Raw genomic sequence first — 288,358 nt, 5'->3', positions numbered from 1 at the left:
TTCAGACCAAAGGCATGGAGAACTTATTTAACAAAATAATCAAAGAAAACTTTCCCAGTCTCTCAAAAGAAAGGCCCAATAAGATACAAGAAGCTAACAGAACTCCAAACAGGTTGGAGCAAAGGAGAAACTCTTCAAGACATATTGTCATTAAGACTCTAAACATTGACACCAAAGAGAAAATCCTAAGAGCAGCTAGGGAAAATTAGCACATCACTTTTAAATGTAACCCCATCAGAATTACTTCAGACTTCTCAATGGCAACACTGAAAGCCAGAAGGGCCTGGAATGGAACACTGCAAACTCTAAGAAACTATGGCTTCCAACCCAAACTACTTTACCCAGGAAAAGTTTCCCACATAATGGATGGTGAAAGAAAACTTTGCCATCATAAAATCTCAGCTTTACAATTATATGAACACACAACCAAAACTACAGAGAGTATTTCAGGAAATATTTCAGCAAATTCTCCACACAGAAGAAACAAATAATCAACCTCAAATGCATACAAGAAGATATCACAATAACCAAACTTATAGAAGGCACAAAAAACTTCAAAGCTCATGAAAACGCCAAACCACAAATACCAACACAATAACACAATATGGCAGGAATCAAATCAAACCTCAACGTCATTACCCTAAATATTAACATGGTATATCAGAAAATTAAACCCCTCAATCTGTTGTCTTCAAGATACCCACCTCACCACTAAAGACAGACACCTCCTCAGGGTGAAAGGGTGGAAAATGATATTCCAAGCAAATAGGAATAAGAAACAAGCAAGTGCAGCTATGCTAATATTGGATAAAATAAACTTCTAACCAGAAATAATCAAAACAGTCAAAGAAGGCCACTTCCTACTTATCAAAGGAACAATCCACCAAGAAAATATCAAAATCATAAATCTTTATGCACCAAACACAGGGGCACCACAGTTCATTAAACAAAACCTACTTGACAATAAAACAGAAATAACCACCAACGCCATTATAGTTGGGGACTTATGCACCATTATCAGTAATAGACAGATCATCCAAACAGAAACTCAACAGGGAAGTAAGGGAGCTCAACAATACCATAGATCACTTAGACCTAACAGACATCTATAAAACAATCCATCCCAAAATCACAGACTACACATTCTTCTCAGCAGCCCATGGAACATTCTTTAAAATAGAGTATATACTGGGTCTCAATAGCCTGCCTCCATATATTTAGGAAGATTGACACATAATTCCCTGTATGATATCAGATCACAGTGCTATATTACTAGAAATTAACAACAACAACAACAACAACAACAAAAAACAATCCTACCAAGAATCCCATCAGCTCCAGGAAATTGCACAGCACACTTTTAAACAATAGATGAGTAGTGGATGAAATTAAAAAAAAAAAAAAAAGGAAATGGTGGAATTTCTAGAAATTAATGATGATGAGAACATCTCATACCAAAACTTATGGGACACAATGAAGGTGGTCCTCAGGGGAAACTTTATAGCACTAAATGCCTTCATAACAAAGAGAGATCCCAAATCAATAACCTAACCAACCACCTAACGGCACTGGAAAAGCAAGAAGAATCCAACCCAAAAACCTACAGATGGAAAGAAATAATTAAGATCAGAGCAGAAATTAATGAATTGGAAACTAAGAAAACAATTAAGAAAATCAATGAAACAAAGAGCTTTTACTTTACAAACAAAACAAACAAACAACAAAAAATAACCAAGATTGACAAACCCCTGGCCAACTTTATCAAGCAAAAAATTAAAAAAAGAAAGAAAGGAGAGACACTTCAAATTAACAAAATTAGAAATGAAAAAGGAGAGATCACAACAGACATTAGTGAAATTGGGAGAATCATCAGGACTTATTTCAAAAACCTCTACTCCACAAAACTGTGTAATATGGTAGAACTGGATAAATTCATAGATACATACCATCTACCAAAGCTAAACTCAGAGCAGATTAATCTCCTAAATGAACCTATCACATTCAATGAGATTGAAAAGTTAATACAATACCTCCCCCAAAAGAAGAGTTCAGGACCAGATGGCTTTTCAGCTGAATTCTACCAAACTTTAATGGAAGAACTCAAGCCAATCTTTCTCAAACTGTGCCACACAATTGGAGAACAGGAAAAGCTCCCGAACTCCTTCTGTGAAGCTAGTATCACCCTAATTCCAAAACTAGGCAGAGATGCAACAAGAAAAGAAAACTACCAGCCTATTTCCCTGATGAACTTAGACGCAAAGATCCTGAACAAAATCCTTGCAACCGAATCCAACAACACATCAAAAGCATTATCCACCTTGATCAAGTGGGATTCATCCCAGAAAAGCAGTGGTGGCTCATCATACAGAAATCTCTCAATGTAATACACCATGTAAACAAGGTTAAACACAAAACCCACATGATCATTTCGATAGATGCAGAAAAGGCCTTTGACAAAATACAGCATCACTTAGTGATCAAAACATTGGAGAGTATAGGGATGGATATACCTCAACATAATAAAGGCTATATATAAAGCTCCTAAAGCCCAAATAATAGTGAATGGAGAGAGAATGGAGGAATTCCCATTGAGATCAGGAACAAGAGAGGGGTTTCCACTCTCACCTCTGTTCTTCAATATAGTACTGGAAGTCCTAGCTCGAGCAATAAGACAGGAGAAAAATAAAATGGATACAATTTGGAAAGGAAGAAGTTAAATTAGCTGTATTCACAGATGACATGATTCTATATATAAGAGACCCGAGAAATTCTATCCCAAAATTCTTTAAGGTGATTAACCACTTTAGCAAAGTAGCAGGATACAAAATCAGTGCACAAAAATCAGTAGCCTTTCTGTATGCATATGACAAAGATACAGAGAAAGAAATAAGGGACATTGTCCCATTCTCAATAGCACCAAAAAATTAAATAAAATACCTTGGAATAAAGTTAACCAAGGAGGTGAAAGATCTATACAATAAAAACTCTGAATAAAGGAATTGAGGAGTACTTGAGAAAATGGGAAGACCTCCCATGCTCTTGGATAAGCACTATTAACATTGTGACAATAGCAATCCTACCAAAGGCAATATAAAAATTTAATGGAATTCCAATTAAAACTCCAACATTGTTCTTCACAGAGATAGAAAAAAAATAAAAGATCTCAAAATTCATATGGGAAGGCAGAAATCCTCGGATATCCAAGCATATACTCAGCCACAGAAATACCTCTGGGCGCATCACCATACCTGGTCTAAAGCTATACTACAAAGCCATAGTAATAAAAATAGCAATAATGGTTATTCCATTTGTCTGGTGCTAACTTTAATCTCCATTAGAGAATCTGCTTTTTTCAGATAGAGGCAGATCCTAAGGAGTGAACCACCCCATTATACCTCAAAAGGGCCTCAACTGAAATTAAGAATAATTGGCAAAACAAGAAAGTGTGCTGCTTTCTTGGTAAACCTGGCACCAAAACAAGGGTGAAAGAGGTCGACACAGAGGACAATCAACTCCTACCAAAGCAGGTATCCAGAGACACAAAGGTTCCCAAGATCTCATCATTGAAGCAGATCTAAAATGAACCCAACATGGCTCAGGGAAATTTGTGGAAGAGGGGGCAGAAAGAATGTCAGAACTACACGTTGGATCATGATACACAGAAACATTTCCTCCTACCCATAACTGATGGCTAACCCCACAATGCATGACCCATATACACCAACAAGATCAGGCTAGGTGGAAGGATGAGGACAGGGAGGATGCTAACAATGGTATCAACTTCACTATATTCACTGAGTATGAATCTAGTTTTTAAAAACCTGGAAAAATTTTTAAAAATAAAATGCAAGGGCTGCAGAAATTGCTTAGTTATTAAGGCACTTGTCTTCAAAGCCAAAGGACCCAGGTTCAATTCCACAGGACCTACAAAAGCCAGGTGGTGCATGGATCTGGAGTTGGTTTGCAGCAGCTGAATGCCCTGGCACACACATGTTCTCTCTCTTTCTCAAATAAATGAATAAAAGATAATAAAATATGGCATGGTAATATGATATAATTCAAAAGGATTTTCTCACAGGGAAAAGACTATTATAGTAGGAACAACATTATAACCATAAGATCTGTAGACCATCTTAAGAATCAGGTAAAGAAGCTCTCTTTCCTACAGATGTAGAAGTTGAATATTCTAATAAAAGAATTCTTTTCATACCCATCTAAAGAAGAGCTTGGAGAGTAAATACTTGGATTACAAATGATTGATTGAGGAATTGCTCCACTAGACCAATCTAGTGAAACAGCCTACTTCATCTTTAAGGCTATATATACGTACCTTTCCTCTTCACAGCTCTCAATGGAACTGACAGCTATGACCTTAAGACGTGCTTTACAGGTAACTGCTGTAGCTTGCCAATTAGAGCTTGGCAGCCCTCTCAAGCAAGGAAAGTGCCAATGACTTTTTTTTTTTTTCATAATGATTTGCATAGGTTTCTCTGTCCTAATAAAATTCCCCAACTTTCTTTTGTTCTCTGTATATACCAGAGGGCATCCTGGCCTGTGCATGTGTTCTGGATAGCAATCCTGTTCTTTATTCCACAATAAAAAATGCTTTATTGGAGATGCTTCTCTATGCTTTGTTTAACTTTGACAGAGTGAAATGTATAGTGCTATAAAGAACCAGGTGTATTGAAGTGAGTTAAAAGGGTGGATTAATCAAATAGTAGATTAGAGAATGTTTTGCCCCGAGGACAGTCTATTTTCCAGAAGGGGCCCATAAGAAGGGCTTCTTAGCTGGCTCAAGTTGAGGTTTCAGCCAAAGTTCTGGGGCCTATGAAAAAGAGAATACTCTTACACAAAATTTGGTTAATAAGCATTTTCTTTGAAATTTTCAGTGGGGATAAATAGCTCAGCTAATCATTTATGAGGCAAAAAATGGGAATTTGGAGATCTCTGTCTGGCTTTCTTATAGGTAAAGAAGGCAAAGGTATGTAAGACTCTTTCATAAACCATATGGATAAGATACTTTTAAAGTAAAATAGCTTCATTTAACTTTAAAATTCAAAGTTGTCTATAATGTGCTTCATTAAAAGCCAAGAAATTACACTATAAAGTGTAGGATAGTTACTTCTTGGATTAATCGCACACTCATATGAAAAACAAAGGCCGAGGAATTTTGTTGATAAACACCATCACTCTGATTATCTATGCTAATAGAATTCTGTGAATTACTAGGTTGTTTCATAAACTACTGGATGCTGTGATGGTCAGGATATATCTGATGTAATGTGTTCAACTATGCATATATAAGTTGAGGCAATAAAATCTTAATTTTCACATTATCTTTTATAGTCAGGTTTGCATTGTTGGTAGAAATCACCCAACCAAGAGCAGCTTGTGGGCAAAAAAATACGTTTATTTTGGTTTGCAGGCTTGAGGGGAAGCTCCACGATGGCAGAGGAAAACCATGGCATGAGCAGAGGGCAGGCATCACACCCTGGCTAACATGAGGTAGACAATAGCAACAAGAGAGTCTGCCAAACACTGGCAAGGGGGAGCTGGCTTTAATATCCATAAGCCTGCCCCCAGTAATACACTGCCTCTAGGAGGCATTAATTCCAAAATCTCCATCAGCTGGGAACCTAGCATTTAGAACACCTAAGCTTATGGGGGACACCTAAATCAAACCACCATCTTCTACCCCTGTGCCCCATAAACTCATAACCATATGTGATATAAAATGCAATGCATTCAGTCCAACTTTAGAAGTCCCCATATTTTTTTATTAAGTTCAATAATGTTCATACATTCCCATAGTCCAAGGTCTTTTAACTGAACTATAAAACCAAAATCCTCCCCACCCAAAAAAACCTCATAATAGCACAGAATAAGCATTCATACTACAAAAGATGGCATGGACATAGTAAAGAAATATTCAACCAATACAAGGTTTAAACAACCAGGGCAAACATTAAATTCTGTAGTTTCAAGTCCAACAATGCTAGCCAGTGACAAATCTCCAAGTCTGATAATTCTAACCAGAAACAAGTCTCTGGAATTCCAATTCTTCCCCATCCAGCTAAGCAAATCACAGTCCTGTAAAACTTCATTGGGGCTGGTAGCTCTCCTTGACAGCATATCCACTGGGTCTCCACCGCAACCCATGGTTCATTCTAATGGTTCCATGGGTCTCCATGCAAGCATCCAGCAATCCTGCTTCACACTGCCTATGGCCACATCCAAAATACAAGGCTGTGTTGCAAACTCAATGACCCTTTCTTTCCTGCATTTCTTATACTCCACAATACCAGGAAGGGTGCCACTTAGTTAATCCGGGGGTGGGGGGAATAAAGCAGCCTTTGAAGAACAGGACACTTCTTGAGCACTCAGTTCAAAACAGTCTACATTCTTCCTGTTGTACCAGTGCAGGTCAGCTGGCCCAATATCAAAGGCCAATCTCTCAATTGCAGCTGAACAGGCAGCAGTTCACCCAAAGATTTTTTTTTTTTTTTCTGTGTCATAACCCTGTGCTCATACCAGTTCCTTTCTACACAAAGCAACCAAGTACAACTACTCAGGACATGGGCATAACAGCAAACCTCACACAAACTGCTAGCCCAGTCCAAGCAAAGCCTTTTGTCACCCTCATAAGCCAAACCTCACAGTCCATAGTTCTTACTGCATTTGGGCCTATCAACTCTGACCAGAATAGTCCATCAAGTTGTAGTTACACCACTGCAAGGCCTCTCTTAGGCCACAGTTTCAAATCCTTCCACATTCCACTTGAAAATCAGCTCCAAAGGCCAAAGCCACACATTCAGGTGTCTAGCAGCAACCCCACTCCTCGGTTACACCTTACTGTTGCAGTCAGATTCACATTGCTGGTAGAAATCACCCAACCAAGAGCATCTTGTAGGAACAAAATAGGTTTATTTTGGCCTACAGGCTTGTGGGGAAGCTCCATGATGGTAGGGGAAAATGATGGCATGAGCAGAGGGTGGATATCATCCCCTGGCCAACATAAGGTGGACAATATCAACAGGAGAGTGTGCCAAACCCTGGCATGGGAGAGAAGATAGCTTTAACACCAATAAGCCCACCTCCAACAATACACTGCCTCCAGGAGGTGTTAATTCCCAAATCTCCATCAGCTGGAAACCTAGTATTCAAAACACCTACATTTGTGGGGAGGGGGGCACCTGAATCAAACCACCATATCTTTCTATGAGATAAATAGGCCATCTTTAAATATTTGAAGAACCATCAAATGAAAGTAGCATTAATTTCTATCTTTTGTAGATTATTTGAATATATGTCAGTGAATGGAATCTAGAAAAACTAATTCCTGCTCAATCCAATGAATAATATTTTCACAATCTTATCCAAAAGAGTTCTCAACACTGGAAGTATTCAGACAGAAACTGAATGCATGCCATTTCAGGTATTGTAGAAGTGTTATTGAAGGTGTTATTTCTATATTAGCAGGAAGGTATAATCTAATTTTTCTGATGTCTTTATGCCTCTACTATTCAGGGATTCTTCCAGTTGATCATTTCATTCTGTGTTCATCTTTTTTTTTCCTTATAAAGATATGTCTTTAATTTTGCAGAGGATGCAATGTCATCCTCATCAGACATAAGTGCTTCTGACAGGAAAATGCCAGCATTGAGAAAATGTATTTCACTCTAGCTGATAAATGATTACATGCCAGGGATGTTGCCCAGCTGTCAGTCCCTGTAGTTCTACATTTTAGATTCTCTGGTACTCTATGACTTGTAAAAACTGGGCTGTTCCTTTCTGTTTTATGACTTCTTTCTTCCAAGGCTAGGTAAAATACCTGTTTCTTTTCATGGTGAGTGACTCTGCTGTCAGTCTTGAAGAGTAGCAGAATATATTACCACAATGCTGGCATCAGGATTATTTAGGGATGAAGACAATTGATATAAAATATATACATATATATGTACACACACACACACACACACACACACACACACACACACACACACACACACATATATATATATATATATATATATATATATATATATATATATATATATGCTTTACATATAGGCCAAAACTTTGATCTAAGCCAATGGAAGGGTTTTTTTTTACCTGAGTTCACAACCAAATACAACAAATGTTGTAAGGGGCATATTTTCTCTTGGGAGTCTTGAATAGCATAGAAACAATTAATCGCCAATAACACTTCTCTGCATATAAATACTTAAAATCATCCTTAAGTGATTTTATACACATGAGAAAATTAGACTCAGTGATAATTTAAAGAGTTGCAAAAGAGATACTTAGGAAAGTGGTGGAATCTCCTTCATTGCTAGATTTAATCACTGGGAGACATTCCAAAAACTAATCTCTGCTACTTAGAATTCTGGGTTCAGGTTAATTGACCCCCAAGGCTGTTCCAGTGATAATTCTCTGTTATTACATTGCATATACCAAGGGAATAAATCATTTTGTATGGATGCGGATGGATCATAAAGTAATAAAAATGCTAATGCTCTGGAGACAAATGCAGAGCTTTGTAGTGGTCAGGCTGCTTTTGAACCTCAGTGGGAGCTGCTCACCCATGGAGCATGAATCAAACATTCCCAACTTCTATGTTCCTGTTCAACAGTAAAGCTAGTTTCTGGAGAATATTTAATTTATTTTTAATGGAATCAGTTATATGCTTGGTCAGGAAGGATGACCAAATGAGATTTGTTCTTATACCTTTTATCCACAAACTGTTCCATATGTGTGGGGTTTTCCTTTTAAAGAATATTCATGGAAAATTTCCAATGCCTCTTCTAATAGAGATTAAATACTTTGAGCCACAAATCCTTATGCTTTCAGTATAAACCATTTTCATCTTGGTCTTTTGTTGGTAACAGTTGGAGAGTAAATCATGAACGCTAACCCTCTTGTTGTATAAGTAAGAAATCTGGGGCTCAAAGGGGTTAACTTCAGACATTAACCTAGGCTTTCAAGAAATAATGGTATTGAAGAGACATTTTAAGCTATGTGCCCTCTTAACTTCAAGATGGTACTGCCTGTTTGGCTTTCTGGCTTTACCCTTGGATTCATAATATATGCACCAGCATATGATTCTATATAAATGTAGCCTTTTCATCTAAAATTTTACCTTTCACATCTTCAACCAGTTGGCATAAGTAGAAAAAAATAGAAAATTTCTTAGAGTAATTGCTTTTTGTGAGAGTCTTTTATATTCTAGGTTGGCCTTATATTCCTGCCTCTACTTCCCAAGTTCAGGATTACAGGTGTCCACTTCCACACCCTGTGATGTGTGGTCCTGGGAATTGATCTCAGGGCCTCATTCATACTAGGCAAGCCCTTTACCAACTGACTTCCCTGAACAATTAACAGAATGATTTAAGTGACCTTGAATATGCAGTTTCTCTAAATTTTATGAAATATGAATAGTATCAGTCCCTGGGGATTTTGTAAATGGAGAAACACTGAAGATTCCAGAAGTAACTTCTTGTACTCCATTAGAACATATTTCTGTATATTCCTTTCCTCACTTCAGAGAAAGAAGTTTTCTTTCTCCTGACCCAAATTAATCATTTCATTTAGATTTCTGATTCTTATGGGACTCAGAAACCAATACTCCAAACTATGGTGCTTTGGTGTGGCTATTATATTAAATGATTGCACTTGAGGATTTGAACATGGATACAGTCACTATGCCATTATTTTACTTGAAACTACTTCCTTCAGAAAGGATTCAGTTGTATTGCACATGATCCCCAGTATCTCTTCCACTGGGAGACTTTGACTCGTTTTCAAGTGAAGGAAACCAAGAAGGGTCAGCTCATGCCCAAACTTTTGCTGAATGCATCACCAATTCTTAAACTAGGCGCCTAAATAAAAGTATTCATGAGCATATAAACACAGCATTGATTTACCATACGTATCATATAATCCCCCTTCTATAACTGGTTACTATCTCCACACAGAATCCTGAAGCCCACTTTTCTTTCTGTAGCTAGGTTTACTGTGTTTAGAAACATTGTGAGTTCAGTTCCAGACCACTGAAATAAAGCAAACATCTCAGTAAAGCAATTTATATGAATTGTTTCCCCAGTGATTATGAAAGTAATGTTGACATTATTCTATAGCCTATTAACTGTTAGAGAATAGCATTTTGTCTAGAAAAAAATGTAGATGCCTTAATAAAAAATGCTTTTTTGGTAATAATGCTAATGAAGATTTGAGCCTTTAGGGAGTCTTTCTACTGGTGGAGAACCTTACATAAGTGTTGATAGCTACTGAAGAATCTAAAGGTAAGGGAGCCTATGTCAATTGCCTTTTTCCATCCTACCAGTACTGGGGATTGAATTCTGTACCTCATACATGCTAGGCAAGGACCTTGCCACTGATCGACATCCCCAGCCTTGGCTTACTTAATTTTTTTTTTTTCACTTAGGGTCTCACTATGTAGCCAAAGAAGACCTTGAACTTGAGATCCTCCTGCCTCAGCATCCAGAGTGGTGGCGTCATAGATATGCCTCACCATGCCTGGTGGTGAGTTCTTTAGATAAAACAATAATGCATTTTGCTGCATTGAGTCCTCCTTTCACAGAAAATTTCTCTATAGTACATGACACTGTTTGTAACTTGCCCACAGAACATTCAAAAGTGTAGTCAATCTTTCCAAATCTTGTTGTTGTTTTATTAATTAATAGTCTAGGAGTAGGGGAGGTGGCTCAGCCATTAAAGATACATGGTTAAAAGCCTGGCAGCCTGAATTTGTGATTTCCTAGTACCCACATAATGCCAGATACACATTGTGGTGCATGCATCTGGAATTCAATTGCGGGAAAAGAAGCCCTGGTGTAACCATTCTCTCTCTCTCTCTGAAAAAAAATTAAATATTTAAAATAATATATTAATTCATTAAAATAACTGTTTATTTTTATTTATGCATATATGTGTATGATGGAGTTTCTTGCTGTTGCAAATGAATACTCATCTGCCTTTGCATGGGTGGCTAAGGAATCAAACCCAAGCAAGAAGGCTTTACAAGGAAGTGCCTTTTATTACTGAGTCATGTCCCCAGCCTTCAATATTGTAGATCTTTTATTGTCATTTAAATAATGTTTCCAGCCTCTCTAACATGGACTGCACTTCAAAAAACCACTGTCTTTGCCCATCCTTAAGAAGCAGTTCTTCATACATGTTTGTTTTATCATGAAATTATGATCTACTCACAACTTTACCCTCCACTTCTAAGTCTAGTTCTCCTGCTAGTCCATCCCATTTGCCATGACTAATCCATTGAAGTCTTCAATCCCTTTAAAAGGATTCATGAGAATTGGAATAAACTTCTTTCAAATTTTTGTTAATGTTCTTATTTTGACCTCCATAAATGTTCTTAATGCCATATGGAAAGGTAAATCATTTCTAGTAGCTTTTCAGTTTGCATTGTCTAGATCCATCAGTGAAATCACCATCTGTGGCATCTATAGCTTTATGGAAAATATTTCTTAAATATTGTGACTTGAAAGATGAAATTACAGCTTACTCCATGGTCTGTGAAAATTTGTTGTTGTTAAGAATCATGAGATCAAAATTGATTTCAATTACATATTTGGAAGATTGCATGGGTATAGTGTCAATAGCAGTTAACATTTTCAAAAGAATCTTTTATTTTTCTTGAGTAGTAGGTTTACAACAGTGGTCCTAAAATACTCAGTAAGCCATGGTGTTAATAGATGTATTGCCATAAGGGTTTATTGTTCTACTTATACAGCACAGGAAGAGTAGATTTAGTCAAATTCTTAAAGGTACTAGGATTTTCAGAATGGTGAATGCACATGGACTTCATCCTGAACTTACCATCTATACTAAATGATGACACATGAGTCAGGCTATCCTTGGAAGTTTGGAATCAAGGCATTGCCTTTTCTCTAGGTTTAAAGGCCTTGGAGGGCATATTATCCCAATAGAAAAGTTGGCCCATCTACACTGAAAATCTGCTGTTCAGTGTCACCACCTTCATTGTATCCACCTAGATCTGTGGGATATATAGTTGCAGCGCTGTCATCAGAATTTGTTTCTTGATTGCATTTTAAGTTCTACAGATGGCTTTTTTCTTTCACTCTCACAAACCAATCTCCCCTAACTTCAAGTTTGCCCTCTGCAGATTCTTCACCCTCATAGAAATGACGAGAGTTGGAGCTTTGCTCTGGACTAATCTTTGGCTTAATAGACAGTTGTGGCACATTTGATTTTCTGTATAGACCACTAAGCCTTTCTTCACATCATCAATATATTGCTTGCATTCTAATCATTTCTTCAAGTGAGTGACACACTTAATTGTTTTGAATACTTTCAATTCTCAGTTTGGTTACTTGGTGCAAGAAAGCTTTCACCTTCATAGATGTATTCTATGTCTTCATCAATAAGCTTTGCCATTTCTACCTTTTGGTTCAAAGTAAGGGATGTATAACTTCCTTTTGTTCGACTACTTGTAGGTTGACAGGCGGATCTAATTTGAACACCCTTGTGTCAGAAGGAATAGGGAGGTCATAGGTCAAGGGGAGAAATAGAATGACTGGTCAGAGGAGTGGTCATAACTTTAACACTTATAAACTCTTTTTTATCTTACATAGGCACAGTTTGTGGTATCCCAAAATGGTTGTAATAGTGACATCAAAGGTTACTGATCACAAAACACTATAATAAATATAAAAAAATTATGTGGTTTGAAATGTTGAGAGACTTAACAAAATATGGCTTAGACACAAAGTAAAAGCATATGTTCTTTGGAAAATGATGCAACTAGATCTTCTTGATGTACGGTTCACACTAACTTTTTAATTGTTAAAAAAAAATCAAAAAACTGGGGCTGGAGAAATGGATTAGTGGTTAAGCGCTTGCCTGGGAAGCCTAAGGACCCCGGTTCGAGGCTCGGTGCCCCAGGTCCCATGTTAGCCAGATGCACAAGGGTGCGCACGTGTCTGGAGTTCGTTTGCAGCGGCTGGAAGCCCTGGCGCACCCATTCTCTCTCTCCCCCTCTATCTGTCTTTCTCTCTGTGTCTGTTGCTCTCAAATAAATAAATAAAAAATTTAAAAAATAAAAAAAATCTAAAAACAAAAACACTATCTGTCAAATGTGATGAAAGGGAGTGGAATAGAACCAAGTATGTCTGATATAAAATTCAATCATTTATCTTCTTAAATGTTTAAGTCTCTCTTATATCTTCATGTTACGAATCTGTATTCCCTTTCTCCCAATTTTATATATACAGCTTATTGCTGGATATAGTGGTGCATACCTTTCATCCCAGCACATGGGAGGCAGAGGTAGGAGAATTGTCATGAGTTCAAAGCCACCCTGAGACTACACAGTGAATTTCAGGTCACCCAAGGCTAGAGTGAAACCCTACCTCAAAAAGCAAAAGCAAAAACAACAAAAGAGTTTATTCAAGAGACTCTTTAGAGGGAAGAATTAAAAGATTAATATGCATATGAAATGTCTTCTTTATGTTTTTTTATCCTCAGGTGGCAAATCTTTTCATATTTCTCTAGGCAAAAATTAGAAAAAATTGCCATTTTAATCATGATATCTTATAAGGGCAGATATAAATTCAGAATAAGGAACTTCACTTTACTTATTGAAAATAAGAAAATAGACATTTCCTCCCCCTTTTCCTTTTTGCTTCAGAGTTTCTTTTCCTGTCCTTTTGAAATGTATGTAAAGGATGAACATATTCATGACTAAATAAAATTTTCACTAGTCTCAACCCAGGAATATTTACTCATGACCTGGAAACCATCTTTCAGTAAGATAATATTTCCAACTTGCAAGAACACCTCCTGTCATTAATGTATGTCAAATTTTCTTTTCTTTTCTTAGCCAATAGCTGTTTTTTAAATAATTAATTAATTAATTAATGAGACTGGGGGGGGCAGATGAGAGAGAAAGAGAATGGACATGCCAGGTCTTCTAGCCATTGCAAACAAACTCCAGATGCATGTGCCACCTTGTGCAACAGGCTTACATGGGTACTGAGAAATCGAGCCTGGGTCCTTAGGCTTTGCAGGCAAGCACCTTAACCACTTAACCATCTACAAGCCCACAAATTTTCTTAATTTAATAAACAACAAATGCTGGTAAAGATGAAAGGAAAACAATTTTTATTCACTGTTAATGGGTGTATAAACTGGTGTAGCCACTGTGGAAATCAGTATGGAGGCATCTCAAAAAGCTAAAATTAGAAATGCCATGTGACCTAGCTATATAACTTCTGGGCATATACCTAAAGGTTTCTAAACCCTAACACAAAAATACTTTCACATTTGTGTTTATTACTGTACTATTCACAATATCTAGGAAATGAAATGAGTGTAGCTGTCCATCAACAAATGAATGGATAAAGAAACCATGGCACATATACACAACAAAATATCATGCTGCCATGAAGAAAAATGAAATCAGGACATCTGCAGGAAAATGTAACTGTAAATCATTATGTCAAGACAGACTGAGGAACAAATACAACAGATTCTCTCATATGCAGATCCTAGACTTTAATTTTTATTATAAAATAGAAACTTTGTGTGGATGCATCATATGTTGGTATCGTCATTGCCTTCCTCCATGCCCCCATTCCACTAATGTTCCTCCTCAATGGGAACACTGCTATTCACCATGGGGTTGTGGATTATGAGTTGTGAGAGCAGCAGTCAATGTGAGAGGAGGCTCTGGATATTTCCTCCCACCCATGGCTTTTACACCCCCTCTTTCACAAAATTCTCTGAGCTGTGGTGGGTGTTTGTTTCTTTCTTTGTGGTTGTTGTTCACACTTATTTTTTTATTGACAACTCCCATAATTATAGACAATAAACCATGATAATTTCCTCTCACCTCACTTTCCCCTTCACAACTCCACTTTACATCATATCCCCTCCCCCTCTTAATTTTATTTTGATGTCATAATAGATGGATCTACTTCAGTGTTGTGTTCTCAGAAGCTTCTGGATTTCTGTTTTGGTGCATTCTGAATATCCTCAGTGTCTGTCTCCATCATTCTGGCACTGGTTGATAGGCTCACCATGGAAGCAGCCGTCGTGCTCATCAATTCCTCTGTGGTTTCACCTGGGCCAGAGCTGATGTGCTTGGGGTTGTTCATCTGCTGATGGGGAGTCAGCTCTTTTTTCTTGTCTTGCTGATAGATTTTTGTTGTAGGTTTTAATTTTTTATTTATGAAAGTGAGGTCTAAATCATGAATCTAGAAAAGGGACCATGGGAAGTGACAAATAGAGCTCCTAAGGAAGGAGAAGTAAGAAAATACTAGCAGGCAATAAAATACATGTGACATGAAAGCAGAAGGGGAATATTGGGGAGGAGAGGAGCATACCAGTGGAAGGAGGACATGGGATCAGAGAAGGAGAGTAGAGAAAGGATCAATAAGAGAAAAATATGTATGAAAATTATATGATGAAACACACTACTTTGTATGATGATTTAAAAGTCTAATAATGATGTGGGAAGTTTGATTTCTACCTACCCCTATTCAAACAATATGGGTGCTCACATTCTCCATGATGAAGTTATGAGGTATTATGTTTGGTAAATGATTATATCAGTTTTTTTTTCTTTTTTACTTTAGGACTAATTACTGTCTATCTCAAAATCTTATATATAATGGGTCATACCTTCTCAAGTGTACAAAATGTAAAATTTTCATTTTGTCTGCAATCTCTTAAATATTTCCTCACATTAGGTTTATTTATTTGCTTGTGATGTGTGTGTGTGTGTGTAGTGTAGTGTAGTGTAGTGTAGTGTAGTGTAGTGTAGTGTAGTGTAGTTTTGTAGTGTAGTATTTGTGATGTATGCACATGTATGGGCCCTGGAAATGCTTTCCTGTGTCTGGGGCATTCACCTGCAGTGGTCAGAGGAGAATGTCGAGTGTCCTGTTCCATCACTCTTCCACCTGTTCTTATTTTGAGCCACAGTCTCTTACATATAGCTGAGCTTGCTGTTGTTCTAAGCCCAGTGCTTCCTTGTCTCTGCTCACCTTTGTGGGACTGGTGTTACAAGAGTACGTTGCCACACCCTGCTATTTATGAGGACAGTGGAGATTTGAATTTGGATAATTTCAGGCCCATTCATACCCTCATGATGGCACAGGAAACACTCTTAGCCACTGAGACAGCTCTCCAGTCCCACACTAGGTTTAATGCTTATTCAATAATGAAACATTTCCATTTTTATAACATATATGGAAAAGTTTTCTGGATTAGGAGATTTTGCTATTTTAACTTTTGTTTCCCCAACATTCATAACTTGCCTAGTTTAATTCCTTTGATTTTAGCAGGAAATTTCTTCTAGGCATAATTTATACTGATTTCTGTCTCCTCTTGTCTTGCTTTCCCATTAGCTCAGTGGTTCCCAAAATTTGCTTACATTTCAATAACCTTTGAGCGCTACAGGTCCTGGATAGCCTGATTTAATTGGCATGGATATTGTGACATGGAATGGAAGGGTTTTAAAATACTGTCAGACCTGGTGTTCTTTCTAGGGTACAGCAAAGTTTGGGAACCACTGCACTAATAAGCCCTTTCTGCTATGCCTTCAGCTCATACTAACAAACTTCTTGTTCTGAGGATAAGAAGAGAATGAATCTAGAAATAGATGTAGCCGAGATTTACTTCTTGCTCTGTTTCCTCAACACATATAACCATTGAGTCTGACAAATACTGTCTTGTTTATTAGCCTTTAGAAAGCATGCTTTGGGGAATATTTTCTAGTAGTTGTCATCCTTCGGTCTTGTGTTCTGCTTGCCTAGTCCAATTATAGCAAGAATCCTGTGATATTCTTGGAAGGGAGGAAAGTAATTTTCTAAGTCTTTCTTAGTTGGTACAGACAGCTGTGACAAAAGACAGATTAATAATATAAAAACAGGCAGTAGAATTTGTGTTTATCATACATATATATGTCTATAGGATATATCCAAGGAAATTAGTGAACCTCAAAGAAATGGCTTTGAATTCAAGCTGAAATACCATCTTCAACTGAAGTAAGAAAATAAAGTGTTGGGGAGGCCAGTGATGGAGAGATGACCAGGAGAACCCTGCTAGACAAATGTAATGGATATCATGTAGGTTAGGTTGGCACCTTCTCCATGATTGAGTCTATCCTGATTTGGACTCAGTTTCCTTATCCTGAGACAGAAAGGGAGACACTTTTTTAAATTTTTGTTTATTTTTATTTATTTCAGAGCGACAGAGAAAGAGGGAGAGAGAGAATGGGTGCACCAGGGCCTCCAGACACTGCAAATGAACTCCAGACCTGTATGGCCCCTTGTGCATCTGGCTAACATGGGTCCTGGCAAATTGAGCCTCAAACTGGAATCCTTAGGCTTCACAGGCAAGCACTTAACCACTAAGCCATCTCTCCAGCCTGGGAGACACTATTTTTTAATCTAGGGATTTTTTATACATTGTAATTTCCCTTTCATTTACTTTTATTTATTAGTTATGTACACAGTGTCTACAGTCATGTTGGTACCATTGTTAGCACCTTGATGCCCTCTACACTTCACAGGGACCCTCTGCTTTGGGGAAGATGGGTTGTACATTGTGGGCTTAGCTATCAGATATGGGTAAGAGGCAATGCCTCTGTGCATAATGACCCAACAAGTGGCTCTCACATTCTTTCCGCCTCCTCTTCCACAAGTTTCCCTGAGCCATGTTGGGTTCATTTAAGGTCTGCTTCAGTGATGAGGTCTTAGGAGCCTCTGTGTCTCTGGATATCTGGTTTGGTAGGAGTTGAGTGTTCTCTGTGTCTATCTTCTTCACCCTTGTGCTGGTACCAGGTTCACCAAAAAAGAAGCACTCTTTCTTTTTTCCCCATTTACTCTTAGTTTCAGCTGAGGCTCTTTTGAGGTGTGAAAGGCTGGTTCTCTCCTTAGGATCTGCATCCATCTGAAAAAGAGAAGCAAATTCTCCAATGGAGACTAAAGTTAGTGCCAGATAAATGGGATAACCATTGTTGTTTTGGAGATTATTTAATAGGTGTAGGCCCTCTTATAGCCCATGATTGGTGGGAGCTTGGTAATGGAGAGTGAGCTCATTTTTGGACATGATTCTGACTCATTTCCCAGATCTAGCTATGGGATCTGTTCCATTGAGAAGATTAGTTAGCCAAATCAAGAGCAATTGGTTTCTCTCCATGGTTGTGTGCCACTATTGCACTTGTGTGTGCATCCCATCAGGTTGTTTGGTGCTGAGAGGCTAAGAGTTGTTTGGACAGATGTTGTTCATTTTCCCTCAGTCACTCATGTAGCACCATTGAACTTTAGAAGGGCTGTCTGGGGACTGACTCTCTTCCAGGTTCTATCCAGGTCACTCCATGTTCCCTACCATCAGCATATGGTGTCTTCAGCAGTAGGGTCTTACCACTAACCTTTGTGGGCCATCAAGTACTCTGACAGAAATCTGTCTTCTTTTGGGAAATCTTGTAGGTCTCTCTGGTCCTTAATAATTTATCTTTTTCCTTATAATTTCCTACTTTGTAAACAGCACAAATGCCTGTCAGTTACACAAACTTAAAGACTTAGAAATATTTTTGGCTTTTCCTAGGTAGTCAATCACACACCACACATTGTCATTGTAACCACATAATTTGTAGGAAATGACCTATTAGTCTTGCAGCTTTTAGTTGCTTGGAAGGTAACTATTAAAACAATTATTCCTTCTACCCTTTCTTTTATACCAATACTTATATGGGACTTTAAAAACAGCAACATGTTTTTAAATTGGCCACAGTAGTCAATTTGCCTGCTAGTAACAGATGCAGGCAAAAGGAAGGTTTATGGAGCTTAATTTTGATAAGCAAATAGCATACTATATTATAAAACTAAGTTTCATAAAATCTACTCAAGAAATGTTGGAGAGCAAAATATAGACTGTCCATCAATTGTGAAAAGATGTGAATGGTAAATACCACAGAATCACCCAAGAAGGAAGAGGTAGACTGTTTTTCACTAAAACATTTTTAGAGGTACCTTGGTAACTTCTGAATAGTTTTGTTCATTTTCAGAACAAAAACACTAAAAAAAAAAACATTATTAGTCAACGAATTAGATTAATAGTATATAGTTTTGATGTTGAACAGATTGGCTGGTACAATATTTTCCTGTACTGTATAGCCATCATATAGTATGGATCTAGTGGACCCTTTTCTCCTTAAACATGTTCGTGCTCAATAGCCTAACTCCTTCTCTCAAGAATCTAGAAAGAGAAAAGTAAAATTGAAAGTAAATTCAAACACAACAAGCATGTGAGTATATATTAATCAGATTGGAAAGGAAAAAGCTTGGAAAAAAAAACCCTTTGATTTAAAACATAAATGAAATTAAGTGCCTAGCAATACTTATTTGAAAAAAATTATAAAAATAACCAATATTGAAAATAAAGTATTTAATAATATATTAGAAATGGTAATAACTAAATGTTACAAAATACATTTATATAAGAGGTGGAGAAATGTGTCAGTTATTGTAAAAAATGAGTAATAACTACTGCCCAACTGATTATATTAGGCAAGTATTATAATGATGCCAAGTTAGATAGTGAAAACATGTACTCTATAAGGTAAAACAATGTATCCTAAAGTATGATAGAATTCAGCACTGTATAACATAATATATAACATGTATTATTAAAGGTTGAAAGACTATTTTGTTATTAAATTTTTTCATTGTAAATTATGTTAATAAGCTAAGGAAAATAATAATATCAATTAACAAAGAGAATGAATTGAAAAAAAATTCAGCAACTTTTCATGATAAGAAACAAATAGGATTAAAAGGAACACAGGGGAATTTCCTCAAATTGATAATAGATGCCTGAGTCTGTGGTGAATGGGCAGTAGATACTGATGAAAATAAAACAATAGGAAAAATAGCATTGTGAATCATAAGGCCTATTCAAAATCAGCCTGGGCTAGAGCAAGACTCTACCTGAAAATAAAAACAACAACAAAAATGTAGAAACAAAACAAGACCTATCAAGATTCTTTCTAAACACCTATCATAGTATATAGTTATCAACAACCATATCCAGATGTGGAACCTATGAGCTATACAACTGATCATCCATGGCAGATGGTATATATCTCAACTTAATATCCTATATCCCTCTCTTAAGTATCTAGAAATAGAATAGTAAAACTCAAAGTAAACTTAAACACAGAAGGAAGGAAATAATAAACACATGAGTATAAATTAGTGTGATTGAAACTACTAGAAATTTAACTTAAATATCGATGCAATAGTGTCATGATTATTATGGGGGTAACTAACTGCTCTCTGATTGGGCTTGAGTTCTGTTCCATGGGAAGGAATGCATGCTTTAAACTGACAACTTAGACAACAGCCCATGGCTGGGGAGATCACAGGCCTAGGCAGGAAGCTACTACACTTTGGCTAGATTGATATGTGATGCTTATCAATTTCACCTCTTGGCATGGAATAATTGCTACATGGTTAAGGTTTTTGCCTGAAGAGCCTAATGGGCTGGGTTCAATTCTCCAGTACCCATGTAAAGCCAGAAGCACATGCATCTGGAGTTCATTTGCAGTGCCTGGAGGTCATGATATGCCCATTGTGCCTATTCTCTCTCTACCTCCTTCCTCCCCCCCCTCTCCCTCTCTCCCCAAAAATAAATAAATAAAATTGCTTTCTAAATATTTTGAATATGCTCATATATTAGTGTTGTTCTTACCTTTGGTTAGAGAAGATTTTTTTTTTTTTGCAGTTGGTGTTGACTACTGGGGGGAAACTCAAAACTCAAGAATGTTCTGAGAATAAATGACTATGCATTAGATAGTATTTAATGAGACATTTCTATCATGCCCCCCCAACATTCAAAGAACACTGAGGGATCAAAAAGAATGTAAGGGCCAAATAGTAGACAGTAGTGTCTGGAATGTTGTGTTCTGGATATGATATGGCATTGTATTCTTCCATTCTCTTTCTCACATCAACTGTCATTTCCTCCACAAGACCTGCACAATATTGAGCCCATCAACATTTTCATTATGGATGATGGCGGAGGTCATGAGGAGCTATTGTCAGTTAATGGTTGTAGGGGGGGAGTAGTACACATTTTCTTCTACTACTTTCAACTACTAAGTTGCACAGGCTCTGGTAAGTAACCCCCTACCCATTTTCATATAGGCAACCCTAATTAAATTCAGTGTTTCTCTCTTTTCTCTCTCTTTCTCTCTCTCTCTCTCTCTCACACACACACACACACACATGCATGCACACACACACAAAACAATAAAGACAACTAGATAGAAGAGGGACTAATTGGAAGAAAGGGGGCTCAGTGAAAGACGATTAGAAAGGAGTGACCAGAAGGTAATGGGATGGGAGGACAAAAGGTAAACAAACAAAAAAAAATTTAAAAGGTTCTTTCTAAAGTCACTACAGAATGACAATTATTTTGATAACCTGCTTGCATAGTGTACAACTCGCTGGTCCTTTATTGCAGTCTGTCCAGGGTGACCTCTTACATGGAGGGAAGTGCAAAGATCTACCTTAGAATTAAGAAATCTGAGTAATGTTACCCCAATAAAGCTGATTATGGAGGTAGTAACAATAATTATAGTATGGGCTCTTGATGTGAGGAAAATGATGTTTTGCCTTGTGATGTTCTCCAAATCTATGCCCTTGGGACAATCAGGAGAAAAACAAATCAGAGCTAAGGACTATTACTAAAATACTTAATTACTAATTCTCTAAAATGCGAAGGTGCATAGACAAGAAAAAATTGAGAATGTATTAAAGCTCAGAAATGACAACAGCGTAATATGCTATCCTGGATTTGGAATAGAAAAAGAATAGAGATGAAAACAAAAGAATTCTGAATCATGGACTTTAGATGATAATTGTGTATCTGTAATAGTTTATTAATTGTAGCAAGTAAATCAAACAGATGAAAGAAAATCACAGTCTAAACTATGTGTGAAGTATATGAACTCTCTATAGTATTGTTTCTGTAAGTCTCAAGCTTTTCTAAAATTAACAGTTCATTTGATAATGTTAAATAAGTTTAGAATTAATTGTAGGTTTTCTCACTATTTTTAGAGCCTAATTGTGCGGTTTGTGGAGAATGAACAATTTCTAAGCATGGGCTTTTTGTTTAGGAATTTTCTCAATAATGTTTCAATTAAAGACCAGCAATTCTTTCCAAAGCCTGTTCAGAATGACAGAGACTAAAATAGACAAGGGGCTTTGTGCACGTTATCATATCAGGAAAGCCTAAAAACAGCTTAGAAATTTGGAATGCCTAAGAATCAATACAGAATGTGCCTTTCTCTGTTTCATTTAGAAATGGTAGAAACATGATTGCTGAGGGTACTTATAAAAATCATTTGAGTATTGTTTCAGTGCATGTATTCAGTGGTTCTTAGAGTTCTAATGGTAAGATAGGAGACAGACATCTACTGCAGATAGGAGTATGTTCTGCGGACCTTGGGACTCAAGAAGTAGCAGTAATGAAATTCATTTTGGCTTCCCAAGATGTATGGCAACCAGATGATAAGTACAAATTCAATTTGTAAAGTTAGCTCTCTCAGGTTTCAGGGGTGGACATTTGAGATATTGTCTACTGCTTTTTTGGCAAATGACATGAATTCTTAAGGGAGGTGATACAAGAACTCAGTCATTTGATCAGAAGACTCATTCAATTTAGATTGTTTAGGTAGCCTTACTCAGAGTGATTACAGAACCAAAGCAAAAGAATTGACTGCTAAAGATATTTAATGAGATCTTTGAGAAAGACTTCCTTTAAGCTTATAGTAACAATGCTTTGCAGCAATTTAGCAGCTAAAAGAGAGATGGTAAGGAGATTGGAAAGAAAGGAAAATGCATAGAGATCTCTTGGAGCTTTTTGGTGTTCAATAAGCTGAGAAAAAATAGAAATTAGCATAAATCTCTAAGCTTTTTATTTAGACCTGATTTTCTGTAATCGTGCTTGAATTATGGCTACTTACTTAACATTCAGCAGCCAAGTTGGGATCCACTGGACATTTTCTTCCCATAGTGCTGATGATGGGAGTCTGTTGGGAAGGGAAAAGGAGGAGAGAACTGCAAAGCAAAATTGTTCTGGAAAGTTCATCTCAAGACTTTCATGTCCTAAATTAGGTTAGCTACTAGCAGAGTAAAGTTCTTATCAAAGAGTTTTCTGATAAAGATTAGCATATTAGGGACTGTAAATGTGACCTATTTGTTAAGATGCTTGCTCCACATGGACAAGCCCTAGGTTTGATCTCCAATGCTGCAGAAACCAGGCCTGGTGGCAAATGCCTATTATCCCAGCACTCATGAGTTAGAGGCAGGAAGATGAGAAGTTTGAATGATCCTCAGCTACATAGAAAGTTTGAGGAGAGCCTGAAATACAGGAGACCATGTCAAAAATAAGTAACAAAATAAAGATTAGTAAAATAGGAGTGAGGCTGGAGAGATGACTGAGTGGTTAATGCTCTTGCATGAAAGCTAAGGACCTGGGTTCAAATCCCCACTACCCATGTAAAATCAGAAGCACAAGGTGGTACATGATCTGAACCTTGTTTACAGTGGCTAGGGGCTCTAATGTGCCCATTGTCTCTCTCTCTCTCCCTCTCTCCCTCTTTCTCTTTGTCATAAGAAATAAATAAATAAACATTTACAAATAGGAGTGGATTATGTGGCAATTCAAAGCTTCTGTTGAATTTTGCTTACTTGTAGAATGTAAGTTCAGATTGTTTGGTTCTAAATTTTATATTTTAGATGTGTTTGCAATTTTTTTTTAATTTTTTATTTTTTATTAGCATTTTCCATGATTATAAAAAAAATCCCATGTTAGTTCCCTCCCTTCCCCCCACTTTCCCCTTTGAAATTCCATTCTCTATCATATTACCTCTCCATCACAGTCATTGTACTTACATATATACAATATCAACCTATTAAGTACCCTCCTCCCTTCCTTTCTCTTCCCTTTATGTCTCCTTTTTAACTTACTGGCCTCTGCTACTAAGTATTTTCATTCTCATGCAGAAGCCCAGTCATCTGTAGCTAGTATCCACATATGAGAGAGAACATGTGCCACTTGGCTTTCTGGGCCTGGGTTACCTCACTTAGTATAATCCTTTTAGGTCCATCAATTTTTCTGAAAATTTCATAACTTCATTTTTCTTTACCGCTGAGTAGAATTCCATTGTATAAATGTGCCACATCTTCATTATCCACTCATCTGTTGAGGGACATCTAGGCTGGTTCCATTTCCCAGCTATTATAAATTGAGCAGCAATAAACATGGTTGAGCATGTACTTCTAAGGAAATGAGATGATTCCTTTAGATATATGCCTAGGAGTGCTATAGCTGGGTCATATGGTAGATCAAGTTTTAGCTGTTTTAGGAACCTCCACACTGATTTCCACAATGGTTGGACCATATTGCATTCCCACCAACAGTGTAGAAGGGTTCCTGTTTTTCCACATCCCCACCAACATTTATGATCATTTGTTTTCATGATGGTGGCCAATCTGACAGGAGTGAGATGGAATCTCAATGTAGTTTTAATCTGCATTTCCCTGATGACTAGTGATGTAGAACATGATTTTAGATGCTTATATGCCATTCATATTTCTTCCTTTGAGAATGCCCTATTTAGCTCCATAGCCCATTTTTTGATTGGCTTGTTTGATTCCTTATTATTTAACTTTTTGAGTTCTTTGTATATCCTGGATATTAATCCTCTATCAGATATATAGCTGGTGAAGATTTTTTTCCCATTCTGTAGGTTGCCTCTTTGCTTTTGTCACTGTGTCCTTTGCAGAGCAAAATCTTTGTAATTTCATGGTTTTATTGCCTGAGCAATTGGGGTTGTATTCAGAAAGTCTTTGCCAAGACCAATATGTTGAAGGGTTTCCCCTACTTTTTCCTCTAGCAGTTTCAGAGTTCCCAGTCTGATGTTAAGGTCTTTAATCCATTTGGACTTAATTCTTGTGCATGGAGAGAGAGAAGAATCTATTTTCATCCTTCTGCAGATATATATCCAGTTTTCAAAACACCATTTGCTGAAGAGGCTGTCTTTTCTCCAATGAGTATTTTTGGCATTTTTATCGAATATCAGGAGGCTATAGCTACCTGGACTTACATCTGGGTCCTCTATTCTGTTCCACTGATCTACATGTCTGTGTTTGTGCCAGTATCACGCTGTTTTTGTTACTATGGCTCTGTAGTATAGGTTAAAATCAGGTATGGTGATACCACCAGCCTTATTTTTGTTGCTCAGTATCATTTTAGATATTCGAGGTTTTTTGTGATTCCAAATGAATTTTTTGATATTTTTTTCTATTTCCATGAAAAATGCTTTTGGAATTTTGATAGGGATTGCTTTAAAGGTGTAGATTGCTTTTGGTAAGATTGCCATTTTCACAATATTGATTATTCCAATCCAGGAACAGGGGACGTTGCTCCACTTTATAGCGTCTCCTGCAATTTCTCACTTGAATGTTTTGAAGTTCTCATTGTAGAGATACTTTACTTCCTTGGTTAGGTTTATTCCAAGGTACTTTATTTATTTATTTTTTTTTTGATGCAATTGTGAATGGGAGTGATTCTCTGATTTCATCTTCTGTGTGTTTGTTGTTAGCATATATGAAGGCTACTGATTTCTGTGTATTTATTTTGCATCCTGCTACATAGCTGTAGGTTTTTATCAGCTCTAAGAGTTTGCTAGTAGAGTTTTTAGGGTCCTTTATGTATAGAATCATGTCATCTGCAAATAAGGATAACTTGATCTCTTCCTTTTGAATTTGTATCCGTTTTATGTGTGTCTCTTGCCTTATTGCTATGGCTAAGACTTCCAAAACTATATTAAATAAAAGTGGGGACAGTGGACACCCTTGTCTTGTTCCTGATTTTAGTGGAAAAGCTTCCAGTTTTTCCCCATTTATTAATATGTTGGCTGTAGGCTTGTCATAAATAGCCTTTATTATATTGAGATATGTTCCTTCTATTCCCAGTCTCTGTAGGACTTTTATCATGAAAGGATGTTGGATTTTGTCAAATGCTTTCTCTGCGTCCAATGAGATGATCATGTGATTTTTGTTCTTCAACCCGTTTATATAATGTATTACATTTATAGATTTGCGTATATTGAACCATCCCTGCATCTCTGGGATAAAGCCTACTTGGTCAGGGTGAATGATCTTTTTGATATACTCTTTTATTCTGTTTGCCAATATTTTGTTGAGAATTTTTGCATCTATGTTCATGAGGGAGATTGGTCTGTAATTTTCTTTTTTTTTATATATTTTTGTTTGGTTATTTGAGAGCGACAGAGAGAGCGAGGCAGATAGAAATAGAGAGAATGAATGGGCACGCCAGGGCTTCCAGCCACTGCAAACGAACTCCAGATGCATGCGCCCCCTTGTGCATCTGGCTAACGTGGGTCCTGGGGAATCAAGCCTCGAACTGGGATCCTTAGGCTTCACAGGCAAGCGCTTAACCACTAAGCCATCTCTCCAGCCCAAGTAATTTTCTTTTTTTTGCAATTTATTTTATTTCTAGAAGGTGTAGATGGGAGTTGGGAAACAGGAAGATCCTTATCTCTGTTCTCATTAAGTAATTATGAGAAAAACTAAAGGATTGTACTATTCTTAATTATGAAATGTTACTCCTTACTCTAAAAGTTTCATGCCTCCAAATTGGATGGTTACTTCAGATCATATTTATGTACTTATATGATTTTAAAGTATTTAAATATTTTTTAAATGCAATACCATTTGAGATACATTGAAGGAAACTAATATCACCATAGCCTTACTTTTTACTTCTAAAACAGTTGACAACTCTTCATTGTAGAGCCAAGTGCACTAATTATTAATATTAAGAATACTCATGCCAGGTGTGGTGGCACATGCCTTTAATTCCAGCACTTGGGAGTCAGAGGTAAGAGGGTTGCCATGAGTTCAAGGCCACTCTGAGACTACAAAGTGAATTCCAGGTCAGCCTGGGCTAGAGCAAGAACTTACCTGGAAAAAAACAACAACAACAAAAAAGAAAGAACACTTATAATATTTTTTTTAATATTTTTTTGTTCATTTTTAATTTATTTATCTAAGAGTGACAGACACAGAGAGAAAGACAGGTAGAGGGAGAGAGAGAGAATGGGCGTGCCAGGGCTTCCAGCCTCTGCAAACGAACTCCAGACGTGTGCGCCCCCTTGTGCATCTGGCTAACGTGGGACCTGGGGAACCGAGCCTCGAACCGGGGTCCTTAGGCTTCACAGGCAAGCGCTTAACCGCTAAGCCATCTCTCCAGCCCCACTTATAATATTTTTAACCCAACACACTTCAAAGTGTTACATTAAAAGTCATTATATTGAGTTTCTTAACTTCAAATTTAGGATATTATAATGTATGTGTATGGTGTTTGCACATAGATATATACATATACAGTTTATATATAATAAAATAATCATAAGAATGTGGTTCATTGGGTGTTATAAAACATGCTCATATTGTTCATTCCCATTCCATCCCTGAGCTGACTGAACAATTTCTGCAAGTTCTAAAATCTCATCCCAGTAGAATCATATACTATAAACTCTTCAATGCCATTCCATTTTTGTTAAGCCAAAGATTTTTGTGTTTTGTCCAGCATCTTCCATGTATCAGTAATTGGTTTCTTTTTGTTACTTAATGGCAGTGCGCTGGATAAATATACTAGAGGTGGCCTGTTCTATTGGTGGGTATTAGAGTTGATTTTGTTTTCTAAGAAAGAATAGAAGAACTAATGAAAAAATTTCTGTATACTTGAAAGAAAGCATTCATCTCCACTCTTTGCATTCAAATGTTTTCTTTTAAAATTCTCTTGACATACCTAGATAAGGAACTGCTATTTTCTATCATAATTGTACAACAAATTATCAGAAATGACAAATGTTTCCATAGTAATTTGTGCCAGCAATTCATGTGATTTATATTTGCAGTATATCCTTGCTAACACTTGATACTATGATTTTCATTTTAGACATTTTATTGAATATAAAGTGGTATCTCATTGATTTTAATTTATATTCTCCAATTGAAGATTTTATTCTCACTACATAAAAGGCTTCCAAAATAGCTTTTAAGAAATCTCGCAAATTTTGATTTGTATATCTGATATCAGAAGCCTATTTTTATTATTTTAAATTAATACTTGCTGTGGTAATATTTTTTGTAATTGATTATATTTTAAATGTTCACAGAATTGTCTATTCAACAGCTCTTATGGGAAATCCTAGACAGGCCAATGATTTAAATTTGTTCTCAGACCTAACATAAAATTTGAATTGGTAAATATTTGCTGGAATTTTGAAAGCCTTACTTTTCTGTTCCAGATGAAGCTATAGGCCAGATCAATTTATATGTTTATAAGAATTACTTTAGTTTAATAATGTAGAAGGTTTTACAATTGTTTTGTTTATGCTGCTTTGCTAACTCAAAGGGAAATCACATGGTGTGATTAATTTATCATTAAGATGAGGTTTTAATACAATACCAGAATTCAAATCTTTCTACTTAGTAAACACTGTTTTTTTATTTTGTTATTTCTTAGTTTTATTTTTTCTAGACATGATATCATTTGGTTATTATATCTTCTCAATTAATTCCATATTTGCAGATAAATTTCACATTTTTGTCAAGCTTCATAATGAAGCCCTTTATTTTTTGCTAATAAAAATTACTTTAAACTTTTCTTGTAGCTATTTTAGCTATACGTTATTGTCAACTGTAGTCATTAAACTTTAAAATAGAATAACAAAATTTATTTCCCCTGTATATTACACTGTAAGCAACCATGTGCACATTTTTATTTCTGTTTTTGAATATTCCTTCCTTCTATTCTCTATAGTGATTTAAGCTTAACAATCATATTTTTGGTTTTAAGCTCTTTATGTTAAAATTATTTCTGTGAATAATACTACATTTCTATTTGTCATATGATCAATTTTAAGCTTGCAATATAGATCGTTTGAAATTAATTCACAGGTAGTGCATCTCTAATCAGAAAATACATCAGAGATGCTTCAAATTTGAAATTTTTTGAATATTAACATGATCCAACAACCTAACCTAACCTAACCTCAATCACACTAACCTCACATGAAATTTCATGATAAGGCCTGAGTGGCCATTTCAAAGATATCTCATTATCATATGCAAATATTTAAAATTGTAAAGTATCTGAAATCTGAAACAGTCTACCACATTTATTTCTGATAAGAGATACTCAACCTATAAAATCAGAGAGAATAATTGATTTACTGTGTTAATACTACCATGAAAATATTTTAGAATGACTAAAACTTGGTTTCTCATAGTCCTAGAGGCAAAGAAGTCAATGACCAACGCACTAGGAAATTCATTGTCTAGTGAGGCTTTCTATTTACTTCTTACAGGGAAAAGGTGACTAGTTTTATATATGACAGAAAAAAAGTAAAAAAAGAGACAGGTGTTTTTCTTTATAAGATATTCCAGGCCAGGAGTGGTGGCACACACCTTTAATCCCAGCACTTGGGAGGCAGAGGTAGGAGGATCACTGTGAGTTAGAAGCCTCCCTGAAACTACATAGTGAGTTCCAGGTCAGCCTGGGTTAGAGTGAGACTCTACTTAAAAAAAAAAAAAAAAAAAACAGAAAAAAAGATATTCTAGATATTCCTGTATGTTTCTTTATTTTTTTAATTTTGAATAAAACATTAGTCTGGTTATATTAACTGGGAAATTGGATTTAGGGATGATAATATAGACATAAAGGCAGGAATTTTCTATTATAATCATGTCAGTGGAAGAATTAAAAGTAAGAAAACATGATGCATTCATATTGATACTCTTCTTGTTTCTAATGTTTTATTTATTTATTTGAAAGGAGAAAGGAGACAGAGAAAGAGAGAATGGGTGTGCTTTTAGCCACTGCAAATGAACTCCAGATGCATACACCACTTGTTGCATCTGGCTTTAAGTGGGCACTGGGAATCAAACCTGGATCATTAGGTTTTGCAGGCAAGTGCCTTAACGGCTAAGACATCTCTCTAGCTGAACACTTCCTTTTGAAATTTAGGATTATGTGTTTTTATTTTATTTCATTGAGTTTTTGATTATATTCTCTTGTACTGATAATATAAAGTGATAATCATATTATTAATCCAACTACTTTTATTCTTTTTTGGATACATCTATATTAACTTCAGAATGAAAATATCAATATTGTTAATAATAAGAATACTGAAAAGGTTTAAATATAATAATATCATTACTATAATAGTAAAACAACTAAATGGAACGTTAGATATTAATAATTTCTTTTTCCATAATTTTATTACATTGAGCTAAATGAGAACTTTCATTTGACTATATTAATGCACACTGAGTATAACCCTCCCTCCTTGCCTCACTACCTTCACTTCCTTCTCATATCTCATTAGTCTATTTTCTTCATATAAATAATTTTCTTTCTAATTTTGTGTCATCTGAACATATATGATTTTATATGTCTAAATAAATCTAGGACCCACAAAGAGAACAAATATGATGCCAAAGTATCAGAGTCTGGTTTAATTAAAGTAAAATTATCTCTAAATGTATCTATTTTCTGGCAGTTGACATAGCTTAAATTTTATTTATGACTAAAAATCCCATTATAAATATATATCACATTTCTTTATATATATTTTTCTGTTGTTGGACACCTAGATGAGTTCTACAATTTTCTTCTGTGAAAAATGTGAATAAGCACTAGTGTACCTATTTGTCTCTGATATGTTAACTAGGACTCTCTCAGGTAAATACTCAAGAGTTGTATAGTGGGGTCACATGGTAGTTATATTTTTAGCTTTTTGAACAATCTCCCCATCAATCTCCATAGTGGCTTCATCAGCAACAGTGACCATCTCCTTTACTCACATCCTGGCCTGTGTTTTTTGTTACTTATTTTATTAATAACTATCATCCTAACTGTGGTGAGATGGAATCTCAGTGTATTTTTAATATTAATTTCTCTGATGACTAATCAGGTTGAATATGTTTACATTTATTTTCCATTTACATATCACCTTCTGAGAACTGCATGCTCATTTAATTACTTCACTTATTGATTGAATTATTTGATCCCTTGTTGTTTATTTTAATTATATATTCTAGACATTAATCATTTGTCAAATGTATTTCTAGCAAATATCACATTCTATAGGCTCTCTTAATACTCCAATTGTTTCCTTTTCTGTGCAGAAACTATTTTTCCCTTTAATTAAGTCTCATTTGTTAGTAGTTGATATTATTTATTGAGAGTTTGGAGTACTATTTTAAAAAAATTCTTTCCTATGCCGATATCTTGAAGAACAATGCCTCCCCCAATTAATACTGCCATAATAACAGATCTCAGTAAGAATTAATTAGACAAAATACCAATTTCAAGCAATTAGTATAAAATTATTTAATTAAATCAAACAGGATAGAAATAAACTGCTAAATGGATTAAAAGAATGCAAATAAAACACCAAATAAAGGAAGTAAATGTAAAAATGATACAAGAATTCTATGAAGAGATACTGGGAAATCTTGAAATATTAGCAAAGAATAGCTCATTAAGAAAAATAAAAACTAGAAAACAAACAAACCAACTCAGTAGACACCCTTGATAATAAAACTGATCAAAACTACGTTGAAGACAGAATACCCAGAATTAAACATGGGATGGATGAATAAGAGCAGTTGGACATGAACAGAGATAAAATAATGAATAATAACACAACATGTTTTGTCTTTGAGACACCATTAGAAGGCAAAATTTACAAATCATGAAGCTAGTAGGAAAAGTTCACACTAATAGCATAAATAATACACTCAAAAATCATCATAGAAAACTTCCCAAATCTAGAGAAAAAGATGACTATTCAGATTCAAAAATCATAAAGAACACCAAAAAGACAAGGGGAAAAATTATCTACTCACATCAGGTTAGGACTAATGGAGAGAGGGAGGGGGTATATGGAATGTGGATTTGTGGAGGGCAAAGTGAAAGTGGGGAGGGAATTATCATGGTTTATGGTCTGTAAGTATGGAAACTCAAAAAAATTAAAAATAACACTAAACACAGATAATAGAAAAATATTGAAAGGCTCCTCCCAACTCCTGGGTCTGGGTTCTCTGTGTGGACAGTGTGTGGGTGGGCATGTGGGTGTGGAGTGAGTAGGCAAACCCCCTGTCTTCTGGATACTCCTAGCTCCTGGGACTGGGTTCCCAGGGCAGACAGTGTGTGGGTAGGTGCAGCAGTGTGGAGTGAGTATGCCAGACACCTGTCTCAAGGCTCCACCCCGATCCCTGATCTGGGTTCCCTGGGATAGTGCAGAGTGGTTAGGCCAGACCCTTGTCTCCTGGCTCCTCTCAGTTCTTCCTAGAACCCAGGTCCTGGTAGGTCCCATTGTGCCTTGCCTCGGGAGGCCTGCTCTCTGAATGAGCTGTGGAATCAGGAATTTTGCTCTGGTATCCTGACTGGCCACTGGGTACCAACATTCCTGTTCACCTGAGTGAGAGGGTGCATGGGCCAAAGGACAAAAACTTGCTTCCTCCACAATAAAATAGACTCTCCCTAAAATGGGTACACAACAATACAAAAAAATGAACAAAAGTCAGAAAACTGAGGGATCTCCACCAAGGATTCCGAGTCCAACAATGGAATCCACCAATAAAATGATAGAGAAATCAACAGAAATTCAGTCCCCAAACGTAATCACAACCACCACCAAACCATCAAAGAACCAACAATCATATCAATGAAATTGAACAGAATCTCTCCAAGAGACATCATAGTTAAAACTCAACAATGAAAACAAGCAGAGAATGTTAAAAGCATCAAGACAGCCGGGCATGGTGGCACACACCTTTAATCCCAGTACTCAGGAGGCAGAAGTAGGAGGATTGCCATGAGTTTGAGGCCACCTGAGACTCCATAGTGAATTCCAAGTCAGCCTGGGAAAGAGTGAAACCCTACCTTGAAAAAAAAAAGAAAGAAAGGGAAAAAAAAGGAGCAAGAGAGAAACAACTCACAGCATACAAAGGCAATACCATCAGAATTACACCAGAATTTTTTCAATGGAAACTCTGAAAGTCAGAAGGGTTGGGAATGAAACACTCCAAAGTCTAAAAAAAACTAGGGCTTCCGACTCAAGCTACACTGGCCAGCAAAATTATCCCAATAATAGATGGTGAAAGAAAAACTTTCCACAAAAAAGTGAACTCTATGATTATATGAACACAAGGCCAAACCTACAGAGAATAATTGAGGGAATACTCTACACAGAAGAGTCAAACAACCAATCTCAAGAGCCAACAGGATCACAATAACCAAATTAGACAAGATTCAAAATAGTATGAAATACAAGAAAGTGCCAAACCTCATAAATCACCTCATCATGGCAGGGATTAATTCAAACCTCACAGTAATAACCTTAAATATTAGTTGTCTTAACTCCACCATTAAAAGACACAGGTTATGGGCTGGAGAGATGGCTTAGCGGTTAAGCGCTTGCCTGTGAAGCCTAAGGACCCCGGTTCGAGGCTCGGTTCCCCAGGTCCCACGTTAGCCAGATGCACAAGGGGGCGCACGCATCTGGAGTTCATTTGCAGAGGCTGGAAGCCCTGGCGCGCCCATTCTCTCTCTCTCCCTCTATCTGTCTTTCTCTCTGTGTCTGTCGCTCTCTAATAAATAAATAAAAATTAAAAAAAAAAGACACAGGTTATAAGGGTGGATCAAAAACTGGACCCTTCTATCTGATGTTTTTTTAAAAAAAAATTTTATTTATTTATTTGAAAGTGACAGAGAGAAAGAGGCAGAGAGAGACAGAAAGGATGGGCATGCCAGGACCTCCAGCCACTGAAAATGAACTCCAGATGCCTGTGCCCCCTTGTGCATCTGGATAACATGGGTCCTGGGGAATTGAGTCTTGAACTGAGGTCCTTAGGCTTCACAGGCAAGCACTTAACCACTAAGCCATCTCTCCAGCCCCTATCTACTGTCTTAAAGAAACCCACCTAATCACTAAAGATAGACACCGCCTCAGGATGAAAGGTTGGAAAATGATATTCTAAGCAAATGGAAATTACAAAAAACAAGAGGGTGTTACTGTATTAATATCTCATAAAATAGACTTCAAACTAAAAGTATTCAAAAACAACAAAGAAGGCCACTTCTTATTTATCAACATGAGCACATCACAATCATAAATGTATATATTCCAAACACAGGTGCACAACAGTTTATAAAACAAAATCTACTTTTCTATAAAAGAGAAATAAACACCAACATCATCATAGTTTGAGACTTCAATACTCCACTATTTTAAAAAATCAATGCAATGAAGAGCTGGTTTGTTGAAAAAATAAACATGATTGAAAAACCCCAGGCCAATCTGATCAAGCAAAGAAAGAGAGGTTTCTAATCAACAAGATCAGAAATGAAAAAGGAAAGATCACAACAGACATCAATGAAAATGGAAGAATCATCAGGGCATACTTCCAAAACCTCTACTCCACAAAACAGAAAAACCTGGAAGAAATAGATATATTCCTAGACACATACCACCTACCAAAACTAAACTCAGAACAGATTAATCTCCTAAACAAACCTATCACAACCATGGAGATTGCAAAGTTAATAAAAACCTAGCTACAAATGTAGACACTTGTGTATGAACTGGAACCAAAAATCAGTAGCAGAGGCCCATAAACTAGAAAAAGGAATAAGGGAAGGAGGACAGGAAAGATTTTAGGGGATGATATTGTATATATGTAAGTAAAAGAACAGATTACAGGTAGGGGAAAGGCCTAAGCTAGGTCAGGGGAAGAAATTGTATAAAAGCAGGGTGGAGAGAGGGTCAATCAAAGTTCAAGATATTCTGAATAAGACATATCTTCTTTCTTTAATAATGGCACATCCAGAAGCCATAGATTGTTACTAGAAAATTTTCAGTACCAGGTATGGGATACCTTCCAGTGAGTTGCTGGCTAGGGAGGTCCCTGTTGTCTTCAAAACATTATAGGCTATTGCCATGGCCTTTGGTTTCCCATTAGGAAGATATGGTAAGACCTTTTTGCTGATGACTTCACATGCCTGAGCGGCAGTCACTGAGAAATCAAGTTGGTGCTGAGCAGAAAACCTTTTCCCTGTAGCCCAACCAACTGAAAGCTGGAAAAAGCTGTACTGTATGCAGCCTTATGGAGAAAGAAATCATCAGTGGTGACAACAGTGGACACTGGAAGCCTCAAATTTGGCCAGACAGGCCAAATGACAGAATGAGAGAATGAGTGGCATGTGTGCACTGAGGGAAACCAACTGCTCTAAAATTGGACTGAAGGCCCACTCTGTGGGTGGGAATATGTGTCTGGTACTGAAAACCTAATCAAAAGCCTATGGCAGGAGAGGCCATGAGCCTTAGGGGTATAAAGCCTGCTCTTGTCTGGATAAATGCATATATTACTCTCACCAAATTGCCAGGAAAGCACTACACATTAATGCTCATATTCATATATATATGCTACTCGCACTCCTACTTAGAGAAGCTTCTCTTTTCAGATGGTGATGACCACTGGGATTGCCCAAAAGGCTACAAATTGCCGGGAAGATGGGGCGGAGGAGGATCCAGCACTGAAACATCCTACACCCTCCAAGGCTCAGTGTCCATTGTGGGAGAGGTGGTGGAAAGAATGTAAGAGACAAAGGAAGGGTACAACTCCTTACATACGACTTTCCAGACAGAAACTGGCCTCGATATCTAATACCTTGTAGTGCCTAGCAATACCTATACAAGACCATCATAATAGGAGAAAAAGATGATGACATCAAATTCAAAGTGTGACTAATGGAAAGACAGAGGGGAATTGATGGAGAGCAGAGTTATGAATGGGAAAGTGGGGGAGGGGAGGGAAATACTATGGTTTGTTGTCTGTAAATATAGAAGATGTCCATATATATATATATATATATGAAAGCAATTTTTAAAAATCAAGTTATTACTATGCCCCCTCCAAAATAAAACTTGAGAAAAAGAAAGTTCAGGACCAGATGGTTTCTCAGCCAAATTCTATCACACCCTCATTGAAGAATTGAAACCAATTTTTCTCAAAATCTTTTGTATAATTGGAGACTATTGAATCCTTACTGATTCCTTTTATGAAGTGAGCATTATCCTAGTACCAAAACCAGACAGATTCAAATAAGAAAGAAAACCATCATCCTATATTCCTGATGAATTTAGATGCAAAGAACCTGAACAAAATCCTTGCAAATGAAATCCAACGACACATCAAGGCTGTATTCCAGGAATACAGAGATGGTTTAACATATGGGAATCAGACAATGTAATATACCACATAAAATCTTAACCATAAGAATCCTATGATCATCTCAATTTATGCAGAGGAGGTCTTTGGCAAAAGTCAACAGCACTTCATGATCAAAACACTGGAAATAAAATTGGCATGGAGGGTGGATGTCTGAACACAATGAAGGCTATATATAAAGCTCCTAAAGCCAAAATAATACTTAATTGGGGATAAATTAAAGAGTTCCCACTGAGATGAGAAACAAGGCAGGGCTTTCCACTCTTACCACTGCTCTTCAACATAGTACTAGAAGTATTATCCCAAGCAATAAGACAGGAGAAAGAAATAAGAGGAATTCAAATTGGAAAGGAAGAAGTCAAATCAGCCCTATTTGCAGATGACATGAACCTATATATAAGTGACCTGCAAGTCTCCATATCAAAACTTCTAAAGGTGATAAATTCTGTCAGCAAAGTGGTAGGATAAAAAATTAATGCACAAAATCAATAGCTCTTCTATTCACAAAGGACAAATATACAGAGAAAGAAATCAGCAAGTCTGTCCCATTTTCAATAGCAACAGAAATTTAAGTAACTTGGAATAACACCAACCAAAGATGTGAAAGACCTATATGATGAAATCAAGGAGGATTTAAGAAGATGGAAATACCTCCCATGTTCCAGGATAGGTAGAATTAATATTGTGAAAATGGAAATTCTACCAGAAGCAATATAAAGATTTAAGGCAACATCAATAAAAATACCAGCATTATTCTTCACAGGTATTCACAAAATGATCTCAAAATTCATATGGAATGGTAGAAAGCTTCAGATATACAAACATATACTCAGCAAAATAATCACTTCTGGCAGTATCAACATACCCATTCTAAATCTATATTATAAAGCCATGGTAAAAAAGTAAAAACAGTTTGGTACTGGAACAAAAACAGAAACATAGACCAGTGGAATAGAACTGAAGACCCAGATCTTAGGTCAAGTAACTAGAGCTGCTTGATCTTTGACAAAGGTGCCAATAATGTGGACTTGAGAATAGACAGCAGCTTCGAAATACGGTGGTGGACAAATTGGATGACCATATGTAGAAAAAATAAATTAAATTAGACCCACTTGTTTCTTCATACATAAAAATCAAGTCCAAATGGATTAAAATAAAAGACCTTAAATTCTTCAACTACTGGAATAAAAAATAGGAGGCACTCTCCATGTTATAGGACTGAGAAAAGACTTCCTGAATAAAACTCCAGCATCCCAGAAAATTAAACAAGCACTCAGCCAATGGGATCTCATGAAGCTAAAAAGCTTTTGCACAGACAAACATACCATAAGCAGAGCCAATATATTACCCACTAAATGGGAGAAAATCTTTGCCAACTATACCACTGACAGAGGCCTAATATCTCTATTCAACAAAGAACTCAAAAAACTAAACAATAAAAAATCAAACAACCCACTCCAAACATGGGGCAGAGAACTAAATAGGGAGTTCTCAGTGGAAGAATTAGAAATGGCTAACACATACTTAAAAAAATGTTCAACTTCCCCAACCATTAGAGAAATGCAAATTAAATCAACTATGAGATTACACCTTACCCCAGTAAGGAGAACAAACATTAAAAAAATAAAATGAAAACAAATGTTTATAAGACTGTGAAGAAATAGGGACACTTACTCACTATTGGTGGGAATATAAGCTGGTACAACCAGTATGAAAATCAATACAGAGACTCCTTTAAAGGATTAGTATAGAGTTACCAACTGACATTGTTATTCCCTTACTAGGCATTTACCCTAAAAGCTTCACATCTCAGTTCAGAGATATTTTCTCAACCAGGTTCATAGCTGCTCAATCCATGTAGCTAATAACTAGAATCAACACAGGTGCCCATCATTGGATGAATGGATAACCAAGATGAGGTATATCTACACAATGGAATTTTACTCAGCAGTAAGAGAAAGTGGCACAATGAAAGTTTTAGAGAAATGGTCAAACTTGGAATTGATCATGCTAAGTGAACTCACACAATCACAGAAAGACAATTGTGACATGGTCTCACTCACTTGCAGTTCCTAACCCAAACAAGCCCAAGTTTCTGACATAGCTGGATGGAATCTCAAGGTTTGGACAATAGGGAGGGTAGGGCTTGGGGGAAGGGTAAGGGCTGGGAGGGGACACAAAACTGAACCCAAATTGAAGGGGTACCATAGAATCCTATATCCTGGAAGTTAGACTAAAAGGTAGAACCCTCAATAGGACCTTAGGGGGTGCACCTGAATTGGAGTGCCCTGAAGAGAGTGATATGTAGCCTAACTTTAACTTTGTCCTGTTTATCTTTCTTTGTTTTCTTTTTTCTTTTCCCTTGGCACTGGCCTGTAACTCCTGGTAGTTCTAATTTTATTTTATAAAGCTTCATATAAGACTCATACCAGTTTACATCTCTAATAACAATGAGTAGGCTTCCTTTCCCTACTGACACTTATTTTCTTCTTTTTAAATTTGTAAGTGTAACATGAATGATGTGATGGCTCAGTGAGTTGTTTGGTTCTATTTAACTGATGGTTAGTGACACTTAGTACCTTCTCATTTACATGGCGGCTGGCCAAATGTATATCATCTTTAGAGAAATGTCTATTATCTCATTATTTGAAAAATGTTAATTGTGTAAATTTTTATTTGCTATTATGTTATGTCTGTTCCTGATACTGGAAAGATTAACCCTTTATCAGAAAGTGATTTGAACATATTTTCTCCTATTCTATAGATTTTAGTTTCTTTTTTGTCTACTATCTTCCTTGCTATGCAGATATTATTTATGTTTAATATAATTAAAATTATTTATTTTGTTCCCTTTACAGTCTTATGTTTAAGTCTTCAATCAATTTGTAGTTACTTGTCTATATAAAGTAATAGAACAGCTAAATTTCATTCTTTTCAATGTGGATATTAAATTTTCTTAATAACAATTACCTACTATTTCCCTATTGTGTATTCTTGGTGCCCTTAAGCAAAATCACTGGACTGCTACTATCATTTTAATGTCTACATTCTAATCAAATTTCATGTTGAACTTAATTACCAGTGCAGAAGCATTAAGAGAAGTTTAATTTCAGCAAACATTAAACCATTATGATTATATTCTTAATATTAGGCTTAGATACCATGTGAGGTCTTATCAGTTACCTTCTAATTGATGGGATTAATACCCAGCCAACAGCATCTTATGGAAGGAAAAGTTTTAGTTTGGATTACAGTTTTCAGGGGAAGTTCCATTATGGCCAGAAAACAAGGAAGGAGCAGAAAGCTGGCATCACACTGCTATGTCATCAGGGAGGAAATAAAGCTATCAAGTAAACAGAGCATGGTTATAACACCTCAAGTCCCACCCCCAATAGCATACTTTTTCTAGCAAGGCTCCATCTTATGATGGTTCCACAATCTCCTTGAAAAATACCATCAGATGGGGATTCAGTATTCAAATACATGAGTCTTGGGAGGACATTTTACATTCAAATAATCACAAAAGGTATATGGGAATAAGCTAGCTCTTTAAATAACCATTTAACTCTGGAACTACAAGGAAACAAATTTCTGTGATTTATTGATTAAGAAGTTCAGATACTTTGTTATAACAACATGAACTTAATGTTGATTAATTGTGGTGAAGGTCCAAAAGTACAGTGATAGAGTTTCAAACTTACTAAAGAGTTAATGATTGTTATTGAAATATCTACAAATTATTCTCATGTTTATATGGAAATGAATATGCTACTGAAAATTGGTGTGATATCATTCTTAATACAACATGGGTGAATGACCTTATGACTTGATAATTTCCAAAATGTCATGTCATTACCAAAATAATGGGTCTAAGATGATAGCCTGTGAATTTGGATTATATACTTAGTCCACTACAGTTGATTAAACCTTCTACTCAGTATAAAAACATGAGATGTTTCTTATATCTATGCATTATCCCTGTCATGGGATCATGATCATTTTTAGTACATTTTTCTTATACTAGCATTTCATTTGCACTGGCACTGCAATATCCAGTTGAACTCTGTAATGATGAAAATAGCACTCTATAAAATGGTGGCCACTGTGGCAAATACAACTGAGATGATCAGTCTGTTTTATTTTGTATCAGTTTAAACTACAATTCAAATAATGAATTTTAATAGCTACTATACTAGTCATCATTGTTCTGTCATGTCTCCAATAGTACAAGGGTCATTTCTTGGTGTTCCTAATTATATTCTGTCTCCTAGAATATTCAAGGCCATCTGTGTCATCTTTTAAATTTTTTTCTTATTCACATATTCTTCTTACACTTCCTATGTGCTTGGTTATCTTTCTTGATCCCACTGAAAACAGAAGAACAATATGAGTAGTGAGGGTTACTGTGGTTACTGTGAAGTAGGCTTACCTTTCTTATTTGGTTTTCTCCTCAGTGTGGAATCTTACGGGAGCAACTGTGTGCAGTGGAGCATGACAAATTAAATGTCAAGCTTCTTTTTGGAAGAACATGCAGGCACTAGCTTTACACATGTAGCAAATAAAGGAAAATTCAAGAACATTTGGTCACAATCAAAAGTCTGTGTACTAAGAACATTAAGGTTGCCTTGTCCCAACCCCTATGATCTTATTTCAATGCTTAATAGGATTAAAAATTTTCAATGTGTGATGGTGTATACCTATTATCACAGTATTCAGAAGACTGAGACCAGAAGATTGTCATCAATTCTTCATAAGTCTAGGTTACATAGCAAGTTCTAGGTCAGCCTTGGCTAAACAGCAAAATCCCAACTCATTAAAAAATGCATTTCTCAGAATTTCACAAGTAAGGTCCAGTAATATATGTTTTTTAAAAACCCTCTAGGAAGAGTTTGATGTATACACAAGTTTTAGGATCCCACTAGAACTGTGTCATTATTCATGTTACAAGTTAGGCTTTCCCTAAACATTTATTTCTGTTGTTACTTAAGAACAAATGCTAATGGTATATCGCCTGCACAGAGTTTTTTGCTCTCCAAACATCTTACTGATTAGTTTGTTTCCATCATCTCGGAAGCCCACTTGTAAATGTATTCTAGCTTGGAGACTTTTTTCATTCTTCCTGTGTTATGAGAACTTGTGCAAGTTTGTGATGCACAGAAATGTACTGGTGTGAGCTTAAAGATATGGCACAGAAAGAAATGAAAGGTTCAGACTGTTAACAGTGCTCATTAAACTGCAATTATTTGGGAGATTACCATCATTGAGATTGAGCGAGCTCTTCTTCATTGGAACCATAGAAAGAATGTTGATTCTTCTGAAAGTAAGGATCTGAATGTTGAACGTGTGTCCAACTCTTCAGAGTTGGCTTTTTCTCCCCTGGGTTAACAAATTGGGTAGCCTACCTGTTACATAACAAAAGTAGGTCACTGTATTTGCAACACAGTTTGTTTTTTGGAAATGGACATTAAGAAATGTGAGGCAGGCTTATTGGAATCTCTGCTTGGATGCCAATGGAGCCATGAGGGTGAACCACATGTTGCAGTGGATACCCCATCCAGTCTATGGAATGGCTCTCAAGGAGAGCTGCTGCCATGGAATGGATTATTCTCTGGGTTGTAAGGAACACAGCTGGAGGGACAGAATGGGAAACCCAGAGATTTTGTTATTATTTTCAGATGTTAGATGTAGAGCTACAGATTTTGATATTTGTTCTATCTGTTTTATATTTTGCACTGGTTCAATCTTTTCTTTTTTTTTAAATTTTATTTATTTATTTGAGAGCGACAGACACAGAGAGAAAGACAGATAGAGTGAGAGAGAGAGAATGGGCGTGCCAGGGCCTCCACCCTCTGCAAACGAACTCCAGATGCGTGCACCCCCTTGTGCATCTGGCTAACGTGGGACCTGGGGAACCGAACCTTGAACCGGGGTCCTTAGGCTTCACAGGCAAGCGCTTAACCGCTAAGCCATCTCTCCAGCCCTCAATCTTTTCTTACAATGAGATGTCTCACAGTGTGAATGTTTGCTTACTCTGCACCATTATGTGTTCTGGTATGACAGTTCACAGTTCAGATACTTTGGACTATGAGGGTGTTTGAAAAGTATTGGAAATGAAAAAAAAAAAACAAAACTATGGAGACTTAAAGTTGAACTCAATGGATTGCATTTTACATTGTGAATGGTCATCAGTTTATGGGGCCAGAAGCAGAATGTAGTAGTTTGAGCCAGGTGTCCCACATAAACTATGTGTTCTAAATACTTTATTCCTAGCTGGTGGAAATGTAGGGTACAGAACCTTGTTGGAAGAGATATGTTACTAGGGGTGGAACTTGAGATTTATTAGCCCATCACTTACCAGTGTTAGGTCATTTTCCCACAGCTCTAGTCATACTGATGTTGGCCAGTTGTTAATGCCCATCCTCTGCTCTAACATCTTTTCCCTGCCATCATGAAGCTTACCCTTGAGAATGTAAGCCAAAATAATAATACAAAAAAATCTTTCCTCTTCTCAACTGCTTTTGGCTGAGTGCTTTGTCTCAGCAATGAGAAGGTTGCTTCAATAATGATCTTCTTAGGGCTGGAGGGATGGCTTAGTGGTTAAGCACTTGCCTGTGAAGTCTAAGGACCCCAGTTCAAGGCTTGATTCTCCAGGACCCATGTTAGCCAGATGCACAAGGGGGCGCACACATCTGGAGTTCGTTTGCAGTGGCTGGAAGCCCTGGTGTGCCCATTCTCTCTCTCTCTCTCTCTCTCTGCCTCTTTCTCTCTTTGTCACTCTCAAGTAAATAAATAAAAATGAACAAAAAAATTTTAAAAAAATAATGATCTTCTTAATGTGTTCTTAAGTTATCTTTTCAAGGTCTGAGAATTTTTTTTTAAATCTATGCTATTTGTGTATGTGTGTGTGCGTGTGTATCATTAACGGTAGTCATCCTGTTATAAAATGAATCTCCTTGACTTGTTTTTCCTACTGAACTGACACCAATGCTTAAATATGATGAAATAACACAACTAATAAAAAAAAACAACAAATAAGTGGGATTTACCTAAAACAGAAAAGCTTCTACACAGAAAAGCAATGAATCAGTAGTGAGGCTGTGCAACCTACTGAATGGGAGAAAGTATTTGAAAATCTTACATTTTATAAGGCATTATTATCCAAAATATATAAAAGACTTGACAGGGCTGGAGAGATGAATTGGCAGTTTAGTCACTTGCCTATGAAGCCTAAGGTCCTAAGTTTGATTCTCTAGGTCCCATATTAGCCAGATGCACATCGTGGCACATGTGTCTGGAGTTTGTTTGCAGTGGCTAGAGGCCTTGGCGCACCCATTTCTCTCGCTTTCTCTCTTGATCTCTCTCTCTCTCTCTCTCTCCTTTCTCTGTCAAATAAGTAAATAAAAATAAAAAAAAGTTTTTAAAAAACGAGTAAATTAGAGGCAAGAAAACTAGTATTTCAATTGAAAATGGTTAATATCCTTAGATAGATTCACATAACCTCTTCCAGAAAAAAGGTATGTATACAAAGGCACAATAAGTAAATGACAAAAAGCTCATCAGAGAAGTTCATAGTGTTAACACAGCGAGATAGCATATCATACTTGTTAGAATGTCTGTTGTGAAAAAAATTAAAAAAAAAACACCCTGGGAACCATTATTTGCAGGAATGATGGGCAAAGGGAACCTTTGTATGTTATTAGTGGAAATGTAAAATTAGCTAAGTGATTAAAAATACATAGCATTTCCTTTTAAACTTAAAATATAGGATGATAGTATGACTCAACGTGGTCACTGCTGTGTATATATCTACCTGAAAAATATATATATATCACGATTTGGAAGAGTTATCTGCAATCCCATGTAGATTACAGCCTTTCTTATAACAGCCAAGACATAAAATCAACCTATAAGTCATTCATGAATGCATTGGTGGATACAAGGATTAAATTAATATGCAATATATGTATGTAAATATACACACATATATAGCACCTTCTATAGAAAATAATATTATCAAGTTTGTTTAAACAAGTAAACTTTTGTCATTTGAGATAACAGGGATGGACCCTGTGGTTATTATCAATGTGAATGTAATGCATACACAGAATCCAGGTATACTATGGTATCATATGTGGAATATTAAATGTATAACTCTTAGAAATAGGAAGTAGAATAATGGTTGCGAGTGGGAGAATGGGGAGATGTTTTTTAAAGGACACAAAACTTCAGTTATGTCGGATAGGTAAGTTCTGGAGATCTAATGTACATGCTGACTATAGTTACTACTATTATAAATTTGAAATTTACTAAGGGAATAGGTAATAAAAATCACAACAGAAAAAGAAGTATGATTATATTGATAAGCTTAATGTGGAAAACAGTTCACAATATCTACGTATTTCAATATAAGTTGTATATTTCCCTATAAATATATGCATTTTTAACTTTTGTTGACAACCTCCATACATATACACAATGTACTCTGATTGTAATCCATCCCACTACACTTCTATTCCTCCACTCCCTTCCACTGAACTCCTGCTTCTTTACAACTTGTCCCTGTTCTATTTTGATGTCATCATATCTTTGCTCTCCTATTACATGGGTCTTGTTCAGGTATCAACAGGCATTGTGAGGTCATAAATACAATTACCAATGTTTGGAAGACAGTATTCCAAAGCACTCCTCCCCAGCCTTTGGATCTTATATTCTTTCTGATAGCTTATCTGCATTATTATGAAAGAGATGACTCCGTTAGTCCTAAATGCTCATCGTTCACTTCTCAGCACTTTGATAAGTTTTGAGTCTCCCCTGTTGTCACTGACATCTGAAAATAAAAACTTTTGTTAGAGCAGCATTAATATGTTGGCATAAACATATTTAGAGGGTATTTGGTGGACATCAATTTATATTCAATTCTTCTTGTCAATTATGCCTTAATAAAGTGAAATGTGATGTTGCATCTGAAGGCACATGCTGGGGAAAGATATATTTTTTAATAATATTGTGGAAGTATATGACTTAAGTAATACATATGTACACAAATACTTTATTTGTACACATATATACATGCATGCACACATTACAAAGTGAAATATACATATATTCATTAGTATCAAAAATATATAAAGCATAATGAAAAAGTAAAATATTTTGGTTTATTTGCAATAGAAGGAATATTTTAATTTCAAGATGGAATATTTATTTATAAGACATCTCTCATCTGAATTCTATCCACACAAATTATGCTGTAGTCTCTCTCTTATTGATGGTCGTAATATCAGTGCCCTTAATTGTCAACAATTTCTTCTTTCTAAGACACCTGTGCTTTGATTTTTATTAGAAAAACAGAAATTGAAGGCATGTTCCCCAAATCTACCATCTAAGATCTTAAAAATTGAGTCTTTTAAAAATCAGATAAGAAGAAATTTCATCCAGTGTCATCTTTAAATGAACTGCATATTATATTATATTTGGTATACTGCATTTGAAAATATAGAAATTGCCTATTCATCTTAATGAATGGGGGCACGCGTAATGTTACTTGCTTTTCACTGAGAAAAAATAGGATGATAAATGTGAAATTCTCTGGGATACTTAGGCATGTAAACATGAGAGCAGCAACAGAAAGTGGAATTGTCCAATGATGCACATGACTTCTTGTCAGAAAGAGGCTTTATTGTTTCATTTTTCTATAACTGACTCTGCTTACCACCTGCCAGTTTATGTCAAAGCAAGAAATAATGAACAAGGAAACTGTGAGTTTTTACTATTCTTCCATTTACACCATGTCAGAACAGTACGACATCTCAAACGGCATAAAAGTACCAGCCAGTACTTTGGGTTCAGAGTTAAATCATCTGATGTCACAGGTTCTCTGAAAATAATGAATTCTTGACTCTATGGTGTGAGGATGTCTTGCATCTAACTCTACCAGGCAGTGTTTCTCTTTATGTCCAACCTGCAAGCTGATAATCCTAATAGCAAGCTTTGATTTAATATTTCAATAGTAATTAAATTTATATTTCTCTTTTATTAGCTTTGAGGATAACAACTGTGCTGGATGTCAAAATTTATCAAATCAAGGAGAAGTGTGCATTATAAAAGGATATTTTTTGAACCATGATCTGTTCATACCACTAACTCTCTGAAGATAGTCCAAGAGAAAATCTGATTTTTGAATAATTTTTTTAATTCGAAGATTAAAATAATAGAACACAACTATGAAATTTTCCATTGCATGGAAGCAATTGATAACTGTACCTAAATTCAAATACATTAATCAGTTACTCAAGTCTTTAAATGACAGTTTAGGAAAAAGATGCAGAAAGCACCTTCACTGGCGGTAGATTTTCAAGGTAAAATGTAAGATGCCCATTCCCATTTGGACCTCACCTAAGTAAGGGATAATTTACATATTAATGAACAGTATCCTTATACTAAAAAAGGACTCATAGATTATTTGAAATTCAATTTGAACTGGGCCATTTCTGTTTTTATATGTTAAATAGGACCTACCATTACCTATTCCTTCCTTGGCTTTTCATTCATCTGTCACAGGAACAAATGCTTATGCAGCATTGCTTCTGTCAGCCTCAGAGTTTGAAGTCAACACACTGCAGATTAAGGTGACATGTTATTCTTTGAGGATACATATGGACAACACTAGTACTTGATAGTAGCATAATATCTATCTGGGTTACTTATAGCCATTAGACCTTCAACTCGATCTGTTAGTTTAACATCAGGCTCTATTGTCAAACCGCCAAGCTACTTGGTGAAATCAGAATAGGAAGGGTCATGAAGAAATGTGAATATGATAGAAATATTTAACTTTGAGAAAAGATATTCCCAAAAGGTGTTGACCAGCTCTATCCAATAGAAATGTTTTCTAAAAGCTACATTGTGAAAGTGAAGTGAGTGTAATTTTAATATTCTTTTAACCTACTATATCAAAATATTATAAGTATTATCAAGCATTATGATAATATGTATTATAATATCCTATTTATAATATTATTGAAACAAACAGGCAAACATTAACATTTGAAATATTTTACATTTTTTCATAATCTAGGGTTCTACACTTAGAAATTATCAACTAGCTTCAGCCACATGCTCGGTAGCTACACATGGCTAGTAGCTACCATACTGGTCATTATAGATCAAGGTTCTTGGGACTTGGGATCAGCAGCAGTGTCCTTACCTGGAAATACATTTGTTATAGAGAAAGTCAAGCCCCACACTGAACCTACTAACGCAGAATCATTTTAATAGAGCCTCAAGGAAAGTCCTATGCACAGTAAACATTTAGAAGTAAGCACTGCTTTGGAAAGCACTATGCCTTCCTAGGACCATAACAGTGGCTCATGTATTTTTGCTTGGATAGTGAGGAGTCTCCCGATGTGACCAGCAAGAGGAATTCAAATGGAGAGAGAAAATCTGCATGCCCAGTAAATATCACCTATCTTAAGTTACAAGTTTGTTTTAGCTTGAAATATTCATATGAGAATAACTTTATCTCTATCCATGAGAAGATAATCAGCCTTTATTCATGAAACTTTTACAAAACATTGATTGGATAACTCCATATCAAACTCATTCAGTGTAACACTTCCAAATAAGTTAACTTTCATACAATAATCACTTTTTTCTTAGTGGACATCTCTATCACACAGTTTCTTCTTTCACATTCACTTGTTTAGCTCATTTTCCCTTCTCTGGAACTTCCTGACCCAATGCACTGATGCTTACTTTACTATATCTTTGAAATATATATTTTTTTTTATAAATAAACATTGTATATCTTTATAGTTTCCCCTGTTCATAGTACTCTTTCATCATCTGTTAGTCTTAAATGAAGTGAACCCAGATATCCATTTATACTACCTTTTCGGTCCATTTAAACCTGCCATATCATTGTCTTTTGCTCTCTTTCAAATAACTAGGGCAGAAGTAGGAACTCTAATGGTGAACAAAACAGATTCAATGGCTGTCTTAATGACATAAAGCCTTGTGAGGTAGTGATGGTGAAATGTTCACGAAGTACTCTAACAGATGAATAGAGGTGCAATATAAAATGTGGTGGCTTGAATAAGGCTCCGCTCTGACATATAGTTAAAAGTTGAACCCAAAAGCAACACTGTTGAGAGATGTTGGGATCTTTTTAAAGGTCATTAACAGGAGGTAAATGTAGCTTTCCCATGAGCTGAGTTCATTATGGCAAGTGTTAGGTTGTTATAGAGTAAGCCCACCTCTCATGTCTTGTCTCTTTCCTATCTACCTACTGGCCCTTTGACTTTCTATCATGAGTTGAAGAAGCATGAGGCCCTTGCCAAAAGCTGAGAATATTCCTGTGGCATAAAATTATAATTTTCTATAAATTATTCAGTCTCAGGTATTCTGTTATAGCAACAGAATATGGACAAATGCAGGTGAAAGTTACATGAAGCTATCACTGAGTCTGGGAAATGAGAGAAAGGCTTTCTCAAAGTGATATTTATGTTGGGAATCAAAAATGAATTTGTATTTTACTAAAGTAGTAAGGGAGAAAGGATGAGAGCAAGAGAAACTATTCTAGTTTTTCATTGTGTGCCATACTTTCATAGAATTTATAAATGATAACTTTATGACCTACTCGTCAATATTATTTATCCTGGTGCAGTCAGCTCCAAGTTCATTCTTTTTTATATAATTATTATTTATTTATTTGAAAGAAAAGAGGGAGAGAGAAAGCCCATGACAGGGCATCTTGCCACTGAAAACGAACTTCAGATGCATGTGCTACCTTGTTCATCTGGCTAATGTGGGTCCTGGGGAATCAAACTGAGGTCCTTTAGCTTTTCAGGCAAGCACCTTAACTGCTAAGCCATCTCTCCAGCCTATCCAAGTTCATTCTAATGTCTCTGGTGCTTCCAATAATGTCTATCCAAGAAAAGGCTCAAATTTTAACAGACTGATATGTTTTAGCCCTACAGAGGAGATAGAAATATTTAGATCTTTTCTTTCTGGGATCATTCCATTTTTCTCTTTTCTTTTGAAATTGACAATTTAACACATGAACATACTGCAATTTCATCTTAACCCTCTCCTATTTCTTTCTTAATTCATGATGTTCACTGCAAAGTCACCTGAACTGCTCTTAAAAACCATCATTATATTTAAAAATCCTTCCATTCTTATGAACTATGACAATACACATTGGGTATTTGGGGTGTGTCTATTACTTTATATGCTTGCTCTATATACTTCCTATTTATCTCCTCCTCCTCCTCCTCTTCTTCTTCTTCTTTCTTTTTTCTTTCTTTCTTCCTTCCTCCCTCCCTCTCCCTCACTCTCTCTCTCTGTCTGTCTCTCTCTCCTATATCCTTATTCTAGATCTTTAGTTTCATTTAGAAATCAATCGATACTTTCATCACTAAGTCTCTTATTTTCCTTATTCCCTGAGTGGTACTACTGTTTCTTTAAGAGGATGCTCTATTAATTTGACTTTATCCAACCATATTTTGGTTCTTTCTCTCTTGATTTCTTTCCTTCTGCATATACATGAAGTCCTGTAAGGCATAACAGGCACACAGTCTCCAGAGTCAAAATACCTGTATTTTTGACTTCCGGTCAAGATGGTGGACTCATTAGCATGCTAGAGCACCCGTAGGTGAAATCAGGCAAGAATTGAGAGTGAGGGGAGAGTTTCAGTACCAGTAGGTCTTAGAGGACTTGGTGGCCACAGGGTGCACATTTATGAATCTGCCAATTTTCCTAGGCTCTCCAGCATAGCCTAACCACATAACCACAAGCTAGGGTGGGCTGGTGCCTAATGCAGCTGGCTGAGTTCAGGTGTGTAAGGCAGTGTAGCTATTGGTCTTCTTCCACACCCCAAGCACCAAAAGGGAACCAACCCACTGAGCATGTACACACAGTGCAGTTGGCATGGCCTATGCTTCCATGCCAGCCTGAGCACCAGCAGATCTCCATGCCACTGACCAGGAAGATCCCTTCATCTCATTGCTTCCAACCGCAGGCTTCCATCTTCCACACACCTCTGCATGCCTGGATCCCCATGATCCTCTCACCCACTGCTGCCCCCAGTTGCCACACACAAGATCCCCATGCCCTGGGTCCTCATAGTGCCAGAGCAAGGGCCCATACTTTGGCTATTCCCTGCACTGCATGACCCTGTGCCTCTAGCCCCATGGGTCTTCAGTGGCTAAAGCTAGGACCTACTCTTCTGCCTCACTCTGCATTGCCATTCCCTGAACCACAAGCCCAGGAGGCACCAGAGCTAGGGGCCATGCTTCTGCTCCACTAGTACCTCTTATGCCCTACCCCAGGCCACTGATCCCTGGGGTCCCCACAGTGCCTCTGCCTCCACTCCACCCCACACTGCTTATGTCACTAGTCCCTGCATGCATCTTCCATGCCACTTCTGCTCCACTCCAACAGGGTGGGGAAAGTCTTCCTGAACAATATTCCAGTAACCCAGAAAATTAAACAATCATTCAACCAGTGGGATCTCATTAAGGTAAATAGTTTTTCTATAGACAAACATGCCATAAGCAGAGCCAAAAGACTACTCACAGAATGGGAGAAAATCTTTGCCAGCTATACCACTGACAGAGGCTTAATATCTAGAATCTACAAAGAACTCAAAAAAACTAAGCAATTAAAAAAATAAGACAATCCACTCAAAAAATAAAGCAGAGAACTGAATAGGGACTGCTCAACGGTGGGCTAACTCCACAATGCACAACCCATATACATCAACAAGGAGGGGCCATTAGGGAGGGGGTAGATCACGGATGAGCCTAATAATGGTACCAAACTGCCTGTATTTGCTGAATAGAAAACTAATATAAATAAATAAATAAGTAAATAAATAAATAAATGGAATATAAATGGCTAATACTCACCTATGAAAATGTTCAACATGCTTAACCACCAGGGAAATAAACATTAAAACAACTGTGAGGTTCTACCTTACCCCAGAAAGGATGCCAATCATTAAAAAAAAAAAAAAAACAACCAATAAATTTTGGTGAGGATGCAGGGAAACAGGAATCCTCATTCTCTGCTGATGGGAGTGCAAACTTGAACAACCATTCTGGAAATCAATATGGAGACCCCTGAGAAAAATGAAAATTGAGCTACCAAATGACCCAGCCATTCCTCTCCTAGACATCTACCCTAAAGGTTCCACTCCTCACTGCAGAGCTATTTGCTCAACCATATTTATAGCTGCTCAATGCAAAATAGCTAAGAATTGAAATAAACCCAGATGCCCATTGTTTGAAGAATGTATAATGAAGATGTGCTACATATGCACAATGGAATTCTACTTAGAAGTAAGTAATCATGATATAATGAGATTTGTAGAAAAATGGACAGACTTTGAACAAATGATGCTAAATGAACTCAACACAGCAATGGGTAGAGAAACACCACATGTTCTCCCTCATCTTTAGTTTCCAAATTGGAAAAGCTTGAGTTGCAGGCAACCCTGGAAGAAAAATCAAAGGACAGATAAGAAGGATGAAAGTGCTTGGTGGGTAGGGAATGGGGGAGGAGAGATATATACACAAAACCAATCCAAAATTGATTGGTACCATAAAAACCTTCCTCCTGGGTAGCAGAATAAAAGATATAACCATCAATAGAAGCATTGAGAGATTCTCTGTTAATAAGGGCCCTGGAGAGGGTGGGATGAAGCCTAACCCTAAACCATTTGTCTCTGGTTTGTACCTCCCAGTACCAGTGTTGGTCAGAGAGACCTATGAGGTCCCCCAAAACACAACAGACTTCTATCAAAGCACTTAATTATACATATGAGGTAAAATATAGGACCCTATTGCTGAATACACCACATACTGCTGACAAAGAACATCAAGACATCTGGCTGTATCTGGAAGGAAGCTAGTTCACAGGTGGTTAGCTCACATTGTGCTGAAAGCACTACATTAGCTGCTGGAGAATGATGACCAACAACATTGTGAGCAAGTAGGGGGCACTGCTATATAAAAACAACCAGCCTGACAAGATGTCTGTGCAATAGTGGCACACAGCCTAGGTGTGTAACCAATAGATTTCTGATTGGCTATTATTCCACTCAGTGGAAAGTAAACCACAACTGGAACTGGTTACGAAGTCAGAATCCTATGGAGACCAAGAGTATGGACCCCAATGAGAAACTCCCATTAGTCTTTCTCCAAAAGTGAGGCTGTCCCCACAAAAATTTTATCTGCTTTAGCCTATCCTGATCTCACTTTCCATTGGAAATTTTTTTCTTTTTCAAAAAACAACTATAACTGAGGACAACCAAAATTTATCAACAAGTCAGGAAAAGATAGATGACTCCCTAGCAGGAGATGAACCACCCCTTGCACAGCAGCTAGGGCCCAGGTGATACCACAAAGGAGCTAATGAGATGAGCAAGAACACTGCCTCCATAATGAGCCTGACAGTCTGGGCCAGGGTGACAGAGACAGCCACTGAGGATACTCAAAACATACCAAAGCAAAAATCCAGAAATTTCTGAGAGTTCAACACTCAAGTACACTTAAAATACATCCATCAAGGCTCGGGGACTTTTGTGGAAGAAGGGGCAGAAAGAATGCAAGAGCCACAGGGTGGGAGGGAATATCCAGAGGCACCCCCCCCACAAAAAAAATAAGTGACTGGTTGCTGCTCTCACAACTCATAATCCACAACTCTTTGGTGAATACCAGTAATCCCAGTAAGGAGGGCCCTCAGTGGAGTAGGACGGGGGGATCGCAATACCAATATATGATGTGCCCATACAAAGTTTCTCCTTAATAGTAAATAAATAAAATAACATAAAACCAAAAATATTATACCTATGTTTTAATCCAATTATATCACTCAAGCTTTATATGGCTATAAATAAGTTATTTAGAATTTACTAGCTTGTCTTCCTACCTGTAAACAAGTATGATACTTTCAAGGTTTAAGTGGGGTACTGAATATGAAGCGTCAAACACAGTTCTTGGCATATAATAAGAACTAAATTGTTGACTATTATGCTAAAAATGATAATGTAGACCAAAATCATTAATCTCAGTTTTCTTTTGTCTGAGAAAAACTCTCTCTCACTTCTACTAACTCCCCAAGTTACCTTTAACCACAACACTTATTGACAAAAGGCTGTGTATTCTTTCCACATTGCCTTCTCTTGAACCACAGCCTTCTCTTCCCACAGCTAACAAAAATTGCTTTCTTGAAGAGACCCAAATCTTCACTTCTAATCCAGTACTCAATCACAAGTACCATCAGGCTTCTTGTCAAATATTTTGGCTGATTCCACTGTCATGGTTTATCAATAACACATGATCTACTTTGAATGTAAGAGATGGATCTTACAGTTGTCATTATGTAGGATGTCAGAGAAGACAAGAGATGGCTACAACAGAAAAGTGACACATAATTTATCAACTGTCATCCTTGAAGTACTATATCCCAATGCTCTGATTTGATTTTAAATCATTTTCATTTATCCTTTCCTTTTATCAATCTTATCACTCTTCATTATAGTTTCCCAAGAAAAGTAATTTTAGAACAAAATATTTCATAATACTCCTATCTATGTCCAGGATTCTTGAAGTAATAATCATTGTACTAGGACATCTTATGGAATATTTGAAACCACTGATCTGTATCATGCTAGGTATATATGAGACTTCACTTGAAAACTGACCTGTAGCTCCAGATACAGCATCCTTGGAAAAGTGCTGACATTATCCCACCATTCCAGAAATGTAGAAGGTCCTGATCCTGACAGGAAGAAAATGTAATTTTAAAGTCTAATAAGGAAATCTGGGCATGGATAAGGTGATGTTGATCTAGCTGAGTGCACTCCAGAATTAAAACTTGATGGGAAATCATTGTGCTTCAGGGAATAGGACCAGCAAAGATGTAGAACAATATGGGAGGATCAATATTGGATTTATAAAATAATTGAATTAGCAAATCCTCAGAACAAATATATGGAAAGGAATAAGGAGCATCAAAGCTCTGGCTAATTTATGAAAGGTAATAGGAAGGTAAATGGGCCTACGCCCTTTTGGAGTCAGGTCTGGTAGCATCATATGCAACACAGACAGCACCTTTCTAGACAGTGTAAGGGTCACTGCTATTGCTGTAGCAATATGAGGCCAGTTATCTCACAACTAGGAGTGCCTAGCAACCCCAATTCTGACCCTTGTATTGAAAAGAACAAAGTATTTGTTTCAATTTCTGTGTTAGCCAGCATTTAATTTTTCTGTGATATACCCTAGGTATTTAGGTTCCATTCCTCACTCATAAAATGAGGGCAATAAGTTCATCAGCCTTAGGAATAATACACTATAAAAATTATATGATACATGTAAGTCACCTCATACAGTGTCTGCCACATAGTGAGACCAGAGTAAATTTGAATTTTCCATATTTTATTTCCTCCACCCTGGTGATTTTTTTTTAACTGTAACAGAATATCTAAAACTGATTATTATCATTATTATTATTATTTTTTTTGGTTTTTCAAGGTAGGGTCTCACTCTGGCTCAGGCTGACCTGGAATTCACTATGTAGTATCAGGATGGCCTTGAACTCACGGAGATCCTCCTACCTCTGCTTCTGAGTGCTGGGATTAAAGGCGTGCACCACCATGCCTGGCTACCTTTTTCTTTTCTTTATCTTAGTTGATAATTTTCAAACTTGAACATGATATAATTTGATCTACTCCCAATCAGTTCTTTTGTACCTCTTTACCTCTTCCAATTCTTAACCTTCCAGAAAACTCCTTGTTCTTTTCAAGTAGTCCCTTTTCTATTTTGATGGCTTTTGTTTTGTCTGCTTTCATTATCAATGCCCACCTTTTTCAAGAAAGGGTCTCTAAATATGATGGAGAATAGAATTTCAAAGGAGAAAATGGGGAGGGGAGGGAATTAACATGGGATATTTTTTTATAGTCATGGAAAATGCTAATAAAAATTAAAAAAAAGAAAGGGTCTCTAATAGATCTGGAGATCTAATAGATTACAGAGTGTCCAGCTAGCCCCAGGGATGTCCCTGTCCCTACTTCCCTAGAACTTGGTTTACAAGCATCTACACTTTGTTTTTTGTTTGTTTGTTTGTTTGTTTATAAAGAAGCAGATGGACAGAGAGTGAGCATGGGGGGTGCACTAGAGTCTCCTTCCACTACAAATAAATTCCAGACTCACATGGCACTTTGTGCATCTGGCTTTATGTAGGTACTGGGGACTTTAGCCCTGCCCATTGGGCGCTAGAAGCAAGTGCCTTTAACTGCTGAGCCATCAGTCCAGACTCTCACACTTTTTTTTTTTTTAATTATATGGGTTCTAGGACTCAAACTCAGTTCTCATGCCTGCAAATCAAGCACATTGCTCTCTGAAATATCTCCCATGTCCCTGAACTTACTTTTTTTAAGAGCCCTTTCTCATCAGAGTGCCCATTTTCTGCAAAAAGAGTTAGTTCTATGAGAATTGCAATAATATTCTGTTGAAGGTAGATTGCTCATGGTCCAAATACTTCTTAAGTTGCCCCACCACCTTTTAAGCCTGTTACACTGGAAGTCAAATCACATCCAAACCATTTAAGGTTTCTGATAGTCCCATTTAGTATAACAAACCTCAGAAAAGAGTATAAGCCAAAATAAACAACTTTTCTCTGATCAGCAACTTTTGGTCAGGTGCTCTTTCCTTTGTAATGGAAAGATAACTGTAACAGAAAATTTCTGGAGAGATGGCTCAGTGCTTAAAGGTGTTTGCTTATAAAGCCTAATGTCCCAAGTTTAATTCTTCTATACCCATTTAAAGTCAGATGCATAATATGACACGTGCAACTGGAGATGGTTTGCATTTGCAGGATGCTCTGGTATGCTAATATGCACTATCTCTTTCTCTCTCTAGAAAATAAAAATATCTAAAATAAAACTTAATTATCAAGGATGTCATTATGCATACTTAAAGAATTTTAAGAAAAAAATAGGTAAACCCACAGCTTAATACTTTAAGATGGTTGCATGGCTTTGGCTAGCCTCAGTTTAGAGGAAGAGTTCTTTATGACAGTCCCACCAAAGAGTGTTGTTAAAAATAATGGAATCAGGGCTGGACAGATTGCTTAGTGGTTAATGTGCTTGCCTGCAAAGCCTAAGGACCCAGGTTTGATTTTCCAGAACCCACATAAGCCAGATGCACAAGGTGGTGCATGTATCTGGAGGTCGTTTGCAGTGGTTGCAAGGCCTGGCATACCTGTATTCTCTCTTTCTTTCTCTTTTAATCTGCCTCTCTCTGTTTCTCACCAATAAATAAATAATTTAATAATAATAATAATAATAATAATAATAATAATAATGACATACTCTTTAAACTTGGACATCAAAGGATTTATGATATGATCAAAGGAAAGTATGCATGTATGAAAATATCACTGCCATTTCTATTTCTTTACAATAATAGAAGCAAGTAGAAAAACAGGAAGCGGGCTGGAGAGATGGCTTAGCGGTTAAGCACTCGCCTATGGACCCCGGTTTGAGGCTCGGTTCCCCAGGTCCCACGTTAGCCAGATGCACAAGGGGGCGCATGCGTCTGGAGTTCGTTTGCAGAGGCTGGAAGCCCTGGCGCGCCCATTCTCTCTCTCTCCCTCTATCTGTCTTTCTCTCTGTGTCTGTCGCTCTCAAATAAATAAATAAAAATTTAAAAAAAAAAAGAAAGAAAAACAGGAAGCATTTATTTACCATCAAAGTATATACACTTTGTAATAATAAAGACTTTTATATGAACCATCAACTACTAGATTCAGTAAATGCTTTAAGTGTTTTTTTTTTTTTTTTCTTTCTTTCTTTCTTTTTTTTTTTTGGTTTTTTGAGGCAGGGTCTCATTCTGGCTCAGGCTGACCTGGAATTCACTATGTAGTCTCAGGGTGGCCTTGAACTCACGGCAATCCTCCTACCTCTGCCTCCCGAGTGCTGGGATTAAAGGCGTGCGCCACCACGCCCGGCTCAATTTATTTTGTTTTTTTTTTTAATTGTTTGTAATCTTTACCACAGTCTCTAAATAATAGGTATTATCCATAGTTTACAGTGGAAAATCTAAAATTTAGTTGTATAATTCAAGCTAATAGCTAAGATTCTAACCCAGGTCATTGTGGTAACATCTCATCTGCCTTTTTCACTATAATAGCAATAGGTCGATTATTAGCTTGTATATAGTCAATTCATACTATTTTTTATTTTTTATTATTTTATGGGAGAGAAAGGGAGAGAATTGGTGTGCCAGGGCTTCCAACCACAACAATTGAACTCCAGACACATGTGCAACCTTGTGCGCTTGCCTCACCTTTGTGCATCTGGCTTATGTGAGATCTGCAGAGTCGAGCATGGGTCCTTAGGCTTTGTAGACAAGCACCTTAACCACTAAGCCATTTCTCCAGCCACTTATATTATATTTTTGCTTGTTTTTATTCTAGAATTTTGAAAGAGAAAGAATACATTATGTGTGCTTACATCCTCTCCTGTTTATGAAATTAACTTTTACCAGTTCAGCTGTACTGAATGCTTCAAACCTTCCTGATAATATCCTTGACTAAACACACCCTTCTGATCACTACTGGGAATTATTTTCTCTCCCAAGATTATGCACTGGGAGACTTTGATTACTCACAAGCCTTGGCAATTGCATACAATTTTGAATGCTTTGATAAATTGAACTTTCAAATTAACAAGAAAAGATCATTTAAGGATTTTAAATACCTTGGTATCTGAGCTTGTATTTTCATTTTAGTAACAATAATATGTATAAAATTATTATTACTTCCGAGAGTTATTTACTGACATATATTCATACATACTTATATTTCATATATATATATTAGATAGATAGATAAATTGATTGATTGATTTAATATCACCAGAACTACAGTTTTCTTTATGGAAGTATATGAGTCATCAAAATGTCTATTTCACTGGTTTATATAAAGGTTGAAATGAGATAATACAGGAGCAGTATGAATGTATATATGCTATGTTGACTCAATAATCCTTGTGCAGGGGTGTTAACTAAATGAGACAAGTGAGTTCCATTTGACTCTGACACACCTAACAGGATTTTTAAGTAATGATTATTTTTTATTATTATTATTATTATTATTATTATTATTATTATTATTTTAACATATCCTGCATGAGTTTTTGATTCTTCTTTTCTCTTAAATCTAGAGCATGAGGAAAACCTAGGTACTTACTGAGTGATTTGATTAGTCAATTGAGCCTTTTTATTCCATGTGGTTTTGTCCAGCTGCTGCTGATTACAAATGCATTCATTAATGCTTTGTTGATTGTAGTTTTCTAGTTTTTCTAAGTCCTTGTACTGATTTTGAATCTCTTGTGTGTGCGTGACAACTTTGAGGAGAAGGGCACTGTCATTGATTTCCTAGTATCTTTCATTCTGTTTTATTCAGGCTATTCAGAGAGCTAACCATTACACACATGTTCATAGCTAACTGAAGCAAAGATAGTCTTTATACAGTGAAACTGATCTCCACAGTCCAATTAGAAGCAACTTCATGCCATTAAGTTTTCATTTATTTTTCTACAGCTGGACTTCAAATTAACTGTGACCAAGAATATTGTGTGAGCTTCCTAATGAAATACATTCAAATATTAAATTAGCTGTTTTGTTGTGGTATGATGATAGGGGTTCCTTTCATTGAAACTTCATTTTACCACTTTCTTGTTTAAAATATGAGAGAGAGGGAGAGAGAGAGAGAGAGAGAGGGAGATTAAAACTGGTGTTTTCTTTTAAATATAGGAAAACAACTTTATACTTCAAGAAAAACAATCAGAAATTACCTCCCACCATCACATCTGATTGCCAAAGGTATGCAAGTCATTCTTGAAAGATACAGTTTCCTCTTGCCCTGCAATCTAAATTTTTTGTCTATATTAATGATTTATTCATTTTTAGTATTCTGTAGTAATCCATTTGCAACACATCTGAGCTTTTCCCCCCCTACTTATGGTAATTTCAAACAAAGGTTACATGAATCTTTTGCATACATTGTTTTTTAATTATTTTTTTTTATTAATTAGTTTGGTATTCAGCAAATACAGTCAGTTTGGTACCATTATTAGGCTCATCCGTGACCTACCCCCTCCGTGCATTGTGGAGTCACATAAGCCATCTGGAAGGGATGGTTAGCTTTCAAGTGAGGAAGGGCAGAATGGGGCAAGAGGAGAGGATTAAGGATGGATTGTTTTTAGCCATATTCTTGAAGCTAATGCTATGTTCATGCAATGAAGCATGTGTGGACACACAAAAGGATCTACTTGGTTTCTTAGTCTCACTTTTAGTACTGGCTAGGAGCTCCAGCTGAGGTCAAATATGTGTCCATGCCTGAAGCTAACACTTAAGATGCCTTGATGGTTTGGTAGTCTATAGTCTTAAGAGTGGTCAGAGACCCAAAGAGAGAGCAGACCTAGAGTCCAAGATGCTCTCTTCCACTTCATGCCACAGGTCAGGAAGGCTGTTAGACTCCCTGAGACAGAACTTTCATTACTTCTTGCCTTCAGAAAACTCTAACCCAGAATTTTCTCCTGTGTCAGGTATCACAATTATCTGGGCAACAGATGGATAGTTGAGTTTGGGGCTTGCTTCAAATTCCTCAGCCCTATACCAGGCATAGTGACTGAAAATCATTGCAGTAATGACCAGGAATCTGATTTTCAAATGATAAAACACAGGTTTAACAACCACTGTTAGCTATTTAGAACACAGTCCCATCTCTGAATTCATTATTATTTTCTTTACTTTTATGTATTTGGGCATTGTAGCTGACAGCTTCAGGTTGCTGAGATGAACTTCCAGACTATGCACAGTTATGGAGGAAGGGATATTTATTGAAACTTATAGATTCAGGGGAAGTTCCATAATGGCAGAAGAAGCTGGCCTGCCTTCACAGGTCCAAGCAGCAAGAGGGAAGCACACGCCAAAAACCAAAAGTCACACAGCACAGCACACTTCAGGAACTCCAGCTAGAAACACTTTGTATATCTTTACACTGGAATCTTAAATCTACCACCACACCCTAAGCTCTACCCAGTGACACCACCTCCAGCCAGGTGGCTGCAGAGAAAACTACAGACTAATAAAACAGTGAATATATTGGGGGCCATCTATTCAAACTACCACAGGCCTCCTCTTGGGTATGTTAAAATCTCTTCCCACTTTCCCATCATGCTTTAAAGGACAATGGAAATGTCACTCAGCTTTAAGGAGGAAGCCTATTTTTTGACACTATGAATAAAAGTGAAATGAAAAGTAGTTTCTGAAATTTGATTGTGACTGTGTAATAATAATTAATTCCCATTCACCAACTAAGAAAACTAGGGCCACTTTGTTGGGCTGAAGATAAATTTTTCGCCCTCACTGTAACAGGAGTGCCTACAGGACAACCCCAGTGCAGCACTAGGTCTACTAAATGCTCAACATGGTCATTAAATAAGAAATTGACAAAAGAATTTGAAATGAAAGTGCAGAATCCCAAACACAGTAGGGTGAGTGAACCTGGCTGAGGAAGATAGCAAGTAGAATGGGTAAGCCTTCGAGGCTTTAGACTCACAGAGACCTAGAAATCCATCCAAACCCTGCTGTTTATGATCCCTATAGAATATAGTGATTGCTTAATCTTCCTGTTTCTTCATATATAATATTAGGGCAGTAATAGTATTAGTTTAGTAAGATTGGTGGGAAGGAGAAATGAAATGATGAGCAGAAAGCCCTTATCATTCTACCTGTGTACATAATATATGTTCAATCAATAGTAGCAGCAGTTATTCTGCCTGTAATTGCTGAGCCAACATGGACTGCGGGAACATCCCCAGGGGCCATTAAGCTCATAAGGCTGTTTGTCCCTACAATAACTGCTCTAGGCTGTGTTGAGATTATTTTTTAACAGCTATTTCTTTTATTACAGACTGTCACTATGACAGCTTCTTCAATCTGTTCCCTCTATTAATTTGCTGTTTATAATCTGTTGTGAAACACACTATCAGTTATCTAAGCTTTGATTTCCTAAGTCTATTCATTCAGGAAAGATTTTTTTAAAAAATTCTGTGTAACCCAGATCTGAATTCTAGATAAGTGAATTTTTTATGTCCCATTAAAAAAATTGACTTAAAAATGTGCAGCAAAGTCTAGCAAAATGCTTATAATTTGTGATATTTCCTCTGTATATATTTTGAAATATTTCTTTTAAATCACTATTACCTCAGATTTTCAAACTTCATGTGTGGATTTGTTTTTCTCTTATGAAAGTAATTCTTTCTATCAAAATGATTATTTTTATTTATTAAAGACAAGGAGGGTCAATAGAAGTTTCAACCTTTTACAAAAGAAAAGAGTAGTCAAATTGTGTCTTATGTAATTGTAAGTCACAAACACATCCAGAAGATTTCTTTCTCAACAGCAACATAGAAATATGTTTACTCAATACACTTGACTAAAATTTCCCATATAAAGCAAGTAGAAAAACGATTTTCATAAAATACTAGTGACTGAACTGTCCTTTAGCTGTACTGGAAGGGCATTAAGACCCAGTTTTACTACTAGTAAATATAGTTAGGAATCAACTGGGTCCTACCTTCTAATAACAAGTTATATAAAAGTTATGATTAATAAGGAGGAAATTTCTTCAAGATGTTATCTCATTATTACCACAGTGGTTATTTTGTGACTAGTTGTCCATATACATTCATGGACCATAAAGAGAAACCATTTTCTTTCTTATTTTATTCATGCATTTGAGACCTAAGGAGGTTAAGTATGATCTTGTCTAAGATCAAATAATTATATAAGTTGAATTTTTAGTAGAGATTATATGTGTATGTAGTTAATTGTTTATATAGATATTTGGATTATTGTGTTACAATGTATACATACATTGCCAAGTGATCAAATTAGAGTAGTTAATATTTCTATCTCTTTAAATATTTTTTGAGTTTTCATCAGCATATAGTTGCAAATATTTCTGGGTTATTGTATGAAATTGAAATACATGAATACAAGATGTACTGATCAAATCAGGACAATTAATGTCTCTCTTCTAAACATTACTTTCTTTTCAGATCATTCAATGTTCTCCACTCTGTTTATTCATAAAATATAAAATAGAGTATTGTGAACTATAAACACTGTACTGTTCTATAGAACATGGGAGCTTATTATTTCTGACAGTGTTTGTGTACCTGATTACTACCCTCCCCCACTCTCGCATATCTGCCTACCCTTCCTCACCTCTGAAAATCAATTTAATGTTTATTTTTCATTTATATTTACCTATTAGTGTCTTCTTAATTTATCTTGCTCACTCTGTTTCCTTTGCAGTACCTATGTTTATAGGTTTTAAGGATCATGTTTATAATCACTTACATAGCAGTTGAATTATACATTTGTTGCTTTATGTTTTGAGATGGTGCATCTGTTCAGTCAGTAGTTGGGTTCTAACATATTGTTGTTAATATTATAAAATTAAATTGTGTTCAATCATATTATTTTCTTACCTATCAGTTTTAATAGACAAAATTATGTAATAAATCATCATTATACTCTTCTTTGAAATACTAATTTGCCATATTGAACATTTTTTTAGGTTCCTTATATAGCATTTATTTAGATTTATCACATAAACAGTGATTTTTTCCAATTAAAAAATATCTGAATTCCTTAATGAGTGTTACTTAGAAACTTACTAATAATGTAAAAAGCAAACTAGGTTTTAAAGGATCTCATATTCTTGAAACCTGCAATCAGATTAATTTCCTATTTATACCCAGTGTATTGTCTGAAGGAAAATGTGTAACTTTATTTCCTTTGCAGCCATAAAACTAAGTTACCTTCAAAAGTTAACTTGAATTTGTATCTTCTAGAACAATCAGTTGGACATCTAGTTGTATTACAGAAAGGCAGTACAGACCACACCCTTGTTTACAAAGAGGCAGCACAATATAGACAGATTAAAAGGAACTTCTGATAAAATGTTGCTTTCATTTTATCAACTATAAAAATGCCCAACTTGTACAAAAACCCACCAACAGTGAAAAGACAGTCTGGAAAATCCAACGTTTGTAAAAACTATGCACAAAACCCACAGTATTTGGGAAAAGAGTAAAGATTTATACAAGTAGCAGTTTTTGTAACATTATTCTACCAACAATTACACAATAACATATACACACCAGAAATATGCTACAACCAATGTCTGAAAAGCAGTTTAACATAAGTGGTTTTCCCCCCACATTTTCTATATAATGTAGCTGGTTCATACTGCACAAATATGATTAGCAATGTTTAATTACTTTTCAACAAGATAAAGGGATTTTTGCCTCCCCAAATAAATCTTAAACATCAAAACCTATGCTTATAAAAATTTAAAACTTTCCACAGTCTATTCAAAACCATTAAAAACATCATAAATGGTTCTTTTTATACTGGATCTGTCAACCTAGTTATCCAGGGTAGAATCCTTCAAAGATAGTTCAGTGTCTCTCTCTTCTCCAGATGGCTTCTTCTTGCTGCTGGCCTCATGACTGTCTTTGCTCTCTTCGTTGCTGTCACCATTGTGTTGTGGGTGATTAGTATCTTGTGCATCAGATCCTCCATTCACAGACTTTGAACCTGTTTGTTCCTTCTCTAGCTTTTTTGGTTGGCCCTTTCTTCCCTTGATCTTTGGTTTTATTTGCTTCCTCATGCTGTCTTTGTTCAGCAGGAGACTTATTTAGCACTTGTGTGATGACAGAATCTCCTTCACCAACCAAAAACATGTTCTTAAACTTGTTATACAACATTGTAGACTTTTCCATAATAACTTGACTGACCTTGAATCGCCGTATCTTTTTCAGGGTTGTAATCATCTCTGTGTGCTTCTGAGCTTGTTGCATTGTTACCTGAAGTGAAGCAAGCTCGTCCAAGGCTTCAATGCACCTGTTCACATCGAGATTATCAATTTTGAGTGAATTTTTAATTTCTGCGTGTATCCTTTGAAGTCGAGAATCCATTGATGTTTCTTGCTTCTTCTCCACCTTCTTAACTTCTGGCTTCTTTCCTTCATCTTTATTCTGCTGTTCGGTCTCCATTTGTTCCTCCTGCTTGCGTTTTCGATCTGCTGCTTCTTTCTCATGCTGCCCTTTCAGCATATTCCTCCTGTGAGCAGTCTGAAAGTTTCTTCCACCCTTCCTCTTTTCACCTTCTTGATCATCTCCTTCCTCTTCAGAATCAGAAGTTGATGCAACCCCAGTTTTAGGTAAGTTTTACCTTTTTGATTCAACTTCTTTCTTCTCCTCATTTTTATCTGGTTCTTTTCTTGGCTTACCTCTTCCTTTTGCCCTTCCTCTTCCTTTTTAGGTTGCTTTATCGGGTGTTTTTCCTCTTGCCCCCTTTTCTTACTTTTATCTTCATCAGCAACCATGTCACTCTCTGAAGGACAGGGCTGTTTTACTATTTTAGGTCTGCCTCTTGGTTTTGGAATCTTGACCTCCGTAGCTGCAGGTCGTCCTCTTTTAGGACTCACTTTCAGATTAACAGATGCTGTTGCTGCTGTTACCACTCCTGCCTCCTCAGTTTCTACTTGTTTTTCTGCCTTTCTCTCTCTTCCTCGTTGGGCAGCTTTTGGAGTGGTTATGTCAATAGCTTTTGTCATATCTTCATTGCTGGTTTTTTCTTCATGATCAGTATCTTCCTTTGAAACATTAGTTTCTTTTTCTTTCACTTCAACATCAGATTATGTATTTGATTGTTTAGTTGATGTCTGCTGACTTGAAAATTTCACTTTTGGATTGTTATCTATCTCCCATAAACCTTCATTAAATCCTTTTTGTTTATTTGGTTTGCCATACTTCTCCTTATTTTCTGAGTATGGAAATATATCCTTTGGTCCTAAAATAGCAGTCTCATGAGTTCCGAAAAGAATATGGGTAATTTGTTTGTAGGTGGCTTTACAGCTCCATCGGGAACTTCATCTACCCAAGCCGGCCAATGAGGGTAATCTTTCATCTTGGCAAAGATGAGGTCTCCAGGTTTGAAAGCGCGAGTCATCTTTCCAGGGGCGAAGCATGGGGTCCTGATGCCAGAAGGTGGTGAGCTCGGGTGGGGACCTAGAGGTGCGAGGGCAGATGGAAGCCTAGGATCAGTGAACATTGTTTTTTTATTAACATCTTTAACAAGTATTTATACTCTGTTCTTATATTCAATAATTTTTCTAACTATAATAATTCCAAGTATTCATACCATTTTCATTAATGAAATGCATTGTACATTGCTGTGAATGTTGGCATCAACTTGTCAAATCAAAATAATTGAATTTAGTATTTAGTGGTAATTACATTATATATATGATTTAGCTTGAGAATGGACAAGTTCACAATATTGAGTGGGATCATCCATAAACTATATGTCAGCATATTTCTATGCTGTTATTATCTGATATACAATTATAGTATTTTTAAAATGCATCTAGCCAAATATCTGAACTCTCTATTTCACTGAAAATAAATTATATTGGATTTTTATGCATATGCGTTACCATTATGAAATAATGAGAATTTTGTGTTCTTGCTGTATATAATTTCTATTTCTGATTTCAATTTCTTCATCTGTATATGCAGATATAAATACTACTTAGGCTGAGGATTGTGAAAATTAAAGAAACTAAAACAAATATGACAAAATCACAATTATTTCACTATGTAAATCCTCTGTAAATGTTGCTATTACTGTTGATGTTAATATTTATATTGTTACACTTGGGGTGTGGAATTTACAGAAAAATACTGCAAATGAACATAAATCATGTTTTAGAAATGTTTAGAGTAGGGGTTGGGGATTTAGCTCAGCCTAGTAAGCACAAAGTCCTGTGTTCAGTCTTTAGCACTTGGGGGAAAAACGAAGTGTCTAGAGTAGATGTGCTTTGTTACCTTAAGAAAAGATGATGGCTGCAGAGATTGCTTAGTGGTTAAGGACCTTGCCTGCAAAGCCTAAGAACCGAGGTTTGACTCCCCAGAACCCATATAAACCAGACGCAAAGGTGACACATCTACACTGGGTCTCGCATGTGCACAAGATGTCACACACATCTGGAGTTCGATTGCAGTGGCTATAGGCCCTGGCATGCCAATTCTCTCTCTCTCTTGCTTATTTCCTCTGTCTCATATAAATAAAAAGTCAAAATAAATAAAAAAGAGAATACGACTTTATTCCTAATTCATTTGGAGGTTAAAAGGAGTAATACACTTAATTTTATTAATTACTTAGTTTTTTAATTGTTGGAGATATTTACCTGTTTTCTTCATTTACCTTTTTAATTTTATGATTTCTTTATTCACTCATACATATGAATATACATCTATATAACCACTACGTATGTATGTATGTGTATGTGTATGTGTATATATATATATATATATATATATATATATATATATATATGGAGAGAGAGAGAGAGAGAATTTTGATCACATAAAACCCATTATCCTCTTTTATCTACTTCCCACCTCTGCATAACTCCATCTTATACCACTATATTTTCTCTTCAGTTCTATTAATCACAGAAGAGAATTACTCCCCTTTTCTCAGCAACCATTAGCTACAGATTTCTTAATGTTGAAACAGTCTTGCTAACTGTGCATTCCTGGAATTATAATGATGTGGTCTGTGTTAACACATCAACACATTTTTTCTTGCAATTTCAATTAATATTCATATGTAAAATTTTAATTTAATTTATTTTTATTTTTATTTTCTGAGCCATTTTTTGTTAGATGTTTATATGGGGAATGTGTTGCTTTCAGCGAATAATATTAGAAGTTTCTCGTATTTTTCTGTGCACAGGAATAATTTATGTAAAATCTAAAATATTGGTCTTTAATTCATAAAATACACCTTTAATGTCTGTCCATAAAAGAAATTTACTATCATTTGAAAAGTAAATTGGATCATATAACTCTTTGTAAAATGTGTTATTTGTCTTGGAATAAACCAACAAACTCATGCTGTGACTGTCCAAGCCTATGGGATGTGGCTCAAAGTGATGTCATTTGCCTTAGCATCATGTATCTCCATACTTTTCCTGGCTCAGTGTGAAAGAAGCCAAACCATTGCCCACCACAGGACACCTATCTGTTCCTGTTCTGCTCTTCTTTCCCAGTACATTATGTGTTTCACCTAATACTTCACATTCTTCATTTGTCAGTTTGAAGTATCCAAGGAAAGTTATTCCCAGAATATTCTATTTAAATTAAATCACCACAAGATTCTTTTTGTATCATCCCATTTTTCCTTTTATAACATTAATGACATTTGCAATAGTTTATTTACTGAAATATTAAATTATCTCAATTTTTCTTCTTCCCCTCTACTATATTTTAAGGTCTAAAATTTTGGTATGCAATCATGTTGTTTTCACCAGTGATCTCTTAAAACTTTTTCTATTTTCCTTTAAACTTATATTCATGTTATCATATTTTGGCAGGATCCCGTGTTTCATTGAATTCCATGAACAATGGTAGTCTTCACAGTGTAGGAATAGTCACTGTCTTAGCTGTCAGCTCCATTTATAGATGATGAATTTGAATTCAGATAGTTTTTTTTTTTTTTTTTTTTTTGGTTTTTCGAGGTAGGGTCTCACTCTAGCCCAGGCTGACCTGGAATTCACTATGGAGTCTCAGGATGGCCTTGAACTCATGGCAATCCTCCTACCTCTGCCTCCCGAAGTGCTGGGATTAAAAGGCATGTGCCACCTCGCCCAGCTTACCAGTATTTTGTTTTACATTAAGGTAATCTTTAAAAATAAAAATAAAAAATTTTTTGGGTGCTGGGCAGATGGCTCATTGGATAAATACTTGCAATGCAAGCAAGAGGACCTGAGTTTGAATCTCAAGCACAGACTTAGAAATGCCAGGCATGGCAGCACTTGCTTGAAATCCCAGCACTTGAGAAGCAGAGGCAGAAGGTCCCCAAGGCTTGTAGGCTAGCTTTCTAGTCTAGTCAGTGAACTCTTGGTTCAGTGAGAGACCCTGTCTCCAAAAGTAAGATGGAAAGCAACCAAGAAAGACACCAAGCTATGGCCTCTGGCTTACACACACACACACACACACACACACACACACACACACACACACACGCATGTGTGTTTGCAAAAGAAAAGATATTGCTTGAGCATTTCTCCATTCCTATATCATCTATCTATCTATCATCTATCCATCTATCTATCTATCTATCTATCTATCTATCTATCTATCTATCTATCTGATAGGAATAAAAGACGATTTGTTTATGTATATAGATCTTGAGGTAAAATTTTCTTTAGACCTCTGTATATGTTTCTTAATTATTATTTTCATTGGACTGCCTAAGTTACTTAGGACATAAACTAAATATTCTCACTTTAGTTAGGTCTGATTTAGTTTTCTATCTACAAATCAGAGAGTATTTACAAAGGAGTTGACATTTAACTGGATTTATAAAAGATGGCTTGTGGCACCTCAAGAGGAAACTATAGGCAGTAAGTAAAGTGTGTCAAACCAAGCCTCTTCTTCCATCCCTGCTTGGCTTTAGACTATAAATGCCTTTATCCTGCAAGTATGGGCTGCATGATATTTTTATTGACAACTTCCATAATTGTAAATAATATCCCATGGAAATTCCCTCCCTACCCCCACCTTCCCCTTTGAAACTCCACTCTCCATCATATCCCTCCTCCTCTCAATCAGTCTCTTTTATTTTGATGTCATCGTCTTTTCCTCCTATTATGATGGTCTTGTGTAGGTATTGTCTGGCACTGTGAGGTCATGGATATCCAGGCCATTTTATGTCTGGAGGAGCATGTTGTAAGGAGTCCTACCCTTCCTTTGGCTCTTACATTCTTTCCACCAGCTCTTCAGCAGTGGCGCCTGAGTTATGGAAGGTGTGATTGAGGTATTGCAGTGCTGAGCATTCCTCTGTCATTTCTTCTCAGCACCATGGTGCCTTGTGAGTCATCCCAAGGTCACTGCCATCTGAAAAGAGAAGGTTCTTTAACCAAAAGTGAGAGTAGCATTAATATATTGGTATGAACATTAAGAGAAGTGCTTACTGGGAAATTTGGTGAACATAGTACATACATTTAGTCAGACACCAGCAGACATTACACCCCTAGGGCTCATGACTTCTTCTGTTGTAGGTTTTCAGTATAAGGGATGTATTCCCTCCCATGGAGCAGGCCACCAGTCCAATTAGAGGGCAGTTGGTTTCTCCCATAACAGACATGCCACTATTGCACCCATTGGCTCACTTGGCCTGGCTGGACAAATATAAGGCTTGCAGTGTCCACTGTTGGATATCTTCACTGGTGACTTCTCTCTCTCCTGTTCAATTGTATGCAGTGTGGGTTTTTACAGCTTTCTCACAGCTGGTCTACATGGAGGAGATTTTCAGCTCAGCTCCAGCAGTGTTCCTCAATGACCTTGAGGCCTAAGTATGTGATGGATGATATTTTTTACTTTATGTGCGCTGCATGATTTTTGTTAAAAAAAAATGACAAGTCATCCAGGTGCTTGTGATTATATTAATTATCCAATTGAGTTTTCCCATAAGCCACTTGTATATTAATGGCCATGACAATGACACTACAGTGTGCCTAATCTGAAGTTTACCTGTAAATACTAATAGATTTTTTCAAATCATATCACATTACTTTTGTCTTCCTTAAGTTTTACATGAAATGCTTTCTGAAATTTACACATCAATTGAGATATTACTTGATTGTGTAACCCTTGATAGTTCTACTTTGTTTGAATCTGGATTCTGATGTACTTCTCTCCTTATAGAATTATCCTTCTTATATTAGATAACATTGAACAAAGATGCTGCTCATTTGATTCTAATCTCCATGACAACTTATGAATGACTGCTGCTATGAGAAACCCAAATATGTGCCTCATTGGCCACTTACATAAGCTTATATGAAGTCCAGTTTTGTTATATCTATTTCATACTATTTTTATATAGTAGACCACTTTATTTGGTTCTGATTTTCCTTGGAATTTATTTACAAATTGGAGTAATCATCTTGACTTTATCAGCAGTTGTCTGGATAGAAGATAGGAAGACAAATAATATGAAGGATTTTTTAAAACATTACTTAAGTGTGGCTTGAGGAAGAAAACTAAATTATTAGCTCTTGAAGAATTTGTTATATGTAAAATATATTCATTTGTTATTCTCTCTACTCAAGTTTAAATAAGGTTATACAAAGTGGTCAGAATGGAATAATAAATCAAACTTTATTTTTTATTTATGAACTTTGGACCAAAGTTTCATGGATATTTTATTGTTGGAATAGTAAAAGTAGAGGGAGTAGAATAATAAACCTGCATGTACCTATCACCTCCTTTAAACAATGGTCAATTCATGACCAATCATTTTCATCTATACCCCAGTCAGAAAATCAGGATTATTTAAAGAAAAAATTAAAAAATTATATAAGCCTAACTCTAACTATAATCCTGAGCCTAGACCTAATGCTAAGCCTATCCCTAACCATAGGAAAAAAAAAAAACCTGAAACTTCACTTGAGAGGCAGAGGTAGGAGGATTGCCATGAGTCCAAGGGCATCCTGAGACTCCATAGTGAATTCCAGGTCAGTCTGAGCTAGAGTGAGACCCTACCTCGAAAAAAAAATAAATAAGTAAAACTTATCCTAGCCCTAGCCTTAAGCATAAACCTAACGTCAACTCAAACCATAGCCCTAGTACAAAACTTTCCCTATCCCTTGCACTAAGCTTAACCCTAGCACCAGTCCTAGCCCTAATCTAGCCACATACCTAGGACTAATTCCAATCTTAAAACTAATGCTATTCCTAAATGTAACCCTAAAATTAGCTCTAGCCTTAACAGTAGCATTTATCCTAGCACTAACCCTGCAATATCCTAAACCCTAGACTAGGCACTAAACTGAACACTGAAACTAATCCTAGTTTCTAGGACTAACCCTTATCACTAACCTTCATCCTCATCCTAAACTAGGCCAAGGAACTATCCCTAGTTCTAACCCTCACCCAAGTCCCAAGCTGACCCTGAGCCTTAGCCCTAATCCTGGCCATGGTCCAAAGATTAACCCTATCCTAAACCTAGTCCTAGCCCTAAAACTATTCCTAAAAATAATACTATTACTAACCCTAAACCAAGCACTGGGCATAATCCTACTCCTAGCCCCAAACATAGCCATATCCCTAACCCTAATGTGAACCTGATTAGGCCCTAACCCCCTGCCATAGCCTGGATCATAACCCTAACCCTAAGCCTAGCCCTAAAACAAACCCAAGACCAAGCCATAACCCTAACCTTAACCCTAACACTAACACAAAACTAGGCCCTATTTTTAACCCTAGCCTTAACCCTAAACCTAACATAAACCCTGGGTCTAACTCTGATGTTAAACCTAGCCCTAAACCTAAACCTAACAGGAGCCCAAGCTGTAACCCTAACATATGCCCTAAATCTAGGGCTATCCCTAACCCTAAATATTATGCTGTGCCTAACACTAGGCTTAATCTTAACACTGACCATAACCCTAGCTCCAGCAATAATCCTGACTATAACACTTACTCTAACACTAACACGAACAGTAGCCCAAGCCCTAGCCATAACCGTAAAACCTAACCTTAAGCCTAATTCTAGTCCTCACTCTAACCTTAGCCATAGCACTAATTATAAACTAAAACCTAAACCTCATTAACCCTAACCCTAGCTAAAGTTCTAATACTAACCATAGCCCTAAACATAACATGAAACCTAGGCTAGCCCTAGCCTGAGCTCTAACCATAACACCAACCCTAAATCTCGCACTAACCAAAGCCTTATGTGCAACTACAACTATAAACATAACCCAATCCTTAGCCCTAACCCTAACTGTAACCCTGAACTAGGCCACAGCCATAAGGTTAACACTAACATTGTCTCTCTCTCTCTCAAAAGATCCATAATCTAGTGGGAAATACACAATAAAATCAACTGTATTGCTATAGCATGAAGAGTACTGTGATGTAAATAAGCACAGAGTAATAGTGGAAATGAAAGAAGCAAAACACTAAGTCAGTGAATGATGAGAATTGTTTAGGAAATTGTAAGGTGGAGGAGGGTCTAAACTTACATAAATCTATGAAGCAGGTAAAATGTGGACATGGAAAATGGGAGTACAGTAAGGAATCTGAGTTTTCAGGCTTAGAATTCTCAAAAGCAATGTGTTTACTTTTAACTTTCACTAACTTTCACTAATTTTCATTACTATATATGTAAAATTAGGGCATAAGCATAATGATTTGTCCATCCTTTCTGTTTCATGTATATTTTTGTTTCCTCTGTGTGTTGGTTTTATTCTCCTCACTTACAAAATTTGGGGGCCACATTAAAGTACATATTTAATGTGTTATAAACTATATTTGGAGTTTCAGAAAGGATGATGGAATTAAAACCTAGGTCAGGTGAGTAAATACTAGAAAGGAGTAAGAAAGGTAACTATTTAAAAAAATTGATCAATGGAAGGGTTCCACTCCTTACAATGCAATTGCCCAGACATAAATTGGCTTTGATATCCATGACCTCACAGTGCCTAGCAATACCTACAAAAGACCCTCATAGTATGAGAAAAAGATGATGACATCAAAGTAAAAGAGAGAGTAATGGAAAGAGGGAGGGGATATGATAGAGAGCAGAGTTATTAAGGGGAAAGTGGGGGAGAGGAGGGAAATATATTGGTTTATTGCCTGTCAATTATATATATATATATATAATAAAAAAATAAATCAATACCACACCAAAAATTGATATATTATGCTCACTAAACTTCCCAGTAAGCACTTCTCTTAATGTTCATATCCGTATGTTAATGCTACTCTCACTTTTGGTTAGAGAAACTTCTCTTCTCAGATTGCAGTGACCTTGGGATGACTCAGAAGGCACCATGGTGCTGAGAAGAAGTGACAGGAGTGCTCAGTACTGCAATATGTCTATCACACCTTTCAAGGCTCAGGGTCCATTGAGGAAGAGGTGGCAGAAAGAATGTAAGAGCCAAAGGAAGGGTAGGACTCCTTACAACATGCTCCTCCAGACATAAAATGGCCTGGATCTCCATGACCTCATAGTGCCTGACACTACCTACACAAGACCATCATAATAAGAGGAAAAGATGATGACATCAAAAAATAAAAGAGAGACTGATTGAGAGGGAGAGGGGATATAATGGAAAGTGGAGCTTCATAGGGAAAAGTGTGGGGGTAAAGGAGGGAATTACCATGGGATATTGTTTACAATCATGGAAGTTGTCAATAAAAATAAATTTATTAGGGCTGGAGAGATGGCTTAGTGGTTAAGCGCTTGTCTGTGAAGCCTAAGGACCCCGGTTCGAGGCTCGGTTCCCCAGGTCCCACTTTAGCCAGATGCACAAGGGGGCGCACGTGTCTGGAGTTCGTTTGCAGAGGCTGGAAGCCCTGGCGCGCCCATTCTCTCTCTCTCCCTCTATCTGTCTTTCTCTCTGTGTCTGTCGCTCTCAAATAAATAAATAAATAAATTTAAAATAAATAAATAAATAAATAAATAAATTTATTAAAAAAACTGATCAAAATGTTTGGGGTTTGGAAAGTGGTCCTGTAGGTGTGATTGGATATAAAGTCAGTCAACATTTGAGTAAAACTGAAAAAAATTGACTTTGTAAATCTGAAGAGTTAATATGTATTCTTATGCATAAATAACCTGACTTGTGAAATATAAGATTGTGACAGACAAAACAGATGCCATAAAAGTTTAGGTAATGACAACATTCTGAAACAAAGATGACACTTGCAAATGGTTGCCTATAATAAGTAGGTCATTGCGCCTTTTTGAGGGAGTGACATAACTCGAAGTACAATGGAATGTACTAAATGCCCTTCATCTTGTGAGAAAGACATTTGAACTTTTCTTTTACTGAAACAGCCCTGGTACATCAAACAGAACTTTATCCCAATAATGAAAGGATGTAATTAGTGAGCTGGTACGTTCATTTTACAGCTGGGATAGCTTTCTATAGCTGGGTGAATGTAAAGTTTCTTTGAAATATGCTCTTTGAGAATAAAATCCCCCAAAAGCCTTTTACAGACCCTCATTTATACAGATACTAAATAATCCCTTTAAAAGAGATGACCCATTTTTTTCTAGGCAATGTTCATAAGCAAATACATAACACTTGACTAAGGTTGAGTGGGGAAAGTTTTATTTCATTCGGCACAGGAGACCAGAGCAGACATTAGCTTAAATATTCACAAAGAAATGTCAGCTAGTGGATCAGGTGCACACCAGGAATGATGTGAAAGTAAAATCTACATACAGCATTTATGGGGATGAGGGGAAATTGACAATTACACCTAGATTTTTCAACAATATTTGTTTCATAATAAACCCATATTCTTTTCCTAATGGAAGACCATGGAGAACAATAGTTATATGTTGTTCTAGGTCTCAGTAATTTGAAGCTTTGGAGAAGGCTGCTGCTTTTGTTCTGTACAGTCCTAGAAAATATTATATAGAATAGTTAGTAGATAAAACTTTGTGTTGCCTAAGTATGCAGTATTTCTAAGAAAGTGAACAAGATTTATGTATACAACTTTACTGGCAGACATTATATTTGGAACAGAAGCAAGGTCATGGAGCACAGCCCATTGGGAAAGCACACTGGAGATGCTGTGTCACTGCCCAATGCCACTTCTTTTATTGACAACCTCATCTCTATGCTCAGGAGCAACAAAGTACCTGAGGAGTTAGCATGATGGAATTTGAAAGCTTTTTGTGGTCTGGTATTCGTTAGTTTTAATATGTCATTGATTTGCTTCTGTATGTTTCTTTTACCATTCTAGGGATGAAATCCAGGGCCTTGAACATGCAAGGCAAATATTCTACCACTGAGCTGTGTCATCAGCACCCATTTCCATATTTTCTCACTTATTTGCTCTCCATAATTGCTAGCAAGGTCCTGCTCTTAAAGTACTTGAGATCTTCAGCAATTGTATGAATTACAATTCATGTGCCATACAATTCACTCACATAAATTGTATAATTCATTGTATTAGTATAATACAATTCCAGTTATGTAATTTTGAACTCAATGTTCTACTCTGTACATTGGGTTAATATAAGCTGCCTCTGCAATGTAAATGTTTCTTGGGAGGAAAGTATAAGATGCTATATGTAAGGAAACATGATGAACTTAACATAGTTCTGCAAGTGGGAGTTGGTATAGTTATCTTTAATGAGGGAGCTAAATTTAACTAAAGTCTTGATAAGGAAAATGGATAGATTGACAGAAATTGGTAGTAAAAGTAATTGTCTACATCTGTGTACTAATTTAAACTTTCAAAGTTCCTTCATATTAGACCTCTCATTTGGGGCATTATTGGCAATTGCCTTAATCTGATTTATGTAGCTATATTAGAAAACCAGAATGAGGATAATTTATAATAAAAATATGCCTCGTACTTTTGGAGGGTGGAAGTCCAAGATCACATATAGTGGTAATAGATGACGAGAGCCTGATTATAGCATTATGAAACATTGAAAGGAAAGTGGGTGCATGCGAAAGACAAAGGCAAAACAATCCTCACACTTGACAGCATGCACCTACTGTCACAAGAAAGACATTAATACCCTTACTAACCCAGTCACTTCTTGAAAGTCTCAGCTTCAACACTTTCACAGTAGTGATGAAATTTCAACCTGTAATTTGCAGAGAACAAATTGTTACTGATTTTGAGTATCAAAGCTGTTGTCCCTGGATTTCAAAGAATGACTAGCAAGGATAGTTGAAATGCAAGCAAGCAATGTGATGAAGGGTCCCAGAAAAGTAGAAGGTCACATGGTGACTTGGACTGTTGTTTCTCATGCCCTTGGGCATGTAAATTAGGCATCAAATTGAGGTGCATTGGGTTGGTTGGTTATTTTGAATGGATGTGAGAGAGTCCTGACAGCCTGATAAGTTACAAATGGAAAGATGGATTCCCTCCATAGGGAATATAACCTACAAATGAATTCCAAGAAGGAGGAAAAATCAGGAATTAAAACAGAGGCCTGTCCCTGATTGACATCTTGATGAGTCAGGTTTAGGTCAACTAGAATTGCCTTCAGTCTCACCAGGGCAAGGTGATGTCTCTGTTCTTCTGGACCTGTGTTTCTAGTGAACTACCTTCAAAAGAATGCCACCTTGCTCCTAATCTCTAAAACACATTTAAACCATAATCTCAAAGGAACATATAGCCAACCCAATTCCATTATGGCAAGAGTGGAGGGTCCACTTACTTTACAGCTTAGAGAGATTTTTCTGCAAGTAAGGAAAAATTTTAAGATACTGTGACTTTTTCCATTACCCCAAATATCTAACATAAAATACTTTTTTAAAAATCAACTCATCTTCTAGTAATTCTCATTCTGTCATTTATTCCAGGAAGTCTTGCAATGGAGTTTCTAAATATCAGTGTTAAGTGGTTTGTACTGCCAGTAAGCTGTGTAATGTGTGGAGCAGTCACATTTTTGTCATATTAATCGCCATAGTCTATGAATGGATATCTTTAAAGACAAACAGGACTGTGCATAACATATTTTATTGAATACTGCCATCATTAAGGAATATTGAAGCTTGACTTACGAAGGTTTGATAATCATTTTTGTCTTATAATTAGCAAATGTTCAGCAAAGGAACATTAAATGTAAATGTAGGCATGAAAAGAAAATTCTGTCTCTGTTTTTTTTTGTTGTTTGTTTGTTTGTTTTCTTTTTAGAGGTAGGGTCTCACTCTAGCCCAGGCTAACCTGGAATTCACTATGTAGTCTCAGAGTACCCTCAAACTCTCTGTGATCCTCCTACCTCTGCTTCCCAAGTGCTGGGATTAAAGGCGTGCACCACCACGCCCGAGTAAGAAAATTTTTTATAGGACAACTGTTTCTGCTCTGTTATTGGTTTACTATTGATGCTAGAAAAATTATCACAAACTTAATGGTTTAAAACATCTATAGTCATATGTTTCCCTAAGATAAAATTCCAACATTGATCTCACGAGGTTACACTTAAGGCAGTCCTTAATTGTAGTAGTCCTTTCAAAGGCTTCAGAAGGTTTCTACAGGCTCTCCATGTTCCTGGGTCTGTGACCCCTCCCCTTTCTTCATTTTCCCAGATATCAATGCTCTCTGCTTCTATTTCTGTCATCATGTCTTTATGTGAACACAACTGGGAAAATGGGCTCTGCTTTTAAAGACTAGTGTGAGTAAGTTTGTCTCACTTAAATAAATAATCCAGGATATTCTTGCCATCTGAAGGTCTATAGCCTTAGTCATGCCTGCAAATTCTCTTTTGCCAGGCATGGGAACAATTTATAATTATTGTTTTTAAGGGTTGGGTTGTGTTCATCTTTGGGAGCTGTTATTTGGTCTGCCAGAGCACTTCAGAATAGGTTCTAATACATAATATGTGCTTTACACGGCCATTCTCTTTTCTGGTAAAGCGTCTGCAACATATTTTGATTGATCATCTATTGGTCACCTAGACGGATCCTGCCAGCCATATTTTCACACTTCATTATCATTAATACAAGATATTTTGTTTTACTCTCTGATGGAAGGGGTGGGAAACAGCTATGCACAATGGGTGCATCTATTTGTTCCTTCATGTAGCAAATATTTATGGAACATCTGGTATGTTCCAGGTACTGTCCTTGGCATTAGGCATGCTAAAATAAATAAGACATAGTCCTTGTGTCAGTACTAATATTCCAGTGAAGAATATAGACAGTAAGAACTCTGGTGGAATGACACACTAGTGCAATTACACATACAAATATGGTTGTCAGCTGGAGAGATAGATCAGCATTTAAGGTAGTTGCTTATGAAGCTAAAGGACCCAGGTTCTATTCCACAGTATTCACATAAAGCAAGATGCACAAGGTGGCACACACATCTAGAGATTGTTTGCCATGGCTATAGGTCCTGGCACACCAGTTCTCATTTTCTCTACCTGCATCTTCCTCAAATAAATTAATTAATAAAAATATTTTAAAAATAAAACAAAACACAGTTGTATAATCCCTTATGATTCCAATATTTGTAATGTTTAACAGGGCATAACAAGAGCAGAAGGGATTATGGGAACACAGTTTTCTAAATATTGTATTCCTTTCCAAAACTAATATCAGAAATGTTATAAACAAAATAGTTTATCTTAATGCATCTGCAGAAGCCATTTTACAGAAGCCATTAGTAGGGACTACTGTTCTAAGTTCATGATATTTCTAGCATTTCAGTGCTGACCACATTTAACAGTAGAAAATGGGAAGAAAAACATCAGAGTAATACATACAGATGAATGTGTTTATAATAGAAGGCAAGGTTTCAAATTTTTCAAGGCTGAACGTTCATCAAGAACACATTAAAAGATTAATATTAGCGAGTCTCCACTTCTAGCCAAGATGGTGATCATGCTGATCCCTGAGAAAGAAAGGCAAGAAATTAAGGGTTCACTGGGTCTTTTAGTGGAGAGCAATTCCCAATAGATTGCCAGTGGGAGGGCACAGAGAGGGAAAAACAGGGAATTACTGATTCCCTCAAGGGTGGGTAGTACTCCCGTCCCCACAAGCAGCCAAGTTCCCATTCCCAGCTTCAGGAAACTCCCGCACTTACTGTAGGAAAAGGGTCCCAGGCCAACATAGTTCTATCTGCCTCAGTGCACAGGGGTGACTGCCCTGCTACCCCTGCCCACAAGTGACCTTGGCCAGGCTGTGCCTGCTGACCCATTGGAACTCAGGCTCCTTTGATCAATTTGAGCGCCAAATGGCCGCAGCGCTGATCCTCCCTGTGCGTGGAAGCTTAGACTGCTCCACCCATTCGCTCGCTTACTGCTCCAGCCACTGAACTTTCACCTGAGCCCAGGCCCAGAGCAACTGTCATATGAGTCCAGACTGTGTCTGTTGCTTGTGCCAGCTCAGGTGCCATCCCCTCCCTGTCTGCTGCACCAGCTGTCCGCAATTGTCCTGCTGCACAGGAGTGCAGACTGCTTCCGGGTCCCAGTGTTCCCCCCCGCCAGAGTTCAGGCTGCTTCAGTGCTTGGTGCCTCAGTGCCCCACCTAGCGAGAGCATAGGCAGCATTGGCACATTACTGTGTGAGAGCTCATGTTCTGTTCACAGGAACTTTTGAACTTACTGAAATTTTAGAACTCTCAAACTGTTTCTTCCATCTTGTCGTCCAGATCAGAGTTTCTGTCCTCCACTTCGCTGACTGTTTCTTGAAAGCCTCTAGAGAGTTCTGGACTTGTTCAATTAAGCTTGCATTTTCTACTACTTTTCTATGTATCATTTCCATCACTCTGTCAAGCTCCCTTTTCACATCATTTTCTGATTTTCTTGATGATTCTTGGAAATCATCCTTGCATTTCTTTATGTCTTCATTTAGTGTGGCCAGATGATTTATAAGGTCCTCTTTTTTTTTCACTCCCCCTCAAATCTCTTAATTCTCTTTGAACTTTTTCCAATCTATTATCAATTTTTTTCTAGCTTAGTGATGGTAGGATCCACACGATTATCAGTCTTTTGTTGCTTTCCTACAAGTTCTAGCAGTAGGTTGGTCAGGGTTGCATTGCTCATAGCTTCCATTTGATGTTCTGATCCTAATGAGTCTTCTATGTTTTGGTTAGATGTATTCCTTGTAGGACTGGGTGATCTACCTGGATTTTCTTGCATTTGATTTTTCATGGAATTTCTTTTGTGCTATGGTCTACCCATGACAGTGTATGGGCAGGTAGGTGGGTGGATCAGCCTAGGCTCTAGCGCAATGGGAATCTGAGGCAGCCTGGGGCAGGTGCCAAGAAGACTGGGCTTTGGCTCTCACTTGCCAAAGCCGCCTATCTACTGCCTTACAGGGGCACCAACATTGCCTGAATTCTCAAGTGGTAATGCTGCCAAAGCTGCCTGCCTTAGAGCTTGGAGGGGGACTGAGATACCAAGCCCTGAAGCTGTCCAAACTGGCTGGGAACATTGGGACCCAGAAACAGTCTGTGTTCCCCTGCCACAGAGGAGTGGAGGATGGCTGGGTCAGACAGGTAGGGGATGGCACCTGAACTCCCACTAGTGAGAGACTCAGTCTTGGCTTATGTGGCCCTTGCTGTGGGACTGGGCCCGATGAATGTGCAATCGGAGCGCAGAGGCACCTGCAGTGGTGGGCGTGCAATCGGAGCACAGCGGCAGCAGGCCCAGGAGGCACACGATCAGAGCATGGCACAGCGACCTGGTGGGTGCACAATTGGAGAACAGCAGCAGCCGGCCCACCAAGCACAAGATCAGAGCACAGCGCAGTGACCGGCAGGCGCGAGATCAGAGCATAGCGGGGGGGTGTACCCGCTCAAGAGGGTATCCGGGATTCCCTGTTTTCCCCCCCTCTGTGCCCTCCCACTGACAAGAAGACCCAGAAAACCCTTAATGTCTTGCCTTTCTTTCCCAGGTATTTTGCAGGGCAGCTAGGCAGTGGCCATCTTGGCTGGAAGTCAGTCCCATGTTCAATAGCAACAACAACAACAAAATACCTTGGAATAACATTAACCAAGGAAGTGAAAGATCTATACAATGAAAACATAAGAATACTCAAAAAAGAAATTGAGGAGGACTTGAGTAAATGGAAGATATCCCATGCTCCTCGATAGGCAGAATTAACATTGTGAAGATGTCAGTCCTACCAATGACAATACACAGATTCAATGCAATTCCAATTAAAATCCCTACAGTGTACTTCATAGATAGAAAAAGTGATCTCAAATTTCATATGGAAAGGCAGAAGGCCTCGCATATCCAAACATATCCTCAGCAAAAGAAACACCTCTGGTGGCATCACCATACCTGATCTAAAGCTATACTATAAAGCTATAGTAATAAAAACAGCATGGTACTGGCATAAAAACAGGAGTATAGACCAATGGAATAGACTTGAGGACCCGGACTTTGGGTCAAGCAATTATAGCTACGTGATATTTGACAAAGGCCCTAGCAATTTAGGCTGGTAAAAACACAGCATCTTCAACAAATGGTGCTAGACAAACTGAATAACCACATGCAGAAAACTGAAACTTGATCCACATATCTCATCATGCACAACACTCAAATCCAAATGGATCAAAGACCTAAATGTAAGACGAGAAACTTGACTACTACTGGAAGAAAAGATAGGAAGTACTTTCCATGATATAGGAATGGAAAAAGACTTCCTGAACAGTAGCTCACAGTAGCTCACAATCTTAAACAGTTACTCAACCAATGGGATCACATGAAGCTGAAGGGTTTCTTTACAGACAAGCATAAAATAAGCAAAGCCAACAGATTACCCACAGAATGGGAGCAAATATTTGCTTGTTATCCAACTGACAGAGGCCTAATCTCTAGAATCTACAAAGAACACAAAAATCTAAACAGTACAAAGTCAAACACCCCACTCACAAAATGGGGCAAGGAGCTGAACAAGCAGTTCCCAGAGGAAGAAACACAAATGGCAAACACACACTTAAGAAAATGTTCATCATCCTTAATCATCAGAGAAATGCAAATTAAAACAACTATGAGATTCCACCTTACCCCAATAAGGATAGCAAACATCAAAAAAAATCAAAAGAAAATGAATGCTGGTAAGGATGTGGAGAAGTAGGAACACTTATCCACTGCTGGTGGGAATGTAATATGGTACAACCACTTTGGAAAGCAATATGGAGACTCCTGCAAAAGCTGACTATAGAGATACCAACAGACCCAGTTATACCATTACTGGGCATCTACCCTAAAACCTTCAAACCATAGGGCAGAGAGGTTTGCTCAACCATGTTTGTAGTGGCTTAATTCATAATAACTAAGAGCTGGAACCATCCCAGATGTCCATCACTAGAAGAATGGATAACTAAGATGTGGTATATCTACACAATGGAATTCTGTACAGCAGTAAGAAAAAAAAGACACAATGAAGTTTGAGGAGATATGGTTGAACCTGGAATAGATCATTCTCAGTGAACTTACCCAATCACAGAAAAAAAAAAAAAAATCGCCACATAGTCTCACTCATCTACAGCACCTAACCTGAATCTACCCAAGATGCCTTACATACCCAGCAAGCATCTTGTGGACTAGTCAATAGGAGGGATGGGGAGGGAGGGGAGGGAAATGGGAGAATGGGAAACACAAATCTAGACCCTTTAAAAGGCAATTGTACCATAAAATTCTACATACTAAAAGACAGACCAAATGGATGAACCTTCACCAGGCCCTTGCAGGGAACACCTGAGCCACAAGACACTGAAGAGGGTATGATGAAGACTGACTTTAATCTTCTACAGCTTCTCTCCCTCCCTCCATCTCTCTCTCTCTCACTCTCTCTCTTCTCTCTAACTCATTTATATTTCTGACCTTTTTCTTCCTTTTCTTAGTGGGCACTGACCTGTAACTCCCAGTACCAGCATATGACTATCATCCACAATGAGCTTTTGATCAGAGAGACCTACAAGGTTTCCGAAAAGAAAAACAGATTTCTGTCAGAGTACTTGATAACCCACCAAAGGCTAGTGATAAGACCCTACTGCTGAAGACACCTTTTGTGGTTGACAGTTAAAATGGAATGGCATGGCTGGAAGCTGGAAGAGAGTCCGTCCCCAGACATTCATTGCATCTAATGCCTAAAGGTGCTACATGAGTGACTCTGGGAAAACGACCAATATCTGTCCAAGCAACTCATGGTCTAACGTACTTAGCAGCAAATAACATGTCATGCTAACTTACTCTACGTTGGAGAATCTGCTTCTCTTTTTCAGATAGATGCAGATCCTAAGGAGAGAGCCACCCCATCATACCTCAAAAGGGCCCCGGATGAAACTAAGAAAAATTGGCAAAACAAGCATCGGTGCTGTTTTTGTGGTGAACCGGGTACCAGGACAAGGAGGAAGGAGATCAACATAGAGAAAAATCAACTCCTACCAAATCAAAGATCCAGAGACCCAGAGGCCCCCAACACCCCATCACTGAAGCAGACCAAAAATGATCCCAACATGGCTCAGGGAAATTTTGCAGAAAAGGGGTTGGAAAGAATGTCAGAGCCACATGTTGGGTCATAATACACAGAGACATTTATCCTACCCATAACTGTGGTATAACTCCAGAATGCATGACCCATATCCTCAACAAGGAGGGGTCAAGGGGAAGGGATAGGTCATGGATGAGCCTAATAATGGTACCAAACTGCCTGTGTTCGCTGAGTACAAAACTACTTATTTAAAAAAGATTGACATTGGCTAATAATATCAGGCTACATAGATTGACTGAGAGGGGAATTACCATGGATGATATGAATGAAGCAATACCCAACAACATTGATGAAAGAAGACAATCCAGGAAAGACATTTTTCTAGCCACCTTATACTCAGACTAAATAGTTATATTAATTTCCCTTGGAAGGAAAGTTGGTAGCTTTGAAGTTGCAAAGAGGCCAGTAATGGGCTACAATTGACTTTTAGATGTCCAGTAATACAGAACTCAGAAAGTTTAATCCAAAATTTGAAATCTCAGAGAAGAATTTGTCATATCATTGTTTTAATTTCCACACACAAATACTCTCTATTTGATGACTAGCAGTTATCCTCTTTAGGGTGTGCCCCAGCTAACTAGGTTCTACTACTGCCTGCTGACTTTGAGCTTTTTCACTTACTAGTGATAACGCTCCAGACTAAGAAGGCCACCTGTATTTCATTAGGTTGTACCAATATACTTTTTTAAAATAATTTACTGTGCATGTTTAGGAAGCATGCATGCTCATAACAGTGATTTAGACTTGTAGTGTTTATTCCATAATGTAGGCTCAATTATAGCTTTGTAATACCTCAAGTTTAGGACCTATGAAAATATTGTTAAATAGATATCCCTGCACTTAGTATACCTAGCTCAAATTGGTAGGTGTTCTTCTGTAGCCAAGGTAGGGCATATCTGGGAATAAATGATGCTTCTTAGAGAGAAGGGTGAATAGGGCTGGAAATATAGCTTAGTAGTTAAGGTGCTTGGCCACAAAGCCAAAGGACCCAGGTTCAATCACCCAGGACCCACATAAGCCAGATGCACAAGGTGCACATGAGTATGATGATTGTTTATAGTGGTTGAAAGCCCTGGGGTGCCCATTCTCTCTCTCTCTCTCTCTTTCTTCCTTTCTCTCTCAGAAGAATAAAAATAAATATAAGAAAAATTTCAAAAGAAAAAGAGTGAACAAAACTGATTCTTACCTTTGTAGTCATCCTTAACAAAAAATACTTAATATGTGTAAGCCCATTATTATATATCCCTTGCCAGAAATGAAAAAAATAATGACAGGTAATGGAAAGTCAGGTGTTTACTCAATTAGGACTTCATTTTATCTTTAAAAGATTATCACTATGGGGGCTAACTGAGTTGATGAAGTGCTTGGCTAGAGTGCAAGAAGCCCTGGGTTTGATCAGCAGCATCTGTTTCAAGCAAGTGTGACAGCACATGTCTGTGATCTTAGCATTCAGGAGATAGAGGCATGAAAATCAGAAGCTCAACATCATTCTCAAGTATATAGCAAGTTTGAGGCCAGCATAGGCTCCGTGATGCCCTTAATACAAAACAATAACAACGACGATAACAACAACAAGAGTGGTTCTCATTTTGAACCATTTGTATCGTTGGCTATATTCAAGCAGAATAGCAGCTGCTTGCCTAGTAGAATTAATGAAACACTAGAAAGGAAAATTTCATCGTTGTAATATGCTTCCCCAAACTCAGAGTCCTGAATTTCACAGACTGTGTCTGTAACTGAACTTTCTTTAAAAAATTAAATGAAGACTACATTATTTATTCATTTGCTAGGAGAGAGAGAGAGAGAGAGAGAGAGAGAGAGAGAGAGAGAGAGAGAGAACACGGAGACAGAGAATTGGTGTACCAGGGCCTCCAGCCATTGCAAGCAAACTCCAGATGCACGTAACCCCTGTGCATCTAGCTTATGTGGGTACAGGGTAATTGAACCTGGGTCCTTTGGCTTCCCAGGCAAGTGCCTTAACCGCTAAGCCATCTCTCTAGCTCTGTAACTGAACTTTTAACTATAAAAATCATCCACAACAAGTGTGTAAGCATTTGAAAGCATTTCTAAGAAGGAGTATGAAAGCATTTCTGATAAAGGAAACAACTTAAATTCATTGGCATCAATAATGAGTAGACATAGGTGTGGTAACTACTGTTTTAAACAAGGAAGCAGAACAGCAGCTGTTGTGTTGTTTGTGCAGGTGAAATGTTGGCACATATGTAAGGACTTCTTTTTGTTTTTATTTTGATAAAGGATAATTTCTTACATTTTATTCTATTTTATTAAGAAATTAGAAAAGATAAAGTTTATTACAGTCTGAAGATACCAAAACAGAATAACCAATGGCACATGTGGAATACTCCATTTTTGAATGTTTAATGTTTTTGTTAATTTAGTTGGAGAGAGAGAGAGAGGACACATGCATGCAGGGGCCTCTAGCCACTGCAAGCAAACTCTAGATGCATGTGCCACATTGTGCATCCAGCTATTATATGGGTACTAGGGAATTGAACATGAGTTGTTGCAGGCAAGCACCTTAACTGCTGAGCCATCAATCCAACCCTGGAATATTCTTCAAACACCCAACAGCATAATATTCATTGGGTCTACAGTAAAATTTAGTTTGGTGGCACTTGCAGTCAGCTTCATGTTGCTGGGATGAACCTCCAAACCAGACATAGTTTATAGGAGAAATGGAAATTATTTGAAATTTACAGATCCAGGGGGAAGTTCCAAAATGGCAGAAGAAGCTGGCCCCCTTTCACAGGTCCATGCAGAGAGAAATACTACCAGAAGCACCAGAAGCAAGCACTTCTAAGAATGTAAGGACCCCAAGCAAGAAGAGCTCAAGAAGTCTGCATACATTTGGCTGAAATTCAAATCTTCCCTCAAACACACCTTAGGGCTGGACTCTAGGATCTGCCCACAGCGACACCTCCTCTAGCCAGGCAGCTGGAAATCTAATAAGTTAGTCTCTTTAATGAACTCCTGAATCTAGTGGGGGGCATCAATTCAAACTACCACAGTGACAAAGCACAGGACCAGCGAAATCAGAAATTATAAGAACAATTCTACAGCAGTGACAGATTAATGAATAAGGAAAATGTGGTATCCACACAGTGGAATTCTACTCATCAGTATAGAGAAATTAAATTATAAAATTTATAGGAAAATGGATGGACCTGGAAAGAATCATATTTAGTAAACTGTCTAGAACTCAGAAAGACAAAAATTACATGTTCTCTCTGATATGTGTAACTAGCACATATATATATATATATATATATATATATATATATATATATATATATATATATATATAAGAGGAATATGGGTAAAAACTATAAAAACAGAATGGTAAGCAAGAGTAAGTAGAAGAATGAGGTGGGAAATTCAAAAGGACATGTGTCATATGTAAACGGAAGGAGAAGGATATAAGGGGGAAGACATTCTGGGGGGTAGAAAAGTGTTGAGGAAAGGAGAGGGTATGAGAATCAACAAAACCAAATTGTATTTCTTTTTATTAAGTAGGATCTTTGTATGGACACATCATGTGTTGGTACCATCATTTTCCTCCTCCTTCCCCCCTTCCACTGATGACCCTCCTCAGTGGGATTACTGGTATTCACCGTGGGCCTGTGTGTTACATGTTGTGAAGACAGAAGTCAGTAGAAATTATCTGAAAAATGAAAGAATGAATTATACTTAACAGATGTCAAATAAAAAAAAATAAATGAAAAGTTAATATTGTACAGCAGTTTTCTGAAGTTTAGGCCATTCATTATTTTGTCTATCAGAATAAAGATTGATTGACGCTTTTCCCACTAACTGTTGTTGACTGTCTGTTCTCACAAATTCAGTTCAAAGTGGTTATTTGCTTTGCAAGCCAAGCTGTCACCCATTAGCCTTATGTAACTTTCCCCCCTGGTACAGCGTTTGAAATCGCTGGCTACTGTAACTTTTCTTCCTGCAGGCTGGTGGAAGTAGGAGAGGGAAATAAATACACATCATATCTGCAAGTCACTATTTCTTTCAGTGTTTCCAAATATTTCTCATTCTGGATGAGTCTCTTTACATAGTCACAGATATTATATTTTGCAGGTATTATTCCTGGACTGAAAAAAATGAATGTTTTCAATTCAGCCATATTATGCCCAGCGTTTCGGAACAAAACATTTGTTTTCTATTGGAATATACTTAGTAGATGAGGTCTTGAATAAAAAGCCCAAAGCCTCCTTGGCCGTAAGCTAAGATGAGCTTTCTACTTCATAGTTTCACACTTTCAGATGCAAGAATCCTATCAAGTTTATTCACATTTTTGTAGCAAATTATGTCAATGGTCATGTCTACGAATTATCAAGTAATTGGGGTATTATCAAAGAATAGTTTTATTTTTCAAATGTGTCAATTACTCTACCGATGTGTGCTAAAATTTATTCTGTGCTAATGAAGCACTGGAGGCTGTTTAAAAGTCTAGATTTAAATTTGTTTCTGTTTTAATTGTGTTTATAATTTGTTACTTGCTACCTCTATTAATTGGTGTTTCTAGGATTCTATTACATCACAATATTCAATTAAGAGAATTTGCCATTTTAGTAGAAATAAAAATTTTCATAGGGATTAAAATAAAAGGACAAATGTTATTTTTAAGGAAGGCAGGCATGATTCAAACTGTAATATTAGGGTAGGTAGGAAAACAATTGTGGTTAATTCCTAAAATGTTTGTTGTCTCTATTTCTAGGCATACATTGCTATGGTTTAGGGATAAAAGCCATGGAAAGCTTTAACAGTTTTGTTTTCAATTACTGACACAACATGTAATATTGTGTTTTATAACCCACTTATTTTTGAAATATAAGAGGACTTTATTTTTTTAATTTTTTTTGTTCATTTTTTATTTATTTATTTGAGAGCGACAGACATAGAGAGAAAGACAGATAGAGGGAGAGAGAGAGAATGGGTGCGCCAGGGCCTCCAGCCACTGCAAACGAACTCCAGATGCATGCGCCCCCTTGTGCATCTGGCTAACGTGGGACCTGGGGAATCGAGCCTCGAACAGGGGTCCTTAGGCTTCACAGGCAAGCGCTTAACCGCTAAGCCATCTCTCCAGCCCATAAGAGGACTTTATATGCTACATATCATACCCTTTTAAACTATTTAACTATATATTTCAGCATGTGCAGTTATATATCTATCAACACTAATCTAAGTACATTTGCTCATCACAACAATAAAGCATGTACTAATCACTCATTTTATTTTTGTCTTTATACCTCATCCTCAATCTCCCTCAATCAACTGATCTTTTATTATCTATGGGTTCATCTATCTTGGACATTTCATATCAGAAGAATCATAAAATATGTGTTCTTATATTTTGGTATTCTTTCACTTAGTAGAGTGCTTTCAAAATTTATCAATCTTATCTGGTAGACCAGGAGTTCATTCTTTTTATGATAGAATAACAGTGTGTTTTCTAAATATATCGTGTTTTATCTAGTTATCAAGTGAAGTATATTTGGATTGATCCCATTTGGGGGCTATAACTAATAATCTTGCTATAAATACCCATCTTAAGTTTGTGTGCAGGTATTTATTTCTGTCTTGGTGGAATTCCATTTCTTTGTAAGTGGGATATTGGGTTATAGGGTAAATATTTAACAATGCCAAGAGCTGCCAAATATGTTTCCAAAGGAGTTATACTCATTTTCATCCCCATCAACAATGTAAGAGCGTTTTAATTTCTTAATATATTCTCTCAAATAATTTATCTTTTAATTTACAGCCATCCTAGTGGATATGAGATAATACCACTTCCCTAATGACTAACAGCACTGAGCATCTTGTGCCTATATAAATTTGATGACATTTAACTTTAGTTAAGAACTTGCTATGTGGCAAATGTAATGGTACTGTGGAGAATGTACAGAGAAAAGATTCATAAATAGGCCACATGAAAGTTAACATCTAGAGATAGTTTTAAGATAGGCCTAATTTTAGTTATTTGTCCTAGTAAAAAAAAGTGTAATTATGGATGGATTAATCACTCTGAACCTCATATTCATCTATTGAAATGAATTTATTAATATATATCCCAACTTCTCAATTTCTGTGTATGTAGATGCATGCCTAAACAATGTGTATGAATGCATTCCAAAAGCTTGGAACTTTCATTCAGACTAGCAACGCTGGTAATGTTGATGGCAATGATGAAAAGGGCAGCAGTATAATCAATTAAGGTGAGTTATATTATCCTATGGTACTGTTATGAAACATTACTTTAGAAAAAATATTTTAGTTAGATGACAAGCTGATTTTGAATAGAAAATCTGTTTCAATTCCATATTTCTCAGCTGTATCCTTAAAACAAATTATTTTGTTCCCTGTTCTTCACAGTGTGTCCTGATAGATTCACCGATAGCCATGTTGGCACTAATTGTCATGCTGGGTTGTACTTTCAGCTGGGAGATCAAGGGGTGATAGAGTGCTGTGCTTTAGGGGCCAAAGGCCTGTTGAAAGGGAGCAGAAGTGCGAGCTCACCTGATCCTGTTCAATTTGCTGTTTGAAGAAACAAAATGGCTATTGTAGACATCAGATTGAAAGTCTAAGATGATGACTGTTGCTATAGAAAAGGAATATGATGGGGGCATTAAACATTTCTGCGTAGCATAGCTAGGATTTTCATTTATATAATTGGGAAAGAAAAGGAAAACTTCCTTTATAAACTTTTTGACCTGATGAAATAGTCCAGTATATTTGAGGACTAAAATGAAGGAGATGACAGAGATAATCAGGAATTATATAATTATGTAATAAGAGATTCTTGGTATAACATTTTACAAATATTTCCATTGACAATAAAAACTTTTTTTCAGGGCATATGGATGGATGAATTTTAAAATCAACACGTTGAAATGTTTATTTGTATTTTAGTCTTCAGACAGACACCTGTAATAGCAAATGGAAACTAACTCAAACACAGATGTGCTTTACTTCTGGAAAAGTACATATGTGACAATACCATCATAGGGTTGGAGAGATGGTTTAACAGTTAAAGTCACTTGTTTCCAAAGCCTACAGACCTGGCTTTGTTTGTTAATTACCCACATAAAGCCAGATGCACAAAATGGCACACATGTCTGGAGTTCATTTGTAACAGCAAGGGGCCCTGATGGGCACAGTTTCTATCTCTCTCTCTCTCTCAAATTAATACAATTAAATAAAGTCACATAAAATATACCTGCTACTAAGAATGAACATAAATATTTTATAACACTTACAATAAATATATGGAATGATAAGAATTATATATCCTTTATGTAAGTATATGTAGTTTTTTTGTAGATTTTTCTCACAATTCCTTCTAGGGTGCTTCTAAGTTTAATTTTGTTAATGCTGACTTTGCCAAAATAACCCCTTATGTACAATTATCAGTATTCTTCACATAAAATGTATATAACAATGTTATACTCACATTTAGTATATATGAATAACTATTATAATCAATTTGTATGTTGGCACATTTTTAGGGAAATTTACATTTTTATTGAAAATGAGGTTTTGAAATTTGCTGTAAAATGACTGGAATTGAAAACACACAGTGTAGTAACTTATTTTCAGAAAGAAAAATTTCATGCTTCCATTCTTATGAAAATTTAAAAAAAATATTTTTGGTATTTATTTGCAAGGGGAGAGAGAGAAAGAGAGAGAGAGAGAGAGAGAGAATGGATGGGCAAGCCAGGCCCTCCCACCATTGCAAACAAACTCCATATGTGTGTGTCACTCTGTGCACCCGGGTTTTCATGGGTACTAGGGAATCAAGCCTAGGTCATTAGAGCTTGCAAGCAAGTGCCCTTAACCACTGATCAATCTTTCTAGCCCTCCTATTTAAATTTTACTTTTAATATTTATATGTTTTAATAAGGGGTATGAGAGAGGATATAAGCTATGATTCAAGATATATAGTAAGAGGGGAAGAATAGGTAATGAAAAAGGGAAAGGAATAAAAGACAACATGTAGTGTGAAGTGGAAAAAAAAGGTTAAGTTAGGGGAAGGGCTTAGGGAGGAGGGGAGACAGGAAATTTGGATTGGGAGAAGGAAACAAAAATATATTTGAAATGAAACCTAATTATTTGTATGCTAATCAAAGTAAATTTTACCATAGTTACGAATAATCTTTGTGTATATCCTGAGAACTATAAGGAAATTACAGTGATTTATAATACTGATTTTATGAAATACTTAATTATCTATATTATTTAAGACATAAACAATATAGAAAATATTTATTAGGATTAATAATTATTTTGAAATAATTTTATAATTGTCACTTGTATGTGTATTCTTTTTTTTTTCTGTTTTCTTTTTTCTTTTTTTTTTTTTTTTAGGTAGGGTCTTGCTAGCCTAGGCTGACCTGCTTGTGTGTTTATTGTAGTCAGGTTCGTACTGCTGGCAGAAATCACCCAACCAAGAGCAGCTTTGGAAAAAATAGGTTTATTTTGGCTTACAGGCTCGAGGGGAAGCTCCATGATGGCAGGGAAAACGATGGCATGAGTAGAGGGTGGACATCAGCCCCTGGCCAACATCAGGTGGACAATAGCAACAGGAGAGTGTACCAAACACTGGCATGGGGAAACTGGCTATAACACCTATAAGCCCACCCCAACAATACACTGCTTCCTGGAAGTGTTAATTTCCAAAAACCCCAATCAGCTGGGGACCTAGCATTCAGAACACCTGTTTATGGGGGACACCTGAATCAAACCACCACAGTATTCTTATATATATTGTTTATACAAAACTTCTTATTTCTCTGCAGAGTATTTAAATTTGTTTATTTAAAACCATTGTATATTAAAGATGGAATATTATTAATTAATTTTAAATCTTTTTATTCTAATGATTTTAACACATTTTCTATGTCATTTGTTGCAAATACTTTGATCCTGAGTTTCTGGTTTTGTATAATACATAAAAGGTCTTTCAAACCTGGAGATTAGATAAAAAAATCTCTCATTCTATCTTTACTGTCTATTTTTATTCATTTTTCCTTATCTAATGATTCTGGAGCAATACCGATAACATCGATATGAGATAGGTTTTCATAAGCATTTCATGCTATTGTCTAAATAAATTGTCTCAAAAATTCTTCCAAAAAGCAGTTCTTTGTTTGTAAAAAAAAAAAAACACATTTGACATAGAAATAGTGATTGTTTGAAAGTGTCTCCTGGTAATATCACCACTCAAAGACATAAACACTGAAACCATTTTGTATATAGTCATCATCTATATTTGTATCTATGTTTATATCTTTATATATCTATTGGATCGTATCACATGTAAAGCATTATGTCTTGTTTTTATCCACTTAATGTTATGGAACTTACTCTATATAGTCTTAATATAACCAATATTGTATTATTGAGCATTTAAGCTTTCCTATATTTCAATCACTACAAACAGGATGAATATTATTACCATCTTATTTTTATTTATTATTTAAATATTTTTAATATTTTGTTTATTGAATACACTTCCAAGGAAAATCCTCAGGGCTTCCAAGGCAAGCCAAATGTTTAACAAGACATTGACCCATGGCACATCTAGTCAGCGGAAACTAAAGATGTCAGGGAGCTCTTTCCAGGTCCCTAAAAGTAGCTTCAATGGAGCTTTAACTGATTTTGATAGTAAAACAAAAGTTGGTTAATTTTTGGCCAGTTATATACACTCAACTATGCAGCAAGAAAGCACAATCAAAGAATCATTGCTAATAATGCAGAACAGAAAAAAACAAAAAAACAAAAAAAAACCCTAGACTTTAAGAGGAAACAACAATGATTGAGGCCTTACAGCTCTTCCTAACAAGTTCTGACCATGGACTACTGCCTTTACATGGGTGTTGGGGAACTGAACTTGGGCCTTCAGGCTTTACAAACAAGTGCCTTTCACTACTGAGCCATCTCCCCAGCCTGACAAGCTCTATTTATAAACCCAGCAGTGGTTTTAACCTTACTTTAGGTTTTAGTTTTCTCTATTGGTAATCACTGACTACAACCTCATACTAGTTCCCTTATAACTTACTCTATCTTTGGATTTCTTGTAAAACATGTTCTTTTTAAATGTTGCCACATTCTAAATACATAACCATCATTATTTTTTAAAATTTTATTTATCCATTTAGAGAGAGAGGGAGGACAGACTGGACATGCCAGAGCATCCAGCTACTGCAACTAACTCCAGATGCATGCACCCCCCTGTGCATCTGGCTTATATGGATACTTCGGAAATGAATCTGGGTCCTTAGGCCTTGGAGGCAAATGCCTTAACTGCTAACCTATCACTCCAGGCCAGTATTCATGCTCTATCAAGCAAGCTGTCAAGGATGGCTCTCCTGGGACTAACATGGCCATGTATATACTTGCTTCTACATGTTTTGGGATCATTAGCACAATCATGTTACTCTCAGACTCTGTTTTAAAAACTGGTTACTTTTTAATATTAAAATTGTTTTATTTGTTATGAACCCTCCTACCACCTCCTTTACTCCTTCACCCTTGTTTCTTTTAGAATCATCCTCCCAATGACTTAGTGAAAACTGTGCAGCTCGAGGTTCTGGTGTTATTGAGATACTCCTCTGGCCTCCACCCATCCCCAAGACAAGCTGAGTGCCAGGTGCTAGTCCCAGGAGGAGATCGTGAGCAACACTGACCAGTTAAGAAGGCAAACTCTGCCCAGGTTCAATTCCCAAGTACCCACATGAAGCCAAATGTACAAAGTGTCACATGCATCTGGAGTTTGTAGGTGCAAGAGGCCCTGGCATGCCCATTCTCTCTCTCTCTCTCTCGATGCTTCTCTCTTCTTGTAAATAAATAAAATATTTTTAAAATATTTAGTGAATCAGGGAGTGAGTGTGTTTGCTCCCCATCACTGAACAGGTTGTTATTAAGGTCAATGTCATTCAGTTACATTTGCAGATGGCTTGTATTGTAAGGAAACCCCAGAAGTCTTCCTATTCAAGGAACACAGATCACTGTATGGCTTTCTTATTGTTTTGTAGGCAAAATGAGTGCTTCATTGAAAGTCTTTTTCCCATGAGCTCATATTTATATCATTTGGGATACAGAAAGTCTTTAGGACACATTGAGGAAAGCAGAGCACCAGCTGGAATTCACTGTAGGCCAAGCAGAGTCCAAATCTGGCTTTCATGGAAACAAGAGAGACCTGAGAATCAGATGTGAAGACTGTGATCACCACAAGTATTCCCATATGACTGGGCCTAAAAGGAGGAAGGAAACAGCTCACAAGACTCAGAGTCTCCATCTGTACAAGGGCCCATCACTATTCCCCACCTAACAGGGTGATTATAAGACATCTCTAAGTGCACTGGAGTTGGTGACTAGTACAGGATATGAAGACTGTTTGGTATGATTCTTGTCTGTTGTCTGTCTTTTCACTCTTTCCTTTACCTCTAAGGATCTTCCACTGTACTTGGGTACAAAAATGAGGAGCATATGTAAACTTCTCTGTTGTCAGGCATCCTGTTGTCATGGTGAGAGGAGAACCAAGGATGTCATAGTGGGATGTTCTCACTCTCAGCATAGAATCTCTTCAACTCTGGGGCTTCAACCACACTGGTGGGAGATGACAGCTGATGAAGGGAGGATTCCAGACTCCACAAGGAGATAATGAAGGAAGGAAGGGTCCCAGATTCCACCAGGATATGACAGTTGAAGAAGAGAGGGTTCCAGACTCCACCAGAAACTCAGGAGGAGCGGACAAAACTGGGCAAACATCCATGACAGTTCTGCCAGGGACCCTTCACACAGGGTGACTTCAGTTGGATGCTCCAGGAACTCCATTACTGGCTTTAAACTTACTGGCATCTTATAGTCAATACCTTAGCCTGTAATTTTTCATTTTATTTTACTATTTGAATTATTTCATCAGTTTACATATAAACTATTGCATCTTTAAATTTTTCATTGTTTATGTATGTAGTGTGTATACAGCCATGATGGTACCATCGTTAGCCTTCTCCCTGTCTTCACCACCCCCCATGGATTGTGGTGTTGCATTGTGGGGGTGATGTTAAGTTGTGGGAGAGAGGAAATGTCTGTGTGCATAATAATCCAACTTATGGCTTTCACAATCTCTCTGCCCCCTCTACCACAAGTTTCCCTGAACCATGTTGGGTTCATTTTAGGTTTATTTCAGTGATGGGAAGACTTGGGAGTTTCTGTGTCTCAGAATATCTGATTTGGTAGGAGCTGAGTGTTGTCTATGTCTGTCTACTTCACCATTGTGCTGAACCAGGTTCACTGAGAAAGCATCTCTTGCTCATTACCCCACTAACTATGGTTACAGCTGGTGGGGTGCGATGGGCTGATTATCTCTTCAGGTTCTGCATCCATCTGAAAAACATAAGCAAATTCTCCAATGGAGAGTGAGGTCAGTGCAAGATACATGGATAACCATTGTTATTTTAGAGATAATTTAATAGATGTAGGCCCTCTTGTAGCCCACTATTGGTGGGAGCTTGATATTGGAGAGCAAGCTTGTTTTTGGATATGGTTCTGACTTGTTTCCCCAGTCCAGGCATGGGTTCCATTCCACTGAGCAGATCTGTTAGCCAAATAAAGAGCAATTGGTAACCTACCATGGCTGTGTGCTACCATTGTACTTGGGTGAGCATCATGTCAGGTTGATTGCTGTTGAGTAACTTAGAACACAGCTGCTTACACAGACATTGGTCATTTTCCTCCAGTCATTCATATAACACCTTCTGGCACTAAACAAGCTAATTGTCTGGGGATTGACTCTCTTCCAGTTTCCAGCCAGTTGCTCCATGTTCTGTCCCAACAGCATATGGTGTCTTCGGCAGTAGGGTCTTTCCTTTGGTGGGTTATCAAATACTTTGACAGATTCTGTCTTCTTTTGGGAAACCTCATAAGTCTCTCTGATCAACAGCTCATTGTGGATATTACCCACATGCTGGTACTGGGGGTTACAGGTCAGAGCCAAGGGAGAAGGAAAAAAATACAGGTAATATAATAAATAAAGAGATAAAAATAAACAAAAAAAATTAAAAGTGCTGGACAGATTGCATAGTGGTTAAGCATTTGACTGTGAAGCCTAAAGACTCTGGTTCGAGGCTCAATTCCCCAGGACCCACATTAGCCAGATGCCCAAGGTGGCACATGCCTCTGGAGATCGTTTGCAGTGGCTGGAGGCCCTGGTGCACCCATTCTCTCCCTCTCTCTCTCTCTCCCTCTTTCTCTCTCTGTCTGTCACTTTCAAATAAATAAATAAAAATAAAAAAAAATTAAAAAAAAAACTATCCTCAATCTTCTGTTTCTTTCTCTTTAAGAGAAAGGGAAGAGAGAGAGAGAGAAAATGGGCACACCAGGGCTTCCAGCTACTACAAATGAACTCCAGATGCATGCACCCCCTTCTGCATCTGGCTAATGTGGGTCCTGGGGTATTGAGCCTTGAACTGGTGACCTTATGCTTCACAGGCAAGTGCTTAACCACTTAGCCATCTCTCCAGCCCAAGGATAGTTTTTTATCATACCCTATCCAGGCCCCTGTGAATCAGGAATTCTCTCTAAACACCTGATGAAGGTTAGTATGTCTTTCACGATGTAGGATTTTATGGTGCCATTTCCATTTGGGTCCAGTATTTTGCTCCCCCCTCCTTACCCTCCCCTTTCACCCTACCATCCCTATTGTCCAGTCCTCAAGATGTGTATTAGGTATGTGAATATCATGGGCAGATTCAGGTTAGGAGCCTCAGATGAGTGAGATTATGTGATGATTACCTTTCTGTGATTGGGTGAGTTTGCTGAGAATGATCTATTCCAAGTTTGACAATTTTTCTTCAAATTTCATTGTGTCATTTTTCATTACTGCTTTGTAGAATTCCATCTTGTAGATATACCACATTTTAGTTATACATTCATCTAATGAAGAACATCTGGGTTGATTACAGCTATTATGAATTGAGCTGCTATAAACATAGTTGAGCAATATCTCTGAGCTGAGGTTTGGAGCTTTTAGGATAAATGCCTAGTAAGGGAATAACTGGGTCTGTTGGTACCACTATAGTCATCCTGTTTAGGAGTCTCCACATTTCTTTCCATAGTGGCTGTACCAGCTTGCATTCCCAACAGTGAATTAGGGTCCCTATTTCTCCAAATCTTGCTAGCATTTGTTGTCATTAGATTTTTTAATGTTTGCTATCCTCACTGGAGTAAGGTGCAATCTCATAGTTGTGTTAATTTGCATTTCCCTGATGATTAGGGATGTTGAACTTTTCTTAAGTGTGTGTATTCGATTTGTGTTTCTTCCTCTGAGAACTCCCTGGGCAGTTCTCTGCCCCATTTTGTGAGTGGTTTGTTTGACTTTTATTTTTTAGGTTTTTGAGTCCTCTGTAGGTTCTAGAAATTAGGCCTCTGTCCTATGTGTATACAGCAAAGATTTTCTCCCATTCTGTGGGAAGTCTATTGACTCTGCTTATTGTTTGTCTGTGAACAAACTTTTAAGCTTCATGAGATCCTAATAGTTGAGTGATTGTTTAATTTCCTGGGCTACTGGGCTTTTGTTCGGGAAGTCTTTCCCACTCCTATATCATGGAAAGTTCTTCCTATTTTTTCTTCCACTAGTAGCAGAATTTCTAGTCTTATACTGAAGTCTTTGATCCATTTAGACTTGACTTTTGTGCATGGTGAAATGTGTGGATCGAGTTTAATTTTCCTGCATATGGTTATTTGGTTTTTCCAGCACCATTTCTTGAAGCTGCTGTCTTTTTTCCAGTGTACATTGTTAGCTTTGTCAAATATCAAGTAGCTGTAGTTACTTGACCCCAAGACTGGGTTCTTGATTCTGTTCCATTGGTCTATGTTCCTGTTTTTATGCCAATACCATGTTGTTTTGGTTGCTATAGCTTTGCAGTATAGCTTTTGATCAGGTACTGTTATGCCTCCAGAGGTGTTTATTTTGCTGAGGATATGCCTGGATATCTGAGGCCTTCTGCCATTCCATATGAATTATGAGATATATTTTTTTTTTATCTCGGTGAAGAAACATGTTGGGCTCTTTATTGGAATTTCATTAAATCTATAAATTGCTTTTGGTAAGACTGACATTTTCACAATGTTAATTCTGCCTATCCAGGAGAATGGGAGGTCTTTCCATTTTCTCAAGTCCTCCTCAATTTCTCTCTTGAGGGTTTTTATGTTTTCATTGTAATGGTCTTTCACCTCCTTAGTTAATGTTATTCCAAGGTATCTTGTTTTATTTTTTGATGCTATTTAAAAGTGGGACAATATCACTAATTTCTTTCTCTGAATTTTTGTCTTTTGCATACAGAAAGGCTACTGATTTTTGTGCATTGATTTTTTTATCTTGCTAATTTACTTAAGGAGTTAATCATTTTTAAGAGTTTTGAGATGGAGGTTCTCAGGTCACTTATGTATAGAATCATGTCATATGGAAAAAGGGCTAGCTTAACTTCTTCCTTTCCAATTTGTATCCATTTTATTTATTTCTCCTGTCTTATTGCTTAAGCTAGTACTTCCAATACTATGTTGAAGAGCAGAGGTGAGAGTGGACACCCCTGTCTTGTTCCTGATCTCAATGGGAGTTCCTTCAGTCTCTCCCCATTAAGTATTATTTTGACTTTAGCATCTTTATATATAGCCTTTATTATGTTGAGGTATACCCATGTCTGTTTTCTCCAATGTTTTGATCACTAAATGACGCTGTATTTTGTCATAGGCCTTTTCTGCATTTATTGAGATGATCATGTGTTTTTTGTTTTTGAGCTTGTTTATGTGGTGTATTACATTGACAGGTTTCCATATGTTGAACCATCCCTGTGTTCCTGGGATGAAGCCTACTTGATCCAGGTGGATAATGCTTTTTATGTACTGTTGAATTTGGTTTGTGAGGACTTTGTTCAGTATCTTTGCATCTAAGTTCATCAGGGAAATAGGCCTGGAATTTTCTTTTCTTTTGGCATCTCAGCTTGGTTTTGGCATTAGGGTGATACTAGCTTCAGGATCTTTGCATCTAAGTTCATCAGGGGAATAAGCTTGTAATTTTCTTTTTTTGTGGCCTCTCTGCTTGGTTTTGGTATTAGGGTGATACTAGCTTTATAAAAGGAGTTGGGGAGCTTTCCCTGTTCCCCAATGTATGGCACAATTTGAGAAAAATTATTTTCAGTTCTTCCATGAAGGTTTTATATAATTCAGCTAAAAAAACCATCCGGTCCTGGACTCTTCTTCCTAGGGAGGTTTTTGATTACCCTTTCAAATTTGGTGTTTGTGATAGGTTGGTTTGGGACATTAAACTGCTCTGAGTTTATCTTTGGTATTTGGAATGTGTCCAGGAATTCATCCATTTCATCCATATTATCCAGTTTTGTGGAGTAGAGGTTTTTGAAGTAAGTCATGATGATTCTCCAAATTTCAACTATGTCTGTTATAATCTCTCCTTTTTCATTTGTAATTTTGTTAATTTGAAGGGGTTTTTTGTTTGTTTTTTGCTTTATCACATTGACCAGGGGTTTAACAATCTTATTTATTTTTTCAAAGAACCAGCTCTTTGTCTCATCAATTTTCTTAATTGTTTTCTTAGTTTCCAATTCATTAATTTCTGCTCTGATCTTAATTATTTCTTTCCACCTGGAGATTTTTGAGATACTTCTTGTATCCAATGCCTTTAGGTGAATGGTTAGGTTATTGATTTGAAATCTCTCTGTCTTTGTTATGAAGGCATCTAGCACAATGAATTTTCCCCTCAGGACAGCCTTCATTGTGCCTCATAAGATTTCGTATGTTGTGTTCTCATTGTCATTCAGTTCTAGCAATTTTACAATTTCATTTTTTATTTCGTCCACCCCCCCACTTATTCAGAGTGTGTTGTTCAGTGTCCAGGAGTTGTTGAGTTGTTGAGTTTCTTGTGCATTATTTGTTGTTGATTTTTAACAATATGGCATTGTGATTTGATATCAAGCAGGAAATTATGTCAATCCTCCTAAATATATGGAGGCAGGCTTTATGACACAGAAAATGATCTATTTTAGAGAAGGTTCCATGGGCTGCTGAGAAAAATTTATAACCTGTGGATTTTGGGTAGAATTTTCTGTAGATATCCATCATATCTAGATGATCTAAGGTGGTGTTGAGCTCTCTTAGTTCCCTGTTAATTTTCTGTTTAGATGATCTATCTATTGCTTATAGAATAGTATTGAAGCCCCCAACTATGATGGTGTTGGTAGTTACTTCTGTTTTATTGTTAAGTAAGTTTTGTTTTATGAATTGTTGTGTACCTGTATTTGTCACATAACGATTAATCAAACTAAAAGAGAGACTGATTGAGAGGAGGAGGGGATATGGTGGAGAATGGAATTTCAAAGGGGAAAGTTGTGGGAGGGAGGGCATTAACATGGGATATTGTTTACAACATGGAAGTTGTTAATAAAAATAATAATAATAATTTCAAAAAGATGAATGATTGTGAAATCCTCTTGTTAGATCATTTCCTTAATAAGTAAGATGTGGTCTTCTTTGTCTTTTTTGATTACTTATTTCCATTTGCTTGGCATATCATTTTCTACCCTTTCACCCAGAGGAGGTATCTATCTTTAGTGATGAGGTGGGTTTCCTGAAGACAGCAGGTTGAGGGGTCTAATATTCTGATCCCCTCTGTTAGTTTATGTCTCTTGATGGGTCAATTAAAGCCATTAATATTTAGGGTAATAACTGTGAGTTTTGATTTAGTACCTGCCATATTGTGGTGGTTTATGTGGTTTGATATTTTCTTGTACTTTGTAGTTTTTGTTACCTCTTGAAGTTTGGTTATTGTGATCTGCTTTTTGTAAGCACTTGAGGTTGGTTATTTAAATCTTCAGTGTGGAGCATTTCCTGAAGTACTCTCAGTAAGTTTGACTTTGTATTTATACAGTTGTAAGGCTGAGTTTTATTGTGGAATGTTTTTCTTTCACCATCTATTATAAGGGATACTTTTGCTGGGTAGAGTAGTTTAGATTAGAAGCTATAACTTCATAGAGTTTGCAGTGTGTTCCATTCCAGGACCTCTGGCTTTTAGGGTTTCCATTGAGAAGTCTGAAGTAATTCTGATGGAATTTCCTTTATATGTAATGTGTTGTTTTTCCCTGGCTGCTTTTAGGACTTTCTCTTTGTGATCTATGTTTAGCATCTTAATGATAATGTGTCTTGGAGAATTTCTGCTTTGGTCCAGTCTGTTTGGAATTCTGCTAGCTTCTTGTAACTTGATGGCACTTTCTTTTGAGCAAGTGTAAAAGTTTCCTTGGATAATTTTGTTGAATAAATTTTCCATGCCTTGGGTCTGTTTTTCTTCCCCTTCTGGCATTCCCATGATCTGAATGTTGGGATGCTTAAGGGTATCCCCCAGTTCCCTCATGTTCTGTTCACAGAAATTTTTTAAAGATTTTTTTGTTCATTTTTATTTATTTATCTGAGAGTGACAGACAGAGAGAGAAAGAGGCAGAAAGAGAGAAAGAGAGAGAGAGAGAGAGAGAGAGAAACATACACACACAAAGAGAGAGAGAGAGAGAGAGAGAGGATGGGCATGCCAGGGCTTCTAGCCACTGCAAATGAACTCCAGACATGTGCGCCACCTTGTGCATTTGGCTACCGTGGGCCTGGGGAACCAAGCCTTGAACCGGGGTCCTTAGGCTTCACAGGCAAGTGTTTAACCACTAAGCCATCTCTCCAGCCCTCACAGAAATTTTTGAACTAGTTGAAACTTTTGGACACATGAACTGTTTCTTCTGTTTTGTCTTCCAGTTCTGAGTTTCTATCCTCCACATGGCTGACTCTGTTCTTAAGAGCATCTATAGGGTTTGGGGCTTGTTCAATTTGTTTCCTATTTTGTACTGCTTTTTATGTATAGTTTCCAACTCTCTGTCAAGTTCCCTTTCCGTGTCATTTTCTGATTATCTTAATTCTTCTTGTAGTTTATCCTTGTATATTTTTATATCTTCATTGAGCTTAGACAGTTGGTTCTTGAGTTCCTACTTTCTTTTTGCTCTCCTTCAGATCATTTAACTGTCTTAGGAACCTTTCCTGGTTCTTTTGTAGTAGATCTAATCTAGTGAGCATACCATTCATACAATTATTGGTCCTTTGTTGAGTTTCTACAAGTCCTGCTATTTGCTTGGCCAGGTTTACATAGTTTGTTTCTTCATTTTGGGGTTCTGGTCTTATTGTCTCTTCTATGTTTTGATTAGAGACACCCATTGTGGGACTGGGCAATCTAGCTGGATTTACTTGCATCTGATATTTGTGCTATTCCTTTTTCACTGTGGTCTGCCCATCACAATGTTTCAAAAAGCCTAGGATTTGGGACACTAGCCTTCTGACTGAGATGGGGGCCAGTAGTGAGTGGGATAGCATTCACCCACAGAGTTCAGAAAGGCTAGGGCACAGACACTAGCCTGAGTCCCTTTTCAGTGGTGGGATGGGAGGGTGGTGAGTGGGTTGGAGATTGTGCACTGGGCTCAGATGGGCTGGGTGGGAATGGCAACTGGACCAGCAGTCACATGCAGGGGTCAGCAAGGCTGGAGGGGAATGGCAATTAGTGGGAGTCAGCAGGGCTGGGTGGGAATGGCAATCACACTCAGGGGTCAACAAGGCTGAGCAGGACTGTGGATCGCAGGTGCAGGGGTCAGCAAGGCTGGGTGAGAACAGCAACTGGGATGCCTATTGCACCTGTGGAGCTCTGCCTGGTGGCAGGAATGCTTAGGGTGTAAGATATGGCATGCTAGCTTTGGTCCACTTGGCCTGCAGGTAGTGCAGGAGGGTCCTCCTAGTGGGCCTGTGGCTCAGATGGCTGCTTGAGGGGATTGGGAGCATGGTGGACTACCTGAGAGTGTGGGAATCAGCAGATTCCCTATTTTGCTCCTCCACACCCTCCCACTGGAAGCCTACTAGAATCAGCAAACCCCTAAACAAAAAGTACCACCCCCAAACCTTAAGGGTCTTGCCTTTTCTTCCTTGTGAGGTGAGGTTAGGTTAGGCAGATGCCATCTTGACCCGAAGCCCCTATTTAAATATTGTATTTATTTATTTGAGAGACAATGACAGGCCAATAGAGAAAGGGAGAATGGTCATTCTTGGGCCCCCTGCCACTGCAAACAAACTCCAGACACTGTGCCACCTTGTGCATCTGGCTATGTGTGTACTAGGGAATGAAACTTGTGCCATCAAGTTATGCAATCAAGCTCCTTTAACTGCTGAGAGATCTCTGCAGCCCATCTTATTATTCATTAAGTCTGTTTTATTTTCTTTTTAAAAAATATATTTTATATATTTATTTGAGAGAGAGAAAGGAGAAAGAGAGAGAGAGATAATGGGCATGCCATGGCCTCCAGCCACTGTAAACAAATGTCAGATGCATGTGTCCCCTTGTGCAGCTGGCTTCTATGAGTCCTGGGGAATCAAACTGGGATCCTTTGGCTTTATAGGCAAACACCTTAAACACTAAATCATCTCTCCAGTCTGTCTGTTTTCTGAGTCAAAATATAATCTCCTTTAAGTATTTGTGAGGAAATTTTCCCAAATTTCTTTCAGAAAATATGTTTACTTCATTAAGACCTCTATTAGACTTTGAACTTCAAATAGGCAAACTTTTAGATAGCCTAGTACCTGTCATTCCTATCTGTCTGTTTGAGGTAGTGGAGGTGAAATCTGGGACCTTGCAGATGATATACATGAGATGAAACACTGTGTTAAGCTTGTAGCCCACAATAGGTGCTTAATACATGATTTATTTCTTTGTCAGTGTTCTACTCTGTAGATCAGGCTGGCTTTTAATACCTAGGTACTCCTTTGTTGCCTCAAACTTCTGTGCACTCATTTAAATCAGATTAGATCTCACAACTGTCTTTAAACATTGGACAAATGAATTATCTCCATGTATTTTTCCCATATTAATACCTGAGCAAATAGGAATGTTCATTGACTAAAACACCCTGGAGAAGGAAATAGAAATTAACAGCAATAACAGCAAAATATTCTTCCTCTGGACCTAATTTCCTCCTGTCCTTTCTTTACTCTTCTTCCTATATGCCACCTCAGTCCTCCAAATACCCCTTTCATTCATATGTTCAATTATTTGTACTCTTAAACTTTCCTCTAAAGTAGACCTAATTTTGCATACATAAAAGCATTCAATAATTAATATTTCCAAACATAAGCCAGGCCTATATTAGCACCTCAAAAAACAAATAGAAGATTAAAATAATGAAATCTTTAACTAAATTAGCTTCAGACATGACTCTGTACCTCGAAACCAGAGAAAACCTTGGAGATATTTTATTTTCCTTCAACTTATAACACATGCAACACTCAAAGTCACCCAAAACAGAGTAATACATCTTGACAGTAAGCCATCGAGAATTTCTCTGTAATTTCTATTTGGCCCAGGAGAGGCAAATAGGGATAAAGTCTTTACCATCTGATGCCTCTTGTGTTTGCTTTATTTATTTTTCTTTCCAATGTCTTTTTACTCTTTTTTTAAAATTTTTTATTTATTTATTTGAGAGCGACAGACACAGAGAGAAAGACAGATAGAGGGAGAGAGAGAGAATGGGCGCGCCAGGGCTTCCAGCCTCTGCAAACGAACTCCAGACGCGTGTGCCCCCTTGTGCATCTGGCTAACGTGGGACCTGGGGAACCGAGCCTCGAACTGGGGTCCTTAGGCTTCACAGGCAAGCGCTTAACTGCTAAGCCATCTCTCCAGCGCTCTTTTTACTCTTTTCTCCAATCTTACTTATTAGACCAAGTAAGGTTTCAGTGATAAACTTTGATGTTAGAGGCAGACAAAACATTTTAGCTTGTTTTGCTGCTCCTCTCAGGCATTCAGACTAGAAACCATCTAGCTCCATTTGTAGCATACAAGAGGTTTCCATGTTAAAAGAATATCAGGCCTCAGCAAACAGGTGAAAGAGATGATCAAAGCCTCTGCGGTCTCCTGACTCCTTGTCTTGTATGCTGCCCATCTAATTCTGTTGTAGGTACCTATGGGAGGAGCATGCACACAGTTGATAACAACAACCAGTTTCTAATGTACTGCTACTAAGAGGGAATGAGCCCCTTTCCTCATAGTAAATGGCACCAGACATACTTGCAACCTTGGGTCTTTGGTTTTTAAAATTTCTATTTTATTTAAACATGTTTAGCATCTTGGCATAGTTCAGTATAACTGTCTAAATATAAAACAAACATTCCTCATTCCTCTATTTTCTCTTGCTTCAAGGTGTGTTTTGTTCTTTTAAATATGGAATTAGTATATAAAGCTCTAATGGTTTACTAGAGGCAAATGAGCATTGATAAGTATAAGGAAGAGATCAGGCCAAGGTGGAAGAGAGCTCCTTTACTCTATAAATTGTGGATTAAACTGCTGCTTTCTGTTTGGCAAAGGCATTGTATGTGCCATATGAGATTGACTTTTACTGCCAGCTTACTGCCATGGTATTGGAGGGAGCCAGAGAAATTAGTGACCACTGGGATATTTCCTAAAACATAAAAAAAAAATTCTTGACAGTTTCCAGTGTTACTTTATATTTTCTTCACATTAGATGTCATAAAGGATATATGAAAATATAGTATGATATTGCTACTATATGAGTGTTCTCTTTTTTAAAAGGTGATATATTTTGATTTATAGATATATTTTTATACATTAGTTAGCCTAACAGAATTTTAGATATGACTATGAAATTTTCAAGCACAACTTGTTTCTGGTTGATTCTCCTCATTCACCTCTCTAATCATCCCCCATCCTAACTTGTACCTACCCTCATATTTAAAAAAAAAGTTATTTATTTGCAAAGAGAGGTAGAGAGTATGCGGGTGTGCTAGGGCCTTTAGCTGATGCAAACGTACTCCAGATGTGCCACTTTGTTCATCTGGCTTTATGCGGTTACTCGGGAATCAAACCTGGGTTCTCAGGCTTTGCAGGCAAGTGCCTTAACTGCTGAGCAATCTCTCCAGTCCTCCCCTTCCTTTTTGTTTATATGCTAAGGGTCCTTTCACCATTCTCACGCCTTATTCCTTGTCATATCTTTATCTCTGTTTAATCACCATTTTAGCATTTTATTTTTATGATGGGAATAAAAGTATGATCCAAAAAGTTTGGTTATCTTATATATTTATGGTTTAAGTAGTAGGACTGGGGTGTGAAGTAGCAACAAAATGCTTTGACAATATCTTATTTTCAGGCTTTTCTGAAATTTGTATTCAATGATCACTGATCTAATGACAAGTTTAGTATGCATAGCATTATGCTACTCACTATAATAGTGTTACCATTCACACTATTACCCAATGCCTCAATGGAATCCACCACTAATATAACAATTACTTCCTTGGTTTATTCATTTAGGAAATGAATTGACTAATAGCCATATGTCAGTGACAATACTTGGAAAATAGAAAATGAGAGTAAATAGATGTCTGTATTCATTTTCTATTATTGGCATAAAATTATTATAGAATTAATGATTTGAAACTATATTCATTTATTATTTTACAGTTCTAGAAACTAGTGGTTCTGAAAATGAAGATATCTGAAGGAGCGCCTTCATTCTGGAAGCTGTAAAGGAGAAATTGTTTTATTTTGTTTTCTTTCTTCCTTGTGTGGTACCTTCCTCCAACACAAAAGGCAAACAAAATAGCATTACTTTGTGCCTGACTTCTGCTGCTGTTTTTATTTTTCTCCTCTTTTGGTGTATCTGACCCTCCTGTCTACCTCTTATAAGTATACTGGTAGTTAGATTGACCCCCACAGGAGAAAATCACCATCTTAAGGTACATAACTATTACCACCTGTATAAAGTCTCTTTTGATATAAAAGGTAACATATTTAAAGTCTCTGTGGATTAGAACATGGGTATCTTTGGAACGCCTTCATTCGGATGCCACAAGTCTGCTGTTGAGAAGATGCTCATATACAAGTGTCAGATAGTGGACACAGACAAATTTATAATTAAATATGATAAGTTATGACATGAATTCTTCACAAACATAGAACTTGGAAAGGACACCAAATCTATTCAGAGAAAGTGCTTTACACTCGAGGTGATGCTTGTATTGTGTATTAAAAGTAGAAGTGAGTAAGTGAAAGGAAAGTACACACAAGGCAAAGACAACAGATGGTAAAGAGAAGGACTTTCTCAGGCATCCAAGACCTGTTAATGTGCCTGAGGTATAGGAACAAAGTGCTGTACTGACAGAGGCCATAAAGGAAAACAGAGCTTAGTAAAGAAGATGTTTATAAACATAAGCTGAAATAACAAGTATGTATATTGTATTCCACCAGAAGGCATAGGCCAATGGGGTTACAGACATGCATGGCCATGCCCAGATTTTATGTTGGATTTGAAGAGTCAAATTTGGTGGTATCTGGCCCCAGAGACCCTCATAATTAAGCAGCAAGTACTATGAATAGCTGAGCCATCTCCCCAGACTCCCTGACAAATACTCTTACATTACTCAATTTTAGCCCAATTTTGTTTAATACAATACATCTTTTCCAAATGCTTCCTTCTTATGCTTCAGAACTAAGATATGGGTGCCATATGATTTTATTTTACAGATATGAATTCTTTGTGTATTTCTCAGTACAGATTTTGGTATGCTTTGTTTAACAGTGTTTTAGCATTTTATTTTAAGAAGTTGAGATGATGTGTACAATAAAAAAGAGCAGTAGTAGCTAGGGTGTTAGGTCAGCAATACTAGCTAGAATGATATGTCAGCAAGCTTTCCCTGAAGGGTAGCACAGTTCTAGAGTGACCCTTTATTAGAATATTTACTAAAAACTCCTTTTTCTCTCAAAAAGCTTTGAAAAGATTAACGTACCCACAGGGGCAGCTATAGTGCCCATTCCAAATTGAATCTTCCAAATGTGTGTAAAGTTTTCAAGTATGCAAATCAGATTTATGTCCTATTTCATTTAATGTGTTACAAAATTATACACATATTACAGAAGTACTGAATCAAGTTAACCTGCTAACGAGAGGTACTGATATGCAAAGTGGATTGTCAAGTCAAACAGAAGCGTTTCCAAATTAAAACTATTTCCAAGCTGAGCACTCAATTTCCTCATCTAAAAAATAGGATTAATAACATTAATTAACAGTAATTGTTAAAGTAATTAAGGGGAACAAAACTTATAAACAACTTAGCACATATTTTTGAATAAAAACATGTAATAAATATTTGAGGCCATTTCAGAAAAATAAGACCTATAATGAGGATATTATATTTGTTGACTGGTACTGCTACATAGTGACATGCCCAATAACCAGAATTCTGTAGAAAATTCTGGGAAAGGACAGTGATTATATTGGTAAGGTACTTTGAAAACAAGGTTTTTAAAAAATTTTAATACAATTTTATTCTTTTTTAAAATTCCAACTTTTAAATAAAATAATCCAGAGTCATAAAGACAGCACCTGTTTTTCCTGTCACCTGCAGAATCTAGATTCTAAAAGGCAAAAATGACATGAGAGTAAAGGGGAAACTATTTGGGAAGAGGAAAGTAACAAGAAAGAAGTGGGAATGGAGCTTAGGCAGTAATGGGAAGAGCATAAATATGATCAAAGTGTAGCATATGCATGTATGAAAATTTTATAATGAACTCATTATTTTGTATAACTTGAATATGCTAATAAAAAGTGTCATGATGCTCTCTACACAAACTGACAGGTGCATTCATGACCCTACAGTGATTACAAATGCTCTCACTAAGGAGGACCCTCAGTGTTACTCAGGCTGGTAGAGGGGACAAAAGAATAACCTGATGGGAATAGTCCACAGTGATCTGGGATGTGATGAAAGCTGACTAGAAAGGACTTGGTATGTTCATGCCAATGTAGCAGGTGTGACTATGAACAAGACTGTGGCTCACTGGGTGCTTAATTATATAGCACATGTTAAGTGCTATGATTGATCAGGGAAAGGCTTCAGTAGTAAAAGGAAGCTTGAGGACAAAAAAAAGAAAAAAATAATAAGCTAGTTCTTGAAGGAAGGGAAAGGGGTGATTGAGAGAGGAGTCTACAAGGGAGGGGTGTTATGCACAGAACACGGATTCTCAAAGACCACCAAGAGAGTTGAACACGTATGCAAGAGAAAAGAGCTTTATTTTGGGTTTAATATCAGGCTTCAGGCTTTACCAAAGCAGTGGGTCTGTCCAAGAGCCCAGAATGGCATCTCAGAGGAGCTTTTATTAGGTTCTAACAAAGAAAAGGGGAATTTCTAATGTAGCAGTTACATGATTGGTTGACGTTTAGCAAGAGCATATGTGTTGCAAGCTGATTGGTTACATAGTAGCTGAGGACCCTTAAGCAAACTCATCTATAGTCACAAGAGCCACAGGAATGTATAATATCTACTTGGTCCTTTTTGATTGGCTCATTACAGGGATTTTTTGGGGTACTGAGTAGTTTGTGGTAGTTTTTCCCAGTAACTGCAAAGTGCTGTGCCAATAGTTTGTGCCCTGCAGGGAAACAGAAACTTAGACCTATTAATATCTTTAAAGTCTGTCATGGCATTACTTTGGTTTGGGCTCTTACAGGGGAACATTTCTTCAAGGGACCACATTATAATCCAATGTGAAACATTAAAAAAACATTTTTTCTTATTGTTCCAATTTGTCCTGATCCTCTTGAAGTCCTTCCATCATTGCTCCCTTTTAGCCAAAACAAATTAAGGGGTTTCCCTGAACTCACCTTGTGCTATTTTGCTTCCATATCTTTACCACTCTGTTCTGAAATCTTCTTTCCTTCTCAAAGAAAGTGCTCAGTATTACTTCTTTGGAGTTCCTCTTCACAACACAGTACAGTCTTTCCATCTTTATGTCTATATTCCCATAATACCATGGGGAGTCCTCTTAGTACTACTAATGTCACGTTAGAGTTCTTTTTGTAATTGTAACTTCCTGGAGGCAGTGACCAGGACTTTTTGTCTTCATATGCCCTGCTATAATTTTCAATGTGGTTGGGCACAGTAAATGTTTAGTAAACCATTTTTAAAATTTTATTATGTATTTATTTAGTAGAAACTTTGTGTGGACACATATGTTGGTATCATCATTTCCCTTCTCCTTGACCCCACACCACTGAGGGACCTTCTTAGTGAGATTGCTGGTATTCACCATGGAGTTGTGGGTTCTGAGTTGTGACAGCAGCAGTCAGTCATTGTGGAAGGAGGGTAATGCCTCTGAATATTTCCTCCCAACCTGTCTCTTACAATTGTTCTGCCCCTTCTTCCACAAAATTCCTTAAGCCTTTTTAGATGTGTTTTAAGTCCACTTTTGTGTTGAGCTCTCAACAGCTTCTGGATTTCTGCAATAGTATGTTTTGAGTATTCTCAGTGTCTGTCTGCATCACCCTGGCCTAGGTTATCAGTCTTGCCTTGGAAGCAACACTCACTCATCTTGCCAGTACTTCTGGTGTTTCACCTGGGCCCTGGCTACTGTGTGAGGGTTGTTCATCACCTGTCAGGGAATCGACTATCTATTCTTTTCTTGTTTGTATGTTATGGTTGTTCTCAGTCCTTACTGTTTCCTGAAAAGAAAAACAGATTCTCAAATGGAGAGTGAGGTTATCATAGGTTAAAGGGGATAAGTATTGTTCATTTAGAGAGATTTTGATGGTTGTAGCTTCACTTTTGGAGGAAGGCTAGTGGGAGCTTCTCACTGAAGTCCATTATTTTGGTTTCTATAGGATTTTGACTTGGTTCTTAGCTCGTGTTATGGGTTCCTTTCCACTGAGTGGTGATCATAGCCAATCAAAGGGCCATTGCATACCTACCTAGGAGTTTCATATACCTGGGTTCAAGTCTTTATTGGCTGGCTATGTGACTTCACATCTTTAAGTGTATTCAACCCTGTAACAGAGCATAGAGGCCCTAACTCACCCTCTGTTTTCTGACTGCCACTATTGCACAGGTGTGTACATTATGTCAGGCTGGTTACTTTTATATAACAGTGTCCACTGCTCGTTCACAATGTTATTGGCCACTTTCCCCTGGAAGCTTATGCAGTACTTTTCAGCACTATATAGGATAACCACCTAGGAACTGGTTTCCTTCCAGATTCAGCCAAATCTCTGTGTTCTGCATTGGCAGGAAGTGGCACCTTCAGGAGTCAAGTCTTACCTTTTACCTCAGTTGGGTAATCAAGTGCTTTGACAGAAGCCTGTCTTTTTGGGGGGCTCTCCTAAGTCTCTCCAATCAACAGCTCCACATGGACTTGACATTCTTGATGGGGGTTTACTGCCTTGGTTCCGTTTTTGTTGTGTTACTTATTTTGCTGGGATTTTCCTGTGTAGAGATATTCCATTTGTCAAGAATTCTGGGGCTTGTTCAAGGCAGCAGTATAGTTGGAGGAGGGATATGTGGAGCTGAGGTGCATGGGTTCATATGCAGAATGTAAAAGTAGGTGGTATGGGAGAAACTTGTGTGAGGGGTATGGGTTCACATGACACTCACAAGATGGGTGTGAGAAAAGTATACAGAGTGGGGTGACATGGATACTCTTATGGCAAGCTTGGGAATGGTGTATAGACCAGGAGGATGTCTGTAGAGTATCAGTGGGGAGGAGTACCTACACTAGTGGCTGGAGAAAAGGAAGTGAAAGACACTAGTAACTGGGGAACTTACCTCCAGTATTGTGACATAGCTAGGTATGCAGAAAGGTTTCAATAGTCCTGTCTCAGGCAAAGGATGGTGCTAGGGAACTGGACACTTGCCTGTGATGGTGTGGAATGACTAAGTGTGTGGGAAGGATATATGGGCATGCATGCAAATGAAGAAGGTTTCTATGGAGCAGGGACACAACTGAAGCAGTGTGACAAGTTGTGCAGGAAGTATTCTCAGGCACAGGTTGGGAAGGGCAGCTTGGAGTGGGCAATCACTTGCAGCAGAGTGGCACTGCTAATGGGTGGGTGGATGTGGGCACAGGTGATGTACTGTACTCAGGATAAGGAGCTCATCTGCAGCAGCATGGGATGGCTAGGTGAAGACAGGGGGAATAATTCACAGGGATGGATGCAGGTAGAGTTAAACCAATTTTTAAAACTTGTATTGACACTTTCTCTACATGTAAACATTATATCATGATCATAATCCCATCCTACCATTCTCTGGTATTTCCCCTCCTCCATTCCCCTCCACTAAACCTCTTATTCTTCCATCCAGTCCCTCTTCTATTTTTATGTCATCATTTTTTAATTAGATATGCACATATTTAGTATGTAAGCAACACATATTGGTACCATAATTTCCCTCTTCCCTGGCCCTTTTCTGAAGAGGCCTTTTTCATTGGGGATGCAGGTCAACCCCATGGGGATTGTGGGTCATGCATTATGGGGAGGAGAAGCAATGTCTCTGTGCAAAATGTCCCAACTTGTGGCTCTAATGATCTTTCTTACCCTGTCCCACAAAATTCCCTGAGCCATGCTGGAAACATTTTAAGTCTACTTCAGTGATGGGCACTTAGGAGCCTCTGGATCTCTGGTTTGGTAGGTGTTGAGTGTCCTCAGTGTCTATCTCCACCACCCTTGTGATGATATTAGGCTCAGTAAGAAATCAGCATTCTTGCTCAATTCCCCAATTCCTCTGTAGATTCAACTGGAGCCAGGGTGGAGCGCACTTGGCCATATATCTCCTCAGGTCCAGCTCCCATCTGAAAAAGAGAAGCAGATTCTCCAATGTAGAATGAAGTCAACACCAATTAAATGAGATAGCCATTATTAATTTAGAGAGAATTTAAAGGGTGTAGACTCTCTTATAACCCAGGGCTAGTGGGAGCTTGAAAATGGAAAGTAGAGTCATTATCTAGATATGGTTCTGACTTGCTTTCTAGTTCCAGATATGGTTTCTTTTCTACTAAGTGGATCTGTTAACCAATCAAAGAGCAGTTTGTTACCGACCATGGCTGTGTGCCACTATTACACTTGTTTGAACATCACATCAGGTTGTTTGCTTCTGAGTCACTTGGACTTTGAATAGCTTGGATAGATGTTGGCCACTTTCCCCCAGTAGCTAATGTAGTGCCTTCCAGCACTAGATGGGCTAATTGTCTGGGCACTAGCTCTCCTTGGGATTCCAGCCAGGTCTCTCCCTGGTCCATGCTGACAGCATATGGTGTTTTAGCAGAAGGGTCTTACCATTAAACTCTTGTAGTTAATCAAGTTCTCTGACAAAAAACTGTCTAGTTTGTTTTTGGAGATCTAGTAAGCCTCTCTGATCAACAGCTCATTGTGGATGTAAACCACATCTTGGTACAGGGAATTATAGGCCATTGCCAAGGAGAAAGAAAAAGAAAATGAAAAAGAAGAAAGAGAAACAGGAGAAATTTATGGTTAGGTATCATCTCATCCTCTCTCAGGACTTTCAATTCAGGTGCTCCCCTTAAGGCCCACTTGAGGGTTCTACCTTTTAGTCTGACTCATGGATATGGTATTCTATAGTACAAATTCAATTCGGGTTCTGTTTTGTGTCCCCCCGCCCCCACACACCCTACTCCTTCCCCAAGTCCTACCCTCCTATTGTCCAAGCCTCAAGATGCTATTCAGGTATGTCAGAAACTCAGGCTGATCCAGTTTAGGAACTGCAGATTAGTGAGACCATGCAAAGGCTGTCTTTGTGTGATTATGTGAATCCACTTAGAATGATCTGTTTCAAGTTTGACCATTTTACTGCACATTTCGTTGTGCCATTTTTTTTTCTTAATGCTGAGTAGAATTCTATCATGTAGATATAACACATCTTTGTTATCCTTAAATCCAGTGATGGGCACCTGGATTGATTCTAGTTTTTGGCTATTATGCACTGAGAATCTATAAACATGGTTGAGCTTTTAAGGTAAATGCAGAGAAAGGGAATGACAGGGTCTGTTGGTAACACTATACTCACCCTTTTCAGGAGTCTCCATATTGATTTACATAGTGGTTGTACCAGATTATATCCCCCAAAACAGTGAATGAATATTGCTCTTTCTCCACATCCTTGCCAACATTTGTTTTCATGTTTTAATGTTTGCTGTCATTACTGGGGAAAGGTGGAATCTCATAGTTGTTTTTTTTTATTTTAATTTTATTTTTGTATTTTTTTAATTAGTTTTCTATTCTGCAAGTATAGGCAGTTTGGTACCATTATTAGGCTCATCCGTGACCTACCCCCTCCTCATTGGCTCCTCCTTGTTGAAGTATATGGGTTGTGCATTGTGGAGTTAGCACACAGTTATTGGTACGATAAATGTTTCTGCATATCATGACCCAACATGAGGCTCTGACATTCTTTCCACCCCCTCTTCTGCAAAATTTCCCTGAGCCATGTTGGGTTCATTTTTGGTCTGCTTCAGTGCTGAGGTGTTGAGGGCCTCTGAGGCTCTGGCTCTCTGATTTTGTAGGAATTGATTTTTCTCTGTGTTGGTCTCCTTCTCCCTTGTGCTGGTATCTAGTTCATCAGGAAAACAGCACCCTTGCTTGTTTTGCCAATTTTCCTTAGTTTCAGCTGGGGCCCTTTTGAGGTATGATGGGGTGGCTCTCTCCTTAGGATCTGCATCTATCTGAAAAATAGAAGCAGATTCTCCAACAGAGAGTAAGTTAGCACCAGGACAAATGAGATAGCCCTTATTTTTTTTATAGAGAGTTTAATAGGTGTAGGCCCTCTTGTACCCCATGATTGATGGTGGCTCGATATTGGAGAGTGGGCTTATGTTTGGATATGGTTCTGAATTGTTTCCCAGCTCCAGGTATGGGTTCCATACCACTGAGGGGATCAGTTAGCCAAATCAAAAGCAGTTGGTTCCCCATCATGGCTGTGTTCCACTATTGCACTTGTGTGGGAATCACACCAGGTTATTTGCTGATAAGTAGATTGGACCATGAGTTGCTTGGACAAATATTGGTCATTTTCCCCAGTCGCCCATGTAGCACCTTCTGGCACTAGGTGCACTGACTGTCTGTGGACTGACTCTCTCCTGGCTTCGAGCCATGCTGTTCCATTTTACGTGTCAGCTGCATATGGTGTCCTCAGCAATAGGGTCTTACCACTGACCTTTGGTGGGTCATCAAGTACTCTGACAGAAATCTGTCATTCTTTTAGAAAACCTTTGAATTTCCCTCATAGGGGTGTTGAATGTTTTCTTAAGTGTGTGTTAGACATTTGTGATTCATCCTCTGTGAACTCCCTATATAATTCTCTGCCCCACTTCTGGAGTGGAGTTTTTATTTTTTTATTGTTTTGTTTTTTGAGTTCATTGTAGATTCTAGATATTAGGCTTCTGTCAGTGGTATAGCTGGTGAATCGTTTCTCTCATGCAGTGGGTAATTTATTGGCTATACATATGGTATGTTTGTTTATGCAAAGGCTTTTTAGCTTTATGACATCACATTGGTTGAGTGCTTTTTTAATATATTGGGATACTGCAGTTTTGTTAAGAAGACTTTTCCCAGTCCTATATACAGTGGAGAGTGCATCCTATTTTTTTCTTCCAGTAGTTGAAGAGTTTCAAGTCTTATATTAAGGTTGTTAATCCATTTATATCTTATTTTCATATATGGAGAAATGAGTGGGTCTAATTTCATTTTTTTACATATGGTCATCCAATTTGTCTTTTGTCCAGTCTACATTATCGGCACCTTTGTTAAAGATAAAGCAGCTGTAGTTACTTGACCTAAAATCTCGGTCTTCAATTCTGTTCCATTGGTTGATGTTTCTGTTTTATTCTGGCACCATGCTGTTTTTTTTTTTTTTGTCATTATGGCTTTGTAATATAGCTTAAGATGAGGCAGGGTGACACTGCCAGAGGTGTTTATTATTTTCTTTTTTGATGAGAATATGTTTGGACATCTGAGGCCTTCTGCCATTCAATAAGAATTTTGAGATCATGTTTCTAATCTTTTTGAAGAATGATGCTGGGGTTTTTATTGGTATTGCATTAAATCTGTACATTGCTATTGGTAGAGTTGGCATTTTCACAATATCAATTCTACCTATCCAGGAGCTTTTCCATAGGCAAAGGACAAATATTCAGAAAAGAAATCAGTGAGGCTGTCCCATTTTTAATAGCCACAAAAAATTAAATATCTTGGAATAACACTTACCAAGGATGTGAAAGACCTATACAATGAAAACATAAAAACACTCAGGAATGAAATAGAGGAAGACTTGAGAAGATGGAAAGTTTTCCCATGCTCCTGATTTTTTGCATTGATTTTGTATCCTGCCAACTTTGCTGAAGGAATTTATCACCTTCAGAAGTTTTGAGATGTAGATTTCAGGTCAGTTATATATAGGATCATGTCATCTGCAAATAGGGCTAACTTGATTTCTTTCTTTCCAACTTGGATCCCTTTTATTTCATTCCCCTGTCTTGTTACTTGGGCTAGTAATTCTAGTAGTATGTTGAAGAGCAGTGGTGAGAGTAAGTACCCCTATCTTATTTTTGATCTCAATGGGAACTCCTTGAGTTTTCCCCCATAAAGTATTACTTGGGGAATAGCAGTTTTATATATACCCTTTATTGTATTGAGGTATAAACCCTCCATGCCTATTCTTACCAGTGTTTTTATCATGAAGTAGTATTGTATTTTGTCAAAGGCCTTCTGTGCATCAATTGAGATGATCATATATATCTTATGGTTCAGTTTATGTGGTATATTGCTTTGACTGGTTTCTGCATGTTAAAACATTCCTACACCCCTGGGGATGAAGCCTACCTAATAAAGGTGGATAATACTTTTGATGTGTTGTTGAATTAGTTTGCAAAAATTTTGTTCAGGATGTTTGTATCTAAGTTCACTAGGGATATAGGCCTATAGTTTTTTTTTTTTCCCCTTTGTTGCATCTTTCTTTGGTTTTGGTATTGGGGTTATGATAGCTTCATAATAGGACTCAGGGAGGATTCCCTGGTCTCCAGTTATGTGGAACAGTTTGAGATAAATTGGTTTCAGATCTTCAATGAAGGATTGATAGAATTCAGTTGAGAAGCCATTGGTCCTGAGCTTTTCTTTTTGGGGAGGTTTTGATTACCTTTTCAATTTCCAGGGATGTGATAGGTTTGTTTAGGAGATTAATCTGCTCTCAGTTTAGTTTTGATAGGTGGTATGTATCTAGGAATGCATCCATTTCTTCCAGATTACTTCTTTTGTGGAGTAGAGGTTTTGGAAGTATGTCCTGATGATTCCTCCAATTTCATTGATCTCTGTTATGATTTCTCCTTTTGCATTTCTGGTTTTGTTAATTTGAGACTTCTTTTTTGCCTGATTAATTTGTCCAGGGGTTTGTCACTCTTTTTTATTTATTCAAAGAACCAGCTATCAATTTCATCATTTTTAAATGGTTTCTTAGTTTCCAGTTCATTAATTTCTGCCCTAATCTTGATTATTGTTTTTTTTTTTTCCCATCTAGAGCTCTTTGGGATAGATTTTTCTTGTTTTTCCAGTACCAGTAGGTAAACAATCAGATTATTAATTTGGGATCTTTCTGTATTTGTAATTAAGACATTAAGGGCTATGAATTTTCCCCTTATGATTGCCTTCGTTGTGTCCCATCAGTTTTTGTAGGTTATGTTTTCATTGTTATTCAATTCTAGGAATTTTACAATTTCTTCCATGACACATTCATTGTTTAAAAGTGTGTTGTTTAGTCTGCAGGAAATGGGGGAGTTCTTAGTTTGTCTCTTGTTATTTATTTCCATCTTTAAAACATTGTTATCTGACATGATGCAGGAAGTTACTTCAATTTTCCTGACTATGAAGGCACACTTTATGGCCTAATATGTGGTCAGTTTTGGGGAAGGTCCCATGGCCTGCTGAGAAGAATATGTATTCTGTAGAATTAGGGTGGAAAGTTTTGTAGATATCCATTAGGTCTAGTTGATATATGATGTTGTTGAGCTCTAATGTTTCCCTGTTTATTTTCTGCTTAGATTATTTGTCTATTGATGATAATGGAGTATTGAGGTCTCTGATTTTGATGGTGTTGGTGTTTATTTCTGTTTTATTGTTGAGTAGATTTTCTTTTATAAGCTGTGGTGCATCTGCATTTGCACATATAAATTTATGATTGTAATGTGCTCATGTTGGATCATTATCTTGATGAGTAAGAAGGAGCCTTCTTTGTCCTTTTTGATTAATTTTGTTTGAGGTCTATTTTTATCAGGTATTAATATAGCAACACCAATTTTTTCCCACTTGCTTGGAATATCATTTTCCAACATCCCACCCTGTCTATCTTTAGTGGTGAGATGGGTTTCTTGAAAACAGCAGACAGAAGGGTACATTTTGTTTTCCCAAGGTAAAGTCCCACTCTAGCTCAGGCTGACCTGGAATTCACTATGTAGTCTCAGCATGGTCTTGAACTCATAGCGATCCTCCTACCTCTGCTTCCCAAGTGCTGTTATTAAAGGTGTGTACCACCATGCCCATTTAGAATGGTCCATTTTTTAACCTGTGTCTTTTGATGGATGAGTTAAGATCATTAATATTTAAGGTTATCACTGTGAGGTTTGAATTAACCCCTGCCATGATGAGGTGTTTTATGGGGTTTGGTGCTTTCTTGTGTTTGCACTATTTTGAGTCTGGTCTAATTTGGTTATTGTGATTTTCTTCTTGTTGGTTCTTGAGGTTCGTTATTTGACTGTTCTGTGTGGGGTATTCCCTCAAGTAGTCTCTGTAGGTTTGGCTTTGTGTTCATATAATCATAGAGTTTACTTTTGTCATGGAAAGCTTTTCTGTCACTAGCTGTTATGAGGGATACTTTTGCTGTGTAGAGTAGCTTAGAATGGAAGCCATAGTTTTTGAGACTTTGAACTGTTCCATGCCAGGCCCTTCTGTCTTTCAGAGTTTCCATTGAAAAATCATGTTATTCTGATGGGATTGCCTTTTTTTATTTTGTGAATCGTCTTGCTCTTGCTGCTTTTAACACTCTCTCTTAGTTTTTGTTGTTAAGAGTTTTAACTATGATGTATCTTGTAGAGTTTCTTCTTTGGCTCTGTTTGGTGCTCTGTGAGCTTCTTGTATCTGTATGGGCCTCTCTTTTGATTGATTTAGAAAATTTTCTTCAATAATTTTGTTGAATATAGACTCTATGCTTTTGGCTTGGATTTCCTTCCTTCTGTTATACCAATGATCCACATATTTGGTCATTTTAGGGTATCCCATAGTTCCCTCATATATTTTTCACTTGATATTTTGAACTTGACAAAGTTTTTGGCCTCCTGATCGATTTCATCTTTCTTGTTTACCAGGTCAGACATTCTGTTTTCCATATGAGTAACTCTGTTGGTAAGGGTTTCTGCAGAGGTTTTTTTCTAATATCTATTTGATTTTTGTTTTCTGTTTTGTCATTTTGTATTGAATCCATTTCTTTTTTGAGTTTTTATTTCAACTTGAGTTCTGATTTTTTGGTGTTTCTTGGAGTTTATTGTTGCATTTGATTAAGCTCTATCAACTAGTTTTTGAGATTTTGCATTTCTTGACTTACCTTCAATTTACCCATATCTTTGAGAAGGGTTCTAACATTTTCTTCAATCAAGTTAAGCCTACTGTCAAAAGGTCAATGCTCTAGGAGACGATTCTGGTCAATTTCATTGATAGTATTGTTGGTTCTTTGATGGTTTGCTTCCAGTTCAGCAATTTGTTTTGATTAGAGTTTCACTGGTTGTTGTGTTTTAATTTGGGGAATGAATTTCTGTTGAATTCTCTATAATTTCATTGGAGGCTTCCACTGTAGGACTAGGCATCCTTGATGGAGATCTCTCAGTTTTCTGACTTTTATTTATTTGCATTGTTGGGTACCAATTTTAGGAAGACTCTTGATTTAATTGAGGAAGAAGCAAGTTTTTGTCCTTTGGCCCATGCAACCTCTGATTCAGGTGAACAGGGATGTTGGTACCCAGTGACTAGTCAGGATACCAGAGCAAAACCACTGATTCCACAGCTCACACAGGGACCAGGCCTCCCCAAGCAAGGCACAATGGGACATACAAGGACCCAGGAACTGACAGGAGCAAAGTAACAGGGATATGGCCTATTTTCTCCATGCTGTGCCCTCCAGCACATAGACTGACTCGGGGAACTTAGACCAGGGAGTTGGGGGAGCCCAGAAATGGGGATCTGGCCTACTTACCCCAGACTGCTGGGCCTGTCAGCCCACACACTGTCCTGCAGGCAACCCATACTTGGGAGGTAAGAGGAGCCAGGAAACAGGGGTCTGGCCTACTCACTCCAGACTGCTGCACCCACCCATGTAGGCAACCCAGACCAGGGATCCCATTTTTTAATATTCAACTGATGGAGATGGATGCCAATATTCCATGAGAACTTCCCAAACTAGAGCAAAGTCACATTTATAGTTAGCAATAGAGTGTTTGAAATGAAAGGTCCTGTTATTTACCTAAATAGTTTATTTCTTCCATCATTTTATATTTGTATATAGTTGTGCTAAATGAGTTTGAGAGTCAATAATCATGCATGATCTAGTTAGAAATAACTGACCAAATATGATTAGTAAGGATACAGATAGAAATCCTATATTCACTGATATAAAAGATGATGCGAGTTAAAATATGGCTGTTATGGATACAGATAAAAATCCTATATTCACAGATTTAAAAGATGATGTGAATTAAAACATTGCATTTAAAAATCAATTTCACACTGTTAAATTTTAAATCAACTTTTTATCTGAAGTTAAACAGGTATTGATTATCATGTTGTACCTCATAAATAAGTACATTTGTTATGTGTCCAATAACATACTAAATATTTCACAGTTCAAAATATAGTTATTAAAATATTACTTAGAATAAATTATAGACAGCAGATCCAGCCTAGAAGTAGATTAATTTCTACATCTGGGGAGGAATAAATACACTTATATATTTCTCCTATGATTGTTATAATTTGTCTCTTTCATTGATTACAAAAGCCATCAAGGCAATGACTCCATGCTCCAATTTTTTTATAACCATGTATATTGCATTGTACAAACACGTATCTGTTCATTCACAGTACTCAGTAAATACTGACTTAGTATTATTGGCAATGACCTCAAGGTAGTTAATGAATATGTGCTGAGAAATTTTAGACAGCATGACCTTATTTCCATTAACAGAAAAAGTAGAGTGGATTTTGACTTTGAATTTAAGAATCCTAGATTTACCTGTTGTAGATAACTGTAATTTTCTGTTTATCTTATTAAATTCCATCAAATAAAAGCATTTTCAAAGTTATTTGTATTTGTTAATGATGGTTAAGCAGAATAATCTCCATTTCCTTTTCCCTGGCTTGTACTGCATACATGCTACATAAATCCTACATTGATTTAATGTCTGTGGCTTGGTCTACAACTATAGAACTTTGTATCTTGCATAATCACGCTAGTAAAAAGCTTCAGTTTTATTTGTTCAGCTTTATAAATGACAAAATTGATTATCCTCCAGTGATAGTTATTCCACTTTCTGAACTACATTAATTTTTAACAGTCTGCTGTGTTTTGTAACCCAGAAGAAAACATAGTCCATGTTAGCCAATATAAAAATACTTAACGAGTAAAATACAAATTCCATTTCATCACTGGTCATTTCTAAGAGAAAGTTTAGAGATAAACGTCTGTCACTAAAAAGAAAAAGAAAGACAATGGCTGTATCTGTAGAAAAAGTATCATGTGAACCAAATTTACTCTAAAGTGAACTATTTAATTAGATCTAAATTTATCCTTAATAAAATAAAGTACATACATATGCAAAGCTAGACATTGTCACACTGTCCTTATCATTTCTGATTTTTAATGTTTTATGGACATGATGCTATTAAAAGTCCTACTGCTGTCTTCCATTAGTATATTTTTAGTTATTTCCTCCACTATAGTTTCACTAAATGAAACTTTTTACTTTTAAAAAGTGTTGTACACATTGAAATTTGTAGAAAAATGGTTGAACTTGGAACAGATCATTCTAAGTGAACTCACACATTTACAGAATGGCAACTGGTACATGATCTCACTCATCTGCAGTTCCTAACCTGGACCAGCCCAAGTTACTCACATAACTGAATAGCTTCCCAAGGTTTGGGCAGTAGGGAGGGTAGGGCATAAGGGAAGGAAAATGGAGCACAAAACTGAACACCAACAGAATGGTACCATAGTGCTGGAAGGCGCTACATGAGCTACAGGGGTGGGGGGAGTGGCCAACATCTATCCAAGAAACTCAAAGTCTATGTGACTCAGAAGCAAACAATTTGATGTGATGCTCACACAAGTGCAATAGTGGCACACAGCCCCGGTGGGTAACCAACTGCTCTTGGATTTGCTAACAGATCCACTCAATGGAAAGGAAACCATATCTGGAATTAGGAAATAAGTCAGAATCATATCCAGATAATGATTCTGCTTTCCATTGTCAATCTCCCACTAACCTTAGACTATATGAGTGTCTAAACCCTTTAAAATATCTCTCAATTAATAATGCTTACCCCATTTAACTGGTGCTGATTTCACTCTCCACTGGAGAATATGCTTCTCTTTTTCACATGGGAACTCGACCTGAGGAGATAAACAACCCAGCTCACTCCACCCCAGCCCCAGCCCCAGCTGAAACCACAGAGGAATTTGGAAAATAAGCAAGAGTTCTGCTCCCTTAGTGAGTCTGATATTATCAAAAGGGTGATGAAGAAAGATACTAAGGATACTCAACACCTACCAAACCAGAGATCCAAAGGGTCCTAAGTGCCCGTCACTTAAGTAGACTGAAAATGCTCCCAGCATGGCTCAGGGACTTTTGAAGAAGAGGGGGCAGAAAGATTGTTAGAGCCACAAGTTGGAACATTTTGCACAGAGACATTGCATCCACCCTATAATGCATGACCCATAATCCCCATGGGGTTGACCTACATCCCTAATGAGGAAGGCCTCTTCAGAAAAGGGGCAGGGAGGAGGGAAAAGATGGCACCAACATGTGATGTTTACATACAAAATATGTCCATATCTATTAATAAAAAATAGATAAAAGAATTATTGTACATATTTAATGTACATTTCTTGAAGACAGGCATACCCCATGACACATTCATCCTATATATACAATGATCTAAAATTACAAGCCTGATTTTTGAATAAGTAAAGAAAATGCTAGGAGTTAATGCTCCCCTTTCTCTTTTTCTCACACACAAACAAAACCCACATGCATGCACATGCACACATTAATCTGAATCTATATAATTTCCCCCAAGCCTAGCTAACCACCAGATTTTGAACTGGATTTTTCAGATAAAAACTGAAAACTTCAAGTAAAATGCCCATTCCCATTTCCATGTAATTTCATACAATTTTACTTTGCAAATTATGCAACTGATATTGTTCTGGCAGGGGAAGGTTCAATAAAATACAGAATGTTTTGCTAGCATATGCTATTTCCTAATTTGGAGTTTTACTTTTTTTTAAGGTCCCAAAATATTCACTGTTGGCAAAGGAGGTAAAAATTCACCTAGGAATAATAGATAGTACTGAGATAGCCATTTTTTTTTCTTTTTTGAAGTGGAGCTAGGCTCAAGGTGAGCTGCCTTCCAGACGATACTTATAGTGGTAACTCAAGTCTATACAGTTTTCAACTGTTTCTAAGCAGAAATTGACCTTGCCCTTGCCCTCCATAGAGACACTGAATTCCTGAATTGCTGACCTAGTTTTCTTTTATGGAGAAATAATTATGTCAGTCTGGTACCAGAGGAAGCTGTCATTAGTCACTAACCAAAATTATGATGACAGTGAGACAGTCATCCTGGTAAACCTAGTTATGTCACAGAACTAGAGTATAAAGCAATTTGAGGGAAAATGTTCATTGTCAAGCAGGCAAATAGCTAAATTTATCATGTGAGTGAAACTTTACAATACACTAGAAGTACTTCATTGCCATAAAGGCATCTGATTTTAAATATTCCTAGTAATGAACAGTATCAATATCCCACAACAGAAAAGGGGGGGGGGCAAATGAAAGATATTAAACCATTTTTTCAACTTATGATCCAAGAATGAATTTTATTTTCTCCATCCTAGCTCAATGATTGCTTGTCTGATGTATCAATTTCAGAAAATTAGTCTAGGTTTCAATTTCTTCATTTATAAAATTAAGATAATAACAAATTTTCTGCTGATCTTACAGAATTTTTTTTTCAGTTTCAAATAAAATGAATGTTGAAAAACATCTGATGCCATCACTGAATGATTTTCTTTATATGCCATTTTCATACCTGTGTGAATCTTCCATTATGGAGAAGGAAAGTGAAAGAAAGTTCATTTTCTACTTCTACTGATGTCTCCAGAGTCCAGTTCTAAACTGCACATATAAAGGAAACAGCACGAGAGTGATTCTTATAGGAAATCAATAAGAATTGACTCAACACATAATCTGAGCTAGCCCTGTGGAAATAAAGAATAAGATATGGACTATCTTTAAGAAGTTTCTATTCTCTATGGGATGTTGGAAGGAATTCACAGGGAATACTTGCTAAAGCATGGTCTGGGGACATTTTAATGTGTCTTAAACATCAAAAGTAGTTCCTTATAATACTAAGATATCATTGGCTCTGTCCTTCATCTCTTTAGGAATGTGTACTAGAGTTTTACATAAGTTAAATGGAAAACAATATACAGCAACTTCATGTTGAAACATATACAAGCATACCAAAGTTGTCTATTAAGCAAGATACTAAAGAATATTTTAAAATATTTTTTCAATTTACTTTGGGATTATTTTTTATTAGTTTTGTACTCAGTGTATACAGTCAAGTTGGTATCACTGTTAGCCTCCTCCCAGTCCTCCCCCGTCCACAGGGGCCCTCCTTGCTGGGGAATATGGGTCATGAATTCTGGGGTTGGCCATCAGTTATTGGTAGGAGGCAATGCTTCTGTGTATTATGTCCCAACACGTGGCTCTGACATTCTTTCCACCCCCTCTTCTGCAAATTTCTCTGAGCCATGTTTCAGTGATGAGGTCTTGGGAGCCTCTTTGTCTCTGGATATCTTGTTTGATAGGAGTTAAGTGTTCTGTGTGTCTATCTCCTTCACCCTTGTGCTGGTACCAGGTTAACCAAGAAAGAAGCACTCTTACTCATTTCCCCAATTATTCTTAGTTTCAGCTATGGCCCTTTTGAGGTGTGATACTTTGGTTCTCTCCTTAAAGTCTGCATCCATCTGAAAAAGAGAAGCAAATTCTCCAATGGAGAGTGAGGTTAGTGCCAGATAAATAGGGTAACCTTTGTTTTTTTGAGAGAATTTAATAGGTGTAGGCCCTCTTGTAGCCTGTGATTGGTGGGGACTTGTTAATGGAGAGTGATCTCATTTTGGATATGGTTCTGACTTGATTCCCAACTCCAGCTTTGGGATCCATTCCACTGAACAGATCAGTTAGCCAAATCAAGAGCAGTTGGTTTCCTATCATGGCTGTGTGCCACTATTGCACTTGTGTGAGTGACACATCAGGTTATTTGCTGCTGAGTAGTATTGACCACAAGTTGCTTGAATGTGGTGGCACACACTGGTATGATATTGCTGAAGAGGCAGAGGAAAGAGGATCAGGAGTATGAGCCAGCTTAGGATTTTTTTTTAAAAAATACATTATGTTAACATGTACTTTGTTATTGTTACTTGAAATGACAGATGACAACAAAAACTTTCCATTTTAATTCAACATGTGGCAAATGTAAACAGATATAACTCATATTAATGAAACTTTCTGCAGGATTATGATTTGAAGAGCTTTGGGTGGACTTCAGACTAAAAATGTTGAGTACTGTTACAGTTTTAATAACTAAAACTGCTAATCTGTGTGCTGCATTAGGCTATCATAGGAGCTTACTAAAAATATATAATTTCAGTTTATCTACATTTGAACAAGATCAGTAAGATTCACAAGCATATTAAGATTTCAGAGTAGGCTGGTGAGATGGCTTTGAGGTTAAGGCACTTGCCTGCAAAGTCCAAGCACCCAGGTTTGATTCTCCTAAAACCCACACTAGTTCGATATACATGGGGGTATATGCATCTGGAGTCCATTTACAGTGGCTAGAGGTACTGCTGCACCCATCCCCTGTGCCCCCATCTCATAAATAAATAAATAAATAAATAAATAAATAAATAAATAAAAATAACATTTAAGTATTTAAGAAAATTATTTAAATGATTCAGGAAAGATTCATAGAGGAAGTGGCTTTGAAGGAAGAGTTAATTCTACGAATCTAAGTTTCAAACACTGACATTTAAAAGCTATCATCTTTAACTCCTTTTGATAACAATAATCAGGAATTTTAGAAAACCTATAAATTCTTAATGAAGTTTCACATATTTTCTGTGAAAGTATAAGCAGTATCTATTAAAATTAATAATTTTTGTATCTTTTGATGACTGTTTCTGAGAATTTATATTATGTGTTATATAGGAACTAACCTTTATTTGAGAACAGTTAGTGTAGCATTGTTTGTAGTAGAAAACTATGTAGAAGAACAAATCAATGTCTAGAAGTAGGAAGATATTTAAATATATAGTTGCTTATCCAAACAGTAAGTGCTATAAAATGAAAAAAAGAATACAGTATGCCCTTTTATAAGCATATGGAAAATTTAAAAGACATTATTGCAAGTGAATAAAGTTTTGTCAAGATAGAATGTTGTATGTTATACTTTGAATTTAAATTATTTATATATGTGTACATTTCACCTAAAAAAAGTGCATATATAAAGGCTTGAGGTTTCACTCCATGGCTATGTGGAAAATCTTAGATGTATTGAGAGTCACAACTCTTTCCCCATAAAGTACTTCACTATGGGTCAAAAAAGGAAATATGTGTTCTTCTTTCCTCTAGCTGTTAATAGTACTTACCATATTCCCTCTCACAAATATTCCCATAAGCATTTTATAACCTGACCACCTCTGAAAGCAGAGACTGGAGAGAAAGCAGAATTGCAATCACCATTTGTGTACTCATCGCTGCAACTATTTTCAGTATCTACTTTCAGATTTAAGCAAGCAATTTGCAATAGGTATTTTCTAATTTAAAAATAACAATCACATTTACTTCATTTGGACATGTAAAGATTTGGAATGAAAGATAGATTACTTTTCTATGAATCATATCTTTGCAAACATTTCTTAAAGTTTTTTTTTCCCCTTTCTAGATCTCACATTATTCATTTCACTCACTTTGGACAATGACTGCCAATGTTATACTTTTATAAAGCCAAAGAATAAATGTATGGGAAATTGGCTTTAAGTTTTGCAAATATAGATTTTATGGTACATTCATATACACTTGTCAAATTTTACAACTTTTGACTCAGAAGTACAAGAAAAGTTGAAACTACAGTTTCTGTTAACACTCCCTATTCTAGGCTTCTTAAGACAGAAAAGAGAATGACTTTGTTGGGATAAATGGTGGTATACTGGTTTCTCTACTCAACTAGGCATCTAAATTAAAACCTTAATTTAGTAGAACTTCCTCTTTGTTTACTAAGATTACGTCCTACTTCAGCTTTTAGTCATCTGTATTTCCTATTTTCATTAAAAAGCTTGTCAATAGAATACATTTTATTTTTTAAATTAAAAAATTTAATCTTTTAAAATTTACTTTTGCTGGGTGTGGTGGTGCATGCCTTTAATCCCAGCACTCAGGAGGCAGAAGTAGGAGGATCACCATGAGTTCAAGCCATCCTGAGACTACATAGTTAATTCCAGGTCAGCCTGGACCAGAGCAAGACCCTAACTCAAAAAAAAAAAACAAAAAAAAAAACTTTTAATTGACAAATGAAACCCCACATCAGTGTTCCATACAATCTGATATGTTGGAACATACATACATTTTTTCAATAAATCTAACACATGTATTACCTCACATTGATATTTTTGTGGTGAGAATACATGAACTCTACTTGTTAACAGTGATTTTTCGAAATACAATACCTTGGTATTTGCTACATTTACCATGTTAACAATAGATGTCTTGAACTTATTCTTCTCATACAAATACAATTTTGTGCCTCTGCCTAACATATCTCCAACTCCTACCTCCAAGCCCTTGGTAACCATAATTCTGCTTTCCACTTTTATAAGTGCAATTGTTTTAAATAACACATGTAAGTGAGATCTTATGGTATTTTTCTTTCTATGACTTACTTCATTTCACAGGATAGTGCCAATATTTATCCGAACCCAAATGATGGAAATTTCTTCTTTAGGATGAAATATATTTGCATTGTATGCCTTTATACCTCCATCAGTTTATGGGTACTAACGTTGTGTCCAATTTTGGCTAGTGTGAATAGTGTGGCAATATTCTTGGGAGTATGTATGTTTATAAAGCATATGGCTTTTGTTTCCTTCTGCATTATACCCTGGAAAGAAAATGCTTTATCATAGTAGTTCTAATTTAATATCTTCAAAAACTTTATATGGTTTTCATAATATCTGGGCTAATTTAAATCCTACTAACAATATGCAAGGGTCCACATTTCCCACATCTTTCTGTATGTTTATAAATTTTCATTTAAGAAAAGAGTATGTATTCATAATACACTGATATGGGTTTCCTTTTTACCTTATTTTGCTGTGTACATATAATGTGTGTGGTGTGATGCATGTGCATGTGTATGTAAAAACATGTGAACACATGTGTAGGCCAGAGGAGAATGTCAGGTGTCCTCTTCTATTGGTCTACTGTGTTATTACCTTGAGACAAAGTCTTTTATTCAACTCAAAGCTACCTTGCTTTAGGTTAGACTGGCTGACCAGAAACCCTTAGGGATTCTCTTTTCTATGCCTTCCAAAAACTTAGTTTTACCAGTAAATGTGGTGATGCTCAGTTTTTACATGGGTGCTAGGGATAGAATACAAAACTATAACATTAGTTTTAGGGTAGCATTATGTTAAGTCTGTAGGTCATTTGGACGATATGAACATTTTAATAATATTGGTATTACAATCCATGAACATGAGAAAAATTCAATTTATTTGTATCCTTTCAATTTTTTCATTAACCTTTTATAGATTTCATTATGCTTGTCTCTTGGCTCCTTGATTAAAATCATTTCCAAGTCATTTAAATTGTAGCTCTTGTAAATTGTATTGTTTTCTTGATTAATTTTTCAGATAGTTTCCTGACAGTGGATGAAAAAAAATTATTAATAGCTTCTCTCTTTTCCTGTGAAACAGGTGACATGATAATGAGGGAGGCACATTGTACACAATGGTGTGCACATCCAATGATCATGCCCATCAAGTAGATAGAGAACTCTATGACATGTTTTATGTTGATTTTGTATCCTAGAATATTTATAAATTAATTTACTAGTTTTAATAGGTTTATTTTTACTTTTCATTTGTTGCCAATTATTGTATATCCATTTTGCATGGTACAGGGTTATCTAAGGTCCTTTTTTTATTTTTTTAATGTTGGGTCTTGCTGTAGTCTAGGCTTCTGTAGAATTCACTATGTAGTGCCAGGCTAGCCTCAAACTCATGGTGATCTGCCTACGTTGGCCTTCTGAGTGCTGATTAAAGATGTTCACTGCCATGCCCAGCTAAGGTCCTTTTCATATAAGTGTATAATGTACTTTGAGCTTATTTCTCTCGGTTCATCCTCTACTCCCCTTTTTTTAGCCCTCTCTCCATTAGTTGTCTTTGTTGCCATAGAAAGTTTTGTTTCCACTTTCATGTCATATGTATGCACATGATCTTATGTAGCTATCTAGGAAGCAAAAATGAGAGAAAGCATGTGAAAATATCACAAAATGTCTTTTTGGACCTGACCTACATCACTTTTCTTTAGTTGCATCAATTTTTCAGAAAATTACCTAACTTTTTTTTTAAATTTATAGCTGAAAAATGCTTTTGGTATATGCATTTTATTTGTCCATTTCTTTGTTAGTGGACAGCTATGTTGGCTCCATTCCTGTGTTTTTACCTGAAACTCCAGGTGAGTATATCACAGAGATACACTTGCATAAAATAATGAAAGAGGCCATACCTGATTTATTCCTTATCTTGGTTTATTTTTTTCTTAAACTCACCATTGATCACTTTAGATTTTCTGTTTCTTCATAATTGATTCTTGGCAGGATTTATGTGTCAAAGAATTCACCCATTTTTCCTCACTTATCCAATTTGCTGTTATGTATATTTGCATTTTAGTTTCATGATCCTTTGCATTTCTATGCTATCTGCTATAATATGTCTCCTCTTCTTTCTGATTTTAGTCATTGAATCATCTTTTAGTCTTAATATACCTTAATATCTGTAAATTTTATTTATTTATAAAAACTCTAAATTTTGTTCTTATTTTCTATCTTTAGTCTTTTCTTTTCTATATCTTTTCCATCTATAGTCTCTATTTTCTTTATTTCTGCTCTCATGTTTTATTTCTTCCTCCTGCTACTAGCCTGGGCTTTTGTTCTTTTTCTAGTTCATTGAGGTGCAATATTAGGTTAGTTGTGATCAGTCTTTAATGTAGGAGTTTATTGCTATAAACCTTCCTGTTAGAACTGCCTGTTCCATGTTATAAATTTTGTTATGTTGTTTGTCCATTTCCATTTTTCAAGATAAGCTTTGTTTATCTTTTAATTTCTTTTTTTTTTTTTGACCTAGTGATTGGCTTGGATGGTGTTGACTAATTCTCATGTATTTGGAAATTCTCTGGAATCTTCCTATTATTTATTTCTAGTTTCATATCATTCTAGTCAGGAAAATATATTTACCATAATTTAATATTCTTACATTTTAGGCTCAATTTTTGTCTTATCATCTGATATACATGCAAAGAATGTTTTTTCTGTTTCTGTTGAATGGAATGTTCTGTATATATCTGCGAGGTCTATTGGTGTAAATTGTACGTTAAATCAGTGTTACTTATTAATTGTATCAGTTTTTTCCTTGTTGCTAGGGAAAAAATACTTGCCAAAGGCAATTTAAGGAAGGAAATGATTTATTTTATCTTAAAGAGAGCTGTTCATATTGCAGCACAGTCAGTGAGCAGAGAAGGAATGAAAGTGGGCCCAGGCCACAAAACCTTAACAAATGCATGAGTCTATGGAGCACATTTTGTATTCAAACCACAGCAGTGATTTTCATTTAGTCTTTAGAATTGTTGGAAGCAGAGTACTGAAGATTTACACTATTATTGAACCACAGTCTGTCTCTGTTTAGATCTATTAACAGTTGCCTTACATATTTAGATTCTTTGTTGGGCTGTGTATATGTTAGCAATTTTATAACATGTGATTTGACTTATTTTTCACTATGCAATCATCTTATGTCACATTATTTTTGACAATATCTATTTAGCCTGACATGTAATATATTAAATAATATAGATGTTAAGTCAAAAACAATAATGTGGCAAAATAATATATATTTTCCTATTCTGTTTAGATTTCCATTTGCATGGAATATAATTTTCAGTCTATGTTCTTAAAGATAAAACCAGTCTTTTTAAGACAGCATTTACACAATCCCTCTATATGTTTGCATTCAATGTAATTATTGATAGATAAGGACCCACTACTGCCATTTTGTTGATTGTTTTCTGTTTGTTTTGTAAAAATTTTGTTCCTTTCTTTCTCATTTACTTTATTCTTTTGTGTCTTTATTGATTTCTATAGTGGTATGATTTGTATCTTTTTAAAAAATTCTTGACAACTTCCATACATATAGAAAATATACCATGATCAAAATCCACTCCCACCAACCTCTTTTCCCCTTTTCCCTTCTCAAATCTCCTTCCACTGTGGACATTTTCTTTTAGTATTTTGTGTAAATGCTATGAGGCTGGCCTTGGTGTTTACTTGGAGGCTTACATAAAATATCTTATAAATTACCAATTTAAACTGATGACTATTTAACTTTGATGAAACTATACACTCCATCTTTTCCATTGGTATTACAGTTTACACCCTTTTGTATCAAATATTTATTAACTTAGCTATCATTATTTTAGTAGTTTGATCTTTTGACCTTTATACTGTTGACATACATTCTTTTAACAACTCCCACTGTAGTATTAGAGTATTCTGAATTTGACAGTGTACTTAGTTTTACTAGAGGTTCTGAGAAGACCACATGACATGGTTTGAGAACAAGCTTCCTGCTGGTACTTTCTGCTGGTATCACCAGGAAGACTAGTTTGGTACTTATGAAAGCAAGTGGGTATTTCTGATACCTGATCCTTTAAGGCTGGGCTTAGAGATCTGCTAGATTAAACATTTTATTGCTTCTGTGATCTGCCAAGGCAGGCCTTCATCCTGTTTCTGTATGAACCAAGTCAAATCTAACATCACAGGATCTGACCATATATTAGTGTAGGTATTGAGCCTGAGTCTGCAAAGGAGACCTAGTATTTGGATTAATGTTATGTTTGGGTCTAATGTGAAGGGGTTCTGGAGCCAGAGTCCAATGGCTGGCCTGAAGCTGGGTTAGAATAAAGGCCTTAGCCTTTGGAGTTGAGCCTGAGTCTTAAATTTTCCCAGACTTACCTGTAGCTTTGGTCCCTGGGTGTCAGTTTTGGCACCTGGGTTTACTAGGAAAAACTTACACCACTGTCCTTCTGGAGTCTGGGGCTACAGGACCAGGGTAAAGGGCAGAAAGTACAAGAGTCTTTTCCATTGCCAATGTGTATTTGAGTCCAGTGACCCAGATGTACAACTTAGTAAAGTTGAAAATTGAAGTTGTATGGGTTGATCCGGCTTTGGACTTTTTAAAGCAATGAGTCTGATATCTAGAGCTTCAGAGACAGCCTGCTGCTGGCTAGACCTGGAGCTTTGCAGTCTGCAATGGGTCTAGAGGTTGTATGTAGTTGTTAGCCTGATTATTAGTGTTGGGATTATCATCAAGTCTTAGGCTTTTTGAAGCCCAAACCTGGTAGAGTTGGTCTGGTCTGGGGTTACTGGCTCATTAGTGGAATGAAATTGAAGCCATTATGTCACTCAAGCAGGCCTAGAATTCAGGCCTTTCTAAAGCCAGAGATAGGATTCTGTAACTCTTCTGAGTTTTACCCAGTGTTGTGTTCCAAAGCATGATACAAAATTAGTTCTCTTTCTTTTCCCCATAGAAAGGGTTTCATTGCACTCTGTTGCTTTGAGTTGGTGAATGAAACACTCAGGTAATGTAAAATTATCACTCCTATACATATACACATATATATGTACTTATTTGATTGTGAGCTTTACTGTTTGAACATATTCCATACTGGTATTGAATCTTTTCTTCTTTATGCTCTGTAGTCTCTTGCCTTATTGGTGAAGGTATTTTTGTATATATACAATTATTCAAACTGATGGCTTTTATGCAGGAATAAGCACTGAAATATCCTATCCTGCCAACTTGCAAACAATATACTATGGTTTCTTATCACTATAAAATGATTATAACTTTTCTCCTAGTTTATGAATATAATCTACTTAATCTGAAAGTATTTGTCTCATATATTGCTTCTTGACAATTTGGAGGTTTATAAATGAGATGATAAACAGATTACTTAATAAGATACTTATAGTTCACAAAGAAATAAAAGGCCAAATTAGTATGGAATATGTAGTTTGAAAAGAAGGTTATCATTGAAGGCTATATCCTCCCTATGCAACTCTGGTTCTTATGGTAAGATGCAGGTGTTAACCTAGAAAGAGGTTGGCTTGCAGTGTTACAATGTGAGCAAGTAGTTTCTACTAATATAAGCCATCTTTGAAATACAAGAATTGAAAATATAAAGGAGAATAAGAACTAACTCCTCATAATACATGGTAGAAAAATACCATAACTAATCTATACAATGAAACTAGCACCTAACTTTAGGGTTAGTGGCTTTTTGAACATGGAGACCCTCCACTAAGAAAAGCATGATCATGGAACTGACTTGGTTGTATCATTTCTTCTTATAAAGCCCCAAGTATAGCATGTGAACATATGTAATTCTAGGTATATGAAATCCTAGTTGTTTTTATCCTATTTTTGTTTTTGTTTTTTATTAAATTATTTATTTATTTACGTATTTGAGAGTGACAGAGAGAGAGAGAGAGGGAGAATGGGCATGTCAGGGCCTCCACCATGCAAACAAACTCCAGATGCATCTGGCTAATATGGGTCTTGGGGAATTGAACCTAGAACTGAGGTCCTTAGGCTTCACAGACAAGCACTTAACCACTAAGCCATCTCTCCAGCCCCTTTTTTTTGAATGGGAAGTGAACTCAAGGCTACAAGAATGCCCGCCATGAGTTACCACTGAGATATGCCTTCATTTTCATATCTAAAGCTCTATAATTTCACAAACTAGGAAAGCACAAACCATTTTCCCTGATTTAAAAATAATAATATAATAATGTGTGTTGCATTGGCTTATGCCACACAAATGATTTTATAACTGTGTCTGAGCATTAAATGTTTGTTTCATTGTAATTAAGAAAAACAACACACTCAACAGTGAATTGTTTTCATAAAGTTGTTTAATATGAAACTAACTCTTGGGTTGCAGAGATGGCTAGGTGGTTAAGGTGTTTTCCTGCAAAGCCTAAGGGACCTGGTTTGATTTCCCAGTACCCACATAAAGCCAGATGCATAAGGTGGTACATTCCTCTGGAGTTCATTCATTGAAGTGGCTATAGACCTTGGCATGTCCATTTGCTCTCTCTCTCTCTCTCTCTCTCTCTCTCGCTTTTCCTCTTTCTCTTTCTCTCTCCCCATCTCATAAATAAATAAATGTTAAAACAGCTCTAAATTAAAGAGTATTTTTTTTGAAAATACAAATGTGACTTCATATCTCATTTGGATTGTAAGGAGGCATTATTCATGTATTTAGAGTTGTTCTGTTTATCATGTGTTTCTATAAATAACATTTTATGTCTTAAATACATCTTGTGAATGCTTAGGAGTTTGGCCACTGGGAAGTACATCTAGTCTGTTATAAGATAAATTAACCCAATTGTGATTCTGTAACACACACACACATACACACACACACACACACACACACACACAGGTTGTATGCATGTATGTATACAGAGAGAGAGTGAGAGAGAGCAAGAGGAACATATACAGCTCTTATGTTGTGGGAGATGTCAGTTTTAGATTGTGGGTTGAGTATACACCAAGGCAGAAAGTATTACAATGGTCATAAGTATGTGTTCTGGTAGCCCAAATTGTTAGGGATACCAGTATTTATGTATGTCACCCAACTACCAAATATCACAAAGGCTAATTCTGTCACAATTACTTCTTTAATGTACTCTACCAAATCTCTAAATCCTACTTTACACAGTATATGCTAAAGTGATGGCTGTGTAGAACCTAAGAGTCAATAATTTAAAATATGGTTTAAATCAGTAAGTGTGAATGAAAAATGTGGAGCTGTAACTCCAAGTTGATATTATTGTATGTAATGAGCTATTAAGAGATGAATTGCAAGATGATATTTAACTTTATGTTTTCACATTGTAAAACAAGACACAAAACAAAGGTGTGGGAAACAAGTTGGATTATTATAATTAGGAAAACTTTAACTTTGATGGAATCAATAGAACAATGTCACACAAAGACTTTTGCAGGCCTTAGGTGGCCTTTGTCTTAGTTACCTTGTTGTTGCTGGGATGACAAATACTCAACTGGAAGCACCTTATAGGAGAAACAGGTTTATTTCAGGTTAGAGGTTGGCTCACTTCATCATACAACCATAGCAGAGAACACAGTCAGCACCAGCAAGCATGAACAACACATTAGGGTTGGGCTCGAGATTCTATCAGTCAGCGCACCTCCTCTAGCAGGGCTCCCCCTGCTGGGCGCTAAGTAGGAAGTTTAATCAAACCTACTTAGCAGCAAATAACCTGTTGTGATGCCCACACCAGTGCAATAGTGGTGCACAGCCATGGTGGGGAACCAACTGCTCTGTATTCAGCTAACTGATCCTCTCAGTGGTAGGGGACCCATAGCTGGAGCTGGGAAATAAGTCAGAACCATATCCAAACACAAGCCCACTCTCCATTATCAAGCTACCATCAATCATGGGCTACAAGAGGGTCCACACCTATTAAATTCTCTATAAAAAAGTAAGGGTTATCTCATTTGTTCTGGTGCTAACTTACTCTCCATTGGAGGATCTGCTTCTCTTTTTTAGATAGATGTAGATCCTAAGGAGAGAGCCACCCCATCATACCTCAAAAGGGCCCGGCTGAAACTAAGAAAAATTGGCAAAACAAGCAAGGGTGCTGTTTTCCTGATGAACCAACTGGATACCAGCACAAGGGGAAAGGAGACCAACACATAGGAAAATCAACTCCTACCAAATCAGAGAGCCAGAGCCCCAAAGGCCCCCAAAACCTCATCACTGAAGCAGACCAAAAATGAACCCAACATGGCTCAGGGAAATTTTGCGGAAGAAGGGGCGGAAAGAATCAGAGCCACATGTTGGGTCATGATATGCAGAGTCATTTATCTTACCCATAACTGTGGACTAACTCCACAATGCACGACCCACATGCCTCAACAAGGAGGGGCCAATGGTGGGGGGTAGGTCATGGATGAGCCTAATAATGGTACCAAACTGACTGTATTTGCTGAATAGAAAACTAATTAATAAAAAAAATTAAAAATACCTGAAACTGCTGGGAGTATCAGTGCACACCTTTAATCCCAGCATTAGGGAGGCAGAGGTAGGAAGATCTCCTTGAGTTGGAAGCCACCCTGAGAGTACCTAGTGAATTCCAAATCAGCCTGGGCTAGAGTGAGACCCTACCTCAAAAAACAAACAACAACAACAACAAAAAAAAAACAAAAAACTGAGACTGGGCTGGAGAGATGGCTTAACAGTTCAGGCACTTGCCTGGAAAGCGTAAGGACCTATGTTCAATCTCTCCCCAGAACCTATGTAAGCCAAATGCACAAATGTGAGGCAAGCACAATATCGCAAATGCCCACTAGGTGGTTCAAGCATCTGGACTTCAATTGTAGTGGCTGAGGCCCTGGCAAGCTAATTCTTTCTCTCTCTCTATCTAAAAAAAAAAAAAAAAAAAAAAAAGTACCTGAGACTATGGAGCCATCTACATTCTAACCAACAGTCTTAGACATGGTAAAATGAATACACAGAATCCAAAATATGGTGGAAAAAGGTAAAGATGAAGGTGATATCATTGCTATTTTCTCCTGTTTGGGGATGTTACATGAGGAAGGATTAGACTTGTTTTTGTGAACCTAAGGTAGAAAGATTGTGAGAGCCACAGGGTGTGAGGGAATATCCAGAGGCACTGCTCCTGCCACAATGACGGACTGCTGCTCTCACAAGCCATAACCCACTGCCCCATGATGAATATCAGCAATCTCATTGAAGAAGGCCTTCACTGGAATGGGGACAAAGAGGAGGGAAATGATGGTATCAACACATGTGTACATACAAAGTTTCCACTTAATAAAAAAAAATTTTGAGCAGTGGGAGGTTCAGTAGAAGAGTGTGAATTTTTAGTTACTTCTTGTGGTGGTTTGATTCACGTGTCCCCCATAAACTTAGGTATTCTGAATGCTAGTCTCCCCAGCTGATGGCAATTGGAAATTAAAGCCTCCTGGAGGTGTTGTATTGTTGGGGATGGGCTTATATGAGTGTTATAACCAGTTTCTACATGCCAGTGTTTGGCAACTCTCCTGTTGTGGTTGTCCTCCTGATGTTGGTCAAGAAGTGATGTCTGTCCTCTGCTCATGCCATTGTTTTCCCTGCCATCCAGGAGCATCCCCTCCAGCCTGTAAGCCAAAATAAACCTCTTTTTTTTCCCACAAGCTAATTTTGGTTTGGTGATTTCTACAAGCAATACGAACCTGACTGCAACAGTTCTCTTCCATATTGCAGTGGGTACTTGAGTTTTGGAAGGGTTCTTTGGGCCAACTGATTTCACTTTCACCAGTTTCTCTTTACTAATACTTAGAATTATAACTAATGTAAGGAACTGTAAGTATGCTTTCTTAGAGTAAGTAAAAATCACTTTCAAGAATAAAATTTCAGTAGCAAATTAATTTTATGAAAACTAAAATCTCTAATATGTAAAGTCTTCACAAATTTAACAAAAATTAACAATCCAAAAAATAAGTGACAGATAAATAAATTAATTAATGCTCAAAGAATATAATAATTACTAACATTAATACTGCATTTATTATAATTCATTGAAGTCTCAAACACATTGTATTGAGTACTTTGTTTTTCATTATACACAAGAGACAAAATATAAAGCATAGAGAATAATGTTTATTTAGAATAAGCAACATTTACGGGTCCGAAATTATTGAGAGAAATATCAGCTTCTAAAAAGATTGAGCAGCAACCTTATTTTATTTTTAATTGGCAAGAATTTCATATACTTATGGGGTACAAAATGTTAGAAATATGTATAAAAATGTCAAATAGCTAGCTTGAGGAAATTAACATGTGCATTAAAGTAGTGCTTTCAAAATTATTCTATATGCCTGCCTGTAGAAAAGTCAGAAAATATGTCCATTAATATATTCACAATGCACTTGGAAGGCCGAGACAGGAAGATCAAGAGTTCAAGGTCAGCAAGGAATACATAGGAAGTTCCACACTAGCCTGGACTACATAGTGAGACAAAAAAAAAAAAAAACTCAATCAGATCATCTAGAGTTTAGAGTGATTTTGTGTTGTGGGGAGCATAAGATTCTTTTCTTCAGCACATTATTCTAGTTTGCTTCAACTTTCAGCTTTAATTTCTATGATTTCTTTTGGGGGGGTGGTTCGAGATAGCCCAGGCTGACCTGGAATTCACTGCAATCCTTTTGTCTCCTGAGTACTGAGATTAAAGTCATGTACCACTACACCCGGTTTCTATCATTACAGTGAGAAAATATGTAAATTTATTTTTGCTTTGAAAAAAAATAGTATGACATAAAATTGTCCTTTCTTTGATGTGTAACTTGTTACATCATGTGTTGTGATGGAGCACACAGGCCTTACTGAGCTTTTCTTTCCACTCTATGTTCTCAAAATCATGTTGTGCTTCCCTTCTTTTTCCAGTGGCAACCCCAACCAGCTCCAGGGGTATATACTTATTCCTTGGCCTCTTCTATTGATGTTGAGGTAATCCCTATTCTCTGCCTAGTTTTCTGGTATAAGGAGAGATTGCAGAGACATTTTATTACAGGTAATAAGAAATAGTGACAGCATCAACCCACTGTCATTAACTAATGCTTCTTCTAGTACCTATTCCTTCTGCTGTATGACTCTGAAATCAGTACTTTGCTATCTTTTGACCTCCAATACCAATTGTATCTTCTTGGAGAAATTTTCTTCTTGTTCATGTATTTTTCCTTCATCTTGAACTATAGTTTTCCTTTTGATGTGATCGAAAGTTATGTTATAATTCTTAAAAATCACCAACCCCTCAGCGCACGCATATGGAGTTCATTTGCAGTGCCTGGAGGCCCTGGCGCACCCATTCTCCCTCCCTCTCTATCTGCCTCTTTCTCTCTCTCTGTTGCTCTTAAAAATATATATATACTTTTTAAAAATCACCAACCCCTTAAAATGAGCATGGCTTTGGATTTCTCTTCAGAAGTTATATGTGTGTTTCCTCATGCTCTAGTATATTCTGATGTAACAGCAAGTTGATTGTAGAGTGAAAGTTAACACTTTCTCCTCAGGCAAATTCTACATTTAGGCCATATTTTCACCCTAAGATCCTTGGGCTCAGTGGTGATGAGGTATCCTGTATTCTCTTGGTTCCTAGAAATAAGAAGGGAGCATTAATTTGTAATATATCTTAGGTGAGATTAATCTCTAAAAGAAGATGATTAAATGCAGGTCTTAGACCTAGGGCTGTGACTCAATGTTAGAGAACCAACCCAGTGTGAACCCAATGAAAGTCAAGGTTCAATATCAAGTAGTGAAAACTGCAGATGGCTGGGGCTGGAGAGATGGCTTAGTGGTTAAGTGCTTGCCTGTGAAGCCTAAGGACCCTTGTTCGAGGCTTGGTTCCCCAGGTCCCACGTTAGCCAGATGCACAAGGGGGCGCACATGTCTGGAGTTCATTTGCAGAGGCTGGAAGCTCTGGCGTGCTCATTCTCTCTCTCTCCCTCTGTCTTTCTCTCTGTGTCTGTCACTCTCAAATAAATAAATAAATAAATTTTTTAAAAAAGGAAAAAAGAAAAGAAAACTGCAGACGGTAGGGAGAAAATTTGTTCTGTGTTTGATTCTATTTGATTTTTCATAAAACTTTTCAATTGGAAGGTTTGACTTTTCCTACTATGTCCATTTTTAAACTTCCTCTAGTTACTTCTATTATTTAATATTATGTTATGCCTTCAAAGTTCATGACATACTAGAGACTTCCTTGTGATTATTATTGCAACATTATAGGTTATGTTTTATAAAATCATGTACACACAAGGCCAAATCTGAAAGATTGGCTGTTTCAAGGCAAATGAGGTAATAATATAATATTGCCAGAGAGGCAGACATGGCACACAACTATAATCACAGTACTCAAGAGATTTGTACAAGAGTATTTACATGAGTGTGAGACTAGCTTAGGCTACTAGTAAGTTATAAATTAAACAGAGATACATAGCAAGACCCTGTGTCAAAAAAGAAAAAAAAAATAGTGGTGTAGAAAAAAATGACTCACAAAAAACATAGCTGGAAAATTCCAACAATTTTAAAAGGAACAATGCTATTTACTTTCCACACCTGACAGAGTGGTGAAAGGCTCGCTAGTCTGTGTTGGGAATGATTGGATACCATAGGGGGAAACGGCAGTGATCACTAGCTTTGTTTGCTTAGTGACCTTCTGTCTTCTATCAGAAGTTAATGGACCTTCAAAACAAGTGATGAGATTGTACTAGAGCAAAATGGTTTTCAGGATCACTTGGACTTTGTCATATGCACATGAGGAAGTATTGGGGGACAGCGGAGTGCTGAGCCATTTAAAAAAGGATATATATGCTTATTGTATTCTACTTTCTGGACTTAACAAGGACTTTGTAACTTGATATAAGAAGGGGCCTCGTTTCTTCTGTGGTATTGCATTTAAACATAACAGGAATAAAATATTAGTCTTTGAGGTCAACAATATTTATTGTAGCGATGAAAGGAATTGTACCAGTAATGATATATATATTTTTAAAATATCATTTCTCTAAAGATTACATTTTAAATAAAATTGTTTCTGGGAAGGGAAATGAAAAAAAAATTAGATGTGTCTTTCTGTGAATTCCATTCTCAAATCAAATAATGGAAAACTATGAAACATTTGCTATATATGATGCCCTAACCTAGTCACCAGGAATATAATGATAAATCCCAATGTGCATTCAAGGGACTCATGGATAGTAATAGAAAGTGTTGAACTACATGTGTGAATTGTTAAAGAGAGATATCAAATTCACCATGATTCACCTTGGGATATTGAGGAATATTTCACAAGTAAGAAAGATAACTTCCAACTGGCCCTGGCAGTAAATGAGAATGAGATGAAGGACATTTGTGAAGGATGTGCTGAGGAGTTTTAAAGGCACTGAGGTGTACAATTGCATGGTCATCTAAGAACTACAGGTAAATCTGAGTTGTCAGAATCTGAGAGTTCAGGAGGACAGTGATGAAAGTGAAAATGAAGGCAGAACCCAAATGCTGAGGGGCATTGGAATTGCCAATTTTTCTGTAAGTCATTAGTTTTCAAAAACACTCACATAAAAATCAATAATTTGGGTTAGAGAAATTGCCTAGTGGTTAAGTAACTTACTTACAAAGCCAGAGGACCCAGGTTCAATTCCCCAAGACCCATGTAAGCCAGATGTACAAGGTGGTGCATGCATCTGGAGTTTGTTTCCAGTGACTGGATGACCTGGCACAACCATTCTTTCTACCTGCTGCTTGCTTTCTCTCTCTCTCACTCTCTCTCTCCTTTTTTTCTCCTCAAATAAATAAGATAATACTTTTGTAAAAGTTAATAATTTAACTAATATGTATTGGGGTATCTGAAATAATGGCTTTGGGGAACAATGTGATTTACTCCATAAAATTTGGAAGATAAAGAACTGAAATTGTAGTCATTTCAATGTGCTGCCATATGGAAGACTAATGCCTATACAAGGAAACGACTTATATAAACAAACTGGAGTCCCTTTTAACTAATACAAATGAAAAATAGTACTTATCTTTTAGAGATGTGCAAAACATTATATTCAATTTCACCAGAATTTTTTTTAATTTATTTAATTGAGAGCTACAGAAAGAGAGAGAAAGACAGAGGGAGAGAGAGAGAATGGGTGCGCCAGGGCTTCCAGCCTCTGCAAACAAACTCCAGACGCGTGCACCCCCTTGTGCATCTGGCTAACGTGGGACCTGGGGAACTGAGCCTTGAACTGGGGTCCTTAGGCTTCACAGGCAAGCGCTTAACTGCTAAGCCATCTCTCCAGCCCTCACCAGATTTTTTTTACAATGGCTCAATTATGCAATTATATGTTATAGTGATTACATGAACTAACACTTATGCAATAAAACTTAATTACAATAACTATAAAGCAGGTTAACATAAAATAAATTTTCTAGAAGTGAAAGTGGGTCTCAGATTTTAAAAAAATGTAAGAAAACCCTATTTCTGTAAGGCTAACAAATTCACATAATTTCTAGGGTTGGAAAGATAGCTCAGTGGTTAAAGGCACTTGTATGTAAAACCTGAAAGGCCAGGTTTACTTGCTCGGTAGCCACATAAATCCAGATGTACAAAGTGGCACATGCATTTGGAGATTAACACTACAGGGTTCAGTTTGTAAGTAATTATAACCTTTCCAAAGTGACTCATTCTATTTTGAGTTCTTACACCCCAGCCCTTTTAATAACATCCAAGAAGGTGCTCTGTTCAAAGTAAAATGAGGAAAGAATTTGCATTAGATTTTGCTGAGAAGAGTAGATGTCAGTCAGAAAAGAAGTCCAAATGTACTCAGCTCTATGAAATAGATATTATTTCTTAAAATTTACACAGAAATCTTTTTTTTCCTTAAGGGAAAGTTTTCTTTGGAATAACACTCCTTATTGATTTTCAGTTGGCAATGCCTCCTGTTCTTCCACTATTACACAAGAAAGGATTGAAGAGGGTAGGCTAGTGACAGACTTTTCATCTCAAAACTTCTCTCGAAGAAAATAACTAAATACAGTGAACTGCCCATGATACTTAAGAAAATATTTATCAAAGCCTATAACCCTTCAGTGATGTCAGTTTTGCATAGTGTGAGAACATGTGTAATAGGTTGAAGCAGAGGTTCATGTTTCTATAGCAAAAACAGGAAGTTGTATAGTTCTTGCCAGATTAGATCTCCTTGGCACCATAACGACTGATGTTTTAAGAGGAAAAACATTTTTGAACTTCACATTTATCATTCATGCTCTTAAGACTGCCAGATATTACTGGTCTTTATGTTAGGAATAATTTATTTATTTATTTTGGTATTTAGTATTATCTCCCTAAGGTAGATTTATGGGATAAAAGAAGCCGAACATCATATGGCTCTTGGGCCATATTTGCAGAATTGTTCTCTAGAAAGTTGAATCAATTTCTATTGCTATTAATAACAGTGACACTGTCCTAGAAGCATTCCTTCTACTATAACATTTTTCCATGCACATATCCTTCCTTTTTCCCTCCAGTTTCTCAAAAACAAAATGAACATTTTTCTTTGGAGCAGAACTTATTCTAGCACCACCCATGTTCATGTTCTAGTGCTGCTGTTCAGTCCACATGCAATACTTTGCTTTAAGCATAAATTGATGGGCAGCAGAAAGTTTAGGCAGTTTGAACTTGCCAATAACTGGTTCTGGGAACGATGACTTAGCAGTTAAATATGCTTGCTTGGACTTCCCAATAATTGTTTCTTCATTAATTCACTTTGCGCCCCTCCCAGAATGTCCATTCTTGTGGTGCCCAGACACAGATATGTGGTTGCCTAGGGAGGCAATAAAGAAAGATTCATTGCTGGTTTACCCAGGAGCCTCTGAACTGGTTCTGATGCTGATGTTGTGAAGATCACCATTTGGCTTAGCATCCAGTTTTGGAATGTAATTTCAGGCTTTTAGCTTGGACCCTGACAGGTTGATTTTTAAAAATTATTTATTTATTTATTTATTTTGAGATAGATATATAGAAAGAGACAGAAAGAGAACGAATGAGTGCACCTTGTCATTTAACCACTGCAAACAAATTCCCAATACATGTGCCACCATGTGCATCTGGCTTATGTGGATTCTGGGGAATTGAATCTAGGTTCTTAGGCTTCTTAAGCAAGTGCCTTAAATACTAAGCCATCTTCAGTCCTGGTTGATTTTTATATAGATATATTACACCTGAGTCTGTCCTATTTGGTACTCACCATCCTCCCTATAAATCCAGACCTGGTATTCTTTCTACTGTGCCACTGAACTTATACCACTAAATGAAAGCAATTTGGGTCCTAAAATGTATTCTGTACTAAATAACTCCATGGCTCTTGGTGAATTATTACTTCATATTTTCTTGAGACAGTACTTTGATATGCAGCCCAGTCTAGCCTCAAACTCATGATACTCCTGCCTCAGTTACCCATGTGTTCAAATTACAGACAGGTGCCACCACAACTGTCTTTATTCTTTAGCAATTAATTTGAAAGTTGTCAATAGGTATTTAAAAATATGTTTAACATCTTTATCCATAAGGGACATCCAAATTAAAAATTATTTTGAGATTTCATCTAATATAATTCAGAATGGCTATTATCAATGACAACAAATTTTGGGGGACTATGGGGAAGGGGAGCCCTTACACACTATAGGTGGAAGTGTAAATTGGTGTATTCACAATGGAAATTAATGTGGAGGTTCATGATAATGCCAAAACTTGAACTACCATATGACCCAGCTATACCACTTCTGGGCAGAGATTCATTGCTGCTCTATTCCTAATACCTAGGAAATTGAAGCAACCTAAAGGTCTATCAACTGATAACAATGTGGTATATATACCCAATGGAGGTTTTTTTTTTTTTTTTGTTTTTGTTTTTTTTTAGGTAAGGTCTGACACTAGCTCAGGCTGACCTAGAATTCACTATGTAGACTCAGGGTGGCCTTGAATTCATAGTGATCCTCCTACCTCTGCCTCCCGAGTGCTGGGATTAAAGGCATGCACCACCATGCCAAGCTCCACAATGGAGTTTTACTCAGCTGTAAAGAAAGTAAAGTTATGAAATTTTCAGGAAAATGGATGCAATTGAAAAACTATACTAAGTAAGATAACCAAAGTCCAGACAGACAAAAAATGCATGTTCTTTCTCATATGCAGATCTTAGCTTTTAATGTTTATATACATGTGAATAAAGGGATGTGAAAGTGGGTATAGGTTATGAATCTATGTAATATATATATATATATGTATATATATATATATGTGTGTGTGTGTGTGTGTGTGTGTGTGTGTGTGTGTGTGTGTGTGTGTATGTGTGTAATGTGCTGCTTGCCATGTTATGTGTACTTGCTTGCAGAGGGGTCACTGGCTTGTGGAGGCTGGAATGTGGGATGAATTGTTCCACTGCTCTTCTTCCTATCCCTGTCGTCTCCCTTTACTAATGATTCTCACGTCTTTTCTTCCCACTGGGGCTAAGGGATACAGGTATGTGGGACTGGGTTTGCAGTTGTACATGGCCATGTTCAGCTGTTTTAAGTGCAATCTGGAGATTTAAGCTTGGCCAGTCTCCGGACCCCTCAGGCCCTTGTGCTTTCGCATGAAGTACACCTAAATGCTGAGGCATATCTTCAGCCCTACAGACATCATTTTACCTTTATACTGTGTGGTAATGACTATTATGGTTTAGATATAAAATGACCCAAATGTTTATGCATTGAAAGCTTGGTTCTAAGCCAGTTTTAAAACTGAGAGATGATTCTATCATGAGAGCCCTAACTTTATTAGTGGAATGTGTCCATACTAAATGGGCTATAAGGGCATGGGGTCTGATTGGAAGAAGTATGCCATTATCATAGGGGCACTTCTTTGAAGGTATTTCTTGTCTTTGGACTTTCTCCTGTCTCTCTCTACTTCCTGACTACACTGAGATGAGCAGTTTTGTTCTGCCACAGGCCAAAAAGCAATGGGCCTAGACAAAATAAATCTTTCCTTCCTCTTAGTTGATAAGTTATGTTTTCATAATGATTACAAGTAATCACAACAACAACAGTAGGAAAAATATCCAAGATATGAAACAGGATGGTGGCATCATTCAGTCTAGAAAGTAAACACACGGCAAGTGCAAAAAACCTAAAATGAAACTCATACCAGTTAGTCAGTGTGGTGTTCTTTAAATTGGATTCTTAAACCTAGTAGAGATGGAAGGGAGTTGAGACAATAAACAACAAGAAGAAAAAAACTAAATCATTCTCTGGTAATGGGGAGGGTATTTGCATATCCTGATAGTGAAAGCAGATTCAAACTAAAGTCATCTGATAAGGCTCAAGTGAGACAATGGTTTCAATCAGTGAATGTAAGCAATAGAAAGCTATGAAGCAGGCATGTGGGTAAATTCTTATATAGCCTGATGATTCTGATTCAGTAAGTTTGTAGTGTGAGTGAGAGTGTGTATTTCCAGCATATTCCCAGGTGATTTGGATACTTCTTACCATGAACTATATTTTGGATACTAAGGGAACATATAACCAAATTATCACATTGTGCAGAGGAGAAAATTGGGTAGGAAAAGGTCAATTTTCCTCATTATCACGCCATGGAAAATTGAAGTTCTAAGCCCTTTCTCATAACCAGTATGCTCTGCTGTTTCTCAGTTATACCTTGAAGGAAAATATGCTTCTAAATTTGTATGACGGTTTTCTATACTTTCCTAAAGGGCCATTTGCATTAGAGCTGCACCTAAATGATCTTAGTATTTGAGGTCACCCATAAATGTCTGGGATGCATTTGGTTGGTCTTTCTCTTAGCCTGCCATTGATATAGATGGGAAGAAAACTCCATCTGTAATTAATAAACTATCCAGTCTGTGAGTTCAGGGAAGTGGTAGGGGTGGATTTTTCTAAATTTGTCTATTATCCATTGGCAGAAACCTTACTTGGAATTGTGGTTTTAGACAAGGTATACAGCTGGGCCAATTCTCTGTCAGGAGGAGAAAAGCTCACTTAGTTCACTAGGAACTTGAAAGACCAGTAAATTAATTCTGCCTGTATGGAAACCTGGCATGGTTTAGTTATCCAATTTCAAGTAATTTTAGATTTTACTTCAACCTAAAGGAATTATGGCATCCTCATCTTTTTTTTAATTGCCAAAACAGATATTTCAAAGGAGGAAATTATCTATGTTGGCCAAATGTTTCATAAGAGGAGCAGAGATAAAATGTGTTACTGCTAGGAAAGAACACAGTGGTTCACTATTCCACATTCTTTCTTTTAGACTCAAGAAATAGGATGCCAAGAGGCTGCCCAAGGTCACTCTTCTTTTTAGCTAATGCAGAGCTTATGCTATAACTCACAGATTCCTGACACCGCATCCAGTGCTTTTACTAGTGGAACTTTATGCTGCTTTAAAACCATCTGATTGATTGTACTATCTCTGAGATATTTTGATTGATTTTCTCAACTTTTAAATTATGTAAATATGTTTTAATTTATTAACAAAATGTTATTATTATCTATTCTTTAGTCATTTGGTGTTTTTCTATTCTTTCCATTTTCCTATGCTTTGTATACTTCCAGAATTGGGTTAAAATAACTTTGATTCCCCATAGTAATTAAAAAGAAAATTAACAAATATATTGTAGTACAACAAATCTAGAGCATATAAACACTTATATGGATATATGTATTCACACTTCTGAAAAAATTGGTCCAAGGCATAATTATCTCTAACTCTCTAACTAAACATGTAAAACCTCCATCTCTAGCACAGAGATCCTGTATAGGAATCTGTATACACAAGTTCTGCCAAGTGACTGGTATGCATATGAAAATATGAAAAGCACTGTCATATAGCATGGCATAGTTTGCTCTTATAATATCTCTAAATTTGCTGTAGCATTTATTATGCTATTGTTTCCACATTTCCTTTCTAAGGTGCTCTAAGTCTAGTTCAAGTGCATAGTTGAAGGAACATCTTGAATATAGCCTATAGCATTCTAAATAGCCTCTACAGACTTAAAGTAAGGATGTGAAAGATTTATACAATGGAAACATAAAAACACTCAAAAGAGAATTTGAGGAGGACTTGAGAAAATAGAAGGACCTCCCATGCTCCTGGATAGCCAGAATTAACATTGTTAAAATGGCAATCTTACCAAAGGTAATATGCAAATTTAATTAAATTTGATACAGAATTAATGTAATGCCAATAAAAATCCCAACATTGTTCTTCACATATATAGAAAAAATAATTTCAAAATTCATATAGAATGGTAGAAGGCCTCAGATATCCAAACATGTCCTCAGAAAAGAAACACCTTTGGAGGCATCACCATACTTGATCTAAAACTATATTACAAAGCCATAGTAAAAAAAAAAAAAAAAAACAGCATGGAACTGGCATACAAATAGGGCTGTAGACCAATCGAACAGAATCAAGGACCTGGACTTTGGGTCAAATAAATACAGCTACTTGATATTTGACAAAGGCCCTAACAACGTAGGCTGGAAAAAAGACAGCAGCTTCAAAAAGTGGTGCTGGACAAACTAGATAACCATATGCAGAAAAATGAAACTCGATCCACACACCTCGCCATGCACAAAAATCAAGTCCAAATGAATCAAAGATCTCAATATAAGACAGAAAATTGGTTACTACTAAAAGAAAAAGTAGTAGGAACTTTCCATGATATAGGAACAAAACCCCAGTAGCTCCGGAACTTAAAAAAAATCACTCAATTATTGGGATCTCATGAAGATGAAAAGTTTCTTCACAGAGAAACTTACAGAGCCAATAGATTACCCACAGAATGGGAGAAAATCTTTGCTGGATACACATTGGACATAGGCCTAATTTCTAGACTCTACAAAGAACTCAAAAACCTAAACAATAAAATGTTAAACAACCCACTCATAAAACGGGGTAAAGAACTGGACAGACAGTTCTCAGAGGAAGAAATACAAATGCAAACAAACACTTAAGAAAATGTTCATCATCCATAATCATAAGGGAAATGCAAATTAAAACAATTATAATATTCTACCATACCCCAGTAAGGATAGCAAATATTTTTTAAAAAATCAAATGAAAAACATGCTGGAGAGGATGTGGAGAAATAGGAACCCTCATGCACTGTTGTTGGGAATGTAAGATGGTATAACCACTATGGAAAGCCATATAGAGACTCCTAAAAAGTTTGCTATAGAGTTACCAACAGACCCAGATATTCCCTTACTGGGCATTTATCCTAAAAGCTCCACAACTCAGTTCAGAGAAATTTGCTCAAACATGTTTATAATTGCTCAATTCATAATAGCTAAGAGCTGGAATCAACTCATATGTCCTTAATTAGATGAATGGATACCTAAGATGTGGTATATCTACATGATGGAATTCTACACAGCAGTAAGGAAAAATGACAATGAAATTTGAAGAAAAAATGGACGAACCTGGAACAGATCATTCTCAGTGAATCACCCAATCACGGAAAGATAATCACCACATGCTGTCACTCATCTATGGCTCCTAACCTGAATCTACCATAGATGCTGACATATGTAAACAGCATCTTGAGGTCCAGACAATAGAGAGGATAGGTCAGGAGGAGAGGGTAAGGGTAGGGGTAGGGGACACAAAACTGGACACAAAAGGCAATGGTACCATAAAACTATATCCTAAAGACAGACTAAATTTGAACCTTCATCAGATCCTCAGAAGGATCACCTGAATCACAAGGCCCTGGAAAGGGTATGGAAGACTAGTGTTAATCTTCTCCTGGTTTTTTTTTTTTGTTTGTTTGTTTGTTTTCTCTCTCTCTCCATAGTCTCTCTCTCCTCTCTATCTCTTTTATATTACAATTGTTTTCTTCCTTCTTTTTTTGGCATTGGCCTGTAACTCCCACTACCAGCATGTGGATAGCATCCACAATGAGCTATTGATCAGAGAGATCTACAAGGTTTCCCAAAAGAAGACAGATTTCTGTCAGAATGTTTGATGACCCACCAAAAGTTAGTGGTAAGACCCTACTGCCAAACACACCATATGCTGTTGATATGGAACATGGAGTGATCCGGTTGAAATATGGAAGACAGTCAGACCCCAGACAGTTAGCTCATCTGGTGCCAGAAGTTGCTACATGAGTGACTAGGGGAAAATGACCAACATTTGTTCAAGCAACCCGAGGTCTAAGCTACTCAACAGCAAACAACCTGACATGATGCTCACACAAGTGCAATTGTGGCACACAGCCACTGTGGTCAACCAATTGCTATTGATTTGGCTAACTGATATGCTCAATGGAATGGAACCCATAGCTAGAGCTGGGAAACAGGCAGAGCTATATCCAAAAAATGAGCCCATTCTACATTATCAAGCTCCTACTAATCATGGGCTATAAGAGGGCCTACACCTATTAGATTCTCTATAAAATAACAATAGCTATCCCATTTATCTGGTGCTGACTTCATTCTCTGCTGGAGAATTTGCTTCTCTTTTTCAGACACAGATTCTGGGGCAATAATCAGGCCATCGCACCTCAACAGGGCCACAATTGAAACTATAGAGTGATTGGGGAAATGGTCAAGAGCGCTGCTTTCTTGGTGAATCTGGTACCAGCACAAGGGTGAAGGACATAGACACAGAGAACACTCAATTCCTACCAAACCAGATATCCAGAAACACAAAGGCTCCCAAAACCTTATCACTGAACTAGACAAAAATGAACCCAACATGGCTCAAGCAAATTCACAGAAGAGGGGACACAAAGATTGTTAGAGCCACATGTTGGGTCATTATGCACACAGACATTGCCTCTTACCCATAACTGATGGCTAACCCCACAATGCACGACCCATATTCCCCAATGAGGAGGGTCCCTGCAGAGGGGGAAGAACAGAGAGGAGCCTAACGATGGTAACAATATGACTTTATACACACTGTGTACATAACTAATAAAAAAGGAAAAAGAAAAGTGCTATATCTACTGGAGCTAGGTGCAAACGGAGCTTATTTACCCATTTTTATTTAGGTTTCATTATTTTTTTAATTTTTTTATTAATTAGTTTTGTACTCAGTGAATACAGTCAGTTTGGTAACATAATTTGGCTCATCCGTGACCCAACCTTTCCCTTGGCCCCTCCTTGTTTAAGTACATAGGTCATACATTGTGGAGTTAGCCCACAGTTATGGGTAGGATAAATGTCTCTGCATATCATGACCCAACATGTGGCTCTGACATTCTTTCTGCCCCCTCTTCTGCAAAATTTCCCTGAGCCATGTTGGGTTTATTTTTGGTCTGCTTCAGTGATGAGGTGTTGGGGGCCTCTGGGTCTCTGGATCTCTGATTTGGTAGTATTGATTTTTTTTTTCTGTGTTGATCTCCTTCCCCCTTGTGCTGGTATCCAGTTGGTTCATCAGGAAAACAACACCCTTGCTTGTTTCGCCAATTTTTCTTAGTTTCAGCCAGTGCCCTTTTGAGGTATGATGTTGTGGCTCTCTCCTTAGGATCTACAATGATCTGAAAAAGAGAAGCAGATTCTCCAACCGAGAGTAAGTTAGGACCAGGAAAAATGATACAACCCTTACTTTTTTATAGAGAATTTAATAGGTGTAGGCCTTCTTGTAGCCCATAATTGATGGTAGCTTGATATTGGAGAGTGGGTTAATGTTTGGATATGGTTCTGACTTGTTTCCCAGCTCCAGCTATGGGTCCCACACCACTGAGGGATCAGTTAGACAAATTCAGAGCAGTTGGTTCCCCACCATGGCTGTGTGCCACTATTGCACTGGTGTGGGCATCACAACAGGTTATTTGCTGCTAAGTAGGTTAGGCCATGAGTTGCTTGGACAGATATTGGTCATTTTCCCCCAGTCGCCCATGTAGCACCTTCTGGCACTAGACATGCTGACTGTCTGGGGACTGACTCTCTTCTAGCTTCCAACCATGTCACTCCATGTTATGTGTCAACTGAATATGGTGTCGTCAGCAGTAGGTTCTTACCACGAACCTTTGGTGGGTATCAAGTACTCTGACAGAAATCAGTCTGTCTTTTAGGAAACCTTGTAGGTCTCTCTGATCAAAAGCTCATTGTGGATGATAGCCCCATGCTGGTACTGGGAGTTACAGGTCAGTACCTACTAATAAAATGAGGACAAAGATTAGGTTTCATTATTAAGTAAAAGAAGATGCATTTTTTCAAGATGGAAAAAACTGAAAAGCAGTCTAGTTAACTTTATAAATATCTAACTACAAAGATAATTTTCCCTCATACCTGTACAAAATTGAATGGATATGTGATTTTATCCCTTTAAGTGGTGTTGGCAAATGAATGATCCCTAAAATGATGTAGATCTTTAATGTGAACCTTTAGTATTTTAATAGCCCATTATTTGGTAAGTAGGTTTGCCCTTCCTTTTCACAGGACTTTTATTAAAATATATAATGTGAAAGAAATCTAAGGATTTACTCAAATATTTCTTACAGTAGGTTGAATCCGTTTTGTAATAAAGATTATCTGTTTTTATTCATACTTCTTCATTATAAGAGTAGCACAGTATACTCTAATGTGCAAGATTAGTGTTAATTAACACAGGCCACTGTGCAATGGAGAGCAAAGTGCTGGGTTATTTCCTCAAGCCAAATAAACTTACACATGTTCCTAACAGCTACAATCTTATGTACCTCCAAGAGTCAGGGTATGGAAGTATGGATAGATATGCTACACTGATCATCACTACTACATTAACAAGCTTTGTTAGTGTTGCAATAGTCATAGCATTTCCTAATATGGTGGGTAATATATAAAAGTAGGAGTGCACATAGCTTTGTGTGTAAGGAAGAAATAAAAAGCAAGAGTGAAAGAGAGAGAAGATATGTTGAGGGACAGGGAGGTTTTCTTAGTAATTTCTCACCAATAATTATGGTCAATTTATTGTAAAATATTTAATATTATAATTACATTAATATTTTCTATTTAAACATGCTATAGAGAATAAACAGCTATTTCTTACTGTCAGGGTTTAGAAGATTCTAGTCACACCAGAATACCAAACAGTAACCAGAACAAATATGAACCATAACTTGTGTATGGTGGTACAAGGACCTATGTAAATATTCTTTTTCTTTTCCTTTCTTTTCTTTTCTTTTTGCTTTTTAAAAATTTTTATTAACATTTTCCATGATTTAAAAAAATTCCATGGTAATTCCCTCCCTCCCCCCACACTTTCCCCTTTGAAATTCCATTCTCCATCACATTAACACCCCATCTCAATCATTGTACTTACATATATACAATATCAACCTATTAAGTACCCTCCTCCCTTCCTTTCTCTTCCCTTTATATTTCCTCTTTAACTTACTGGCCTCTGATACTAAGTATTTTCCTTCTCATGCAGAAGCCTGATCATCTGTAGCTAGGATCCACATATGAGAGAGAATATGTGGTGCTTGGCTTTCTGGGCCTGGGTGCCTGGGTTACCTCACATAATATAATCCTTTCCAGGTCCATCCATTTTTCTGCAAATTTCATAACTTCATTTTTCTTTACCGCTGAGTAGAATTCCATTGTATAAATGTGCCACATCTTCATTATCTACTCATCAATTGAAGGACATCTAGGCTGGTTCCATTTACCAGCTATTATAAATTGAGCAGCAATAAACATGGTTGAGCATGTACTTCTAAGGAAATGAGATGAGTCCTTCGGATATATGCCTAGGAGTGCTATAGCTGGATCATATGGTAGATCAATCTTTAGCTGGTTTAGGAACCACCACAGTGACTTCCACAATGGCTGGACCAGATTGCATTCCCACCAGCACTGTAGAAGGGTTCACCTATTTCCACATCCCTGCCAACATTTATGATCATTTGTTTTCATGATGGTGGCCAATCTGACAGGAGTGAGATGGAATCTCAGTGAACTTTTAATCTGCATTTCCCTGATGACTAGTGACGTAGAACATTTTTTTACATGCTTATATGCCATTCATATTTCTTCCTTTGAGAATACTCTATTTAGCTCCATAGCCCATTTTTTTCATTGGCTTGTTTGATTCCTTATTATTTACCTTTTTGAGTTCTTTGTATGTCCTAGATATTAATCCTCTATCAGATATATAGCTGGTGAAGATTTTCTGTAGGTTGCCTCTTTGCTTTTTTCACTGTCTCCTTTGCAGTGCAAAATCTTTGTAATTTCATGAGGTCCCAGTGATTAATCTGTGGTTTTATTTCCTGAGCAATTGGGGTTGTATTCAGAAAGTCTTTGCCAAGTCCAATATGTTGAAGGGTTTCCCCTACTTTTTCCTCTAGCAGTTTCAGAGTTTCAGGTCTGATGTTAAGGTCTTTAATCCATTTGGACTTAATATCGTCCATGGCGAGAGAGAAGAATCTATTTTCATCCTTCTGCAGATATATATCCAGTTTTCCCAACACCACTTGCTGAAGAGGCTTTCTTTTCTCCAATGAGTATTTTTGGCATTTTTTATCAAATATCAGGTGGCTATAGCTACTTGGGCTTACATCTGGGTCCTCTATTCTGTTCCACTGATTGACATGTCTGTTTTTGTAACTATGGCTCTGTAGTATAGGATAATTTAAAATCAGGTATGGTGATATCACCAACCTTACTTTTGTTGCTCAGTATTATTTTAGATATTCGAGGCTTTTTGTGATTCCAAATGAATTTTTTGATTGTTTTTTTCTATTTCAATGAAGAATGCCTTTGGAATTTTGATAGGGATTACATTAAATGTGTAGATTGCTTTAGGTAAAATTGCCATTTTCATAATATTGATTCTTCCAATCCAGGAACAAGGGATGTTTCTCCACTTTCTAGTGGCTTCTGCAATTTCTCACTTGAGTATTTTAAAGTTCTCATTGTAGAGATTCTTTACTTCCTACGTTAGGTTTATTCCAAGGTACTGTTTATTTTGATGCAATTGTGAATGGGAATGATTCTCTGATTTCATCCTCTGTGTGCTTGTTGTTAGCATATATGAAGGCTACTGATTTCTGTGTATTTATTTTGTATCCTGCTACAGGGCTATAGGTTTTTATCAGCTCTAACAGTTTGCTAGTAGAGTCTTTAGGGTCCTTTATGTATAGAATCATGTCATCTGCAAATAATAATAACTTGATCTCTTCCTTTCCAATTTGTATCCCTTTTATGTGTGTCTCTTGCCTTATTGCTATGGCTAAGACTCCCAAAACTATATTAAATGAAAGTGGGGACAGTGGACACCCTTGTCTTGCTCCTGATTTTAGTGGAAAAGCTTCCAGTTTTTCCCCATTTAGTAATATGTTGGCTGTAGGCTTGTCATAAATAGCTTTGATTATTTTGAGATATGTTCCTTCTATTCCCAGTCTCTGTAGAACTTTTATCATGAAGGGATGTTGGAATTTGTCAAATGCTTTCTCTGTCTAATGAGCTGATCATGTGATTTTTTTTTAAATTTTTTACTTATTTATTTATTTGAGAGCGACAGACATAGAGAGAAGACAGATAGAGGGAGAGAGAGAGAATGTGCACGCCAGGGCTTCCAGCCTCTGCAAATGAACTCCAGACGCGTGCGCCCCCTTGTGCATCTGGCTAACGTGGGACCTGGGGAATCGAGCCTCGAACCGGGGTTCTTAGGCTTCACAGGCAAGCGCATAACCGCTAAGCCATCTCTCCAGCATTGATCATGTGATTTTTGTCCTTCAACCCGTTTATATAATGTATTACATTTATAGATTTGCGTATATTGAACCATCCCTACATCTCTGGGATAAAGCCTACTTGGTCAGGCTGAATGATCTTTTTGTTATACTCTTGTATTCTGTTTGCCAATATTTTGTTGAGAATTTTTGCATCTGTGTTCATGAGGGAGATTGGTCTGTCATTTTTGTTTTTTGTTCTATCTTTGCCTGGTTTTGGTATCAGGGTGATGCTGGCCTCATAGAAAGAGTTTGGTAGAATTCATTCTTTTTCTATTTCCTGGAAAAGCTTAAGAAGCAATGGTGTATTGCTTGTTTTTTCTAGCTTCCTTATATGTGTGCTTTTCCTTTTCTTCAGCATGGAGGATTCTATCAAGTATTTTCTGCAGAGCTGGTTTTGTCTTCAAATACTCCTTTAACCTGCTTTTGTCATGGAATGTCCTTATTTCTCCGTCTATTTGAATGGATAGCTTTGCAGGATAAAGTAACCTTGGTTGACAGTTGTTATCTTTTAGAACTTGGAATACATCACTCCAAGCCCTTCTGGCTTTTAAAGTTTGTTTTAAATAATCTGCTGTAATTCTGATGGGCTTGCCTTTGTAGGTAACTTGATTTTTCTCTTTAACTGTTTTCAATATTTTTTCCTTGGTTTATGTGTTTGGTAGTTTGATTATAATATGACGAGGAAAGGTTCTTTCCATTTTTTGTCTGGCTGGGGTTCTAAAGGCTTCCTGTATCTGCATTGGCACCTCTTTCCCAATTTGGGGGAAGTTTTCTTCTATGATTTTGTTGAAGACACCGACTATGCCTTTGGCGTGGAATTCTTCTCCTTCTACTATGCCCTGAATTCTTATATTTGATCTTTTCATAATATCCCAAATATCTTGAAATTCCCACTCATACTTTTCTATAAGTTTGTCTTTCTCTTTGTTGGACTGTATTAGATCTGCCACCTGGTCTTCTAGCTTAGATATTCTGTCCTCTCCTTCATCCATTCTACTGGTGAGATTTTCTACAGAGTTTTTTTATTTCATTAACTGTGTTCTTCATTGCTAGTGATTCTGACTGGGTTTTCTTTATTATTTCTATTTCCTTATTTATGTCTTATATTGCCTTCCTTATTTCATTATATTGGTTTCCTGCATCTTCTTTGATTTCCTCTTTGATTCCTTTTATTTCATCTTTGATTTCTTCTTTGGTTCCTTTGATTTGTTCTTTGACTTCTTTAAACACGTTTACAATCATTCTTTTGAAATCTTTCTCAGGCATTTCCTCTAACTCATTCTCACTGGAGATCATTTCTGATGCATTAATACTTTTAGGTGGATTTATATTGACTTGCTTTTTAGTGTTTCTTGGGTTATAATGTATATATTTTTTCATCTTGGATTAAGTTAATGCTTGGATTAAGTTAATGCTTGGATTTTCTAGCTAGCTGGGTATTCTTAGCTGTATCAATTGATTTGATGTTATATATCTTCAGGGTAGGAGCTTAAGGTGTTAGGTGTGGCTCTTAAGACTCTCAGAGTATCTACAAAGGTGTTCCTAGGGGTTGAGTTTCCCTGCTATGGGAGTATTCAAGTAGGCTGAGTGGAATAAAATACAGGTAGATTCTAAAATTTAACTAAACACTGTACACATTCAGTCAAAAACAGCACCAAATATTTATGGAAGAGTAGTTATTATAACAACCAGATCCTCTATCAACAAAGAGGTAAAGATTTCTGGTCTGTGGAGAGATCCAAGTCAGTTTGTGACCAAGTGAGACCCTTCCCTGGTGCAATCCCAGTTACCTTTTTGGATGATTTTGGTCTCAGTCAAGTTGCTGGCTGGGTCATTGGGCTGCTGTTCTGATTTCTGGAGCTGGGCACTGGCTTTACCTGCAGGGCAAACCGAGCCTAGCAACTGTGGCCCTGCAGATCGGCACCCCTGCTGCTGGAGCCGCCACTGTTGCTCCTGAAGCTGCCACTGCTGGATCTGTCACCACTGCTGCTAAAGCTGCCGCTGCTGGATCTGTCGCCTCTGCTGGGTCCACTGCTGCTGCTGCCACCGCTGCTGCTTTAGCTGCCACTGCTGGATCTGTGACTGCTGCCTCTGAAGCTACTGCTGCTGGATCTGCTGCTGCTGCCCCTTCTGGATCTCCTGCTGCTGGGGCCACTGCTGCTGGTGCTGGAGCCACTGATGTTGCTGCTGGCCTCTGCTCCTGCTTGGGTCCTGCTGTCAGCTCAACTTGGTGTGGCCATGTCCCGGGACCACTGCTCTGTTCACTGGAACTGGGCACAGGTGGTGAGGGAGGGGAGGGAGCCACAGGTGTTCTAGTTCTCTCACTGTTCCACATGTTCTTCAACCTTGTGATCTGCTTCTCTGTTGCTCACTGCCGCTCTCCCTTCATGTTTCTTGAGTTGCAAAGAGCTCCAGTGTCCATGGAATCTCCCCTCACCTGGCTTTTCCTGCCTGCTGGCAGTTTTTTCAAGGTAGGGTCTCACTCTAGCTCAGGCTGACCTGGAATTCACTCTGTATTATCAGGGTGGCCTCAAACTCACAGTGATCCTCCCACCTCTGCCTCTGAGTGCTGGGATTAAAGGCATATACCACCATGCCCAGCAAAATGTTATTTTACATAAAAGCAACAAAAATGAAAAATAAGTCTATACAAATGTCAATACATTTCAGAACTCTGAAGAGTACCCTAATAATAGCACAATATAAACAAAATTTAAGAGAAATGGCTAAATCTAGTTAAGAAAATCAAGAGTTGTAATGGTTTTGCTTAACCAAGTCTTCTCCCTCTTCACAACCACCCTTGAAAATCAGGACTCATAATATAGCTGTTATCAGAATCATCAGGATTTCAGGTAAATACACTAGGAAATGGAAAGACATCACTTGTTCTTGTTTCAGAAGAACCAGTATTGTGAAAATGGCAATTATACCAAAAGCAATCTACACATTTAATGCAATCCCCATCAAAATTCCAATGGCATTCTTCACAAAAATAGAAAAAAACAATCCACTATGGGCCTTTTCATCCCCATTAATATATTCTTCTACTTACATATATATAGGCCCAAAGTGAGGTCGGGGAAGAGATTGAGTAAAGGAAAGGTGGAGGGAGGGCTAATCAAAATCTAAGAGGATGCACATAAATCATTTGGAATTGTCCGGTTTCAGTCAATGGAACACTCAGGAGCCATAAATCATTGTTAGAAAATTTTCAGTGCCAGGGATGGGATACCTCCAGTGAGTTGTTGGCCAGAGAGGTTGCTGATGCCCCCAAAACATTATAGGCCGTTGCTGATGCCCTTGTTTTCCCACAAGGAATTGATAGTAAGACCCTATTGCTGAAGACTCCACAAACTTGGGCTGCAAGGCCACTGAAAAATCCTGCTGGAACTAAGCTGATAACCTCCTCAATGTAGACCAGCTGACAGAAAGCTGGAAGAAGACATTCTACATGTAATTCAATGGGAGAAAGAGATACCACCAGTGAAGATACTCAACAGTGGACACTGCAAGCCTTATAATTGGCCAGCCCGGCCAAATGAGCCAATGGGTGCAATAGTGGCATGTCTGTCATGATGGAAACCAACTTCCCTCCAATTGGACTGGAGGCCTGCTCCATGGGAGGGAATACATCCCTGATACTGAAAACTTAAAACAGGGGTATTCATGAGCCCTAGGGGTGTAACATCTGCTGATGTCTGGATAAGTATATATACTATGCTTATCAAACTGCCCAGTTAGCACTTCTCTTAACATTTATACCCTTATATTAATGTTATATTAATGCTACTCTCACTTTGGGTAGATAATCTTCTCTTTTCAGATGGAAGTGACCTTGGCATGACTCAGAAGGTATCATAGTGCTGGAAAGAAATGACCGGAGTACTGAGTAACATCTTGATCACACCTTCCAAGGCTCAGGGTCTAATGCGGAAGAGGTGGCGGAAAGAATGTAAGAGCCAAAGGAAGGGTAGGATTCCTTACAACATGCTCCTCCAGACACAAAAAGGCCTGCATATCCATGACCTCACCATGCCCGACACTACCTATGCAAGACCATCATAAGAGGAGGAAAAGATCATGACATCAAAATAAAAGACAGACGGATTGAGATGGGGAGGGGATATGATAGATAATGGAATTTCAAAGGGGAAAGTGTGGGGGGGTGGAGGGTATTACCATGGGATATTTTTTATAATCATGGAAAATATTAATAAAAATTGAGAAAAAACAGAAAAAAACAATCCAACAATTCATTTGGAAGCATGAAAAACCTCAAATATTTAAAACAATTTTGAGCAACAAAAATAAGCCTAGTGGTATCACCATACTTCATTTAAATCTATACTACAGAGCCATAGTAACAAACATAGCATGGTACTGGTATAAAAGCAGATATGTAGACCAATGAAATAGAATAGAGGACCCAGATGTAAGTCGAGGGAGCTATAGCAACCTGATCTTCAAAAAAAATGCGGAAAATACTCATTGGAGAAAAGACAGCTTCTTCAGCAAATCATGCTGGGAAAACTGGATATGCATCTGTAGAAGGATGAAAATAGATCCTTCTCTCTCTTCATGCACAATAATTAAGTCCAAATGGATCAAAGACCTTAATATCAGACCTAAATCTCTGAAGCTGCTAGAGGAAATAGTAAGGGAAATCCTTCAACATATCGGTCTTGGCAAAGCATTTCTGAATATAACCCCAATTGCTCAGGCAATGAAGCCAAAGATTAACTGCTAGCACCTCATGAAATTACAAAGCTTTTGTATGGCAAAAGCACTGTGAATAGAGCAAAGAGGCAACCTACTGAATGTGAGAAAATCTTTGCCAGCTATACATCTGATAGAGGATTAATATCTAGGCTATATAAAGAACTAAAAAAATTTAATAATAAGAAATCAAACAACCTAATTAAAAAATGGGTTATGGAACTAAGTAGAGAGTTCTCAAAAGAAGAAACACAGATGGTATAGAAATATCTAAAAATGTTCTAAATCCCTAGTCATCAGAGAGATCCATATGAAAACTACATTGAGATTCCATATCACTCTTGTCTGTTAAATAATAAGACAGAGTTCTTCAAAAATACAAATTCTAGATTACCCCCATTTCTAGAATGTTGACATTAGTTGACCTGTCTTGTAAGTCTCTGGAAAACAATCCTTCTGTGTATAGTTTTGTTGTTAGAATGAATGCAGAGTATACTCTGCAAAAAACTTTCACCCAACTAGATTTACTGAAACACAGCAGTTATCTGAGGCAATAGGATCAAACAAGAGATGGAGAAAGTCTCTAAAAATTACATAGAGAATATGATGCTTATGAATGAAATTGAAAAGCTCTGAAATAATCTGGGGCAATCTAGAAGACTACATGCATTTCTGAATTGGTTGCATACTTGTGAAATATGTGAGAAACCAATGTGTCACCAGTAGTTGAACATGAGGTATTAAGCAGACTGTGAGGATAGTGACAATTAATCTCTATTGTCACCTTGATTGGATCAGGAATTAAGTAAGATAGATGCCTCTTGGGCAGATGGGTGATGGAATTTCTAGTAAGGAGAAGGTCATATGCCAGAGTTGGCAGCCCTTCTGGTACCTGCCTATCTATAAGGAGGTTCCAGAAAAAAAATAAAATAAAACAGCCTGTTTTGCCTGGGCTGCCCTTGGTGGTAAGCACATCTATCCTATTGCTGCCATATTCCATGGACATTGAAACCCAGTTTCTTTGCCTTTCCAATATAGATTAAAGACTAGAGGCACTCCAGGTGTCCTCTAGGACTTCAGTGCCAGATTGGGATTTCTGAAGCCTCCAGCCTCATGGACTGATCAGCTATTGCACATATTCATTGTTGGACTGTGAAGCCCACATTGTACAGGCCTGTCTAGCAATCTCTCTCTCTCTCTCTCTCTCTCTCTCTCTCTCTCTCTCTCTTTCTAATCTATCTATATTCTATCAGTTGGTTTATTTTAAGAACCATGACTAATACACTAGAGTTCTATACTCCCTAGCTGAATGTGAAGGCATGCTCCAACTTAAGAAGAGTCCCTCTTTACTAACAGCTCCAAGAAAACTGCTGTCCAATTACTAGCTGAGCAGTAGACTAACAAAAATGACCTTACAATGGCTACACATTCACATGTAGCAGAGTATAAACTTTACAAAATTACTTTAGGAAAGTCAATATACAAACATTAGTTATAGCAACACAGAAAAATAATAGACACTTAGGGAATAAGTCTTGTTTTAAATTAGTATAAAATAGTATTTGTAAATGTCCACTCTTAAACAAAAAATGATCACGATACAGAAACAAATAAAGAAGTATGTGTCAAAGAAAGGGGGGAAATGTATTAAATTCTTCCCTGAGGTCACATAGATAATGGACTTTTTAGGTAGAAATTTTAACTTACCTACTATGATTATACAGAAAGAAACAAAAGGGGCTGGAGAGATGTCTTAGTGGTCAAGATGCCTGCAGAGCCAAAGGACCCAGGTTACATTCTTCAGGACCCATGTAAGCCAGATTCACAAGGTATCACCTGCATCTGGACTTCTTTTGCAGTGGCTAAGGGCCCTGGCATATCCTCTCTCTCTCTTCCTCTTTCTCTTTCTCACTTTCTTTCTCTCAAATAAATGAAACAAATAAATTTTTTAAAGGAAAGAAAAAATAAGTCCTATATTTAATTATATTAATGAAAATACAATATTTCACTCAAGAAATAGTGTTAAAAAATAGAGAGAAAAAAGCACATAGAAATTCTGGATCAGAAAAGTATAGTAACTAAACTGAGAAACTGATCAGAATGATTCTATATCAGATTTGCAAACAAAAGGAACAATCAGTAAAATTAAAATAGGTCAACTGATATATGTGGTTTGGTGTTTTCATGAACTTTGAAGTTTTTTGTGCCTTCTCTGAGCTTTGTTATTCAGATTGGCTTCTTGTATGCATTTGAAGTTGATTATTTGATTCTTCTGTGTGGAGAATTTTCCTGAAATACTCTCTGTACATTTGGTTTGGTTTTGTGTTCATATAATTGTTAAAGCTGAGGTTTTTCATGGAAAGTTTATCTTTTATCATCTATTATGAGGGATACTTTTGCTAGGTCAAGTAGTTTGGGTTGGAAGCCATAAGTTCTTAGACTTTGCAATGGTCCATTCCAGGCCCTTCTGGCTTTCAGGGTTTCCATTGAGAAGTCTGAAGTAATTCTGATGGTGTTACCATTAAAAGTGATGTGCTGTTTTTCCCTAGCTGCTTTTAGGATTTTCTTGTTAGCGTCAATGTTTAGAGTCTTAATGACAATATGTCTTGGAGAGTTTCTACTTTGGTCCAGTCTATTTAGTTCTGTTAGCTTCTTGTATGTTGATGGGCCTTTTTTTTGAGAGAGTGGGAAAGCTTTCTTCAATTATTTTGTTAAATAAGTTCTCCATGCCTTTGGACTGAATTTATTCCCTTTCTGGTATTCCCATGACTGAATGTTGGGACATATAAGGTTATGCCACAATTCCCTCATGTTCTGCTCACAGAAATTTTTGAACTTATTGAAACTTTTGAACACTCAAAATGTTTCTTCTGTCTTGTCTTCCAGATCAGAATTTCTATCTTTCACATGGCTGACTCTATTCTTGAGAGCTTCTAAAGAGTTTTGGGCTTGTTCAATTAGGTTTACATTTTCTACTACTTTTCTATGTATAGTTTACATCCCTCTGTCAAGTTCCCATTTCACATCATTTTCTGACTTTTTTGAGGCTTCTTGGAATTCATCCTTGCATTTCTTTATGTCTTCATTTAGCATCACCAACTTATTTTTGAGGTCCTCTTTTTTTTTCACTCTTCTTCATATCTCTTAACTGTCTTTGAACTCCTTATATTTTTTTATCTATTAGTTCTAGTCTAGTGATGGCAGCATCCACATCATTATTGGTCCTTTGTTGCTTTTCTGCAAGTTCTACCAGTATCATGGGCAGGGTTGCATTGCTCATAGCTTCACTTTGGTGTTCTGATCCTAATGTCTCTTCTATGTTTTGATTAGAGACATCCATTGTAGGACTGGGTGACCTTATTGGCTTTACTTGCACTTGATTTTTCATGTTATTCCTCTTGTTCTGTGTTCTTCCAATCACAGTGTATGTGCAGGCAGTGTAGGACTGTGGTCTTGATGGGTGGGAGAAGTGGTGCCTCTTCAGGGGAGTGGGCCTGAGCTCACATACAAGCATGTTGATGGGCAGAGTGGTCCTGAGCTCACACATGGGTGGTGGGTGGGTCAGTGTGAGTTCATGTGAGTGACAGGCAGACGGGGGGATTAGGCTTGAGCACACATGGTTAGACCAGCAGAGCTGGCCTGATCCTGTGTGGCCAATGGGCAGAGTGGGCCTGAGCTCATGTGAGGGCAGGAGGAATGGGCCTGAGCTCGCACATGGGTGGTTGGCCAGAGTGGACTGAGTTGTGCAGTGGGCAGATGGTGGGCCCCAGCTCATGGAGGGAAATAGGCAGAGCAGTACTAAGGTTGCATGTGTGTGGTGGACAGATGGGCAAATTGGGCTTAAGATGGCTGGTGTGGCTTGAACTCTTGTGTGCAATGGGTAGACTGGGGATTGAGGCTGATCTGTCATGGTCAAAGAAGGCCTGAGCTTGTGCGGGAAGCAGAGGGGCAGAACAGGCATTTGTGTCATGCATGGGCAAGTGGAATGGGCCTGAGCTTGTGAATGGATTGGCAGCTGGAGTGGCAAGTGGGCAGATGGGCAGAGTGGGCTAAGTTTGCATGGGCAGTTGGGTGCACAGGGCTAAGCTCACATGCATGGCAGGCAGATGGATGGATTGGGCCTGAGGTCACATGTGGGCAGTGGTAGCCATGTGATAGCCCCTGAACAATGATGCTAATAGAACTATGCTGTCCTGGGTCCACTTTCCTGTAGCATTGCAGGAATATCCTGATACTAGGTCTATTGCTACGGTGGCTGCTTGTGGGGGACTAGGGGAATTCTGGGCTACCCAAGAGTGAGGGAAACAGCTGATTCCTCCTTTTCCTCCACTCCATGCCCTCCCACTGACAAAGACAAAGAAGGCCACTTCCTGCTTATCAATGGAACAATCCATCAAGAGGATACTACAATCATAAATCTTTATGCACCAAACACAGGGGCACCACAGTTCATAAAACAAAACCTACGTGAAAATAAAACAGGAATAACCTCCAACACCATCATAGTTGGGGACTTCAATACACCATTATTGGTAATAGATCATCCAAAAGGGAAGTAAGAGAGTGCAACAAAATCATAGATCACTTAGATCTAAAAGACATCTACAGGACATTCCATCCCAAATCCATAGACTACACATTCTTCTCAGCAGCCTATGGAATATTCTCTAAAATAGATCATATACTGGGTCACAAAGACTACCTCCATTCATTTAGGAAGATTGACATAATTCCCTGCATCATATCAGATCATAATGCTATATTGCTAGAAATAACAACAAAAGGCCCACCAAGATTCCCATCAGCTCATGGAAATAGAATAGCACACTTTTAAACAATAAATAGGTAGTGTACAAAATAAAAAGTGAAATGGTGATATTTCTAAAAATGAATGACAATGAGAACACATTGTACCATAATGTATGGGACACAATGAAGGCAGTCCTCAGGGGAAAATTCAAAGCATCCAATTCCTTCATAACATAGACAGAGATCCCAAATCAATAACCTAACCATCTACACATAGGCACTGCAGATGCAAGAAGAATACAACCAAAAAGTTGCAGACGGAAAGAAATAATTAAGATCAGAGCAGAAATTAATGAATTAGAAACTAAGAAAACAATTAAGGAACTTGATGAAACAAAGAACTGGTTCTTTGAAAAAATAAACAAGAGCTGGAGAGAGGACTTAGCGGTTAAGCACTTGCTTGTGAAGCCTAAGGACCCCGGTTCGAGGCTTGGTTCCCCAGGTCCTGTTAGCCAGATGCACAAGGGGGTGCACACATCTGGAGTTCATTTGCAGTGGCTGGAAGCCCTGGCATGCCCATTCTGTATCTCTCCCTGTATCTGTCTTTCTCCCTGTGTCTGTCACTCTCAAATAAAAAAAAGAAAAGAAAAGAAAAGAAAAAGAAAAAATAAACAAGATGGAAAAACCCCTGGGCAATTTGATCAAGCAAAAAAAAAAAAAAAAAAAAAAAAAAAAATAATAAAATAGAGATGCTTCAAATTAACAAATTCAGAAATGAAAAAGGAGAGTTCACAATAGACATAAGTGAAATTGGGAGAATTATCAGGACTTATTTCTTATTTCTCCACAAAACGATAATATGGAGGAAATGGATAAATTTCTGGACACATACCATCTACAAAAGCTAAACCGAGAGCAGACTAATCTCCTAAACAAACCTACCACACTTATTGAGTTTGAAAAGATAATAATAAACATTCCCAAAAAGAGGAGACTAGGGGCTGGAGAGATGGCTTAGTGTTTACACACTTGCCCGTGAAGCCTAAGGACCCTGGTTTGAGGCTCAATTCTCGAAGACCCATGTTAGCTAGATGCACAAGGGGGCACATGCATCTGGAGTTCATTTGCAGTGGCTTTCAGCCCTGGCACGCCCATTCTCTCTCTCTTTCTCTGTATCTATCTGTCTTTCTCTCTCTCTCTCTCTCTCTCTCTCTGCCTCTTTATCTCTCTGTTACTCTCAAATAAATAAATAAAAATAAACAAAATATTAAAAAAGAGAGTCCCAGTCCAGATGGCCTCTCAGCTTAATTCCATCAAACCTTCATGGAAGAAATCTAACCAACTTTTTTCAAACTGTGCCATACAATTGGAGAACAGGGAAAGCTCCCCAACTTCATCTATGAAGCTAATATTTCCCTAATTCCAAAACCAGGCAGAGATGCCACAAGAAAAGAAAACTACTGGCCTATTGCCCTGATGAACTCAGACACAAATATTCTGAACCAAATCCTTGCAAACCAAATCCAACAACACATGAAAAGCATTATTTACCTTGATCAAGTGGGATTCTTTCCAGGAATGCAGGGGTGGTTCAACATTCAGAAATCTGAGAATGTATTACACCATATAAACAAGGTTAAACACAAAAACCACATGATCACTCCAATAGATGCCGAAAAGGCCTATGACAAAATAAAACATCACTTCATGATGAAAACATTGGGAATAATTGGCATGGTCAGTTCATATCTTAAAATAGTAAAGCTATATATAAATCTCCTAAAGCCAAAATAATACTTAATGGAGGGAGACTGGAGGAATTTGCATTGACAGCAGGAACAAGACAGAGGTGTCCACTCTCACCTTTGTTCTTCAATATAGTATTGGAAGTCCTAGCTCAAACAATAAGACAGAAGAAAGAAATAAAAGGGATACAATTTGGAAAGGAAGAAGTTAAGTTAGCTGTTTTCCTGACATCATTATTCTATACATAACAGACCAGAGAGACTCCAACCCAAAACTATTAAAGGTGATTAACTCCTTTAGCAAAGTATCTGGATACAAAAATCAATGCACAAAAATCAGTAGCCTTTCTATATACAAATGGCAAAGATACAGAGAAAGATATAAGGGTCATTGTCCCATTTTCAGTAGCAACATAAAATTAAAATACCTTGGAATAATAATAACCAAGGAAGTGAAAGATCTATACAATGAAAACATAAAAACACTCAAAAAGCAATTGAGGAGGACTTGAGAAGTTGGAAAGACCTACTATGCTCCTGGACAGGCAGAATTAACATTGTGATAATGGCAATCCTTTCAAAGGTAATGTACAGATTTAATGCAATTCCAATTAAAATACCAACATTGTTCTTCACAGAGATAGAAAAAAATGATCTCAAAATTCATATGGAAAGACAGAAGGCCTTGGATATCCAACCATATCCTTACCAAAGAATTACCTGTGGAGGCAGCACCGTACCTGATTTAAAGCTATGTTAAAAAGCCATAGTAATAACAAAAGCATGATCCTGGCATGAAAACAGGAGGATAAACCAATGGAATAGAATTGAGGACCTGGACTTTGGGTCAAGCAACTACAGTTATTCAATAGTTGACAAAGGCCCTAAAAATATAGGCCGGCAAAAAGGCAACATCTTCAACAAATGTTGCTGCACAAATTCTACAACCATATGCAGGAAATTGAAACTTGATCCACACATCTTGCCATGCACAATGCTCAAGTCCAAATGGATGAAAGACTTCAATATAAGACCAGAAACTCAGCTACTACTGGAAGAAAATATAGGAGAAACTTTCCATGACAGGAATGGAAAAAGACTTCTTGAACAAAACCACAGTAGCACAGAATCTTAAACAATCACTCAACCAATGGGATCACATGAAGCTGAAAAGTTTCTGTATAGACAAACATACAATAAGCAAAGTCAATAGATTACCCACAGAATGGGAGAAAATGTTTGCTGAATATCCAACTGACAGAGGCCTAATCGCTAGACTCTACAAATAACTCAAAAACATAAACAATAAAAAGTTATACAAGCCACTCACAAAATGGGGCAAAGAACTGGACAGGCACTTCACAGAGGAAGAAATACAAATGGCAAACGCACACTTAAGAAAATGCTCATCAGGGAAATGCAATTTAAAACAACTATGAGATCTACCTTACCCCAGTAATGATAGCAAACATTAAAAAAATCACATGAGCTGGGTGTGGTGGCACATGTCTTTAATCCCAGCACTAGGAGGCAGAGGTAGGAGGATCACTGTGAGTTTGAGGCCACTCTGAGACTACATAGTGAATTCCAGGTCAGCCTGGGATAGAGTGAGATGCTACCATGAAAAACCAAAAACAAAACAAAACAAAAAATCACATGAAAATAAATGCTGGCAAGGATGTGGAGAAATAGGAACCCTTATCCACTGCTGGTGGGAATGTAAGATGGTACAACCACTTTGGAAAGCAATATGGAGACTCCTAAAAAAGCTGACTATAGAGTTACTAACTGACTTAGTTACGCCCTTACTGGATTTAGGGCATGTACCCTAAGCCTTCCAAGTCTCAGTCCAGAGAGATTTGCTCACCCATGTTTATTGCTGCTCAATTAGGAATAGCTAAAAGCTGGAATCAACCCAGATGTCTATCACTAGAAGAATGTATAACTTAGCTGTGGTATATCAACACAATGGAATTCTACACAGCAATAAGAAAAGACAACACAATGAAATTTGAAGAAAAATGGTTGAACCTGGAACAGATCATTCTCAGCAAACTCATCCAATCACAGAAGGATAATCACCACATAGTCTCACTCATATTCAACACCTAACCTGAATCTCCCAAAGATGTCAACATACCTAGCATCTTGAGGACCAGATAATAGGGTGCTGGGGAAGGAAGGGAGGTGAAAGGAGGGGTGGGGGATATAAATCTGGACCAAAATGGCAATGGTACCATAAAATTCTACATCCTAAAAGACAGAACAAATGGTTTAACCTTCACCAGTTTCTTAGAGAGAATACATGAATGACAAGACACTTGGGAGGGTATGGTGAAGACTGGCCTTAATCTTCTACTGCTTCTCTCTCTTGCTCTCACTCTTGCTCTCCCTCGTCTCTCTAAATGTTTTATATTACTTATCTTTTTCTTCCTTCTCTTCGTGGGCACTGACCTGCAACTCCTAGTACCAGCAGGTGGATTTCATCCACAATGGGTGTTTGATCAGATAGACCTACAAGGTTTCCTTAAAGAATGACAGATTTCTGTCAGGGTACTTGATGACCCACAAAATGTTAGTGGTAAGACCCTACTGCTGAAGACAACATATGTGGTAGACACGTAACATGGAGTGACGTGGCTGGAAGAGAGTCAGTCCCCAGACAGCATGTCTAGTGCCAGAAGGTGCTACATGGGCAACTGGGGGATAATGGCCAATATCTGTTCAAGCAACTCATGGTCTAACATACTTAGCAGCAAATAACCTGTTGTGATGCTAACACAAGTGCAGTAGTGGCACATAGCCATGGTGGGGAACCAACTGCTCTTGATTTGGCTAACTGATCTCCTCAGTGGTACGAGACCCATAGCTGTAGCTGGGAAATAAGTCAGAACCAGATCCAAACATGAGCCTACTCTCCATTATGAATCTACCACCAATTGTGGGCTACAAGAGGGCCTACATCTATTAAAGTCTCTCTAAAAAATAATGGCTATCCCATTTATCTGGTGCTAACTTTACTCTGCATCAGAGAATCTGCTTCTCTTTTTCAGATAGATGCAGATCCTAAGGTGAGAACTACCCTATCTTACCTCAAAAGGGTCCCAGCTGAAACTAATGATAATTGGTGAAACAATCAAGTGTGCTTTTTTCTTGGTGAACCAGGTATCAGCACAAGGGTGAAGGAGAGAGACACAGAGAACAATAAACTCATAGCAAATCAGATATCCAGAGACACAGAGGCTCCCAAGACCTAATTACTGAATCAGACCTAAAATGAACCCAACATGGCTCAGGGAAATTTGAGAAAGAAGGGGCGGAAAGGATGTCAAAGCCACATATTTGGTCATGATACACAGAAACATTGCCTCCTACCCATACTTGATGGCTAACTCCATAATGCATGGCCCATATGCCCCAACAAAGAGGGGCCAGGTAGACGGGGAGAACAAGGAGGAGGCTAACAATGGTACCAACTTGACTGTATTCACTGAGTACAAAACTAATAAAAAATAGGTCAATTGAGATTTTCTAGTCTGTGGAACAGAAAGAAAGCAGAAGAAAATATGCACATACTCCCAGAATCCTATGAGATAGCATAATGTATAAACTAAGCATAGAATAATAAAAAGTATAAATCCTGGAAAGAGGGATAAGAGATATGAAGGCTGCAAAGAAGAATGAAATGATAGAGATACAGAAGGACCATAAGGGAGAGATGCAGAAAGGAAGGCATAGAGAGCAACAGAACATTTGAAAATCTGGTCGGCAAAACTTGCCAAACTTACCAAAACTGCAGGCATTAAAATTCACATGTCAAACAAACCAATGAAGCTTGTGCAGGATAAACTGGAGATCTGCCTCCAGACACCATATAACAAAACTCTTGGAAGGAAGGCACAGATAGAGAGTTTTGAAAGAAGCAAAACTAAAGTGTAAAAGGAATATTCAATAATATAAACAACCCTCTTCTTTAAAGATACTATAGAGGACAGAAGACAACAGGTTGATAAGTACCTGTAAAGGCCTACATTGAAGGAAATAATGATTCCTCTTTAATAGCATACAGTAATACTCCATGATACCATGAAAAGAAGAGAAAGCTAAATGTAAACCTAAAAATTAAGGAAATGAAGGAATTTCAGTGAACATAAGTAAAATACTTTATAGAAAAACAAATCAGTCACCAAGACCAGATGTTCATTCTTTTAAAAGAGATCAAACTGGGCAAACCTTTGACCATATTGGTCATTAAAAGAACACAAATATCAAATTACTAAAATTAAATGTACATATGTCTTCAATCATGCTGAAATGACAAAGGTTATAAAATTATGAGTAAATCACAAGGTCATGTCAATTAATACAGACAACAACATTTGAAGAACCTACACTCCTTTTTTAGGGTAAAACAATAAAAATATCAGGGCGATGAGGGAACTTTTCAAAACGTAAAGTGTATGAAAAGTTCATTCCTTTTTGGGGGGACGGAGGCAAGCCCAACTAATGTTTTTAAAATGAGAGCATGATTGATGGACAGAAAGAAATAATTGGTGCACCCGGGTCTCCAACCACTACAATTGAACTCCATATGTGTGCTCCACCTTGCTTCAATGTGCAACCTTGCACATTTGCATCACCTTATGTGTCTGGCTTACATGGGATCTAGAGAGGAGAACATGAGTCTTTAGGGTTTGGAGGCAAGCGGCGCCTTAATCACTAAGTCATCTCTCCAGCGCAAAAAGCTCATTCTTAACACAATACTCAAATAGTAAGAATTAAAAACTATCTGTAATAAAAAAATATTTCTAATATCAAGAACAAGACGCTGATATTTATTTATACCATTTATGTCCAACATTGTACTGAAAGTTTTAGCCAGAACAATTAGGTGATATAAAATAATAATAGGCAGTCAAACTTGAAATGAAGAAATAAAATTATTTATATTTAGAGATTACATGATATTGTATAGAGAACTTCTATATAATATACAGAAATAAAGTCCCTTGGTGCTAGTAAATGGATTCAGGAATGTTCTATGCACTAGCAATTAATGTTCCAAAAGGATGTTTAAAAAACAAGATGCATTTACAATAGCATAAAAAGGAATGTGGTGCTTAGAAATTGGGTATAGTAGCACATCCCTGTTGCAGTCAGGTTTAGCATTGCTGGTAGAAATCAGCCAACCAAGAGCAGCTTGTGGGAAAACGAGGTTCATTTTGGCTCACAGGCTTGAGGGGAAGCTCCACGATAGCAGCGGAAAATGATGGCATGAGCAGAGGGTGGACATCACCCCCTGGCCAACATAAGGTGGACTATAGCAACAGGAGAGTGTGCCAAACACTGGCATGGGGAAACTGGCTATGACACCCATAAGCCTGACCCAACAGTACACTGCTTTCAGGAGGCATTAATTCTCAAATCTCCATCAACTGGGAACCTAGCATTCAGAAAACCTGTTTCTGAGGGACACCTGAATGAAACCACCACATTCTGCCCTTGGACCCCATAAACTGTTAACTATGCTGATGTAAAATGCAATGCATTCATCCAACTTTAAAAGTCCCCATAGATTTTACCAATTCCAATGATGTTCATACATTACCATAGTCTAAGATCTTTTACCATAATACCAAAAAAAAATAATAATAATAACCTCCAAAAACTCATAATGGAGGCTGGCAAGATGGCTTAGTGGTTAAGTTGTTTGCCTACAAAGCCAAAGGATCCAGGTTTGATTCTCTAGGACCCACATAAGTCAGATGCACAAGGGGACCCATGAATCTGTCGTTCATTTGCAGTGGTTTAAGTTCCTGGCATGCCCATTCCCTCTCTCTCTCTCTCCCTCTCTCTCTCCTTCTTTCTCTCTCTCAAATAAATAATTATTTTTTTAATTTTTATTTATTTATTTATTTATTTATTTATTTATTTATTTGAGAGTGACAGACACAGAGAGAAAGACAGATAGAGAGAGAGAGAGAATGGCCACGCCAGGGCTTCCAGCCTCTGCAAACGAACTCCAGACGTGTGCGCCCCCTTGTGCATCTGGCTAACGTGGGACCTGGGGAACCGAGCCTCGAACCGGGGTCCTTAGGCTTCACAGGAAAGTGCTTAACCGCTAAGCCATCTCTCCAGCCCATCAAATAAATAATTATTTAAAAATTCCTGCCGGGTGTGGTGGCGCATGCCTTTAATCCCAGCACTCAGGAAGCAGAGGTAGGAGGATCGCCATGAGTTCAAGGCCACCCTGAGACTACATAGTTAATTCCAGGTCAGCCTGGACCAGAGTGAGATCCTGCCTCGAAAAACCAAAACCAAAAAAAAAAAAAAAAATCCAAAAACTCTAGGCAGTGACAAGTCTCTAAGTCTAATAAACAAATCTCTGGAGTTCCAATTCCACTCCTCCAGCTAGGATACTCCCAGTCCTGGAAAACTTCATCTGGGGCTTGCAGATCTCCTTGGCAGCCATCTCATGGTCCTGGCATTTCCACCGGGTCTCCACTGCAAGCCACAGTTCATCCTCATGGCCCCATGGGGTCTCTATGTAGGCATCCAGAAAACCTGCTTCACACTGCCCATGGTCATTTTCAAAACACAAGACCACGTTGCAAATTCAATGACCCTCTTTCCAGAATTTTTTATACTCCACAATATCAGGTAGGGTGCCAATTTGTTAATACCGGTGGGGGTGAGGGATAAAGCAGACTTTGAAGAACAGAACACTCCCTCAGCATTCATGCCCCTTCAAAAGAGTCTACATTTTTTCTGTTGTCCCAGTATAGGTCAACTGGCCCAATATCAAAGGTTGTAATCTCTCAATTTCAACTGAACGGGCAGCAGTTCACCCAAAGATTTTTCTTTCTGTGCCATATCCCTGTGCTCACACCAGTTCATTTCTATGCAAAGCAACCCTGTACAACTTCTTAGGACATGGGCATAGCAACAAGCCTAACACAAAATGCTAGCCCAGTCCAAGCAAAACTCTTATCTCACCCTCATAAGCCAAACCTCACAGTCCATAGTTCTTACTGCATTCAGGTCTTTCATCTTTGACCAAAATATTCCACCAAGCTATACTTATATCATTGCAAGGCATCTCATAGGCCAAAGTTACAAATCTTTCCACATTCCTCTTGAAAATAAGCTTCAAAAAGCCAAAGCCACACAGTCAGGTGTCTAGCAGCAACCCCACTTCTGGTACCAATTTACTGTTGCAGTCAGGTTCAGCATTTCTAGTAGAAATTACCCAACCAAGAGCATCTTGTGGGAAAAAAAGGTTTATTTTGGCTTACAGGATCGAGGAGAAGCCTCACGATGGCAGGGGAAATCTATGGCATGAGCAGAGGGTGGACATCACCTTCTGGTCAACATGAGTTGGACAATAGCAACAGAAGAGTGTGTCAAACACTGACAAGGGGAAACTGGCTATAACACCCATAAACGTGCCCCAACAGTACACTACCTCCAGAAGGCATTAATTCTCAAATCTCCAGCATCTGGGAACCTAGCATTTAGAACAATTAAGTTTATGGGAACACCTGAGGCTTCTGTAATAGTTTGAATGTGAAATGTTCCCCTTAGCCTAGTGTGTTTATGATTAAGCCTCATGCTATGTTCAACCCCAACTGGTGGAAATTTAGGAGGTGTGGCCTATTTGGAAGAGGCCTATTTCTTGGGTAAAGTGTTGGGTTTTTATAGCCCAGTTTCCTCTTGTCAGAGAAAGTTTATTCTTGTTACCTTCCAGTTGCCAGTTTCTTACATTTTTCTACACCATGAAGACACTTCCTCTCAAGGCTTTAACCTGAAATAAACCCTTTCCTTCCATATGCTATATTTGGTAAGGAGTATTTTGTTCCAGCAATGTGGAGGTAACTGCAATAGCTATCCTGATTTGTACAGAGAAAACTTGTCAAAGGCTAGGGGCAGAAGGGAGAGAATATGTTAAGATGCTTAAGAATAAACTTAACAAGGTAAGTGTATGACTTACTTATTGACAAGTACAAAACATTAGAAGTTAAACAAGCCTTAATATAATACAGTCATCTGTTTTCATGGATTCAGATTTGATATGATTAAGATAAAAACACTGCCCCAAACTATCAACAACATATCACTTCATTAAAATCTCAATAGCCTTCTTGGTCAGAAAGGGTGATCATGAAATGCATATGGAATTGCAAAATTACTCAGAATAGGAAAGAAAAAGTCTTAGTAAAGATTGAAAAAGAAAATTTGGAAGTCAGATACGTTCCCATTTCAAAAGTGATTCTGAATCTACACATAGAATTTCAAAAGACCCCAAATAGGCCTAAGAAGAAAAATTGAGATAAAGACTGAAAAACAAATATAGAGGTCAGACACTTTTCTATTTCAAAAAATGTGATGCTGGCCTAGCATCAGATATATAGATACAGTGAAGTGAAATTGACAGTCAAGAAACAACCCCAGTCCTTTTCAGCCATTTTCTCTTCAAGGTAAGTGCCAAAATTTCAATAGTTAAGAGTAATGTCTTCAGCAAATGGTGCTGAGACAACTCAGTGTTCATATATAAAGACTTAAGTTGGTCTTTATCTCATACAAATATAAAAATTCACCCCAATTGAATCAAAGTTAAAAAGGAGAATAATAAAACTATAAAATATTTAGAGCAAAACATGAAAAAAATCTTCCTGACCTTGGATTTGCAAATGGAATCTTAAATATCACAGATGATACAGAGACACTAAAAAGAAGATAAAGGATAAATTGATCTTAATGAAAGAAACTTTTGTGTTTTAAAGATCATCACAAAATAAAATATTATTGATGCAGATGTGAAAGTAAAATCTCCTGGGATCCACCAGCTTCCAGTTGAAAATGGGTTGTCAGTGAAAATTAAAGCAAATCTTACAGGCTGCTAGATACCAACCCTGTGGGTACAAAGGTGAAAGTGTAAGCTATAAACTCTCAGTAGACATAGGATGCTGAACAAGAGGGTCTGCCTCCAGAGAGCAAGTCTGCCAGATGAAAAGTCAGTCTGCAGATAGCTAGTGAGGCTGGAGGCACTAATCACATTTTTTGTAAGCTTCTATTGTCCAAAATACACAATTACGTCAAACAGCTCAACAATGAAAAGACTGATTATCCAATTAAAAATAGAGAAAAGTACTTGAATAGTCATTTCTCCAAATAAAACATACAGCTGGCTGAACAACACTTAAAAAAGATTCTCAACAATTTTAGTAATCAGGAAAATAAAAATTAAAAATCATTTCACAATGCTGTAAGATCATAAAGTAACAAAACACAATATAAGAAGTGTTGGGGGGATGTGGAAAAATTAGAGCTCCTATACATTGTACCATGTAAAATGGTTGCAATTACTTAAAGGTTACCTGAAAAAAACTTAAACATAATTACCAATTGACTTAGCAACTCTACTTCTATGTAAATTCTCCCTCCAAAATTGATAATGGGAATATAAATAACCTCTACCTTAATGTTCATATCAATATCATTCATTAATCCAAAAGGTATGAAAATAACAAAAATGATCATCAATAGTGTTTATACAGAACAAATATGCTAAAAGTACTGATGGACTTTGAAAACACAGTGCTTAGTAAAAGGAGCCAGGTAAAAATGTTCACCTATCACATGTTTGCATTTATGTGAAATATTTAAGGTATGTGGATCCATAGAGATAGAAGATGGATTGGAGGTTGTGAGAAGAAGGCAATTGGACCTAACTGCATAAAGACTCCAAGGATTTCTATCAGTGTGATGATTTGCTCTGAAGCTGAATGGAGGTTATGACCACATATCATTTAGAATGTACTAAGTACCATCTTGAATGATTATTAATCTATGATGTGACTTTTTTTGCTTCATTCAGAACAGTACAGCAGGAAATGATAAATTCCTTAGGTTTCCTACTCAGTATTTGGCTTGGGATTCCTAGGCTTATCATTTTTCTGGTGATCACCATTTTCTCAAAGTGTGCATCTTTTTCCTGCTGGCTCTCAGAAACATTTACCACAGAGACACAGGTATAAAGTATTTGAAACTAGAAAGGCCCAGCAGTGTGAGTAATAACAGCTGAGTTTTAGCAGCTTTGTTGAAGCAGATCAATTAGTAAAGGAGTCATGGGAAGAAGACCAAAAAACCTGGGAGATAATATTTGAATGCTAAGGCACCAAAAATATGACAGGTACTTTCTTTATAGATGTTAATTTATCATATTGAGTACACATTTTATAACTTTCATTAGTGTAAAATTATTAACTCATTGTGAGTGGTAAATACTCCTGTTTTGCATCTTATGTTCAACCTATCTTTTACTTGCTTACCAATTATATTTGTAGACAATAAATTCATAATTTGGGCTCATAGTTGTCATAGAGAAAAGACACATTTAAGAAACTGGAATAAAATTTCAATATTTGAATGATTAAGTATAAATATTTACAATTAAGCTATACAATTGTGACTTTAAATTACTTTTATGTTTATAATACAACTAAGTTGTAAAATGCATTATCCTTATATACAGTTGACAGAAGTTTTTCCATAGTGTCTCTTTCCCTTAGTTATCTGTTATGTTTTTTTTTCTTTTTAAAATTTTTGTAGTCAGTGAACATGGTCAAGTTTGTACCATTGTTAGAATCCTCCCTGTCCTCCCCACTCCACAGGGACCCTCCTTCTTGGGGTATATGAGTCATGCATTGTGGGGTTAGCCTTTAGTTTGGGGTAGGAGGAAATGTCTCTGCATGTCATGACCCAAAGTGTGGCTCTGACATTCTTTCTAACCCCTCTACCACAAATTTCCCTGAGCCATGTTGGGTTCATTTTATATCTGCTTCAGTGATGAGGCCTTGGGTGCCTCTGTGTCTCTGGATATCTTTTTTGGTAGGAGTTGATTGTCCTTTGTGTCTATCTCCTTCACCATTGTGCTGGTACCAGGTTCACCAATGAAACAGCATTCTTGCTTGTTTCCCCAATTATTAGTTTCAGCAAGGGCCCTTTTGATGTATGATGGGATGGTTCTCTCCTTAGGAACTGTGTCTATCTGAAAAAGAGAAGCAGATTCTCTGACCTAGAGTAAAATTACCACCAAGTAAATGTGATAGCCATTTTTTTTTTTTTTTAGAAAGTGAGTTTAATGGAGAGTGGGCTCATTTTTGGATCTGGTTCTGACTTGTTTCCAAGCTCCAGCTATGGGTTTTGTACCACCGAGCAGATCAGTTAGCCAAATTAAGAGCAGCTGGTTTCCCACCATGGGTATGCACCACTATTGCACTTGTATGAGCATCATGTCAGTTTGTTTGCTGCTAATAGGTTAGACCATGAGTTTCTTGGGCAGATATTGGTCATAATCCCCCAGGCACTCATGTAGCACCTTCAGACACTAGATGTGCTGTCTGGGGACTGACTCTCTTCCAGCTTCCAACCATATTGCTCCATGATACATATCAACAGTGTATGGTGTCTTCAGCAGTTGGGTCTTTCCACTAACCTATGGTGGGTTATCAAGCACTCTGACATAAATATGTCTTCTTTTGGGAGACCTTGTAAGTCTGTGATCAAAACCTCATTGTGGATAATATCCACCTGCTGGTACTGAGAGTTACAGGTCAGTGTCCAAGAAGAAAAAGACGAAAAGGATAAGTGATATAAAAGAGATAGAGAGATGAGAGAGAAGAGGGAGGGAGAGAGAGAGAGAGAGAGAGAGAGAGAAAGAGAGAGAGAGAGAGAGAGAGAGAGAGAGAGAGAGAGAGAGAGAGAGAGAGAGAAAAGCAGAAACAGGAGAAGATAATGAATAGTTTTCATCATACCCTCTCCAGGGCCCTGTGAATCCAGTGTTCCCTCTAAGAGCCTGGTGGAGGTTCAACCATTTGGTCTGTCTTTTAGGATGTAGAGTTCTATGGTACCATTGCCTTTGGGGTCCAGTTTGTGACCCCCACCCTCTCCCTTACCTTCCCCTCCCTTTCCATCCTCCCTATTGCCCAGTCCTCGAGATGCTTGGTAGGTATATCAGCAACGTGGGTAGATTCAGGTTGGGAGGTGTAGATGAGTGAGAATATATGGTGATTATCACTCTGTGAGTAATCTGTAATTTTATAAATAAAAATATAGGGGTGGTTAGCAAGTACTGAGTTCACTCAAAAGCAAAACTTGACATTGGAAGCTTACTTTCAAGAGGAAGCAAAAGAGAATGTAAATTCCAATTCATTCTGCTCTGGACTCATTTTCCTTATGTGTTCCTAAGGATTGAACTAGTGATCCTCAAGGACTCATAATATTTCTAATTGTATTTTATTCCATTGCTTAATGTTTTAAATAACACTGTCTCACTAAGCACAGCTGTCTTTTCCTCATGCTTATGAAGTATCTAACAGAAATCGTCAAAATTATTTTTCCTTCACAAGCATATCCTACTTAAAGATAACAAGATGCTAAATGCATGTTTGATAATAGAACTGTCATGTAAAAGTAAATCTAAGACATGTCAACAGCTGGATGCTCATTGGTGTAACTACCAAAGCTAGCCACTATTATCTAATTGACTTTAAAGGCAATTGTGGCTTAATTGAGCAACTGATGAAATAAAAACATGAGAAAAGACCTTTCTTTTTAGTCTTTCTGGGTGATTTGTGAAATTCAAACATCAGATACATTTTGAAAATATTTTCAAAATAACTATCTTAAATCCTATTTTTTGAGGAATGCCCATAAGACTTTCCTTTTTGTGCAAGAGGGAGAGAAAGAGAGAGAGAGAGAGAGAGAGAGAGAGAGAGAGAGAGAGAGAGGGAGAGAAGGGGGGAGAATTGGTACATTAGGGCCCCCAACCACTACAATCAAACTCGAAACACATGCACCATTTTGTGCACATGTGCAACCTTGCAAAATTGCATCACTGTGTGTCTGGCTTTGCCAGGACTTGGAGAGTTGGACATGAGTCCTTAGGCTTCACCAGTAAGTGCCTTAACCACTAAGCAATCTTTCCAGCTCTTAAATGCTATTTTTATTTGATGAAATAGTCAGAGAAGAAATGAATTTCTCAGATAAAAAATACTCAAAACAAATTCAAAATTGTGACAAGGGAGAATATATATGTTATTTAAAGTTTATCATTCTAAACATCACATTTTAAGACCCAGTCTGTACCATGAATTTGTAATAGAGCTATCCAAATCTACATTACATTTAAATTTTAATGTTAAAGTTTATTGTAATTAGTTTTAGTTTTAACTTAAAATTTTTAAGTATTAAATGTAAACAAGTTCTTTCTCAGGGCTGTATGTACTGGAGACAGTCTAATAACTGAAAATAGAGATAAATTCTAGTTTTAATAATACATATTATAGTCAATTGATTTATTATAACTTATGATGGTAATAATAATCATAACAGTATAATAAGAGTACAATGGTATACTTAGCCATACAAGTATTTTCATTTCATATAATTTTCCTATTTAATAGCATTACCTTTAAGCAGCACATTCAGTTTTGTTAGTCAGACAAACTTGGCATTTGAACTGGTTTTACTCACACAGGCACTAAAACATTACTTGACATGGTTGGTTTAGCTGTCTTTGAAGGAATTATTACAATGCCTTAAATCAGTCGCATCTGTAGCCACTAAAAGCTTTGTATGGTCTACGCTGTCATTGATCTGAGAATGAAAATTTCTTCAAGCAGTTTTCCCATCACAGACTTTCCACTGTGGTAAAGATTGGAATCTTTTTCACATATTGGAATTTGGAACTATCAAGAGGATAGTTCTAAGAATTTGTATTGTTTTCCTAACATAAATCTTCCTTGCAAAATTGTTCAGCTTTTGCATTCAGGAACAAAGATTTCAATCTTTCCAGACTAATTGCTTCTAGTTGAAGTGTACGTTGTGAGGTGCTCTTCAGTGCCTCAAATTGGTAGGTAACAATGGATATTGGTGGCCTAAGTCAGTGTCAGTCATACTTTGATTTATTTAACAAATATTATGCAATACCCTTAATATTGAGAGGATTACACAGATTTTCTCCCAGCTTATGAGGAGTTTAACATCTAATTAAAGAGGAAGAATATATTTGTTTAATTATTTGTTCTTTTTTTATATAGACAGACTAGGAGTAAATAAAACAACGCAGACATTTTATACTGGCAGAAAGAAAAGGAAAAACTTGAGACATACCTCATGACTGTGAGACACAACTATGTCTAGACAACTTTTAAGAAGTGAGGAGGCATAAAAAGTCATTGAGCAGGTTTGTGTCTTAAGTATTGTTGGCTGCAGTTTGTAGGAATGAAGGAAAAAGAGATAACAAGTGGGTCAGGAAAGAGGTCATCATGATAATTTGGCCATAAACTGGTGGATCTGAAAAGCATGATTTTACAAGTTATACTAAGAAGAAAGACCAGAAATAAATAATTTTTAAAAATGGAATATGCAGGATTCATTTTTGACCCTTTAAATATGTACCCTTAATCAACTAAAGATAAATAATAAATATCTTGACATTCTTTCAGCTTGAAACTTTGGGAAAGAATTGTTTTCAACAACTTAAACTGATAAGCTACTTCAAAGCACTGGGATTCAATGCATTTGGGGCCAATTAACTAAAAATCAGGCTTCTTTCAGCCCATTCCATCTCTATAGTTGCTTTTAAATTTCCTCAAAGTAGCTTTTGTTTCAGTTCTGCAGTAGGATGATTCTGGAAGACTTGTTTCTGAACTACAGCTGCTTTGGAGTTGTTGGGACACTCTAAATGAGGGTCTACTCTAAGAAAGATTGTAGGCTATTTTGGTAAAATTGAGGGGCTTAAGTAGAAAATTTCATGACCAAGCTGGGTTCCCAATTTCACTTGAGTGCAACAGAATTTAGGCTACACAGGGAAGTGATCCTTACACTAAAAGTGGGTCTTGAAATTGCCTATATAGAACTCACCTCAGACTTATTGAACTAGAATCTAAACAAAATAGAAGTACTCCAAGAGTATTCAATGCCAGTTCTAAGGGACTTCACAGAGAAGCAGTACCTTAGACTCACTGCAGATTCAGCAGCTCAATCATATCTTGGGATTGGATATTTTAACTTTTTGCAAGGCATAGGATTTGAGCAGTTCATTGGAAGGAGTGTGTGTGTGTGTGTGTGTGTGTGTGTGTGTGTGTGTGTGTGTGTATACATGTACATATGCACTTATGCATGTGAGTATATGGGTGTGGCAAGAAAATACCAGGAAATTTGTTATACTTTCAAGATTTACCCCTTTTCTGGGATTTTCTTTGAATCATTAGTATGTTATAACTTGGCAGGAGATAAGGAATAAAATAGATATTTGAAGACAAAATGAAACACCCAATGTTGGGGAAGAAATTGGTGTCTTGCTTCTGATCTGTGTATGCTTTGTACTAAAAAGTACTTGCTTCTCCCTCTAGATTTTAACCAAAATTTTGAACAATCTTATATGTAAACTGCATAAACACTGAGCTTTACTATATGAAGTGAAATCCAGTAATTAGAAAACTGGAGACAGATTTTTTTTTCCTACTTGCCAAAATAGCTAAGTTGGGAGAGCATTAGAACTTTTTCCCTCAAACTTCCCAGATGACAGAATTAGCAAATGTCTATTATCAAAAAGGAGGTGAGAGACTCACTTGCTAACCTTGAAAGATAGTTTAGTGACATCCTTTCAAAAGCAAATGCCATATGGTCCTTATTCCTAATCTGCAGGAAATGGCTGATTTCTCCACCACTGTAGAAAGGTATATGACATGCCTTTGCAGTGCTGACAGCACCCTGGCTACAACCTACTTCTTATGGTGACACCTGCCAGGGAAGCCCACATCAGACAAACATCTGGGAGTTCTATGATGGGAGGCAAATTGTGATTGTTTCCAGAGTTTCTTGGCATGCTTTTTATTGAGTTATTCCAAGATGATTAGCATATGTCTAGAGTGGATAGAGGTCTCTCTTTACTTCAGGAGTGTGAACTCTAGCAGTAGATGGCTGGCTGCTTTTGAAAGGGGTTCAGGGGTATAGGAAGATCTCCACAATTCTAATACAGAGTGCATTATTTATTACTTCTGTGATGATTTGTTATACATACTTGGATCTGAAATTTATCCCCCATGTGCAAAAAGAACACTAGACACTTGTCTGGCTGTTTTTCTATGTATAATGCAAATATTGCTTTTGATTTGAGATGGGCTACTTTGATGAGGCATGGATGCATACTACTTTAGCTGAACAAAAGGACCTTGCTGTCTTTTGGAAAACAATATAGGGAACAATGTATCAGGTTATCTTGTTTTTGGTGAAAAACTCCTTATTGGAGTCATTATATAGAGAAACATTCAAGGACTGACAAAGTATCATGTGGAACTATAGAAAGGAATAATCTTCTGGTTTTGGTAAGAAAAAAAATTAACTGCAAGACCAGGTGTAATGACACTTGCCTGCAATTCCAGCACATGGAAAGCGGAGGCAGGAGGATCAGGAGTTCAAGTTCACAGATTAATCTTTGGCTACATAGAGAATATGAGGACCATGTTGGATATATGAAGTACTGCCTCACACAACTAGAAAAATCTTATATCTATAAACACACACACACACGGAATAAAATAAGCTCTAAGACTACTAGAAGCAATTACATAATGATATGTTGGTGAGCAAAATACCATCCTTTTAGTAATCCCTCATGCTGCATACAGTCACATCTGTATATTCATCTGGACTCTAAAATTCTCCTATGGTTTGGCCCTTCACAAGTAGTGGGATTTGTTACAAGATGGCTTGTGTAGGATTTTTTTTTTTTTTTTTTTTTGGTCATTGTTGTTTTCTGGTGCTGACAATCAAACCTGAGCTTCCACCACTGAACTATACTCTGAGCCCAGAGTTGTGGAGTTTTTATTCCTTTTTTTCTAACGCAGATATTTACAAAAGGCATGAGGTTTTTTTTTTTTTGTACTTTCTATATATTATCAAACCACTAGAAACTTTATTTACTTATGTGTGTTAATTAACTGGAACAGTGTGATGTATCATTTTTCAAAGTATGAGTCATTCTCTGAGGATTTAGAATCCTAGATGGATACCATGGGGCAGAAATCAGGCAATAGGCATATTTATCTCAAGTTATTGATGGTATAAGAAGTAGCCAACAACTCTAAACAAATCAGTTGCATTTTTGAGGCGAATATCAAATTCAATAATAACAAAGAATTAATTATAGAAAACAGAGAGAGGAAAAAGTTGCTTCTCAGATTAGTATATTGCTACATGATACACCAGCTTTATATTTAGAATGCTAACAGGGAATAAATATGCAAATAATATAGATCATGTATATAATGAATATATACTGTAGTATGGAATATGAAAATATTTTATAGTTTTTGTAATTGTATATACAAGGTGCCAAAGATGATTTTGAGGCCTGCAGTCCTTTCTGCATTATTTACAGATCCTTAAAATTATGCACAAGAGGAAAATGTCATGCCCTATTCAAGCAACAAAAAAGAACTCCGTGAGAAAGAAATTGGGAGACCTTTCCAAGTTGTAGATCAAACTATTATGTTTTCATGGGTGATGAAATTGTACATAGAATTTACATAAAGACAAATAAATGATCCTTGTAGCAAAATTAGTATTAGAGTATGTGATCATAATTTGCATATGTGATGTTTATTTTGCTGTTAGTTTTGTGTTATGGATGCTTACATGGAAAAACAAGGAATCTCAACCTTATAGGCTACCAGGGAATCTGCTCATCTATGACAGGCAAAGCAATCATGTTTGTAAGGAAGAGATCCTCATCTTGGGGTTAGAGTAATATTTAAAACTGAAGAGGTGTGGGAGAGGCTTTGCTTAAGCTATATATAGTCCCTAGCTTTCTGAAACTATGTCAGTGAAGGATTCAGGATTTCCTTTTTATAGGACAGCAATGGAACTCATTCAGCTATATGAACTGAATTATATTCCTCAAATTCCTATGGAAAAACCTTAACCCCTAATAAATGGTAAGAGATGGATTCTTTGGAAGGTAGTGGGGTTTATATGATGAGGCCATGAAGGTGGAACCCTCATTATTGGATAAATGCCATTCTGAAATGAAACAAAATACCGAACCCTATTCAAGCACGGACTCCAGAACTATGAGAGATAAATGTCTGTTAAGCTACCCAGACTATGGTGCTTGGATATTTTGTTATAGAAGTTCAGACTAAGACATGAGATTAGATGAAATATATCTAACAATTCTCAATGAGGAAGCCAATTTTGCCTAAGGCCCTATTTCTATATCCATCTGTTTCTATGGTTTTTTTTTTTTTTCATTTTTAAAGAACTTATGATGACAATTTTTGCTTCACAAAATTGACTTGAGGTAGAGACTATTATAAATTTGTTACTCTGTTTTACATCCTCTCTCACTTACTATATTCTCTTAATATTTAAGCCAAAGAACAAAGGAACATTTATTTGGAGATATAATTCAGCTGAGGAACATATATTATGATTGTTTTAGACTTTAAAATAGCCAAAATTTTGGATTTGTAAAAGGACCTAGTAAATGTTGCTTTAAAGAAATTGTAAAAATCCAGAGAGACTCAGCTAGACAACCGAAATAGGAGAGGAACTGATTTGGGGGTGTATATTATAAACTAAGAGAAAGCAAGAATGAGCCTGTAGCTGTAAATACTGGTGCCTCGCTAGTTAAATGGGGCTCTTTTATGCTGAAATAGGGTCATGGAACAAATACTTCTCATCTTTCAAAATTACCACCCACCAAGAGTCAGATGTAAAACTGCTTCCTATGATGATTTCTTAGTACATTGTTGTTTTTCAAAACATAATATTTTAGAGTAGAAATAAGAACAGGGTGTTTTGTTAGTTTTCATTTTGGCAATATCAGAAAATCTAGGTATTTATAAGAAGAAAGATGGGTCTCGGGGAAGGGGGAATAAAAATGGAATGTATGAGAGTACATTGGAAACAGGAAGTACATGTGACTATTGCTTAGCTACTGAGTACAAGGGCTGTTTTTCTTTGCTTATTCTGGTGGCCTTGGCTCCTCATTGTAACCCATATTTAGCTCCTCTGGTGTTCACATCCAGCTGGTCAATGTTCATCTATCCTTTTGCAGCACAGCTCTCAGAATTCCTTATCTGGAGATAGACTTGGCTCTTTGTAGATGTTTCCCCTCACCCAGTTGGATGGTAGTTTCTTTAGTCTGAATCTTTGTATTGGCGCTCCCTCAGTAGTCTTGAGGCCTGGATTGCATATTCAGGATGTGATGGAGATCCTCCCCTCTCCTTTTTGTTCCCTGTAAGGACACTGTTGTAGTCAGCCTCATGTTGCTGGGATACACCTCCAATCTATACACAGTTTATGGATGGAAGAAGGGAGTTATTTGAAGCTTACAGATTCAGGGAAAGTTCCATAATAGCAGAAGAAGCTGGCTTCCTTCTTCGGTCCATACAGAGAGAAATAACACTACCAGTACTATAAAGCAAGCACCCTCCAGAAACCCCAAGCATAAGTCAAGCACTCTGCATATCTTTAGACTGGAATTCCAGATCCACCCCCACACTTTAATGCTGGACACTAGGATCAACTTAAATAAAATACTGGAAACTACCATGGCCACAATGTCCTCTCTTTGGAGCTGCAGCTGTGTGATTCTGCAGGATTTTCAGGGCTCCCTTGCCTCCACTGACTCAGAATTACAAAACCTTATATGGCTACCTTTGTGCTCCAAAAACCCCTGCACCATCCTTGGCACCAAATTTTTCTATACTTCATGGGGATTCCTTGCCATGTGGTGAAAGTACCTTTTGTCCTGACCACTGAGAAAAAAGGAAGCATAAGACTAGACCTATACTTCCCAGAGCACCTTGTACCTTTTTCACAGGCTCTACCTTCTCCTTCTGTATAATAAATAAATAAATAAATAAATAAATAAATAAATAAATAAATAAGTAAAATAAACAGCCACTAATGGAACATATTTCCATTAGCTCCCTCTAGGGCCATCATCCCGTTAATCTTTCATGTTATCCAATGTAGTTCTGATAAGAGGAACCTTGACACCATTCATAACGGTGTGTCTGCCAAAAAGTGTAAATATGACAGCCAAATTTCTAATCATATAACTTGAATCTAAGGTAAGGAAAAGAAACTGATGTGAAAACAAAGCAAATAAATGAAGAGCTTTTAAGATAATTATTTCTTTAGTACAGAAAGAATTAAATTTCTCTATAGCTACAAATGTTTGGACTTGTATGTGTGTTGGAATAAAACTCAGTAGCAGAGGCCAGTAAGCTAGAAAGGCAATATAAGGGAGGGAGGAAAGGGGGGCTTTAAGGGTATTGTATATGTGTAAGTAGAAGAACAGATTACTGGGGATGGAAAAGCCTAAATGAGGTCAGATTAAGAGACTGATTAAAGTAAAGGTGAGAGAAGAACTAATCAAACTCTAAAAGGGTATGAAAAAGTCATATAGAAACTTACTTTTTGAACAATAGCACACCCAGGAACCACAGATTGTTACTAGAAAATTTTCTCTGTCAGGAATGGGATAACTTCTAGTGAGTTGTTGGACAGGGAGGTCTCTGATGAGCCCCCCAAAACATTACAGGCCACTGCCAAGGCACGTGTTTTCCCACCAGGAACAGATGGTGAGAACCCATTGCTAATGACTCAACATGCTTGGGCTGCAACCTTACTGAGAAATCCTGTCAAAGCTGAGCTGAAAGACTCCTCTGTAGAATAGCTAACAGAAAGCTGGAAAAAGCTATCTGTATACAGCTCCATGGGAGAAAGAAGTCACCAGTGGTGATTAAATTTGGCCAGTCAGACAAAATGAGACAATGGGTGTAATAGTGGCACATCTGTTATGGGGAAAACCAACCAGTCTCTAATTGGACTTGAGGCTCACTACACAGGAGGGAATACACTCTTGATACTTAAAACCTATGATGGGGTAAGTCATGGGCCCTAGGGATGTAACATCTGCTGGTATCTGGCTAAATGTATATATTATGCTCACCATATGACCCAGTATACACTTCTCTTAATATCCATACCCATATCTTAATGCTACTCTCACTTTTGGATAAAGAAGCTTCCATTTTCAGAAGAAGTGAGAGAGGAGTGCTGAGCACTGAAATATATCTATCATACCTTCCAAGGCTCAGTGTCTATTTCGGAAGAGGTGGCAGGAAGAATGTAAGAGCCAAAAGAAGGGGACTCCTTACAATGCACCCTTCTGGACACAAAATGGCCTGGATATCCATGACCCCACAGTGGCTGACACTACCTATACAAGACCATCATAATAGGAGGAAAAGATGATGACAGATGACATCAAAATAAAAGACTGATTGCAAGGGGGAGAGGATATGATGGAGAGTGGAGCTGCAAAGGGTAAAGTGTGTGGTGGGAAATTACCATGGTTTATTGTCTATAATTATGGAAGTTGTCAATAAAATAGTTTAAATAAATAGAATTTCAGGATAATAGCCCCCTTAAGAAAACTTTAAATTTCTTAAGGCTCTCTATAAGCATAAAGGAATTGATTATGTCAATGCATTATTCCTTAGTGCCTGCCACCTTTTAGTTCCAAGCTGTGTTAATGCTCTGCTATAAAAAAATAAGGAAACAAGCCACTAGTACTCATTTGCAATCAGTTCACTCTGAAATTTTTACTATTTTCACTTTTTCAAGTTTTAAATTTTTAAATTCATAAACCATATATGTTTAGTTTTGGATATATATTAAATGGATTCTATCTGTACCACTGACACTGCTTTTAAGAACTTCTTTAAGTTTATATGTTCATCACTAAATTCTGATGTACAAGTGTGAGTTCAGAACTGCTATTGCACTGTGAATCATTCATTTGTCTTCCTCTCTCGTCTATCCTTCCCACTTCCTTTCCTGCTGCCTCAGCTCCCTCTGCCCCCCTTCTCCTCTCTCTCTTCTTTATTCACACATGTGTGAGTGTATGTATATGTGTGGACATAAACAATGGGTATGTCTATATGTGCCACAGTGTACATGTTGATGGCTGAGGATTATCTCAGGATTTTCTTCCAACTTACACCTTCTTTTTGAGACAAGATCTCTCTTGTAGATTTTCTACTGTGTGTGTGCCAGTCTATCTGGGCTATGAGCATCTGGATTCTCCTGGCTCCATCTCCCACTGCCATAGGTGGGTTGGAATCACAGTACTGTGCATCACCTTGCATATAGCTTTAAGGGGATGATGGGGAATTGACCTCAGGCTGGCAAGATTGCAAATGAATGTGTTTGACCATTGAGCTGTTTTCTCAGCCACGGTCTCTTTTTAATCAAAATATCACTAAGTACCAGAATTCAGAAGACTTGACTCTGAGGATGTGTGGTTTACTTACTGACAAGGCTCCTGAGTTGTTTATGTGAGGGAAAGCATAGTCTGGCTGCCTGGAATTTCATATGAGAAAGACAAATAAGAATGGAAGGGTTCTGTGCCAGTACCATGGCATTTTTGTTACTATGGCTCTGTATTATAGGTTAAAATTGGGTATGGTGATACACCAGCCTTATTTTTGTTGCTCAAAATTGTTTTAGATATTTGAGGGTTTTTTTTGTACTTTCAAATGAATTTTTGGATTATTTTTTCTATTTCCATGAGGAATTCCATTGAAATTTTGATGGGGATTGCATTAAAAGTGTAGATTGTTTACTATATTACTATATTAAGATTGCCATTTTCATAATATTGATTTTCTGATCCAAGAACAAGGGTTGACTTTCCATTTCCTAGTGTCTTCTGCAATTTCTCACTTGAGTGTTTTAAAGTTGTCATTGTAGAGATTCTTAACTTCCTTGGTTAGGTTTATTCCAAGGTACTTTATTTATATATTTTCATGCAATTGTGAATGGGAGTGATTCTCTGATTTCATCCTCTGTGTGGTTGTTGTTAGCATATAGGAAAGCTACTTATTTCTGTATGTTTGTATCCTGCTACATGGCTATAGGTGTTTATCAGTTCTAACAGTTTTCTGGTAGAGTCTTTCGGGTCCTGTATGTATAGAATCATGTCATCTGCAAATAATGATAACTTGATCTCTTCCTTTCAAATTTGTTTCCCTTTTATGAGTGTCTCTTGACTATTGCTATGGCTAAGACTTCCAGTATTATATTAAATAAAAGTGGGGACAGTGAACACCCTTGTCTTGTTCCTGATTTTATTGGAAAAGCTTCAAGTTTTCCTCCATTTAGTATTATGTTGGCTGTAGGTTTTTCATAAATAGCCTAAGTGAGGTAACCAAAGCCCAGAAAGTCAAATGTCACATGTTCTCTCTCATATGTGGATTTTAACTACAAATGATTGGACTTCTGTGTGAGTAGGAAGAAAACTCAGAAGCAGAGGTCAGTAAGCTAGAAAGGAGATATATAGGCAATAGAACAATGATTCCTAATGTGTGATTCTATGACCTGCAACTCAACATCATTTGGAAATCAGTTGGAAATGTAAATTGTGAGGCCCAGACATCCTAGATGTATAGAATCACTGACTTTGGAGTGAGTCTGAACAATCTGTGTCTTAACAGACTCTGATGCATATTAAAGTTTGAGAACCAGTAGGAGAGATGATCAAAATGTAGTTGATGGACACACACCACCACCTGCTTGTTAGAAATTCAAATCTACAGGCTCCAATCTCAACCTACTGCATCTGTATCAACCTTATCCCCAAGTGTTTCATGGGCACATTAACATCTGAAAAGCATTGTTCTGACTATATCAGTGGTTCTCAATTGTAGTTGCATAGACAGAACCATCTCCATGCCCAGTTCTCATTCTGGACCAATTAAGATGGAATCTCTGAAGGTAGACATGGTTCGTTGCTAAAATTCATTAGATGATTCCAATGTGCAGCAAGGTTGAGTAGTGCATTTCTCAAGCTAGGTCTTCTTTAATCTTGCTGTGTAACATTTATTTATACTTTGCCTTCCATATGTGCTAGTTCTGTCTCTGTTGACTTAAGCAACTTCTGTCAAAGTGTTTCTAAAGATTGCATTTGCACTGAATATAGACTTTTTTCTTGTCATTTTTCATCAAGCAATGGAGTCAAGAATTACTTCCCTAATATTCACATTGAACTAGGTTTTACAAATAATCCAGAAGCTGGGCGTTGTGGTGTACACCTTTAATCCCAGGACTCTGGGAGATAGACATAGGAGGATCACTGTGAGTTCGAGGCCAACTTGAGACTACATAGTGAATTCCAGGTCAGCCTAGGCTATAACAAGACACTCCCTCAAAAAAACAAAACCAAATGAAAATCCAAAGATAAAAGTATAAGGGAGGATTTTGGAGGTTATATGATAATATCATTTTATATAAGGGACTTGTGCATATGTAGGTTTTGGTATCAGAAGGAGTCCTGCAAACATTTCCCCCTCTGACACAGGAACAACTTACCTCTCCTCTGCTACCAGGAATGAACTCATAGGACTGATTTGTTGGTATATATTTCATTCCTTTGCATTCTATGACAATTTTCACAAAGAAAAGTAAAACTGGAGGCCTCTGTTTAGACAAACATCAAGGCTATCTACTCATATCCACATAAGTAAAACCTATCATCTTGAGTTCCCTGAAATGATATGTCTAATAATGCATGAAATGCAAAAAAGTTTTCTAACCTTGTCAGAGTAATTCAGCAAAATTAAATCAATCACCTATAGTGAATCAGCTTAAATAGCTCTATGTTGTTCTAAGAGGGATGCTAATGTACAGCAGAAAATCATAGACAAGGTCAAAATATTTCCTCTTTTCTGCTTTACAGGATAGAGTGTGCCTGTCGTGAGCAGAGCTTCGCTGTTGTGTGACCTGTTCTTTTATATTCACAACAAACTTCTACAATTTTTCAATTTAATCTGATTTTCTATTTGACATGTGTTTATACATTGTTTTTCATTTTTTGTCATTTTAATGGAGTACTTGGAGGGAGAGAAGATAAATGTCTATAGTCAGCCTGCCTATGAACTGGGAAGATTTTATCTTTAATACAATGTACCTGTTTTCTGGAGAAAAAAAAAATCAGGAAAAAATATGCAAAAATATGATTCATAACCCTAAAGCCTAAGGGAAAATACTGATATGCTTTTGACTAAAGTATATACAAACATAATGGTATTTTTATTTTATTCATAGAAGATAAGAGAAGGAAAGGGTGGTATCACAAAATCAGCCCTATGTTTGTATATGCTTTAGAAATTTAATTTAATTTAATATAATGAATTTCCCAACTTAAATATCATTGAAAACATGCATTTAATAATATATGCATAAATTTTAGTATAGAACTCTATTCAAATTAATAAGTATGAAACAAAACTGTACATCTCTTATACAACATAATATTTTGAAAGTTATTTACATTTTGAGATGCAATTAAACCAATTACCAAATGCGTATCTCATATACATATTTTCTTATTTACTTTTTGACATTTTCATATATATATATTTTTTTTTTTTCACATTATCCTCCCTTATTCCTCTCAGACAAACTGATCTCCTTCTCATCTCTTACCAATGGATATGCCCTGGTAGAGAATGGTTCCCCTTCTTAGAGCAACTTTAACTGCCATTAACTAATTAGGAAGGAGAATGACCAAACTATATAACATATCTATGATTTAGTGTTGACTGGCCTCATCCTGTGAAGGTGTTGCCTTCCATGAGTTCCTGAGTGCAATGACCTTGTCATATCTGAATGCAAGATTTACACAATTCTCCATTCTGACCTCCAGCTCTTTCACTCCATTCCATTCCATTCCATCTTCTATGATGTATTTTGAGCCCAAGAAAGAATAATATATATGTCCCATGTAGAGCTGAGCACTTAGCAGTCACTTAATTTCTGTACTCAATCAGTTATGATTCTTTGCATTGACCACCTCCTGGAGTCAGGAGATTCAACTCTAGGATCTGCATATGTGAGAAAACATGCAGCATTTGTCTTCTTAAGCCTGAGTTACCTTAGTCAACATAATTTTTTTCAACTTCAATGTCAATTTTGCATTCGTTTGTTCCTATTAACAATTTCAGCTGTGCAGTTTTTCTAGCTATATAATCATTATTAATAATCACAATGGCAGCAAAAATCAGAGTGTAATGTCACTCTGCCCAAGAATCTTTCTTTCTTCAATATACTTTCTAAAGAGGTTTCCTTCAGCATAACTTCTGTAGCATGTTGTATCACTTACAATAAGCTACCTAATATCATTGCTGCATAAGTACATGGCTAATCTGTGCGCTTTACCATAAGATTTGAAGGGCAGAGGACATGTCTTAATCAGTTCCTCATCTTTTACCCTGTATAAAAATGGCTTGGGCATACTAGGTTGTATTCTATCTGATATGTGATAGGTTCCTTGCTTATTCACTGCAATCACCATGTATGACTATTAGGGAGTGATTCTGTTTCTTCATGTGTTTAATGAGGGGTTGAATTAACTTAATTCTAGTGTTTCTGAGTTTCTATGGTTTTATGTGCAATATACCTTCAAAACCTATATCTTTTATTTAAAAGACTTTCTTTCTTTTCAGATGTAATAAGTTAAAAATGTTGCTATTTAATTCTTCACAAAGGGCATTTTATTAAATTGGTTAAAAATTAGCAACTGTCTCAGATGTCAAGCTGAGTGTTATAATGAGCTGAGTTAAAAATAATTTAATGAATTCATGCATTCTTTTAACACATATAATTTAGAATTGGCTAAAAATAACTTCTAGGAGAATGGACCAAGCTAAAAATCTCTACTATGTAATTGCTAATGTTTCTACCTTGTTAGTTTAGAACTCTAATGCACTGGGCCATTGCAAAAGAAATACTATTTTTATTTCATTTTTCATTAACTTGGATCTTCCTTATGTACTAGTTTGGGCCTCGTTGGATCTTATTTGTCTACAACTTTCATCTCAGATGCTAAACTTCATTTTGCTGAAATATATCTGTATTCTCTTCAGCCATGTCATCTTAGTGTTTGAGTCTACTCTTAATAATTCTTTGGTCTTCCTCTTCCTCCTGAGCAAGATTAGGATTAAAATAAAGAGTTCCTGATTAGGTGTATGTTAGGATCCTCTGTCCAAATAAATTTAGCCTAAGTTCCTTTCTCTCCAAAGAAAAACATATAACAGGACAAATTTAATTACTTCTTTCCTACTGCTGTGTTAATGAAAACCAAAGTTCCCTTCCTTTGGAGAGGAGAACAATGGGCATTATCACAACAAAATCACTTTTATTAAGACATAAAGTATCACAGAAGGCTTGCCTCAATGACTATGACATAAATTACTCTCCCTAGTATTATGTAACTAGGTCCATTTGATAGATGTGGAAACTGACTCATAATATACTGACTTTAACAGGTAAGTAATAGAAATATTCCTCAGATGTTGATCTACTTTAAAACTAAAATTTCTTTACTTAATCATTAAACTAAGTTATCAGTTAAGATTGTAAAATAAGAAACCATCACTAAAGCCTTCTACTGGGCATGTAGTTTTCAAAAATGTAATAAATACCTAGAGCAGTCACTTCACTCACCCACCCTTATAAACTAAAGCTAGGAGAAAGCAATGCCTATATTATGAAATGGAATTTGCTTTTTAAAGAACTTTCCAAAAAAAAATGAAGAAGCCAACCCCCAAAACAAACAATTATTAAAGATCAGGGTATATAAATGATTATTATATAGTCCTATGTGACAAAGTTTTCAGAGCATTAAAAACCATTTTATGATTCTTACAAGAAAGTTACTTTTAAAAAGTAGTAATTTATGCCTGTGTATCTTAGACCAGTGTGTGTATGTGTGGGTATAAACAGAGGATAATTAGACAATTGCAAGGTAAAATCATAAATTACTAAATTATTCTATTGCATAATAATCTAATATACCTAATAATCTTTTCTATGTGTTTTCTATATGTGAGGTTCCTATTAGAAAGATAAAATACTCAATATTTCAGTATTAAGATTAATTTTACTGAATTTTGAGATGTTTTGCTGAGCTGTATTTGCTCTGGGGTTCACTAACTATGGAGTTCTGGGACTAGGAACAATAAGTTTTCTGTGTTCTATAAATTCTCTTTATTTATTTGAGAGAGAGAGAGAGAGAGAGAGAGGATAGACATGCCAGGGTCTTTAGCCTCTGCAATGGAACTCCAGATGCATATTCCATCTTGTGTATATGACTTAGTGGTACTGAGGAATTAAACCTCGGTCCTAAGGCAAGCACCTTAGCTGCTAAGCTATTTCTCTAGACCCACATTCTCTTTATATATCTGTGTCCAAGCTGTTCTTATCCTGCATTGGAGCCTACTGTCTATATTATCTCAATTTTTTTTTGTCTTTTTGCGCATCAAAGTAAAAATAATTCAATGATGTTTAACATCACAAAATGAAGTATGGAGAAAGGAGGATGTTAATCACAAATAGTGGAATTTCAGACACAAGGGTGGGTGATAATCAATGTATTTGTGCCCTAACTCACAGAAACTACCATAAAATAATTCCTTGTAACTTATGCACTGGCCACTGCTACTTTTCTGGCATAAAATCTTTTATATGTTAATACTTTATAACTGTGTTTCCCAACTTAGACCAAGCAGAAATAGCACTGAGAGAGTCCTGTTGAATCTACACCCACCTAGATCATTTCCCACTGCAGTCTGGAAGTTATTGGGTAGAGACTATGTGTTAAATGAACATGTAGGGTAAGTCTGATGTTCAGCTAGCCTTTGGAACATTGCCTTAAAGTAATCAGTGAGCACTATGCACTCCAATTTATGTTATCTTCATCTAGTCATCTATCAAGTAAAGACAGTCAGGTAGATGCAATACTCATGTAAAGTCTTGGATTAATTTTAGTCTCCTTGTCTATGTTGAGAGTAAATCATGTTTTAGCCTGAATTTAACTCATCTTCCATTGGATTTGTGTTGTGTATTATCAAACATCCTCATTCATAGTTTTGGTAAGAAATTGGGCTCCCTTAATGTAATAGAAAAATGCCCAATTATTTGTTTTAAGGATATTGAATATGATGAGGAATATTTAATGGCCAAGATAGATATTACTCTATTTTATATTTAATGCTGATTTATGTAAAACTGAGTTATACTTTCTTCTCCATAATGGGCATGATGTAAAAAGGATGCTATTGAGTCAAAATAGACTTTTGTATACATAAAGCAAACTATTTAACCGTAGCTATCAGTCATGCTGTCATGAGCCTACACTACTCAGGCATGCTGAAGTAGAATTTAAGCGGTCCAAGTATACTCCTTTAATGCACACACACACACACACACACACACACACACACACACACACTTGTATGCCTGCACCACAGAATCCTCTCATCTCAAGAAGCAATAATTTCATTACTTTGTTATTTAAGCCATAATTATCATGTTGTCTTTGCATGCTTTCAGACAATTTTGGGGGCATAGTAGTTGCTCAATAAATAGGAAGCTAACACAAAAAGGCAAGGACATGCTAATTTTGTTTATGGTGAATAAAAATATGTATGTAGAATTAGCCAACAACAGTCAGTCTAAATGGTCCCAATTTTGCCTACCACAAACAAAACATTATAAACAGAAGCCAGTGGAGCATATAGCTTCTTCTCTCTACCAGGAATGATTGAGCTATTAACTCTGGCCACATTAATATCATAGAGTTTCTTCACAGTCTATTGGATTTGGTGTTTCTTACCGTTGATATCCACAATGAACACAAGTATGTTGTTGTTTACTATCTTCATGGTTTAGTGGTCTGGGAGAACTTGAACATGGCAGAGTGGTCAAACTTGTTTCTTCTATGAGTACACTTCAGAGAGTTTTTGGACTGCCTCTGACTGCATAGAATTTGGGCCACTAGAAATTGGGTGACACACAGACATTTTGGTGGCTGTGGACACCTTTTGGTACTTGGCTTTTAAATCCTTTGCCCTAACTTTAGCTTATGAAAGAGAAGGCACTTTCTCCTTCATTTTATATGCCTTATTTTGTAGAATGCTAATATTTTCTTAGTTTTACTTGGTGTTTTTTGAAGAGACCAAAACAAAACATTTCATTAGATTCATTTATTTTAGTATTTTTTTACTCTTTGCTTAAATTAATTGGAAACTTTACTATATGGATATATTGCATATTGGTAATATCCCTATGGGGTTATACACTTCTACCCACTCTTTTCTATTCTCAGTACACTGAGGGCAATCCTCAGTGGCTGTGATGGTTTGAATGTGAATATCTCTCATAGCTTTCAGTATTTTTTATTAAGTTTCCTACTTATTGTCCTGTGGAGGAGGGGTTACTGGGGGCAGATTTTGAGTCCAACACACAGGTGTATTCTGAGAGCTAGCTTGAGCTCTAGCTTTCTTTTCTTTCCTCTCTCTGTTGTGGATTTATGATGAAGTGAGCTAGTTTCTTTTTCTATTATGAAACTTCACCTGTCATCTAAAAGCCTGAAATAAACCCTTTCCTCCCATAATCTGCTTATTATCAGTTATCTGTCCCAGCAATGAGAAGGTAACTATGAGAATGGGTTATTGATATTCATTGTGGGGTCAGAAATGCACAAGTCACTCTCTGTGAAGGATAATAACTTAGAATGTAACTTCCCATCCTGTCACTTTTACGTATTTTTCAGTCTTCTCTTCTTCAATGTTCCCTGAGCCTTGGAGGGTGCTTATAAGTTTCTTTTAATGTTGGGCTCTCTACATCCTCTGACTTTCTGTTTGATGAGTTATGAGTCTTTTCTGTTCCTATTTTAATCTGCCTTGAGGATCTTCTCAGGCTAGCAGTGAGATCAACACTGTGGCTAGAGAGCCACTTCCCCTGTACTGTCTCTTGGGCCCTGGAAGATAAGATAGAGATGATGTGATTCATGCTAGGCAGTAGGCTTTCTTCTGCTGTTGTACTGATGGTTCTTGGGTCTTCCAAATATTTGATGCTATTCAGGTCCTGTTTATCTAATCCTATGCACTTCCTTGGTCATTGGAGTGGGATAAATTCCAGAGTTCCCTCTGGTGACCAGAGCAGAGACTCAGAAAAGGGCATGCCAGGAAGGAAATTCTGCACATAATATGGCCGATCCCTCTAGAGTCCTTTTTGTGGTGTATTTTTTTTTGTGTATAGTATGTATTGCATGTGTATAGCATGATTTTTATGGTGTGTAGCCAATGTGGTTGCACCCATGTGTATGCACTGGGAGGACAGAGGAAGCCATGGAGTATCTTCTTCTAGTGCTCTTTTGCAAACTTGCCATATATTTTTTTAAATTATTTATTTATTTATTTGAGAGCAACAGACACAGAGAGAAAGACAGATAGAGGGAGAGAGAGAGAATGGGCACGCCAGGGCTTCCAGCCTCTGCAAACGAACTCCAGACGCGTGCGCCCTCTTGTGCATCTGGCTAACGTGGGACCTGGGGAACCGAGCCTCGAACCGGGGTCCTTAGGCTTCACAGGCCAAGCGCTTAACCGCTAAGCCATCTCTCCAGCCTAACTTGCCATATATTTATGATGTAAACCTATTAAATATTTCTTCCAGCTTTTTGCAAAACATCACATTACTGTTAGCTATAGTCAACTTACCATACAGTAATATATTTTAGATTCTTGCCACTATATGTAACTGTAGATTAGTACTTATTGTTTAACCTTTCCCCATCCCCCTTTTCTGTCTTCATTAACCCCACCTTCTAGTAAGAACCATCTTGCTTTCAACGAACCTTTTCACATTTTCAAATGTAAATGAAATCATTGATACTAGTTTTCTTGTACCTGAATCATGTCACATGCTATAATGATCTCTAGTACCCACTAACTTATTGTAAGTGACAATATTTAATTTTCATGACTGAATACTATTTCATTGATTATGAATACCACCTTCTATTTGATTAGCAGGTGACTGAGCACTTAAGTTTTTTCCACTTTGGCCATTGTGAACAGTTATCAGATCTCTTTAGTCACATGCTTCAGACATATGAACAAACCCTTTCCCTCTCTCAAATAAATAAAAAAAATTAAAAAGAAAGATAATAGTAAGTGAAGAGAAGGAAGCACTAGCAAACAAGGTATGGTGGCACACACCTTTAATCCCAGCACTTGCAAGGCTGAGGTAGGAGAATCACCATGACTTTGAGTCCAGCCTGGGTTATAGAGTGAGATCCAGATCAGCCTGGGATAGTAAGGTTCTGCTTCAAGAAAACCAAAAATAGAGAAAATAAAACAAATAAAAGGGGAGCACTTTCCATGCTGTTTGTATAAATGTAAGTTGGCACACCCATTGTAGATCGTAGTATGAAATTTCCCCAAAACATTTAAAATACAACTACCATATGATCAAGCATTCACATTTATGGATGGATGAAAAAAGCATTGAAAAGATACATGCATTTCCATGTTTATTGCAACATTATTTACAGTAGCCAGGATGTAGAAACAGTTTAAGTTCCCACAATAGATGAATGAAGTCAGGTCTGATGGTGCCCACCTATCTCAGCATTCAGCAGAGGAGGCAGGAGAACCACAAGTTTGTGGCTAGCTGGACTATGTGGAGACCTATTTCACATTGTGATAACTATAGTTTGTTACAAGGTGTTATGTTTAAAATTGCTAAAACTGTTCTCACCACAGAAAGTAATGTATATATGTTCACTAGCTCAGTTTAACCATTCTACAATATGTACACATTTCTATGCAATGCATAGAATATGACAAATGTTTACAATTTTTGATATATGTTTTCTATAATTTTTACTAGTGTATATTTGTTGTATAAAATGATTTGCACACAAGTATATCACATTGAACATATTCATCCCTTATTAGTTAGTTTATCTGCCCTCATGTTACTTATAAGCTAGTCAAAGTAGAAAGTCACTACATAATTACATGAATAGCCATTTAATAGTTTAGACTGTGATAAGTTCTCTGAAGGAATATTCAGTTAGGCCATGCATGGAGTGATGTTTGGGATGAGGGGAAGGTGCTATATTATGTTGATGTTGGCAGAGAAGGCTTCTCTGTTGTACGTCCACTTGATCAAAGTAAGGGGATAAAACATACAAGTTTCCAGGGAGGGAACATTTTATGCAGAAGAAGCAATAATTGAACTTATATAATAAATTTTATTGAGAGTCATAAAACACATGTATTAATGAAGCCTGTTTTTCTGCCTAGATATAAACCAGGAGATGACATTTTACTGAATAATAAAAATCAGTCAATGAGCACATTACCTTATTAATACCAGTGCAGACCCTCTATGGAACTTAACAAAAAGGCGGCTGGATAAAAAAAGAGCATGGAGAAGAGGCAAGATAGAGATGAATTAGGAAAATGATGGACTGAACAAAGGGGAAATGAAAAGAGGGATGAACAAATTTCAACTTCGTCTATCCAGACAAAAACGTCCCATCAGCAATTTGTGTCTTACATCCTAAGCACATTCAGTTGTGCATGTGCTCTGGAAAATTACCCAGGCCAATAACATGCCTTTGGAGGGCATTAGGTTTTCATTTTAAGCTGATCTGTTCTACAAGGATTCTTAGGAATCATGGAATGTGTCCACTCCTGTGATAGAAAATAGAGGAGAAGAATAATGTGGAAATGAATGCTTATGAAATTTTTCTTTTAAACTGTTTATTTCCTTGATTTTCCCTTCTTTGCTTCCTATTCTCTATCCCTCTCTCTTCTTTCTCTCTCTTTCTTTCTTTCTCACTCTGTGTCACACACACACACACACACACACATCTGGTAAGGTTTTTTTTTTTAATTTGTTTTGTTTCTTTTTATTTATTTATTTGAGAGCAACAGACAGAGAGAGAAAGAGGCAGATAGAAAGAGAATGGGTGTGCCAGATCCTCCAGCTACTGAAAATTGACTCCAGATGCATGCACCACCTTGTGCATCTGGCTTATGTATTTCTTGGGGAATCAAACCTCGAACTGGGATCCTTAGGTTTCACAGGCTAGTGATTAAGTGCTAAGCCATCTCTGCAGCCTAAGGTTTTTATTTTATTCAAACTTTCAGCTAACCCATAACATGTGAGGAGCATGGAAAACATCAAAAATGCTAGTAACAATGATTATCATAGTATTGGAGAATGACTTCTGATCTGGCCTGAGGATATAGAAAAAGCATTTCTAGCCTAATGCATACATAGAAAATTATGATATAGTCATGTTACATGAAAGTGATAAAAGGATGCTCATGGATACCACCCAGACTCTGAGGAAGACAGTCTCTGGGACACATGAGTAAAACTACTTAAGCCTAAGCAATGTCATCTTGATCCTCTTGCGTAAGGAGTTAAAGTCATGATTTTCATTTTTGTACTGTTTTCTCCTCATGCTTCACTCTATCAGAGTTATCTTTTTAGGTCAAATCAATTTGAGAATACAGAAATATAAATTTGTACAAACCAACACAATGTCCCTCCAATTGTGATTTTTTTCAACTTGAAGCCAGTGTTAGCTTAAAGACCATCTGTTAACTCATAAATAATAGCTACTACAAAATGTGTGCAAGAGAATCCTGTTTTCTGTGGCTCATGATTCTTTTTTTAAGTATTACATATGAACAAGATACAATCGATTATCTTGAGGAAATTCAAGATATACAATTCAGTTCTTGTCAGATTTAATATTAGTATTATACATTATCCTCTGTCAGATATTAAAATATCACTTCCATTGAGACCAGCACATATAATTCCTGACAAATGTAGATAGGATGATAATTAACAGGTGCTCAAAATTATGAGAGTTTGAGCAGAATCTAGCCTTAGAATTCTATCAAAAAGTTTCAACATGAAATTATATCCCTATTCTCTTTTAAACCAGTGCTTGAAAATAACAAGTTAAGACAATTTCTGTTATTTATACGGTAAAATACTATGCTGAAGCTGATATTTATGCTGTCTGAAGTAGTTTTCAGTGGGTAAAACCCCTGTATTTTAAGACTGAACTTCTTTTCTTCTTGTTGGCAGTCATACTATTTAGTACATGCATAAAGATAGTGATTAATTAATTGGAAGGAGTTAGAGAATGATGAACTTTAGCTATCATGGAGGAATTTTTCAAAAGAATGGAGTTCTGAATACAACGAAGATTCCAAAATGAAATTTGCCTTATCTAGAGAAAAGTTTTTTCAGTCACTGAAGATATAAATAAGGGAAATTAATCAGCACAAACTAAAATTGAAAGTCATGTGGCTTATAAGATAATGGATTTGTTCTGGTAAAGGAAATACAAATGAATATAGGACCAAGGATGATAATGTTATGGGGTATTTAGAGTTCCAGAATAGAGTCATTGAACCCCAAATCCTGAGTTTATGTTTGTATTTAACCAAAGAATTGGGAAAACTAAACTGGAAAGAATAACTATTATATTTATTTAAAGAAGTACAAACCCAAGGGAAGGAAAATGGATATACCAATGTGGTCTGATAGCCCATGTGGTAGGCCTTCAAGAAACATGGAAAGAGATTTAGAGAGGAAAATAAAGAAAGGACAGAGAGTTCCTACTATGTGGAGGGCAGGGGACATTGAGAGGAGTCAAGTGGGGAGAGACTCACCAGAACCTGGAGGTTCAGGAGAGATAAATGAGTAGTCAAGAGAACCCCTGGTAATGATCTATTTAAAACCTTATTGTGGTGGGTTTCATCTTCAGACTCAGGTGAGCTGGAGTGAGAGCTGAATGGTCTAGACTAGTGGCTGGTTCAAGAAGAGGCTGTTCATGATGTAACCAACCACAATGTCAGGATCAGATATAAACTCTAGGAAAGGGGAGCTCCATCCCAGGAAGGGCCTCAACTGGTTAATGGGAAAACACAGATCAAGGGAACTCCTTAAGAAAAGAGATAAGAACTCAGATCATTCTTTGATCTCCAGAAAAGTGGAGATTACAAGGGCAGACATTCCTGCCTTTACTTTTAGGGTCTAGTCACCCTAAACTACCCAACAAAGCTACCTGAAAAACAATTTTAAAGGGCTGGAGAGATTACTTAGAAGTTAAGATGCTTGCCTGTGAAGCCCAGTGACCCATGTTCAACTCTCCAGATCCCACATAAGCCAGATGCACAAGTGAGGCAACTGCAAGGTTGCAAATGTCCAATAGGTGGTATGAGTGTCTGGAGTTTGATTGCAATGGCCAAGACCCTGGCATGCCAATTCCCTCCCACTCCCCCACCCATCTCTCTATTTCTCTCTCTCTCTCAAATAAAAAAAAAAAGTAAAGCCTACAGAAGATAAAGGTCTTTAATTGGTGCTTTCTCAGAACATATATAACTTAGGATCTTGATGAATTCACTTGATTGGACACATTATAATTTCAATGGGGATTAATATCATATATGTTGTTTATTATCTATCATTATTTGAGATATTAACAAAATGTCATTATATCTCTAAGCATTCCCGCTTGAAGATCTATTTCAAATATGCCTAAGGAGAACAGATGGGCCCTTTCCAAAGTGCTACTATACCAGAACCTAAACACAATGTACAGAGAAATTATCTATTTTAATTCTTTAATTTCATAAAGGAGGAAACTGATGTCAAGCAAAGAAAGGTTTCTTCCAGTGTCATTCTTTGAGTTACCCAAATTATTTATTTCTTCTCATATTAAAGATAATTTTAATCCAGTGAAAAATTCTTCCTCAATGCTCTCAAATTAGTTATATCAGTTGGGTTTGCTAGCTGTATTTTTTATTAAGTAGAAATTTTGTATGGACAAATCATGATGTGGTACCATCATGTCCCTCCTCCCTGCCCCCATTGTACTGAGGGTCCTCCTCAGTGGGATTTCTGGTATTCATCACCTGTTTTTGGGTTATGAGTTGTGAGAGTGGGCTTGCTGGTATTCTCCATGGGGTTATAGGTTATGAGTTGTCAGAGCAGCAGTCAGTCATGGAGGGGACAATGTCTCTGCATATTCCCTCTCACCCTGTGGGTCTTACATTCTTTCCACCTCCTCTTCTTCAAAATTCTCTGAGGCATGGTGGGGGTGTTTTAAATTTGCTTTATTTTTGATCTCAGCAGCTTCTGGATTTCTGCTTTGGTGCATTTTGTGTACCTCAGTGTCTGTCCTTGTCACACTGGCATAGGTTGTCAGGCTTACCATAGAAAAAGCACTCTTCCTCATTTTGCTATTTCCTCTGTGGTTTCACCTGGGTCCTAGCTGGTGTGGGAGGGGTAGGTTTTATTTCTTTCTTTCTTTTTTCTTCTTTTAAAATTTATTTATTATATTACTATTATTATAATTATTATTGGTTTTTTGAGGTAGGGTTTCACTGTAGTCCAGGCTGACCTGGAATTCACTAAGTAGTCTCAGGGTGGCCTTGAACTCACAGTGATCCTCCTACCTTTGCCTCACAAGTGCTAGGATTAAAGGCATGTGCCAGTATTCCTAGATTATATATCTATATATCTATATATCTATATATCTATATATCTATATATCTATATATCTACATAGCTATATATCTATATATCTGTAGATCATCTATAGATCAATCTATATAATCTATATCTATATCTCTCTATATATATTTGAGCTAGATACAGGGAGCAAGCTAGAGAGGGAGAGAGAGAATGGGTGTTCCAGGGCCTCCAACCACTGCAAACAAATGCCAGATGCATGTGCCACCTTGTGCATCCAGCTTACGTGGCACATGGGGAATCAAAACTGGGTCCTTTGGCTTTGCAGGCAAGCACCTTAACCACCAAGCAACCTTCCAGTCCAGAGGGTTTGTTTTTAAACATAAAGATTTCTGAATATTGAATAGGTACATTTGTACTAAAGTTATTCATTACCAGAAATTAAAATTTTAATTGAGCTCTTTCTGGCTTTCCTGCTTCCGATGTGTGTCATCCCCTGTTTGCTCTATCTCTCTAGTATTTGTATCCCTCTCTCTCTTTTTTCCCTCTCTCTCCCTTCTCCTTTTCCCTGCTACAATAAAGTCTTAGTTTCAAAAAAAAATTTAAATGATTTCTGCATTATATGTGGTAATCTTACATTCAACATACATGGTTCGTTCTTATTCTAATGCTAAACATTTTGATATTATCCTTGCCAAAAACAGATGAGGATGAGAAGTGACAAATAATTTTTTGTGTGTAGTATGAAGTCATTGAGAGGATCAGCTGATTTGGCCAGTTCCTTCTGCTTCCTTGAGCAAAGCTAGACCATTTCTGTATCCTGCTTCATTTACTAATGGTCATCTCTTCTACATGGGATTACTTATTTAAGGCTTTTTTGTCTTCTACCAGGCATATTGTTGAGCGGAGTAATCAAAGACTGGTAATAAGAGACATTTATGAATTGAAGACTGCTGCATAGACAAAATCTGAGCTTTCAACGAATCTTGTAATATATCATTAGGGAAGCAAGGGTCTACACAATCACACAATGCCTGCTAGTATACTAGAAAATTAGTTACCACACAAGATAAGGCATCTAGGATATACAGCCCAATTTTTGTCAACATGGCTGACCACCACAAAGAATAGTTTTACTTAATCTATGAATTATTAGGCTTTACTCACAAATGAACTGATATAGTAGATCTTTGGTTTAACCAAGAATCCTAATGATATCACTCATGTAACTAAAGAGCTAAAGCTTCATAAAGAAAAATGCTATACTGTGATGTGTTAGGGAAGACATCCTCTCCCAGTCCAGCCTATTTTCTTATTCAACCATGAATAAGTCTCTTTCAACACACCTATATAAAAGTATATTTGAGGGCTGGAGAGATGGCTTAGCGGTTAAGCGCTTGCCTGTGAAGCCTAAGGACCCTGGTTCGAGGCTCGGTTCCCCAGGTCCCACGTTAGCCAGATGCACAAGGGGGCGCACGTGTCTGGAGTTCGTTTGCAGTGGCTGGAAGCCCTGGCGCGCCCATTCTCTCTCTCCCTCTAACTGTCTTTCTCTCTGTGTCTGTCGCTCTCAAATAAATAAATAAAAAAATGAATAAAACATATTTAAAAAAAAGTATATTTGAAAGTCACAAATATTTCTTATTTAAAACATAAATTCAAAATCATGAAGTCTTATTTCCAGTCTTCTCATCAAATAAGGTTGCTTAAGAGGTTGGAATTTTCACATTAAGCATGTTCATCCATAAGGCTTAATAACTCATTGGGGTGATGTATGGGCATCTGGATTAAAAGCAATAAAACACCCTGGCTAGACTTGAATCATTTATCTCTGGCTAAGAATGATGAGGGGGTGACTTACAGCAAACTCAAAGTCCCTATTTCTACTTGCTATTAGAAAGTCAGGCATGATTTAATTCTTCTACACCAAGCAGCAAATCTGCTAAAGAGTTGAGAGTGTGAACATGAAGTGCTGACCTAAGTTAACTTATACAATAATAAATGACCCATTACCAGCCATGACTTTGGCAATCAGAATCAGTAGAGTGCCTAAAAATGACTATATTATTTGCCAATCTTGATGTGCTCTGAAAATCTACACTGATGGGTTTGGCTCCCTTCAGCATGATGTGCAGTTCAGACCCAACATACTTGGTGACCCATGCAAAGAGATTCAATTTATATCTGTGGAGATGATTCTACTGCTGTGGAGAAGTTGCATATATAAAATAGCAAGGTTTTAATCCTATGCTTTTAGACTAGAACCAGATGCAACATCCTTGGTTTTAATAGCTAATATGGGCAATGTATTCTGTGAGACCAGATGGTGTTTTTATTGTGGGAATTGGGAAAATCTTTTTTATCTTACTGATACAATTTCAGTGAGGTTCTCCCAGTTATGTTTATATATGTAGACATAAGTTGAATTACTGCTTTGGAATAATGCCAGTGACTGTTATCACTTTGGGGTACATGCATCTGCTTGAAACATAGATTATTTTAATATGCTATTTTATTTCACTCTCAAAACAACTCCCAGAGAAACAGAGATTATTAATCCATTTTAAGAAAGAGAAAACTGAGAAAGAGAAGATTCCTTCCTAAGTTTATCCATTCAACAAACATATATTGATAATGGACTATGCATTAGGCATTGATCTAGGTTCTGAGGAAACAACAATGAACAGAACAAAAGATTTTCTTTCAGAGAAATTACATGATGATGGAAAAATGCCGATAACAATATAAGAAAATTAGTTTAGATGGTATTTAGTACTGAAAAATAAGATATGATAATGCAAACTGAGAGCAGGAGGGCTGTTTTAAAAAGGTAGTCAGGAAATGTCTATGAGAAAGTAATTTATTAAAAAGTACTTGAAGACCAAGAATGCTGGCACATGCGTTTAATCTGAGCACTCAGGAGGCAGAGGCAGGGGGTCTGCCATGAGTTTGAGGCCACCAGTAATTAGTCTACAGAGTGAATTCCAGGTCAGCCTGGGCTAGAGCAGGACCCTACCTCAAAAAAAGTATATTACTTGAATGAGGTGAGGTGGGAAGCAATGGAGGCTCCACTCACACAACTGCAATGCCAGAATTTGTAGCCTCCTGTTCCATTTGGTACCACAAGGAATCACTACACAAAGTTATTTGTCCAACATAATTCTGTGTCTCAAGAAAGCAGCCCAAACAGTTACTGGCACAATCACTCAAACTGATAGTTTGCATGGGAAATATGAATTTTTTCTCAAATGACTATGCTAATTCTGCATATCTACTCTGTTTTCTTAGATAGATTTGAGCTTTAAGGCACTAAAAAGTTAAAGATGTAGATTGATCTACTTGTAGGGTGTGTTCTTTCTCTGAGTTAAAGAATAGTAATAAATGGGTGAGTATTACTTTGGATGAGTCTGTGGTCTTTACTCACAAGCCATTCATATATCCTTTCAAAGAACATCACAATAAAATAAGACACAAAATTTGTAGAACTGAAGCAGAAGCCTTGTATGGCTGGCAGGGAAGTTAGGAAGGGAGGGGAGTGATGAAGAGAAGAGATAGGTCACAAAGATAACTAAGACCTGATAATGTAAGTCCCACAGTTAAGTGGGAGAATCAAGATTTAACATAGATATCTCTGACTGTAAAGTTGGCACTTTTTCTCCTGTACTTCAGAACAAAGAAGGTACCAAGTAGAAATGCTTCATCTTCCCACCATCAGATATCCCCTCCAACCTGAATTTCTATTTCAACCTGCATCACATTAAATTCTGTTTCCTCTTTTCCTCTACAATGTTCTCTTTTTATGTGCTTGTTCAGTTATATCCCTCTACGCACTGGAGAATTTTCAAATCTTCATCTGCATACTATACATCTTACATGATTGCTATGTGTATATAGTCTATGTTCCACTGAATATTTAAGTTTTATTGTCTAATGGGCATCTCAACTCTAACATGTCTTAACATCTTTCTTAAACTACATATTCACCAGATACTTCTTATCCTAAAATATGACTTTCTAATCCTGACAGTGATCCAAATCCCTCTGAGTTCTCTTGATTGCTCTTTCCCTCCACATTAGCAAGGCCGGTAACTGTGCCTCCCACACACATGGCAACTGGGTACATTGTCTTTATTTATGCCACTGTCAGCTTAGTCCTTGTCAATGTCTTGGTACTCTTGTGTTGCTACAATAATGTCATAATATGCCTTCCTACCTTTGGGCTTGAATCTATGAGAAGACATTTTTTACATAAAAGCCAGGCCCTTTAAAAAGAAAAATCTTACTTTTGGGGCTGGAGAGATGGCTTAGAGGTTAAGGTACTTGCTTGTGAAGCCTATGGACTCAGGTTCAATTCCCCAGTACCCAGGTAAGCCAGATGCATATGGTGGCACATGTGTCTGGAGGTTGTTTGCAGTGGCTAGAGGCCTGGTGTGCCCATTTTATCTCTCTTTGCCTCTTTCTCTCTCAAATAACTAAATAAAATTAAAATAGTTTAAATATATTTTTAAGGTACTTTAGGTTCTTACATACTTGTAAGAAGCAATACAGAAAGATCCCATATACATACATATATGACATAGATTCACCCAATAATAGCATCTTAACAAACTATAGTAAAATACCATAACTTGGATATTGACATAGATATAGCAAAAATTCAAAATATTTCCATAACTACAAGGATCTTCATTCTTCCATTTAATAAACATACATATTCCCATCTTAGTTCCTGGAATTTACTTATCTATTCTACATTTCTAGTATTGTGATTTTTAAGAATGTTATATAAATGCAATCTTAGAGTATATAGCCTTTTGAAAATGCCCTGGAGTTTTTCATGTTACTAATGTATCAAAACTACATTGTTGTTGGGTAAATGTTATTCTATGATATGGATATACTCATGTACATCTAGATAATTTCCAAGTTTGGAGTGATTTTTTAAAAATTTTTATTCATTTATTTCTTTTTTGTTTTTTAGTTTTTCAAAGTAGAGTCTCATTCTAGCCCAGGCTGACCTGGAATTCACTCTGCATTCTCAAGGTGGTCTTGAATTCATGGCAGTCCTCCTACCTCTGCTTCTGAGTGCTGAGACTAAAAGTGTGTACCACCACACTTGGCAGCCATGTGTTGAGTGATTTTAAATGATACTGTGTTTTTAATTTTAGTTTTTATTTGTTAATTTAGAGATGATTGTTATAACATGAAAATGTGAATTTATTTTTCTGTGTCACAGACTTATTTTGTACAATCTTTGTGGGGTAACTTATTGGTTGTTGTGGTGAGTTATCATAGATTCCTTAGAATCTTCTGGTTAAATAATCATGTCATCTGAAGTTTTGGATTCATTTCAGTATTGATAACATGGTTTTCATCTGCTAATTTCTCAATTCATTTACTGTATCTTGAACAAATTGTCTATAATATTAGGAAACCATGGATCCTGAACTGTTTCTTTTTTTAGTTTTAACAGGAAGTCTCCCAGTTTAGGTATACTATATAGATTGTGTCACTTCAATGATAAACTTCTTTTTAAAAATTTTTATTAGCATTTTCCATGATTATAAAAAAATATTCTATGGAAATTCCCTTCCTCCCCCCCCACACTTTCCCCTTTGAAATTCCATTCTCCATCATATTACCTCCCTGATAATCTTTTCATTAGATTTCCATTGCTATTATAGTGAACTTGGTTCATCTAGTAACACTAGTCTCTTCTAGTGACGCTTAAGGGGATTGATGGACGGAGTTTGTCCAATTTGAGGTACCTGGTACCCTTGGGGGGTAAGTCTGTACTCCACTGTGATAAGATTGCTTCTGATCTAAGTGCTTGTGGTGATGAAATCTGTCCTGTCTGTGGGGTATGGTATATGGCTCCCAGATCCACAAGTTGTTTAAGTAGGACCTGTCTGGCTGAGGAGGAGAATCCCAGATCACAGATTACTTGAAATTTGTTATGGTAGGGTTTCCTTTTCTGGCTCCCAGCAGTAACTTATTATAGATGGCTTTCAGGGGAAAATCTATGTACTCATGACTATCTAAATTTTTTCTCTAACCTTCATGTCCATTCTGAGTTCTATACTTGGGTAGCCCTTTACGTACTTAATATTTCATTCTAATATCTAGTGGGTAACCCATTATTTTTTTTATTTTTGAGTTGTTATCCATATTTATTTGATCAATTCCTGTTGTAGGTTAGGTTCTTCTGGGAACTGGCTTTAAGATTCAGATGACCTTAGTGTATACGATGATCATTAAGGAGCATTGTTAAAAGTAAACAAAATGCATGGGAAGGGAAAGAGAAGTTAAGGAGAGTAAGTTAGCACCAGGACAAATAAGATAGCCCTTACTTTTTTTATAGAGAGTTTAATAGGTGTAGGCCCTTTTGTAGAGATGTTTTTGCCTTTATATCCCTGCCTGAATCAGTCAATGCATGTGGGCTACCAGGGCTGGGTTATGACCTTAAGTGAAATAGCTTTCTATAGTTATAAACTAGCTTCTAATGACATGTCCAGTACCTGGAGCAAAACACCATTTATTCAAGTGGTGTCTACTCTGTGCATCAGTTCCAAAACCATATGCTTATATAGAACTGAAGTCTTGGCCCTACAGCTCTCATTAATCCCACTGAAAAGGAACCGCATTGAGCAGCAGAGTGAGTTAATCCAGCCCAGAGCTTTCCTCCCACTTGAGAGTTCTCTGCTTAGCCCACAGCATATCCGCTGTCAAGGAATTCTCCACTAATCACTGATGTCTAACGGAAAATTTACTCCCAGCCACCAGTGGTCTATCACTTATGACTTTACCTCTTGTCCTCACTTATCTCCAGTTAAAAGCCCCCTTTCAATATTTTAATTGTGGGTTTTCTTTGTCTTATGTATTGAAGATCATGTTTTGCGTATTTTATGTGTGCTCATTGACTGTACATCATATTTTTTTGAGATGTGTGTCAGTTTTTCTTCTTGTCTTTTTTTTTAATTGAATTTCACTGTGTAGTTCAGACTGGCCTCAAACTGGGGATACTTCTGCATCAACCCCTTGAGTGGTGGTTTTAAAGACTTGCATCATCACAGCAAACCTTTTGTTGGGTATTGAGAATATTCATTATTTTTTTATTTCCATGGGCTCTTTGGCTATGTGTGTGAAATTTTGGACTTACATAAAATATGTTTTGTATATAAGAGAGAGGGAGCAATTGATATTTTGTGGTCCTTGCAATCAAACCTAAAGTCTGATACATGCAAAGCAAGCACTCTACCTACTGATATATTTCACCAGCTCTTGATTTGTTTTCAGTTGATTGGCTTTTCCTCTCTATTCCATGTATCAGGACAACCATGGCTTTTGTTTTGAGCTAATATTCCCAATGGAAAAGCCAATTAATCTGCTACTACCTCTGAGTAGGAAATCATTTTTAGATGACTTAAAGGGCACAAGTATTACTAAATTGATTACAACAACCTGGTATTTCAATGTGGAATTTCTGATTAGAACATAGAAATGTGAGCCTTCTCTATATAATTTCAAAGCAATAGAGTTGATTTTAGTTATTGTCATCCAGCTGCATAAATAGCTCCTTTCTCATGTTTATCATCACACTATTTGATATTCCAGGCCTAACTCTATGCTTGACAATTCCAGTCACAAAATGCTATAACTCTAAAACCCATAGCTAAATGTACTGCTGGAATCATCTGCAAAGGAATTATAGTATCACTCCTCCTCAAGCAATAATTACCCCTGACAAGAAGACACAGACAGAAGTTATATACTGGACAAAGCTTTAATACAGACTAGAAGTTCATGCCATCATTTTGATGGTGAGAAAGTCAGAGGTGCAAGATGCAGGGAAAGATAAGGAACAAACACATTGAACTAGAGTTTGCATGGATGTGTTCAGTTGTATAACTTCTCTTGCCTTAGCCAAGTCTGTGGTATGGCCTTTCTTCTATTGGAGACCAATAAATATACCCCTTTCCTACAAGTTTTTGTCCAGCTTGGTAGATAGCATGTACAAGAGTTTTAGCTATAAACTAGATATATAAGTCATTAAATCTTAACCTCTCATTTTATAAAAGGGAAAACTCCCTAGAGAAGAAAAGCACTTTTCCAAAAGTTGATTGAAATAGACTTGATTTAGATTGCTAGAGGTTTAGTCAGAGTTTTTCTGTTTTATGCCACTTACTTAAATAGACTTGCTCTGGCAATGCAATTTGCTTTGCATTAGAAATGAGCTGTACATCTTATTTCTCAGGGTGGCTGTCCTTGTAGGGACCAAAGGACATTGACTTCCAAGTCATGTTTCTATTGTTTCTATTTCCTCTTCTAGTGCTGCTCTCATTTTTTTTTTATTTTCTAGGATCAATTGTATTAACCCCTCCACAAATCCCTCTGTATTTAAAATTTTGTTGCTAATGTTTTTGACCACTGGACTATATACAGAGAGAATTCCATTGTCACCTCAAAAAATTCCTATAATGAGAAGTTCTGAAAAATCATGTATAAGCTCAGATGAGGCCTATTTTATAGAACCACTTATGATTCTATAGCACAAAATATTTCTGTCTATGTAGTATTTAATTCTATGCAATGGTTGAGGAAAAAGTAACACAAAGCCCTCTTTTAGTTCCACAACTAATTGTTACAGATTATAACAGTTTATGGAATGTGTGAGTTAATTGTTCATTCTATATACACATCTACACAGCAATAAACAGTTTTGGAAGGGCATGGGGTAGTGAATTTTGGTGTGGAGATTGATTTCTGTGCTACAGGATACCTTGAAAGTACTTGATTATACTGGCATTCTTCAATAGATAAAAGTATGTTTTTGTAGCAGGCCAGTGGTTCTCAGCATTTGGTAATGGGGTACAAGATTGTATATTGAAAACATTCCCAAGTGCTTCTCATGTGCAAATAGGACTTCAAAACACTGAGACCCAAGAATACATTGCTAAGATCTGAAAAAATTTAAATTCAAAGAAATTTCTTTTGTTGATTTGATTAATGAAGTATAACTCCCACACCATAAAGTTGACTAATTTTAAGCATAGAGCCCTCTTAATTTCTATAAATTTAATACCTGAGTGACCACTCTCATTGAAGCAAACTGCTCTGATTTCCCTTATCATAAATCAAGTGTACTAACACTTGATGTAAGGGCATGCATATAGCCTATACTCTACTTCATCTGGCTTTTGTCACTCAGCAAAATTTTGGTACAAATCATCCATGTAGTTTGCTATTTTTAAATGGTATATTATTGTATTACTATGTCATTAATATTTATTCCTATTCCTTTTGATGGTTATCTGGACTCTCCAATTTTGACTTTTCAAATTTTGGTGAACATTCCTGTATTTTGGTGAACTTGAGTAGTTGTATCTTGAACCTTATAAGAAATAGCTACATCCATTTTTAAGTGTATGTGGTGTGTGTGTGTGTGTGTGTGTGTGTGTGTGTGTGTGTGTACATGCATGTACATATTCATGTTTGTGGGGGTGCATTTGTATGTGGGTATGCATACACATGTGTGCATGTCAAGGCCAGAGGTAGATGTTTGGGGTCTTCCTTGATCATTCTCCACTTCATTTATTCTGGTAATGTCTCTTACTTGAACTTAGAGCTCACTGATTTAGATAGCCTACCTAGCTAGCTTGCCCCAAGAATACCATCTCCACCTCTGAAATACTAGGATTACAAGTATGTAAGCACTCCTACATGGAAGTTATATGGGTGCTGGTGGTCCAAACTCTAGTCATCCTGCTTGTGCTTTACTCAATAAGCTTTCCTCCTAGCCTTGCCAAATCATTTTTAAAGTAATACATCAGTATACCTTCCCCAGAGTAAAGTATGTTAGTTCTAGTTGCTCAATATTCTTGCCATAGAGAGGCATAACTTAAAGATGAGCCCTTCATGGTGTAAAATGCTGTCATGTTTGCATATTACACATGACTAATGTTATTGGACATAATTTCAAGTGATTATTGATTATAGATATGACTCCCTTTGTTAATTGATTGTTGACATATTTTGTCTACTTTTAAAAGGCTGCTATAATTTTCTTAGTATAATCATCATATTATAAGTGTATATAATATATATTTTGACAATTACTAAAACCATTGTGACCACTATCACATTCAAGGTATATAAATTTTCTTATACCCTAGAAGAGTGATATTCCTAGAAATGTTTATCAATTGATTCTTCAAGGAAGAAAGCTCTTGAGTTTAACTTTTCCCTTAAATTATAATGTAACTAATTTACTATAGCCAGCTAGTTTCAAGCTAGCAAAGCCTTCACTGAATTTGAAGATGGGACAGGATGCACATGGTTGGCTCCAGTATACCACTACTTCTGCATGTCCACTATTTTAAGTTTCCAGCCAATTTTCACCTTCAAATATGGTCCAAAATAATCACTAATTTGATTTAAAACATCATAGCTTAATTTTTTCTTTCTTAGATTTTATTTAAAAGTTAATTCATGCTGTTTTGTGTCGTGTGTGTGTGTGTGTGTGTGTGTGTGTGTGTGTGTGTGTGTGTAGGCCCATGCATGCCATGCCAGCATGTTGAAGCCATAGGACAATTTTCAGATATTGGTTCTTGCCTTCCAACTAGCTTGAGGAGAGTTCTGTAATGCTCATTGTTCACTGCTATGTTCAGCAGGCTACCTATTCCACAAGCTTCTGGAAAATTCTATCATGTCTACTACTTCCCTTCTTGCTATCTGTACTCTGGGTTCACAAAACCCCACTGGAGCTTTTAGCTTTTTTATTGACAGCCTTATTGTATGAACATATTGGCCATATTCACATTGCTTTATACTCTTGTGTTCCTCTCCACTGGTCCCATTCCACTGGTATTTCTCCTCAGTGGGGTTTTTGGGATCCAAGTTCACATATTCACATTTGTGAAGCAAGTGCTTTATCCACTGAGCAATCTCACTAGCCCTGTGTTTGATACTTTTGCTCAGAAAAACTGTGATATTCTGCATATAATAGTACTTGGAGAATGTTTTAATTTTTTTTCTCTGAGTAGTATTCCATAATAAGAATGTGTCACATGATTTAAGCATTCAATTATAGACAGAAGTGTCATTACTTTGAATAAACTATTTTACCTATCTTAACATATATTTAAGAAATAAAATTTTAGGGGCTGAAGAGATTTCTCAGTGGTAAATGTGGTTGCCTACAAAACCTAAGGAATCAGGTTTGATTTCCACATCCACAGTAAGCCAGATGTACAAAGTAATGCATGCATCTGGACTTCATTTGCAGTGGTTAGAGGCCCTAGCATGCCCATTCTTCCCCTTTGTCAAATAAATAAATTCTGTTCAAAAATTAAAAAGGAACTAAAGTCTTAGATCATGGGATAAATGAATATTAAAAAGAAATGCCTCTCAGGTGTGGTGGTGCATGCCTTTAATCCCAGCACTTGGGTGGCAAAGGTAGGAGGATCACTGTGAGTTCAAAGGCACCCTAAGACAATATAGTGACTTCCAGGTCAGCCTGGGCTACAGTGAAACCCTACCTCAAAAAAATAAAAGCCTGGTCTCTCTGCTATGGTGTACTTTGTTGTGCAGTAGCTTTTTAATTTGTCAGTTCTTGGGATTATTTCCTATGCTATAAAAGTTATTTCCAGAAAGTGTTTACTTAACTGGTTGTAAACATACTAGTTTGGACCCAAGACCCATTCACAGTGATATACTTCTTACAGTAGGGCTTCACCTGCTACTTACTAAGAAGGAGGGTTAAACACAAACACTTGAGGCTATAGGGTACATTTACATTCAAGCCACCACAGGTAGTAATCATACAGATGCAGAAAAAGCCTTGGACAAAATACAACATCCCTTCAGGATTCAAACACTGGAGAGAATAGTGATAGAAGGGTCATATCTCAACAAAATATAGGCTACATAAAATCGGGTGTAAAGTCTAAATCATTCTAAATGTGGGGGGGGGATTTGAAGCAATCCCATTAAGGTCTGGAACAAGACGGGGTGTCCACTCTACCCACCACTATTTAACATAGGACTTTAAGTCTTAGCTTGAGCAATGAGACAAAAGAAAGAAAAGAAATACAAATTGGAAAGGAATAGGTCAAAGTAGCATTATTCGAAGATGATGTAATTCTATACTTGAGACCTGAATACTCCACCAAACAACATAGAGGTGATAAATTATTTTTACAAAGTGGAAGATATAAAAATCTACTCATAGAAATCAGTAGTCTTCATATATAGCAATAACAAACAGATGGAGAAAGGAAGAAATCAAGGCAGCAGTTCCATTTACAATAGCCACAAAAAAGTAAATATTAATATCCCTAACCAAAGAAGTGAAAGACCTTTATATGAAAACATTAAAACACTGAAGAACAAAATTCAGGAAGATGTGAGAAATGAAGGATCTTCCATGTTCATGAGTAGGAAGAATTAATATCATCAAAATGACACTCCTACCCAAATCAATATATACAGGTTCAATGCAATTATAGCACCACACTTCACGGAGTTAGAAAAAAAGTATTTAAATTTATACAGGAGCACAAAACACCACAGACAGCCAAAATAAATAGCAAAATAGCAAAAAGCCTCAGATATCCAAAAGAAGTACCAAAAACAATACTACTGGTGTTATCACCATACCTGATTTCACAATATACTACCAAGATATAATAATAATAAAAACTGGATAGAACTGGCACAAAGCCTGCAAATCCTAACAACAACCCAGGTTCAGATCCCCAATACACACATAAAGCCAGATGTCCAAAGTGATGCATTAATTTAGTGTTCAATTCAGTGGTTAGATACCCTGGTATACCCATTCATATTCTCTCTCTTTCTCTCTCTGTCTCTCTCTCCCCTTCTAATAAATAAATAAAAGTTTAAAAAAAGAAACTAAAACCATTTTGGTAAGCTTGTCAAATGAAAGCTCTATTCAGTTTGTGCCAAAAGTTTTATTTCATTTTATCAAAATTTTGGGCCCTAATCTGATTGATTTGGATGTAGAATCAGAGCTGTCTTATTTAAATGAATATTTGAACATTTTTACACTGGTATATTCCACAGAAACTTGAAACTTGTGGGGACATTAGACAATCATTTTGTGCTTCCTTACTTACAGATTAGGAAATATAGATCTTTAGCAAGAACTATTTATGTTTTAGACCTATTGAAACATACATGGCACTTAAAATTATATGCAGTGAACACTGCAGCCACAAGTTTGTCTGTGTGGATCAAAATATTTGACATTAATTGATTCTGTGCAGACTATAGACTTTTGTCATCATTTCCTAAGTAATATAATGTCACAAGTACTTATATAGTATTTATATTAATTATAATATATTAGTCAAATATTATTTAAAGTATATAGGGATCTGTGTGTAGGTTGAATTGAAATATCATATCATTTTCTATAAAAGACTGCTGTATTTACAGATTTTGGTATTGACTGGAATAAGTCCTCTGTGAATAAAGGGATGACTCTATACAATGCAATGACTATACATATATATATGTGTGTGTATGTGTGTGTGTGTGTATACATATATGATTACAGTAATCAAATTAATTAACATAGCCATTGCCTTTGTAGTTACTATGACACATGCATATAACATTTCTGCTTAAAGCTAATATAATTACAATCATTAAAAATTACTCTTGTATTCTGATAACTATACCCACATATTTTATTTTTAATGTCACAGTCCATATCATTTTATATTATGAATCTGTTAATATATTATTACCAGTATAGTTATACTTAATACTTTTATATTATAATTTACATGCATTTTGTGAATGATTTAAACTGTCAACATTACATGTCCTAGAGTTCCCTAGGAAATGAAGCTCTGGAAATGCTTGTGAGAAATTATCTAGATTAGGTTAGCCTCTGGACATGCCTGTGATGGATTATTATGATTAAGTTAATGAAGGTGAGACTACACCATTCTATGGGTTGGACCCTGGGCTGTATATAAGATAAAGAGCTTCATGAGCACCAGCATTCAACACTCTGCTTCCTTGCTGTGAGCTAAATGTGACTATCTACTTCAAGGGTTTTCAGCCATGCCTACCTCATCAAGATGGACTATAACCCTTAATTCTAAGCAAAAATAAATTCTTCCTTTTTCCTGTTGCTTCTGGTCAAGTTTATTTATTCACAGCCATTAGAAATATTACATATACATGTATATATATTATATACACTATAATTACAATATACCATTGTGAATTTGACTATATACTTACTTTTAACATTTTTAATAAAACTTGTATTTTTATATTATTAATTGATATTCTTTAATTTTGGCTTGGTTAACTCCTTTGACCATTTCTGAGGTGGTGAAGTACCAGTGTTTTGTTGTTAGTGTTTGTTTTGAGACAGGATTGCTGTTCAGCAAACGCTGACCTCTGATTCACAATTATTCCAGGCTGCTCTTGATTCATGTTTGAATTGAATGTGTATGAAGACCTAGAATTTTAAAAACTTGGCTACACATACTATTCTCTAGGTCTTGTAAATTTTCAATATTAGTTCTTGCAATAAACTTAGCTATGCCTTTCTCTCTTTGCTTTCTGGAATTTCCATAATGTGAATAAAATTTCATTAAATGGGATATTATAATTCATGTGTATTTCTTTTTTTAATTTTTTTGTTTAATTTAATTTATTTATTTTAGAGCAACAGAGAAAGAGAGAGAGAAAGAGGCAGAGAGAGAGAGAGAGAATGGGTGCGCCAGGGCCTCCAGCCCCTGCAAACGAACTCCAGATGTGTGCGCCCCCTTCTGGCTAACGTGGGTCCTGGGGAATCGAATCTCGAACCCGGATCCTTAGACTTCACAGGCACTTGCTTAACTGCTAAGCCATCTCTCCAGCCCCATGTGTATTTCTATACTACATTGCATTCTTCTTTGCTTTGTGCTCCTTGTATCACGTATTTTAAATGACTTCATTCCAGTTCCCAGGTATTTCCTATTTTCTCAAGTATGTTGTTAATGATCTGTACTCTATGTTTTTATATATCCATTGTATTTGTCTGCTTCATAATGGCTCTTTTTATATAATTTTATCTCTTTTTGAAGTTCTAATTAATATAAATTACATATATAAATATATATATATATAAAGTGAGATATATATATATATATATATATATATATATATATATATATATATATATATACACACACACATACATACATTGAGGTAATGTCTCACTCTAGCTCAGGCTGACCTGGATTTCACTATGTAATCTCAGGGTATCCTTAAACTAGTGATGATCTCCTACCTCTGCCTCCTGAGTGCTGGGATTAAAAGCGTGTGCCACCACATCCAGCTCTTAATTTTACAAATATTATTTTCTTGCATTATGTATCTATATTCTCTTATAGTGCACAAATGTAAAAACAATTGTTTTAAAGTATTTGTCCAGAAATTTATAGATATCAGTTTCGTTGGCATCAGTTACAGGAAAAATATTGAGTTCCTTGTTGCAGTCACATTCTTTTTTTCATATTCCTCTAAGGTTTGTATCAGTGTCTGCTTATTTGATGGGACAGTCACCTTTTTTAGACTTTATGGACCGGTTTGGATGACGAAAGTTCTTCACTCATGAATAGATCTGTGAGTGACACCCTCTTGTGAGATAATCTGGATTCAGGATCCCATAGTTCAAATGCAGCCACATCAGTGGAGTCACCATCACTGATAATACAGTATTCAGCAGCCAAAGCTATGATTGTTGATATCATAGCCAAAGTGACTCACTATTTGTTAACACATCTTGTTAAAAGAAAATTTAAATGACACCATGAATGACTATAATGAAAGGGAAATTTCTATTCTACAATTTGACTATATAGTTTATAGGCCAATATATTTTGCAATAGACACTTGCCACATACAACTATGTTTCATTGTATAAAGTACCATTTCAATTGGATGTTACTGTTTTCCTCATTTTATGGGCATGCAAACATATATAGGAAGGACAAGGTAGTTTCCAAAAGTCATACAGTAGTGCAGTTGGGGCTCAAATTTACCACTCTGTTATGAAGCCACAAAATTACTAACAATAGATTCTTGAATTTGTAAATTGTAACCAAAATGTAAAATTTTGTGGGTCTAATTCCCAGAGAGATATACATTTACCCAAAGTATTATTAGCCAGTTTTAGCAGGTAGCTACATTCTTTCAAATATCTTATTTTTAAAGTATGTACAAATGTATTTCACTCCAAGTATATCAGGATTTATATTAGTGTAAACAAGTTACTTTTTACTAATTCTAGTAGTCTTGCACATAAACTTGCTTACTTATAAACTCAACAACCTACAGGGTGGTAGTATAACACATTGGCTATAGAATCTGATCAACATAGGCTCAAATCGTAGGTCTGTTTTTGATGAGCACCATGGCTTTTCCGTTGTCACATCATAGATATTTCATCCTTCCCTCAGTTTTCTCACTCTAGAAATTCTAATGATAATGCTGTTTCTACGTTAGCTTTGCATTACTGCAAGGAAATAGCAGAGGTACTTAATTTCTAAAGAGAGTGATATCTATCTAACAGACTAGAGGCTCAAAGACATGGGAACTGCATTAGCTGAGAATTGCTAGAAGTCACTCTGCTATTGGTTAGATATCCAATCACTTGCTTATTCTCACAAGTACCCTTCCATTGCTATCCACCATTTTGTGATCCAGCCATAATCTGAATTGATGTTAGCAGCATGAGGTTGAACTTACAAAAGTGCAATCTAAATAAATCTCTTTTACACAAGTACCATGTGCTAGATATTTCATTTTAGTAATGAACATCTGACTAATGCAGGTAAACTACTGCTGTGAAATCTTTATTAGAAGACCTGCTTCCCTACTTACGGTTCTATAGTGTCATTTATTTTCTATGGATTAATTTTCCTTAGAGTAGCTCCCTTAAGATATTTTTTCTGTCTCAAGATAGTTCTCAAATTATTCTTGGAGGGGCCTCTGGAGATCTCTGAGTTCCTTCAGTTTGCAAGGCCAAAACAGTGTTCATAAGACAGTATTGTCATTTTCACTTTCTTTCATGAGGGTTGTTTTTCAGAATTTACAGTTACTATAAGTTATTGGTCTGATGTTAAAATCAACTGCGTATGCATATGTGTGTGAAATATGGAAAATTCTCTTTCATAATTTTAACATGCAATGGAATTTAAATTATTTTATATACATAATTAGCCATATTTTTCAAATGCATTTTATTTTCTGACTCCCACCTATGTTCTAACCATGTTGAATTTTCTATTATGTGCATTTTCATTCATAGAAGACCATTTAGTGTCTGATAGAAATCCCTCTTTTTCTTCAGTTTTACTCATCATTCAAACTTTAGGTTATATATTAATTCTTTCACAGTTGTACCTCTCTTGACCAATACCATACCACATTATAATTGTATAGTTTATTGTTTATCTCTCTAGGTTACACTCTACACAATAAAAAGCATATAAATTATTCATATTGTTTTTCTAGAGTCTAGGAAAATAATTTATCTAATAAATAGCTTTAAAAGTGAATTTATCTAAAAGTCTAAAAAAATTCAGGCTAAAGAAATTAGAGAGAAAATGACTTCCTCTTTACATATTCAAAGTCCAAAAGAGATTTCAAACAATTAAGTTCTTTTGCTTCTACCTTCAGTGATCCACAGTTCAGGCTAAAAACAAATACTTTGAAAAGTGAAGAACCAAATAGAATCTTGAATTTCTATAGGTCAGCATCTGTAACTCAAAACTCTGAAGTATCACACAGTTCTAAGCATTTTGGAAAAGTGATATTTAACCTGGAGTTAGAGACAGATACATTCTCAATTTTTAAGATTTTAAAACGTCTGACCAACAAAATCAGCCAGAAAGTGGACATATAGATGAACCTGTTCACTCAGTAACATCAGCCAACAGAGTGAAACAAGATGCAACACATCAAAAATGGTTTAAGAATATGACATGAATCTCTGCTGATTTCCTAATCTTAAAAATCTTAAAAGGTTGAAACAGCAAAATTGTTTTAACTAATAAATAAATTCAGTAAAGTTGTACAACACAAAGGAAATACTGTAAAATGCAAATCAATTAACTAATACACTGTCAGAAATAAGAAAATGATCCCATTTGCTATAAAGCAATGTGTAAATAAATATTGAGAAATAAATTTAACCAAATTGTTTACATATCCATATACTGAAATTTTTACACTATTGATAAAGGACATTGAAGATCACAGTAATAATGAATAATTTCGCATCTTTACAGATTAGAGAAATCAATGTTATAAAATTATCCATATGCCCAAAGGTAATCTATACACATTCATAGTAATCCCTATGAAAATTTCAGAGGTAGTTTCTAAAGAAATAAAAAAAATAGTACTAAAATTCACATAGAACCACAAAAGACACTAAATAGCTAAAGTAATTCTGGCCAAATATAACATCTTTAGGTACTGTTCTTCCCAATTCCCGATTATGTTACAAAAGCATAGAGATCAAAATAATATGGTACTCACCTGAAAGTAGAAAGGGCAGTGAGACAAAATTGGTACACCCAAAATTAATTACATATGAGGGACTATTTCTTCAGGAAATGATTTTGGAGATTATGAAAATCAACATATAGAAGAATTCACAAGATATCAAGTTAAATACAATCAGTTATACTGAGATATGAAATTTAAACCTGTAACACTAAAAAGCTCCAAAAAGCACAGACAGTTGACAAGTGGGATTACATTAATTTTAATGAAAAATAAAACAATTAATAAAACCCCTCTTATTGGATGATTGAAAACACAAGTCATATATCTGCTAAGAGATCAACATTTAAATTATGTATGGGATTTCTACAACTTTATAGCCCAAAAGCAAGTAAATGGATTATAAAAATGGGTAAAATATATGAACAGACATTTCTCTAAAAAGATATGCAGATGATTAATTTGTACATGAAAACATTCCCAACATCACTAATTTTTAAAGAACTGTGAATTGAAACCAAACTAAGACAGAACTTCATACTTATTAGGATGGCTGCTATAAAAAATAACAAGCTTGGGCTGGAGAGATGGCGTAGTGGTTAAGCGCTTGCCTGTGAAGCCTAAGGACCCTGGTTCGAGGCTCGGTTCCCCAGGACCCACGTTGGCCAGATGCACAAGGGGGCGCACGCATCTGGAGTTCGTTTGCAGAGGCTGGAAGCCCTGGCGCGCCCATTCTCTCTCTCTCTCTCTCTCTCTCCCTCTATCTGTCTTTCTCTCTGTGTCTGTCGCTCTCAAATAAATAAATAAAAAATAGACAAAAAAAATTAAAAAAAAATAACAAGCTGGCTGGTTTGGTGCACACTTTTAATCCCTGCACTGAAGAGGCTGAGGTAGAAGTGCATGTATCTGGAGTTTGTTTGCAGTGGCAGGATTGTCCACCTCTTTCTCTTTCTCTCTCTCTCTCTCTCTCTCTCTCTCTCAATCTCTCTCTCTCTCTCTCAAATAAATAAAAATAATAAAAGTTAAAAAATCAAAACAATAATAGGTGATGCCTAAGACAGGGAGAAAAAAAATCACCTTGATTCATTGTTGGAAAATAATTTGGGACATTCATTATGAAAAAAATGGTGTGGAGATTGCTCAAAATTGAAAACAGAGATAAAATATGTACAAATTCCCTAAACTAGGTGGAGAGTCAGAGGAAAAGAAGTCATTATTTCAAAGCAACATTTGTATCTATGTCTTCCTGCCACTATATTTACTATCCAAAGTATTCAAAAAATGTTTTTGATGGATGAATAGATGAAGTTTGCTTGCACACATAATAAAATATTTAGCTTGTGCTGGAGAGATGGCTTTGCAGTTAAGGCACTGGCTTGCAAAGCCAAAGCACCCAGGTTTGATTCTCCAGAACCCACATAAGCCAGATGTACAAGGTGGTGCTTGGCTCTGGAGTTCGTTAGCAGCACCTGTAGGCCCTAGCGCATACTCTTCTCTCTCTCTCTCTCTCTCTCTCTCTCTCTCTCTCTCTCTCTCTCTCTCTCCGTTTCTCTCTGAAATAAATAAAATATTTAAAAATATGTAGATTAACAATGGAAGTAATTTTGCCACTGTGATAGCGAGAATCAATTTAGAGACATTTTTTATAAGTGAAATAAGCCAAACACACAAAGATGCTATATAGAAGATTATGGTCAGTCTTTATCATACAATCTCTAGTGCCTTGTGACTCAGGTGTTCCCTCCAATGGCCTGGTGAAGGTTCAACCAATTGGTCTGCATATTAGGATGTAGAATTTTATGGTTCCACTGCCATATGGGTCTAGATTTGTGTCCTGCAGCCCCTCCATTGCCCTCCCTCCCTCTACACCCACCCTATTGCCCAGTCCTCGATATGCTTGCTAGGTATGTTGGCATCTTGGGTAGATTCAGGTTAGGTGCTGAAGATGAGTGAGACTATGCAGTAATTATCTTCCTGTGATGGGTAAGATCACTGAGAATGATCTGTTCCAGGTTCAACCATATTTCTTCAAATTTTATTGTGTCATTTTTTTTTACTGCTGTGTAGAATCCCATTGTGTAGATATACCACATCTTAGTTATCCATTCATCTAGTGATGGACATCTAGATTGATACCAGCTCTTAGCTATTATGAATTGAGCCACTATAAACTTGGTTGAGCAAATCTCTCTGGACTAAGGCTTGAAGGTTTTAGGGTACATGCCCAGTAATGGAATAACTGAATCTGTTGGTAAGTCTATAGTCAGCTTTTTTTAGGAGTCTACATATTGCTTTCCAAAGTAGTTGTACCATCTTACATTTCCACCAACAGTGGAGGAGGGTTCCTATATCTGGAAATCCTCACCAGCATTTATTTTCATTTGATTTTTTTGATGTTTGCTATCCTTGCTGGGGTAAGGTGGAATCTCATAGTTGTTTTAATTTTCATTTCCCTGATGACGAGGGATTAGGAATATTTTCTTTCTTTTTTTTCAAGGTAGGGTCTCACTCTAGCCCAGGCTGACCTGGAATTCACTATGCAGTCTCAGGGTGGCCTCAAACTCATAGTAATCCTCCTACCTCTGCCTTCCGAGTGCTGGGATGAAAGGCGTGTGCCACCACACCCAGCAGGAATATTTTCTTAAGTGTGTGTTTGCCATTTTTATTTCTTCCTCTGTGAAATGGCTGTCCAGCTCTTTGCCGCTTTTTGTGAGTGGGTTGTTTGAGTTTTTATTGTTTAGATTTTTGAGTTCTTTGTAGATTCTAGAGATTAGGCCTGTGTTAGTTGGATATTCAGCAAACATTTTCTCCCATTCTCCAGGTAATCTATTACCTTTGCTTATTGTATGTTTGTCTGTGAAGAAACTCTTCAGCTTTATGTGATCCCATTGGTTGAGTAATTATTTAAGATCCTGTGCTACTGGGGTTTTGTTCAGGAAGTCTTTTTCCATTCCTATATCATGGAAGATTCCTCCTATATATACATTATACATATATATATATATATAATTCCAGTAGTAGCCAAGTTTCCAGTCTTATATTGAGGTCTTTGATCCATTTGGACTTGAGTGTTGTGCATGGTGACATGTGTGGATAAAGATTCAGTTTCCTGCATATAGTTATCCAGTTTGTCCAGCACCATTTCCTGAAGATGCTATCTTTTTTCCAACCATATTGTTAGGGCTATTGTCAAGCTGTACTTGCTTGACCCAAACTCCAGGTCCTCGATTCTATTCCACTGGTCTATACTCCTGCTTTTATGCAAATACCATACTGTTTTTATTACTATGGCTTTGTAATATAGCTTTAGATCAGGTATAGTGATGCCAACACAGGTATTTCTTTTGCTAAAGATATACTTGGATATCAGAGGCCTTCTTCCTTTCCATATGCATTTTGAGATCAATTTTTCTATCTCTTTGAAGAACAACGTTGGGATTTTAATTGGAATTGCATTGAATGTGCATATTACCTTTGGTAGGATTGCCATTTTCACAATGTTTATTCTGGTAATCCAGGAGCATGGCAGGTCTTTTCATGTTCTCAAGTCCTCCTCAATTTCTTTTTTGAATATTTTTATCTTTTCATTTTATATAACTTTCAATTCCTTGGTTAACATTATTCCAAGTTACGTTATTTTATTTTCTGTTATTGAAAATGGGACCATGTCCCTTATTTCTTTCTCTGTATTTTTGCATTTTGCATATAGAAAGGCTACTGATTTTTGGGCATTGATTTTGTATCCTGCTACTTTGTTAAAGGAGTTAATCACCTTCAATAATTTTGGAATGGAGGCTCTCAGGTCTCTTACATATAGAATCATGTCATCTGTGAATAGAGCTAACTTAATTTCCTCCTTTCCAAATTGTATTCCTTTTGTTTCTTTCTCTTGTCTTATTGCTTGAGCTAGAACTTCCAGTAGTATGTTGAAGAGCAAAGGTGAGAGTGAACACCCCTGTTTTGTTCCTGATCTCAATGGGAATTCCTTCAGTCTCTCTCCATTAAGTATTATTTTGGCTTTAGGAGCTTTACATATAGCCTTTATTATATTGAGATATAAACTGACCATGCCAATTCTCTCCAAAGTTTTGATCATGAAGTGATGCTGCATTTTGCCAAAGGTCTTTTCTGCATCTATCAAAATGATTATGTGTTTTTTTGTGTTTAACTTTGTTTATATGGTGTATTACATTGACATATTTCTATATGTTGAACCACCCCTGCGTTCCTGGGATGAATCCCACTTGATCAAGGTATATAATGCTTTTGATTTGTTGTTGGATTTGGTTTTTGAGGATTTTGTTCAGGATCTTTGCCTCTATGTTCATCAGGGAAATAGGCCCATAGTTTTCTTTTTTTGTGACATCTCTGCCTAGTTTTGGAACTAGTGTCATACTAGCTTCTTAGAAGGAGTTGGGGAGCTTTCCCAATTGGGAGCTCCAATTGTGTAGCACAGTTTGAGAAAGATTGGTTTGAATTCTTCCATGAAGATTTGATAGAATTCAGCTGAGAAGCCATCCTAGTCTCTTCATTTTGGAGAGGTTTTATTTTTATTAACTTTTCAATCTCAATGAGTGTGATAGGTTTGTTTAGGAGATTAATCTGCTCTGAGTTTAGCTTTGGTAGATGGTATATGTCCAGGAATTATCCATTTCCTCTGTATTATCCAGTTTTAGTTGAGTAGAGGTTTTAGAAATAAGTCCTGATGATTCTCCCAATTTCACTTATGTCTGTTGTGATCTTTCATTTTTCATTTCGAATTTTGTTAATTTGAAGCACCTGTGTCCTTTTTTTTTTTGTTTGTTTGTTTGTTTTGCTTGATCAAATTGGTCTGGGGTTTTTCAATCTTTTTTATTTTGTCAAAGAAATAGCTTGTTGTTTCTCAGTTTCCTGAAATGTTTTCTTAGTTTCCAATTTATTAATTGTTGCTCTGATCTTAATTACTTCTTTCTATCTGCAGCTTTTTGGGTTAGATTCCTCTTGCTATTCCAGTGCCTTTAAGTGGATGGTTAGGTTATTGATTTGGGATCTCTCTGTCTTTGTTAAAAAGGCATTTAGTGCTATGAATTTTCCCCTGAGGACAATCTTCTTGTGTCCCATAAGTTTTGGTATGATGGGTTCTCATCATCATTCATTTCTAGAAATTTTGCAATTTTTTTATTTCATCCACTATCCATTTATTGTTTAAAAGTGTTTAGTTTCCAGATGCTGATGGGATTCTTGATGGGTCTTTTGTTGTTAATTTCTAGAAAAATAGTATTCTGATCTGATGTGCAGTGAATTATGCCAATCTTCCTAAATATATGGAAGTAGGTTTTGTGACCCAGTATATGATCTATTTTATCATATACATGGGCTACTGAGAAGAATGTGTAGTCTGTGGGTTTGAGATGGAATGTCCTGTAGATGCCTGTTAGGTCTAAGTGATCTATGGTTTTGTTGCAATCTTTTACTTCCCTGTTGAGTTTTTGTTTGCATGTTCTATGTATTACTAATAATGGTTTATAGAAGTCCCCAACTATGATGGTGTTGGTGGTTATTTCTGTTTTATTGTCAAGTAGGTTTTGTTTTATGAACTGTGGTGCCCCTGTGTTTTGTGTATAAAGATTTCTGATTGTGTTATCTTCTTGATGGATCATTCCCTTGACAAGTAGGAAGTGGATTTCTTTGTCTTTTCTGATTATTTTTAGTTTGAAGTCTATTTTATCCGATATTAGTATGGCTATGCCTGCTTGCTTCTTGTTACCATTTGCTTGAAATATTGTTTTTCCCCTTTCACCTTGAGAGGGGGGTTCTGTCTTTAGTGGTGAGGTGGTTTTCTTGAAGACAATAGATTGAGGGCTCTAATTTTCTGATCCACCCTGTTAGCTTGATGGGTGAATTAAGGCCATTAGTATTTAGTGCAATGACTGTGAGGTTTGATTTGGTCCCTGCCCTATTTTGTTGGTATATGTGGTTTGGTGTTTTCATGGACTTTGATTTTTTTGTGCTATCTCTGAGTTTGGTTATTGTTATCTGCTTCTTGTTGGCATTTGATGTTGGTTATTTGATTCTTCTGTTTGGAGAATTTTCTGGCTCATTCTCTGTAGGTTTGGTTTTGGGTTCATATAATTATAAAGCTGAGTTTTGTTATGGAATGTTTTTCTTTCACCATCTACTATGAGGGATACATTTGCTGGGTAAAGTAGTTTGAGTTGAAAGCCATAGGTTCTTAGACATAATAGTGTTCCATTCCAGGTCTTTCTGGCTTTCAGGTTTTCCACTGAGAAGTCTGAAGTAATTCTGATGGGGTTACCTTTAAAAGTGATGTGCTGTTTTTCTCTAGATGCTTTTAGGATTTTCTCTTTGGTGTCAAAGTTTAGAGTCTTGATGACAATATATCTATGAGAGTTTCTCCTTTGGTCCAATCTGTTTGGAGTTCTGTTAGCTTCTTGTATCTTGATAGGCCTTTCTTTTGAGAGAGTAGGAAAGTTTTCTTCGATTCTTTTGTTAAATAAGTTCTCCATGCCTTTGGTCTGAATTTCTTCCCCTTCTGGTATTCCCAATGATCTGGATGTTTAAGGTTATCCCACAATTCCCTCATGTTCTGTTCACAGAAATTTTTGAACTTATTAAAATTTTGAACTCTCAAAATGTTTCTTCTTTCTTGTCTTCTAAATCTGAGTTTCTAGCCTCCACATGGCTTACTCTATTCTTGAGATGTTCTAAGGAGTTTTGGACTTGTTCAGTTAGGTTTGCATTTTTTACTACTTTTCTATGTATAGTTTGCATTACTCTGTCAAGCTCCATTTTCACACCATTTTCTGATTTTCTTGATGCTTCTTGGAATTCATGCTTGCATTTTTTATGTGTTCATTTAGCATCACCAGCAAATTTTTGAGGTCCTTTTTATTTTCACTCTGCTTCATATCTCTTAGCTGTCTTTGAACTCCTCTCATTTTCTTGTCTACTAGGTCTAGTCTAATGATGGCAGCATCCACACGATTATCAGTCCTTTGTTGCTTTTCTCCAAGTTCTACCAGTAGCTTGGTCAGGGTTGTATTGCTCATAGCTTCATTTTGGTGTTCTGATCCTAATGTTTCTTCTATGTTTTGATTAGAGACATTAATTGTAGGACTGGGTGATCTTACTGGATTTACTTGCATTTGATTTTCCATGTTATTTATTTTGTGCTGTGTTCTGCCCATCAGTGTAAGGCCACAAGAATAGGATGGTGGACTTGATGGGAAGGGGAAGTGGTGCCTCTTGGGGGAGCTGGCGTGAGCTAGCAGGCAGGCAAGCAGAGGTGCAAAATGGTCCTGAGCTCACATGTGGGTGAATGGATCAGCCTGAGCTCACCGGCAGCAGACCACCCACTGTGGGCAGATGGGCAGGTGGCCACCATGGCAGATGGGGATTTGAACCTGAACTGGCACAGGCGGATGAGCAGAGTGAGCCTGAGCTCACACTTGGCAGGGGGAATGGGCTTGAGCTTGTGTGTGGACGGGCAGGTGGCCAGATCAGCAAACGGACAAATGGGTAGAGCAGGCTGAGCTCCCACAGGAGTGTGTGGTGCACTTCTAGTGGGCAGATAGACAGATCAATCCTTAGCTTCTGCAGGCCAGCAGGTGGAGCATGCCCAAGCCCGCATAGGCGAGGGCGGGGGTAACACGGCGATCACCCCTGCACATTGAGGCAAGTGGAACTATGCTGGCCTAGGTCCCCTTTCCTACAGTATGTGTGGGAGTATCCTGAGTTTGGGACTATGGCTAGGGTGGCTACTTGGGGATATTGGGGGACTGGCAGGCTACCCCAGAGTGAGGGAATTGGCCGATTCCCTTTTATCCCCCTCCATGTTCCTCCCCAGTAAATTATTAGAGATTACTCTCCCCTAAAGGACCCACTGAACACTTAATGCCTTGCCTTTCTTTTCTAGGGAGTTGCTGCACGGTTAGGCAGTCGCCATCTTTACTGGAAGTTCTATGATTCCATTTTATATGTGGTCTGTCAAATAATGAAACTCACAGAAAAAGATAGAACACTGTTTGTCAGTCAGTAGCTAAGGCTTGTGGAGCAAAGGATATCTAATAGTAGCTATTCAAGACAAGATCTGGAGCTCTACCTTATAACAATGTCCAAAAATAATAGTTCTGTATGGTATATTTAATATAGAACTTTATTGAGGCAAATGTTCTTATCATGAAAAATAGGCCAGGAAAAACAAAGGCGGTGCAAATTGATACATATGCAATTATGGCCCTGATGGTGATATCTTCTTAAACTAAAAGATCTGTATACATTAAGTATGTATGCATATTCAGGCTTTTAATGAGGTAGATTTTAAAAGATAGTACGCTGTAAACATTTTTTCAGAATAATTTGTGTTTAACAAAACCAAGAAACAATACTTTTTCTCAGCTTGTTTGTTATCCTCAAATGCAATCATTAAGATCTTATTACTTGCAATACCAAGTGTAGTTAAAAATATTGGACTCAAATGATAAAATGGTAATTATTTCTTTGTGTTGTGCTATTTGAAGTTGATTAAGATCTATTTAATTTTATTGCCAAAGTAGAAATTAAAGGTATGAAGTCCTTAGTGGTAATAAACATAGTCATTTGGTAGTTTAAGTAGGGATTGCCCACAAAAGTCACATGAATCAAATTTAGAAAATAGAGTTCATAGGAATCAGTAAACATTATGTTTAAAGGTGAAGAAACTATCATAAAAGAACATCCAATTGTACAAGCCTAATATCTATTTCACTTTGAATCTTGGAATGCTTTTGCTATTCAGTGTGTGGAAGCCTACTAGCATCAGGGCACCTTGCAGCTTGCTAGAAGAAATGCTTCATTAAGACTTAATATATTAATATTATATTGCTGTATAAACAAATTTCAACATATGTATCAGCTTGAAGCAACATGATTTTTAAAAATTTTTTATTTTTTATTTATTTATCTGAGAGCGACAGACAGAGAGAGAAAGAGGCAGACAGAGAGTGATTGAGAGAGAATGGGCGTGCCAGGGCCTCCAGCCACTGTAAATGAACTCCAGACGCGTGTGGCCCCTTGTGCATCTGGCTGACGTGGGTCCTGGAGAATCAAGCCTCGAACCGGGTTCTTAGGCTTCACAGGCAAGCGCTTCACCGCTAAGCCGTCTCTCCAGCCCATGATTTTTATGATTACATAGTATTCTGGGATCATACAGCTGAGCTTAGTTCGAAGGGGACCAACTACAAGGCTGCAATCAATATATCAATCATGGCTGTGAGGGTGGTCCCCTTTCCTAAAATTTAAATATAATCTTCACCTTTTTGTTTGTCAAGTCAGCCCCCAGAACTTGAAGTCATGGCTGACCTCTTCCTGTACCAGCCCCTAACCTAGAGCAATCAGCCCTAACTCTGGCTTACCTGAGCCGGAAAGTGAAACCCACAACAATAAGGTTATAAATAGATGCATGCCAAGAAACAAGTCTCTCTCTACCGACTTCTGAATTTCAAGGTTCTGATAATTTTCCCTTGTCTTGGCCCAGCTTGGTCTAGATGAGGGGAGACCCCACTTAGTCCCACATGGTCTTTCTACCCCCACCTGCTCTCCACATGGCAGGAGCTCTCTATAATTTCTTCTCCTTCCTTCTGTTAACTAATAAAGTCTCTCTAAACCCTACCCTCTTGTCAGTGGATTTTAATTCTTTTGATTCATAAGAAAGAATCCATGGTACTCTAAATTTATTGGTGTGTTGGTGTACTGATATATTGACCAGGAACCCCCAGTATTCCCATTACATTAGAACATGTTCTATGCTGGTCAGTTCTCAGTTGATTCAAGAAGAAAAGTCATTAGTGATCTGGAGTATAAGGGCAGACACAATAAAAGAAAGGAAATTTATGGAAAGTTTCTTATGAGCATTACTGTATAAATGCAGTGTTCTTGTTGCTTCTACATATGTTAATTCATTTACTTTTCTTAATAGGTTTAGTGGTTAGGTAAAACTATTATTCCAGTTTAGCATTATTATTTTACTGAAGATTAAAATAAAATACCTCATAAGTCATACTCAATGCAATTATGCATAAGGTTGATCTACCATGGTCTTCTGCCTTACTTTGCTCTTTCCAAAGGGAGAGATGAGCTCTGCCCAAATCAAGGCATAAACCTGTTGCACAGTTCTCCTGCTTTAGAGTTTAGCCAAACCCAGTATGTGAGAGTTTTGAAGATAATATTGTTCTCTACCTTAAAAAAAGGGAAACTCCAGAATTCACCGAAGCTTTCAATAAAACCAGAAAGTGGAGATAATACCTGTTAAAAGTATGTCTGGGAGTCAGAAGCCCTGGCTCCATCCATTGAGTTTTCTGGGAAGTAGATAGAGTGTCATTTGGTTATGCTATCAAAGTTCTAAGAAAGAAGATTTAAGATTACCCTGGAAATAAATGGGAAAGAGTGTCTGCAGAATGCATTTAACTTTTTGAAAGCCAAGTTTTAGATAGGATGGCTACCAACTAAATAGTTGCAGTTGAGTTTATGGTAGAAAATGTAATCCTGTTTCTTTCTTTTTTTTCCTGTTTTAAAATGTTAGCTTACTTCAGTTATTCTCTTCAGATAGTTTTCCACATAGGACTATGTTCTCCAAAATCAGAAGGCATTTAAGATTTGAGAAAATAGAAAACTGCTTCATAGAGGAAAAGTAGATTAATTTTGGCCTCAGTCTTAAAGACTGGTGAAGATGTAAACATTTTGTACAATTGATTTGGGTGATACATGTGTAACTCCACGATTATTATAAATTTGTTTTAATCATACATTTTAAGTGGGTGTATTGGTTTCTATATAAATTATATCAGGAGAATTTTGAAATATAAATTGTACTGCATAGAATTTTTGTATGAGAACAAGTTAAGATGGTAAGGAAATATTATACTTTAGGTAATAACTCAATTCACAATGTGATCAAGATCCTTATTATATGTAGATTTTCTCTTTAGTTTCATCTGTCCATGAGAAAAACAAGATTTGCTCTCTAATGCGTCTTTGATGCAACAACCTCTCAGATGGATAGAATGAGTTAGTTTTGGCTGTGTTGAAAAAGCAGCCGTCAAAGAGTGTCATTAAAACTATTGCTGGGTCATCTTTTTATGTTCATGAAAACCAAAGTTCAAATACCTTTTATAAAACACAAAGAGTAAGTTATATTCTGTTCTATAAAATTGAATTATTATAAAGTGTATCATTTAAAAATTAGTTTATGGAGGAAAGAGAATTTTACTTGACTCTTGCTTGCATGCTCACACCTGTGTACCCTTATAAGTGTAAAACTTCTTGGGGTTTTCCAGTGCCTCTGAGTAGCATGGCTCACTTCTTTCATTTCTCTTCATGGATATATCCATTATTTTTATGTGGCAACCAAGCATGGGGAAAAGAGCACTATTTGGGAATAAGAACTGTGACTCATTTCTTGCTCACTGCATTACTGTGCTACCTTCCCAACACACTTTTCTTTCCTTCACATTTTTATTTATAAAATGGGGGGATAGTACTTTTAGACCAGGAAGGAGATTGACTGTATAATTGATAATAAACAGTAGTTATTATTATGCTCACCGAATTTTAGTCTGAAATCTTTAAATCTTCATAGATTTATACATGGTCTTAAAGAGATGATTTATGTAGTCCAATATGTTCAAAGCAGATCCATCAATACACTACTATTTTATTGTATCTACTATCAGTAATCAAACATCATGCAATAGAAATGCCTGCATAGTCATGTTTTTAATAGCACAATAGATAAGTCATGGTATCATACTAGAACCCATCAACATATGAATAGTAGGAACATATGAAACAAACATACAATACAGTATAATTTAGTCATAAAGAACAAAACTGTCATTTGCAGGAAAGCAGAATATAATATTAAGTAAATTAAGACAGACTAAGAAAAACATGCCATAAATGTTTTCTCTAATGTATAGATTCTAGAGTTAAAAATAAAATAACGGGGGCTGGAGGTATGGCTTTGCAGTTAAGGCATTTGCCTGCAAAGCCAAAGAACCCAGGTTTGATTCCTCAGGACACACTTAGCCAGATGCACAAGGGGATGCAAGCATCTAGAGTTCATTTGCAGTGGCTGGAGGCCCTGGCATGCCCACTTTCTCTCTCTCTCTCTCCCTCTCCCAAATAAATAAATAAATAAAATGTTTAAAAAAGTTTAAAAATTAAGTATGGGGGTTGTAGAATGGCTTAGCCATTAAGGCACTTGCCTGCAAAGCCAAAGAACCCAGGTACATTTCCCCAGGACCAACATAAGGCAGATGCACAAGGTGGTGCATGCATCTTGAATTCATTTGCAGTGGCTAGAGGCCCTGGCATGCCCATTCTCTATCTCCCTCTATCTAATAAGTAAATAAATATTTTAAAAAAGAATTAAAAAATCCAAAATAAGAAGTGAAATAGAAAGAGGACTATTTGGGAACTGAAAAAAAAGGTCAGCCTAGAGGAAACAAGAGAGGGTAATGGAGTATAAATGTATCTTATATGAAAGCATGTAAATTTACAATCAAATTTATTTTGTACATACTCTGTTATAATTTTTCTGTTTTGGGGTTATATTAAATAAGTTCTATTTCATAACTTCCAACTTTCATAATCTCCAGGAAGAAAACTGAGGAGAAAATCCATTTTGTCACAAGAAAATAATAAAATTAGGGAACGCAGGAGGTATGTTTTATGTATACAGGATGCTTTATTTCCTGCTTTTAAGTTGAATGTGTTTTGGACATTTCATGAAAATAACACATCATTTTAAATATTTAATTATATATAATGTACATACTGTAGTTTCTATAATTTCTCTCCAATCATTTGATATTTGGACTGTTTTTTTATTATTTGATTTATTAGCTTTCTTTTCATCAAATACAGGCAGTTTGGTACCATTGTTTAGGCTCATCTATGATCTACCCCCTCCCATTAGACCCTCCTTGTTGATGTAAATGGGTCGTGCATTGTGGAGTTAGTCCCCAGTTATTGCTATGCTAAATGTCTCTGCAAATCATGACCCAACATGTGACTCTGACATTCTTTCCGCCCCCTCTTCCGCAAAATTTCCCTGAGCCATGTTGGGTTCATTTTTGGTCTGCTTCAGTGCTGAGGTGTATTTGGACTGTTTTTGACCCTGGTGTCTCTCTAACCCAGGCTAAGCCTAGGCTGGTTTCTAATGCACTGTGATCCTCCTACCTCAGCCTCACAAATTCTGGATCTAAAGACATACACCACCACCCCAGGCTCAGATTTGGATATTTTAATCTGCTGCACAAATCCAGTAAAATAAAGAAAAGTTGGGGCTGGAGAGGTGGCTTAGCGGTTAAGCGCTTGCCTGTGAAGCCTAAGGACCCCGGTTCGAGGCTCGGTTCCCCAGGTCCCACGTTAGCCAGATGCACAAGGGGGCACACGCGTCTGGAGTTCGTTTGCAGAGGCTGGAAGCCCTGGCGCGCCCATTCTCTCTCTCTCCCTCTATCTGTCTTTCTCTCTGTGTCTGTTGCTCTCAAATAAATAAATAAATAAAAATTAAAAAAAAAAAAGAAAAGTTCAAATGATGTGGTCCTTTCAGGTTCACTTTCTTATTTTCTAATACTTTATTTCATTGATAGTGTTCAGTGTGACATCTTTTGTTTTCATCACAATGACCCCTGAATTTTTTTTTATTATGAGAGGATAGAATGGTTACAATACAAACATCATTGCTTACCAAAGCAGAATCATTAGTGGTGTACTTTCATCATCTAACACAAAACTAAGTAACAGGAAGCAAATACATCAGGCAGTTTTTACCAGAACTGACATATGTGCTGACTTCGGGCTCTGTGCAAAGTGACTTAGCACAGCAGTTTAAAACTATATATGAGATTTAAAGCCCAAATGGGAAGCTTTCTCCTTTGTGACTTTCTGATGTGAATTTAATATAAAACATAATGATCAAAGATCATGGGAGAAGAAGGCAGAGGATAGCTGTAGTATAATCAAATTCTAACTGTAATTCTTTATCTGAATTGTTATCCGGGTTAGATAAACGGTGTTTTCTGAATGTTTTTGAGAAGTATCAACTGTGGAGCTTATATTTGAATGAACTGAAGATCTCATAGTCAGAAGAAAAAGGATCATTGAGGCCTGGCTTGTGAAAATCATCATGAGTGTTCATTCTTTGTGGTTGCTATACTGTAAGAGACTTGAAAAATGAATGACACATAACAGATGTTTGGGATATTTGAAGCCATATGATTGATCACTTCTATCAAAATATTCTTCTCATAATTTCCCATGAGCTTATACTTCTCATTGTTAACTCCAATTAAATTTCTCACAAAAACATTTTATGGTCTTTTTAATAGGAATTTAATTCGAGTTTTCCAAATAGTCTGATCCTACTTCATAAAAATTTCTGTTTAAGATCACATCTAGGGGTTGAAACAGGAAAGAACATGACCATGTTGTCAGATAAACATCTGGTAACCTATGTTGTGACAGCAGTGTCGGACAAAGTTAGTGAGGAAGACAGAAAGAGAAAGATATTAAACAGCATTTCACTGCCATCCAAATTTATAACACTGTGAAGAGTAAGTGGACAGTAAAAGGCTGAGTGAACATGCTGAACATCACATAAAGAGCCAGTAATTCAATTGAAAAAAAATGATAAAATCATGGTATATGTACAGTGGAAAATACACACCATTATGATTTAAGTATGGGTGTGGTAAGTGTAACACTGAATTTGATACTTTATTTCTCAAAATGGTTAAGAGAGTTAATTATGACGACCTTATAGGTAAGGATACAGAGTTTCCAAATTAGGGAAGATTAGGGATTGTGCTCAAGGTTATATAGCTACTGAGTAGCTAAGGAAATGTTTTAAACCACAAACCTACAACTTTGGAATGCTATGATTTGTTGAGTACCTACTGTGTGTTCAGGATATTTATGTACTTGATATGGAATATGTATTTTATAACAATTTTAAAATTATGTATTATAATAATTATTATGCAGAGGGTAAAACTGGGCCTTGGTGAGTTTTAATTACTTTCCCATTGTCTCAAGCATAATTGAACAATTCAAATTGATGTATGGGTCTACGTTGGTCTAAGGCCCATACTATATAAAATATATTTTCTCCTTGATATAATGGAAGTGATTAAATATGAAGAGCTTGGATGCTCTTTAGGAAAGGGTAGTATTTGAAATAGGTTTTTAGGAATAGATAGGATGTAAAAATAGAGTTGGAATAGAAGGATTTTTTTAATATTTTATTTATTTATTTGAGAGCGACAGAGACAGAGAGAAAGACAGATAGAGGGAGAGAGAGAGAGAGAGAATGGGCGCGCCAGGGCTTCCAGCCTCTGCAAACAAACTCCAGACGCGTGCGCCCCCTTGTGCATCTGGCTAACGTGGGACCTGGGGAACCGAGCCTCGAACCAGGGTCCTTAGGCTTCACAGGCGAGCACTTAACCGCTAAGCCATCTCTCCAGCCCTAGAAGGATATTTAAAATATGTAGCAATTGCCTTCTCATTGCTGAGACAAAGCACCTGACCAGAAACAGTCTATATGAGGAAAAGGTTTATAGTTTCAAGTGGAAATTTATTCATAGTGGAGAAAGCAGGGAGAAGCAGGCAACCAGTTTGAGTCTTCATATATTAGCACTATGTCAAGCGCACCAAGAGTGAGCTGGCTCAGAATACCTAGTGGGCTGGACTAATAAACCTCAGGGTCTGCCAGCAATGGCAAGCATCCTCCAACAAGGCTCCCCCTACCACAGCTTTCCCAAATTGCCACCAACTGAGGACCAAGTATTCTAAACACAGGAGCCTATGGGGGAGCATTTCATTCAAAACACCACAAGATGGAAGGACAAACACATGAGCATAACAGTGTAGAACAAGACATGTTTTGAAGAATGATTTGAAGTTCTTTGGCCCAGACAGAATTCAGGGAAGGAAGAAGCAAGGGAAAAATAGACACTGGAAACAATACAGTATCAGAAAAGGCATTATTCCAATTTTGATGTCAAAATATTGAAGGTTTTTAAGCTTAGAATTGATGTGATCAGATTTCCATGTCTGTTTCCCATGACTGGATTGAGAAGTCCAAGAAGGCAAAAATCTTTGTAATTGGGTAGCTAATATATTTAGGCTCCTAGTTACAAGAGCAGTATCTAGAATGTAAGTGGAACTGCTACATATATCTAAGCAGTTTATAACTCCTGTAAGATTACTAGGTGCCACCACATGTACCATAATGCAAGCTATAATGGCTGGAGCTCTGTAGTTTGATAAGCACTGGAATAATGGCCACAAAATAGTTTTTTTTTTCCTGAATATGTAGATATTTATTTCATCATTCCTTAAATAGTACAGAGTAACAAAACTTTGTATTGTATTTGCACAGCATTACAGTTAACATGTGAAAGTGTACTTACTGTGTCTATCAAACCAATCTACAGTCATACCATCCTGAACATACCCTTCTTGTGAATGGCTATGTAATTTTACATAAAAGACTTCAGTACTGGCACATCTTGGGTTTCCATGGGGATTTTGGAATCATTCCTCTGCAAACAATTACCAAGGGATGACTATGTTCTTTGATTTGATGACTTTTCCTCAACTTGACTACTTTCCTTGTATGTTTTGGATAGTTCTGTGCTAAATACTTGAGACCCTTAGTATATCTTTTTAAAATCTTTTTAAAACATATTTTTTATTGACAACTTCTATACTTACAGACAACAACTCATGGTATTCTTTCCCCTCCCCTCCTCTTCCCGCCCCTCTCCTCCCCTACCTTCTCCTTCATAACTCTGCTCTCCATCATATCTCCTCCCTCTGTCCATGAGTCTCTTTTTTGATTTGATGTCATCATCTTTTTCTCCTATTATGAGGGCCATGTGTGGATATTGCTATGCACTGCGAGGTCCTGAATATCGAGACCAAATTCTGTCTGGACAGTTGAATATATGGAGTTGTACCCTTCCTTTGCTCTTACATCCTTTCCACCACCTCTTCTGCAATGGGCCCTGAGCCTTGGAGGGTATGAGATGTTTCACTGCTGGACACTCCTCCATCCCTTCTTCTCAGCACTATGTTGCACTTTAGGACAATCTGGTGGTCATTGCTATCTGAAAAGAGAAGCATCTCTAACCAGAAGTAAGAGTAGCATTAATATATGAGTAAGAACATTAAGTGTGGTGATTGTGGTGAGAGTAATATATGAATTTATCCAGACAAGAGCAGGCTTTATACCCCTAAGGCTCATGACCTCTCCTCCCATAGGTTTTTGATTAGGTTTTCAGTACCAGGCACATATTCTCTCCCATGGAGTGGACCTTCAGTCCAGTTAGAGAGCAGATGGTTTCCCACAGAGCAGACATGCCACCATTGAACTCATTCAGTCCTTTGACCTGTCTGGCCAAACTTGAGGTTTCCAGTGTCCACTATTTTCACTACTGATGACTTCAGTCTCCCATAAGACTGTATATAGTGCAGTTTTTTCAAGATTTCAGTTGGCTGGGCTACAGGGAGAAGATTTTCTGCTCAGCATTGCCTTGATTTCTCAGTGACTTTGCTGCTCAGGCATGTGAAGTCTTCAGCAATAGGGTCTTACCATCTCGTTCTTATGGGGAACCAAGAGCCTTGGCAATAGCCTGTAATGTTTTGGAGGCAACAGGGGCCTCTCTGGCCAATGACTCACTGGGAGGTATCCCATCCCAGGCACTGAAAATTTTGTACTAACATTCTATGGCTTCTGGATGTGACATTATTTTTAAAAGTATGCCTTATTCAGAATATCTTGAATTTTGATTGACCCTACCCCCAAACTTTCTTCTATACAATCTCTTCCCCTGACTTCACTTAGGCCTTTCCCCTCCCTGTAATCTGTTCTTCTACTTACATATCTACAGTACCATCCTCTTAAGACCTTCCCTCTTCTCCCTCCCTTACAGCCTTTCTCTAGCTCATGGGCCTCACTACTGATTTTGGGTTCCAGATCATACACAACTCTATACATTTGTAGCTAAGATCCACATATAAGAGAGCATATGCAACACTTGGCTTTCTGGGCCTGCATTACCTCACTTAGTGTAATCCTTTCCAGATCCATCTATTTCCCTGCAAATATCATAATTTCATTTTATTTACATCTGAATAGAACTCCATTGTGTAGATGTACCACAACTTTATTATCCATTCATCTGTGGATGGATATCTAGGCTGGTTCCATTTCCTAGATAGTGTGAATAGAGCAGCCATAATCATGGTTGTGAAAGTATCTCTACGGTAGTGAGAAGACTCATTAGGATACATGCCTAGGAGTGTTATAGCTGGATCATATGGCAAATCTATTTTTAACAGTCTCTCAAACCTCCACACTGATTTCTACAGTGCAGATTATATTCCCACCAACAGTGCAAAAGGGTTCCCCCATTACCACAACCTTGCCAACATTTATTGTCATTTGTTTGCTTGATGGTAGCCATTCTGATGGGAGAGAGATAGAATCTCAAGGTAGTTTTAGTTTGCATTTCCCTGATGGCTAAGGATGTAGAGTACTTTTTTAGATGTTTATATGCTATCTGCATTTCTTCCAGTGAGAACTCTCTATTTAGTTCCATCACCCATTTTTTGAGTGGGTTGTTTGATTTCTTATTGTTCTGTTTTTTGAGTTCTTTGTAATTCTGGATATTAATCCTCTTTCAGATGTGTAGCTGTCAAAGATTTTCTCCCATTCTGTAGGTTGTCTCTTTGCTCTATTCACAGTGTCCTTTGCTGTACAAAAGCTTTGCAATTTCATGAGATCCCAGTAGTTGATTAGTAGTTTTATTTTCTGAGCAAATGAGATTATATTCAGAAAGTCATTACCTATGCCAATATGTTGAACGGTTTCCTCTAGCAATTTCAGAGTTTCAGGTCTGATATTAAGGTCCCTGATCCACTTGGATTTGTTTTGTATGCATGGGGAAAGACAAGGATCTATTTTCATCTTTCTTCATGTAGATATCCAGTTTTCCCAGCACCAGTTGTTGAGGAGGCTGTCTTTTCTCCAATGAATTTTTTTTTTCAAATATCAGATGGTTATAGGTGCCTGGATTAACATCTGGGTCCTTTATTCTGTTTCATTGATCTACATGTCTGTCTTTGGGCACACAACAGTTTTGAATGAATTAATGCTTATGTTTTTCTTTAGAAAATTGAATCTGAATGGAGTTATACACTGCATTGAAAGAGTGAGGAATTTAAGGAAAATGTTAGGACAATTTTTGAAAGTTTTCTGTTTAAGAGATAATGATATAACCTACTGCATTGGAAGTAGAAAGAAGAGAATAGAGACAACGTGTGCTTACATGGTAGAATTAAGTACTTGAATACTGAATGGACCTGTGGAAAGAATAAGTAAGAAAACACTAAAGGTAACTGAAGGATTCTTAGCCTTGCATGTCTCTTGTGGATTAAAAAAAAAGGCCCTAACCTAGAAAAAAATTGATAAGAGAAGCAGGTTTAGTGGATAGAAAAAATGGGTGTATTATGAATTCAGACATGCACACAACATGATTGACAAGTTTATAAAATGCATATATACCCCTATCTATGGCAGGCATTTGGATAAACTGGTGTGAAACAGGTCAAGAATACAAAGATTTTGGAAATTTTGAAGCTAAAGGACAGGGTAAGATGTGGATAAAATGTAAAATGAGAAGAGAGAGCAATAAAAGGCATGTGGTACCCTATAAATGGTTATACCAAGGGGTTGACAGTAAAGTGATATACAAAGACACTGGCAAGAAATGATCAGGGATGTAGAGTATTTAAGCATTAAGTAAGATAAGAGCAAAAGAAGTAGCCATCTGTGCTGATAGCTGTCAAGAAGTCAAACAAAATATACACTGGGAAGTCAACACTGGTCTTATTAATGAGAAGGACATCCATATAGAGAGCAAACCCAATACACCAGTGGTGCTTTAATCTAGACTTCAAGCTTTTTCAAAATGAATATGAGGTGAAAATGGATAAGTAAGTATCTAATATAAATGAAAATTTAAGTAGGTAGAAAATTAGGAATGCATCTTAAAAAGACTCAGTATAAGAACATCACTGTATACATGAAGATCAGCATATGTCTATTTATAAAAAGGAAGAAAAGTGTACAAAGGGAAATACGGACTGTGGAAACAAGATAGCAGAAAGACATAGAAGCAAGAGTGCATGCATGCACACACACTGAGTTAGAGTTAAGGTGTAGGGAGGATGATTTATTTATGATGGAAAAAAAAGGATAGATAGAGCTAGAGAAATATAAAATGGAGGCAAGGCAATTTTCAGAAGTTCATGCTAGATGGCCTCAATCTTTTCTGAAAGGTAGGAAGCAATCCCATGTGATAGCAACTTCATCCATACTCTGTTAGACTGAGAAGTTTAAGGTATTAAAATATAAATCCCTTTAAGTTTATTTGCATTTGGATAGAAAGTCATGAACTTTCTCTAGACTTGTTTTATAATCATACTAAATTCTGCTTAAATGTGTCTTTAAAAGTTTTGTTCTAGAAAGCTCAGTTTATCAATGATAAGTCCTTTATCAGAATGAATTCATATCAGAAAGTAGTTTTGTATCTAATCCTATGTGTGAGGTTGCTATGGAAGCAATTGACTGCAAACTATTTTATATAACACCCAGCTAAGCTATTGATCAGGTGGGATGGAGAGAGCTTCGGGCCATTTCATTCAAAGAAGGAAAATAAAAAGAAAAGTAGATAGGTTTTTAGGTGAAGGAAACCCTTTGTGTCAGGGGAAAAATAAGTTCTTCAAACATACAAATGTAGGGCATAGGTAACTGGAACTTTATCTTTGTGTTTGGAACAAAGATGGTAAAATCTTGTGTGCTCAGAGATCAAGCAAGGAAGATGACAAGAGTCATTAGCAGACAGTCAATAGTAATAAATAAGAGTAAACTCACAGATGTGAAGGAAGCCATAGGACTGGTTCATTAAGTCCAAGTGAAATTAGAGCAGAACAAATGTCTGTACAGACTTCAATACAGAGTATAACAACCAAGGGGGGAAGATCTTGAGATAGGTACAACTGAAAAAAAAACACTCTTGTTTAAATAGAACACAGAATGTAAATCCTTGAAATAACTAGGATTATCTGATAAGCTCCCTGTCACTTTACTTCCTCTACTTCCAGAGGATATTAATATATTAATGCAACATGTTAGATATAGTAAGGGAATGGAATCTCTTTGTCTCAATGTCTGTGAAACTGAATTTCTTGAATACCAGAAAAACATGAATGTAAATTCAGAAAAAACTCTTTTCTCTGCCATAAAATCTTTTATCAATTTATATTTTTTTTCATTCAATTACTTCCATATTATATGATTATCAAAAGTATAATGAATAAAAATAAGATGTAACTTTAGTACTATGACTCAGATATGAGCATCACTAATGGTTTGGTGTATTCTTTCATTTTTATGTGTTACAGTAATATAAATCTATGTGCACATGGAGTTCCACAGTGATACATGTTTAATGTTAATTTGTATACAAGTATTGACATTTGAAACAATACTAAATAATACTAAATAAAAGTATGTATGGTGTTATTTTTACTTTATGCTTTAAACAATTATTACCCACATCCTGCAATTAAATTAAAGATCATTTGGGAATATAACTGGAGAAATGTTGGACAGGATCTCACAATGTAGCTCAGGCTGGCCTTGAACTCTAAACACTCTAGCATCATCTGGAAGTAGAAAAATAAAGGTATGGAAGATTTAGCTATTTACAGAATATGGATCCCAAATGCAGTCTAGTATAGGTCTGAATATTAATATCTCCTTTCACTGATTTATTTCTATAAAAATATTTCCTTTAATTTGAGTGATTTACATTAACTGTGTTCCAGTTGAACAAGATTTGTTCCTACTTTGCAACTCTCAAACTCACTTCAAAATCAGCCTCTAAAGAGCTCAGATTATAGGTTTGTGCCACTAAACCTAAGAACTTGATTTGTAAAGGCTCTTAGAAGCACATAGTATGGAAATAATTCATTTAATCAAGCCCCCCTTTCAATGATTCTATCCTAATTGTTTTATCTTTAGAAGTCTTTTAATGCATTTGTGCATAAATGTTAACATAGAGAGTTTCTTAGCACCCTATTTGGGTATTCAGCCCATATTTTGGGGGGTTAGTTATTATGTGGAAGAAAGTCTGTTATATATTATATATACAACCATTTACATTTAAGGTATCTAACATATAAATTTTTTCTTGTTTTTGTCTTTCAATTTAGGGATTTTGATATATGAAAGTCTATCATGTTTAATCAAGTTGCTGAGTAATTAATTCCCTTTATGACTTCTTACAATTATTTTTATATTAGACTTCTAATATTTTTCCTGTTATTATGATCCTTATTATTATATAAAATTGTAATATACTTGTGTTTGTATCAGTGTATATATTTATGTATATACATATAGGTGTATATAGATATAGATATTTAGATTCATATATATATATATATATATATATATATATATACACACACACATACACACACCTATATGTATATACATAAATTTGCAGTGTTTTCCTTTTCATGCTACTAGAGATTGAATTCAGGGCCTCGTGTATCCTAGGTAAGCCCTCTCTCTACCACTGAGTTGTAGCTATAGCACTTTGATGATGGTCTTCTCTGAAATATGGGGTTGTTTTTATTCCTCCAGTCTAACTCATTAGTACCAACTGGAGTTAAATGTTAATTTAGAGACAATTTGGAGGCCATATTACTAAATGAGGTACAAAACTTTGTTATCAATTCTATTCACTTTTTCAGTGACTAGGAAGCAATATTTTACTCATTTTATATCATTAAGGGATATTTTGGGGCAATATGATTCATTTATTCTTTCTATAAAGAAACATTTCTTGAAAATAGACTTGTAAAAATTTATTAAGATTTTTTTTCATGCAAGCAACTCTAATTTAGTTTAATGGGTTAAAAATGGCATGAAAGTCAGATGGGGATTCATGGGGAAGAAGACGAGTATTAATGGGAGGGAAGGGAGATTAGAGAGGGCAATTGGAGTAACTGATATTGAAATACATTACATACATGTATGAAAATGTCAAAATGAAAGAAATGAATTTTTTAGAATTTTTGATATTTTCCCATGTGCTCATTGCACATTTCTTTACTTGCTAACTTTATATATTGGCTATTTATAAATGCATATGCTTGCAAAATAAAATTTGTATATATGAAATGTGTTCAGAAATTCATATATAAAATAAATTTTATATCCTATGTTTTCTATTTTTAGCATTTTGGGAAGCTCTTGATACTTTTGAGTAAACCCTTAGGAATTGGGCTCTCAGTAAGTATAGCAAGCTCTCATGTCTGAATCATGTCTGTTTAGCACCTTTAGTTTTCTAGGTAGAAAATAATTAGTTATAAATAATAATCTCATCTATTTTTAAATAATTTATTTAATTTTATTTTCTTTATGAATAATAATTCAGAAAATTTTAATGTCAGGAATTGGTGTTAATTTTATTACATGCCTTCTAGAAAGCTAACAAACTCTTGAGTAACAATTGCTTTGCCCATTGAGCCATCTCTCCTACTTGAGACAATATTTTTTAGATTCTTTTTTAAAATTTATTTTTATTAGATATGTACATACTTAGTATGTAAACAACACATGTTGGTTACCATAATTTCCCTCATCTCTGCCACTTTTCTTATGAGACCCTCCTCATTGGGGATGCAGGCCAACCCTATGGGGATTATGGTTCATGCATTGTGGGGTAGCAGTCAGTTTGGGGGAGAGGCAATGTCTCTGTGCATAATGTCTCAACTTGTGGCTCTAACAATCTTTCCACCCCCCTCTTACACAAAATTCCCCGAACTATGTTGGGTGCATTTTAAGTCTACTTAAGTGGTAGGCTCTTAGGAGACTCTGTATCTCTAGTTTGTTAGGTGTTGAGTGTCCTCAGTGTCTATTTTCTTTACCCTTGTGTGATATCAGGTTCACTAAGAAAGCAGCACTCTTGTTCATTTCCCCAGCTCCTATGTGGTTTCATTTGGAGCCAGGGTGGAGTGCAATGGGTCATTTATTTCTTCCATTCTGCTCCCATCTGAAAAAGAGAATCAGAATCTCCAAAGGAGAGTGAAATAAGCACAAGTTAAATGGGATGCTCATTATTAATTTACAGAGAATTTAAAGGGTATAGACCCTATTATAGCCCAACTTTAGAGGGAGCTTGGCATTGGAAAGCAAAATTGTTTTCTGGATATGATTCTGACTTGTTTCCCAGTTCCAGATATGGTTTCCTTTCCACTGAGTGGATCTGTTAGCCAATCCAAGAGCAGTTGGTTACCCACCATGGCTGTGTGCCACTACTGCACTTGTGTGAGCATCATTGCAAATTGTTTGCTATGAGAAGCTTAGACTTTGAGTTGCTTGGACATATTTTGGCTGCTTTCTCCTGGTAGTTCATGTAGTGCCTTCCAGCACTAGACCAGCTAACAGTCTGGGGACTAGCTCACTTCCAGATTCCAACCAGGTCTCTCCATGGTCCTTGATAACATTGTATGGTGTTTATAGCAGTAGGGTCTTACCATTAAACTCTGGTGCTTAATCAGGCGTTCTGTCAGAAGTCTATCTTGTTTGTTTTGGGAGACCTCCTTATAGGTCTCTAATCAACAGCTCACTGTGGATGTTAACTGTGTCCTGGTACAGGGAATTACAGTCCAGCTCCAAGGGTAAAGAAAAAAGAAAAAGAAAAGAAGGAGAAACAGGAGAAATTTAAGGTTAGGCTTCATCTCACCTCTCCAGGTCCCTTTGATTCAGGTGTCCCCTCTGAGGTTCCTTTTGAGAGTTCAGACATTTAGTCTAACTTCCAAGATATAGGATTCTATGGTACCAGTTCAATTTGGGTTCAGTTTTGTTCTGCCCCTTCCCCTTCTCGAAGTCCTACCTTCCCTATTGTCCAAGCCTCAAGATGCCATTCAGGTATGTCAGGAACTTGGGCTGATGGAGGTAAGGAACTGCAGATGAATGAGACCATGCCATAATTGCCTTTCTGTGATTGTGTGAGTTCGCTTAATATGATCTGTTCCAAGTTCAACCATTTTTTTCTACAAATTTCATTATGTTGAGACAATAATCATAAAAAATTAATCCCACAAAACTATAAAACACTAGCAAATATTTTTTTTCTACAATATATCCAAAGGGAGAGCCTGTAGTTTGTAATTGGGCATATTTTAATATGATGCATAATATCAGTAGGATTCACCAGAGAATACCATGTGCCACATGTATGCCATCACATGTGAACATCTACAAACACACACACACACAGACACACACACATGCACAAAGATTCAAAAGAATTGTCATCTGTCTTTTTTAATTTTTGTACCAAGATAGTGAAATTTAATAAAATGAATATAAATATTTTCCATGTTTGCTTATTGCTGAGAATAATTTCTATGCTAGAGAAATTATATGAGCTTTGAAAGTGACAGACCTCGGCCTAGGAGCCTATTTGATAATAATTTTGTAACCTTTCTATTTAATCTTTCCAGGTAATTTTATTCTACTAATTAACTTTAGTAATTCTTTACTTTAAGAATATTCATCTAATTATCTTACATTTATGCTTTTAAAGATTTCAAACTTAATTCTCACTTTTTTTTTTTTTTGGTTTTTTGAGGTAGGGTCTCACTCTGGCCCAGGCTGACCTGGAATTAGCTCTGTAGTCTCAGGGTGGCCTTGAACTCATGGTGATCCTCCTACCTCTGCCTCCCGAGTGCTAGGATTAAAGGTGTGCGCCACCACGCCCGGCTCAATTCTCACATTTTTAAATGCTTTCAGGGCTGGAAAAATTGCTTAGTGGTTAAGGCCTGTGAAGCTAAAGGACCCAGGTATGATTCCTCAGGACCCACATAAGCCAGATACACAAGGTAGTGCATGCATCTGGAGTTTGTTTACAGTTCCTGAAGGCCCTGGAGTGCCCATTCTCTCTCTTTCTCCTTCTATCTCTCTCTCTTTCTCTTTCTATCTCTCAAAAATAAATGAAGTTAAATTTTAAAAATGCTTTCAATTAATTTTGGGCAATATCATATACATATATATGTGTGTGTATTTTGATCACTTTCACCACTCTTTACCCTCTCTTATCCCCTGTCCATTCCCACTGAAACCCTTTTCTTCCCACCAAGACCCTTTCTGACTTTAGTGTCTTTTATTCCCACTGAAACCCTTATCTTCCCAACAGGACCCTTTCTGACTTTAGTGTCTTTTTCAATAGCTAACTGAGTTTAATTAGGGCTGCTTACATGAAAATGGGTGGGAGAAATTTACTAGAGCATGGTTAACTTAACATTTGCTACACCACTGAAGAAAATATCACCCTCTCCCCCCAGTGACCACTACAACCAACAGCTCTTCAAGAAAGGGTGGAGACTAATAAGTCACTCCACCATCCATCTGTAAAAGAATGTTGATAGGGCCAACATTGTGCAGCTTTTGTGCAGGTAACCACTGCTTTCATAATTTCGTGAATGTTATGTCCAGAAGACAGTTTTCCACAACACCTCTCCCTGTCCTCTGGCTCTTACACTTTTTATAGCCTGTCTTTTACAACATTCCCTGAGCCTTAGAGAAGGTAATATAGATTTTCTATTTAGGGATGGGCACACAATATTGTCACTTATTCTCAACATTTTCTTCAGCTCTGTGTTTCTTCATTGACCTATACCCAATAAAAAAAGAAACGTCTGCAATCTAGGCTGATAGCAGCATGAATTCCTGTGTATGAACATAAATATTTAGAAGGCAGTTTGACAAGTATAGTAGATTTTCCTGTGGGGCTTATCAACATCCAAGCCATATGCTTTTCATCATATTTAAAATATCAGGTATGAATTCCCTTTTGAGAAGCATATTCAATGAGAAAGTGGTTGATTACATCCATAGCAACCATGCCACTATTGCAACAGTGAGCACATCTTGCCTGGGAGGTAAATTGTATAGCATGCAGGGTCCACAGTTGGCTAATAATGTTGATAAATTTTCTCTCTGAGAAATCTATATAGTAATTTCAGTCACTACGAAAGCTAACAAGCAGGAAGGGATCTTCCAGCTTAGTTCTAGCTTGAATTTTCTATACCCTGCAATCAAAGTGTGTGGTATCTTCAAGAACAGGGTCGTTGAAAATAGTTTGACTGAGAAACCAATAAAAAATGCAGTAGCATATATTGGTTAGAGGGTGTGATAGTTAAGGTGTTGTCAACTTGATCTGTTTAGTAATCCACAGGCTGCTTCTAGGAAGGATCAACTAAAGGAGAAGGTCTTTCTCCCAGGGTGAGCCCTTCCCCCAGAGTGGGCGGTCCCGCTCAGAGAGGGACTTGATATAAGGAAGCTCTGGGTAGAAGAGTTCCCTTTTTCCTTCCTTCCTTCCACTTGGCTGCCAGAGCTGCTCCCTACCTTCTAGCGTGGATTGAAGACCAGTGCGGACTAAAGACCAACATCAACTGAAGACCCACGTGGATCGAAACCCAGCGGCTCCTCAGGAAGCCTCCAGGCTTTCCGGCTCCTCAGGAGGCCTCCAGGTTTTCCGGCACCATCTGCAGTGCCGGTCGGGACTGCTGAGGCATCTGGCCACGTGGACTGAGCAGCTACCAGGTTCGGTGATTCTCAGGCCTGCAACTGCTATTGGACTACTGTAAGCTAATCCAATAAATTCCCTTTATAAAATAATTCATTCTAGTAATTCTGTTCCTCTAGAGAACCCTGACTAATACAGAGGATTTTAGAAGACTCCCAAATCAAAACATTCTAAGGAGGTATCCCACAACTGCACTGAGATTTTTGATTAATACCCTATGGTTTCTGGTAGCATCATTATCTACCCATGTAAGTTACTTCCATTCAATTTTTTTAATTATATTTTTAATTTGCTTACAAAGTGGTAGATTTCTATGTAGCTATTTTATATATGTTATTTTTGTATCAACCACTTCTCTTCCCCTCACCCATCATATGAAAGTAATGTTTAAGTTTTAATCTCTGGTTGTACCACCTTTTACTTTTCCCTAAGTCATTTATTCTAATATGACAAAATATCTTAGACTAGTTAATTTATTAACAATAGAAATTTATTGTGTTCTAGAGCCTGGAATATCCAAGATTAGGGCACATGCAGCCAGTGGAACCCTTCTTACTGTGTCTTCATGTGCAAGTTGTCAAAATGGCAAGAGAAAACAAGGCCATTTCTACAATCCATTCTGATAGTGGCATTGCTCTGTCCTTGAGAATTGAAAGCCTTCATAAACTAAACAATACCCCCAAAGTCCCACCACCTCTCAGTACTTCCCTGTTAGAGATCAAATTTCTAATATACAAATTTTTGGCCATAATACCCTCCTTTACTTGTTTGTCAACTTGCTTTTCTCACTTTTGTGATCAAGGTCTTAACAGATGTATATTAATTTTTCCTTCCTTTTTATTTCAGCTTCCTAAAAGTCATGTATTTTTGTATCCTTTTGAGAATAGGAGGTAATTAAAATTTCCTCTACTTCCTATATTGAATTATTTTAGAAGTATATTTATCTTACTTTATAAACATGTACTATTTCCCTTTTGTGATCCAATATTTTTAGTCCCTATATAAGATTGTGTTATTTTTCTTCATTTATCTTTTCTAGAAATATCTATCATGAAATGAAGGTTTTTAGAATGCTTGCCAATATAATAAGCATCTGGCTTGTCCTTTCACCTTCACATACTTGTTTGTAGAATGTTGCCAGATTGTTTCAAAGGAAAATGACCATATCCAAAAGGTCACCTATTAGCCACACAGTAATTGTTATAGCATTGCATCGTGCAAGCCTCTAGGTATGAAAAATGCTTCAGCATAAATCCCTTCAGAATGTTTCCTGATTTCCAGCCTACCTTTAAAAGCCACCAGAATAAAGTACTTTATATCGTAATGTCAGTAGAATCTTCTTCTTGGATCTATACTTGAAAACAGATCAAAATGGATAGCCTATGATCTAATTTTCAGTTTTATATTTAGTGTGGTTCTGCTGTATTCATGATACCTGGAAATCTCCCAGGTACTCACACAGGCCATATAGGATTACACTTGTCTTTAAGTCTATCTGGTTCATGATGGGTAACTTGTAATCCTTCCAGAATGAGAGATAATAAGACAGAGACCTTAGAGTAATTGCCACCTCCCACTCATCTATCTTATCTTCCCTGAGAAGATATTATGATACAATTTGCTATCATCTCCCATGCATTTTGATTATGTTCAGAATAAATCTAAAGTCTGTGTAACTTCTTAGCTGCTATCTACACTTCAGTCTTCAGTATTATACCCTGCTACCTCTGTTGTCATCAGGTGGTGCTTTTGTGTGTGACACAACAGTCGCAGGATCTAACATTTTTGGCTACTCTCTATCTTCCTTTTGCTTTCTATATATGTGAAATACTGTCCAAATCTATCCTTTGTATATTTAGCAGAAAAATAAGTTAGGACACGACCTTATTTTTATATTGTTGATCCCAGGTGAATGATACAATAATATCCTCAGTGAAAAGAGTCAAAAAAGTAATTAAGTATGAGTGGAATAGGTTATATTTTCTGTTTGATATAATGTTTGGATATTTAAAGAAGGAGAAGGCAATAAGAAAATGATAATATTAGTTTTGCTCTTCAAGTCTGCATATAGTGATGTTTATGATTTCCATTTTAAAATAATGAGTTTTGTATTTACAATAAAATGTGTCCAAGGACATGGCAATAGGCACATGGTTAATTTTGGTTTTCATAGTGGTTACCAAAATTTGCTTGGTCTGAATCTTCATGTATTACTACACCAGTATCATAGGACCACCAGATATAACAAAAAATGACAAGCCTTACAAGAAATGTTTTATAAAAATAATAATAGGGGGCTGGAGAGATGACTCAGAGAGTAAGGAAGTCACCTGCAAAGCCTAACAACCCAGGTTTGATTCCCCAGCACCCAAGTAAGCCAGATGTACAAGGTGAGACATGCATCTTCACTTCACTTGCAGTGGCTGGAGGCTCTGGTACACCCATTCACTCTCTCAAATAAATAAAAATAAAAATAAACATTTAAAAATAGATAAACAAAGTGTGAAAAAATAGGTAGAATTAATTGAGTACTATGTGTCAGAAATTGTGTTAAAAGTTTTTAAGCATTCCTAAAATTATTCCTCTCAAGAACCTTGTTAGAAGTAGTTAACATTATTGTCCCCAATTTAATTATAAGGAAACTGATGGTTTAATAAAGCTACAAGCCATGCATAAAGGTCAGGATGTGAAGGCACTAGCCACATTAGTGCCAATATTCTGCTCTTTGCAACAGCTTTATGTTAAAATAGCAATTGATGCTTTGTTATAACTTTAGAAATTAAAATCCATGATGTGGACTATGAGATTTAAACTTCTATTTGCAGAGTTAGCAAGAATTACTTCTATAAGCCTTCTAGTATGAGAATAAACCATGAACTGTGGTAAACTTGGACAGGACAATTCCTAGTTAGGACCCATCTGAGCAGTTACTTAGCTTTCTCTGGTGCTACCACAATATTCATTGACCAGGCACTTTCACCTGGAACATCTCAAACATTGACTATGTGTTTAGTATTGCCATGTTTATGGCCTATCATATTCATACTTATAAGAATTTGGTGCACTTACTATATCATCTTTAGAAAGGAAATGTAGTTCATATTGCTGGACTAATATTCTAATAAAAATTGAGGTCAATAGGATTTTTGATCAGAAGTTAGTTTTTAGAGAAGACTGCATTGCTAAGAACCACCTCATTTCATCTCATGGAGATTTCAATTTTAATATGTCTTGATTATACTGGAGCTAGATGGATGTGTGTACCTATAACACCTCCTAAGTATATGGCACCTCTGTACTTAAGTGATTGATTACTTCAAAGGTAACTGGTTTTAGTTGTCTGTTGTGCATTTTATTGAAAGGGTCATCTCCAAGCCTAAATCTTCTTCCCAAGTAGGGCTTTATGAAGAAATATTTGTTTAAACTTTTACCTTATTCCTCTTGTAGATATTTTTTAGGAATTAGAGTGTTTCTGATTAATTCTTGGGCAACCACATATATTGCTTTGAAGTAGAAACTTTAATTTTTATGTAAACGTCAGAGAAATTGAATTAGCACATTTATTTCCTCCCTATCAAGTTTGCCCTTCACTTGTTCACCCTGGCCAGACAAGCAGAAAAGACTCACTATTTACCAAAGATAATAACCTGGCAGAGCCAACTTACTTGCTATCTTGGGTCCCTGAGGTGTCAGTGATGCATTGTGCTAATCTTCTCAGGGTTTAATGCCCTTTATAGGAGGCTATTACAGAAGAATTTCTTATCCCACTGGAATGGATTTCCCAAGCCCTGTTGCACTGTTGTTACAAACACAGAATCTGACTGCTATAGGCTTGTGTACTTTAATCTCTGCTACATCAATAACAAATGTACTTTGTCCAAATCCTTCACTTGTCCAATCTGTTTCTTCATCTGTCAAATGTAGATGACAATAGCTTTTATTCCCCATGGTGTGAAGTACTTGTCAGTACTTAGCAGTTGGGAAGTGTTCAAAACTTGTTCTGTATCATTGTTGTAAATAGCACTTTGCTCCCCACAGTCCCAAGAATCTGGATATACTTCGGTATAATAGTGGCTTGATGAGTGACAGTGAGTCAGTATGAAGAATAAGAGACATTTCAGAAAGCCACTTTGATAACATAAAAGATGATATTCAAAAAACGTTCCCCAAAGGAAATGTCCCACCACAGAGGAAAAATTACTGCATTAGTAAAATTTCAGAGTACTATCACTGAGATTATTTAAAAACTTTGAGACAGCTAAGGTATTTTATGACTCACTTGAAATAATGTATATGTGATTTCTTCTCAAAATGTGCCCTGTTGATCACCTACCTCAGAGTTACATAGACAACAGTTTAAAATGGAGAGATTATGCTCGCTAGACAAATCTACTGATACCACAGAATCTCTATAAAGGGAGCCCAGGGCTACGTATATTTCAATAAGTGTCTCAGCTATATTTCTTGGCATCAAAGTCTGAGAAACACTGGGCAATACAAATATTACTGTGTCTACAGGAAAGATCAATATAAAATAAGTAATTATGTTTGACTCTAATCAGTAGAATAATTATAAAGATAAAATTTTCAGAGGTCTTTGTTGTAGTATAGACTGTGGTGAGTAAAACAAAATTCCTATAGGACATGACAATAGCATGCTTTACTTGATTTTTCTGTATTGGATTTCCAAGCCATAAGGACAATTCTTTCTTGGTTATAAGTCTTCCCTTTATTCCATTGATGGTTGGACCTAGTTTTCCTCCCTCTCAAAAGACCTATGTTTATTCTTTGTCACCCTCGGATTCCTATGCTACCTGCTGTTTAGGATGTTTAACTACTCAGTTGTTCTATTAAAATTAGCTTATAGATGTGCCACCATATGCAAACTATCACCCTTATGGCTTATTTCTTATGCGATTGTTATTGTCACAATACACCATATTGATGGCCTCCACCAGTCTTGCCATCTAGTCTAGTAGCAACTAGAGGCCCTGGCATAACCATATTCATTCTATCTCTCCTTACAAATAAATAAATAAAATATTCTTAAAAAATAATAATCTATAATACAACAATGAAATAGAGACCAAAACTCTTCTGTGGCATGCGTATGGTTCCTTTCAAATCTCTCTCTAATTGGAAAGGTGACAAATATATCGCTCCTCCTCAAAACCAGATAAAGAGTAGGGAAAGAGAGAGAAAGAAGTAGTAATAATCAGTAATCCTTTCTATAATTACTCAGGAAGGTACCCAACTTATTGCTGTATTTTGTTTAGGTTCTTTATGTTCTTTTGAGACAGCGTCTCACACTGTAACCCATGGTGGCTTAAAACTCAGTATGAATTCCAGGTTGGCCCCTATGTTATGACAATTCTCTTGCCTCTGTTCCATGAGTGCTGGTATTATAGGACTGAGCCACCCTGCCTAACTAAGAATTATCATAATTATTAACACAGAATTAGTAGATTGTCTCCTTTAAGGTTTTTCTCCCACCTTCAGTTTTTCCTTTTGCTATCCTTCAATTTTTGATTCCCATCCAAAGCAAATCAAAGGCAATAATCTAAAGGTACTATACAACTATTGTTACTAGAATTGCCAATGCCATAATTAGTAATAGCACCTTCAGTACTAGTACTTATTAACATTTATTGAGTGCTCACATTGTGCCAATTGCTGTTCCAACTTCTTTAGCTATAGGATGACATTTAATTCTTACAAAAAAAACAGGAAGTTTTTAAATGATTTTCACCATCTTTTTCAGGGGTTACAGTAAATACTTATCAAATTCGTATGGCAAATAAGTAATAACTTAGGTTTACACATCAAGTCAAGTCAAATGAACCCAATTAAACCGATCTTACATCAAGAAAGAAATCTTTTCCCCTTGCAAGTAGTCATGCATGTTACGGCCTATTAGGGGATGCTCAAAGTCTCTAGCAACTTTTGTGCACAGTCTCCCACAAGCATTGAGCAGTTTTCCATTATTGATTTAGTTGTTGGTTTATGAATTGCTTAGCTATACTTTTCTTGGCAAGGAAAAAGGGAGGTGCCTTTTAAAGCAACATTTTGGTATTTTGAAAACTGAAGTTTGTATGTATTAACCCCAGCCAAGATGGGAATGACACATTAAACTAAGTCTTTAGTATTTCATTTCATTGTAAGAATAGAAGTTAGTAAAGATGGGAACAGTCATTATCTGACTATGGGGAAATATATGTATTTCTACCCAGTTTTATGCAGCAGACACAACAGAAATGTCAAAAAGCAAATTCAGATCACAATTGAAACTAATTTCCCACCACTAACTATCAACTATTAATTATATGTTTATGAAAAAGTGATAGTTTTTTGACATTTCATTGACAAAACTTAAGATATTGATCTGTGATTTACCATCATAACTACACTGATCTGTATCAACTATTGTTCTGCCTAAAAACATTGTAATTTGTTCTGTGTCTAAGTCAATCATAATTAAGCTTGTTGGGAAAAAAGGATAATATGATGAGTCCAGATAGAAATACAAGTCCATGTTTATTTTCAAAACGAAATTAAAAGGGTGTAACAATCAGGGTTGGAAGCCTTGATATGTCCTGTGAAAGCTATATTTTAGGAGACAATTGAATTTAACAAGTAGAAAAATATTCCAACTTAAAAATGTATGACAAGTCAATATGATTCATCTTGGAATTTATTTGGTGGAGAGGCAAAACTAGAAAGAAATATAAACATGTATTAGGTATAAAACAAGAAACATCACAAATAGTCTATGATATTCTGAATATGATTAAAGATACCAGAGAATCATCTATTGATTTTGGCTTTGGTTAAAAACTAATGTAATGTTTGTAAGACATGAGATAAAACTTTGAAATTGTACCAAAGGAAGGTGTGGCCAAAGAAACAAAATAGGTTTTTATTTCTTTATGACATATATGAAGGAAGATACGTAATAATTGATTTCCCAGTGCAATTGATCCAAAGCCTATCTCAAGCTAATTCAAGATTTATATATTTACAATCTCAGACATAGCATGATAGCAGTTGAATTTATGCAAAAATTTCAGAAACAATTACATGACAGACAGGCTACACCATTTGACTGGTAGATATAGAACTTAAATAGAATTTCTAGAATCCAAATATGAAATCTGCCATGGCAATGGCAGGGCTTCTGAGAAAAGTAATCATGACTATAACTAAATGTTATGGTTAAGAATAAATGTAGGGCTGGAGAGACTGATTGGCAGTTAAGGCCCTTACTTGCAAAGCCTAAGGACCCAGGTTCAAGTACACATGCAAACCAGATTTCAAGGTGGCACATGAGTGTGGAGTTCGTTTACAGTGGCTAGAGGTCCTGGAGCACCCATTCTCTCTCTCTCTAATAAATAAAATATTAAAAAAGAATAATATCGACCTACCGAATCAAAGACATGGTGTCAGGGGGCAGGCGTGGTGGCACATGCCTTTAATCCCAGCACTGGGGAGGCAGAGGTAGGAGGATCGCCATGAGTTTGAGGCCACTCTGAGACTACATAGTAAATTCCAGGTCAGCCTGAGCTAGAGTGAGACCCTACCTCAAAACAACAACAACAACAACAAAAAGACACAGGGGTAGGATTTTATATTTTTGCATTCTTTTTTTATACATGGTCTCCAGGCTGGCCTTGAAATCACTGTGTAACCTTTAGCTCCTTATTATTTTACTCCCATCTTCTCAGAGCAAAAAATGGCAGGTATGCATCACCATGCTCAGCCATGTTACCATTTCTTTTGGGGGGAATGGTTTCAAGGTAGGCTATTGCTCTAGTCCAGGCTGACCTGTAATTCACTGGAATTAAAGGTGTATGCCACCATACCTGGCCCCATTCTTTTTAATAATGCTGGAGTTATTGCTTGAAGTACTCCTGTTTATTGCACTAGATGCATGGCATTGTTTGAAAGTTCATATTTACCTGGGACCCGTGAATGTGACTTTATTTGGGGAAGCAGAGCTTAAGTCTGGCGCCTTAGACCACTCAGCCGTCCTGACACTGTGACTTTATTTGGAAATAAATATTTTGTAGCTACAATGATGTTAATTTTTTTTAATTTCTGGTACAGAATATAAAAGATAACTGAAATTATGAAAGAAAGCAACAGATGTGTATTCATCAAGTATAGAACATTTTGACCATCTCAAAAATTACCCTTGCGGGCTGGAGAGATGGCATAGCGGTTAAGTGCTTGCCTGTGAAGCCTAAGGACCCCGGTTCGAGGCTCGGTCCCCCAGGTCCCACGTTAGCCAGATGCACAAGGGGGCGCACGCGTCTGGAGTTCGTTTGCAGTGGCTGGTAGCCCTGGCGCGCCCATTCTCTCTCTCTCGCTCTCTATCTGCCTCTTTCTCTGTCTGTCACTCTCAAATAAATCAATAAAAATCTTTAAAAAAAAAATTACCCTTGCTCTTTAGCTATCACATACCTATGTCTCCATTATATTCAATCCTACTGGACTAAGACACTTATCTACTTTCTGTCTTTACAGATTTCCCTTCTCTGCCTTTCATACAAATGGATTTTTAGCATATGGTCTTTTGTGACTGGCTTCTTTAGCATAAGATTTTTAAGATTTATCCATGGTTCAGTATATATTAATAATCTCTTCATTTATGTGTCCAAATAATGTTTAATTTTATTAATATGCTGTATTTAGCTTATAAATTCCTCAGTTAATGAGCATGTAAGTTGTTTAAGTTTTTCTCTAATATGAAGATTACTGCTATACAAGTTTTTTTGTGGACATAGTTTAATTTCTCTTGGGTATACACCTAAGAGTAAAACATCTATTTCATATGGTAAACCTGTAGAACATCTATTTCATATGTAAACCTATTTCTATGTTTTGAGAAAATGTAAGAACATTTTCTTGGTTTTTTTTTTTTTTTTTTTTTGAGGTAGGGTCTCACTCTGGTCCAGGCTGACCTGGAATTAACTCTGTCATCTCGGGGTGGCCTTGAACTCATGGCAATCGTCCTACCTCTGCCTCCCGAGTGCTGGTGTAAGAACATTTTCTAAAGGAGCATCAGAATTTCATATTCCCTACAGGGGCATAATAGGGTTATAACATCTTCCCTTCTTTGCAAACACTTGGTAATTTCCATTGCTTTCACTGTAGCTAAACTGTCAGGTATAAATTAGTAACCCATAAGGCTTTTGCTTTTACTTTCCTTAGTAAATGTGCTTCCTAGCCATTTGTATACATTTTTTGGAGAAATGCTTATTTAGATCCTTTGTACATTTTAAAATCTTTTATGTCTTTTTAAATGATTGGGATGAGAGAGTTATTTATGCATTTTATGCCTACTCTCTGATGAGATATATGAGACATATGGCATTAGACTGTTTTTTTTTTCTTCTGTGAGTTACCTTTTGACATTTTTGATAGTGCTCTTTGAACTACAAATGTTTATAATATTGATTAATTCCCATGTGTCTGTTTTCCATTTTTCATTCCTAACTTTGGCATCAGATTTAAATGTGCCTTGCAGAAGTTAAGGTAAAAAGATTTAACCCAATGTGAAATACTACCTCTCTGTCCACCTTTTTTATTGGTGAGTTTAGCTAATGGTTTCTCAATCTTGTTGGTTTTTTGGAAAAAAATTGGTTCTGGCATCCACTTTTTTCTAATATTTCCTATTCTCTAGTTCATTAAACTTATATTCTAGTTCTTATTGTTTTGTTAAATTGCCTCTTATTTAGATTTAATATGTTGCTCTTTTTCCAGTATCTAAGGTGAAAGTTAGACTATGGTAGCAGTTTTGCTCTGTTTTCCAGGACAAATCACATGATGAGAACCAGCTTACAGAAAGGAAAGGTGTATTTCTTGCTTACCATTTCATGGGGAAGTTTCATCACGGTGGAGAAACCTTAACAGGAAGAGGCAGCTGAGCTTCACATTTCCACATCAAGAAGCAGGATGGAGGGAGCTGGCTATCACTAGCAAATTATAAAATCCCAAAATGTACCTCCAACAGCACACCTTCTCCAGAAAGGCTCCACCTCAAAAAGGCTCCACCTGCTGGGAATTATTTCTGAGCCTTAATCACAAACATATGAGGCTATCATAAACAGTTCACATTCAAACCACCATAAGTACTTATTTGAGATATGTCTTCATTTTCTGACATGAATTTCGATCTTGCCACAACTTTAGTTTCATCCTGTCAGTTTTAGTATTATGAAGCCTCTAGCCACTGCAAACGAACTCCAGATACATGTGCCCCTTGTGCATCTGGTTTACATGGGTCCGGGGGAATCAAACCTGGGTCGTTTGGCTTCTCAGGCAAATGCCTCAACAGCTAAGCCATCTCTCCAGCCCTGCTCTATTATTTTTAACAATAATTTGGAACTATAAATTGCTCCGTAATTAATCTAATCAAAATCTACTCCCTTCGAAGTGTTAATCCTTGATGGAAGTGGTTGACTTTTATTTTAAACCTAGGAAGACTATCTTAACCTGATTATTATTTCCTTGATCTATATTATTTCATGATATTCTTCTGGAAAATAGCAAGTTTACAATATAGCCTATATAGTCTATCTCTTCCTAGTTATAAAATTACTTATTTCTTAAAGGATTTTTCCGTCTTGCAAACAGAAACAGTGCCACTAGAAAGAGTTTAGACCTAAAGATTTCACACCTCCATGTTCAGTTACATAAGCTCATACAGTGTTGTTACCACAAAGTAAACCTAGATGCTGGTCACCATTTGAAATAAATTTTTGGCAACCATAAAAGTTTTCTGAAAAAGCAATAATCAAACACTAATTTAAATTTAATTTCATAGTGAATCTATGATGCTTCTGAATGTACTTACTGCCATGTTATTTCATATGAATCACTACATCTTTTGTTCTGAACACACAGCAGGTGCACTTCTTGTACTACATGTGTCATCATGTGATGTAAACAATGAATGTACACAGAAATAACATGGCTCAGATTTGAGGCTATTGTATGAAATATTTTTATTGCACAATGTTTTCTACTCATATAAACATAACAGTTAAGTTTCAGAAAAAATATTTTTATTTATTCTTTTGTCAGCATGTCAGTCTTATATTATATTTTTGCATTGGATTGTGTTACAATGTTTGATTGTAAAAACTGCTGTTTGAAATGCTGATTTGGGTTTTATTAAATTTTAGATGAATTCTGGTTTAAGATTAAGGCAGAATTTCTGACCTTTCATATCTAAACCTTTCTAACGGAATTTTCAGTCTTAAATAGTGACATAGTTTGCAGTTTCAGTGTTCTTTAAAGGCTTATCTGTTGTAACCTTAATCACAAGCCTGTAACATTATTCCAAAGTGATGGAACCTTTAGCTATGTCCTAGTAGAATGAAATTAGTTTATTGGGAGGTATTGTCACTGAAGGGGATATTAGAATGCCATCCCATTCCTTTCCTTTCTTGCTTCCTAGTTGCCATTGACCAGATCCTTACCAGCTATTAAAAATGATGTTCTCTCTGAACACAAGCCCAAAGCAAGAAAACCAGGTGGCCAGGGACCAAAACATCTAAAACAAAAACACAACATCCGTTGATTATCTCAATCATTTTGTAGGAATGGAAGGCTGACAAACACAGTGCATTTTTTCTTCATTTACTGTTTGCCTTTAGGGAAATTTATAGAAGCCTTACGTGTTTTTATTTATTTTGAGCTTTCATCAACCTCACTGGGAAGTGGGTTAGGAAAGCTCCTGATTCTATCCTTCTAAACTGACTTTACCAAGTATAAATTATCAGTCATTTTGGTAATTTTGAGTAGAGTTGATAGGTAGTGGAAATAAGTAGAGTTATGGAGGTTGACATAGATTATCGTTATATGAATCTAAATGTATTTAACAATAAAATAATATTGAAAATAATTTGAAAATTTGATAGATTGAAGAAAATGAATATGTAGATTTGTTCATCATATCTACAAAATAGATTAGATTATTATTGAAGAATGTCTCCAGATATCTTATATAGGTGATGGTATAGGTAGAATTAGTTCCATCTAAGTAATTCACCTGAGGGAAGAAATTTAGTTAGGGAATACAGTATTTCAGATGCTTATGAGTTATCGCTGTAGAATTATAAAGTAGTATTTTTTATACATGTGAAGATCTTGGAGATATATATATATATATATATATATATATATATATATATATATATATATATGTCCATATATATGGTATACATATTATGTATATAGTATATAAAATATTGATGTGTTCTACATATATAGAAAGCATCAACATTTAACATAGCAATGGAAAACACAAAAGTAACAAAATTGCTAATGAGGAATACTCATGGAATTAGAAAAAACAGTATACAAAATATGGAACCTTTCAATATAACAATGAAAAGACAAAGACAGGACTAAAAAGGACCCATAAAAAGGCAAGTAAATGCTTAAAAATGAGTATGGTATGATATAATATTTCTGTTTCAAGAAAGACATTATCAACTTGTGATTGGAATAGCAGAGAGGTCCCATAACCCCAGGATATTAACTTACTAACTGAATTTAACAATTTTTGCTATTTCTCTTGTTAAAGTAGAAAATTATCACAAATTCAAAATTTGGATATCATATTCTAAGTAAGCTTTGTCAAGGTCTTTCTCCTGACATCACCTGTCCCATGCACTCATTCTTCCATGTTCTTAGATGATACTATTTACAATTTTATTAAAGCACATGTCACAGTGCCATGTACCATACCCATTTGCCCCCATTAGACTAAAGTGTGTGTTGAGGAATGTGGAATTTTTAATGCTAAATTTTAATTTTGCTTCTAATTTCTTAAAATTTATGTATTTTCAATTAATATACACAGTATTAGGTTTCATTGTGCCACATTAAAATGAAATTTACTTTTGTTGATTCTCTTTCCCTTCCTCCTCTCCATATCCCTACTCTACTGTGTAGCCTATCCTCTCCACCATTCTTTCTACTTTCATATCAGATGTGCCTTATTGCCTTCCCCCTCTTGTAGTCATCTCTATGTTACTGGGGATGATAAGCCAGTTTAAGGGAGGAAGGGGTTTATTTCAGTTCACAGATCTGGAAGAAACTCCACCAATGGAAGAAGAAGCTTTTTGCTTCCACAGATACAAGCAGAGAAAAACAATTGCAGCAAGAAAATGCCAACACCAGCAAAATACAAACCACCAGTACTCAAATTGCTCTTTCTACACCTTTGGGCTGGAATTCAGATCCACCCCCAAACACACCTTAGGGTTGGACCTCGGGATCTGCCCCCAATGGTACTTGCATCCCTCTGGCTGGACACCCAAGTTACAAGCTTAATTTTAATAAAATGGCTAAATTTATGAGACCATACATTTACACTATTACATTCAAACCATCACACCCTCTTTTCTTAATACATTTTTCCCCATTTTTACAGTCTTTCCTAGTTTCATAGCCTATATCCTCACTTACAGTCATTTATATACATATGGAAGAAATACACATGAACAATAAGTACTTTTGAAGTATTCATCATCCCGAGTAATAAAGGAATTGCAAACTACAACAATTTTGAGATTCCATCTCATCCCAGTCAGAATGGCAGTCATCAAGAAAACAAATGGCATAAGTGCTGGTAAGGATGTGGAGAAAGAGGGAACCATATTCATTGTTGGATGGAGTGGACAACTAGTGTAGCCATTGCACAAGAAAATAAAAGTATAACTAGCATATGATCCAGCAATATCATTCCTGAACATATATCCAAAGGCCTCTATATTCTAACACAGAGGTAATTGAACATCCATGTATATTATTCCATAATAGCAAGGAAATGGAACCAGACTGGATGTCTATCAACAGATGAATGGATAGTGATAGTGAAAATTTATATATATATATATATATATATATATATATATATATATATATACACATATATATATGTATATGTATATATATAAATTTTTACTATCACTATACATATATATATATATATATATATATATATATATATATATATATATACATGCATACACATTGGACTTCTACTCAGATTTAGGGAAATATGAAAATATAAATTTTGCAGGAAAATAGATGGAAACTGGAGACTATTATACAAAGTTAGGTGACCCAGGCTCAGAAAGGCAACTACAATATCTTTCTCATATGCAGATCCTAGCATGTAATGTATTTTATAGAGAGTGGGTACTATTATGCTGTTCATTTCAGTATGATCTCATCTAGCTCAGTGCCTAACACTTATGAGGTGCAAAATCAATATTTGCTGGTGTATAACAATGCTTAAATTAAGGAATTAAATTATTTGTTGAAAGATGATGTCAAGGGCTCTCTATTGGCATTATATATTTAAAGGGTTGATATATAGGAAAGGAATTTAACCAGTATACAATGATAAATAATACTACAGTGTACAGAAGAAACCTAAAGGATTTTTTAAAAAAATGTTTAATTTGAGAGTTTACGAAGAGATAATTGAAAACATCAAATTGGGTGTTATTTGTAATCCGCTAATTGGTGTTTTTTGACACAAGTGTAGCAATGAGACCAATTACTGCTAGTGGGAGGTACTGTGTAGAATATTTGCTCCTAAAATGTGTGATTGAATTTCAGGGTCTTAAATATATTCATATTCAGTGTTGGGATATAACATGAATGGTGAGCACTTGCCTAGAACATGCAAGTCCCTGGGTTCAATATCTAGTACTACAAAAAAAATCTTATTTATTTGATAAATATAGAGAAAAAGGCAGAGGAAGAGAAAGAGAAAAAGAGAGAGAAAGAAAGGAAGAAAGAAAGAAGAAAGGAAGGAAGAAAGGAAGGAAGGAAGGAAGGAAGGAAGGAAGGAAGGAAGGAAGGAAGGAAGGAAGGAAGGAAGGATTGCCAGGGCCTCCAGCTACTGCAAACGAACTCCAAACTCCAGACTCATGCACCACCTTGATCCTTGACTTTTCACACAAGCACCTTAACTACTAAGCCATATCTCCAGCACTACAAAAATATTCTTATTCTGTGGAGACTTCTATCATCATATTTGAATTTTCTGTAACTTAACAATTGAAGGCATGCTTCAAGATTATTAGACTAGATTTTGTTTTCACATGGCATAGTCTTGGTTTTGAGCAGAGATAAGATTGTCTGCCAAAGGGGTGCTCAATAGGCCAGAAGTTTTGAGAACAGACTTCAATGGATCTGATAGCTGGGACTGGAACTGGGGTATTTCCTGTTATATTAGGAATAATTTGTCCTAGAGAATAGGCAAATTAGCAAGGCAACTCTTGGAGAGCAAGAATGAGTATTCCTGCGTAGGAGGTGGCTCTGATCCATGAGAAGGAAGAGGAAGAGTTCAATGAGAAGAGTGAAAATGATTCTGGCATCAATGAGGAGCCACTACTCACAGCAGATCAGGTGATTGAGGAGATAGAAGAAATGATGCAGAACTCCCCTGACCCTGAGGAAGAAGAGGAGGGTCTGGAAGAGGAGGATCCAGGAGAAACCTCATCCCAAGTAGACTCAGTCCTGCTGCAGGAGATGCAAGCCTTGACCCAGACCTTCAACAACAACTGGTCCTATGAAGGGCTGAGGCACATGACTGGGTCTGAGCTGGCAGAGCTGCTGGACCAGGTGGAGGGTGCCATCCGTGACTTCTCAGACGAGCTGGTGCACCAGCTGGCCCGCAGGGATGACCTGGAGTTTGAGAAGGAAGTGAAGAACTCCTTCATCACGGTGCTCATTGAGGTGCAGAACAAACAGAAGGAGCAGCGGGAACTGATGAAAAAAAGGTGGAAAGAAAAAAGGCTGAGCCTGCACAGCAGCCGAATAGAGAAGGGGAGCCAGATGCCCCTCAAGCACTTCAGTATGGAAGGCATCTCCAACATCCTTCAGAGCGGCATCCGTCAGACCTTTGGCTCTTCAGGAACTGACAAGCAGTATCTGAACATAGTCATCCCGTATGAGAAGAAATCCTGTCCTCCCTCGGTGGAAGACCTGCAGATGCTGACAAACCTCTTCGCCATGAAGGAAGACAATGAGAGGGTGCCTACTTTGCTAACGGACTACATTTTAAAAGTGCTCTGTCCAACCTAACCTTGCCTTTGCAGCAACCTGGCTGCAGGAGGTCACTGAGCAAGAGTCATTCCATCACGGGGACTGCATGACACTACGTAACCTCCAGCGTGTATTCAAACGTGTATAGCTTAACATGGATTAAACATGAGCAATTGCGCGGAGTCCTTTGTTGTTGGCTTCTAGTGCTAGTAATCACTGGATGCATGATGGAATGGGGTACAAGGCCTGGGACGTTGCCTCCTCTCCACCTGTGTTGAGGAAAGCAGATGTCCTCACCATTCATTATGTAGTCTAGCTCCAGCCCTTAAAAACAGCTTATACTTCAAGACTAATTATGAAATAAACCTTCATTTATTTAAAAAAAAAGATTAATAGACTATGGCCATGGTATCATTTTCTAGGTACAACATAAGCGTATAACCAAGATTGCCAAAGCTGTCAAAATAAAATTCAAAATGTCTAATTAAATATGAATTTCAGATAAAAATAGTATATGAATATATATAATAACACTGAGTATGCACTTACAATAAAATTCATTATTAATATGAAATTCAAATTTAATTGGTACTGTGGTTTGAATATGGTTTGGCATTTTCTAGAGTCATATTGAGACATTTTAATTTCTCATATTAATAGGTGGCCAGAAGAGAACTTTAAAAATTGAACGGGGCTGTTCTTTGATGAATGAATTAATCTATTAATGTTATCATGAGTTAAGGAGGTATCTCCAGAGTAGGTCTACTCACAGGCAAATTTGGCTAATTCTCTCATATGCTGTGGTATGTCCTATCTTGGGATTCTTGACAACAAGAAGCCCTGCAATTAATGAGGTATCTTAAATTTAGAATATAATTCTGAGCCATAATATTCTGATTTTCTTCATAAGTTACCAAAACCTTATTATTTTGTTCATAGTAACAATAGGTGAATAGAGTCTTGCATACTTCGCATGTATGGAATATTCAGCTGTTATAATCATTAAGGATACATTAGGGTGGATTTCTAATACAGTGTCATAAAAGATGCCATTGTCATACTCAAATGTGTATGTGAAAGTAAGATTCTGTAATAAAAGCCTTGATGTTAAAAATGCACAGCCCAGGCCCTTACGGGGAACACGTGAACCACAAGACACTGGAGAGGGTAGGATCAAGGCTAACCTTAATCTTCTACTTCTTCCCTCCCTCCATCTCCCTCTCCCTCTCTCTCTATCTCTCTTCTCTCTAACTATTGTATATTAGTTATCTTTTCCCTCATTTTCATAGTGGGCACTGACCTGTAACTCCAAGTACCAGCACAGGGATATCATCCACAATGAGCTTTTGATCAGAGAGACCTAAAAGACAGACAGATTTCTGTCAGAGTACTTGATGACCCACCAAAGGTTAGTGGTAAGACCCTACTGCTGAACATACCATATGCAGTTGACACGTAAAATGGAAAGGCATGGCTGGAAGCTAGAAGAGAGTCAGTCCCCAGACAGTCAGTGCGTCTAGTGCCAGAAGGTGCTACATGGGCGACTGGGGGAAAATGACCAATATTTGTCCAAGCAACTCATGGTCTAACCTACTTAGCAGCAAATAACCTGTTGTGATGCCCACACAAGTGCAATAGTGGCACACAGCCATGGTGGGGAACCAACTGCTCTTGATTTGGCAAACTGATCCCCTCAGTGGTATGGGACCCATAGCTGGAGCTGGGAAATAAGTCAGAACCATATCCAAACATAAGCCCACTCTCCAATATCAAGCTACCATCAACTGTGGGCTACAAGAGGGCCTACACCTATTAAATTCTCGATTAAAAAAAAGTAAGGATTATCTCATTTGTCCTGGTGCTAACTTACTCTTGGTTGGAGAATATGCTTCTCTTTTTAAATACATGTAGATCCTAAGGAGAGAGCCACCCAATCATACCTCAAAAGGGCACTGGCTGAAACTAAGAAAAATTAGTGAAACAAGCAAGGGTGCTGTTTTCCTGATGAACCAGATATCAGCACAAGGGGGAAGGAGACCAACACATCCTACCAAATCAGAGAGCCAGAGACCCAGAGACCCCCAACACTTCATTGCTGAAGCAGACCAAAAATGAACCAAACATGGCTCAGGAAAATTTTGTGGAAGAGAGGGTGGAAAGAATGTCAGAGCCCCATGTTGGGTCATGATATGCAGAGACATTTATCTTACCCATACCTGTGGGTTAACTCCACAATACACAACCCATATACCTCAACAAGGAGGGGCCCATGGGGAGGGGGTAGGTCATGGATGAGCCCAATAATGGTACCAAACTGACTGTATTTGCTGAATACAAAACTAATTAATAAAATAAATGCACAGCCCAGTGCATATAGAGAGTATAGGACAACAGATATATGAGAATACATCATCCCACTATACAAAAAAATAAATAAATATAAAATTAAGCTACTAGAAAAGTAAATTTGGAAGTACATTTGGCCCTTGTTTGTATTCCATCTCTAAATATATTTTTTCATTCATAAAAAGAGAACATATAGAGCTGGACATGGCGGTACACACATTTAATCCTATCACTGAGGAAAAGGGTAGGAGGATTGCCATGAGTTCAAGGCCATCCTGAGAATACATAGTGAATTCCAGGTCAGTCTGAGCTATAATGAGACCCTGACTCAAAAAAAGAAAAAAAAAAGAAAGAAATGAGACTTCCAGTCAAGATGACATTCACCTAACTGTGCCGCACCTCCCAGAAAGGAAAGGCAAGACATGAAGGCTTCATTGGGTCTTCTAGGTGAGAGCAGTCTCTAATAGACTTCCAGTAGGAGGGTGCAAAGGGGCAAAAAAGGGAATCAGCTGATCCCTACACTCTAGCCCACCAGTCCTCCTACCCTCAAGCAGCCATCCTAGCCCTAGTTACAGTTGCAGGTTCCTCCTGCACTAACTGCACCAGCATAGCTCCACTTAAACCACAGTGAGCTGGTGACTGTCCCGCTACTTCAGCCTCATGCTACCTCCTTCCTACTCTCCCGACCCCTCATGACCTCTGCCCCACTCCCCCACCCTATATATAAAGCTCTTAAACACCAAATAAAACTTAATGGAGAGAATCTGAGGAATTCCCATTAAGATCAGAAACAAGACAGGGGTGTCCACTCTCCGCTGCTCTTCAATATTGTACTAGAAGTCCTAGCTCAAGCAATAAGACAGGAGAAAGAAATAAAAGGGATACAAATTGGAAAGGAAGAAGTCAAGTTAGCTGTATTTGCAGACAACATGATTCTGTACATAAGAGACCTGAGAGACTCCATCTCAAAACTCTGGAAGGTGATTAACTCCTTTAGCAAAGCAGCAGGATATAAAATCAATGCACAAAAATCAGTAGCCTTTCTATATGCAAATGACAAAGATACAGAGAAAGATATGAGGAACATGGTCCTATTTTCTATAGCAACAACAATGAAAAAATACATTGGGATAACCTTAACCAAGGAAGTGAAAAATCTATACAATGAAAACATAAAAATACTCAAAAAGCAATTAAGGAGGACTTGAGAAAAAGGAAAGACTTCCCATGATCCTGGGTAAGCAGAATTAACATTGTGAAAATGGCAATCCTACTAAAGGCAATATAAAGATTTAATACAATTTCTTTTTTTTTTGACATTAAAATTGTGATATTGTTTTAATGGACATACATCATAATTTCATACTCTTGAATGAAAACATAAATTCCTATACATATAAATTAATCAACAATGAATTATGAAAAGGTAGAAAATCTGAATAAAGCAGTGTTATATGGTGAGATTTGATTCTGTAATAAACTTTCTTCCATCAAAGAGAAGCCATAAATCTAACAGCCTTATTGTTGAGCTTTTCCAAATATTACAAAAGAACAAATATCATTTTTTCTTAAATTGCTTCCTAAACAAAGAGAAGAATGAATTCTTCTATTTGCATTCTTTAACACCAGCACCACTCTGACAACTAACATTGAAACTGGACAAATACAAAACAACAAAACACAGTAAAACACAAAAACAAAAAACCCACAGGGCAATAATCTTGATGAATGTAGATGTCAAATATAACGCACTAAATATTTAGCATACTGAATCCAACAACACAGTTAAAAGATTATTGGGCTGTAGAAATGGCTTAGTGTTAAGGCACTTGCCTGCAAAGCCAAAGGATTCAGGTTCAATTCCCCAGGACCCATATAAGCCAGATGCACAAGGTGGTGCATATGTCTGCAGTTCGCTTAAGTGGCTGAGTCCCTGGCATGATCATAATCTCTTGCTTTCTCTCTCTATCCCTCCCTCATATAAATAAAGAATAAAAAGTTTATTTACCATAAATCAAGAAGGTAATTAACATCCCAACATTTCTCTTCACAGAGATAGAAAAAAATGATCTCAAAATTCATATGGAAAGGCAGAAGGCCTCGGATATCCAAGTATATCCTCAGCAAAAAAAAAAAAAAAAACCTCTGGAGGAATCACAATACCTGATCTAAAGCTGTATTGCAAAGCCTTAGTAATAAAAACAGCATGGTACTGGCATTAAAACAGGAGTACAGACCAATGGAATAGAATCAAGGACCTGGACTTTGGGTCAAGCAACTAGTTACTTGATATTTGACAAAGGCCCTAACAATATGGGCTGGGCAAAAGGCAGCATCTTCAACAAATGGTGCTGGACAAATGGGATAAACATGTCCAGGAAACTGAAACTTGATCCACACATCTCGCCATTCACAACACTCAAGTCCAAATGGATCAAAGACCTCAATATAAGAGCAGAAACTCAGTTATTACTGGAAGAAAAAAATAGGAGGAACTTTCCATGATATAGGAATGGGAAAAGACTTCCTTTACAAAATCCCAATAGCACAGGGTATTAAATAATGACTCAACCATTGGGATCTCATGAAGCTGAAATGTTATCTTACAGACAAACATACATTAAGCAGAACCAATAGCTTACCCACAGAATGAGAGAAAATATTTTCTGGCTATCCAACTGATAGAGGCCTAATTTCTAGAATCTACAAGGAACTCAAAAACCTAAACAATAAAAAGTCAAACAACCCACTCACAAAATGAAGCACAGAACTGGACAGAAAGTTCTCAGAGGAAGAAATACAAATGGCAAACACACACTTAAAGAAATGTTCATCATCCATAATAATCAGGGAAATACAAATTAAAACAACTATGAGATTCCACCTTACCCCAGTAAGGATAGCAAACATTAAAAACTCAAACGAAAATTAATGCTGGTGAAGATTTGGAAAAATAGTAACCCTCATCCACTGTTGGTGGGAATGTAAGGTAGTAAGACCACTTTGTAAACAATATGGAGACTCCTAAAAAGTTTGACTACAGAGTTTCCAACAGACCCAGTTATTCCCTTGCTGGGCATTTATCCTAAAAGCTCCACACCTCAGTTCAGAGAGATTTGCTTAACCATGTTTATAGCTGCTCAATTCATAATAGCTAAGAGCTGGAATCTTGGTTATCCCTTCGTCTATTGATGGACATCTGGGTTGATTCCAGCTCTACGCAGTAGTAAAGAAAAATGACACAATGAAATTTGAAGAAATTGTTCGAGCCAGGAACAGATCATGCTCAATGAACCCACCCAATCACAGAAGACATTCGTCACATAGTCTCACTCATCTATGGCTCTTAATCTGAATCAACCTGAAATGTTGACATAACTAATAAGCATCTCCAGGACCAGACAATAGGGTGGACGGGGCGGGATGGTAGGGTAGAAGTTGGGGTGTAAAACACAAAGCTGGACCCAAATGACAATGGAACCATAAAATTCTACATCCTAAAAGACAGAATAAGTGGTTGAACCTTCATCAAGCCCTTAGAGGGAACACCTGAATCATAAGCCCCTGGAAAAAGTATGATGAAGACTGACCTTAATCTTCTCCTGTTTCTCTGTCTGTCTGTCTGTCTGTCTCTCTCTTTTTCTCTATTTCAAATAATTAAAACGATAATGTTGGAACACATTACTGATAAATACAAGCTTATAGTTAAGTGAGTAAAATGGGTACCAAAAATATGTTTATGGTACCTAAAAGTATGTCTATTATGTTGTCATTTCAAATTTTTAAAAGTGAGGAGAATAATTATCAACAGTTACATGTACCTTATTTTTTTGTTTTATGTTTATTTATTTATTTGAAAGTTACAGACAGAGAAAGAGGCAGAGAGCGAGAGAGAGAGAATGGGCATGCCAGGGCTTCCAGTCACTGCAAATGAACTCCAGACACATGTGCCCCTTGTGCATCTGGTTAACGTGGGTCCTGGGGAATCGAGCGTCGAACCGGGGTCCTTAGGCTTCACAGGCAAGCGCTTAACCACTAAGCCATCTCTCCAGCCCTGCATGTACCTTAAAATGCACCAATAAGCAAAAACAGTAAAATAAAACAAAGTATTTCCCTGTTGGATATGGAATTGGAGACTAAACACAAGGAAAGGTATGAGAAAGAAAAATTTTCTTGCCTATGGCTGTATACTTGATTGTGGCAACATGGAATTGCTTATTTTTAAGAGTCTTATAGGATGAATGTCATAGTTAGTTGAGTGATGCATGTTTTGTAAGAATTTCTATCACCACACCTTGGACCAATCCATTTAGAAACTTCCAACATACAATGGAACTGAGTAACCATCTCCATTACTAAAAGAACTTATTAGAAAGAGAGACTGGACTGCCAGGGTCCAGCCCTGGCTTGAAGGAGGGTCCCCGAAGAGAGGTGTGAAAGGGAGCGGTGAAATAACGACTTGAAGTCAAGTTTTGGTGCAAGCTGACAGGCTAATGCTGAAGGCAGTTGAGTTTTTTCATCTTTTTCTTTCTGCCTCCTTCTCTGTTTTTTCTGTTTTTAAATTTTTTCTTTCTATATTTTTTGTTTTTTGTTTCTTTTTCTATTTCTTTTGTCTTTTTTTTTGTTCTCTGTTTTTCCCTGTTTCTATGCTTCCATGCTTCTAAGCTTCTCTACTTCTCTGCTGCCACAGCTCTTAGCCTCAGTCTTATTTTCTGATCATGTCATGTAAGAACAAACTTTAAGAAAGGTGGGCTGGAGAGATGGCTTAGCAGTTAAGCGCTTGCCTGTGAAGCCTAAGGACCGCGGTTCGAAGCTCGGTTCCCCAGGTCCCACGTTAGCCAGATGCGCAAGGGGGCGCATGCGTCTGGAGTTCGTTTGCAGAGGCTGGAAGCCCTTGCACGCCCATTCTCTCTCTCTCCCTCTATCTGTCTTTCTGTCTGTGTCTGTCGCTCTCAAATAAATAAATAAATTTAAAAAGTTTTTTTAAAAAAGAAAGGTACAACTTCATAGAATTCATGAAACATTTTCTTATTCCTTTTCATCAAACAATCTCATAATTATTTACCTCAAGTAAAGTCGTCAGGCCCCTATAATGATTAACTGTTTTCACATTTTCCCCATGTATGTGCGGTCAAGCACTTGTGATTTCCTGGACTTCTACTTTTAATTACTCTATTAAAGGTGAGAGGTAAAACAACCACAATGGGGCTTCCTATCATTAACCACTGATCTAGTAGATCCATTTATCCTTTAATCATTTATTTTGAATTTTCCTTTTCATGTCCCTCCAATACTTTAGATTTTGGTCCCCCTGATTGAACTCTTTCTGACTTCGGTTGTTTTCCTGTAAGGATTCTTAGTAAAGAGTCATAGTTTGTTGTAATTGCCACCATTTAGAAAAAATAGTCATAGAACAATTTTTACATTGTTCCAGGAGGTTTATTGTTTCCTCCTAAGTGTACTATACTCCATGCCTGACATTCTTTAAGGCCTTTAAGGAAAACAATTATCGCTGACCCATTTTTTTTGTTTTTTTTTTCAATTCTATGCCAGAGCCTCTTTCAGATACATTGACCAACACTACATCAACAACAATTTTTACTGGAAAAGTAAACTTAGAGATTGGAACACCAAGTGAAAGACAGAGAAGGACAAACATACAGAAAACCACATATTTCTGTAGTGGAGAGAGCCAAAGATTTTTCTATCGGTGGGCCACACTGGACTTCAATGAAGAGACAGCTGGGCTGGAACTGTGTCAAGCAGCTCTTCAGCACTCAATTCCTCATGAGCCTGAGGCATGCTTGCCGTCTCCAGCACTGGACCAATGCAAAAATCAATATCCAGCAGGGAAACATCAAACATCTGCACATCCAAGTCAAACATTCATAAACAGAGAAGGATTCTCTTTGTATCCAATTCTGTCCCTTCTGCTGGGCTGCTCAAAACCTGGGGAAAATACATTCCAAGCCATCAGCTCTCTTTGGCAGCCCTTCTGATACAGGAATTTTGGGCTCCTTGTATGTCAATGTACTGATAGTTTGGAGTGCTTTGTCTTAGGAATTTGAAGAATGAAATCCACAGACCAGAGGATAAGGGTTTGAAATGTTTTATTACAGTTTAAAGCTTTATTAGGATGAAGAGAAGGATGCTTGAGCCTACAACATTAAAGAAGGTGTGAGAAACCCCCTTGAGACTCTCATTTGGGTTTTATGGGGAGTAGCTATGGGAGGAAGACCAGGTCAGTAGGTTGCTATAGACAAAGACTGGATTTTACAGCTTTGGTAGTAATCTTAGGTAAGGATCAGAGTTTCTGTTCTCCAGAAGGTTGCAAAGTTAATCCAAAAATCTTTTCTGGAGGTTGTAACATCCAGGTTTCTATAAAGTTAGTTACATTTTTTGTCCAGCCAATTTCTGTCTCCTATCATTTTCCCCTTCTGAAGAGGTAGCACCAAAAAGAGATACAGGAATTTTTAGTTCCTTGTCCACTAATGCACCAATACTTTGGGGCATTCTCACAGCCTTGTCCTATAAATTCAAAGAATGAAATCCATGGACCAGAGGATATGGTTCAGAGAGATTTTATGACAGCTTAAGGCTTTAGGAGGATAAAGAGAAGGAGGAATAAGCTTAGAACACAAGAGAAGGAAGCGAGGTGAAGCTCTTTCCCAGGGAGGCAAGAGGGTGTTGAGAAGCCCCATGAGGGAAGACCAGGTCTGCAGGTTGCTATGGACAAAGACCAGATTTTAAAGCTTTGCTAGTAATCTTAGGTAAGAATCAGGGTTTCTATCCTCTGGGAAGGGTGCAAATTTAGTTTAAAAATCATTTCTGGAGCCTGTAATGTCCACGTTTCTGCAAGCTTGGTGATATTTCCTATTTTTAGTCAAGGAATACAAAACCATTACTTTTGGGTATCTGTTAACCTGACTGCCTAGACAATTTCTGTCTTCTATAAATTTGATTAAATTCTGTGCCCTATAAGACTAAACATTCATTATGAAATTCACAACCTGCCAGGGAACTCCAACCTCCATTCCACTACATCACTTTGAAGCCTTATATCCTTTTCTAAACAAAATCATCTTTTGAAGGATTGTCGAATTCTCCAGTTGTGACTCAAAAGTCCAAAGGTATTTCAGAAGTAGAAGTTGAATTACATATTAGAATATTAATTTACATCCGTATATTTCCGAAGCCTATGTGAATCCCCCTTCAGGTTTAGCATCTCTTTGTAGGTACTGACTGATTGTACTTGGCAACCATGGCAAGTGTGCAGTAAGCATGCATCTGAAACCTAAGCTTTTTCTATGTTTAGATAAGCAGAACATGTAAAAATAAAAATTACTATATGACTTGAGTCATCATGTGCCTTTTTAGGTTGAGTACTACAATATAAAGACAGGCTGAAATCAGCACAGTTCCAAAACCCCTAGGCATTCTGTGTTGTCACTTGTTCAGCAATCAGCTAATGGGCAGACCTTGCACAATAACTTGCTCACTAAGGATATTTCTATTTCTTGCAAAGCATCAGGCCATGTAAGCTAAAAGCAAAAAAAAAAAAAAAAAGAGTCCATCTCTATAGTAGAAACTTCAAGGACCTTTCCACCTTTCCTATTATACTATGGCAAATAGTGGATATTACAGATTCATAATATATCTTAGTGGATGGTTGTCTTTAGAGGTGACAATATTGGTAGATGACATGGTCAGTTATCAAGAAGGAAACTTAACAGCCATCTCCTTATTTTGCAAACTCTATTAGAAGTCATAGAAATCATCTATGTAGTAGAGGTTATGCATCAGCTGGATGTTTTAGGGGAGCAGAAAGTATAAGATATCACATTGATAGATGAATCCAGAAAGACTTTCTCAAAGCTCACTCATTGGTCATTGGCAGCTATGAAAAACCAATGGTTACAATGACCTTGAATCCCAGCAAACATAAATCTGATGATTTTTGTAAATTGTTTGACAAGAAATCATTGTTTTATTAAAACACAAAAGCTGCATTTCAAAGTTCTGTCTGAAGTACTCTGCTCCTTAAAAACAAGAACTATGATGTGCAATCAATATTCACAATGAAGATTAAAAAATAAAGAATAAAGGAAATGTAAAATTGATATAACTACAAGATGCAGAAAATCATGAAGAAAATAAAAATTGTACATAATCACAGACTGATTGATGTTTCCCAAAAGAGGGTAGCATGATTAAAATTGCTTTAGGAATAAATTAATATTGAGATTATTTGCAGGCTATATTTATGAGTATAGGAAATATCTAGTCTTTTCCAAAGCACAAATGAGGAAACATGGAACATTTTGCAGCATGTCTCTGAGAAATATAGAGTACCAAGTACCACTTGGTACCTGCATACCTGCAAATGTTTAGAAACATAGACTTGTAGGTGTGTCAAACCTTTTCATGACATTTTTGTCTACAAATATATCGAACCATGTTTTTAACCATCCTGGTACACTTGTTGTCTAGAGGCCATGGATTAGAAATGCCTGTAAGAATGAAAGGCAAACTTCAAGATAGGCTGCTCAAAACCTAGTTCTGTCTACAATACCTGTTCTGATTTGTGTGTTTTAAAAATTCTTATATTTGTAAATATATGTCTAACTTAGAAATAAATATTCTTGTTGATCCAAAAGTTGTAACTTTATCTTCAAAATATTCATTAACAAAATATTTTAGATACACAGATGGTTTTTGAACATCCTAGGAAGTATGCCCTAGGATTTGGCCAGTGATGTAGCTTGCATATAATAATGAGGTACAATTTAGTGTCTCAAAGTATGTATACATACTAAAATGATAAAAATCCAGATAATTAGCATATCTATCACCTTTAATATTAACCATGCTATTGGTACAGAACCTTGCTTATAGGAGGAACAAATGCACATTTGGGATGGTTATGCAAATAGTGAATTGTTAACATGAAACATTTGAAACTGCCTGTGCAACAGGTCTCAACTGCTCAGCTTAAGTTCTAGATGGCCACTATGAACTAAAAGTATTGTAAGCAAATGAAGAAATGACACAAAGTAACTTAGAGCCGGGAAGAAATGTATCCCATAAATTAAGCAAGTACAGTCAATAATAAAAAGAAAAATTTTACCAGGCATGGTGGTGCATGCTGTCAATAACAGCACTCAGGAGGCAGAGGTAGGAAGATCTCCATGAGTTTGAGGCTACTCTGAAACTACATAGTAAATTTCAGGTCAGCCTGAGCTAGAGTGAGACAGTACCTCATAAAACGAAAAAAAGAAAAATATTATTTTACTATTATGAAAATTAGTGCTAACAATTTGAAAATACTATTGATTAGCTACCATTTATATATTGAGCATATCTCAAATATAGTAAAGTACATATAAAATATAAAACTTGGTCATTATATATATAATTTAATTAGCATGTAGTAATTATACAAAGAGGTTTTATGATTTATCTCTATGTATATGTGACATTCACCCTTCCTTTTACTCTTTCTTATGCCTTCTTACTCTTTGACTTTACTTTTACCTTCTCTTCTGTTTAACATTAGAAGTGTTATAAACTATATTTATCTCCTTCAAAAAGGAGACAGTAAGTACAAACTTAGAAATAATTGTTCCTTATGTGCTGTTATGGGAAATTCAAAAGCTGTATCTCAAATATGATCTGATCCATTCATTCTGTGAAGACTTAGAGTATGGCATTATCTGAGGCACTGAAAATTCAAGTGACCAAAACAGGCATGGTAATCATCCCCATGAAATTTACATTACGGAGGAGGCATTGCATAATATTATAAGAAATAGCATATCAATTTAATTAAAAACTCTTTCATTTCTTAGTTGAAAGAAGCGTTCTACAAAATTGAAAATGGCTAGACATTACACTATTTCAGGGATATGATAACATGTTTTTACTTGAAATATTAATCATAGACATATAAATATAGTTAACTAAAAAAATCTACTAAAGTATAACCCCACTACCCTTTACATTTATATTCAGTATTTATTATCCACAATAACAGAGATGCCATTTTATCTAATGCCACAGATAAATGCAGGGATCCATCCAAATTTTAGACTTGTGGGTGTAGAATGTGCTATTTGAAGAGATCGAGGAGAGCTTGAAAAGTCTACTTCTGATGACCTTTATGTTGTGGTTAGGACACCTAGCAGAGCAGTCCATCAGTAACGTGTTGTTTGAGGAAGCTGAGACTGCTCTGCACCTGAAGTTGAGGTATGGTGGTTCCTGCAGGGGCATAATCGAAGCTTGTGTTCCAAATGACTCTGACTCCATTGAGAAGAATGTGAATTTGGCAAGTAAGTGTTTGGCTGTGTTTTTTCTCCTTTTGTTTTGTTTTTGTGATACTTGGGGATTTGGGAGGCTATATGCATATATATTTTTTCTTTAGGGAGAGAATGTGTGTGTGTGTGAGAGAGAGAGAGAGAGAGAGAGAAAGAGAGAGAGAGAGAGAGAAAGGGAGAGAAAAAGTATTTGGATGCACCAGGGTCTCTTACTCCTGCAAATGAACTCCAGGTGCATGTGCCTCTTTGTGCATCTGGCTTTACATGGGTACTGGTGACTTGAATCTATGCCAAATGGTTTTGCAAGCAAGTGCCTTTAACTGATGAGCCTCTTCCCCAACCTAAGAGCTTTTATTAAGAAGAAAATAATTTATTAACATACAAAGATTTGTGTGTCATTATAGTGTTTCAAACTTTGTTTTTGTATTTTCTTTCCCTGCTTTTCCAAGTCTACCTCCTTATCCACCATTTCCCCAACATAGCATCCTTACTTCTTTCCTACTAAATATTTCCTTTTGTCTTTCCCCTTCTTGTCACCTCTGGTAACTTTAGTGTGATATCCTACCTTGAATCATAGCTCATAGTAACTCTCATAGCCGATATTTACATTTATACAAATGTTAAAATTAAGGATTCACATGTGAGAGAGAAAATATGATTTCTATTCTTCCAGGCTTAGGTTAATTCAGTATATCTTCCTAAAAATTGGGAGACAGTGCTTTTAATTTTAAATCATTATTCTAAAACTGTAAGGAATCCTTATGGATCATTCTCAGCCTGATCCAGTCTGTAATTGTTTCTATGAAGTGTGTATGTTCACAAAATGGTGAGATAGCCTGATATATAAGGATACAACACATGTCTCGAAAATGTCTCTCATGAATTCTGTTAGTATAGATCTAGATATTAGTATGACAGCACTACAAGCTGTAGGTTTGTTTCAGTATATAATATCATTTTGGATAAGTCAACTGCAGCATAAATGTTACTGTAGCATTTCAGCCCATTTCTATAGTCAGATTTCTATTAAGAAAACAATGGGAACCTGTCAGTAAAACGTGCTATTGTTGATGATATTGGATTCCTAGAGGAATAATTGTGTGTATTATGAAAGCTGATAAGAGAGCTGGATGACTTTTAGCCAGGCATAGTGGCTCATGCCTATAACCTTAGCACACATGAGGTAGTAGGACTGCCATGAATTTGAGGCCAACCCGGGCTATAGAGTTCCAGGTCACCCTTGGTCAGAGTGAAACCCTACCTCAAAAATATTAAACAAAACAGAAACCTGGATCTCTTAGCTGTCTCCAAACATTTGTGATCTTTCCCATTTTATCCCACCTTTGAAATCTAATGTAGGAACTAGACTGCTCAGTATCTTTCTGTAAATGACATCTGGCTTGAAGAGATGAGGTGGAAGAGGCTGATCATACTATTTGATGCTTTTCATAGCCATGGCTGATTTCAATCCTCTAACATAACATTACTGAATACAAAGACAGGAAGAGTTGTACACAACCAGCTTTTTAGATCACCATTGATTCTATTAGAATATCGTGGTAGGTGGCCCTGAAATTGCCACTGGTATTAGTTCTAAATAATCACTATCTTCAGCCCTACTACTAGTGAACCCAACATAAGAGAGCCTTTTAGCACTTTTGCTTCATTCTTCAGATAATTGCTAAAATGAATTGTGAACGCTTACTGAGCTCTGACTGTGAACCAGTGCTATGCTGGGTGCTGTGTGTATGTTATTTCGCATAATCCTCACAGCAACCTAGAGTATGGTTATTATAATCGTTTTATTCTTAGGAGTACTAAGGCTCAGAGAGCTGATTTAGCTTCTCTAACACCATGCAGTTTTTCGACACTGAGGCTGGAATGCAAAAGCACAGCTCTTTCTGATTTCAATGTTCCTGTGTTCTCCTGGAGTGTTCAGAGGGCTGGTGGACTTGTGTTTTCCGGCTTAGTACTTCAATTATTTCCTTCATCATTTTGCAGGTACAGAGTCAGCCTGGGGGCCTGAAAGTTGTCTCATTAGCTATCCAACTGAGCTTTCCAAATTTTCTCTTCAGACACAATATGTTAGTACTGCCCACATGCCTTGACCTGCCTGACTGTCCCGGCTCTCTCTCCATTAGAGAAGGCAAATACAATTAGATTTTTTATCACACAATGGCCATCTGCTCACCAATGCATTTTCAGCTGTTTGGAAGCCAAGGGCACTTTGAAAATCAGCATTCAGCTTCCAGAGGGATGTTTGGGCACCATGATGTGCTGTACTAATGCCATGATGTCTGAATATGCAAATTAGGAAGGATGGAGTCTATCATATCCTCATTAGGTGGCCATGAGAGACATTTCCTGCTTTATTGTCCACAAGAAAAACAACTGTATATAGAAATAGCTTCTCATTCTAAATCTCTAACAATCCCGCCTTTGCCCTCAGACCTATATTAGGCTGATGGAACATCCTGAATTTTCTGACCAAGAGCTCAGCAGTTCATCATGAATTATCTTGTCATTGATGCTTTATCAAAAAGTAGTTGGTTTGACCTTCAAGCATGAGTGAGAATCATTTAGTTTAAGAACATGTCAATAAGCAATACATGCAGACCTTGTACATTTAATAGCATCTATCAAGCATTTTCCCTTAAGAATTTGCTGACCTTCCTGGAAGGTGTTTTCTAAAACATACAGGTTCAATTCATCATATTGATTAAAAAGATTGACATCCAACTTATTTCACTGAGTTATAAATTAGGTAAACAATTAGTAGCTACAGCAGTGAAGTTTCTAAGTTCACCTTTTGTATGGTATTAAACACAGTGCCTTAAGTCTTTGTTTGTGTTTTTTTTTTTTTTTTATCTCAGAAGGCTGCTTTTGCATGGATTCATTTGCCATCCTTAAAGATAAAAATAAGGCATCTTTTAAATAATGTTGGTGCTTGCTATCTTATCAAGGGTTAGTACATAAACAGATAAAAAGTCAATTCTGAAATGTTGAACATTTAATAATAATACACATTTAGTGAATTACGCATTCAGTTGTAAATTCCCCTACAGACAAAATTTCATTAGATTTTAACATTTTGCAACTGTAAATTTAACAAGATAGCTTCAAAAATAGATTTTCATAGGAATGTAAGCATTTTCTCTGGTTCAGGTTAGTTCCAAACTTTTAGGAGAAGGCATTTATAATTCCGGGGACAGACAAATGTATTCACTCTTGTTTTTGTAAGGGAAGTGAAATAAATTCTTAATACTCACTTGAACATAAACTAAATTCATACAATCTTCCTAATCCAATGAATTTATCTGGCATGCAAAAGGAAATTAGTCAGCTCCAAATAGAAGTAAGAAATGAACCCATATTTGTAATAGGTTATCAATTACAAACTTCAGGGGGATTCACAGTACTGACTGTAAAGTATATCAACAATTTCAACAAGAATGTCTGCTGAAGAAAAAGTGACAGACATGATGTCTGCATTAAGATAAATCACATCAATAAAGCCTGTAATGACTATACAAGTTTTGATTTATTTCACTGATTAAGCTGCCTACATTTTAGGGAGCAAGCTTCATAAGACATTTTAGTAATAATATACTTTTCAAACACTTCAATGTTTCCATATATTTAAAATATTCTAAAGCAGTACAGCCCTCTCACCTCTCTGTCACTGAGATAGAACCTGCACATGTACCAGAAGACTGAACAGATGGTGTTCTGGAAGAGTTTGAATAGTAAAAAGCCTTACAGAACATTTTAAAGCATATTCATGAGTCCACTATGAATTATCTGAAAAAGCAATTAATTTTCATTTATCTCGAATTCTATGTAAATATAGTGAATTTCTATTTAATGTCATTTTGCTAGAAGTCCTTCCAAACCATACTGGAAAACAATGTAGATGTTCATACCCAGATGAAAGCATAAGCACTAAGTTACATGAAATTCTGTATCCCAAACTAAACTTTCAAATTTTGTTACCACTCCATTAGGTACTTTGAAAACTATTTATTTTGATCTTCTTATATGACTGTCTTCCAATCCATTTCTCTACTACATACCATGTTGTCACTAAGATTTTTATTTAATAGCCTATGATTTCTGGAGGCAGCATTAGCTTCCCAAACAGGGAACCACATCAAACTGTATTTCTTCTGAATAGTCTCCAAATAGGGAAAATATTCAAAAAGGTAAGTAGATAATCTTTTTACTTAGAAATGACAGGAGCCAGTTTGTTTCCACCATAACTGAAATCACAAGTCCTATATGTAAAGCATGCAAAACTTTATGAATTTGACTTGGTAAGGCCATATTTATGGAACACATAATGTAGAGTAATGGTATATATCTCAGTCACCCAACAATGTCTTAAAATGCAGATTCCTAAACTCTATTGCCAGAGATTCTTTTTCATTAAGGTGAAGATTTTTGCTGGGAAACCACATATTGAGAAATACTAGAGAAATGTTTCTAAAACACCACTGTCTTTTGTACCACATAACTCATATTATGTAATACTCTTCAAAATCAGCCTAAATGCAACATTCTTTATGAGATCACTGATGAATACTGGATTCCTAGGCTGAAAATGTGATTTCCAGTGATCTTAAGGAATAGATTAGGAAATAGGGTTATGAGTAAACAGCAATGTGATGGCTATCAGGATTGGATAGGTTGGGTAGATTTGGAATATTTAAAAATGTTTATCCCTAGGATTGTGAAATGGAGTTGAAGGTCGTATAAGTATAATCTGGATCATTAAATAAAGTATCTATATCTGCCTCTGATACATTTGTGAAATGAATTCACTCAAATAGTTTTCATGTCTGAAGACAACATCTAACACTATTTTGCAGGATTGTCTTACATAAAAAATGTATCCCCAGTAGACAACTGTACATGCACAATAGGGAAGTGGCAGGCAACACAAAGTGAAATGATTTAGACAGAAGACCTTAAGGCAAAGAATAGGCAATTCTAACTTTTTAAAATTCAGCTTTCAACAATGAGAGCATTGTATGAGATGAACTTTGGAGTACAATAAAAATCTATGACATGTGAGTGTTTGAAATGAATAAGATGTGAATAGAGAGAGAATGACAAAAGGTAGTCATTAAATGGTTCCATGCAGCAGGGAATTTAGGTTTATTTAAATGATCTTATATAGAGAAGGCATAAGATGTCACTACATTTAAATATATTATTTATTTATTTGACAGAGAAGGACGGAGGGGGGGAGAATATATGTGCCAGGACCTCCAGGCACTGCAAACAAACTCCTGACATGTGCACCCCATTGTGAATCTGGCTAACGTGGGTCCTCGGGAATTGAACCAGTGTATTTACACTTCTGTCATCTTCAGTCTCTAGAACTTCATTAAACTGACCTAACTAAACTCCATACTCATTAAGCAGTATGTCACAATTTCCCTTCTCATTTTCTGACAGTCACTATTCTATGATCTATGACTCTGAGTACTCTAAATCCTACATATATACATATAATTGGAACCATACATTATTTATCTATCTGATTTCCCTTAGCATAGTCTTCAAATTCTATCTGTACTATAGAACATAATGTAGAAAGTTTTTTTTTTCATTTTAAGATTAAAATTCCAGTCTTTATGTGGTAATTTGAATGGGTGTCCTCCAACAGATTCAGAAGTTTATTAAAGCTTATAATTATTAGGTTTCCAGCCTCTATGCTGGAGGAGACATCAATATTGGAGGATCCTAGGGACCAGTCCTTAGGTGTGTTTGGGGGTGAATCTGAATTCCAACCTAAGGTATGCAAAGAGCAGTCTGAGTTCTACTGGAGTTCCTGTAGTGTGCTTCCTTATAGTGCTACTGGTGGTATTTCTCGCTGTGTGTACCTCTAAAAGGGGGCCAACTTCTTCTGCCATTATAAAAATTTCCCTGGATCTTTAAGGTTCAAATAAATTCCCTTCTATAACTTGTGTCTGGTTTTTGGAGTGCATTCCAGCAATGTGAAGCTTTCTATCACATATATTTGTAGTACTCTTTATTTATCTATTGTTAGGTACTAACTACTTACATCTTCTTGCTACTGTGAAGAATGTTGCTATTATTTGGTCTCCTACTTCAGCTACTAGTATTTGTATAACCAGGATTTTCTTTTACGTTGGGAGAGTTTTAGCTATTATTATTTTAAGGGATGGAAGTGTGAAGGTAAAATGGCCAGTCACAGTGCATCTCTGGCCAAGAAACAAGGGGGAATGAATGAGGATATTCTGACCACAGTCTGAAATACTAGCCTGTGAAATGTTGTCACCTACAGTTAGAATCCATACACTTTCTTTTTACTTCTAGAACTTCTATAATGATGGTACTATTTTATTTGCTACTGTGCCATAGGCCTTTTGTCTCTGATCACTAACCCTCATTATGTGTTTATTTTTCTCCTCCAATTCAGTAATATCAAATGACTGGCCCTCAAGTTAGTTGATACTATCCTCTTCCTGTCTGAGTACACTGTTGAACTGTTGAGTGAATGTTTTATTTCTGTTATTGTAACTTTAATTCCAGAATTTCCATTTGGTACATTTGTATACTATCTTTGTTGATATTCTCATTTTGTGTATATATAAATTTTACAATTTCCTTTATTATTTGCTAATATTTTTTGTACTGAAGAAAGTTGTTCAAAACGTAATGGAAGAGTATAATAGAGGATATTTGGGGGAAATAAGATTAAAATAAAATATATAAATGTATTAAAATGGTAAAATGGAAAAAAAGTTAAAACAAAGTTGAAGTAATTAAGTAACTAGTAATTAAGGTGCTTGCCTGAAAAGCCAAATGACCTAGATTTGATTCTCCAGTATCATCATAAGCCAGATGCACAAGGTGGTGCATGTGTCTAGAGTTCCTTTGCAGTGGCTAGAGGCCCGGGCACATCGATTCTCTCTATATATCTGAATTTTTCTCTCTTGCTCTCAAATAAATATATTTTTGTGTGTTGGAAAGGACATTTGTTTATTCATTTATTTATTTTTATTTTTGGTTCAGGGAAATTTGCAGAAGAGGGGGGCAGAAAGAATGTCAGAGCCACATGTTGGGTCATGATACACAGAGACATTTCCTCCTATCTGAAACTAAAGGCTAACCCCACAATGCACAACCCATATACCCCAACAAGGAGGGTCCCTGTGGAGAGGGGAGGACAGGAAGGAGGCTAACAATGGTTCCAACTTGACTGTATTCACTGACTACAAAAATAAAAATAATAAATAAATAAATAATTTTTAATTGGAAACAGTATGTAACAAGTGTAGTAAACATCCTCATGGGACCTTTGGAGGCCATTTTGTTCTTTTTACAGGACCATGTGATTCTATTTCTTTATGGACTCTTTGCTCTTTTGTTAAAATTATTCATTTGAAAAAAAGCAAAAACCTTAGTAAGTGAAGACTTTAACAAATCAATCAAATTTTAGGCTCAAGGTGTTCTCAGACTTTCCATACCACGAACTTTCTCTTGGCATCTCTATATACATTTGCTTCACATACATACATACATACATACATACATACATATGTACATACAAACATATGGACATGCATACATATATATATATATATATATATATATATATATATATATATATATATATATATATAATTTATTTTAAATGTCTAAAATTTCCTGAGTCACACACACATAAACACATGTATGTTCCCCACAGACTCAGGTATTTTATTAAGCTTTTAACTTGGGTCACCAGCCACCTGGCTGGAGGAGGTATCACTAGTGGCAAATGTGAATTCTGGCCAAAAGGAATGTAGATTGTTTTCAGCCTGCTGCTTGCTGCCAGTTGGTGCTTGCTGTTTTGTTTGTCTGTTCTGTTTTGTTTTGTTTTTAGTGTTTGTTAGCTGCTGGTGGTCTCTCACTCTGCTTGGATTTATGAATGAGGATAAGCTTTTTTCTGCCATTGATGGACATTCCCATATATCTGTAAGCTTGAAATAAATCCCTTACTCCTCTAAAGTGTGCCTGGTTTGGATGTTCATCCCAGCAAAGAGGAGCTGTCTACAATACTCACCATTGCTTGGTTTTCTTTAGGAATGATTTTTTTAATAATTCAATCAGTAATCTCTTACCTCAGGTATGTCTAGCTTGTTTCTAGTTTTCTAAATCCATGTCTGAAGTTTCCTAGGGCTTCCCTTACAATGAGCTTGCTGATTATGGGGTTCTCTAAATTTTATGACA

The 288,358-nt window shown here is 36.9% G+C and overlaps 1 protein-coding gene and 1 pseudogene across 1 annotated transcript; one reads left to right on the top strand and one right to left on the bottom strand.

The window, feature by feature from the left end:
• Positions 1-63,820: 63,820 nt before the first annotated feature.
• LOC101598652 lies at positions 63,821-65,506 on the bottom strand (annotated as a pseudogene).
• Positions 65,507-80,635: 15,129 nt separating this feature from the next.
• LOC101602969 (fasciculation and elongation protein zeta-1-like) lies at positions 80,636-267,833 on the top strand. Its single transcript, XM_045139928.1, has 3 exons — positions 80,636-80,859; positions 238,097-238,187; positions 266,718-267,833. Exons 1-3 carry the CDS (start codon positions 80,636-80,638, stop codon positions 267,492-267,494), a joined length of 1,092 nt encoding a protein of 363 aa, XP_044995863.1. The 3' UTR covers positions 267,495-267,833.
• Positions 267,834-288,358: the final 20,525 nt, after the last annotated feature.

The sequence above is a fragment of the Jaculus jaculus genome, chromosome X (assembly GCF_020740685.1).
Source record: "Jaculus jaculus isolate mJacJac1 chromosome X, mJacJac1.mat.Y.cur, whole genome shotgun sequence".
NCBI lineage: Eukaryota > Metazoa > Chordata > Mammalia > Rodentia > Dipodidae > Jaculus > Jaculus jaculus.
This window is presented reverse-complemented; position numbering and strand designations above follow the sequence as displayed.

Coding starts and splice junctions, on each gene's coding strand:
- LOC101602969 (XM_045139928.1), top strand. CDS start 80,636: ATGTGCAATCGGAGCGCAGAGGCACCTGCAGTGGTGGGCGTGCAATCG. Junction 80,860..238,096: donor GGGTGTACCCGCTCAAGAGG/GTATCCGGGATT, acceptor TTTCTGTTTAAG/ATCACATCTAGGGGTTGAAA. Junction 238,188..266,717: donor TGACAGCAGTGTCGGACAAA/GTTAGTGAGGAA, acceptor ATTCCTGCGTAG/GAGGTGGCTCTGATCCATGA.